Consider the following 288,358-nt stretch of genomic DNA (forward strand, 5'->3'; position numbering starts at 1 on the left):
CATTCACGTTAGCCCATTGAGCTTCCATGTACAGCTGACCTTGCATTATTGCATTTGGCAATAATGAACCTGAAGGCTTGTGTATGTGGGGAATGATCGTCTTGGCACAACAACAACAACAACTTGTATTTATATAGCGTCTTCAACGTAGTAAAACGTCCCAAGGCGCTTCACAGGAGTGTTATAAAACAAAAATTTGACACCGAGCCACATAAGGAGAAATTAGGGCAGATAAGCAAAAGCTTGGTCAAAGAGGTAGGATTTAAGGAGCGTCTTAAAGGAGGAAAGAGAGGTAGCGAGGCGGAGAGGTTTGGGCAGGGAATTCCAGAGCTTGGAGCCTTGGCAGCTGAAGGCACGGCCATCAATGATGGAGCGATTAAAATCAGGGATGTTCAGGAGGGCAGGATTAGAGGAGCGCAGATATCTCGGAGGGTTGTGGGGCTGGAAGAGATTACAGAGATAGGGAGGGGCGAGGCCATGGAGGGAATTGAAGGTGAGGATACGAATTTTAGCTGAAACAAGCATGAGCATCGTACATAAACTCAGGTACACGCATAGCTTGGAGGTCATTATTACCTGCAATGTTAATGTTAAAAAAAGTTAATAACCAGGCTAAGTTATATTAAAAAAACTGACATTTTTGGAAAAGCAGAACAGGTAAATCAGCATCTGAAAGCAAATCCAAATGGTCAGGCAAATCAGGACCTACCCACGAAAAGAGGGGGAGGGAGAGCAATAGTTAGAGTTCAGGATTTCTAATCGATTAGCTTCCTCAGTGGGATGTAATGGGCTTAGTAGCCTCTTAACAGATAGTAAAGTGACAGAAAGAGGTGTAAACTATGCCAAACTATACACTATACCAAAGTCATCTTGAAAGAAGATGTAACATGCAGCCACATCAGACAAAGGGATGAATCAGACATAATTTCAAAATATATGAGGAACCATCAAAATATGAATGACACCTATTGAGAGAATCCAACAGGAAGAAAGAGATAGTTACAATCTGTAGTTAATGAAGACATTGTTGAGACCAAGGCCTGAAGAGGGCCCAGGTGGAAGACAAGCTACCAGGTTTGAATCCATGACCAGGTGCTCCCGTTGCAGAGCGCTGCTCGCAGAGAGCACTGATTGGGAAATTGCAGGCTTGCAGTGCCTGACTTTCCATCCATTTAAATTAATAGATGGAAAATCAGGCACTGTGGGCGTGAAATTTCCCAACCTGCTCAGTGTTCGGTGTGCTCAAATGGGGAACGAGCCTTTCTCTTTGATGGCCTCAGAAGAACTGGTAAACTGTAAGCACACTTCCTGACAGATACCCCTGCTACTGTTTGATGTTCAATCAGAAACAAAGAAAGTCAAAATCAAATAAAGCCGTCAATTATACTTAGACTTAAAGACACATGTATGCAATTCCATGGAGGAACACGCTGTAATACTCATAACCATTGAAACAGTGCCTTAAAAGAAGTGCACAGGTCACTAGCCCTTAGATTTATTGCTGCTATACACACGTATGGGCGTGAAATTCGGCTGCTTTGCACCTGCCGATAACGCCTCCATAGGGTGCTAACGTGGCACAAATGGGTTTTTGCACCGGCACGGCGATATTAGCGCCCCGCGCTAAATTGGGTCGGGTATTTGCAGACGCGCTAAGAGTTAGCGCCCCACTCCTGGAGGTACCGCCCCGCTCGGCCGCGCCCCATTAGCGCCCCGGGTGCCAAATTCGGCCGCGCCCCCTCGCTTACCGCTTGGCGCTAACAAAGTCAGCATCAGCTGTCGAGTTGCAGTCGGGTGTCGGCTTCGCGTGCGTGTTATTTAAAGGCGCCATCTTGGGGAAACTTTTTTGTCGGCCATAACTCTGCTGAGACATTGTCAGACAAGCTGCTGAACGTATCCAATTCCACATCGCTGAATCAAGTAGCCCTCTCCCTCTCCCTTGCAGCAGCCATGGCACAAAGCTGTCTCAGTCGCTGAGAGGTCACACTCCAGTGCAGCAATGCTGATCATGAGCAGCTGCAGCTTGAAATGACCTCCCCTTTAAGAGCTGGAATAAGCTCGAGTCAAGGCGTGAAGGCTGATTGCTGGACGCAAGTCTGCTGAAATTGGGTAGCGCTCCGGCAATAGCGCCCCCTGCAGCGCTCCACTCAGACCTCATTTACCGCCCCGCTTCACTCCTGGGGCCATAATGCCCAATTTTGTAACATTTTTCAATGGATTTCGCCTGGCGCTAACTTTTCAAAAACTTAAAAGGTAGCGCCCCGAACTGAATTTCGCGCCCATAGAATTTACAACACAGAAACAGGCCATTCAGCCCAACCAGTCCATGTTGGCATTTACACTCTATACAAGCAATAATTCTGCTGTAATAGCCCAGTTGTTAACAGATTTAAACCGATAACTCTACATTCAATTGATATCAACATTTTAATTTCTTATTTGGCAGAAACCAAAATTCAATCACAGATTAATTGTTGGACCAAAATATGTATTTCTGTACCTTGAAATAGCCACAGACATTATAATTAACCCTGTACGTACTGTGGCCAAGAGTACAAAACACAATCAATAAATAAGCTAACAAACAAAAATGCTAATTTGTTGTCACACCTTGCGTAGGAGGGCTTGTGCTGGTTGTTGGGGCCACAATCAGGTTGGACGAGTTAGCTTCAAAAATAGTAAAGTTTGGCCTCAGCAACCATTCTCTAAACTGACGTTTTCAAGATTTCAAATAAATTGGCAAGTTCTTCATACAGATGATTATAGAATTCCAAAATAAGTTACCAGGGAACACCATTGAAGCAGGCGGGATCAATGGGTTCCGAAGACAATTAGATACATTTTTTTGAATGAGGAATGAGGAAGGATGTTCTTGCCATGGAGGGAGTGCAGCGAAGATTCACCAGACTGATACCTGGGATGGCAGGAATGACGTATGAGGAGAGATTGGGTCGATTGGGCTTGTACTCGCTGGAGTTTAGAAGAATGAGAGGGGATCACATTGAAACTTATAAAATTCTAACAGGACTAGGCAGACTGGATGCAGGAAGGATGTTCCCGATGGCCGGGGAGTCCAGAGCCAGGGGTCACAGTCTAAGGATAAGGGGTAAGCCATTTAGGACAGAGATGAGGAGGAATTTCTTCACCCAGAGAGTGGTGAACCTGTGGAATTCTCTACCACAGAAGGCAGTAGAGGCCAATTCATTAAATATATTCAAGAAGGAGTTGGATATATTTCTTAAGGCTAAAGGGATCAAGGGATATGGGGAGAAAGCAGGGACAGGGTACTGAATTTGGATGATCAGCCATGATCGCATTGAATGGCGGAGCAGGCTCAAGGGGCCGAATGGCCTACTCCTGCTCCTATCTTCTATGTTTCTATGTTTCTATGGAATATGCGAGAAAGTAGCCATGTTGATCTATGAAAAAGGGATGAGCTTGTATTCCAGTTGGAGCTTTCCAGCTTCTAAAAATCAGTATTTTTTTTTATCTCAACGTGAAGTCAAATTCCATTGTTTACAGTAAAACTGAAAAATAATTCATCAAAGACTGCAAGTGAGTCCAGCACAGCAGGATAGAAGGAAACTGAGAGGGAAAAAAATGACAGGTTTTCACTCCTCGGCGCTGCTTTCTCTCCCTTCATTCAGGTACCGTGAGCAATAAGTATGGGTCATCAGCACTGAACACCCTGTCTGTCACTCAGCCTGTTCACAGTGAATGTTTTTAAAATTCAATATTCAAAGTCAGGTTTTTCACAGCAGCTTTATGGTAAATCACTCCACTCTCAGTCTAGGGACGTGTGAGGGGGAGGCGGGGAAGAGAATAAGAAGGGGGGGTTATATTCTGATCGCACGCTCATCCAAAATTTAAAAAATACCTGCTCTTGTTTCATGAGTGACACTAAGGGGGAAAAATTGGGTTGCTTTGCGCCTCCTGTTAGCGTCCCCGGGGGGGCGCCGCTAATGCCTCCCGCGAAATTCAGCGGGAGGTTAGCAGCGGCGGTAGCCGGTGGCGCCCCGCGGCACTGCGCCGCCAGCGATGACGTCATCGCCGTGCGCAGCGCCCCGGCCGCAAACTTGGGTTGCGCCCCCTGACCTATCGCCGGACGATATGTCCGACAGGGTCAGGTGCCTTTTTTGCAGCCATGGCGACGCTACTTAAAGGGCAGGTGTCGGGCGGCCATTTTTTTTGGGCTGACTGCCAGCACCAGCCCCCTTCCCCTTTTTTATTCGGTGTGCCATCCGTGATCGCTCAGCCCGGCGCTCCTCTTGAGTGCCAGGCTGCTTTCCCGGCACCCGGTTCCCCGGTGTTCCAGCAGGTCCCCGGTGCATGCAGCGCTAGGCCCCTCCCCTTTAATCGGGGGAGGGAGGCCTGAAACAACGCGGTGCTACGTGCCGACGCGTGTGGCGCTGTTGCACGTAGCACCGTGAAATTCACTGGTAATACCCCAAGAAGGAGGGGGGAGTGTTTCCAGTAGCCCCGCCTCCTGCTTGGGGCACTACTAGTGAATTTACGGTGCAGGGGTGCTAACTTTTTCAGGGCACTTAAATTAGCACCCCGGCGACATTAGCGCCCCAAAGGGGGGCACCACCAAATTTTTCCCCCTAAATCCTCATCAGGACCAGTAAAGGGAGGACTATGGATGAGACGTTAAACTAGGCCCCGTCTGCCCTCACAGTTGGATGTAAAAGATCCCACAGCACTATTTCGAAGAAGAGCAGGGGAGTCCTGGGGCCAATATTTATCCCTCAATCAACATCACTAAAAACAGATTATCTTGTCATGATCACCTTGCTGTTTGTGGGAGCTTGCTGTGCGCAAATTGGCTGCCGCGTTTCCTAATTACAACAGTGACTACGCTTCAAAAAGTACTTCATTGGCTGTAAAGCGCTTTGGGACGTCCGGTGGTCGTGAAAGGCGCTATATAAATGCAAGTCTTTCTTTCTTTACATGGTAGCAGAGTCCACCATTTTAATTGCATGTATGTGGGGGAGGGGATGAGGGTTCGTAGCAGCAAGAATGCCTTAAATACATCTTCTTTTAATTAATGGCAACCATGGAGACACCAGAGATCCAGAGTATCTTGCACGCAAGGGAGCAGGACAGCTGGTAGAGGTACCAGTGGTGGGCCTCAGAAAAGCACAGAGTTTGGCAAGTATAAATGTCTTTGCAGGTCGCAGGTGTGCCCAACACAACAATAGCGACATAGAATCCACAGAAATGTTTGCAATAACGAATTTTTTGAAAAAAAGAGAAGACGGCGTCCTCAAAGCTAGTCAGACTGTCATGAAAATTGTGTAAAACTGCAGACTAACCCTCCTGAAGTATCCAAGTGCACTTTCTGTCTTTGCATCATTTTTTTATATGATATTTTAGTATCTTTAATGGGATAATCTGGCACCATTATCTAATAGTTGCTTCCTGATGTTACAGTAGTGTTATTGCTTGAAGGCAGCTCCATTTGTTTTCCAGTGAATGATAGAGGAAGCCTAATGTCCTGAATAATGTTTCCCTGTTCCTTCAGGGATATTGCAGCTGATGGCTCGTGGATGTGAAAATGGGCCTTGGCTTGTGCGTCACGTAATGCTGGTTCTTACCTTGCTGGCATTTAGTGCCCCCTCTCATGTACTAGAAACTCACCAGCCCTCATTAAGAACAGAAACTAGATAATAATTAGACATTTATTGCTTGCTTGGTGTATAGCGACAGATGGGCAGGTAATTCAATTACCACAGTCTCATTACTGACTATCAAAAAAGTCACTTGAATAATGACCTCCACAGACCTATCCACTACTCACTGCAGTGACTTTGGCACACATCATGTTTTGGAAATAATCATTTGTAGCACGGAGGTGCTGAATCTTGCATATAAAATCTCCAAAAATGTGACTACAATTACTCAGAAGCTCATCGGGATCTTCCAAGGTGGAGCTGGACTGTCAGAAAATATTAATAAAGCGGTACGGTATACAGAGTGCAGTGATCAGGGCTGATCTTTCACCTCTGCAGCCCAGGAGTGTTGAGCCCAATTGTAGTGTCCCCAGACCCTGCTCCTGTTGAGATCAGCCCTGACCAGGGATCAAACCTTGGACTTTCCTGGTCCAGTATTGGCTTTAACCAAGCCAGGCAGTATAGTAAACGACAAAACCACCCGACAAGCCATCGGGTTTTATTTTCAGGTAAATGCATGGGACTGCAAGCTGAAGCCAGGGCAATAATGGAGTCAGAGCTCCCCAGGCGACCACCACATATAAAGGGTAGAATCAGGAGCAATTGTGGGGTTTGGAGCCGGCGAGAGAGGGAGATACAGCCTATTGGGATGGTCACTCGTTCCCCTATGAGAATATGTAAAGTGGAGTGAAGGACCCTATTCCACTCTATTGGAATGCACTCTCACCTCTGTTTTATATTGCAGCCTGTTTAGGGATAACCTTATTTTACACATTGACATGAATCAGTCATTCATGAAAGAAAGACTTATGAAATAATACTGAACGGCCTGCGGGTGGCGCTGTCCAGGGAGAGTATAAATACTTGGACACGGGCCCAGCTTGAGCAGGACATTCTTAACAGGAACTAGTGAAGGACACAACTAGACCTTCATGTTGTAAAACAGTTGATTAAAGCTTTGTTTAACGCTTAGACCAAATGCCTAGTAGTTTTCTTACATCACACATTAAACACCTATGTTCATTTGGGAAATATACTCTAGGGAGGGGTCATAAAAATTGCTTTGTGAATCTTTCTCTGGTGTCAGGCAGATTCTTAAAAATTACATAGGATTTTTTTTATTTGTTCATGGGATGTGGGCGTCGCTGGCAAGGCCAGCATTTATTGCTCGTCCCCAGCTATCCTTGAGAAGGTGGTGGTGAGCCGTCTTCTTGAACCGCTGCAGTCCGTATGGTGAAAGTACTCCCACGGTGCTGTTAGGGAGGGAGTTCCAGGATTTTGACCCAGTGATGATGAAGGAACGGCGATATAATTCCAAGTCAGGATGGTGTGTGACTTGGAGGGGGGCTTGGAGGTGGTGGTGTTCCTATGCGCGTGCTCTCGCTGCAGAATACCCAGCCTCTGACCTGCTCTTGTTGCCACGGTATTTATGTGGCTGGTCCAGTGAAGTTTCTGGTCAATGGTGACCCCCAGGATGTTGATGTTGGGGGATTCGGCGATGGTAATGCCATTGAATGTCAAGGGATGGTGGTTAGACGCGTGCTTGTTGGAGATAGTCATTGCCTGGCACTTGTGTGGCGCGAATGTTACCTGCCACTTATCAGCCCAAGCCTGAATGTCATCCAGGTCTTGCTGCATGTGGGCATGGACTGCTTCATTATCTGAGGAGTTGCGAATGGCGCTGAACACTGCAGTCATTAGCAAACACCCCCACTTCTGACATTATGTTAGAGGGAAGGTCATTGATGAAGCAGCTGAAGATGGTTGGGCCTAGGACACTGCCCTGAGGAACTCCTGCAGCGATGTCCTGGGGTTGTGATGATTGACCTCCAAAAACCACAACCATTTTTAGTTTCTAAATGATCAGCCCACATACAGCCATTCCTCTGCTCCCTATTAAACTATACACATCGATTGGAGTGCACTGGCTCCAATATTGCCCTGTCCTATAGCATGTCGGAGGGTCTCATGGTTAACAGTATTGCCTGGCATGATTAAAGCCAACACTTCTCTCTCCTCCTTTAAGATGCTGTTTAAAATTGATTTCTTTGACCAAACGTTTTGTCACCTGTCCTAATGTCTCCTTCTTTGGCTCGGTATCAATTTTTGTCTGATTTACGCGCCTTGGGGCCAATGTTCAATGTTCCCCTAATTGTGTTTTTTTTGGGTGCACGGCCCCTTTAAGGGGCTGCGCAGCCCATTCACAGTTTCGCGCATGCGGAAAAATTTAACATTGGAAAAGCCAGTCCCGCCCAGGCTGTGCAGGACCAGCGGGCAGCCACGCAGCTTAGAGGGAACGTTGCTTGGGGCATTTTACTACATTAAAGGTGCTATACGAATGCAAGGTATTATCAGATCTCTCAGAAATGCCTCAAAGTGCTTCATATACAATTATTTTGATGTACAGTCAGGTTATGTAGGCAAAAAACACACAGCGAACAATGAATTTAATGGCCAGTTAACATTCATTTGTTGATATTGGGGTGAAGCAAGAATATTATCCAGGGCAACTCCTTGAATTGAGTCATGGGATCTTTAACATTCAACTGAACAAGCAGATAAGGCCTTGGTTTAACATCTTACCCAAAGGTCTGCATCTCTATCAATGCAGCACTTCCTCACATTGCACTGAAGTATCAGCCTAGAGTATGTGCTTAGCACTTCAAGTGTGGCTTAACCTACAACTTTCTGATTGAAAGGCAGGAGCGCTACCAACTAAATTCAAGTCAGCTTGGTTCAGCAGTCGCACTCTTGTTTCTGACTCAGGTTATTGGCTCAAATCTCACTCCAGGACTGGAGTAGATAATCTCGGCTGGCACTTCAGTGCAGTAATGAAGGAGTGCTACATCGCTTGAACTGCTGACCTTTGGATGAGATGTTAAATTGAGGCCCCATCTGCCTGTCCAAGTGGATATAAAAGATCACATGGCACTATTGGAAGAAGAGCAGAGAGTTGGTATCCTGGCCAAAATTAATCCTTCAACCAACACCACCAAAGACCGATTACAGGAAACTCTCGATTTACCGGCACCTAAATCTCTGTTAACCAGCAAAATTCAGGAGTAGGTTCAGATAAGTTTTACTTCATATTAGTGGCTGTTCCTGAATCTGTGGCTGTGTAACTGGGGTTCCTGCACCTGTTGCTAAGCAACAGGGACACCTGGGTCTTGTGGCTGGGGTTCCTGCACCTGTTGCTAAGCAACAGGGAAGCCTGGATATGTTGCTGTGTACGGGGCTCTCATACCTTTTACTATACCTCTCTGTAATCCGGACTTTTTGATAAACCGGCACCACGCCGGTCCCGTCGGTGCCGGATAAAAAAGAGTTTCCTGTAGCTGGTCATTCATCTCATTTGCTGCTTGTGGGATCTTGTATGCAAATTGGCTGAAACATTCGCCTACAAAACAATAGCGACTACACTTCATTGTAGTCATTCATTGGTTCTGAGGCACCGTGGGATGTCTTGAGGATGTGAAAGGTGCTATATAAATGCAAACATTTATTTCTTTACTTGCTTTGCTGCTAATGCACATTTACATTGTCATCAAAATTAACAAGGGCAAAAATATGGACTCAGTTGTCTCTTGAACCCATTTATATTAATTGTTCAATGGCTTCTTCTGGTAATCTATTTCAGGTATCCATTATGCTCTGTATGAAATAGCTCTGCCTGAATGCCCAATTTATCTGTCATTTTCTGATCATTAAATATGTCCTGTGTTTTTGAATCCCTGCTCAGTGTGAACAACTTATACTGATCAATTTTATCAATTCCCTTTAATTTTGAAAGCTTCTATTAGGTGATCTCAATTGCTCTTCCTTTCCAACCATCGCAAGTCTAATTTCTTCACAACCTAAGCTCTTGATCCTGATTGCAAACACTAGTATGGATACAGACAAAATTAAGATACAGGAAACTTTGTGTTATCCGGAGGCTAAATGTCCGGCAAGCTCGAGCCACCGGCAAAAATCAGGAGCCGTTTTGTTAGGTTTTTTTTCTTCTCGTGGCTTTTTTTTCCTTCTCGTGGCTTATTTGTCAACAGTCAGGCTCTGCAAAGTCTCTCTGAAGCTGTTGCTAAGCTACAGAGACACTACAGAGAGTACGGCCGACTGTTTAGAAGCTGTTGCTAAGCAACAGTGTTTGTTGCCAGATACGGAGCTGAAAAGCTCCGTATGCTTCAACATTAACGCTGGTTTGCCCGGCAGTTTTGGGGGAACGGCAACAGCTCGGTCCCGTCGGTGCCGGATAGCACAAAGTTTCCTGTATTTGGCTCTTGTGTGCAGGTCATTTTTTTCGCTAAAGAGATTGAACTGGCTGAAAAGGAAAAAATGAAAGAAAAGTTGGTTTTCCCCCCCATCTGCTAAAATATCCTTTCTACAATATTATAGAATGGGATTACAAATGGGATCTAATCTCCCACCCTCCCATATTTCTCAGTTTAATGAGAATAAAATTTACTAAAGCGAGAAAATGAAAGAAAAATGTAAGTGGTTTGAAGCCTGAAGTTCTCCATAACATTAAGAGATTCCTTCATAATTGAGTTCTCAAACATTAATACTAAGCGATCGAGTAATAACTCTCAAACATAGCTCAGCAAATGTCGCCGTCACAGTGGGAACAGCAACGTTTGGGTTGAGGTGCGAAGAAAAAAACATAACATTTCCACTTGACATTGCCACAGCCACCATTTTGAATACAGTAACATATGGCCGGGGGGGTGGGGCGGGGGGGAGGGGAGGAAGGATGCAGTTTGAAGGACAACAACAACTTGTATTTATATAGCACCTTTAACATAGTAAAACGTCCCAAGGTGCTGCGCAGGAGTGTTATAAGGCAAATAAATTTGCCACCGAGCCACATAAGGAGAAATTAGGGCAGGTGACCAAAAGCTTGGTCAAAGACGCAGATTTTAAGGAGTGTCTTAAAGGAGAAAAGAGAGGTAGCGAGGCGGAGAGGTTTAGGGAGGGAATTCCAGAGCTTAGGGCCTCGGCAACAGAAGGGCACCATGGAAAATGTAATACTGATAAGCGTAGTGTTCAACCACATCACTTCATCATTGAGAAAGACGTCCAAAATGGAGAAGTTACCAATTAATCTTGGGGTAAGTATGATAAATATAAGTTTAATCATTCAAAAAGGTAACTGCTGAGCTGCATCATTTCCCCCAGAGCTTTAAAAGAGGGAAATATTCTACAATGTATGAATTTTAATTAATTTCTGCACTTTCAGTGCAGCCTGAAAAAATTAAGGGGGAAAAATGTTGTTGCTTCGCGCCTCCTGTTAGCGCCCTAAGAGGGCGCTAATGGGTCGCAAAGCAACTAGCGCCCGGGCGCAGCGATGTTTGCACCACTCGCGAAATTGACCAGACATTTTGCGGCAGTGTTAAACACTACCGCCACGATCTCCTGCGCCCACAGATCGTGATGTCAGTCGAGTGCGCAACGCCCCGGGTGCGCCCCGGACCGGATATTGAGTGGCGCCTGTTAAATCCGTGAATCTTGATGTATGGTGTCCTTCAACAAATAGACAGAGACTGCAGAGGAACAATCAACAGCTGTTTACTGGATGAGGGTCACTCCAAAAACTAACAGTACAGATCCCTACTCAGGGTTTATATACAGGTGTGGTCACTGCCAGTACTACAGTATACAGGAGCTGTAAAAAGTAGTTCTCCCCTTAAAGGTACATACACTACAATTCCTCCCCTTTTAGATTAACAGTACCATAACATTCATTTAACAATTAACACTTTTAACATGCAACATTAACTGAAAATAGTCCATTTATAAATTCAGTCTTTGGGGCGGCTTCCTGATCCTTTCTGGATAGTGCCTTTCCTGAGTGTCTTGCTCTTGGTGCGGAGGCGATTCTGGCCCCCTGTCGTTGGTTGGTTCATCAGCTTCCGATGCTACTGTTTCTGGGGTAGTTGCTACCTGTATGTCGGGCTCATCACCAGGTACGCGAGACATGGGGTTGACTCGTTCCTGTGACTCTAGGATCTGGTCGACATGGCGTCTCACAATGTTCTCCCCAACATCCACTGTGTACATTAATGGCCCCTGCCGTGTGCATATCGTTCCTGGTTGCCATTTCTCTGTTCGGTAGTCACGGGCCAAGACTGGTTGCCCTACAGTGAAGCTCCTTGTCGGCTTCTCATTGATGTGCTGGAATTGCTTATTCTCAACATCTCTTTGTACATTTGGTCTGAGCAAATCCAGACGAGATCTCAACCTTCGGTTAAAGAACATCATGGCCGGGGCCTGGTTGGTGACTGCATGTGTCGCATTTCTGTAGGCTAACAGGAAATTGTCCACCTTATGCTGCAGTGGAATGTCGTCCTTGCACATGGCCCTTACTGCCTTTTTAAAGGTTTGTACGAACCTCTCAGCCAATCCATTTGTGGCTGGATGATACGGGGCGGATGTATAATGCCTTACCCCATTCCTTTTCTTAAATTTCCGAAACTCTTCGGACACAAACTGTGGTCCGTTATCAGAGCAAATCTGCTCTGGCAAGCCGTTCCTGGCAAATATGGTCCGTAGGACTGCAATCGTTTTCTCCATGGTGGTGGAGGACATTTTGATCACCTCAGGCCATTTTGAGTGCGCATCCACGGCTATTAAAAACATTGAGTCCATGAATGGACCAGCAAAATCAATATGCACCCGTTGCCATGGAGAGGAGGGCCACTCCCATGGGTGTAGAGGGGCATGTGGTGGTGCATTTTGGACCTTCTGGTATCCTGAGCAGCTCTTTGTCAGGTCCTCGATTTGCTGATCGATCCCCGGCCACCACACATAAGCCCTAGCAAGGCTTTTCATTTTCACCCCTCCCAGATGGCCTTCGTGAAGCTCATTGAGCACTCTCTCCCTTAACTTGGGTGGAATTACCACTCGGGATCCACACATCAACGTCCCCTAGCATACTGACAGCTGTTCTCTTCTGGATGAGAAAGCTGGTAACAGTTAGTCGCCATGTGTCGGCCATCCCTTCATCGTCAAGTCATATACCCGAGACAGTGTCGGGTCATTTCGGGTCTCCTTCTCTATATCCGCGTTAGTTACTGGCAAGCGTTCAATTATAGTCGAATAAAATATTTCGACAGGGTCCACTGCTGGTGCTTCCTCCGCAGTAGGCAGTGGCAGGCGTGATAGCCCATCAGTGTTTCCATGCTGTTTCGTGCCCTTATACTCTATTTCATATTGGTTCGCCCCTAGAAAAAGGGACCATCTTTGTAGCCGTTGCGCAGTCATCACCGGAACGCCCTTCTTTGGATTAAAGATGGAGACAAGTGGTTGGTGGTCAGTCAGCAAGGTGAACTTCTGTCCATGCAGATAGTGGTTGAACTTTATCACTCCCCACACTAGGCTGAGGGCCTCCCTGTCAATCTGGGCGTAGTTATGCTCGGCTGAGGTTAGTGACCGAGACACAAAGGCTACTGGCCTCTGCAAGCCGTCCGGGAATTTGTGCGACAGCACCGCTCCAATACCATAGGGTGATGCATCACACACCAACCGAATTGGTAGTGTTGGGTTGAAATGAGCCAACACCTCTTTTGATGTGATCAATTCTTTGCACTTTTGGAAAGCTCGTTTACATTCGTCATTCCACTTCCATGGTACCCCCGTTTGCAGTAGGGTGTTCAGTGGGTGTAGTACTGTAGACAAATTCGGCAAGAACTTATGGTAGTAGTTCACCAGCCCGAGGAACGACCTCAGTTGTGACACATTTTCCGGTGCTGGAGCCTTGACTACTGCCTCAATCTTTTCAGGGGACTTATGTAACCCCTCTACATCAATAACGTGGCCACAATACGAGATCTGCTTCTGGAAAAACTCGCATTTGTGGCGATTAGCTCGGAGCCCATATTCCTTCAATCTAGTGAGCACCTGCTCCAGGTTGGCGAGGTGATCACTGTCATTTTCGCCCGTGACTAGGATGTCGTCCAAATAACACTGGGTCCCTGGAATCCCTCGCAGGACTTGATCCATTGCCCTTTGCCAAATAGACGGAGCTGATGCTACCCCAAACACCAGCCGGTTGTATTGGTAGAGACCTTTATGAGTGTTGATCGTGAGGTACTGTTTCGAGGCTTCTTCTACCTCCATTTGCAGGTACGCCTGGGCCAGATCAATCTTAGTGAAGCGTTTCCCTCCAGATAGCGAGGCGAAAATATCTTCAATCCGCGGAAGCGGATATTGTACAGTGTGAAGGACTGGGTTCACTGTCACCTTAAAGTCCCCACAGATGCGAACCTTCTTTGGTTCCCCAGGCGTATTACTCAACGACCTCTTCATTACAGGAACGATGGGTGTAGCCCACTCGTTCCAGTCCACTTTGGACAGTACTCCAGAACATTCCAAACCTTCCAGCTCTGCTTCGACAGCTGGGCGGATCACTGGCCTTAAAAAACTTTGGGCTTGCATTTTCCTCTATTTTGATCGTCGCTGTTATGCCTTTTAGTGTTCCGAGTCGCTCCTGGAACACTTCTTGTGCGTCAGTTAGCATTTTTGACAGTCGTCCAGGTGTGACGTCGTCATCCTTTTTGGCATCTACAGTCAGTGCTTGTATGGAATGCCAATCTAGCTGTATCTTCCGGATCCATTCACGTCCTAGTAGTGGTGGTCCTCCATCTGGCAATACATATAGGGCCATTTTTGGTGTTTCCTTGCCGTTATATATAACGTTCACCCTTATTTTTCCTTTGGGGTAGACTTTTTGCCCCGTGTACGTCTTCAAGACAATCTTTGTATCTCTCAAGGGTATATGTGAGAATAGCCGCTTGTAGTCCCTTCGGTTTATGACTGTCAGGGCTGATCCTGTGTCCAATTCCATTTTCACTTGGACTCCGTCTATCTTGAGCGTGACCCAGATAGTTTGGTGATCCTCCATTTTGATTACATTATGTAGTTTCAGACAACCCAGCTCCTTGCTTCCAGAGTCTGTATCACTTTTCTGTTCATCTGAACTGCTCTCCGTCACCTTATGTACCTTTTTGTACTTCTCCTGTGGAGATTTCTTGCTGCTGGTTTTCTTTCCCGACCTGCAGACTCTTGCTGTGTGTCCTACTTTTCCACACTGTCTGCACACTTGGTCCTTGGACCAACAATCCTTATGGTCGTGTGTTTTTCTGCCGCAGCGATAACACTTCACTGCTCCATATGACATTTCATTTGTGCCATATTCTTGCGGTCTCCGTTCCATCTCTGCAGCACCCCGTGTGGCTGCTTCATGTGATACTGCCATGCTGAAAGCCTTGTCCAGCGTAAGATCCTTTTCTGATAGAAGTCATTTCTGTGTTCCTTCACTTTGAAGCCCACACACAAACTTGTTCCTTAAAGTATCTGCTAGTCCCGTTCCAAACTGGCAGTGTTTCGATAGCTTGCGAAGTTCCGTTAAATACTCAGCATTACTTTCGTCTTTATGCTGGTTCCTTTTGTGAAACTTAAATCTTTCTGCTATCAGCAGCGGTGTGGGGTTTAAGTGGTCCTGTAGGATTGCCACTATGCTTTCAAAATCCTTTTCCACTGGCTTCTCTGGGGTTACTAGGTTTCGCATTAAGACATACATTTTTGCACCCATGGAATTCAACAATACCAGTGCTTTCCTGGCATCTGGCACTTCATTCGCCTTGCAGTACACTTCTATGCGTTCTACATATGTCGCCCAATCTTCGACTTCATTGTCGAACGCTGTGACACTGCCACTCTTCGGCATCCCTGGGTGTGGTTAGACTGGCTAAAAATGGCGTCTCCCGCACTTTCCTTTCTTCCCGCGCTCTCCCTTCTTCTCCACTGTGGCTCAAAATGGCGTCTCCCGCGCTCTCCCTTCTTCTCCGCTGCGGCTCAAAAATGGCGTCTCCCGCGCTCTCCCTTCTTCTCCGCTGCGGCTCAAAAATGGCGTCTCCCGTGCTCTCCCTTCTTCTCCGCTGCGGCTCAAATGGCGTCTCCCGCACTTTCCTTTCTTCCCCCGCGGACGCTGCTCAGCCCTTGAACACCGGCCGCGCTCTGCGCGTTTTCCTGCGCGCCTCTCTCGTTGACGCCGCTCGGTCTTCAACCCCGGCTGCGCCCTGTGCACTTTACCCTCTCTCTTACCCCGTCGATGCTGCTCGGCCTTCCCCTGTGCTGTCGGTCGGCTCCAGCCGCCGCCGTCCGGGAAGGGTCTGCGCCGTACCTGCTGCCAGCCCGTCTCGCTGGAGTCTCCGCTGGATGGTCGACGCCCGTGCCCCTGGAATCAGCCTTCTTCTGCAGAATTGCAGGTAGGTTCGAATCAACTCGTCGCCAATGTTAAATCCGTGAATCTTGATGTATGGTGTCCTTCAACAAATAGACAGAGACTGCAGAGGAACAATCAACAGGTGTTTACTGGATGAGGGTCACTCCAAAAACTAACAGTACAGATCCCTGCTCAGGGTTTATATACAGGTGTGGTCACTGCCGGTACTACAGTATACAGGAGCTGTAAAAAGTAGTTCTCCCCTTAAAGGTACATACACTACAGCGCCCCCTGCCTTACCGCCTGCTGCTAGCAACGATAGGTTGAGGGGAGCATTTTGCAGTCGGGAAGGGACTGGGGGAGTGTTATTTAAAGGTGACCGCTTCCTGCCTTTTTTTTGTCAGCAACATTTTTGCACCACGCATTCTGACAGAGAGAGACTTCTGGAGAGATTCAACGCTGTGTGAAGGAGTTTTGGGTACTGAGCAGCACTTTGCAGGTTCATTTTGATTTGGCCTCCCTTGCATCGATTTAGAAGAGACTGTGGGGGCTGCACTCTGAGCTCTTTCCCTGGGCCTCTCCATTGTTCTTTTCAACAGATTTGATGTACAGGTCTCTCGAGGCCAAGATTCAAGGCTGCAATGAGCAGGGTGTGGATGGAGAGCAAGATCGACCCTACCCTTTAAGAACTGGCCGGTGCCAGTGTGTCTGTGTTCCATTGCTGACTGAAATCACATGAGCTTCGCCAGCGCTCTGAGGTAGCGTCTCGCTCCTCAGCGTTTGCGCCTTAAGAGAGGTGTGTAGCGCCTGAGTTAGTGCTCCAATCACCTCCAGGGGCGATAGAAGCCAAGTTTGCAGTCGGAGGCAATAATTAGTGCCAGGCGCTAAACTTTGCGCCCGGCCGATAATTGCGCCCCAAACGGGCCAATACCGAATTTCGCCCCCTAAATATTTTTTTAAAAATCAAATTAAAATGTATCTAATTGTGGCATTAAAAAAAAGACAGTCCAGCACATCAAGCTGGGCCCTTGTTTACCTTGCCCGCACAGATCACTGTCATCTGCTTCTTGCTCTGGTGTCAAGTTCCTATCCATCTACTCTGATGAATCAGAAATCTGTTTTCTGAATGTTTCAACTGAGTCTCTCCTCATTGCTTGGTAGTCAATCCCACCAGTTAGAAGGTGTGCAGTGGTTAATTCCAATGCCTTTAGCTCTCTGTTTCTTTGGTTTTACAACCCCCAACCCCTAATTTTATTTTCTTGGTTTAACACAAAGAAATTCTGCTCCATTGATTTCTTTCATGATTTTAAAAGCCTGGATCACATCCTGCCTTTAGTCTTCATTATTTCCAAGTGAAAAAACAGATTTAGCTCCCTCAGCCTTTCTTCATAGCTCATTGATTTAAGCCGTGCTTGATTAATATCATATTACTATTTCCAGTATGGCATTTTCACAGACTGCACACCAATATGCTCACCCAAGTAACAACGTGGCCTGTGGATACCGCCGATACAGAATCCTGGCACGTCTAACACATGCACATCTAGGGAGTAAATTTATGAGTCTGAGCTTCGGAGGGGGTGTCTTGCTTGCCAGGAGCACAAATTGGAATTTCAGGGGCACGTTCTCCATGATTTTCTGACTGTTGAAATGAATGGTGAGAAAATTAAGAGCACTGCACACCCGAATTTCTGATTTGAGCTGTTGGCAAGCAAAGTTCCTCACTGACAGCGACCCAGTGCAATGTGTTTTTGCTCATTTACCTCCTACTTTTGGATGAGACGCTAAACCGAGGCCCCGGCTGCTCTCTCAGGTTGGCGGAAAAGATCCCACGGCCACTATTTCGAAGACGAGCAGGGGAGTTCGCCCCGGTGACCTGGCCAATATTTATCCCTCAACCAACATTACTAAAACAGTTAATCCGGTCATTATCTCATTGATGTTCGTGGGAGCTTGCTGTGCGCAAATTGGCTGCCGTATTTGCTACATCACAACAGTGACTCCACTTCAAAAAGTACTTCATTGGCTGTAAAGTGCTTTGGAACATCCTGAGGTAATATGTAAATATGAAATACATAAATGCAAGTCTTTGGGGATTATTTTGGGGAAAGGGTGAAAACAGGTGCTAGGTGGGTGCTGTGCTAATAAGACACGCCTGTTTAAAAGTCTGGTTTTAGCCTGCAATTTTGGGGCTAATTGCTGATTATCATGATTTAAATGTGCCCAGAGGCACTAAACCAGAGACCAGCATGTTTAGCACTCAACCGCTGATTAGGAGCAAATTTCCGTGGAGCAGTATATGTAGCCTCCACACACACTGTTCCACTGAAGGCATGGAGTGCGCTGGCTGACAGACAAAGGCATGCATCAGGCTGGCTCAGGGACTGAGGGAGAGGGCGCATGGGTTCTCGGACATGGCACTGGTGGTCCTGGTGCAGGAGGTACAGAGGAGGAGGGACGTCCTGTACCCGCAAGGGGGAAGGAGGCCACAGAGGCAACTAATGTAGCGGATGTGGGAGGAGATCGCCGAGGAGGTCACAGCCAGGAGCATGACCCCAGGATATGGCTCCAGTTCCACAAAAAATGTAATGATTTGACATGAGAGGTCAAGGTAAGATCCCATCTCACAAACACACTTCTCAATAACTGCACCGCCACCACCTCAACACACTGCACCCGCCATCTAACTATACACTGACACCGTGTTTGCGTGGGTTTCCTCCGGGTGCTCCGGTTTCCTCCCACAGTCCAAAGATGTGCGGGTTAGGTTGATTGGCTATGATAAATTGACCCTTAGTGTTAGGGGGATTAAATACGTGGGGTTACGGGGATAGGGTGGGATATGTGTTGGTGCAGGGGTTACGGGGATCGGGTGGGATATGTGTCGGTGCAGGCTCGATGGGCCGAAATGGCCTCTATCTGCACTGTGGGGTTTCTGTGATTCTGTGATTCACACCACCCCACGACTGCATCCCTCACAGACACTACTCACACCTCAGACACATCTCACAGCTCAACAACCATGTGAGGCATCACACACACACAAACACACATACCACTACACTCATTCACAATTACCACTCACTCTCTTCCAGGACAAGATCACACACAACAGGCGCCAGCAGGATTTGACCGGGGGAGGGGAAGCACAACATCATGAGATCATTCTCCTTGAGGAGGCAGTGCTGGCCATGATTGTGAGGGGAGGGGCAGATGCCGTGGTGACAGGCAGAACAGGGGACATCTCTCTGTGGCCACTCCAGCTTCCTTACATATCCACAACTATTTCTGATCCCTAATCCCCCAAACCTATCTTCACTCACAAGTTGCATATGGTCTCAGTGCTGCACTGTCGGAGGTGCTGTCTTTCGGATGAGACGTTAAACTGAGGCCCCTTCTGCTCTCTCAGGTGGACGTAAAAGATCCCATGGCACTATTTCGAAGAAGCGCAGGGGAGTTATCCCCGGTGTCCTGGGCCAATATTTATCCCTCAATCAACATAACAAAACAGATTATCTGGTCATTATCACATTGCTGTTTGTGGGAGCTTGCTGTGCGCAAATTGGCTGCCACGTTTCCCACATTACAACAGTGACTCCACCTCAAAAAAAACTTAATTGGCTGTAAAGCGCTTTGAGACGTCCAGTGGTCGTGAAAGGCGCTAAATAAATGCAAGTCTTTCTTTCTTTTCTCTCTCATCACACACATCTACCAATAGTGGCCACACACGCTCCACCCTAACCCTTCTAGCGTTATCATTGCAGGCTCCCAGGAGCAAGATCCACTCACCCCACCGCAGAGGAACTGGAAAATGAGGAAGAGCCACCTCGCCACCCCCCCCATCTCCCCCGCTTACTGGAGGAGGAGGAGAAGGAGATTGAGGAAGAAGGCACTGCATCAATCGTTACCACTGTCGCAAGCACCAGCTCAGAGACTGGCACCACACATAACTTAGAGGCTAGGGTAGAACACGGATCCTTACAGAGGCATGCACACTAGTGGGCAGCTGCCATGCTGGATGGGACAACAGAGGTGCCAACTTGTGGGGGCAAGGTCACATTCTAGTTCTGCTGTAGAGGTGTCAGACGAGGGCCTCGCAGGGCCAAGCTTCCGAAGAAGGCTGATGGGTTTGACAAGCCAAATGCTTGGTGCAATGGACAGCCTGCCTGAAAGCTTACAGGTCGTGGCTGGGGGGGGGTGGAGGAGTCCGCCTCCAGCTTGGCCTGTGGCTTGGCGCAGAGCCTGGAGCCCATCCTCTCCAGCGTGGAGAGGCTGGCCAATTCCATCCAGCGACCTGTGGAGCCCAACATCATGCAGCGTTTGATGATGGAGGTCGCAACTTCCATGGAATGACAAAGAGCTGCAATCGAAGCCCAAACAGTTTCCATTTCACTACTGGTATTTTCCATGGAATGGCAAAGTGTTGCAATGGAAGCTCAGGCAGCTGCCACGATGGTTCTGGGCTCCTCGGTTGAAAGGGGCTTGCAGAGTGTCTCAGCTGCCCAGAGATCTGTCCTCCAGCAGATCACTGGACTGGCTGAACAGACGCCCCGAGGTAGTGGCGTGGGAATCATGGAGCAGGAACCTACTGGCCTCTCTCCGGATGGCAGCATTCCTGCTTCTTCCCCTGCCACTCTCCACCATTGTCCTTGCAGTTGCCTGTCAGTCAGACAGCCCAGACTGCTCAAGCCTGTGCTGAGATGGTGCAGGCTGAGGCGGGGCCATCACAGCCCACAGCCTCTCGAGGGCATCACAGGAGGACATCTGAACTGCCCTCTTCAGATTCTCAGCAGCCATCCACTTCACGTGCTGCTGCCACTCGGGTTTCACTTCGTAGAAGCACCCGAGTAAGCAAGAGCAGTTATAGAAGAGCCAGTAAGAATAAGCACCAGGGTGAATAGTTTAATATCTGTAAGTGCTGTTGGTTGTGTCATATTTTCATTGTTTTTGCTCTAGAAAGATAGAGTGATTATGGTAATTGGGTAGTGCTGGAATTGTTCATCTTTTTTATTTTGTTCTTCATGGGGAAGGGGTTGAAAGGATTGAGAGCTGGTGGATTCCTCGATGGATTCTCAGTCGTGGAAGGTAAAACATGTGGCAACAGTGCTCCGAAGTCTGATGGTGGAGGTCTACCTGGAATCCTCTGATGTCCCCCCTGGTCCACTTCCTCCTCCTCCTCCTCCTGTGGCTCCTGAGCTTGACCCTCTGGCACAATCATTGCGGAGCATGCAGCAAGTCACCATGAATCTAGAGCCCGCCTCGCCCTCCTGACCACCCTCCTCCAGCAGCTGGTGCTGCTCTGCCTGCCTCCTCTTCTTCTCCCATTCCTCTGCCAGACCAAGGGGGACCCCTAGCAAGATCCCCAGGACCAAGCACTCCCTTTCTCCTGGTGACTCCTTTAAGGTCTCCAATAAGGTACAATAGCACAGCACTCACGCTCTTTAAGTGACGTCCTCAGAGAATTTGCAAAATAAATGTTAATGAATAAGTGTTAATGAATTCTTGACAAAGTGCCCCAGAAAGTCTTCGACTGTGTATCAAAAGTGCTCTTCCAATTTTTTTTAAAATTCGTTTATGGGATCTGGGCGTTGCTGGCAAGGCCAGCATTTAGTGCCCATCCCTAGTTGCCCTTGAGAAATGCAGTGTACTCAGTCGATCTCAATCAGCAAGTGAACAATGAAAGCTGAACATGGTTTTAAGTAGCATTCGCAATCCTCACCAATGACTTCTTTACCCCTGTTCAGCTGGTCATTTTTAGGAGAGGTTGGTAATTGCAGCGCTAGCCAGGAAAATGGCATGCAGCCTCTTTAATGAGCTTTAGGAGCCTTGGGGTGGCCGTTTCTAACACGCACTTCAACTCCTTTACCAAGATGGTGTACGGCGCTAAAGACAGGCTGACCTGGCATTGCAGCTCAAGACCCCATCTTGGGCACCTTGGAGACTCTTTAGCACCTAAAGTATCTGGGTAAAATTGCCCCCTTTCTTTCTACTGAAGAAATAAGCTATGAAATGCCACCTACACAAGCATCTTAAGGAGGTCTGTTGTGCAAATAATAGGAGAGTGCTCAGTGATCTTGAGAGAGAGCGAGAGATCTATTTGTTTATTCCCTTATTTCCTAATCTTGCATGCCATCAAGAGGCAGCCAGATACTGTCCCAGAGTTAAAGAAAGGTGAATAGGTCTCCGATCTCCAGTGTGCCTCCCAGCTTAGTGTTGCTATTGGTTACTCAGCTATGCGGAGACTCTCAATGCACTTCCTCTTCACGGTCTAGGGTAGAATAACAGTGAGATTCCCTGTTCCAAACAAAATAGAAAACTCCTCAGTTGTCATGTCTTTAATATAGTCAGCTATGCCACAGCTTCTCCCTGTGAGAATGGGATGTAGTAGAAGGTGGCGAGGGGGGGGGAAGAATTATGAAGAGAAAAAAAAGTATAAATTGGATCAAAATTCATATTCAAGAAGGAGTTAGGCATATTTCTTAAGGCTAAAGGGATCAAGAGATATGGGGAGAAGGCAGGGACAGGGTACTGAATTTGGATGATCAGCCATGATCTCATTGAATGGCGGAGCAGGCTCGAGGGGCTGAATGGCTTACTCCTGCTCCTATCTTCTGTGTTTCTATGTTTCTAAAATAAAAATAAGCTCAAAATAAAATGACAAGAGGTCACTGCTTCCCCAGAAATCTGAGGCAGAGCTGGGCACAATCTTGAAGCGGAGTCACATTTGCACGTGAACTCATCACTGAGAGGACGATTACAGACATTCAAATTCAGCTTCCAGTTGACTAGAAGTAGGTGGAAGTGAAACAAACATCTGAACCAAGGATGTTTTGTGTGTGATGTGGTGAATAAATTAGTGCTAGCAATTACAGACTGGGAGCGTATTCTCTGTTCTTCCTGTTAAATCTCATTTATTTATGCCTGCAGCCTGATTGTAATCAGTGCACACAAGCTTTACGTTACTGGATCTTATTCAGTTTTAATGGGATGCACCGATTTAAGGCAGCTGCCCACAAATTGAAATTAAGACTCAGGAGATTTCATTCCATTTATGTTGTTGCAATATTTTGACACCTATTTGCTCTTCAACCTCCCCCCGCACCCCCCACCCGAAGAATACGGACTTTTCTGAAAACAAGTAGACTTCACTCCAGATAAACTCACACCTCACAAAGCGTAGATCTCCAATGTACCAGTGGGCACAGTAACATAGTGGTTACGTTACTGGACTAGTAATCCAGAGGCCTGATTAATGATCCGGTAGACGTGAATTCACAATCCCACCACGACAGCTGGGGAATTTAAATTCAGTTCATTAAATAAATCTGGAATAAAAAGCTAGTGTTAGTAATGGTGACTATCGGATTGTCGTAAAAACTAATGAAGGAAATCTGCTGTCCTTACCCGGTCTGGCCTATATGTGACTCCGGACCCACAATAGTGGCAGACTCTTAACTGCCCTCTGAAATGGCCTAGCAAGCCACTCAGGTACATCATAACTGCTACAAAGACTGTGGGAGCACCTTCACCACACGGACTGCAGCAGTTCAAGAAGGCGGTTCACACCTTCTCGAGGGCAATTAGGGATGGGCAATAAATGCTGGCCTCGCCAGCGACGCCCACATCCTGTGATAGATGTAGTGTATGTGCCTTTAAGTCAGAACTACTTTTTACAGCTCCTGTATACTGTAGTACCAGCAGTGACCACACCGGTATATAAGCTGTGCGCATGCCTCTGTACCCCAGTCTAGAGATTACCCTCCTCCAGTAAAGACCTGTTATTTGTTTATGTACAGCATCCGTGTGATTATTTATCCACTGAACCACGAATCTAACAGTGGCGACAAGTGTCGATTCGAATCTACCTGCAACATAAAAAAAAGTCGAGTCCAGGAACACGGGTGTCGACCGCGAACAACCGCCCAGCAGTCAGGCAGAGAACCAACTTCGCTGGGGAGGCTGTGGAGAGCCAGGCTTGGTTCCCCAGCCACAACGAGCAGTAAGAGACCGACGGCAGGTCCAGAGCAGACCCTTCCCGAGCAGCGGCGGCTGGAGCCGACCGATGGCAGAGAGAGAGCCGAGCAGCGTCGACGGGGTAAGAAAGAGGGTGAAGAGAGCAGGGCGCAGCCAGGGGTTGATCACCGAGCGGCGTCGAGGAAAAATACTGCAAACCGGAGAGAGAGAGAGGGTAAGAAACAGCCGGGTTCAAGACTGAGCGGCGTCGACAAATATCAAGAGAAGAAAGCGCAGAGCACAGCCAGGGATCACGGGCTGATCAGGGTCCGCGGGGCGAAGCAAGGGGAGACGCCATTGAGCCGCGGAGAAGCAGGGAGAGCGCAGGAGACGCCATTGAGCCGCGGAGAAGAAGGAAGAGCACGGGAGACGCCATTTTGCGAAGCCGCAGTGGAGAAGACGGGCGAGCGCGGGAAGGAAGGAAAGCGTGGGAGACGCCATTTTGTGCCAGCGGAGAAGAAGGGGAAGCGCGGGAGGCGCCATTGGTGATAGTTAACGCACAACCAAGGATGCCGAAGAGTGGCAGTATCTCTACATCCGACAATGAAGTCGAAGATTGGGCAACATATGTGGAACGTATTGAGGTGTACTGCAGGGCGAATGAAGTGCCAGATGCTAATAAAGCACTGGTTCTGTTAAATTCCATGGGTGCAAAAACTTATGGGTTACTGCGAAATCTAATAACCCCAGAGAAGCCGGTAAACAAGAATTTTGAAAGCATAGTAGAAATCCTACAGGACCACTTAAACCCCACACCGCTGCTGATAGCAGAAAGATTTAAGTTCCATAAAAGGGACCAACACAAAGACGAAAGCAATGCTGAGTACCTAACGGAACTGCGCAAGCTATCGAAATACTGCCAGTTTGGAGCGGGACTAGCAGACACGTTAAGGGACAAGTTTGTGTGTGGCTACAAAGTGAAGGAACCCAGAAACGGCTTCTATCAGAAAAGGACCTTACGCTGGACAAAGCTTTCAGTATGGCAGTATCACACGAAGCAGCCGCAAGGGGCACTGCAGAGATACAACGGAGACCGCAAGAATATGGCACCAACGAAATGACCTATGGAACAGGGAAGTGCTATCGCTGCGGCAGAACAACACATGACCAGAAAGATTGTTGGTTCAAGGACCAAGTGTGCAGACAGTGTGGGAAAGCAGGACACATAGCAAGAGTCTGCAGGTCTGGGAAGAAAACCAACAGTAAGAAATCTCCACAGGAGAAGTACAAAAAGGTACACCAGGTGATGGACAGTGGTTCAGACGAACAGAAAAGTGTTATCTGCTCTGATAATGGACCACAGTTTGTGTCCGACGAGTTCCACAAATTCATGAAAAGGAATGGGGTAAGGCATTACACATCCGCCCCGTATCATCCAGCCACCAATGGATTGGCTGAGAGGTTCGTACAAACCTTTAAGAAGGCGATAAAGGCCATGTGCAATGAGGAAATTCCACTACAGCATAAGATGGACAATTTCTTATTAGCCTACCGAAACGTGACACATGCAGTTACCAACCAGACCCCGGCCATGATGTTCTTTAACCGAAGGTTGAGATCTCGTCTGGACTTGCTCAGACCAAATGTGCGAAGAAATGTTGAGGACAAACAATTCCAGCACATCAACGAGAAGCCGACAAGGAGCTTCAATGTAGGGCAACCAGTCTTGGCCCGGGACTATCGAACAGAGAAGTGGCAACCCGGAACGATATGTACAAGGCAGGGGCCATTAATGTACACAGTGGATGTTGGGGAGAACATTGTGAGATGCCACGTCGATCAGATCTTAGCATCACAGGAATGCGTCAACCCCATGTCTCGAGTACCTGGGGATGAACCCGACATACCAGTAGCATCTACTTCAGACCCAGTAGCAGTGGAACCCAATGAAGTACCCGATGAAAAGGGGTCAGAATCGCCTCTGCACCAAGAACAAGAACCTCTGGAAAGGCGCTATCCCGAAAGGGTCAGGAAGCCGCCCCAAAGACTGAATCTATAAATGGACTTTTGTTATTGAATGTACATGTAAAAATGTAATTGTTATTTGAATATTAAGGGGGTATTATTAATCTAAAAAGGGAGGAATTGTAGTGTATGTGCCTTTAAGTCAGAACTACTTTTTACAGCTCCTGTATACTGTAGTACCGGCAGTGACCACACCGGTATATAAGCTGTGCGCATGCCTCTGTACCCCAGTCTAGAGATTACCCTCCTCCAGTAAAGACCTGTTATTTGTTAATGTACAGCATCCGTGTAATTATTTATCCACTGAACCACGGATCTAACAATAGATAAATAATCATTCATTTGTGTTGCACTGAGATTTATTTTTCCAAGTAAATAAAGAGCATTTCTCAGCTGTCATGCTTTTAATTTGGTCAACTCAGAACATTTTAAAAGCCAAGTCAATGTTGTGTGAAAATTTCAGCATTTTCTTTCATGTTTACTAAATAGCTATCGTAGCTGTCTGTAGGAGAAAGATTTGCAAATTGATTACTTTTACCTGCAGTTCATAGTATTCTTGATCTAAGTATAGCATTTCTTGGGCACTTACTTATGCATCTATCAATATTGAGCTGCAGTGATGAATGAAAGGCTGGTGATGCTTCTTGAGCTGCACACTGGAGGATTGACTTAATGGAGGAGCATCACACCAAAAGTCAATACATTCAGTCTTCATCATAATTACTCCTGGAGTGAAGACTTGTTCATCAGGTCTCTGTGAATCATAAAGCTTTGCTAAAAAAGTCAACACTACAGTGCTGTTAATATATTAGAAATTGTTCTTATTCTGAGAGTGTGATTGATTTGCTGCCATTTTGGAAACATTTTGACAAATCTTGGAGGCTGTTTCTATTTATGAAAGTGTCTTTCTGAGGTAAAATCATAACAAGCATACTATCATCGACACTCAGTGACATTATTGGATTAAGCCTGTTTTTCAATGTGATTTTCTATCCAGTAAGGGAAATAAATGCCAGTGTGTCTTTAATTAATATCAATATACAATTAGGTAGCTTTTGAAAGCTGTGACTTTTAGTACACAATTCGCGACTATAAATCCCAAGACAATTGGCTTTACTGCTAACTGAGGGAAAGAACACATAACAATTTAAACATTTCTTCCTTAGTTCCTCAATTATTACTTTAGTGAACACGATTGTTGTAGATTTTAATTTCTGGGCAGCTAGCCTCATTAACACATTTAACTCAGCACTTTGTCGTCCACACGCTGTTATTAAAGGAAAGCACCGACAGCAGCAACCCAATTTTGGTCTTGCTGAAAGTAGCTGAAATGAAAACCCAGGCCCTCATTTACCGACGCCGCTGCAAATATCTCCGGTTTGCAACATTTGGTTGTATTTTCAAAAGAAGGACAAATCAAAGAGACACCAAATGCTACCATATTATTGGTGTCAGCTGTGGCTCAGTGGGTAGCACACTTGCCTCGGAGTCAAGAAGGTTGTGGGTTCAGGTCCCACTCCAGGGACTTGAGCACATAAAGCTAGGCTGACACTCCCAGTGCAGTGCTGAGGGAGTGCTGCACTGTCGGAGGTGCCATCTTTCAGATGAGACGGTAAACCGAGGCCTCGTCTGCTCTCAGGTGAACGTAAAAGATCCCATGGCACTATTTATATATAAATAGAAGTTGTTATTTCGAAGAAGAGTAGGGGAGTTATCCCTGGTGTCCTGGCCAATATTTATTCCTCAACCAACATAACAAAAAAAACAGATTATCTGGTCATTATCACATTGCTGTTTGTGGGAGCTTGCTTTGAGCAAATTGGCTGCCGTGTTTCCCACATTACAACAGTGACTCCACTTCAAAAATACTTCATTGGCTGTAAAACGCTTTGAGACGTCCGGTGGTCGTGAAAGGCGCTATAGAAATACAAGTCTTTATTATTAAATGCTCCCAACTTCCTTGAACAGCTCTTTCTAATTTCATTTTTAAAAAGGCAGGAGTTACCATTATGAATCATGAATAAACTTCAGAAAGGTTGATTTTGAACTTTAGATGAGAGATACATAAGCATACATTTTTGACTATAATTATTCTATTTTAGGCTTTATTGGAAAGCAGAGGTTTTCAACACGAGCATGCCAAAAATAGGGGCCTTTCTGTTCAAGGTACATTGGTCCCAAATTTCCACAGGACTGGGTTGCATTGAGAGGGTAAAGGAAATGCAGAAGGCCAGGCAGTGGGAAGAAAATCAGCCAGGGCCCAGAAGCACCGGCCTCTGCCCAGGAGAGCATCAGAGGCGAGTTTCCAATGAGGCCTAGTTGTGCCTGCCCCGTACAAAGCCCTTGATATCACAAGGCGGCGGGGTCGGTGGGGTAGCTTTCCCTGCCAGAACTCCTATGGCTCCTGCCTCTTCCTAGCGAACTGGACACTGGGACAAAACCAACATCCAGGTCATTGTAGGGGCAAAAGTGGGCCCACCAGCGTCACGACGTAGAAGAGTCTGGAACTGGCTTTATAATGACCTGGCGAGCTACAATTTTTTTTGGGGGGGGTGGAACCCCCATGCTGTCATCCACTGCTGCCTCTTCTGTCTCTCCCTGCCCCCACTTCCCACAAATTGCATCCATATTGGCGCAGGTGCCCATTCAAAAATATTGAAATCAGGTGATCTCCTTGTGACCTGATATTGCGACAGGGTCAGGAACGAAGGTCAGCAGCAGAACAGGATTCCCATTCCACTGCACTTACACAGGTTCTACAGACTCGAGGAGTTTTTGGCCCTTTGCTTTATGTTATGGAGCCCAGAACGCTAATGTTAAATTAAATGGACTGTGTCTGTACTCCAAGTTTGTGACAGCTTCTAGTCCGCATTTGTATGACATGCAACAGGGACCTTGTTTCTAGGAATTTTAACTTAATTGGAATATTTCCATAGTCACGTATTCAATACTGCTCCTTTCTATAGTATTTGGCTAATAAAAACAAATGGATAAAACAGATATTCATATTCATGAAAAGGCATTAAAGTTTTATTCTCTGCACTGGTGAATACATTACCATGCCAGGGATTTGACTCAATTCAGTGTTAGACTGGGACATCTTGTCCATCTTATTACTTACTTCTTCACAAAACTTTGTTCCAGTTCATTTCTCTTTTTTTTTCTTGTGAATTTTGTGCCCATCAAGGTGAACAATGTCAATTCTGGTGAGCTGAATACTTTTCAATTTGTGTCACTGACTTTCAGCATCAAGCACCCCCAGGTCAGACTCTGGCCTAACAATGGTCTCGAAATGTGACCTTACTGTGCCCGTTTGTCAGGCACAAAACGGGTGCCCGAGCATCCAATAGGGTGGGCAGGACGCACAAGCTCATTATGCGCCATATTGGTGAAAGCACAAAAAGGTGTATCCTGGGCCTGTGCCTGAAACAGGGCACTGTGCGAAATCCATCACCACATTTATAGGACAGCTCCACTTCTTTGTTCTTCCGAATTATGGTGCGAGAGTCAAGTTAGAACAGATTTATCTTTCTTTTGTCTCACTCCCTGATGGACTTCCTGGTTGCCCTGATCCAATTCAAGTGCAATTGAATGATCAGTGGGACACAAAAGCTGATTTCCTTTCCCTGTAGAATGTGGCAGAAGATTTATCAACAGTTTGTCAACATGATGCAAAGGCTCTCCCTTTGGCACCCAGCCAACTTCAATGTCGAGACAATAGCAGCAATAATTTCACACCATTTACAGGACATGTTAGCTAACAGCTGACAGTTCTGTATGACATGTATATGACTCTTACAGATGCACACTAAACTAAAGAAGATATATGGGCACCAGTGCAGAGGAATAGATATTTGAGAACAAGACAAATTGTGCTTGTGGTGGAGAAGATCCGATAGGTATAGTAAGTATGCTCCTCATGTACAAACATTAGACCCGTAAGAACATACGGAACGAGTAAGATTTATGTACTAGTATTTCTACAATGGAGTGATTGCTGCCAATGAACCGGAAGCTTCATAGAAGCGCTTTGCGCATGCCAACTTCCGGCTCGTTACAGGAGCGGGCTCGTTAAAAAAAAAATTGTAAAAACGCCGGGGAGGGAGCGGGCTCTGGGGAAAAACGCCGGGGAGGGAGCGGGCTCTGGGGAAAAACGCCGGGGAGGGAGCAGGCTCCTTGAAAAAAATGTGCTTCCGGTCGTTGGCAGCAGTCACTGCGTTCTACAAATTCCTGATAAATTCACCACGCATGCTCACTTGCAACTTTTGATATATTGCAATTCACTTATTAAAATTGATTAATTTGAACAAGTGCAATTCACTTATTAAAAATGGAATAATTTGCACAAGGGCAAGGAGTGGCAGTTAATGAAAGTTCCTTCAGTGCATGTAATAATAATAACCCCATGACTTCATATAGCAAAACTGGAGCTTGGTAGCTTTGGCCAACAACATTTTGTCAACTTAATTGTTCTTGAAGCCTCTCAGAATTAACAAATCTTCACATGAAGGTCAGCTGGGTTGAAGTCACCATTAACCTTAGGCTAATGAGGAAATGGCAAAAGACTAGAAGAATATTTTAAGTGATTAGATCAGATCATTTTCAATCAGTCTAAATTAATTTCAGCAGAACCCAGCGAATTTGACTCCTGCGCACATGCTTGACACACGTGCATTTAACTGCTGTGCAACCTTGCTCTATACATAGGCCTGAATTTTGCGGTTGTAGTGACGGCAAAACTGTTAGTGTTCGCCATCGTTACCCTGCGAAACTGACAACAATTTCTAGTGGCCGCACATGTGCAGTTAAATGCGGAAATCCAGAAGTTGCTGTCAATGATTCCCTGCTCCTCCACAAGGCGCACAGATGGCAATCTGTGAGAAATCACTGAACTGACAAGAACTTCTCCTTTTACGGTGTAATATCGCTGTTAAAAACTCATCTTTTGAAGTGATTTTAACAGCGTACTAAGTCATAATTACTGCCGAACAACCTCTCTGGCCCTGAAAAACTAATTTTTTATTTGTGGAATGTCAAATTTTTCCATTATGATAAAAATTCCATATTTTAATATTAAAAAATTTGGTTTGATATTTCAGCTTCTACCTTAATTCCATGTGAATGTCCCAATCTTTATTTATAAAATTTATAAAAAGTGAAGGCTAGTCAGTGCATTTTACTTCCTGGTTTGCTGTTTGTGAGAATTCTTCAATGTAATTGACTCCTTAGCCTGCTTAATTACATCACTGTTACTGGACACTGGAGGTCCCCTAGGCTCGGTGCCAGAATCAAATTATCAGGAAAGGTGAAATCAATATCACAGAGTTTGCTAGATCTTTGTGGGCAGCTTTCTTTGAGGTCAGCGGCGAGCACCGTCATTTCACCGCTGACCGCAAAATCTGGGCCATTAAGTCGACCTAGACAAGCAAGTCACTTAGTACTGGATCTACATGCAAAGTTGCACTTTAACAAGACAAAAAACATTCAGCTCCATAGAGCCTGATTTTTCAGTGCTACGGGTGCTGTTTTCTGTCAAAAATGGCATTCATGCCGCACGCGCACACTTCTGGTGCGGGCTGTGCTGGACGTCATTTCGGTGAGGGTGAGGTAGGAGCGTGTGCCAGATGTATATAGAATAGGCAGCTCATGATATCAAGCAGCGTGCACCGCTGATTTGACGCCAGTGCTGCCATTTTCATCCGCAATGCTGGGCCTAACGCCCGGTCTTAGCCTCGCACCGCGGAACAGGCGTTCAGCAGCAGCAAGGACCCCACACCAGTGCTATTTAAAGGGATCGTCAACTACTCTCAGGTTAGTTGCTAATTAAATTCTACTGGCTCTGTGTAAGTTTGTAGAAGTGTTTGGAGCTTTCCAGAGCTGTTTAAAAATGGTGAGGTGATAGGGAGTGGTGCTGCAAGTGGAGAAGACCTTGGTTCTGACTTGAAGGGTTCTAATCAGACCACTTGCTCCCAGTGCTGTAGTTGCCATCCCCCTTAGGCTGCAGCATGGGCGGTGGCAGTGAATGGAAACAACCATCACATCCCGTCTCCAGCAGGGCTGTCCATCCCCCACCTTACCTTCCCTCTGTTACTGACCATCACAGCATCCTCTCGGCCACAATGCTGAAATATCCATCCAATATTACATAATAAAGTCAACTAATCACCAAGTGCATTCACTTAGTACTGGTCTTCCTTGTGCCTTGGCCTGTCCTAGTGCTCCTACGCAGTGCTACCCCAGTGGCTGCAGCATGGCAGGTGGAAGGCTGCTGACTTTAAGTGGGGGAGACTGCAGATGGCCTTGCAGGATGACCTCGAGCAGCTCTGGGGCTAGAAGGCCCGGCTTTAGACTGCACCACCTCGGCATGGGCGGCAGCAGTCTCGGTTGGCTGGCTGACAAGCAACAGCAAGGGCACTGGTGGAGTGGCAGTGGTGGGAGGACAAATGCTGTCATCCCGAGAGAGGAAAGTGGGTGTGTCCTCCACGGAGCCACTGCCACTCCCCCGGGGCGGTGCCTCAACAATCCGAGTAATCAGCTGGACACCCTGCAGGCCCCTTTCAACACAGGTAAACCCAGCCATGATGGCAGCAGTCTGAGCTTGCGTGGCAGCACTCAAGACGTTGGGTGGCTGCTGCTCGTGATGCAATGGAAGCCGAGACATCGGCCATCAGACACTGCATCATGGTTGGAACCACAAATGCGCTAATGGAGTTGCCCATCACTTCCATGCTGGAGATCATGGGCTCCAAGCTCTGCGCAAAGCCCTTTGCAAGATTGGTGCCAGATTCCTCCATATTCCTTGACGTTGCACTCAGGCTGTCTACCAATGCACCAAGCATTTCATGTGCATACCCATCGAAGTCCTCTGCAGCAGAACTCATGTGCAACCTCACCCTCTGGGGAGCTGGCACCTGCACTACCCTTTCCCCTGTGCCCTGGCTGCAGGCCACTCATGTCCGGTGTCTCACCACGTGCCGATCCCCCATCTAAGCTATCCTCTAAAGTACATAGAGTGCCAGTATCTGAGCTGGTGGCTGGGAGTGTGAAATTGAATGATCGTGCTGTGTCTTCTGCATCACTGCCTTCTTCCTCTTCCATTTCCTGCTCCTCCACCAGTACCTGGCCAGGTGGCAGTTCTAGACCATCTGAAAGGAGAAAGGCACAAGGGTAACGTTGTAGTGAGGTGCAGGGGGTTGGGAGCAAGAGGTGCATGCTTACACCATGTGCAGCTTGTAAATTAAGAGAGATTGTGGGATGAGGGGGAAGTGGGATGCGAGAAGGAGAATTACATTTGAAGATAGTCATCTTGCATTGTTTCAGCCTCACCGCTGGCTCAGTGATGGCCCTCCCAATAATGGCCAGCACCGTGTTCTCCAGCGGTGTAAGGTTATGCAAACGTGCCTGTCCCCGGGCATTTAGGTCCTGCTGGTGTTGGTTGTGAGCCACCTTGTCCTATATTGGACTGGGTACTGTGCAATGAGAAGGGACTAATCAGTAATCTTGTTGTACGGGGACCCTTGGGTCAGAGCGATCATAACATGATCGATTTCTCACTCGAAATGGAGAGCGAAGAAATTGACTCAGAGACTAAGGTCCTGAATTTAAACAAGGGGAATTATGATGCCATGAGACGGGAACTGAGTAGGTCTGATTGGACAACGTTCCTGAGAGGACTGGAGGTAGATAAACAATGGCAAACATTTAAAGATAGAATGACAAAATTGCAAAAATTGTGTATACCAATCTGGCATAAAAGGAAATCTAAAAAGGTGACTCAACCGTGGATAACAGGGGAAATTAGAGACAGCATAAAATCCAAAGATAGGGCGTATAAAATAGCCAAAAAAAGCGCCAGAGCGGAAGATTGGGAACAGTTTAAGATAGAGCAAAGGAGGGCAAAGGGCATGATCAAGAGGGGCAAAATAGCTTACGAAAACAAGCTGGCGGAAAATATAAAAACTAACTCCAAAAGCTTTTATAAATATATCAAAAGGAAAAGACTGGTGAAAACCAAAGTTGGTCCATTGCAGTCAGATACGGGGGAATATATAATGGGAAATAAGGAAATGGCAGATCAACTAAATGCATACTTTGGGTCAGTCTTTACGAAGGAAGACACAAAAAACCTCCCTGGGATATCGGGAAAAATAGGGACATTGGCAAAGGAGGAACTGACGCAAATCAATATCTCTAAGGATATGGTGTTAAGGAAGCTAAAGGGATTGAAGGTGGACAAATCCCCAGGGCCTGATAACATGCATCCTAGGGTACTGAAGGAGGTGGCCCTAGAGATAGCGGATGCACTAAGGATGATTTTTCAGAATTCATTAGACTCGGGAACAGTGCCGATGGATTGGAGGGTAGCTAACGTTACCCCACTATTCAAAAAGGGGGGTAGGGAAAAAGCAGGTAATTACAGACCTGTAAGCCTTACATCAGTTGTGGGCAAAATGCTGGAGTCCATCATTAAGGATGAAATAGCGGAGCACTTAGCAAATGGGGACAGGATAGGACAGAGTCAACATGGATTTACAAAGGGTAAATCGTGCTTGACTAATCTATTGGAATTTTTTGAGGGAGTAACTGGTAGAATAGATGGGGGAGAGCCAGTAGATGTGGTGTACCTGGACTTCCAAAAGGCCTTCGATAAGGTCCCACATAAAAGATTAGCATGGAAAATTGAGGCTCATGGGATAAAGGGGAAAGTTTTGGCGTGGATAGGGAACTGGCTGTCAGATAGAAAACAGAGAGTTGGAATAAACGGCTCATTTTCTGAATGGCAGGCAGTAACAAGTGGGGTACCACAGGGATCTGTCCTGGGCCCCCAGCTGTTCACAATTTACATTAATGACCTGGATCAGGGAGTCGGATGCAGCATTTCCAAATTTGCAGACGACACTAAACTAGGAGGTGGGGTGGGCTCAGAGGAAGAGACCAGGAAGCTCCAGAGCGATTTGGACAGACTGGGCGATTGGGCGGATAAATGGCAGATGCACTATAATGTGGACAAGTGCGAAGTTATCCACCTTGGGTGCAGGAACGGGAGGGCAAATTATTATTTAAATGGCAATAGATTGGGAGAGGGGGAAGTACAGAGAGACCTGGGTGTTCTTGTACACCAGTCACTGAAAGCGAGCATGCAGGTGCAACAGGCGGTCAAGAAGGCAAACGGTATGCTGGCCTTCATAGCAAAAGGGTTAGAATACAGGAACAGGGATACCTTGCTGCAGCTGTACAGGGCACTGGTGAGACCACACCTCGAGTACTGTGTACAGTTTTGGTCGCCTCATCTGAGGAAGGATGTTCTTGCCATGGAGGGGGTGCAGCGGCGATTCACCAGGCTGATACCAGGAATGGCGGGAATGACCTATGAGGAGAGACTATGTAGTTTAGGGATGTACACACTGGAGTTTAGAAGATTGAGAGGGGACCTCATAGAAGTGTATAAAATTCTGACAGGTCTAGACAGACTGGATGCAGAAGGAATGTTTCCCTTGGCGGGTGAGAACAGAACTAGAGGACATAATTTAAGGATAAGGGCTAAACCATTTAGGACAGAGATGAGGGGGAATTTCTTCACTCAGAGAGTGGTGAACCTGTGGAACTCATTGCCACAGAGGGCAGTGTACGCCAGCTCATTAAATATATTTAAGAGGGAATTAGATATATTTCTACGGGCAAAAGGGGTTAAGGGTTACGGAGAGAAGGCGGGGACGGGATACTGAATTAAAGGATCAGCCATGATCTCATTAAATGGCGGAGCAGGCACGAAGGGCCGAATGGCCTACTCCTGCTCCTATCTTCTATGTATCTATGTATCTATGTAAGAGAAGAGTGTCAGTGAGTGTGGTGCAATGTGTTTGGCTGATATGCCTGCCATGGTGGAATAGCTGACAGTGTGCAAGCTGTGAGATGTGGGTGTGAGGCTTGCAGCAGTGGTAAGTGTGTGACTGTGAGGTGAAGCTCTGAATGTGAGTTATGATTCGTGTTTGGTAGCGATTGTTGGTCAGTGAGTGATGGGGGTGTGGTGCATTGAGCAGGGTGCGAGGCTAGTGGTGCAGCTGGTGGGATATGGCATTTGAAGATGAATTCACCGACGTTGACCATTAGTGTGAGATCATTAAACTTCTTCCTGCTCTGCATCCAGGTCCTCGGGGCTACACTGCTGGCGTTGACCTCAAGGGCTATCTGCACCCATTGCTTTTTCTGAATTTGCCTGGAGGGCCTCCTGCGCCTGCCCCCCCACCCACTGTGGAAACAGGACCCCTCTCCTCCTGTCCACCTCCAGCACTGCATCTAAAAACTTTAGAGCACTCTCTCTCCCCTGCTGTGCCATCAGTACTACTACTTCCTGCTCACACGCTGTTCCCCAGCCAGTTGAATCACCTGTTGCAGCCAGAATGCACCTCCCCTTTAAAAGGTGCAGACTGCCTTTAAGTAGTGCAGGCTAGCTTTCATTGGTGCTAGCCTTGCACAAACTTGGGCCCCCCTATTGAGTGCGCAGCCACACACCACACAGCAGCACGTTCATTGCTGGGCTGCACGCCACAATCATGTTAATCAGCAGGCCAGCTCAAAGTTGGCGTGCTGTTTGCATTACCTCGTACGGGTGCTTGTTAATCCCGCATCTCGAGCCCCTTGCCCATTTCAGGGGCAATCGAATTTCTAGCCCATTGTTCTGCCATTTTGCTTTATTTTGGTGAAAGACTGTTTTTCCAGCTTTGTGAAAAGTGACCCAAGTTAGGAATGAATTGGGGTTTTTTGTCAAGTTTGTTGCTGTTGCACAGTGAACACTGACATTTTTCTTATATATTGGAACACCTGAGCCAATAATATGTATCAGTTCAATGTATTGGATGTCTTGCTGGTGGAGCACTGAATTTTAAAATGACTACAAATTCACAATCTGAATTTAAAAGAAAAAATAATAAACTTACAACAAATTACTAATAAGCTCATATAAGTGGAACTGTACAAACTAAACCAGGAGACATTGGTTCTTCATTCTATTTCTCGACAATTTTTCTTTCCTTCCTGCCACTCCTAAAATCACTGCATTCTTGCTGGGGTATGGTTTCCGTGGGCACCAGTCAGCTTCTGGTACTTTGCCTAAGTAGCCATTGTTCACGAGAGTTTTGGCAAATGATTTTAATCACAGCAGGCTACAAACCAAGCCCGAAATGGTCCTCATTCAGCACCTACACGCGGTAGTCCGTAGTCCAGCTGCTTTTCCCTTCCGTAATCTCGGGAATGGCGGCCAATTCTAGTATCTGACCACCACGCTGGCACAGATCAGCTAACTCAGCAAAGACTGAGGAATGGAGCTGGGAAATTGCCAGTCTGACTAGAACAGCTCACTGGATAAACTTGCTGAGCCATTGAGGGAGCTTGTCCTCTGTGAAATAGAAATGGATGAAGAGATTTGAGGTATACGGAATTGAAACAGATGAAACAATGGATACATGCGAGGCTTTGCTGCATGAATTAGGTAATTGTGCACTGTCTTTTCACCTCTGACACCTGGATTTGAACTCAACAAAAAGACTTGCATTTATATGGCGCCTTTCACGACCACCAGACATCCCAAAGCACTTTACAGCCAATGAAGTACTTTTTTTTGAAGTGTAGTCACTGCTGTAATGTAGAAAACGTGGCAGCCAATTTGCGCACAGCAAGCTCCCACAAACAGCAATGAGATAATGACCAGATAATCTGTTTTTAGTGATGTTGATTGAGGGATAAATATTTACCAAGACACCAGGGATAACTTCCCTGCTCTTCTTCAAAATAGTGCCACGGGATCTTTTACATCCACCTCAGAGGGCAGGCGAGGTCTCGGTTTAACATCTCATCCGAAAGACGGCACCTCCAACAGTGCAGCACTCCCTCAGCACTGCACTGGAGTGTCAGCCTAGATTTTTGTGGTCAAGTCTCTGGAGTGGGACTTGATCCCACAACCTTGTGACTGAATGATGTAATAAATGTCTCCTGTTTCTGATATCTGCAGGATATCAAACTAAACAAAATGGGTTGGGTAGTCTTATTGCAGTTCTTAATACATGCGAGTCTTCTGCATTATACTGTTTATAATGGTTATTAGCTGGTAGTCTATTTTAGAGAAGGCACAGCGATGGGTGATGTGGAAAATGGAAATGCTACACTGCTGCAGTATGGAGTTTTCTTCTGATCCTACGATTATGATGCGCTGTTGGGGTAGTGTAGGAGGGGCTTTATTCTGCAACTAACCCATGTTCTGAATCAGGAGTACTATTTTTCATTCAGTGACACTGGCATCAACAACTTGATAAACATTCAACTCACCATGAACTAAAAATAAGCTGTGTTCAAATTCACAGCCTAAAATGTAGAAAGGAAGAATGTGCATTATATAGGATCCTCAGAACATCCCAAAACAGAGACAATAAAATATTTTAAAAGTGTAGTGCAATGGGAGATCGCCTTGCTCTTCTTCAAATAGTGCCATGGGAATCTTTTACTTCTACTTGAACAGGTTTAATGTCTGACATTTGGGTGACAGAAGCTGACACAAGAATATTACTAACTGAGCCAAACCAAAGAACCTCCATATGTCAGGACTGGGACCATTAGTGGCTGCAATTGTACTTCTGTTTTTAACCACAATTAGATGAAAGAACAGGTTTTCTATAAAGGCTGCACTGAATAAGTTGCAATAACCTTTTAATCCTGATCAATTTACACAAAAGAAATTGTCAAAACTGTTTGAAGAGTTTTCTAAAAAGAGAGGTTTTTAACTATCTCATCACCCTGAACACATTACATCACAATGATATCTGTAAAAGGAGCCTCTTTTTGTTTCAGTAATTTACTCAGGAAATCCTTCTGCTGGGTGTTGCGGTGTTGGGAAGACATTCAATTTGAAACATCACTATTTTTCTCCACAACCCATCAGCACATGGTGCAGAACACCTGGGGAAAGGGCTGTCTTAGAAACAACACCAACAGCTTACATTTATATACAATCTATTAAACTTTAAAATAGAGTTGGTCTTTAATCTATCCACTATCTACTTTGGATGGTTTCTGACAGCGTGGAACAGCTCAATGGGGGAAAAAATTGGTTGCTTTGCGCCTCCCATTAGCGAGGGCGCTAATGGGGCACAAAGCAATTAGCGCCCAGGCAATGGCGATGTCTGCGCCGCTCGCGAAATTGACCAGAGTTTTTGCGATGGCGCAAAAGTCTACCGCCCTGATCTCCTGCACCCGCAGATCGTGATGTCAGTTGAGCGTGCAACGCCCCGGTGGTGCCCCGGACCGGATATCGAGTGGCGCCCCTCTCCTTTCCGCCTGCTGCAAGCAACAACAGGAAGACCGGAATGTTTTCCAGTCGGTGAGGGGCTGGGGGGGGGGGGCTATTTAAAGGCGCCCTCTTCCTGCCTTTTTTTGTGGTAGACATTTTTGCACCACTCATTCTGACAGAGATTTTGAGAGACAGAGACTTCTGCATAGAGTTAACGCTGTGTGAAGTAGTTTTGGCTACTGAGCACCACTTTGCAAGTTCTTTTGGATTTGACCTTCATTACTTCGATTGCCAAGACACAATGGGGGCTGCACTGATTCGGGGCGTCGTCCTGCGCCTGCAGAATCGGAGGCAACTGAGAAACAAAGAGAGAGTGGCAACCATGGCCAGACGGAGGAGGGCCAACAGGCCTCTGCACAGGAGACCTTACCCTCCCAGGGTATTCCGGGAACAAGTCTCCTACATCCCAGGGTATTCCAGGAACAAGTCTCCTACATTCATTTGTCTGAGGAGCAGTGTTTGCGAAGGCTGCACTTCAGCAAGGAGGTGGTCACTGAGCTCTGCCACCTGCTGCAGCCTCAACTGAGGACCAGGACGTCTCTGTCGGTGGCAGTGAAGGTCAAAGTGGCTCTGAATTTTTATCGCACCGGCTCCTTTCAAGCAGCTACTGGGGACATCAATATCTCCCAGTTCACGGTCCATTGCTGAGTCAGTCAGGTCACAAATGCCCTCTATAAAAGGAGACGCCAGTACATCTCTTTCCTGATGACCCGGGCCAAACAGCATGAATGCGCATTCGGCTTTGCGAGGATAGCGGGCTTCCCCATGGCGCAGGGCGCCATTGACTGCATGCATGTGGTATTGCGGGTACCGCATGAGAATGCAGAGGTTTCCCAAAACCGCAAGGGGTTCCACTCCTTAAATGTCCAGTTGGTCTGTGACCACAGACAGCTGATACTCGCTGTCAATGCCCGTTATCCTAGCAGCAGCCACGATGCTTTCATTCTGCGCCAGACTGCTGTGCCAGACCTTTTCCAGGCAACGCATCAGCCAAGTGGTTGGCTCCTCGGGGACAAGGATTATCCACTCTGCACCTGGCTGATGACACTGCTCCATAACCCCAACACCCCTGCTGAGCTGTGGTACGACGAGAGCCATCTCGCCACCAGGGACATCATTGAGCAGACGATCGGCATGCTCAAGCAACAGTTCCGCTGTCTGGACCACTCAGGAGGAGCCCTGCAGTACTCGCCTGAGCGAGTCTCCCTCTTCATAGTTGTGTGCTGCATTCTTCATAACCTTGCAATCCTCAGGACCCAGCCAATGCCACCAGGCCGTGGAGGACCACCGGAGGAGGAGCAGCAGCAGCACCAAGGCGGGAGGGAGGCCCACAATGTTGAAACTGCAAGGGCTGTCCGTCAATGACTGATGACAAGCCGCTTCTAGGCCCCTACTGAGGAAATGGCTTCTGGCATGGAGAACATGATGGAAAGCAACCCGCAGCCCCAAAGCCGGCCAAGGCAGCAATGATTCCAAAGGCCAAACGTACATTTTGAATACAAAAACTTTATTTTACAAACTCTGTGCGTCATTTCTTCATGACAAACTAATAGAAACAAACACAAAACATCATTAATTAACATAACTGATTCTCACAACCTGGAGATAATGGCTAAAACACTAAACAAAAAAGTTTGAACACAAACCTTGGCCTGTAATAAAAACATTCCTAACATTTCGTCAGACCTCCTACTTTTTGCCCTTCGAGGGTCATCTCCTTCCCTTGCGCACTTCACCCCTTCCCACCCTACTGCTCCTCCGTAAAGGGGCCCCAGTGGCTGCAGCAAGGCTGGTGGAAGGCTACTGAATGTCAGAACCTGAGACTACAGATGCCCTTGAAGAATGGCCTCTACCAGCTCTGGGCCTGGAGGGCCCGGCTACAGACTGCACCAACTCTGCATGGGCGGTGGCAAGTGCAATGGGGAAGTGACAGTGGTGGCAGCAGGAATGCTGTCCTCTTGAGAGAGGACAGCAACTCTCTGCTCGACCGACACACTGGCACTCCCACGGGGCAGCACCTCGGCATCCGGAGCAATCTGCTGGACCACAGATTGCTGGCCTGCTGCGGCGCGGTAAGAGCCCCGGGGCAATATGGCTGAACCAGCGATGATGATAGCTATCAGTGCTTGCGTGGCCTTAATCCGAGACTGCATGAGAGCAGTCCGAGATTGGATCACGGCAGCTAGTGACTGAATTGCAGCACTTAACATTTGCGTGGCATCCGCCTGTGCTACAGCGTAGTGCTCCACACTCCTTGCCAGTGCATCAATGCTTTCGGGCACCCTTCCCACTGCACCCATGAGCTGAGTGTGCATGTCCACCACCTGGGTGTTCATTTCAGCGATGAGCCGCTCCTCCTCTGCGTCAAGTGCAGCAGGACTCGCTGCCCTAATCTCCCTCCGGGGAGAAGGCCCCCGAGCTTCCCTAGCCACATCGCATTGCTGCAGCCTGCTGGGTCCCGGAGCTTCACCCTCATCAGACCCTTGCCCCCTGCTCCCCTCCAGGGAAGACGTGATCCCAGTGTGGGCATGGGCTTCCTCAGGAGAGGGTGGCGCTGAGGCTCCGGCTTCTGCTTCCTCTTCACCTGCGGCTTCACTCCCACTGGCAGCTTGAGGGCCCGTCTCCTCAACTGGTGAATCACCATCTGAAAGCAGGGAGGTACAAGAATGGCTTTAGTGTGACGGCAGGTGGGCAGTAAGGGAGGAAGGAGTGGAGTGATTTAGTAAGTTGGATTGAAAGGTCAAAGGCTGGTGTTGTGAGGGACAAGTGGAATGAAAGAGAGAAAGCTGTTGACCTTACCATTGCTGTCCCAAACAGGGTCGGCCGCTCCAGGGGCGACGGGACCGATCACCTGGCTTGCCACAATCCTGTGGACGCACGCCTCAAGATCGCCGAGGGGTTGCAGCTGAGGCCACCCTCCACCTGTCCGTTGCTGCTGTCTCCTATTATGAGATCACTTGGCCTGCAAGAAAAAGGATGGCGTCTGAGTAAATATACAGCCATGGTCTTGCCTGGTGTGCCTCCCATAGCTGAATAGCCCTTACTGTATGCAAGGTGTAGAATGTGCGTGTGTGTTTTATGAGAGGGCCATAGGTGTTGGATGAGTGTTGGGCATTGGGGTTTTAAGACCCTCTGGCCATAGAGTGAGGTTGAGATGGAGGGATGGAGAGGTATTGAAAAAAAGCCACTCACCCTGACAACCCGAGTGAGGTCGTTGAACTTTTTGCGTAATTGAGTATGGGTCCTGGGCACCATGCTCCTGGAGGAGACGCTCCGAGCCACCTCCCTCCACACTCTTCTGTACTCGTGCAGCAAAGGCCTCCTGCTGCTTTCAGGGTAGAGTATAGATCTTCTGCACTCCACCGCACCAACCAGAGCCTCCAAGGCCCACTCGCTGAAGGGCTGAGCTCATTCTCTCACCCTCTCCATAGTCCTTGGCTGGAAAATTTAGGCACAGGTCTCTCCAGGTGAGATTCAAGGCTCCAATGAGCAGGGTGTGGCTAGAGAGCAAGATCGACCCTCCCCTTTAAGAACTGACCGGTGCCAGTGTGTCTGTGTTCCATCGCTAACTGACATCGCTCCTCGGCCTTTGCGCCTTAAGACAGGTGTGAAGCACCTGATTTTGCGCTCCAATCACCTCCAGGGGTGATAAAAGCCAAGTTTGCAGTCAGAGGCGATAATTAGCAGCAGGCGCTAAGCTTTGTGCCCGGCCGATAATTACACCCCAAATGGGGCGATACTGAATTTCTCCCCCAATATCCCAAGCTACTCTCAGTAGCAATGTCATCAAAATGATGCTCCTCGAGTAATAGTACGTGATAGGGCAGGAAGACAAGCTAATATTATCAAATTGATCCATAGTGACAACCTCACAATGTTAGTGCCTTACCAATTTTCTTGCAAGTTGCATCATGGAGGATGGCTTTATATTGTGCCTTTGCGGTGTGCCAATTGGCTGCTGCGTTTCCTACATTTCCTACAACAGTGACTACACTTCAAAATTACTTCGGGACATCTTTGAGGTTGTGAAAGACGATATATAAATGCCTGTTCTTTCTGGTTTCCCACATTGCCACAGTGACTACACTTCAAATAGTGCTTCATTGGCTGTAAAGCGCTTTGAGACGTCGTGAAAGGCGCTATAGAAATGCAAGTCTTTCTTTCGTTCGTTTACCTCAGATAAGTAACATAAAAGACAAAAGATACATATCGTGCTGAACTGATCCCAACTGGGCTGGGAACACATAACAATAGCATGGAAATACGTCCAGAATCTAACATTATGCCATCAAAAATGTTCCTATATCACTTACTCCTTCTGTCACATATAATGGCCTGGAACTTCCTGGAAGATTTTGGCGTAACTACGGCACAAGAGTGTTGCACCGGTTTCTTCCCGAGGAAATTCATGCGCAAGTGATTTACGCCGGTTCTACACTGAAATATTGCTACATGAGAATATCCTCGATTATTTATGCCGCTTCCGAGATAAAGCTGCCTGAACCGTCTGCCGTTCATTTACATAGCTCCACCCCCCACACAAGACCAGCTCATGAGAAAAAGATTTGTCTTTGCATAAATTACGTGGAAACTGCTGGAAAATCTCATACTTTGTTAGCTAGTGCCTGTCACATGATCACATCTAATCCAGAGCTTTTATACTTCTGTACTGCTGGCTAAGACTGCATCATAGTCACCTTGCAGTAGTCATTGAGTCAATTATACACAGTTTCAAACAGGGAAATATTCCTAGCCAAGCAACTTGGCAGAGCATCTAATCAAGGCGAGTTATTTCAGATTGGGATATGGGAAGAAAGCTGTAGATATCAGCATGATGTGCAAAAAAATCACTTATTGCAATTTTTAGAGTTGGAAATATATTTATTTTAATGAGATTTAACTCCATCATCATTCATTTGAGTACACTTGACTCTGGATATGTATCATTCTATTTTGAAATGCTCTACCCCCTTCTCTCTTTTTCAGTTGAACACCAAATAGTTACATAGAGAATAACAGATGGCTGGTGAATTAGAAGGTTGTAAATGACTCACGGGGTTCGGATGACATCATAAAACTACTGGAGTGAAGCGTCAATACTTTATGAACATCACTGGAACCCTCAAGAGTATATTACAGCTGTAAAATCAATTCCAGGCATTTTCTAATTTGTACAGATTTTATAAGTACAGTTTCCCCATTTAATGCTTAGTCATTGGAGTTCACATTAACAGCTCCTGCTGCAGCCAGCTGCCATCATAAGCCATCACATAGTTCCAAGCAACTTTCAATCATGTTTCGTGAGTGAGGCTTATAAAATTATTGTGTTAGTGTGGGGCAGTTATACTGGCATTTGACAGGAAGAGAGCGCTTTGCTGAAATATAATACATTCTAGAAATTCCCCTCGAGCCCAGTTTGGGGCGCTAAATGAGAAAAGCTGGAAAAGTTAGCGCCAGGCGCTAACCTCTTCCGGCCTCTCTCAAATTCCCATTTTTTGCTCCAAGAGGGAGGCGGAGTGCTAAATCAAGCACACTGGGGCCACTTGGCGCTGCCGTGTTGCAGGGCCTCTTCCCTGAATTAAAGGGAAGGGCCCCACGCTGCAAACTCTGCAATTAAAAATAAAAAAATATTACCTGGCTAACCGATCGCGACACGGACCCCTGCTTCCGGAAGCACAAATTAAAAAAAAAAATTTTTTAATTTTTTTAAATCAAACATTTTTTTCCAAGGCGGCCCACTAGCAGCCAGCCGGCCGCCCTGCTCGCGTCCCCCTGCAGCAGTCGCCGCTATCGCCCAGCACTGCTGCAGGGGGCGAAGGGGAATTTTTTGCACGCCGGGGCGCTACGCCCGGAGATGATCATGATCATGATCTCCGGGCGCGCGCAAGATCAGGGCGCAACTCAGCAGCGCCGTCGCTAACCTCCCGCGGAATTTGGCAGGAGGCAAGCCTTTGTGCCCCATTAGTGCCCCCCACGGGAAGCGCAAAGGAGTGGAATTTCTCCCTCCCCCATGATCTTTTACTGACTTATAATATTGCTACATTTCGATTGGAGCATCAGTGATTCTGAGTGACCTGGGGGAAAGATGGTTTTGGAAGCTTTGTGTAGAGAAATCATTTATGGCTTCACTACATATAGTGTCCAGTTCAATTCTTCCCCCATATTAACTATTTGTTTCCTATCCACTCTAACAACAGAATGATTTAAGCAGTAATGAATCTTGCACTTAAGAGGATACTGGAGGAGTCTCTCTGTGGCAAGACTTTAAACAATCTCGGATTTGCTGATGACATTGAGCTTATAGCAACATCGAAAACAGATCTGCAGAGACTAACTGAAAATTTGGATTACAGCCTTTGTTAGAAGGAAATGAAATCTCGTTTTGCTCGTTGCTGCTTGTACAGATGTTGTCCAATTTACACTTGGCGCTAGATGGTGACAAAGTGGCGATAGTAGTCACAATGAAAGAAAGACGACGAAAAATCAGCAATGGGAAAGTCACTTGCCTCATAGAAGCGCATCCCTCTCCTCTAGTATCCGAACTCTCAGCACCCAACCAACCGTCCCTTGAATAACCCCAATATTTTTAACTCCACTACCCTCCCTGGCAAACCATGTGCAACCTTCAGCACTGATTAAAGCCGTGCTTCCTAACATCAGTTTAAAATTCATTTTTCACTAATTTCCAATGATGTCCTCTGGAGCTTCTTCCTCCTGGCTTCTATAAAGTAGAAATCTGTTGTTTACATTCTCTATACGAGTTAAATATACACTTAAGCTCTCCACTAAAAAGGAGGTTAAGCTTTTCCAATTTTTCCTCATAACTCATCTCTTTACATCGTCTTTATAATGGAATACTTACACTTATGACACCTTTCAGTCTAAAGTGTCTCAAAGTGTTGTGCAGACAGAGCTGTCCTTCCCATTGCACGTAGGGGAAATCTGCTACCCAATCCATCCCAGTCTTCTGGCTTGAGGGGGATATCCAGAAAAGGCAAAATGGAGAGCCAAAAATAACCCGAAAATTAAAATGAGAAAAGGTTGATGAATTGTGCCGTGTGTATACAACGATCTAATATTTCAAGAAAATTTAGAGGCTATGTAGACCTTCCTGAGTTTCCTTGGCCAGCAATCATTTTATAGCTCACAGTGTCAGCTGTGGTTCAGTGGGTAGCACTCTTGCCGCCGAGTCAGAAGGTTGTGGGTTCCAGTCCCACTCGAGGGACTTGAGCACAAAAATCTGGTTCACACTCCAGTGCAGTGCTGAGGGAGTGCTGCACTGTCGGAGGTGCCGTCTTTCGGATGAGACGTTAAACCGAGGCCTCGTCTGCTCGCTCAGGTGGATGTAAAAGATCCCATGGCACTATTTTGAAGAAGAGCAGGGGAGTTATCCCCGGTGTCCTGGGCCAATATTTATCCCTCAATCAACGAAACAAAAAAAATTATCTGGTCATTATCACATTGCTGTTTGTGGGAGCTTGCTGTGCACAAATTGTCTGTTGCATTTCCTACATTACAACAGTGACTACACTTCAAAAAGTACTTCATTGGCTATAAAGCGCTGAGACACATCCGGTGGTTGTGAATGGCACTATATGAATGCAAGTCTTTCTTTTTCTTTATAGGAGAAGGTATTCAGACATGAGTCAGTGGCTGGTTTCAGAGGTTGACAGTGTTTAAAATAAATACAATAAAATGCAAATTAGAGAATATTTCCAAATATCAAGTGTTAATTGTAATTAAACATTCAGCATGTGCATTCGTAGATGCCAGGAGCAATTCAAATTTAATTATAATAAAAATGTGCAAATACAGGCACAGGGTCGAGAGCTGCAGGGTGCAGAAAGCACAGCAGAGGAAAACCATTTTGAGATGCATTCCAGACATTAGTGGTGTTATTTAAAGTGAAGTAAATTAAAAAGGGTCAGGACATCTGCTCAGTGTGGGCTCTGTACATTTACAGCATTAAACTGCAAGGGTTGTCGAGCTTTCACCAGTTGAACATTGGGAAAACCAAAGTCATCTCTTTGGCTCCTGCCAAAGACTCTGTACCCAATTTCTCACTCTACCCACTCTCTGGTTGCTCACTTAGGTTCAGTCAACCTAAGTTCCCTGTTCGACTGATTGTTGAACTTCAAACACTATGGGGTTAAATTGGATAAGACCTGAAAACGGGCGCGGGGAACACGGTGCACAATTAACCCGTGCCCGTTCACTGCGCTGCAGGCAGGATGTTAAATTCATGCTGCCTGCTGTTTACCGTGATTGCAGCCGGCACTACACACGCGGTTCATTGGCAGCACGGGTCAGCAGTGGGCCCAATGTCACAAGTGGCTAGCGCTACTTAAAGGTAGCCTGCACCTCTTAAAGGGGAGGTATCGATGATTAAGGTCTCTGCATATCTAATCCTCCTCCTCTCTCATCCCACAATCCCTTGACTTACAAGCTGCAGATGATGTAAGCACACACTTCTTGCTCTCTCCTCTTAACTCACCACAACCCAACCCTTGTCCCTTTTTCATTTCAGGTACCCAAGAACTGGAACCTTCCCAGTCAGAAGAGAAAAGAGGAAAATGACAGTGAAGAGGAGGAGATATCATCACTCGATCTTACACTCACAGCCACATATGCGGAGACTGGCACCGCACGTACTTTTTAGGCTAGGCAAGGCAAGAAAAGTGATCTGCATGTGGTGAGACACCGAGCACAAGTGCGCAGGAGCCAGGGTGGGGAGACAGGTTAGTGCAGGCGCCAGCTCGCCGGAGGGAGAGGTCACACATTAGTTCTACTGCAGAAGAGTCAGATGAGGACTTTGATGGTCCAGGCTACTGAAGATGACTGATGGGCATACATAACCAAATGCATGGTGTACTGGAAAGCCTGCCAGGAAGCCTGTGTTCAATGTCAAAGAGCATGGAGGAGTCCACATCCAACCTGGCACAGGTCTTTGTGCAGAGCTTGGAGCCCATCCTTTCAAAGATGAAATGGGTGGTCACCTCCATCAGTGCACCTGTGGAACCCACCATGATGCAGCGTCCAATGGCACAGCTTCCATCAAAGGTCTGATTGCTGGCTTGCAAACTCAGACTGCTGCCATTATGGCTCTGGATACCAGTGTTCAAAGGGGCTTCCAAGGTGTCACAGCAGTCCAGCAATCTGTTCTCCAACAGATCGCCAGGATTGCGGAGGTGCCGCCCCAGGAGAATGGCAGTGGCTCCATGGAACAGGAACCTGCTGTCCTCTCAGGGTGACAGCATCCCTACTCCTGCCACTCCACCAGCACCCTTGCTGTTGCTCGTCAGACAGCCAGCCCAGTCTGTTGCAGCCCAGGCTGAGATGGTGCAGTCTGAAGCCGAGCCCTCTAGACCCAGAGGTGCTTGAGGTCATCCTCCAAGGCCATCTGCAGTCTCCTCAATTGAAGGTCAGCAGCCTTCCAACTCCCATGCTGCAGCCACTCGGAAAGCACTTCGTAGGAAGACTAGGAAAGGTAAAGGCACACAGAGACTAAGGGAATGCACAGGGTGATTAGTTAAATTTTGTATGCATTATTTAATGAGTAAAATTGGATTTGAATTTTCATATCCTGGTGGATTGTATTTTTGTGCTGTCAAAAAGAGGACGAAGTGATGGTCAGTGATTGAGAAAAGGTAAAGAGTGTGGGACTGTTGGTAAATGGGGAGGTGTAGTTGAGGTTACAGGTATTGCTCATAAATAATCTGTCGCATAGAGCCCAGGTAGAAAGGGGCGGTCCACATTGTAGCCTCCCTTTCTCTTCCTCTTCCCTCTTACAGCAGCTTGTCTTGCTCTGCATGGCCTCTCTCCATTCTCCCAGTCATGTTCAATTTCCAGAGGGAGCCCTACCAGGATACCCATGTCTGGAAGCAACTTCTTTTAGCACAGTATTTTATATGACAAAAAAACATACTGCAAGACCAGCCAGACTACTCCCTGTAGAGTAATGACACTTTAGCCAAGTATAGGAAACCCACAACAATGCATACAATTGCACCAATAGCCAGAAGAAATAATCCAGCAACTAACCTGTAAGGACTGCACGATCCCTTTAAGTAGCGCTGGGGGTGGGGTCATTCATTCTGTTTAACGTTGCATTCGGCTGTGCGAGATTAAGACAGGTCGTCGGCTGGAGTATGGAGTGGGAAAATGGCAATGGTGGTTTCAAATTAGTGTCGCAAACCCCTTTTCCAAGATGGCGCCCTGCGCACTTCTCGCCGGAAGCGTGCGCGCGCATCTTGGACCCCATTGTCGAGCATTATTTTGCTGCACAGCACCTAAAAAACAGGTGCCACACAGCCCAGTTAAGCCCCCTATGGGTCCTATCCAACACGAGGACCACACACTTCCACCTCCACAACATCAGCTCCACTACTGCTGAAATCTTTAGCCATGGTTTTGTTGCCTAAATGTTTGACATTTCAAATGCCTTCTTTTGCAAGCTGTTTCCTATACAAACTCCAACTTGTCCAAAATCCAGCAACCTACTTCAATTTCAATTTTTTTTCAATTTTTCAATTTTCAATTTTATTTGTCACATAACCAAATACAACAAGTGAAATCCAGTCAGTGAAATGCTTTTTTCTTAACAAGCCGAGCGCACCAAGCAGCAAAGGACACTTAGCTGCTGGTACGCACGGAGCCCGCAAGGACGGCCCTATCTGGCAGCATGCCTTGTTTGCCCATCATTCTTGTCCTCACCAACATCCATCAACTCCCAATTCAAAATCCTCATCTTCGCTTAAAAATTCCACCATTGCCTTGTCCAAGTCGATCACTGCAATTTCGTCTGGCCCTACAGTTGTCACACTCGGGGCCTCAAGTGCATCCTGCCCTTCTGGTGGGTTTCACTTGCAAACATACAAAATTGATGGGCAGGAAAAGATCAGCTGGTCCATCAAGCCTGCTCTGCTCCATGACAGTCGGAGCATCATGACTAAACACTTCCTTCACCAGCAACCCCCCCCACTTTAATTTCCTGGGGGAGGCAAAAAAATAGGGCCAAAGGGCAAAATGCTCTGTAAAATACCTCTCCAACCTCAAGTGATCAAAATCAGTGCTGGAGATCACTGTGGCAAAGCTTTCAGCATCTAGGTCCCACTTGTTAGATCCGGTGATTCTGAGAGTATGATGTTTTTCAATAACCACACGGATGCTGTAACTTAACAATCAACAGGTATTTACTGGAGTAGGGTAGTCTCAAGACTGGGGTACAGAGGCATGCTCAAGGCTTATATACAGGTGTGGTCACTGCCGGTACTACAGTATATAGGAGCTGTAAAAGTAGTTCTGACTTAAAGGTACATACACTACAATTCCTCCCCTTTTAGATTAGTACCCATAATATTCAAATAACAATTAACACTTTAACATGTATATTAAACAACAATAGTCCATTTATAGAATCAGTCTGTGGGGCGGCTTCCTGATCCTTTCGGGATAGCGCCATTCCTGAGGTTCTTGTTCTTGGTGCGGAGGCGATTCTGGCCCCTTTTCATCGGTTAGTTCATCGGGTTCCACTGCTACTGGTTCGGAGGTAGATGCTACCGGTATGTCGGGTTCATCCCCAGGTACGCAAGACATGGGGTTGACTCGTTCCTGTGACGCTAAGATCTGATCAACGTGGCGTCTCACAATGTTCTCCCCGACATCCACTGTGTACATTAATGGCCCCTGCCGTGTGCATATCGTTCCGGGTTGCCATTTCTCTGTTCGGTAGTCATGGGCCAAGGCTGGTTGTCCTACATTGAAGCTCCTTGTCGGCTTCTCATTGATGTGCTGGAATTGTTTATCCTCAACATTTCTTCGCACATTTGGTCTAAGCAAGTCCAGACAAGATCGCAACCTTCGGTTAAAGAACATCATGGCCGGGGTCTGGTTGGTAACTGCATGTGTCGCGTTTCGGTAGGCCAATAAGAAATTGTCCAGCTTATGCTGTAGTGGAATTTCATCGTTGCACATGGCCTTTATCGCCTTCTTAAAGGTTTGTACGAACCTCTCAGCCAATCCATTTGTGGCTGGATGATACGGGGCAGATGTGTAATGCCTTACCCCATTCCTTCTCATAAATTTTTGAAACTCTTCGGACACAAACTGTGCTCCATCATCAGAGCAAATCTGCTCTGCCAAGCCATTTCTGGCAAATATGGTCCGTAGGACTGCAATCGTTTTCTCTGTAGTGGTTGAGGACATTTTTATCACCTCAGGCCACTTCGAATGAGCATCCACTGCTATTTAGAACATTGAGTCCATGAATGGACCAGCAAAATCAATATGCACCCGTTGCCATGGAGAGGAGGGCCACTCCCACGGGTGTAGAGGGGCATGTGGTGGTGCATTTTGGAACTTCTGGCATCCTGAGCAGCTCTTGGTTAGGTCTTCGATTTGTTGATCGATTCCCGGCCACCACACATAAGCCCTAGCAAGGCTTTTCATTTTCACTCCCCCCAGATGACCTTCATGTAGCTCATTTAGCACTCTCTCCCTTAACTTGGGTGGAATCACCACTCTGGATCCACACATCACTGTCCCCTGGCATACTGACAGCTGTTCTCTTCTGGATGAGAATGCTGGCAACAGTGAGTCGCCATGTGTTGGCCATCCCCTCACCGTCAAATCATATACCCGAGACAGCGTCGGATCATTGCGGGTCTCCTTCTCTATATCCGCGTTCGTTACTGGCAATCGTTCAATTATTGACGAATAAAATATCTCGATAGGGTCCACTGCTGGTGCTTCCTCCACAGTAGGCAGTGGCAGGCGCGATAGCCCATCAGCGTTTCCATGCTGTTTCGTGCCTTTATATTCTATTTCATATTGATTTGCCCCTAGAAACAGGGACCATCTTTGTAACCGTTGTGCCGTCATTACTGGAACGCCCTTCTTAGGATTAAAGATGGAGACAAGTGGTTGGTGGTCAGTCAGCAAGGTGAACTTCTGCCCATGCAGATAGTGGTTGAATATTTTTACTCCCCATACTAGGCTGAGGGCCTCCCTGTCAATCTGGGCGTAGTTGCACTCGGCTGAGGTTAGTGACCGAGACGCAAAGGCTACTGGCCTCTCCAACCCATCTGGGAATTTGTGCGACAGCACCGCTCCAATACCATAGGGTGATGCATCACATGCCAAACGAATTGGTAGTGCTGGGTTGAAATGGGCCAACACCTCTTTTGATGTGATCAATTCTTTACACTTCTGGAAAGCTCATCTACGTTCGTCACTCCACTTCCATGGTACCCCCGTTTGCAGTAGGGTGTTCAGTGGGTGTAATACCGTGGACAAATTTGGTAAGAACTTATGGTAGTACTTTACCAGCCCGAGGAACGACCTCAGTTGTGACACATTTTCCAGTGCTGGAGCCTTGACTACTGCCTCAATCTTTTCAGGGGACTTATGTAACCCCTCTTCATCGATGACGTGGCCACAATACGAGATCTGCTTCTGGAAAAACTCGCACTTGTGGTGATTAGCTCGTAGCCCATATTCCTTCAATCTAGTGAGCACCTGCTCCAGGTTGGCGAGGTGATCACTGTCATTTTCGCCCGTGACCAGGATGTCGTCCAAATAACACTGGGTCCCTGGAATCCCTTGCAGGACTTGATCCATTGCCCTTTGCCAAATAGCCGGAGCCAATGCTACCCCGAACACCAGCCAGTTGTATTGATAGAGACCTTTATGAGTGTTAATCGTAAGGTATTGTTTCGAGGCTTCTTCTACCTCCATTTGCAAGTACGCCTGGGCTAGATCAATTTTGGTGAAGCGTTTACCTCCAGATAGTGAGGCGAAAATATCCTCAATTCGTGGAAGCGGATATTGTACCGTGTGAAGGACTGGGTTCACTGTCACCTTAAAATCCCCACAGATGCGGACCTTCTTTGGTTCCCCAGGCATATTACTCAACGACCTCTTCATTACAGGAATGATGGGTGTAGCCCACTCGCTCCAGTCTACTTTGGGCAGTACTCCTGAACGTTCCAACCCTTCCAGCTCTGCTTCAACAGCTGGTCTGATCGCATAAGGCACTGGTCTAGCCTTCAGAAACTTTGGGCTTGCATTTTCCTCTATTTTAATCGTTGCCGTTATGCCTTTTAGTGTTCAGAGTCCCTCCTGGAACACTTCTTTTGCATCAGTTAGCAGTTTTGACAGTCGTCCAGGTGTGATGTCGTCCTCTTTTTTGGCCTCAACCTTCAGTGCCTGTATGGAATGCCAATCTAATTGTATCTTCCGGATCCATTCACGTCCTAGCAGTGGTGGTCCTCCATCTGGCAATACATATATATCCATTTTAGGTATTTCCTGGCCTTTATATATCACTTTCACCCTTATTTTTCCTTTGGGGTAGACTTTTTGCCCCGTGTACGTCTTCAAGACAATCTCTGTAGCTTTCAAGGGTATATGTGAAAATAGCCGCTTGTAGTCCCTTTGGTTTATGACTGTTAGGGCTGATCCTGTGTCCAATTCAATTTTCACTTGGACTCCGTCTATCTTGAGTGTAACCCAGATAGTCTGGTGATCCTCCATTTTGGTTACCTTATGTAGTTTCAGACAACCCAGCTCCTTGCTTCCGGAGTCTGTGTCACTTTTCTGTTAGTCTGAACTACTGTCCATCACCTTGTGTACCTTTTTGTACTTCTCCTGTGGAGATTTCTTACAGTTGGTTTTCTTCCCAGACCTGCAGATTCTTGCTATGTGTCCTGCTTTTCCACACTGTCTGCACACTTGGTCCTTGAACCAACAATCCTTCCGGAACCATTCACGTCCTAGCAGTGGTGGGCCTCCATCTGGCAATGCATATATATCCATTTTAGGTATTTCCTGGCCTTTATATATCACTTTTGTGTGTTGTTCTGCCGCAGCGATAGCACTTCCCTGTTCCAAAGGACATTTCATTGGTGCCATATTCTTGCGGTCCAAGTTGTATCTCTGCAGCGCCCCTTGCGGCTGCTTCGTGATACTGCCTTACTGAAAGCCTTGTCCAGCGTAAGATCCTTTTCTGATAGAAACCGTTTCTGGGTTCCTTCACTTTGCAGCCCACACACAAACTTGTCCCTTAACGTATCTGCTAGTCCCGCTCCAAACTGGCAGTGTTTCGATAGCTTGCGCAGTTCCGTTAGGTACTCAGCATTGCTTTCGTCTTTGTGTTGGTTCCTTTTATGGAACTTAAATCGTTCCGCTATCAGCAGCGGTGTGGGGTTTAAGTGGTCCTGTAGGATTTCTACTATGCTTTCGAAATTCTTGTTCACAGGCTTCTCTGGGGTTAATGGCCCAGTAATTCCGGGCACAACGCGCGAGTACGGACGGGGTACTCACGCGTGTGCCCGGAGGAATTGCCGGTTTTCAGCATGCACAGCGGATGCGCTGAAAACCGGCATTTCCTGTCCTCTGACCCAAGGGGTTAAGAGGCAGAACGCGCGCGACTGCACAGTAAAATTCCTTTTTTTTTTCCCCCCCAGAGTTGCGCGTGTGTAAAGGCCTCCAGTCTTTACGCGTGGAAAAACAAGACGCAAGTATTTAGTTTTTCAGGTAAGTGGGCTTTTAGTACAATGTAGAAATTTTTTTCCCCCACAGGTTTGTTATTTTTAAAGAATTTACAGGATGGTAAGTTTCATTTTAGACCCTATTTTTTTTAAATTTATTTTTTTCAAGAAATTGATTAATTGTTTAAAACATTTTTTTAAAACTTATTTATAGTTAATACAATCAGTGGGATGTTTTTTGAAATTTTATTTAAAGCTAAAGTAGTGTTTTGGCAGCCCATACTTTTTATGAGTTTGACAGCTCTTACTGTCAAACTCATGAATAAGTTTCCCCTCCCTTGATTGGCTGCACAGTGCTCACCTGATCCCAGCCGGCACATCGCACTAACTACGCTGCTGGATCAGGTCAGCACATCGCGCAGACATCGGAACCGGGCCTGTGACAGGAAATGCAAGCAGGCCCGGGCTTCAGATGTCAGCGCGCAGGGTGAGTGCAGATCGGGGGCTTGCACGCGCGGCAAGCCCCCGATCCTAATTTCAGGGCCATTATGGGTTACTGCAAAACCTAAGTTTTTGCACCCATGGAATTTAACAAAACCAGTGCTTTCCTAGCATCTGGCACTTAATTCGCCCTGCAGTACACCTCAATACGTTCCACATATGTCGCCCAATCTTCGACTTCATTGTCGAACGTAGAGATACTGCCACTCTTCTGCATCCCTGAATGTGATTTAACTGTCAAAAATGGCGTCTCCCGCGCTTCCCCTTCTTCTCCGCTGGCACAAAATGGCATCTCCCGCGCTTTCTTTCCTTCCCGCGCTCACCCTCCTTCTCCGCTGCGGCTTCTAAAAGTGGCGTCTCCCACGCTCTTCCTTCTTCTCCGCGGCTCAATGGCATCTCCCGCGCTCTCCCTTCTTCTCCCTTGTTCACTGGAACACTGTTCAGCCCTTGAGCCCTGGCTGTGCTCTGCGCGTTTTTTTTTTTCTTTTTTGTGCGCCTTTCCCGTTTCCGCCGCTTGGTCCTGAACCCGGCTGTTGCTTTACCCTCTCTCTCTCCATTTTGTTTTTCCTCGACGCCGCTTGGTTTTCAACCCCTGGCTGCGCCCTGTGCGCTTCACCCTCTGTCTTACCCCGTTGACGCTGCTCGGCTTTCTCTCCGCCGTCAGTCGGCTCCAGCCGCCGCTGTCCGGGAAGGGTCTGCGCTGTACCGGTCGTCAGTCTATTGCTGATCGTCGTGGCTGAGGAACCAAGCCCGGCTCTCCACAGCCTCCCCTGCGATGTTCACTCTCTGCCGGACGACTGGCTGGTTGCTCGTGGTCGACGCCCGTGCTTCTAGCCTCAACTTTCTTCCACCGCCCTCCCGGAGCGAACCCTCGAAGGAAAATGCAGAGTTGCAGGTAGATTCTATTATGTCCGTGTATAATGGAGACACGGACTGCAGGAGTTGGTTATAACAGGTCTTTACTGAATGGAGACAATCTGGAACTACTATGTAAATGTTACTACACAGGCTTATATACAGGGGTGGTCACTACTGGTACTGCAGTATACAGGGGCTGCAGAATATAGTTCCTTCTGCAAAGTACATACACTACAATTCCTCCCCTTTTAGCTAAACAGTACATAGCATTCGATTAACAATGAAATAACATATTTACAATTACAGTTGCTAGATACATTAGTTGAAGTTAAGCAATTATAAGTTCAGTCTTTGAGGAGGCTTCCTGATTCTGTCTGGATAACACCTCTTTGGGGTATCAGGTTCTTCTGGCAATGTTGAGTCGGGATCAATGTCGTTGTTTGGTTCGTCTGCTTCCATATCACCGATTCTGAGGTAGATGCAATTGGTACTTCGGTTTCATCGCCAGGTGTATCAGATCGTGGTGTGGAGTTGACGTTTCCCAGTGACTCTAGAATCTGGTCAGCATGGCGTCTTACAATGCTCTCTCCAACGTCCACGGTATACATTTGAGGTCCTTGCCGTGTACAGATCGTTCCTGGCTGCCATTTCTCTGTGCGGTATTCCCGGGCCAAAACTGGTTGACCTATCTTAAAACTCCTGGTCGGCCTTTCATTCATATTCTGAAACTGCCTGTTCTCCACATCTCTTCGGATGTTTGGCTTAACCAAATCCAAGCGGCATCGTAGTCTTCGATTGAAGAACATCATGGCTGGAGTTTGGTTGGTAACCGCATGTGTCGCATTCCGGTAGGCAAACAAGAAGTTATCCACCTTGTGTTGTAGGGGTATGTCTTCATTACACATTGCCTTGATAGCCTTCTTGAATGTTTGAACGAACCTCTCGGCCAATCCATTAGTGGCTGGATGATATGGGGCGGATGTGTAATGCTTAACACCATTGTTCTTTAAGAACCTCCGGAACTCTTCAGACACAAACTGTGGTCCATTGTCAGAGCAAATCTGTTCAGGCAGCCCATTCCTGGCGAATATGGTTCGTAAGACTGTGATAGTTTTTTCTGTGGTGGTTGAGGACATTTTTATTACTTCTGGCCACTTTGAATGTGCATCCACCGCAATTAAAAACATCGAGTCCATAAATGGACCAGCAAAATCAATGTGCACCCTTTGCCATGGAGATGAGGGCCACTCCCATGGATGTAGAGGGGCTTGTGGTGGGGCGTTTTGGACCTTCTGGCATCCTGTACAGCTCTTGGTCATCTCTTCGATTTCTCTATCGATTCCCGGCCACCACACAAACGCTCTGGCTAAGTTCTTCATTTTTACCCCTCCCAGATGACCCTCATGAAGCTCATTGAGCACTCTATCCTTCAATTTGGGTGGAATTACTACTCTGGATCCACACATCAAGGTTCCTCTGCACACTGACAGCTGTTCTCTTCTCGGCGAGAATGCTGGCAGCAGTGGTTCGCCATGTGCTGGCCATCCCTTCACCGTTAAATCATAGACCCAGGAGTGTGTCGGGTCATTTCGTGTTTCCTTTTCTATGTTTGCATTCATCACAGGGAGACATTCGACTATGGTCGAGTGGAATATCTCCACTGGATCCACTGCAAGTTCTTCTTCCACCGTCGGCAACGGTAGGCACGACAATCCATCAGCATTCCCATGCTGTTTAGTTCCTTTGTACTCGATGTCATATTGGTGTGCCCCTAGGAAAAGGGACCACCTCTGTAGCCGTTGTGCTGTCATTATCGGTACGCCCTTCTGAGGGTTGAAAATGGAGACCAGAGGTTGATGATCAGTTAGTAGAGTAAATTTCTGACCGTGCAGGTAGTGATTGAACTTCTTCGCCCCCCCACACCAGGCTGAGGGCCCCTCTGTCAATCTGGGCGTAGTTACGCTCAGCTGAAGTTAACGAGCGTGACGCAAAAGCTATCGGCCTCTCTGAACCATCAAGGAATTTATGTGACAGTACCGCCCCAATGCCGTAGGGAGACGCATCACACGCCTGTCTTATCGGTAGTGATGGGTTGTAGTGAGCCAATACTTCTCTTGAAGTGATTAGGTCCTTACTCTTCTGAAAGGCCCGCTTACATTCATCGCTCCATTTCCATGCTACTCCAGTTTGTAGTAGGACGTTCAGTGGGTGCAGAATTGTGGACAAATTCGGCAAAAACTTATGGTAGTAATTCACCAATCTGAGGAATGACCTCAGTTGCGACACATTTTCAGGCGCTGGAGCCTTAACTACCGCTTCAATTTTGTCAGGGGACTTATGTAACCCCTCTTCGTCAATCACGTGGCCACAATACGATATCTGTTTCTTAAAAAACTCGCACTTGGGGCGATTGGCTCGTAGCCCATGTTCACGTAGTCTAGTGAGCACCTGCTCTAGGTTGGCAAGGTGTTCACTATCATCTTCACCCGTCACTAGGATGTTGTCCAAGTAACACCGAGTCCCCGGAATCCCTTGCAGGACTTGTTCCATCGCTCTTTGCCATATCGCCGGAGCTGATGCTACTCCGAATACCAGTCGATTATACTGGTAAAGACCTTTGTGAGTGTTTATCGTGAGATACTTCCGAGAGGATTCTTCAACCTCCATCTGCAAATATGCTTGTGCTAGGTCAATTTTTGTAAAACGCTTCCCTCCAGATAGTGAGAAAAAGATATCTTCTATCCTTGGAAGAGGATATTGTACTGTGTGAAGGACTGGGTTCACCATCACCTTGAAGTCCCCACAGATGCAAACCTTCCTTGGCTCCTCAGACTTATTGTTTAACGTTTTCTTCATGACAGGAACGATGGGTGTCGCCCACTCGCTCCAGTCTACCTTAGATAACACGCCTGCATTCTCCAGATTCTCCAGCTCTGCCTCGACGGCTGGGCGAATTGCATATGGTACCGGTCTTGCTTTGAAAAACTTGGGAATTGCATTCTCCTCTATTTTTGTTGAGGCGGTTATGCCTTTAAGAGTTCCCAGTTCTTGTTGAAATACCTCTGGCGTTAGCTAAGATTGTTGACAATCGTCCAGGAGTGACGTCGTCATCCTTTTTACCAGCCACCGTCAGTGCCTGAATGGAGTGCCAGTCTAAACTTATCTTTCTGATCCATTCACGTCCCAATAACGGTGGTCCACCATCTTGCAGTATGTACAGATACAATTTCTGTATTTCCTTGCCGTTGTATTCGACAGGCACCCTTATTTTTCCTCTGGGGTATACTTTTTGCCCCGTATACGTCTTCAAGACAATGGATGTCTCTTTCAAGGGTATGTGTGAGAATAGCCGCTCGTAGTCTCGTCGATTCATGACGGTTAGAGCTGATCCTGTATCCAATTCCATTTTGACTTGGGACCCTGCTATCATGAGGGTGACCCAAATGGTTCGGTGATCCTCTTTTGCGATTATGTTGTGAAGTTTGAGACGGCTTAGTCTCTTGTTCCCGGATTCACTATCGCTCATCTGGTCTTTGGAACTACTGTCCGTTATCTTTTGTACTTTCCTGTACGGTTCCTTAGTAGCCTTTTTGTTGTCGTTGGTCTTCTTCCCAGACCTGCAAACTCGTGCAATGTGTCCCATCTTTCCGCATTGCCTGCATATTTTGTCCTTGGACCAACAGTCCTTCTGGTCATGGGTTGTTCTGCCGCAGCGATAACATTTTGCAAATCCCCGTGTCATTTCGTGGGTGCCGTATTCCTGTGGCTTTTGCTGTATTTACGCAGCTCCCCTTGCTGCTGCTTCGTATGATACTGCCACGCTGAAAGCCTTATCTAAGCTCTTTCTCTGAGAGTAACCTCTTCTGGGTTCCTTCACTCAGGAGTCCAGAGACAAATTTGTCCCATAGGGTATCTGCCAGTCCTGCTCCGAACTGGCAGTGCTTTGATAGCTTGCGTAGTTCCGTAAGGTAATCAGCATTGCTCTCATCTTTATGCTGATTTCTCCTGTGGCATTTAAATCTTTCTGCTATCAGCAGCGGTGTAGGATTTACGTGTTCCTGTAGGATAGCAACAATTTCGTTAAAACTCTTCGCCTTCGGTTTGGCTGGAGTAATCAGGTCCCGCAATAGGCCGTACGTTCTTGCGCCCATTAAGTTTAGCAGTACCGATGCCTTTTTCTCATCGGCTACTTCGTTTGCCTCACAATATACCTTGACTCTTTCCACATACGTGGTCCAGTCTTCTATTGCATTATCGAAGGCAGTGATATAGCCAATCTTCGGCATCTTGGAAATCTAAGATGGCGCCTCCCGCGCTTTGCCTTCTTCCCCGACTTAACAAAACGGCGCCTCCCGCGCTGTCTTCTCCGCTGTTGCTGGCGTTTTATGCCTTGATGGCGACGCCCTATGGTCTTCGTGCACTTCCCCCCGTGCTGCTGCTAACGCCGCTCTCCGCGGTTCCCGTGGCAAACTGCAGCTCCTCGCGGCTTTCTGCGCATTTAATTTTTATTATTTCCCCATCGTCGGAACAACCCTGCGGGACACTTGCCTCCCTCTTCTCGGGTCTGTACGCTGCCCAGCTTCGTAGCACCGGCTGCACCGTGTGCTCCACCCTCTCTCTCTCTCTCCTCTTCCCGACAACGCTGCTCGGCCCCGTTGCAAGCCACCCGCTCAAGCTCTAGACCGCCGCAGCCCAGGAAGGATCAGTGTACTACCTGCCACCAGCCCGATTAGCTGAAGCACCATCGACAGAATAACCAAGCCCCGCTCTCGACAGCCTCTCCTGCAAATTTTCAACTCTGCTGACTCAGAGGCGGATGCCCACGGTCGACGCCCGTTTCTTCTGTTTCTTTTTTCCTTCTGGCCTCGACCTCTGATAACTTCGCTTCAGGGATGGATCCCCATGAGGTGGTGCAGACTGTAGGTAAGTTCGTATCTGCTCGTCGCCAGTATTATGTCCGTGTATAATGGAGACACGGACTGCAGGAGTTGGTTATAACAGGTCTTTACTGAATGGAGACAACCTGGAACTACTATGCAAATGTTACTACACAGGCTTATATACGGGGTGGTCACTACTGGTACTGCAGTATACAGGGGCTGCAGAATATAGTTCCTTCTGCAAAGTACATACACTACAGATTCGAATCGACACTCGTCGCCACTGTTAGATCCGTGATTCTGAGAGTATGATGTTTTTCAATAACCACACGGATGCTGTAACTTAACCATCAACAGGTATTTACTGGAGTAGGGTAGTCTCAAGACTGGGGTACAGAGGCATGCTCAAGGCTTATATACAGGTGTGGTCACTGCCGGTACTACAGTATACAGGAGCTGTAAAAGTAGTTCTCTCTTAAAGGTACATACACTACACCACTCTCTGAAACGACCTCCTTAAACCTCCACCTTTTTACTTCCCTCCCATTTTTAAAAGCCTCTTCAAAACCTATCCTTTGAACCATGCCTGCAGTCAACTCTCCTACTACTACATGTTTAACATAATAAAATGTCTCAAGACACTTCAGGTATGAGCTCGTACTCTCCAATATGAAGTAATTTGGGGCAGTTTATTATGTTAAAGGTGCTAATGTAAAAACAAATTGTTTTTGTACTGGAGACCCAGCATCCCATGACTGAATTTGTGCTCACACAGACTTCAGGAATGACAAGACATGCTCACAGGGACAGTTAAAATGAATTAGTTGAAAAAGAAAGTATTTAAGATGCAAAACTTAATCAGCCATTGACTGACTGCGTCAGAATTGTCCCTCAAAAAATGGTAAGAAACTCCCAAATTTGTACATTAACAAAGAAATGCTACATGATGCTTACATAAAACTCCAGGCTTTCAGCAGCGTGTTTGGAAAAGGAAGATCACCACCAGTTATTGCAGCCTTTAGATTGTCAAAGCAAGTGGAAAATTTATGGAGACGCTCTGGCTTTGATACACAGAGCACAGAACTGGTTCGCTCTGTTGCTATGCGAGAAATTCACATGCACACAAAGCCCAGGCATTTACTTTCAGCCATAGTCATATTAATGGAAATCTTAAAGTGAAATGAAAATGGAATGTAGATAAACAAATGCAATTAAGTTCAAGTTAATTAAAAACACAGTTTGGTAGGCATTATGTTTTAAATTACCTGTTGCCAACTTGACAAATGTGGTGTTAAGAGACATAACAACATTGGATCTGCCAGACATGTTGATTTCTATCAAATGTCACGAGAGGCTTCGAGTCAAACAGCAAAGGCTGGTGACTTCCACATTTGTGCGCTGGGTATAAAGCAGCAGCTGCCTTCAACTCTTTCATTTGTATTGTTTACACCAGGGTTCTTCCCAGTGATCCATCCCAATTCCCCACGTTTAAGCTTTGCAATCTATAGGGACTGTGCTATATGTTTAAATTACCAACAAAATTCAAATCAAATACATTAAGTGGAAGTAATCCACTAATACAGCTGCACCCCAGAAGAACTGGCATGTTTTCAGCTCCTGGGATTATGCGTCTGATCAGTTGCAGTACTTGGCAGGCATTGTACAACAGTTGATTACATTCTCCGTCCCAGCAGCTGAAAATAGACTGGCGAATGGAGATTGGGTAGTTCAGTGTTAGAAGACGGTCCTTTCACCTGCAGGAATATAATCCATCCCAGACGGATGGAGAGGAGGCTTTTAGCCCATCAGCTCTAAAAGGTCTTAACCTAAAATGAGTTTGGGCAGTACCAGCCCATTTCCTTACAGCTCAAAACTACCGATATTTTGGTGTAGCCTCACTCAATTTTTGGAAAATAGAAATGTCACATTGCTACCTGGAGCAGGTACTGTACTGAGGTTGTAGTCGAAACACATTGGGCAGAGTGCAGGGAGTTTACATCTAACCTGTGCACACCTGACCTGGGAGCACCTGACGCTGACAGTGAATAGAAAAATATTTAATTCCCCAATACAGACATCTTTCATCTTTATGAAGTCAAGACAATATACTTTCATAATGTAACAAAATATATTACTTCCTTTTGAAATAGGACCATAAATTGGGTAGTTTCACAAATGAGGGTAGGATAGCTATAATTATTCAGACCTTGATACTGTCTGCACGTCTGAACATAAATGGAATATAAAATATCCCAACATTCCCATTGCAAATAAGTAAATTACTTCAATTAAAAGCTCATGCATTTGCAATACTCCATGTGCTTGTATTTCATTTATACATATCAACCACATGAACACAATCATGGGCAAATGAATTATTACATGGAACGGGCGAGCACTATGCCTCACAGAGGCAGAGCGCCCCACCTCAGGGAACAGTTGGCATTTTCATTCATCATCCATCTTGCTTCACAGCAAGTGTGCTGCAAGGGGAACAAAGACATCAAGCATCCTTTTATAGCTCTAGTTTCATTTTTTTTTATAAACAAGAGTAGCAAGAACTACTGCATATCAGATTCTGGCTATAGATAAAGCACCATATTTAATTTAGGTGCTGTAAACTTTATTTTTTTTTCTTTAAATAAGAGCAGAACCTTTTCTAAATACTATTTCCCCCCACCGGTTTCTCCCACCCGCTCAAGGTGCTGACCTATGCTGGGGTGCAGTTCTACGGCTTCCAGTGACCCTTTGGTACCTTGTTCCATTATGTGAATGTAGACAGTAAGCATAAGCAGACTATTCAAAACATGGGAGGCATCGTAACCGAGCCTGATCCTGTCCATAAACGTGCATTTCCCAGCAGAGAGGAGGGGGATCGCCACTGCATAACGGTCAGGCGTGACAATCCAACCTGACCGCGTTCCCCCTTAGCATTACGGTCAGCTTGACTTAGGTGCCAGTACTCTCCCCTTGGAGTCAGAGGTTGTAAGTCCAAGTCCCACTCTTCAGCTGGAGTACATAATGGAGGATTACTCCAGTAGAGGGGGGTGCTGCATCAGGTGAGATGGCCTCCTCAGACGAGACGTTAAACCAAGATACCCGCTGCCTCTTCAAAAGGCTCAGCTGGATGGCAAAGATATCATGGCAATATTCAAAGAAATGTAGAGCGTTCTCTAGGTACCCTGACTAAGAATCCCCCCTCAACTAAAAGCAGATTAACAGGTCATTCATCTCTCATTGCTTTAAGAACTTGCTTTGTACAAAATAGCTGCTGCATTTGCCTGCATAACATCTTGCACTTCAAGTAATTATCTGAATGTGAAGTGCATTGAGACTTCGCTGAAACACAAGGTAAAGTGCTGTGTAAATGCAAGCCTTTTTCCCTGGACCAGGACACAGAAGCTGATTGTAATCAGCCTCTTCCAATTACCTCGGCTAGGATGAGATGACTCAGTCCAGATACCTCAGCACAGAGCAGGAATCAAAGCAAGTGTGCTGCAAGGGGAACAAAGACAGCAGCATCATCTTAAGGCTCTAGTTTCATCTACATTTTTTAATAGAAGGAATAACAAGCACTGCTGGTCAGATCCTGGCTATAAATAAAGCACCATATTTAGCGTAGGTGCTGTAAAAAAAAAAAAAAAATTAAGAACAGCACCTTTCGCGCCCCTCCGCCATCGGGCAGGTTTCTCCTGTCCTCTCAAAGTGCTGACCTATGTTTCTGGGCCTGCATGGCTCACCAGTCAGTGCTGGGGCATTAACATGGGAACAATACATTTTTGTTCTTTAAACTTTGTTTCGATGAAAGAGATGCAGTGAGCAAAAACATGCCATTACGGGGCACGAGTACACACCCTCAGGGCTGCGCATTTCCTGATCTCAGTTGCAACATTGTAGGGAGGCACGGAGCAGAGAATCTTTTCCTCAGGGAGGAAGAAGAACTGGTCGGACAATCACCAGGCAGCTCTCACCCTCCTAGTAATGATTGGCTCAGAGCAGCATTGGAGGGCATCAGGAACAATTCACTCACCCATCCTCTTAATCATAATTGGCAGCCGTAGAGGTCCCAGAGGAAAACTCGGAGAAAATGAATTGAAAAAAGTTTGCAATTTAATATATTTGAACTTCAAGCACTGTCTAAAAGAATACAACGTTAGTATTGCAGCGAAATTTGAACCCGGAGCCACAGCCCTGTGTGTTATTACGGAACCACCTTGTAGTGTATGTACCTTTAAGGGGAGAACTACTTTTTACAGCTCCTGTATACTGTAGTACCGGCAGTGACCACACCTGTATAGAAACCCTGAGTAGGGATCTGTACAATTAGTTTTAGAGTACCCCTCATCCAGTAAACACCTGTTGATTGTTCCCTGCAGTCTCTTGTCTAGTTATTGAAGGACACACAACATCAAGATACACAGATCTAACATTTGCGACGTGAAAGGATCCGGAAGATACAGCTAGATTGACATTCCATACAAGCACTGACTGTAGATGCCAAAAAGGATGACGACGTCACACCTGGACGACTGTCAAAAATGCTAACTGATGCACAAGAAGTGTTCCAGGAGGGACTCGGAACACTAAAAGGCATAACAGCGATGATCAAAATAGAGGAAAATGCAAGCCCAAAGTTTTTTACGGCCAGACCGGTACCTTATGCGATCCGCCCAGCCGTCGAAGCAGAGCTGGAAGGTTTGGAATGTTCAGGAGTACTGTCCAAAGTGGACTGGAGCGAGTGGGCTACACCCATCGTTCCTGTAATGAAGAGGTCGTTGAGTAATACGCCTGGGGAACCAAAGAAGGTTCGCATCTGTGGGGATTTTAAGGTGACAGTGAACCCAGTCCTTCACACGGTACAATATCCGCTTCCGCGGATTGAAGATATTTTCGCCTCGCTATCTGGAGGGAAACGCTTCACTAAGATTGATCTGGCCCAGGCATACCTGCAAATGGAGGTAGAAGAAGCCTCGAAACAGTACCTCACGATCAACACTCAAAGGTCTCTACTAATGCAACCGGCTGGTGTTCGGGGTAGTATCAGCTCCAGCTATTTGGCAAAGGGCAATGGATCAAGTCCTGCAAGGGATTCCAGGGACCCAGTGTTATTTGGATGACATCCTGGTCACGGGCGAAAATGACAGTGATCACCTCGCCAACCTGGAGCAGGTGCTCACTAGATTGAAGGAATATGGGCTCCGAGCTAATCGCCACAAATGCGAGTTTTTCCAGAAGCAGATCTCGTATTGTGGCCACGTTATTGATGAAGTGGGGTTACATAAGTCCCCTGAAAAGATTGAGGCAGCAGTCAAGGCTCCAGCACCGGAAAATGTGTCACAACTGAGGTCGTTCCTCGGGCTGGTGAACCACTACCATAAGTTCTTGCCGATTTTGTCTACAGTACTACACCCACTGAACACCCTACTGCAAACAGGGGTACCATGGAAGTGGAATGACGAATGTAAACGAGCTTTCCAGAAGTGCAAAGAATTGATCACATCAAAAGAGGTGTTGGCTCATTTCAACCCAGCACTACCAATTCGGTTGGCGTGTGATGCATCACCCTATGGCATTGGAGTGGTGCTGTCGCACAAATTCCCAGACGGCTCGGAGAGGCCAGTAGCCTTGGCGTCTCGGTCACTAACCTCAGCCAAGCGTAACTACGCCCAGATTGACAGGGAGGCCCTCAGCCTAATGTGGGGAGTGAAAAAGTTCAGCCACTATCTGTACGGGCAGAAGTTCACCTTGCTGACTGACCACCAACCAGTTGTCTCCATCTTTAATCCAAAGAAGGGCGTTCCGGTGGTGACTGCGCAATGGCTACAAAGATGGTCCCTTTTTCTAGGGGGCGAACCAATATGAAATCGAGTATAAGGGCACGAAACAGCATGGAAACGCTAATAGGCTATCACGCCTGCCACTGCCTACTGCGGAGGAAGCACCAGCAGTGGACCCTGTCGAAATATTTTATTCGACTATAATTGAACGCTTGCCAGTAACTAACGCTGATATAGAGAAGGACACGAAATGACCCGACACTGTCTCGGGTATATGATTTGACGGTGAAGGGATGGCCAACACATGGTGACTCACTGTTGCCAGCATTCTCATCCAGAAGAGAACAGTTGTCAGTATGCCAGGGGACCTTGATGTGTGGCTCCCGAGTGGTAATTCCACCCAAGTTAAGGGAGAGCGTGCTAAATGAGCTTCACGAAGGCCATCTGGGAGGAGTGAAAATGAAAAGCCTTGCTAGGGCTTATGTGTGGTGGCCAGGGATCGATCAGCAAATCGAGGACCTAACAAAGAGCTGCTCAGGATGCCAGAAGGTCCAAAATGCACCATATGCCCCTCTACACCCATGGGAGTGGCTCTCATCTCCATGGCAACGGGTGCATATTGATTTTGCTGGTCCATTCATGGACTCAATGTTTTTAATAGCCGTGGATGCGCACTCGAAACAGCCTGAGGTGATCAAAATGTCCTCCACCACCACGGAGAAAACTATTGCAGTCCTACGGACCATATTTGCCAGGAACGGCTTGCCAGAGCAGATTTGCTCCGATAACGGACCACAGTTTGTGTCCGAAGAGTTTTGAAGATTTATGAAAAGGAATGGGGTAAGGCATTACACATCCGCCCCGTATCATCCAGCCACAAATGGATTGGCTGAGAGGTTCATACAAACCTTTAAAAAAGCAGTAAGGGCCATGTGCGATGACGACATTCCACTGCAGCAGAAGGTGGACAATTTCCTGTTGGCCTACAGAAATGCGACACATGCAATCACCAACCAGACCCCGGCCATGATGTTCTTTAATCGAAGGTTGAGATCTCGTCTGGATTTGCTCAGGCCAAATGTACAAAGAGATGTTGAGAGTAAGCAATTCCAGCACATCAATGAGAAGCCGACAAGGAGCTTCAATGTAGGGCAACCAGTCTTGGCCCGCGACTAACGAACAGAGAAATGGCAACCAGGAACGATATGGACACGGCAGGGGCCATTAATGTACACAGTGGATGTTGGGGAGAACATTGAGACGCCATGTCGACCAGATCCTAGAGTCACAGGAACGAGTCAACCCCATGTCTCGCGTACCTGGTGATGAACCTGACATACAGGTAGCATCTACCCCAGAAACAGCAGCATCGGAAGCTGATGAACCAACCGACGACAGGGGGCCAGAATCGCCTCCGCACCAAGAGCAAGACACTCAGGAAAGGCGCTATCCAGAAAGGGTCAGGAAGCCGCCCCAAAGACTGAATTTATAAATGGACTATTTTCAGTTAATGTTGCATGTTAAAAGTGTTAATTGTAATTAGTTGATATTTAATTGTTAAATGAATGTTATGGTACTGTTAATCTAAAAGGGGAGGAATTGTAGTGCATGTACCTTTAAGGGGAAAACTACTTTTTACAGCTCCTGTATAGTGTAGTACTGGCAGTGACCACACCTGTATATAAACCCTGAGTAGGGATCTGTACTGTTAGTTTTAGAGTAACCCTCATCCAGTAAACACCCATTGATTGTTCCCTGCAGTCTCTTGTCTAGTTATTGAAGGACACACATCAAGATACACGGATCTAACACACCTCAACTCTGGCCACAGGGAAGATGTTGGCGGTGCACCATCCTGTAGGTTTCCCCTCACCTATGTAAGGCACCTTGGGATGTTTTTCTACATTAAAGACACTATGTAAGAGCCAGTTGTTGCCGTCGTTGTATCAGTCGCTCCAGTGAAGTGATTTGATTAGAAAATGCCAAGCTAAACACCTAAAATGTTACCAAGATCAGATTACACTGCCCAGGCGGTTTGGTCACTGTTGCCATTGCCTGGATTGCTAGCCAAGTCCAAAATTGGACAGGGTATAAAACCATGGCGTGAGTTCTAATGTTTCCATTTTTGGCAAAAGAAAATTGAAAAGCCTTAATAGCTGTTGCTTTCACATGGAGCTGCCAACTATCAGTTTTTTCACACTGACAATCAGAGTTGGCAGCAGCAGGCCTCAGAAATCAGCACTTTACAGCCTTGACTTGGAATTTTGTTAGCATGCAAAAAGCAAATGCCAGACTGTGCGAAGCTCAGTGTGTGCATGTAAATCATTGCCATTGGGAGATACACAGTCTCCTTGGATTTATAAATCAGCAAAATTCCAAGATTCAGGAGGATAGAGAACACATGGGTTGGTCCCTGTGCTTGGAATAAAAATTGTAGGAAACTTTGGTTTATCCGGCGGTTGTATGTCCGGAAACCTCGATCTAACGGCAGAAATCAGCAGCCGTTTTGTTAGTTTTTTTTTCTCTTTTTCTTCTAGCATTTTTTTTATTATATAAACAAACAGTCAGTCTCTGGAAAGCCTTTCTGAAGCTGTTGCTAAGCTACAGAGACGCTTCCAAGGTACGGGCCAACTGTTTACAAGCTGTTGCTAAGCAACAGTGTTTGTTGTCAGATATGGAGATGAAAACCTCCGCATCCTTCAACATTAGCGCTGGTCTATCCGGAAGTTTTCATAAATCGGCATCATGCCGGTCCCGTCGGTGCTGGATATCGCAAAGTTTCCTGTGCTTTGTATTTTGCCCTAAGGCTATTAGAGACAAATAAGTGTTTGGAAATAAGTAGAATATGACAACACTCCCGTTCCAATCTTATCCATTGATGATCCATTTTATATGTGCTTTACCAGCACATGCCCGAGACATGTTTCTATGGGGTATTTTCTATGTTTCTATGGGGTATGGGGAGAGAGCGGGAATATGGTATTGAGATAGAGGATCAGCCATGATCATATTGAATGGCCCACTCCTGCTCCTATTTTTCTATATTTCTAAGCGACAAACTTTAGTCCACAGCCACTTATATAGAAGCCATCAGTGCTTTTCCTTGATTAGCTTGGTCGCAGGCGCACTTCAGTAATACAAGTAGTAATTCTCGTCAATCTGCCAATATCAGCAGCCTTTCCCGCACTGCCTAAATAAATACAGTAATAGCAAAATCACCCTTCAGTGAAAGATGAAACACAGATGCCAGGCAAGAGAGTCAGACTCTTTACTTTCTAATGGCTCACAAAACCCACCTGACAAATTGTTACTCAGTAAGTGGGGAGTCACCAGTAATGTGCTTTTGCCAGAGGTTGGAGTATGCTCCAAATGAGGTTTATTTTATGTAAATGTTTTACATAGTTTATTGAAGAGGAAAGGGTTAAAATGGCACTGGTGGGAGCACGCACGTAGGAAGTACAGATCACAAAAATGGTTCCCCCCCCTCCCCACAATTTTCTGTCTGTTGAAACCAATGAGAAAAATGCCAGCTTGCACTCGGGGAGGGGAGGAATACCAGCTTAACTGGCAGGGTTGGAGAAGGAGAATGTTTCTATGAAAGGAGAGCGAGTTGGATAGAGCACAGGGTCCCTCCGGAGTATTGTGCCTTTGTGAGCTGGGATGGTGTGGGGGGGGGGTGGATATAGCAAAGTGACTGGAGAAACACATTTTGGGCAAGTGATGGTTTGCTTAGTCAGCTGAAAAAAAGCAAATGTCACTTTCTTTTTCCTTTTTTATATTAAAAATCTATTAATGGTGAAGTACAAAAGTGCTTAAAAATAGTCAGAGTGCACCATTTGTAATGGAGACATGTTCTGGGGGGGCTGTGTCGCTGGACTCCGAGAAATGCACCACTGATTGTGTCTTCAGCATTTTGATTTCCCCCTTCACTCGGAAATTAGGAGGGGCCATGAAATAACACTGGCGAGCAAAATAAAGGAAAATCCTAAGATGTTTTATAAGTATATTAAGGGCAAGAGGATAACCAGGGAAAGGGTAGGGCCCATTAGGGACCAAAGTGGCAATCTGTGTGTAGAGCCAGATGATGTAGGCGGGGTTTTAAATGAATTTTTTGCATCTGTGTTCACTATGGAGAGACGATGCAGACATAGAAATCGGGCAAGGGGACTGTGACATACTTGAACATATTAGCATCGAGAGGGAGGAGGTGCTAGCGGTTTTAGCAGGCCAAAAAGTGGATAAATCCCCAGGCCCGGACGAGATGTATCCCAGGCTGCTGTGGGAGGCAAAGGAGGAGATTGCAGGGGCTCTGACACAAATTTTCAGAACCTCTCTGGCCACAGGGGATGTACCAGAGGACTGGAGAACAGCTAATGTAGTACCACTATACAAGAAGGGTAGCAGGGATAAACCAGGGAATTACAGGCCAGTGAGCCTAACATCTGTGGTAGGGAAATTATTGGAAAAAATTCTGAGGGACAAAATTAGTCTCCACTTGGAGAGGCAAGAATTAATCGGGGATAGTCAGCATGGCTTTGTCAAGGGTAAATCATGTCTGACAAATCTGATTGAATTTTTCGAGGGGGTGACTAGGGGGGTGGATGAGGGAAATGCTGTGGATGTGGTTTACATGGACTTCAGTAAAGCTTTTGACAAAGTCCCGCATAGGAGACTGGTCAAGAAGGTAAGAGCCCATGGGATCCAGGGTGCCTTGGCGCGTTGGATCCTAAACTGGCTGAGTGGCAGGAGGCAGAGGGTGATGGTCGAAGGTTGCTTTTGTGACTGGAAGCCTGTGTCCAGTGGGGTACCTCAGGGATCGGTGCTGGGTCCCTTGTTGTTTGTGATCTACATAAATGATTTGGATGAGAATGTAAAAGGTATGATCAGTAAGTTCGCAGATGACACGAAAATTGGTGGGGTGGTAAATTGCGAGGAGGAAAGCCTCCGGCTACAGGACGATATAAACGGGTTGGTCAGATGGGCGGAAAAGTGGCAAATGGAATTTAACCCTGAAAAGTGCGAGGTGATGCATTTTGGACGGACAAATAAGGCAAGGGAATACACAATGAGTGGTAGGACCCTAGGAAGTACAGAGGGTCAGAGGGACCTTGGTGTACATGTACATAGATCTCTGAAGGCAGCGGAACAGGTAGATAAGGTGGTTAAAAAGGCATATGGGATACTTGCCTTCATTAGCCGAGGCATAGAATATAAGAGCAGGGAGGTTATGATGGAGCTGTACAAAACGCTGGTGAGGCCACAGCTGGAGTACTGTGTGCAGTTCTGGTCGCCTCACTATAGGAAGGATGTGATTGCTTTGGAGAGGGTGCAGAGAAGATTCACCAGGATGTTACCTGGGATGGAGCGCCTCAGCTATGAAGAAAGACTGGACAGGCTGGGGTTGTTTTCCTTGGAGCAAAGAAGGCTGAGGGGGGACCTGATTGAGGTGTACAAAATGATGAGGGGCATAGATAGGGTAGATAAAGAGGAACTTTTCCCCTTAGTAGGGGGGTCAATAACAAGGGGGCATAGATTCAGGGTAAGGGGCAGGAGATTTAGAGGGGATTTGAGGAGGAACTTTTTCACCCAGAGGGTGGTTGGAATCTGGAACTCACTGCCTGAAAGGGTGGTAGAGGCAGGAACCCTCACAACATTCAAGAAGCATTTGGATGAGCACTTGAAATGCCATTGCATACAAGGCTATGGACCAAATGCTGGAAAATGGGATTAGACAGGACAGGGGTGGATGGGCGGCGCGGACACGATGGGCCAAAGGGCCTCTTTCTGTGCTGTAAAACTCTATGACTCTATGACTTCAAGCTTTTATGTACAGTACTTGTTCTTTTCCTTCAACACAAGTGTAGGAGTATTGTGTATATTTACAACTTAAGTTACAAAGCCCATGTAATTATTCATTTTCACATGTTAGAGCTGTTCTTGAGTGGTCAGATTTTTGGGGACAGTCATTTTTTTTTAAAGCTTTTGTTAGTTTTCAGGGTTGGCACCCATGTTTCACATCATGTGTGACACACACATGGCAGGAAAGGATTTCTACATCTAAAACAAAACTGTGTGTCTGATTTTCATTTTAGATCTTTCTGTACAGCATGTTCAGTCCTACCCCAGATAGTTGGTGCGCCTATTTACTGCGCTGAAGCACAGAAGTACCAGAAAACCAATGCAAAATAAAACTTGGAGAAACAAAGATTCCAATTTGCGTGGAACAAATTGGATTGATTTTGACTTTCATCTTCCTTTTTGAACGAGATGATCTGCCTCACTGTTCATGGGATGTGCAGAAGTGGCATCGGAAATCCAAAATTGATCATCTCAGCTTAATTCAGATTGGGAAACAAATTTGGAGTGCATCTCTGAATATTTTCAGTTTAAAAAAAAAGGAAATGAAAACCCACATCAAAGATAACATATCCTAAAGGAATGGTTTGCTAATCTTTAGTGGATGCCAATATTTAAATGCCGAGAATTGGTAACTAATATCAAAGCTCTGGCGCCTAGTTTTCTGCTTCTTGAAGCTGCAAATCACTATAGCAGACAAGTTTAATAATCCTCAGGATAGGCTATGTTGAGCAATTAATTAAAAAAAATTTTTTTTTTTGTAACAGGTCAAGTCTTATTTTAATAGCCTGTACCATTATCCATACACTGATTTCAGTACCAGTGAAGGTACTAAGGTCCATTCACTTAATTTTAAAACAGGATTGACAAGAAAGATGAAGCAAGTTGTGTTAATATACTTCAAGTGCCTAGTGGTTAATGGTACTGAACTAGCAGCCCAGAATTGAGTTCAAATCCCACCACGGCAAGTTGTGAAACAGAGTTCAATAAATCTGCCAATTTCAGAGTTAGCACCAGAAAATTACCATGAAAGCTTCAGGATGGTCTTCAGAAATTTAACCTACTTGTGACTCCAGCCCTACACTGTATTGTGGGCTTTTAATGCCCTCTGAGATGAGGAGAAATGTCTTCACTCAGAGGATGGTGAACCTTTGGAATTCTCTACCCCAGAGGGCTGTGGAGGCTCAGTCGTTGAGTATATTCAAGACAGAGATAGATAGATTTTTGGATACTAAGCGAATCAAGGGGTGTGAGGATGGTGTGTGATCTCATTAAATAACGGAGCAGGCTTGAAGGACTGAACGGCCCACTCCTATTTATTATGTTCTTAAATGGCCTCGCAAGCCACCCAGCTGTAAACAACCACTACAAAGTTCCATAAGAAGAAAGCCAGACAAATCTATTGGCAACGACTGAAGCATTATAATCAGAATAGGACTAATTTCAGCCCAGTCAACCCTGCAAAGTCCTCCTTACCAACATCTGGGGGCTGGTGCCCGAGATCGGAGAGCTGTCCCACTGGACAGTTCAGCAGCAATCTGACATAGTCGTACTCTCAAATCATATTCGTCATCCAACATCCCTGCACAAACCTTCTTGACTCGATCATATATCGCCATTATTTTATTGTTGCTGGGTTAATATGTTGGATTTGCCTACCCAACACCATTGTGGGAGCCACAAGGACCACAGCAGTTCAAGGAGAAGGCCCTCCGCTACCTTTTCAGGGGTTAGTAGGGATGGACGATAAATGCAAGCTCGCTAGTGTCCCCCAAACAGCGAAAACAGATAATAAAAACGTGGCTTATATGAGCAAGCTTAAGAAATAAAATCTCTCATTAACATGGTTTATGCCTGTTCCTTTAAGGCTTGGCAGCATCTTGCTTCCACAACTGCCATTTTAAATGCATTTCCAGAGCAGATGTTTCCCTTAATGAATTCTTGGGGGTAATGAATTTTCTTGGCAGCTTAGACAACTCAACATATCGTAACCTACATAACAAGCTTCAAATGTTAAAAATTATTAAATTTTTTATTGACAGGCATTGACTAGATTAAACGTATAAAAATAACCAGTGGCTATGCACAGATGTAATATATCAGAGGGTACAAGAGTTATAACAGTACTCATAAAAACAAGCAATAGTTGTATACAAGATAGTCACCGGCAATAACAGGAGGATCAGGAGAGACACATGAATCATTGTCAAAGAAGTTAAGCTACTTTAGTGAGCCCTTAATCTAGACAGCAAAATAACATGGGCCAAATTTTGTAAAAATGCATCTTGATAGTCAAGGACCTCGTGATAACACAAGAGACATTGTTAAAACCTTCCAGGTGAGTGAGCCACCTTGTGGTAAAGTGGAATGCACCTCTAGGTGTTGTTAGCTGTACTAATCAAGGAGTGGGTAGATCGATGACAGATGCAGTCCAATGCAGAGAAATGTGAAGGACAAAGTACAATGAAATTAAGCGCACCTTAAATGGCGAGATTCTTAACAGAGTGGAGAAACAGATCAATGGGTGCAGATACATCGATCTTTAAAGATGAGAGTGCATGTAAAAAATGTCAGACTTGGGAAGATGAATTTTTAAGAAGAAAATATTACAAGCAAATTCTCAAGTAGTTTCTCAACTGCATTCATCTTTCTGTTATTAGTATACAGCTAATGATTGCATAATTAGTGAATGCTGCCAGTGATTAAGCAATGGAATAAATCACATGCCATTTTTAGTCATCTCCAATGCTCGGTGGGTAAGATGCATCACACAGTGTGGAATTGAGCCTCACAAATCAGGATGGTTCCAGGTCCAACTGATATAGTTGATCTTGGCTGCAAATGGGCAGGGTGATAAAACAATGAACCAAGGTAATTGTTTTTTGATCGCTGTTCAGCCCCTGCTTGGAAGGTGCATGCTTGAACTAGAATGAGGACAGGATCAGGCTCCATGGCTAAAATAGCTGCGGACATTCATTAATAGCTCATACATGAAGAATAGCCACTTGGTTGCAACATTAGTGAACTGCTGGCACCTGTAAAGCTGTCCCCCATCAGGAGTCTGGATATACACAAGAGAGGGAACGCACAGAAGAGAAAATGTTACTCAGTGGAACCCACTGGATTTAACTGGCTAAGATTTCGTGGAAAGTTCACCCTGGTCCAGGAGAACCTATAATAGTGCGGCTGTCAGATTTCTGTATGGTCCTGGACAGGACAGATCGGCAGCTGTCCTTCGGTTTATTTCAGACCCTCTAAAGTAGCAGCTCTACAATATTGAATTTAAAATAGTGTTAGGTGGAGGGGGAATTAAATGAATTGAGAGTGAGACATTCTGGATAGGGACTCTTATTGGGATTATTGCCACATGAGGTTTATGGGCACTGGAGATTTTTAAATTAATTTGAGTTGATTAATGTATTCTAAACGATTCATACAAGTCTTATCTATTTTCCAGCACAGACTAATCCCCTGCACGTGAAATTTAAATAGTGCTAATTATATTCAAATTAATGCCACAGTCCTACTGAATTTTGCTATAAAAAATGAACAGCGATCTTATTGAAATTCCTGAAGACTTCAACACCACTGATAATGTTTTCATTTGGCAGGCTTTTTTTTTTACTTTACACTTTACAAAAATGTGTCTCTAAATGAGAGGTGCTGTAAATGTATCGATTGCACAGTTTGCTTTTAAGCTTGTTTACCACCTTAAATACTCCCAGGGATCGAAGCTTGCAAACTAAATGAAATTAAGGCTCTTTTTAAAAGATAATGAGCTGTAGAAATAAGCGAAGTGTAAATCGGATAGCAACTTCCGGTGGCTGCACAGGCGCAGATATACACGGAAATCCAGAGGTTACTGTCCGATTTGCCCTGCTCCTCCAGAACTTGCACTATACCGGCACCTCGCTGAAATTGTCACCATTGAAACACATGGAACGGCGTGAAGTTGCTGTACTTGTGTGATTTTTACCCACTAAACTCGCCAGAGAGAGTTAGGGCTTGTCCTTTCCAGTGTAAATACATTTTTAATGGCGTGATAAGTCTTAATGCCAAACAGCCTCACTGGCACTGAAAATTAACAAATGTGGAGTCTCATTCCTTCAGATTTTAATTATTGTTGGGAGATTTTTTAATTATTGGAGATTTTTTTTTTAATGTAAAAATGCCTATTTTTAAAAAACTTTTTCTGTGTCTCTCATCTCTCTTAATCCATACTGTGAATAGAAGCATAGAATCCACAGCTGCCTAATGCTACCTTTATGGTGGTGGTGGCTCGAATACAGTGAACTTCTGTCATTAATCTCCTGTCACCACATCCATTGACCTGAATTGGACTGCAATCCCCGAGTCAGACAGCACCTCACTGCTCTCTGGAGGTTCAACTGTAGTCCTAGACTTGCATCATAGACCATCATTGGGAAAATGGATGCAATACTATAACTTTCTGTCTGCAAGGGTCCTACATGAAATGAGTTATCATTTTCACCCAGTTCCTAGTGGGCACAAGCTTACACCATAAAACTGTCCCTAATTTGGCACTAATTGGCAATTTCACTTAAAAACAAATAGGACAGAGCTTTACTCTACATCTAGAACAAGTGACCGGATGCTGGTGTGATGCAGACACTAGAGGGCAATTACAGCCCTGCCCACCCCCTCTAGCTCACTGCCTAACCCAATTGGAGTGCCAGTGCTGGCGCCTGGGAGGGTGGAACTCTTGCTGCCGAGAATAACCTAGAGGAAAGAGAAATGGGACAAGAGTTAGGATGGCATTGTGAGGTTGGGCATTAGAAGGTGACACTTCATAATGCAGCTTGAAGTTGTGAAGCTTGCTGAATATTTACTGAGGTGAATGAAGGGCTACAAGTAATATGCAGGCACCCCGCTCAGATAAGCCACCAGCCTTGCCTTCTCCAATGATCATGGTTTTTCCTGGGCCAGTAATATTCAGGGGTTCCTCCTGCTCTGTTTGGGTGAGGGCTATTATGTTTAGCTACTCCTAACCGCCCCCCCCCTCCCCCAGTCTTGCTCCTCTTCCTGGCATTATTTACAATCTTGTCCTACAAAGAGAGGGTGAGAGTTAGTGAGTGGCTGTTGAAAAGTTAAGTGGAGATGTGAGGGGCTTCTGCATGAGGGGCTTCTGCTGAGAACTGGATGAAGTAAGAGAGAATCAGAATGGGAACGTGATGAATGTGAAGTGAAGGAGTCCTGGGAGGAGCTGCTGACAGTGTAAGTGTTAGGATGTGAGAAGAGAATGCTGTTGATGTGTAGTGTGAAGGGAGCAAAGCAAGAGAGTTGTTTGGATTGAAAAAAGTGTTGCATGTGGAATTATTGAGTGGTGGGGGAATGGGTGAAAGGAGTGTTGACAATGAGATGGAGACATTAAGAGCTGTACCCACCCATAACTACTCGAGATCATGGAGCCACTTCCTACACTGAACTCAGGTCCTGGGGTGATACTGCTGACACTGACCCGCTCAGCCACCTCTGTCCAGTCACCCTGGGTAGGCGCAGGTGGGTGCTGGGAAATAGTGCCCCCCTCTTTGCCCTAACCACCTCCATAAGGAGCTCCAGGCTGGCATCAAAAAACTCTGGGGGCAGCTCTGCGACTCATTCTCCCAAGGGCCCTTCTTCCAGCAGCATAATAGCGAAATCTGGCATCAGGGAGTGCAACCTCACTTTAAATGGGCCAAGGACGGCCCACCGGAAATTGAGCCACAAAAATAGGTAGGCAACCTGTTTAACGGGATTGGGTGGGCAGCCCGTCAATCATATTAAAATGAGGCGATTTTAACACTAATGATGTTATGGGAGGTTGCCGCTCGCCTCCCCTAACCAGAGTTAAAAATCAGAGTTTTGGTATCTGAAATGGAAAATAATGAGCATAATGGAAGGGCCCATATTAAAAGGCAGCTGTTTCGAGGTAGTGTTTTTTTTTGGTGTTCATGGCGAGGGATGCTGGGGAATGAACCTCTTCCCATTTCAGGCACCCAGTGTCAGAACTCACAAGCCAGGTATAGCCCAGCTGAATGCAGAGTAAAGCAGTCTACTCTGCCCCAACTTCAGAACAGTAACCCCACGACGCCCATGCCATATCTTTTCTATTTCTGACACCAACCATCCTGCGGCCTGTGAAAGTGCGATTTAACAGCGGCCTCCTTGTCGCGCTTGTGTTTGGATATGGTGTTTGTTCTTAAGCGAGAGAGAGAGAGAGAGAGAGAGAGCGAGCTGATGACAAACTGTTCTGGGACCTTTGCTTTCCCTCTGCCATAGCTTCAAGAATATCCAGCTTCTTCATAGGTAAAATCCTACGTGCACCATTTCGCAGCAGATCTACATGCCAGTTTCTAGCTCATGGTCACAGGAGATACTGTGCTATGCTTGGATAAGATTTATTTTCAGATATCAAAGTGCTACTAACTGTTATATATTCAATAAGCAATTCTTACCCAAGTATAGCACAGTATCTCCAGTGCTATGTTTAGGTAATACAAACACAGAAAATTCTTGTGGAAATAAATTATGCCATATTGACTGTATAAAATGTAGGTCAACAAAGGTATTCCGTGTGTTAACTAGATTCTGAAACTTCAACTTAATCTCAATTTGAAGTTATCCATGGACAGAAATAATTAATGGTAATTTGACACTGCATCAGAGAAAGGCGCAGGCACATTCTTGTATTTCTAAATGGAACGCTGTAATTGTCATCTTAAGGGGAAAATGGGAGGCAACACCTTATGGTCAAGAGTTACAAATTAAGACTTTTGCCTTGAACTCAAAAACACAGGCAAAGTAATACTGCATGGTATTTTCATTAAATGGGAGAAACCTGCGGCAGTTAAGGAATCGTCCCATCAGGGGCAAGATTTCTTTTGAACATTGAAGTTGTGTTGGGGGGCGGCGGCAAAATATTGTTTCTTGATGACTTCAGGATCCCATTGAAGGCCCAAAAAAATAAAATTGTAAAATTGCTTTGTGGGCTTGTGTGTGCGGGAGTTCTAGAAGTTGCCAAGCCAGTGCAGAATTTCATTGGCCCTTCCCTTTCTACAGTACTATTCACAAAATGTTTGCATATGCATTACAACTACTTATAAAAAGATGTTCAATACCAAAGTGAACATTAAACCAAGTGCTAATGAGTGTCCTCTACTGATGACTCTTATCGAGTGCCACTTTCAGTGAGTAGTGTATCTGCTGCAGGTTTAAACAGTTACTAGTAATAAAACCGTGAAATTCAGGTAATTTTGGCAGGGAATACTTGTGGTAAAGGACGGCATTGTGAAAGAGCATTTCATTTAAAAATAACAGTTACATAACCATTGAAATAAGATGCTCAGTGGATTCCTTTGCAATGACTTTTGAAGCAGTTATCTCTGTTTAGAATATTTTCATGAGCCTCCCTCCCTCAGAGTCAGGGCGCACAAGGACTCTTGCTCAGGCACTCTGCAGTGGTGGATACCACCCAGGGCAGTTTAAAAAAGACACACCCACATCCTGTTACAGAGACGCCCTGAAAACAACCGCTGAGTGTGCACCTTCCAGACACCTTTCTGTTCAACTCACGGCTGGAAAAGCTCTTCAGATTTGTCAGAAGGATCATGGTTACTTATAAAAGTTATAATTCGTAACATTGTTATTGATGAGTGCATTATTTAAATTACTTTTGGCAACAAAATATGCAGCCATCACTCACGACTGTTATACAACGATTGTTTAAACTGCCCGTGAAATATGCAAGACCTTAATTATTAGGCAGTGTTTTTCATTTGACCTGAAAATGGATCAGAATAGTAAGAAATCAGAATCCTGATGGTCATTGCACATCCTGTAAACTCATTCTCGTCTGGTCAGTCAAAAGTTTTTGTTCTCGTCAATCTGATTATTAAAAATAGCTCTGGTTAGAATATTGGCTGAAGGTGCATTAGATTGAACGATAGGGACACAGAAGGCTGGCAGAAGTTCTGATTGGCTGAGAACCAGTGTAAAACTCACAGTTCGCACTTGGCCTGATCATCAGAGCTGTTGTTGTGAAACAAGAGATTCACAGATACGAACAGAAAATCAAAAAGTATTAAAAATTCATAGCTATACTGGAATAGCAGAAATGAATAGGGTGTATGTGCATTTATCCCGTACCACAGCAATCCCGTGTGCTGAATCTCCTCCCTCATTGAAACAGACAACTCCATTAGCATCATATTGAAATCCCACCCTGACTGGCAAGTAATGACCTTGGCCCAACTGGTTAACTGCCAAGATTGGTTGCTTCATTGATGACAGCACTGAATGAAGTTAGGTAGGTTAGTGGGTGAGTGTGAAGAAAACTCAAGTGTGTGCTCGACTTCCAATCAGAGTTGTCTGATTGTTGCACAGTTGCAGTGGTTTTGGAGAGCTCTGCTATCATTCTCCTACTATCAGTAAGAGTCCAGACTATGGAGTTTAGGAGGCTACAATTGAAAGGTAATTTTAGGATACCTGTGGTAGATAAGGTCTTCCTCATTCTTTGATATCCTTTAGTCCACCGACTTATTTATGCCTCAATCTTTTTTCCCCAAGTCCAGCTCCAAGAATCTCTCATCATAACTTAGAGCTTACCGTTCAGAATTATCAGTCATCTCCAACACATTAATGCCCTTATGAAGCCAGAGGGCCCAAAATACCAGGGAAGATTTTCTGCCTCCATGCACCCTAGTCTATGACTTCCTATACATTTATTTTAATGGATGTAAAATCAAAGGCTGGGGGTGTGCAATTTCCAGTGTACTGGGGGTACCAAAGCAGAAAATGTCCCTTAATATTCCAAGGGTCACCAGTAAACTGTGCAAGGTTTGGACAGCATACTTCGACATATAGCCAAATGTCCTTGACAAGCATCAAATATTTTAAAAAATGGCTTCACATCGATTTGAAATTTTCAGTGAATGATCAACAATCACATCTAAAGCTTCCCCCCCCCCCCCCCCCCCCCCACAGTTTTGCTAATAGACCCCCCTTCAAGTAAATTCCTTGTCTGGAGAACCCCAAGTTCTATCCTTGGCTCCTCCTTTTCCTTATTTACATGTTGCTTCTCAGTGATGCACACCAATTGAATGGTCTGTTTCTATATCTATGCTGATGACACTCCGCTGTATCTTTCCACCACCATCACCGACTCTACGACCACCGCTAATATTTTCAGACTGTTCATCTGACCAAGTTTTAAATGAGTCAGAATGTCCTCCAATTGAACACTGAAATGACAAACTATCTTAATCAGCACCTGTCAAAAACTGTGTTCTTATCCCTGGCTCCATTCCCCTCCCTGGCTGCTTAATCAGGCTGAAACCATGAAATGTGCAACCGCAGTGTCCCAATTTAAGCTTCAAAGACCATAGTCTGCCCATTAGAAATTGCTTACTTCCACCTTACCTGTCTCCAGCCTTACCACATTACTAGTATCCATGCTTTGTTACTTCCAGACTTGCCTTCTCCAACCTCATCATTCCTCATCACCAACCCACGCTGTACCCTACACAAACTGCAACTCCGCACTCACATCTGTCCTATACTAAGTCCCACTGGTCAATCACCCTTGCACTCACTGACCTCCATCGTCTTCCTACTCCCCAAATCAACAAATCCAAAATCCATCAACCTCCTCCAGTTCTCTGACTTTTGTGTTTACTCTCCTCCCCCTTAAAACGGCAGAGCTTTCAGCCACCTTGGCCCTACTTTCTGGAACTCCCCTTTAGGCCACTCTGCCTTGCTTCTTTCTCTGATCAACTTTAAAAGCTTGCTCAAAACTTATCTTTTGGACCATACTTTGTTGCCTCATCCATGACATCCATTTCTCCTGCAAAGCACTGTGGAAAATTTTCTATGTTAAAGCCACTATTTGAACATAAATTGTTCTTTCCTGTTCAAATATGTATTCATTTTATTTATCTACATTAAAATCCATCACCTTTTCCTTCGCCTATCTGCTTAATTGGTCCAGATCTATGAACCGTGCAGTTGTCACCGGACTATGAAACGAACGCTGGAAATTTTTTCGGAACTTCTCCCACTGCACCACAAAACGTTTGGCAGAATTTGGGGAGCAGGCCTAGGGAAATTCCGGATATTAGTGTCATTCATAAAGTTTTTGTTACACGAGCTTCATATCACTTCACTCTACATCAATGCATGTTCCTCGACAATTTAGATGTGTTTTAATCATGATTTAAACTCTTAAGCCTCCGACAGACAATAATTAACCAAAGTTAAAATCTGGATGGCAAGTCAACACTTTTTTTTCAGTATTGCCCATAATTTTAGTCTCACCTGGTTAATTCACCAGTATGGAAATTAAGAATTATTTATATACAGTGTAGAAAGAATAAATAATTGTTACCTGTATTTGATGTCCATGTGCACTTGCATCCAGGAGCCATTGGATAGTGATCAGAAGCAGGAGTCCAGATTCATTTTCCCCCTTTTTCCAGGGACTTGGTCTAGTTGAACTGCTCTTACCCGAGATCAGAAAACTCAGCACAGACCAGAGGTTGAACTTCAAATTTAGTTGGTCTGTATGGCTCACAGCATATCATTTTCTTTCCAAGCCACAGGGCATGCAGGTTGTTTTCCTTGAGGTTAATTGCAGACATCCAATTTCCATTCCAACATAATCAATAACTGGCATGTCTTGTGCCTCTGTTCATTCACAGAAGAGCGTTTATACTTCACTAGCACTTCTGATCCACAAGTCTTTCAAACATCTGTACAGCTTCTTCTTGAAGCTTCCCTCAGTACTTTCTAATCTTAAATGAGTAAACAATATTTCCTAATATATAACTAACGTAACATTATGCATTACATATTGTACAAATATGACAAACACTAATTCAAAAAATCTACTTCATAGTATCAGTACATACATATTACAGCCTCCTTCAAATGAAAATTCCCTAATTATATGGGCTGAAATTCAGTTTCTACGAATAGATTCAAAAGCATACAAGTCAGTCCATTCAAAAATACATTTCCTACCTGTGCCAATTTGTTCTCATTCACTTGAGAGACAATTCTGAGCAAGTTTCACTTAAGAGTGGGGCCTCTTCCCATTACCGCCCCCTCACACCCCCCCCGCCCTACCCCAACATATTTGACTTGTATTCACAGTAGAAATAACATTTCCCATTAGCAGACAAATGCCTGCAATTTCTACAGGGATTCTCTCAATTTTTCACCCTGACTTCGGCGGAAGATCAGTGGAAACCCCAAGAAAAATGACAAACAGCCGCTTACACCAGTCTTCCGACATAGTTACAGCGATCATGAGAATGTTGGCAAGGACACCCAGAAAATTCCCCTGCTCTTCTTTGAATGGTACCATGGGATCTTTTAGGTCTATCTGAGAGAACACACTGAGCGTCGGTTTAATGTCTCATCTGAAAGATGATAATTTAGCACCCCCCCATTACTGTACTCTAATATCAGCCTGGATTCTGAACATAAATCATGAGAGAGCTTGGCTCAGAAACAGGAATGCCACAGAGCTGGGGCTGACACTTTGAGTGCACTTAATGAATACAAGTGTCAGAGGAAGTCATGATCGGAGAGGTAATCTTAGAGGTATACAAGATAATAAATGATACAGAAATATAAAGCAATAAAATGAAACAATTGGCATAAATTGCAACCAATCACGAATAAACAAAGCATCAGCAGGAGGAAAAGCACACAGCAACAAAGCCCAATTCAATATTTGAAAATGCAAGCTGGTACTCTAAATTGAGTGCCCCAGGCTTCCAACACCAAAGAAAACATTTTCCAGGGATTTTACTCTGAATAGTTAATTGTTTAAGGGCTCAGAAACATACTTCCATTGGTATGTTTCCAGATAACTGAAGTGTCAAATTAGCAGCTTGTTTGAGCAATTTGGTAGCCCTGCTTCTACTAATTGCGAGTTCGAGATTTAAAAAGTGATTTCATTGGCCAGTATTCAGATTCTTCTTTGTGGTACCCACCAATTGAATCAACTGCTTTTGGTTCAGTCAGGTTTCGTCAATTGGATAAGTGATTGGTAACTGAGCAAATAAGTGCTTATTTAAGCCATCACTAACTTTTGGCCCAAGATGTGTGTCGCCTACAAGGCCATGTTTTGAAAGGCATGGTTCGATGGATGCAGGCTAGATACACAACTATTAATTATACATATAGTGATGGTTAACAATATAAAAAATTGTAGAGGAATCAGGAGAGCTAAATCATTGGTAGATAATAGTTATTAACCAATGGTGCATCAGCTTTAACTGTCCACATCCATTCACCTTCAACATTGCATGGCTCTATAATGCCTGCAAGTTGAGTTTCTGTGATAAGGTCAGTCATCAGTACTCTGTTTTTAAACAAGTATCTTTCACATCAAATATAAAACCCATAGAATAGCATAAAAAGAATGTTATCTTTGTAACTACTCCTTTAAAAAGAAGTCTCGATGGTGACACTTGCTCTGTAAAACGTTTCTTGACTGAAAATCGAATGCCCTACTCTGTCAAGAAAGTAGAGTACTGAATTTGACATTTTACATTTGCAGTAGACGCAAATGCGATAATCACGTATGGTTTTAACATCACTGCGCATCATGAAGAAATAAACCCGAAACGTTTTTACAGCATGGATTTAAGCTTGACATTTAGCTGTGGGATGAAGTTTGAATCCATTTTTAAAAAAAAGCAAACCATTTGCTGTACCTGGATTTACACATTCATTCCTTTGAAAGTAGTTTGATATGATTTACCTTTCTGTATGCTCAGGGCTCAATGCCATTCTAAAGTTATAAGCAGGATCGCTCATACAAAGTGTTGAGATTACATTTCATAGTGCTATCTCTTGTAATTGCAAAAATAAATTGCTCTCTTAGGCCTAGTGAAAATGCAAATGTCCACACCAAGCCTTTTGATACCCATAATTTAACAATAAAGCAAAAAATTATAATTAATGTTTTTCACATCAGTAAAATATGCAGTATGTAAATGTGGTAACATCTGGTATAAAAGCTGCAACGCTGTGCACTTTGTTATAGTTTAATTGCGGTTTACAATGCTCTTGCAGGATAACTTTTTAAAAAAAAATGGCAATTGTAAAAAAAAAGCTGCAGAATTATATGATCAATGTGAGAGCATCAAGAAAATATGGGAGTCAAGAAATCACTTTAGCATAAATGAACAAGGAGTGCTGCTCCAGCCCAAAGGAAAGTTACTAAATGGTGGTATCCAATTTTCTTTATTCTGCGCATTTTTCTCATTACTATTTGTGTACAAATGAGATTCTTGAAAATCGATGTTCAACTGAACTATAAAAAAAAAGGACAACGCGGATGTTACAACCCTGAAGAGATAAAAAAATTAAAGGTTAGTGCTTTCATCAATGCCTAGCAACTGAACACAAACTGCAAAATACATGTACCTTCCACTTAAAAAAAAAAAAAAAAAAAATTTGCACCAACTGCCTTTGTTGTGCTCAACTTTAACATTTTGGTAGTAAAGCCTAGTAAAATAAAGAGTTTTGTCCAGACTTTGGCCCCAAGTTCGCGGTCGGTACGCCGTCATACTGCCTTTGAAATTGACCGCAAATTCAGGATTAACCGTTAAATCCCAAACTTGCGACTGCGCATTGGCTTCGCTGCACGTTTCACCTACCCATTCAAATCAACGAGCTGGCGAAAAGTTGGGCTAATTGCCCACCTGCTGCGCATTAATTACCCTGACATTTTTTATGTCTGGTGCAAACATTCGCAGGAGCCTGTTGCACAGAGTAGGGGGGGAGGAAGGATGAGAAAATTGTATTAGTTTATGCTAGAGAGGCACTGGTTCATGTCTGACCGGATACAAACTTTGAAAGAAACTTTAATTTGCTCGAGTTTGAAAACAGGGCCTTTTTGTGTCACCGTCTTTGCTGCCCAAAAGCCTTTTGTAGTTTCAGTTTAAACATTTCCCAATTTCTATTGATAGGATTTAATTCACTTTCATGATTTCCTCATGTTATCAGACATTTAAACTCTCAATTACTGTATAGATTATTTAAATTGATCAAAAGTTAGTCTAATAGAGGAGAAACAAATTCGATAGGACTATAATTAATTATAGTTTTGTGCATTATAATCTTGGTTTGTGCATTAAATAATATTGCAATGATCGTAATTAATTAATAAAACAACATTTCTGGCTGCTAAATTATTTTAAATGAGTTGTGGGCAAATCAGCAAGCTCCTGTTTCCTGATTGGCTAAGAGTCAGGAAAGGAGATGAGCACTGCCCCACGTGATCCCAGGCTCACATACACACAACGATGCGGCACAACTCTGCAACGTTTGTAAGCTGTTTTCCCCCCAAAGGGAGGTTCGCACGAGGTAAGTGCGGATTTCGTTCAAATGTTGGCGGCGTACACCTTGGCTACACCGCCGACCGCGAATTCAAGGCCTCATCTTTTCATGTTCTTGTATCCTGTTACTGGAAGGATTTTCAGTTAATCATGACCCCAAAAAAAGTTCATGCTGGACGTGACCAATTTTATCCAGCACTTCCCTGGATAAAGTTTTGTTTACAGAATTAGTGTGTGGAATGCAGCATAAGTCTAAACAACTCTAGTTAGCATTGCAGTACACACATGAAACAATGTTCAAAAACAAATTTGTGAAGCTCGATCAAGTATCTGAGAACATCAGAGATGGAAGGGTTTGAAACAGCAGTAATGGACATGCACCAGTGTAATATAATGGAATGAAGAATAAGCTGGTAGATAAAAGGACAAAATACATAGGTGACATTCTTTAATACATCAGCCTATCCTCATATCATTTTGCTATGTTCACATGAGCAATGAAAGCGGACCATACAGTTTATAGTTTCAGGAATGTAAAGCTATGCTGCCATCAGCTGTGGTGTACAGAGTATAGCTGAACTTTAAAACAAAATCATAAAGCATCACGATGCAAACTCAACCATAAGTTTCCAGTCTGATCTATGTTTTTTTTTACTCTGCACCATCCAGACAAACCATTTTCTTACTTTGGAGGGAATAAAAAGGGACAAGGAGCAGGACTGGGAGAAGACTGTCTGCTCAAACTCTTTGAAAGTGACAATTTATTCGGGCAGAGTAAGGGGAAAGACAGGTAGAAAAATGTATTTTAAGCTGTTGATAGCACAGCCAAACTTCACTGAAACTATGCCCGAGTTTCAGAACTAAATTTACAGGATGCAAAGATTGTTTGCGGCATCCATTTTCATCCAAAACATTTGTAAAATTGAGATCTCAACTGTGGTAACGGGACAATACAAGAGCCATTTTAAATCACCATCTCAAAAGGAGATCAGCCTTTTCAAATAAGTTTGAGGTGTCCTCAAAGCATAACATTACAAACACTACTGAATCAAATCAAAATAGCAGACTTTGCTCTAATAAATAAAAGTTTGGGAAAAAGATTTCAATACAAATTCTGTTTAAGTGACTAACTTTAAAAATAATAATTTCTGCACAAAATTTATTCACTAAACAAAAGTTGAACTTACTGTCAAAAATCATACAATTAATCAATGTTTCACAATATTATTTCGGGGGGGGTGGGGGGGGGGAAGATTTCCTCTGAAGAGGAAATACACAAAAGGCATTTCAATACAAAATAGTATTTTATTTATATTTTCCAAAGATTGGGGAGTTCACCATTTTAAATTTTGTTTCCCCACTTCTGAACAGCAATGAATCAAAGGAGGCAATGTAACCTGGGGACACGTCGTTATAAATTAACCGTTTCCTTCTTGGGTAGAAACAGTTGAGAGAGTGTTTGACAATAGCTTGAATTCAAGAGCTGAAGTAGGACTGGTTTTTCTTCATTGAACAAGAAAACATGTTCATCAACTCTTATTCCGTTTGCTAATCCATCCGAGAAAAATGCTAACACATTTTTCACACATTCTACACATGTAACCTCAGTATTCATTAGAAAACACATTTACACAGCCATAGCTCTTATGTATCTAAACACAGTTTAGCTTAGAATGCTAGGAGCACAAGAGGGTAAAGTCTAAACTGAACGGTTTCTTCCCATGTTTTTAAAATTTGACCCAAATGTGGTTTCATTTTTCCTTGTAAAAATGTTTTTATTATAATGATAATACAAGTGCTACTTAGACAGTTCTCTTGACTGTTGTCGCAAACGTGCACACTTTGGGTCAGATGTGGCTAAGGACACCAACATATTTGTGTTTTCACTGGAATAACAAAAGAAGCCCATTGACATCAACGGCATCCACAGCCTGGCTGCTTTTCTCCCCCTCCATTTAGAGGTTGTCCATTTGACTCTAGACGCCCCATCCATTTTCTTGTGCTGACAGAAGCTGGCTTCAAGTTCAAGAAATGAAGTAGTGCAAGTTAAACGGCCATCCTTTTCTTCGCCTTCGCCACCCCCCCCCCCCGCCCCATAATGAAAGCTTCTGGGCCAACATCTAAAAATATCCGTTAAAAAAAACAGCGGGAATCCGTTCAGCCAAGTCTAGGGGACACAAGACAATGCAGCAAAAGTTGTGTGTTTTGTTTTTCTCCCCAAAGTGCTTAGTGCAGAAAGGTCATTAGCACACCAAGCACGGTCTTTCCCACGGCGGGAAGCGCGTCAGAAAGCTTCATACATTGCATTGTGCAACATTGTGATCAGGTCAGTGCTGTTAAAATGATACGCTCCGTTTTCTAAATGTCACTTTAGGATTGCTTGAGCCGTTTGCGGGGAGGACCAAGGAAAGGACATTGAGCTGACGCTAGTGACCGGTAAGCTTCAGCCACCAGATGAGGGTGGGACAAGACCATAGACTTCCAGCCAGATGTTTCCATTACGTCAGATGCATGGCTATAAAAAGGTGAAAGAAAACAAAGTTAATTATATACACACACAAACGTACATAATAAGTCAATATATTAGTCTCCATTTCCAAGATAAGACGTCATTTTTCCAGTGTCCTGGCCAATATTTATCCCTCAATCAAAATAAAAAAAGAGACACACTATCTGGTCATTATCACATTGCTGTGCGCAAATTGGTGGCCATGTTTCCGACATTACAACAGAGATTACATTTCAAAAGTACCTCATTGGCTGTAGAGTGCTTTGGGATGTCCGGGGGTCATGACAGGCGCTTTATAAATGCAAGTGTTTCTTACTTTGCCGAAACTTAACTTTGCCAGTTTAATTCCCCTGTATACCCATGAGAATTGAAAATTGACCATGCAACCAAATTTGTATAAAGAAATGTAATAGTTATAACCGAGTGCTGCTTGTAGGTTACAGAATTAGGCTAAAACACTTTCAAAGTGGAACCATCCACTGCAAATCACTAATTAGCAATACCCAATTATGACACACACACACACACACACAGGTTTAAAAGATCACGATCAGTTAATGGGCTACAAACAGGAGTCCAAGTACATCCCTCAAACCCATGCAGATTACCAGCATTCAGGAGGAGAATCTGGAAAATACAGCAATTTGCACATATGTAGCAACAAATAATCACTCGTTCACAGCATAAGAGCAGATGATATGGCCCCTTCCATTTTGCTATAGCTACATTTTATACTAATACAAACTCTAACTTAATTTACAGTAGAATACAAAAATTCCAGAGCTGCTTAATTATTAATTATTGTGCCTCTTAATAATGTCTGTGAAAAGACAACTTTATTCTCTCTCTAAAGGTATGATTAGGTCCTGGATCAACACATGGAAACACAATGACTTGTACATAAAAACTCAGCTATAAAAGCCTCTTCTACCTTAACATTAATAAAATGTTTAGATTTGAGTCCACACAACTTTTTTTTTTTTTTTAATTACATAATGAATTAAAAACTTGTATTAAAAAGGTGTAAAGTCCTAGTGGACTACAAATCTGCTCTAGTTGACTTTGACAAATTTATGAAAGCCTGCAAGTGAAGGATTTCCTCTTTCATTTTCTTTCACTGGAGCGCAGTGTATTCTCCACGAGGCCAGAATCAATCAGTGTTTTTAGTATGACCATTAGACCAGAGGCTGCAAAAGTGACCAAATTATTCTGCAAAAAATCTATTTCGAATCGAATAGCAAGCCACATTAAATGGGAAAGTCAGAGGGCAATAAACAAGATGATCATTAGTGAAGTCATTAAATTCACTTAGAGGTATCAACTTGATTCAGTCGTTTCCATTCTGGCCTCCAAGTCAGAAGGTGGCTTAAGCCCCACTCCAGTACTTGAGCACAAAAATCTAGGCTGGCATTTCATGCTGCACTGTCACAAGTGCCATTTGACGCTAAACAAGGCCTCAACCTGCCTGTGTTGGTGGTTCAAGTAGATAGTGAAGGTTCCACGGCACTATTGGAATAACAGGCAGTACTCCCAGCCATCATTCTTCCATCAACCAAACCAATAAATGAACAGCTTGACTGATCGTTCATCTCACTGCTGTCTATGGGATCTTGCAGTGTGCCAAATGGCTGCCACACTTTGCTCCACACAACAGTTAATTTATTCTATGTGAGGTGCTTTGGGATATTTCTGAGAGATGTGATTAGATGTTACACATGTGCAAGTGTTCTTTCTTTACACAGGAAATGGATTTGTGGCTCAAACTGGTTTCACAGATTTAGGAGCTGACTTTATATTTCTACATTTGTAAGTCTGTGACCTCATGAAAGCAAACACGAGACTGGCAGTTAACTGTGTAGTCTTTTAATAGTAATGAAATATTTAGAAAAAGTTGCCCGCCAGTTATTAAATATTGTCACTAAATATTTGAAAACTTATTTTAAATAAGAGTTGTGTACAGCTTCTTCCCAGACAGAAATGCCCTTCATTCAAGGCCCAATTTGCAAATGCACAGAGGCCAATTTGCGATAATACATCTCACATACTGCACTCCAGACAAATTCCACAAATGTTATTTCTAAATACCAGAGAACTGCTGGTGGGGGTGTGGAAGAGACACTTTGGCCAGAAGGGCACCTCCTATACATATTCCGGTCATGTTCAACCCTTCTGGATAGCAGTCCATCAACCCGCAAGGAGCATGACCAGTCTTGCAATCCCAGAAGACCCAGCTCGGTGCTTCTTGTGCCTGCTTATCGGAAAAGGAAGGGCCTTCTTACAATGTACCTCCACCTGAAACTGGATGAATACCAAGGCTGTTCTTAAAGGCTCACTCAGCAGAAAACTGTCCCACCAGCACAGCACAGCAACCCACCTACCTACTGGTCACATGAAGGGCAATGATCTCAGCCAGCATGATAATGAGCATTTAGGGCCTTTTTCAGCTGTCCCCAAGTGTAACTAATTCCCAGAAACAGTATCATAACCATTCCAGCTGATCTTTGTCAATGCTTCACAAATGTGGTATGTCCTGCCATGCATTTCATTTATTGTGGTTAGTTAACAAAAAAAAAATTCATGCCAACAATGAGATCCTGACTACCATTCCATTTAAAACTCGAGGGAAATTTTGCATTGTGCATACAGTACGGTCAGTCGCAGGCAGACTGCCATGTGGGACTCAGTGGTGAATAAGGCAGAGAGCCGTAGCATCTTTTGTCACCTTCCAATTGGAAGGAAGAATGTGTATAGACTGGCTGGTTTGGGGAGGAGCTAACAGAAAGCTAAACAATGTTACTTTTGCTAGTATCCTCCCCACCCCCTTCCCAAGGGTGCTGACTCTCGCTAGGATACAGCCCAGAGAGGTACTGGCAGCTTGTGCGAGTCTTAGCAAGGAGTGTCAGTAGGTGATTCAATCATGAAGGCGTCACACCAAAGCCAATTACTCTTCTCACTCACACATCGAGTCACTGGACAGTGATTTGGGAGAGGGAACCCTGCCTCATTTTTCCTTCCTCGTGCATAGTTGGCAGAGGGAAAGAGTAGCCCCAATTGGTGTCCTGGTTGAGATCAGCATAGACCAGGATGTAAACTTAGCCTGTATGGCTTAATATTAAACCAGACTACATCATCACAGGCCACAAGACTACTGGGCAGCTAAGCTAACAAATGTTAATTTAAAAAATATTTTCAACAAATTGCAATATAAAAATATACTGAAAACAATAACCTTGAAAATGCACTCTAGAAACTATTCAACATAAAATGTTCAGATGCCTATCAAAACAAATGGGAAAAATACATTCCTAAGCATTTGACAGGAAGAACATTTAACTTTTATTTTGTCATGAAAGTAACAAGAGCAGCAGGCTTTGGCTTATCAGAATCCTCCAGTCCGGAGGGGCTGGTGGGGGGGAACTTGCTAGATCAGTGAGGAAAGATAGCAATAATGCCAGAAACTTAACACAATCATGCAAAATAAAACGTCTACTCCAGGCAGTGTTAGTGTTATGGATTTAAAAATAAACTGGTTCAAAAATCTGAAATCTTAATTTTTCATTCCTACTCAATCTTATATTTCCCTAGGGGAAGTCTACCATATCACAGAATTTGAGTTTTTAATTTGACACATCTTGTTTGTACTTAGATTAACAAACTAGGATATCTTTCCAATGGGGAAGCCTTACAGAAATACCAAACCTAACAAGCAGATGTAGATTTAAAAAAAAAAATCTTTTTAACTGCAAGTACATGATTGTACTTTGCAGTTTTCTTTGAGCCGAAAGTTCCCTTTCGAAAACCAAAATGGTTCTTGGTTGCACGCTGCTGCTGGGGACTGCAGACAGACCACGGGTTTCAGACTTGAGTGGTATTCCAGGTCTGTATTAAAGCAGCACACTGCAAACAGTCTGGGCATTCAGCGCTCCTCTCACCTTTTGGCAAAAATGCCTGGTTTGTTCTCCCAAACAGTTTAGTGGGGGAACTTGACAGTCAAGTTTCAAATCAGCAAGATGTTCTTACGGACAAAATGCAAGATCAACCTTGAGTGATGTTCATCTTCAAACTTTACAGCCTCGGCTCGGTAGCTTGTAGGTCAGGTAAAGCTGTCAATGGTTTCTTAGTCTCTCCCTATACTCAAGATAGCTTCCCTAAGGTGTGACCGTGACGGTTTAGGCAGAGGTGAGTGTGGGGTAGATTTGATTGTTTTCTTCACTGAGGACAAGGATAGAAGTTTCTTCGGCGGGGAGGAAGGGAGAGAAAGGGGGAACAATATAAATGGCAAGAACTTTTCACTGAAATTATACTGCTAGAGTTTTGGTTGACTATCCATCCAGCAAACTACAATTTAAAATGACCGTAGTTAATCCCCAGTAGCGAACATTCACATGTAATAGCTTCTCTTCCAAACAAATTCTACTTCCTTTTCGAAAAAGGTTAGTTTTGTCATTCCCCAAACTAACATCGTTTCAAAGCTGGAAATAATGTGATCTTGCAGCTCTGCCACCTTATTTTATAATGGCATTATAAAAATACAAGAACGTCTTGTTCTAATTATCCCTCTCCATTAACTTAAATGTCAAGTTTCCCTTAGAACAAATTTACAAGAAAATCCTTTTATGCTCTCTAAACACAGTTGTCACTGCACATTAAATATTACTGTGATCAAATCTCCAACAAAGTATTCACAAGTTTACTTCTATGCAGAGCCCCTTACCACACCACAATTTCACTACCATCACCTTTTCACTTCCCCCATTCAGCTTGTGCTCCAAGGATAAACTTTCACGATTCCATTTTACCTCAAAATGGGATGCATACATTTTGAATTATTTCTCCAAGAATCCTTCGTCAATACCAATGTGCCAACTTTCATCAACTTTTAGCAATGCAGTGCTAGAACACATAACTCAAAATAGAGGTTGACTTTAAAAGGCCCTAATTAGACCTGATGCCGAGCGAGAGAGAAAATGGGCTAAGAACAGTTGATTCCTAACGTGATAGACCAATCCTTTACTTGGAGGACAAAACAACCAGAAGGCAGGAAAAGATCAGTTTAAAACTGAAATGGAGAACAAGCAGAGCGGAGCAAGATCAAGTTTTAGGCTGTATTTGATGCCAACTTAACAGAACCAGAGAGAAGCAAAATGCTGTAACCAGATTAAATTAGTGATCATAGCCCAGAAGCTTAACATTGAACTTACAAAGAAAGACTGCAGACCCAGTCTTTCCCACTATATATACCATTTCTGGCGCAAAGACTTTAATTATATACAGGAAAAATACAGTGCAAAAATAGGTTTGTACTCAACCTTAATTGTGATTTTAGAATTTATATTGCTTGCTGGTTTACATTTGATACATTAACATAAGAAATAGGAGCAGGAGTAGGCCAATCGGCCCCTCGAGCCTGCTCCGCCATTCAATAAGATCATGGCTGATCTGATCCTAACCGCCAATCTACTATCACAGAACCATCTCCTGAATCTAACAGAATTAGACACACGAAATAGCAGCAGGATCAGGCTACACGGCCCCATGGCCCGCTCCGCTACCCACAGGGCCATGTCCAATCCGAACCTAGACTCATGTCCAAATTCCTGCCCGCTCCCCGGAACCCTTAATTCCCTTTACTTCTAGGAAACTGTCTATTTCGGTTTTAAATTTATGTAATGATGTAGCTTCTACAGCTTTTTGGGGCAGCATATTCCATGGACCTACCACCCTCTGAGTGAAGTAGTTCCTCCTCATCTCAGTTTTGAAAGAGCAGCCCCTTATTCTAAGACTATGCCCCCTAGTTCTAGTTTCACCCATCATCGGGAACATCCTCCCCGCATCCACCCGATCCGACCCCTTCACAATCTTATATGTTTCAATAAGATCGCCTCTCATTCTTCTGAACTCCAATGAGTAGAGTCCCAATCTACTCAACCTCTCCTCATATGTCCATCCCCTCATCCCCGGGATTAACCGAGTGAACCTTCTTTGTACTGACTCGAGAGCAAGTATGTCTTTTCTTAAGTATGGACACCAAAACTGTATGCAGTATTCCAGGTGCGGTCTCACCAATACCTTGTACAACTGAAGCAATACCTCCCTATTTTTATATTCTATCCCCCTAGCAATGAAAGCCAACATTCCATTGGCCTTCTTAATCACTTGCTGCACCTGCATACTAACCTTTTGAGTTTCGTGCACCAGGACCCCCAGATCCCTTTGTACTTCAGTACTTTCCAGTTTCTTGCCATTAAGATAATAACTTGCTCTACGATTTTTCCTGCCAAAGTGCATAACCTCACACTTTCCAGTATTGTATTCCATCTGCCAAATCTCTGCCCACTTACTTAGCCTGTCTATGTCCCCTTGCAGGTTTTTTATGTCCTCCTCACTCACTACTTTCCCTCCCATCTTAGTATCATCTGCAAACTTTGATATGTTACACTCGGTCCCCTCCTCCAAATCGTTAATATAGATTGTAAAGAGTTGGGGACCCAGCACTGACCCCTGCGGAACACCACTAGTTACTGATTGCCAGTCTGAGAATGAACCATTTATCCCAACACTCTGCCTTCTGTTAGATAGCCAATCCTCTATCCATGCCAGAATATTACCCCCAATCCCGTGATTTTTTATCTTAAGCAATAATCTTGTGTGGCACCTTGTCAAATGCCTTTTGGAAGTCTAAACACACTATGTCCACTGGTTCCCCTTTATCCACCCTATATGTTACTTCCTCAAAGAACTCCAGCAAATTTTTCAAACATGACTTCCCCTTCCTAAAACCATGCTGACTTTGTCCTATTAACTTATGATTATCCAAATGTCCTGTTACGGTCTCCTTAATAATGGACTCCAAAATTTTACCTACCACAGATGTTCGGCTAACCGGTCTATAGTTTCCAGCCTTCTGTCTACTGCCCTTTTTAAATAAGGGTGTTACATTAGCAGTTTTCCAGTCTGCCGGGACCTTTGCCGAGTCCAGGGAGTTTTGGAAAATTATTACCAATGCATCCACAATCCCTACCGCCACTTCCCTCAAGACCCTAGGATGTAAGCCATCAGGTCCAGGTGATTTATCCGCCTTGAGTCCCATTATTTTACCGAGTACCACTTCCTTAGTGATTTTGATCGTGTTTAGCTCCTCCCCCCCTTTAGCCCCCTGTTTGTCCAGTGTTGGGATATTCTTAGTGTCTTCTACTGTAAAGACTGATGTAAAATATTCAGTGTTTTTGCCATCTCCATATTTCCCACCATTAATTTCCCGGTCTCATCCTCTAAGGGACCAACATTTACTTTAGCCACCCTTTTTCTTTTTATACAACTATAAAAACTCTTACTATCTGTTTTTATATTTTTTGCTCATTTACTTTCAGAATCTATCTTCCCTTTCTTAATCAATCTTTTTGTTATTTTTTGCTGTCTTTTAAAGTTTTCCCAATCCTCTATCCTCCCACTAGATTTGGCTACCTTATATGCCCTTGTTTTTAGTCGAATACTATCCTTAATTTCTTTACTTAGCCACGGATGGCTGTCTTTTCTTTTACACCCTTTTTCTTCTCAGTGGAATATATATTTTTTGGAAGTTGTAAAATAACTCCTTAAATGTACACCACTGATCATGTATCGTCTTACCCTTTAATCTATTTTCCCAATCCACTCTACTCAATTCCGCTCTCATACCTTCATAGTCTCCTTTATTCAAGCTTAGCACGCTTGTTTGAGATCCAACCTTCTCACCCTCTAATTGAATATGGAATTCAACCATGTTATGGTCACTCATTCCAAGGGGATCCTTTACTAGGACATTTTTAATTAATCCTGTCTCGTTACACAGGACCAGATCTAAGGTTGCTTGCCCCCTGGTCGGTTCAGTTACATACTGCTCAAGAAACCCATCCCTAATACACTCAATGAACTCATCCTCAAGGCAGCCCTGCCCAATTTGATTTGTCCAATTAATATGATAGTTAAAATCCCCCATAATTATAGATGTTCCCTTATTACAAGCCTCAACTATTTCCTGATTGATACTCCGTCCAACAGAGTTGCAACTGTTCAGAGGCCTATAGACTACGCCCACTAGTGTTTTTTTCCCCCTTATTATTCCTTATCTCCACCCAAACTATTTCATTATCCTGATCTTTTGACCCAATATCATTTCTCTGTATTACAGTGATTCCTTCCTTTATTAACATAGCCACCCCACCTCCCCTTCCTTCCTGCCTGTCCTTCCTGATCGTTAAATAACCTGGTATGTTTAATTCCCAGGCATTGTCACCCTGCAGCCATGTTTCTGTAATGGCCACAAGATCATACCCATATGTAGTTATTTGTGCCATTAACTCGTCTATTTTGTTACGAATGCTACGTGCATTCAGATAGAGAACTTCTCACCCTCGTCTACCTTTGACACTTAGTAAATTGTATTAAACGTCATTCTTTGATCATGCTAGACTTGTACATGCCTTACCATCCCCAATATGCTGGGTGACCAATGAATAAATATACTAAAATTTAGATCTACAAACCTATAAGAAGTGTGCTGCAGATCACACATTATGCTGCCTAAATTATTCTTAAAAACTTAATTGTAAATCCCTAAACCTTCATATGGCATAACTTAGTAGGTACAATGTGAAAGCATGGCTTCTTTTACAGTACTTGTTTATCGTCACAATATAGGATTTTCACATGAAATGTAATATGAACATTGCTGATGTAGTTTTACGATCAGAAATCATTTTAAAACATTCAGCAATACTCGGGGTCAGTACCCTACATAAATGTATGCAAAATAATAAATCTAATTATAAATAAAAATGGGGTAAGCAACAAAAAAAAGTGCATATTTTTCAAAGATGATCACCATTCGTAGCTCCTAACATCCTGCTAGCTTTTAGGCAGATTTCCATTGAAACAAGTAAATATTTGGGAACACAGCAAAATACACACAGCAGATTCCCAACACGGTCTACTCCAAATAAACTCATACCTAATGTCATCAGTTTGATCCAAGCACAGAATTCTAATGTGCTAGGGTAGTCACCAAGCAAGCCAACAAAAAAAAATTATTGGAAATACAAATCTTTCATTCAAGTACCAAATCTCCCACCGAATGACCTTCGTGTACCCAGTATAACTGTACCTAGATACAGGCTACCTTCATCACTCATTGAAGAATATACCATTAAGTTTATATATTCTGCTTTGTTCATGTTAAAATTTGAATAATTACATAAATATAACTATTTTTAAGATGGAGTTTACAGAAATCCTGATCTAAGCGTAAAGTTTTATTCTCAAACTGGGATTCAACTGTATAAAAACATTAACACGGAATTCCAATCTGTCCCAAGTACTGACATCATTATTTAGGTTACGGAAAAGTCTGCTTTATGTGAGGTTTTGATCTATTCTGACTTTCATCTATTATGGCATGCCACAGGATTGTATTATTCTTCATTGCCATCAACCTAGTGAAAGTGAAACTCCAAAAATAGTCATCTAACTTCCATCTCCAATAGGTACTGAAGGAAAAGCCCTCCCTCTATTCTTCAGATTCATTCTGCACCCACTCCTGAAAATAAATCTTGATCCCTGAAGCCATTATCATAAGGTCACCAATGAGCTGCAAAGAGCATCTTCCTTCCCTGCATGTTTTATAAACAGTTTTATCCCATGTCACCCCAAGCACATAGAGGTGGTAAGCTTATCTATTTCCAAAAATACTGCTTTAAACTGCCTCCAGAGTTTACTAGTTTTATTTGTTTCTCATTTAATGGGAGGTTCAAATTTGGTTTTAGTGGAATTATATCAATGTTCAAATTACAACCAGTTAATAAAGGTAAACAATGTGAAACATTAAAACGTGGCATCACATTTGACACCTGATCCAAATTGCATCTCTTCAAGTAGAACAGTACATTTGTTATTTGATGTTTCTATTTTCAGAACAACCATTTAACAGTTACATGTTGTGCAGGATGGGAAGTAAATTATCAGCAACATGTGAAAAAGGTTTTCTAAGCAGTGTTTACTGCAAACTAGTACAGGAAACTCTCGATTTACCGGCACCTAAATAACCAGAAACCTAGGTTAACCGGCAAAATTCAGGAGTAGGTTCAGGTAAGTTTTACTTCATATTAGTGGCCGTTCCTCGATCTGTGGCTGTGCAATCGGGGTTGCTGCACATGTTGCTAAGCAACAGGGATGCTTGGTCTGTGGCCGGGGTTCCTGCACATGTTGCTAAGCAACAGGGAAGCCTGGATTTGTTGCTGTGTATGGAGCTCTCGTACCTTTTAATTATACCACTCTGTAATCCGGGCTTTGATAAACCGGCACCACGCCGGTCCCGGATAAAAAAAAGTTTCCTGTAATTCAGTTTGCATAGTGTCAAATTGCAGTTCTATAGTTACAGTTTTATAACTAGTTACCATGGTAGAAAAGCTCTTAATGTTAAAGTAAAAGTATATAGTAAACACAAACTGAAGCCGTAGCTCCTATTGCTTTAATTTGCATTTTGTAATATTGATATGCATAACTCCAGTTGGCTCTCAAATGTTCCTTTACCAGAATTTTTCCCACCTTCTGATATCTGGAAAACCCCTGAAATTTGTCGATATATTTTAGACACTGCAGCTTTCCACACTGTACTGTTACACATCCATAAACCACCCCAACTGAAAAACATCTAGGAATTGGGGTGCAGAGGTGTAACCATCTATTTTAAATGCATGATTTTGAAGAAAAAATCAAATCAATCAAAATCAAATCAACTTTTATTGTCATTGTTAGTGCACAAGTGCAGTACAACGAAATGTAGGCTTGCGGCTCCCGAGAGTGTACATTTAGATTAAGACATTTAAACATTCAACATTCATTTGGCTTGTAATACATTAACATAAACATAACCATAATCAAGTGCATTGGCAGATGTGCAGGCTTTAGAGTTTATTTGTGGAGTTCAGTAGGATGACAGCCCTGGGAAAGAAGCTGTTCCTAAATCTGGTCGTACGGGTGCGAATGCATCTGTAGCGTCTCCCAGATGGCAGGAGGGCGAACAGACTGTGGTTGGGGTGGGTAGGGTCTTTGATGATGGACCGTGATCTCCGTAAACAGCGTTTCTGGTATATGTGCTCTATGGTCGGTAGCCGGGTGCCGGTAATGCTTTGGGCAGTTTTGACTACCCGCTGCAGGGCTTTCCGGTCATAGTAGCTACAGCTGCCATACCATACTGTGATACAGTTTGTCAGGATGCTCTCTATTGTGCAGTGGTAAAAGTTAGAGAGGATCAGGGGTGACAGGTTACATCCCTTCAGCCTCCTTAGGAAATATAGGCGCTGCTGGGCCTTCTTCACCAGAGAGGAGGTATTGAGGGACCAGGAGAGGTCTTCCGTGATGTGGACTCCGAGGAACTTAAAGCTGTCCACCCTTTCCACCACAGCCCCATGGATGTGGATGGGGGTGTGACTTCCGCCTTTAGACTTCCTGAAGTCCACAATGATTTCTTTGGTTTTCTTGATGTTAAGGGCCAGGTTGTTATCGGCGCACCACTTCACGAGATGCTGGACCTCCTCCCTGTAGGCTGACTCATCGTTGTTGGTGATCTGGCCTACCACCGTGGTATCACCCGCAAACTTGATGATGGTGTTGGAACCATGAACAGCCACACAGTCGTGGGTGAAGAGGGAGTAGAGGAGGGGGCTCAGCACACATCCTTGTGGGGCCCCCGTGTTCTGGGTCAGGGGGGGGGGGGGGGGGGGGGAAGGTGTGGTTACCTAATTTGACAGACTGGGGTCTGTTTGTTAGGAAGTCCAGGGTCCAGTTGCAGAGGGAAGTGTTCAGGCCAAGAGTTTGGAGGCCAGCTTGTTGGGGACGATAGTGTTGAATGTTGAGCTGTAGTTTATGAACAGCATTCTGATGTAGGTCTCCTTACCATCTAAGTGATTCAGTGCCGAGTGTAGAGCAGTTGTGATTGCATCCTCCGTTGATCTGTTTGCATGATAGGCAAACTGGTGTTGGTCAAGAGAGGCGGGAACACTGGCTTTGATGTGAGCCAGGACCAGTCTCTCGAAACACTTCATTATGATGGGTGTGAGTGCGACAGGTCGATAGTCGTTCAGGCACGTCACAGCCGTTTGCTTTGGCACAGGAATAATGGTAGCGGTCTTGGAAGCATGTAGGGACTACGGCCTGGGCCAATGACAGATTGAAGATGGCGGTGAAGACATCAGCCAGCTGATCAGCACATTCCTTGAGTACCCGTCCAGGGATGCTATCCGGTCCAGCAGCCTTTCGTGTGTTCACTCCGCGTAGAACACCCCTTACGTCGGAGGTCGACAGTGAGCACCTGGTCTTCCGGGGGTGGCAAGGCTTTGGTAGCCGGCTCCCTGTTGTCCCTGTCGAAGCGAGCGTAGAAGTCGTTAAGCTCCTCCGGAAGGGAGGCATCGCTAACCGGGGGGCTGGTGTTTTTGCCCTTGTAGTCAGTGATGGACTGGATGCCTTGCCACATGCGCCGGGGGTCAGAGTTGTTGCGGAAATGATCCTCTATCCGCAGTGTCTGTTTCCTTTTGGCAGTCCTGATCCCCTTTTTTTAAGGTTGGTCCTAGCTGCACTGTAAGCCGCTGCGTCGCCAGATTTAAATGCTGCGTCGCATGCTTTCAAAAGTGAGCGGACCTCTCCGTTCATCCAGGGTTTCTGGTTGGGGTATGTCCTGATATTTTTATGGGTCGTGACGACCTCGACGCAGCTGTTAATGTAGAATAGCACGGTGGATGCGTATTCCTCGATGTCATTATGGGCAAACATGCCCCAATCAGTGCGTTCGAAGCAATCCTGAAGCTCCGATACTGCCCCCTCTGGCCATACTTTCACTGCTCTCACTGATGTTCTCCCTCTTTTGATGAGCGGTTTGTATGCCGGGGCTAGAAACAGGGAGAGGTGGTCAGACTTCCCAAGGTGGGGGCAGGGAATGGCCTTATAAGCATCTACAATGCTCGTGTAGACTTGATCCAGAGTGTTCTCCCCTCTTGTGGGGCAGGAAACATTCTGGTGGAATTTCGGTAGTACAGTTTTTAGGTTTATGTGATTGAAGTCCCCCGCGACGATAAAAGCTCCGTCTGGGTGCGCAGTTTGTTGTTCGCTGATGGCCCTGTAGAGGTCCTTCAGTGCTAGTTTGGCATTAGCGTGTGGTGGGATGTAGACCGCAGTGATAACAGCCGTGAATTCCCGAGGCAGGTAGAAGGGTCTGCACCTTACCATGAGGAATTCCAAATCAGCCGAGCAGGATCTATCGATTATGTCCGTGTTAGTGCACCAGACATTTAGTGTAAATGCACAAACCGCCTCCCTTGCTCTTACCGGAGTCTGCAGTTCTGTCGGCACGGAAGACCGTGCGTCCTTCTAGTTGGATGGTGGTGTCAGGGATGCCGTTGTTCAGCCAGGTCTCTGTGAAGATCATGGCGCAGCATTCCTTTGTCCTTTTCTGTGTGGAGAGATCCAGTTTGATCTCATCCATTTTGTTTTCCAGTGACCTGACGTTGGCCAGGAAAATACTTGGGAGGGAGGGTTTGTGTGGGGCCCTCTTCAGCCTGTTTTGGATACCGGCCCTCTTACCCCGCTTCTGCTTGCGTTCCCTGCGCGGTCTGCGCCGACTTCCGGCTGGGGAAGGACGCCACGCTGGTCCCGGGGGTCGGGCGATGTCGGGAGGCAGATCAATGTCGCCGAGTGTGAGCCGCACGCAGTCGGCCCCGATGTCTAGGAGCGTCTGCCGGCTGTACGGTAGGTCTGCCCTCAATTCCCGTATCAGCAGAGTCCAGAAGAGACTCAGAAGGAGGGTGAAAACGCTCAGTCTCGGGAGAGACAAAGCCGCTGCGTCCGTGCGCACCGCCATCTTAGGATGGTTCTGATTCAGAGGATACCAGTTTGAAGCTTTAAATGATTTACTTATATTTGAAGCTAAAAATCAGGGTTTGAAGTTTAAGACTTACTTTTAGTCCAAACTTTGAAATATCAAGAAAACTAAAAAAGATGAAGCTACAAACTAGAAAAAAGTTAATGCCAATTGTATCAAGCACAGGCAACTATACAAAGCCATTTGTAATGGGACATGCCAGTCGTCAGTGTGTTTGATACATATTATTGGGCTCATGAAGGTAGGGGGGTGACAATGGAGAATGAGACTTTTCCATTTTGGGCATTCAATGTCAACATCAAGCATTCCTAAATGCAGGGTAAAGCTCCCTCAATAACTTACTTAGCTTTAACCTCAGAAGAGTAACCCTAGCTGCAACATTGTGAGGTTTTCATTCCCACACTAGCTATCCTTGTGGCTAAAGTGAGACTGCCAAATTGGGCTAAACTATGGGCAGTTTGGTGCTGTGTGCCTCCAGGATTGATTTCATCCAAGACTCAGAGGAGCAGCCTTAAGTCAAACCGAGTTAGAGACGAAAGGGCATAGTGCTGACCCCGTGACAGCCAGCCTGTATGCACAATTAAAAAAGTTATAATTTGTTACGGCACTGAATTTTGGTACTCACTAGTTTATGAAGTCTACTGCTTGAGTTTTGAGTTGATCTGCACTGTGTAGATCTGCCAGGATTAAAATTTCTGCTGCATTTTCCACAGACAGATTGCTGCAGAGAGCATCCTCACACATCACCTTCAAGCGCTCCAGAGCGTACTGAAACAAGAGGAGATTGGATCATTTAGAAACATAAGATCAGGTAAATATTAAGTTACTGTAGTTCAGTTATTGCCACTGAAACTGGTTAAAAACACAATTGCCTTTTTGTAAAATATAGTGACCACTGAAAAAAATCTTACCGTATATCCAACCATATCCATTTCTTACTCCGATCAAAGCTACATACTCAACCTTAACTGAGTTTCTGAATTTAGTTTCTGCAACGTTAAAATGCATGCATTGTACCAGACTGAATTTTGGGACTTAGTGACCAGCTACCTGACCTGGTTAAACTCTAAATGCAATGTCCAAAATCATTCTCATTTAGCCACTTGTATGGTTGCAGTATTCAACTTCAAAATGGATAGCACAGGCCTCCAGAACCATGGTCAACAAAGTACCAAGTACCAAAAACAAATAATGGAACGAGAACACATTTATGAATTCACATAATATTTTTACAAACTAATCTGATCATGCAGCACTAATTATGTTGCAAAAATATAACTACAATCTCAAATGGGATAACAATTCAGAAATCTACAAAAAACATCTGACATTCAGATCGTTGTATAATATAAATAATCACTTTGCACTACTTATACAGCTATGATTGTCATCAGTGAAGCATCAAACGATTCATAACTACTAAACAATCTCAAGCTCTACTGCTGCACAAGGTTCAGTGCGTACAATGGGCTCAAATCATTAATGTTTGTTGAGAACAGGCACTGTTCTATAAAGATATCATATGATGATCATACTATATACAGGAAACTCTCTTAACCGGCACCTAAATATCCGGAAATCTCTCAACCGGCAAAATTCAGGAGTAGGTTCAGCTAAGTTTTACTATATATTAGTGGCCGTGTAGCCGGGGTTCCTGGATCTGTGGCTGTGTAACCGGGGTTCCTGCACCTGTGGCCGTGCAACAGGGATTCCTGGATCTGTGGCCGTGTAACCGGGACTCCTGCACAAGTGCCGTGTAACCGGGGCTCCTGGACCTGTGGCCGTGCAACAGGGACTCCTGGATCTGTGGCTGTGTAACCGGGACTCCTGCACAAGTGCCGGGTAACCGGGACTCCTGGATCTGTGGCCGTGTACGGGGCTCTCGTACCTTGGTTAAGTATACCTCTCTGTAATCCGGACTTTTTGATCAACCGGCATCACGCCGGTGCCGGATAAAAAAAAAAAGTGTTTCCTGTAACATAAAATATTTTTAGTTCAATATGCTTACAGGCCTGCTTCTCACAACGTGACCCTGGGAAAACATGCTACCAACGGAGCTTGTAATTTTCTTTGAACAGTTGATTTGGCACCAGCAGCCAACCGGCAGAATGGGCAAAATTGTTATCCAAGACAAAAGGAAGTTAAATTGGGCACAGAAGCCTCCATCCCTAAATGGCGGAAGAGGCATCTGCAATGTGGCTGGTGCATCTTTATGACAGAGGTTTTGCAAACATTCCTTGCCCATCAGTCACACTCTAGCCAGTGAGTGAGAAGAGTTTATGTTCAGTTAAATACCAGATCTTGCTGGAGCATCAATATTCTTGTAGCAAGTCAGATCATGCTGAATTCCTAAGTGCTGATATTCAAGTCGGCCGTACAATTTTCTTTAAATAGCCATGCAACAATGGGCAATAGGTGTCCTACTTGAAAAAACGTGTGGTATTTTCAACACAAATTTTAAAACTGGTGTCAGCTATTCGCCATGGCAGGCCAATAATCAACGTGGGCTGCAGTGGGCCATTACGTAAAATTACATTACAAGTTTCCCAAATTTTGTTCATTCAAATCTGCAATCAAACTTCAAAGGAAACGGTTATCTATAAGCCTCAGGACGATAACCATCAGCAACACTGAAGCATCGCAACTTCTACCCCTCAAGCACCATATCTATTCTTTCTTAGCAAAAATCCAGTTTGAGTTAAAATGCAAATGATCGATACCAGCGAATCAATATAATTGTAAAGGAATCAGAACTTCAAAATGCATCAAGTAGGGAAAATTTCTGTATTATAACATTTTAATGTGACCAGGTAGAACGTACAATGTGCATTAAATAGTTCTATTGTCTTGGCACCACGAGGTAACAAATACATAAAATGTGTAGAGATATTTAGTTTCGATAAGAGATGCCACTACCAGCAATCAGAATCTTTGAAGTAACACTGACGGAGTTTGAAGATTGAGGGAAGTAAGCAAATTTAACATCTCTAATGGCTGAACCCTCAAGTTATCCATTGTTTAAAAGTACTGAAACATAGAAACAGAGGATAGGAGCAGGAGTAGGCCATTCGGCCCTTCGAGCCTGCTCCACCATTCAATGAGATCATGGCTGATCATCCAAATTCAGTACCCGGTCCCTGCCTTCTCCCCATATCCCTTGATCCCTTTAGCCTTAAGAAATATATCCAACTCTTTCTTGAATATACTTAATGAACTGGCCTCCACCGCCCTCTGTGGCAGAGAATTCCACAGGTTCACCACTCTCTGGGTGAAGAAATTCCTCCTCATTTCAGTCCTAAATGGCTTACCCCTTATCCTTAGACTATGACCCCTGGTTCTGGACTCCCCCGCCATCAGAAACATCCTTCCTGCATCTAGTCTGTCCAGACCTGACAGAATTTTATAGGTTTCGATGAGATACATAGGAGAACCAAACAAGATGATGGTCCATAATTTGCGGCTCATAAGGGCTGCGCAGATTCTGGGTTTTCCAACGCATCCCCGGGAAAAGGGCGGAGAGTTGGGCTATTTGCCCAATTACTGCTCAGCGAATGTCCAGGAAATTCTTACGCCTGCTTTTACTCGCGTAAGTTTAAAAAACCAAAAATATTTCCCCCCCCAATTTATACATTAAAAAACCTGTGCAACAAATTTATTTTAGCCCTTTCAAAACATTTAAATTTATTTTTCAAAAAATTAAATTTGTTTTAAATATTTCATTAAATGGCATTTAAATTAATTTTAAATACGCAATTTAAAATGTTTTATTTTTGGGGTATTCCCATTCATGCTTATGGGGTTCCTGTACATACGAAATCCCCATAAGCATGAATGAGGATCCCCTTCTTTCATTCGTTGGGCCGGCCCACGTGATCCCAGGGGCGCTTGAGAACCGCATGCACCCCTGGGATATGTGGGCCTCTACCCGCGGGTATCTGGAGGGGCCCAGGACTGTGAGTCTCCGAATATCCCGGACCACCAGGTACGCGGGCATTTTATTTGCGATTGGAGGCATTTCCCCGCAGGAGGCCTCCGACTGCAAATTCAGGGCCATAATGTCTAACAACAGATGGGTGCGATGAGCACAGGAACCACCAGATGGCCCAAAGTATGTCTGTTCACCCAATTATCTAAAGTGTTAGAAATGGTTAGTAATTGTTTGTATTTGAAGTTGTAGCAGGTTCATTTAAAAGATCTAATATATAACTAGGAAGCAGCACTTGGGTCTCAAGTTCCTGCTTCACATTGCCTATTCTGCATGAGGTGGCCAAGAAGGACTTTTTGAAGTCATCACCCATATAACATTTAATCAGAGAATTAGTCAGAAGAACTGCTAAGATTTCAGACTTTTGCTGATTTGGAACAGTTTAGCTATGAAGTATTGTAATACTAGTCTCTTGCTATATTTTACTTGTGTGTAATTATCTTACTTGGAAATAAATTTGACTATCAGTTTTAGCCTGAATATTGCACACTACCCCATTCACTCCAAGCATAAGGGTGCAAGTCTAGGTTTTGGGGATGGGATGGAGTGAGGCAGGGTGGTCAGGTTGCTTACGGAAGCTGTCTTTTTTCTGCGAAAGCAAATTAGGAGTATTGGTAGCAATTTCATATTTTAATAGATGTCTGCCAACTATGATGCAACAAAGATGCGCATAGAATAGGATTCCATTAAAAACGCCTGTGTTAAGGGAACAAGGATTAGTTTCAAAATGCAATAAACCGTCAGTCTCGTTTCCTTTCAATCAGATTTCTGCACCAATAGATGGCTATTCAAGTAATCAGCATCAAACTAATGAAGCAAATTACAAATATATGGTAATAGCCATACATTTTTGAAAGAAAGTTGGCATACAAGAATGTTTTGAGCATGTTGTCGTTATCTTAATCACAAAACTGAATGAGTCACCATTCCAATTGGAAAAAAAACTATTGTTAAAGCAAAATCTGCGTATGATCCAAAGACCTCACTGTGACAGATTGGGAACCATTTCCTACATATCAAAATATATTTCTGCATTATATTTTGCTCAAATGAAACTGGGGCTCTTTTCTAGAGAAGAGGTCAAGGGTGGAGAAAATGTTGTCATTTGTGGGGAGCCCAAAACTAGAGGCCATAAATATAAGAATGTCACTAATAAATCCAATAAGGAGTTCAGAAGAAACTTCTTTACCCCAAGAGTGGGACACACTACCACAAGGAGTAGTTGAGGCAAATAGCATAGATGCATTTAAGGGGAAGCTGGATAAACACATGTGGGAGAAGGGTATGCTGATAGGGTTAGAAGAGGAGGCTCGGGTGGCACATAAACACCAGCAGACCAGTTGGGCTGAATGGCCTGTTTCTGTGCTGCAGACTCAAGGTAACTCGATGTAAACTGAAGCTACATACTCTGACTTTAAGATGGAGCTTGGTTAGCGGCTTTTGAAAGAAAATGGTTTGTCTTTCTCAAGGGCTTGCATGTAAACACCACAATTTTATCTGGAGTTAACCAAGTTTCAATGGACAGCGGTTCACCTCAGTTTATAAACAGACCCGCACCAGGTCAAGATTATTCGCAAATACACCAGATAATGTATACAAGTTTTCTATTGTGATAAAATAACAGTTGTTACTTGTAACTGCTGACCCATCAGGGAATATGAGAGGAAGGCAGTTGATATCTCAAAATTAACACCCATTACATGAAAGATTTGCTTTGATCTTAGGTGTCATAAGCAGGCATGGCGTGATATATTTGCAGCCCGCTCTCTCTACTCTGCAGTACACAGTTTATCTTCAAGCCACAGTAGTGAGAGCGAACTCCATGGGGACAGTGTACATAAAGCATCAAAAGACTCAATTAAAAAGTATGCATAAAAGGACATGGCCATTGGAACACATTTTCAAGTCAGGCTAAATAGCACGCAAGCATAGCATTGTGTTCTTCTCTGCAGTTTCCATTTTGCTTCTGTGCAAATTTCTTACTTGTAATACATTCAATTTCTAGATTTAGTCTAAACTATATGGTCTGACAGTTATATTTCTTGACGTATTGTGTGTTAGAAATGTGTTAGGCATGAGACTTCTAATGTAAAATCTCAGTAAAGAATTGTTAATTGACTTTTTTTTAAATTCATTTCTGGGATGTGGGTGTTGCTAACAAGGCCAGCATTTATTGCCCACCTCGAGAAGGTGGTGGTGAGCCGCCTTCTTGAACCGCTGCAGTCTGTGTGGTGTTCTTTGTAGCGGTTTGGTACAACTGAGTGGCTTGTGGGCCATTTCAGAGGGCAGTTAAGAGTCAACCACATTGCTGTGGGTCTGGAGTCACAGACCAGGGTAAGGACGGCAGATTTCCTTCCCTAAAGGACATTAGTGAACCAGATCGGTTTTTAAGACAATCCGGTAGTTTCATGGTCACCATCACTAATACTGGCTTTTTATTCCAGATTTATTTAATTGACTGAATTTAAATTCCCCAGCTGCCGTGGTGGGATTTGAACTCATGTCTCCGGATCATTGCTCCAGGCCTCCGGATTACTAGCCCACTATGCTACACAGTTACTGTTAATCATGACACTTCTAAGATGATAATTTTCAGATCACAGGGATGTGGGTCTGCTCACAGAAATTGCAATTTGATGTGGATATGAAGAGAGCCTGAATTGTAACACACGTCGTCTCGTATTCAGTTCCTCTGAATTTCACATTAATATTTGCACTGCTGTCACTTTCAGAAACCAGGCTTCCTGGGTCAGCGAGACTATGGTACTGAACAAAAAAGAAACACCATTACTGTGCTAAAGCTACTGAAACATCAGGATTAGCTTTATTACTGCAAGATGAACCATACACTACAGGTAGACTACCCTTTATCCGGACTTCCGAAAACCGAAACCCTCTAAAAAACCTTTGGTTTTTTCGTTCAGCGTAAGTCGTGCGTACGACTTACGCTGAACGAAAAAACCTTTGGTTTTTAAGAGGGTTCCGGTTGCGGAAGTTCGGATAAAGGGTAAGTCGTGCGCACGACCCCCAGCCAGCCCCGACAACCGCCAGCCGCCGACCCCGACAACCGCCGACCCCGACAACCGCCGACCCCCCCGCGGACCCCGCCGGCCCCGACAACCGCCGACCCCCCCGTGGACCCCGCCAACCGCCGACCCCCCCCGCCGGCCCCGACAACCGCCGACCCCCCCGCGGACCCCGCCAGCCCAGACAACCGCCGGCCCCGACAACCGCGGACCCCGCCAGCCCCGACCCCCCTCCCGCGTACCCCGCCGGCCCCGCCGACCCCGACTGACTTACGCTGAGCGTCAGCGTAAGTCGTGCGCACGACCCCCCCCCCCCCACCGCCGACCCACCTTCCGAAATCCGAAATTCTCCTTTATCCGAAACTCGGCTGGTCCCGAGGTTTTCGGATAAAGGATAGTCTACCTGTACTAAACATCTAAAACACAATTTTACATAAAAATACATTTTATTTTAAATCTGTGCTCACCTTTCCATTCCTCTTATTTTCTCTTCCCTAATCATTCTAGCTTTGTTGCAATTTTTCCAATTTAATTTTTTAATAATTATTGGCCCGTAATTTGCGGCCCCCTACGGGCGCATACATGGTGTGTACGCGCCCGTAAGGGCCGCGCAAGTTCCGGGTTTCTGCGTGCGAAGCTTCTTGACAGATCCATTGCATCCCTGGGAAAAGGGCATCCGTGGGCAGAGAGTTGGGCCACTTGCCCAACTTCTGCCCAGCAAATACCTGTAAAATTCTTACGCCTGGTAAAAGCAGGCATAAGGCCTGCTTTTACCAGTGTAAGAGTTTAAATAACCATAAAATTATACAATAAGGCAAGGATATTTTTAGCCCCTTAAAAATATTTAAATTTATTTTTCAAAACATTTAATTTGTTTTAAGTATTTAATTAAATGGCATTTTAAATATTTAATTTTTAAAAAATATAGTTGATGTGTACATGTATTTTTTGGGGTATGCCTATTCATGCTTATGGGGTTGCTGTACATACAGAATCTCCATAAGCATGAATGGGGATTCCCTTCTGGCATCTGTTGGGCCGGCCCACGTGATCCCAGGGGCGCTTGTGAAACGCCTCCGCCCCTGGGTTATGTGGGCCTCTACCCGCGGGTACCCGGAGAGGCCCAGGACTGCGAGTCTCCGCGCCTCATGGACCACCAGGTACGCGGGCATTTTATTTGCGGATCGGAGGCATTTTTTCCTCATTTTAAAATATTCCACTTAATTTTATTTTCACTTTAACCTCTTATATCCTCACCATTTATTTTGGAGATAGGAACAATTTAAAGAAAATTGCCATTTCATTGGCTAACACTAGCTACAAAGACTTGATTTAAAAAAAAGTCAATAGAAAATATTTTAAGATTGACAGTGTCTTATTGTGGAATGTAAGCGGAGAATCTTTGATTTTTTTTTACTGTCAAAACCAGAAAGGGAGGGGGGCAATGTGCAGATTAATTAGCGGCTTCCACAATCCAACAACTAAGCGAGTAAATTCATCCTCCAACCGCGGTTATGCTAGGTCAGGAACCAGTGGTGATTACTGTACTAAACAAAACAAAATTATCAGCATCACAAATTGTGAATCCATCATCTGAGTTCTTCAGACCCAGACAGTTTCGCATAACCCTATCTTCTTCAGAATTGTATCAAGGAAGTAATTTACCGTACTTAATGGCTGGAGGTAATCATTAAAAAGAACAGAAATTTTAATTGGTAATGCACCAGTCTGAATTGGCATTACTTGGTAGTAATACAAGGAGATAAGATTGAAACATCCAAGTTCAAGGAAATGGCTGAAGACATTTTTAAACAGAAAGTAAATGTGATGCTAATTTAACCCTAAACCTCCCCTTCAGACAAGTAGTTATACTGCAAGCTATAAATTGTAATAATCATAGAGCTGCTCAATAATTTTACCTGCAAGAGAAAAATGTGCATGGTTGACACAAACAGAATGACAAGTTGGCGGCTGTGCTCGAGACAGAAAGCATTTTTAAGATGCAAACATGGGGTTCACAAAGAAATGGAGCATGAAGTGTTTTGTGTAAGAAATAAATCAAAGTTAAATCACAAACATGCCATTTGTCCCAACCAGTCCATATCGGCATTTATTCTCCATGCAAGCAAAGCCCTAATCACATTTCCCTTTATTCACCTATCCAATCTAATCCTTAATGCTGATATTGTTTCTTCCTCAACTAACCCTGGAAGTGAATTCCACAGTCTAACTCTCTGTATAAAGATGTTTCACCAGCTCGGTTCTAAATCCCTTAAATTTAATCTTGTATCTATGGCCCTTCTCTAGAAAAAGAATCGGCTTCTATTACCCTGTCCCATCACTTCATAATTTTAAACACTTCTATCATATTGTCCTGTAATCTGTGTTGTTCTAATGAGAAAAGATCCAATTTTTCAAGTCTTTCCTCATATGTATTTCCTCATATCAGGTACCATCCTACCGAGTGAATCCAAACTACGCTCTCTCTAAAGCCTCAATATCTGTACTGCAGCATGCTGCCCAATACTGCAGAAAGTACTCTAACGGAGGTTCTAGTAAGGGTTTATATAGGCTCATCATTACCTCTTGGCATTCATGTTCTATACCTTGTGATAAAATCTAGAATTTCATTAGCTGTTTTAAAAAAAAACTCATCAATCCGAAGTACTGCCTTGAATGTTCTGTGAGCATATACCCCCAAGTCCCTCTACTCTTCCACAGCATTTCCATTCAGAACATAACTGCTGTTTTAAAAATAAAAAAAAATCCAAAATGCATCACCTTACACTTACCAACATTGAATTCTATTATTTCCTACTTTTTAACCCATTCCACCAATCTTATCAATTTCACTTTATAGTTCCCTTTGGTCTTCTAAAGAATCAACTATGCCTCCTATTTTTAAATACATCTCCCACCTGTCCCTCTTATCTAATATCTTAAATCACTGAAACAGTGAACGGAAGTGTTTCCAGGCTGAATCCCGAGGGACCCCATGACCCACTACGCTCTAAAAAATGCCTTTAACGGTTTTGTCCCTTTAATCCAGTTTGTTATCCTCCCCCTAATTTCATACCAATTAATCTTCTGTAAGAATCTCCCATGCGGTACCTTGTCAAAGTCCATGAACACTACATCCAATGCATTTCCCCCATCTACCATGCCTGCTACCGGCTCAAAGAGATCCACGAGGTTGGTTAAGCACGACCGTTCTTTTTGAAATCCATGCTGTCTATTTCTAACTTTTCTCTCTTTAGATATGTGCTAATTTCATTCTTAAGTGAAAAACTCAAAAATTTTCTCTACCACCGATGTGAAGCCAACTGACCTGGATTAACTCTGCCACCCTTTTTAAAAATGGATGCGACATTGGCTACTCTTCAATCTTCCACACACACACCAACACTCAGTCTAAATTCTAATTTCTAAAGCCTCAGCAATTTTCTCCCTCAGGATTCTTGGATGTATTCCATCAGGCCCTGGTGCTTTTGTCTTCCTTTAGCATAACATCTAAAAAATGTTCTTTTACCCTCATAATATTGTTCATTTAGCTTTCAACCACTTCGGGATTCAGCTCCTCTCCGATATCCTTTCCTTTACGAAAGACTGATGCAAAGTATTTACTAAATATCTCTGCCATTTATTGATCATTTAAAAATACTAAAAGGCTACGTATTGATGATTGAACCATGGACAACAGCCGAGAGCAAAAATACCCCTGATGACAAGTTCAAAGTGAACCAAGGATAAGTGTATCCTTTTATGAAGTGTACCTTTGCAGTACAATGGCATACAGCAATCAGTCATTGCGCACTTGTCTACTAAGGCAAAGCTGGGAGAGTAGCAGTGCTGAATAAACTATCCCTATAAACTAAAGGGTACAATCCTAAAGGGGGTGCATGAACAGAGAAACCTGGGGGTATATGTGCACAAATCATTGAAGGTGGCAGGGCAGGTTGAGAAGGCGGTTAAAAAAGCATACGGGAGCCTGGGCTTCATAAATAGAGGCATAGAGCACAAAAACAAGGCAGATGAATCTTTATAAAACACTGGTTCGGCCTCAAATGGAGTAGTGTCCCCAGTTCTGGGCACCACACTTTAGGAAGGATGTGAAGGCCTTAGAGAGGGTGCAGAAAAGATTTACGAGAATGATTCCAGGGATGAGGGACTTCAGTTACGTGGACAGACTAGAGAAGCTGGGGTCATTCTCCATAGAGCAGAGAAGGTTGAGAGGAGATTTGAGAGAGGTGTTCAAAATCATGAGGGATCTAGACAGAGTAGGTAGAGAGAAACTGTTCCCATTGGTGGAAGGGTCGAGAACCAGAGGACACAGATTTAAGGTGATTGGCAAAAGAACTAAAGGGGACGCGAGAGAAACTTTTTTATGCAGTGAGTGGTTATGATCTGGAATGCACTGCCTGAGCGGGTGCTGGAGGCAGACTCAATCGTCAATTTCAAAAGGGAATTGGATAAGTACCTGAAGGGAAAAAAATTGCAGGGCTACGGGGAAAGGGCGGGGGAGTGGGACTAGCTGAAGTGCTCTTGCAGAGAGCCGGCATGGGCCAGACTGGCCAAACGGCCTCCTTCTGTGCTGGAACCATTCTATGAATCACAAGTGGTTAAGCACTTTGATCATCTGTTAGGCATAACGGGCAAACTCTTGTTATGCCTAACAATACCATGATGAATAAAAGGGAAATCTCTATTTTTGATAAGATACTGACAAAAATGGATGGACAGCAGAAAGTTATCCTCTTTCATAATACTGACAAAACACTACCCTAAGAATGAAAATCTACCTGGCAAATGTGTTATGATCTCAGGAAAAGGGTTGGGCGATATAGGTTTTAATGCAGGGATGGATAAAAACAATTGACATTACTATAATGCTCATCAAGTACAAAAATGTCTAAGTATTTGAGGGGGTAGAGGATAGCAAGGGGATACCTAACAGAGGGACAGGTCAGGGGGAGACAGAAGGACAGTTAAAGCAGAGGGCTTTAAAGAGATTTTTTTGAAGGCAGCGAGGGAGAAGATGAAGCAGAGATTTTTGAAGGAGGCAGGAACTAGTTGGCTTAGGGAGCAGACAGAGATAATGGAACAAAGAATGAAAAGTGTACCTGCGTTGGAGGACCAGAGAATGTGTGCAGAGAGATAGGTTTGAGGAGATTATAAAAAAGGTACAGGAAGGGGATGTAAAAGACCCTGAAAGGAATTGAAGAGGAGCGCAGAAATAAAAGTCAACTCTCTGGGATAAAGGAAGGCAGAAGAGCTGGGCAAAGATTGGGGTGAAAGGGATGAGAGTCCAGATGAGAACACGATCCATGGCTTTCTGGATGATTTGCAGTTTATGGATGGTGGAAGTGGGAAGGCTGGTAAGGGAAGTATTTGAGCTCAAGTGGTCTGAACAGTATGAAACTGAAGGTCAGGAGCTATGCTATATAAATATACTAGCTGGGGGGGCCCGGCGTTGCCAAGGCTTTTTTGTAAAACAGCAGTTTACAGGGCCGCGCGGTTTACGGCCGGCCGCTGCCCCGCTCTGTGTCTTGGGCCGAGCGGTTGTGAGGCCCGGCCCGAGTGACCCCAACTCTGAGGGGGAGAGAGAGAGAGAGAGAGAGAGAGAGAGAGACTGGGGGGGGGGGGGGGGGGGGGGGAGAGGAAGGAAGGAAGGAAGGAAGGAAGGAAGGAAAGGAAGGAAAGAGAGAAAGAAAGAAAGAAAGGAAAGAAAAAGAAAGAAAGAAAGAAAAAGAAAGAAAGAAAGGAGAGAGGAGAGAGACTGGGGAGAGAGAGAGGAGAGAGACTGGGGAGAGAGAGAGACTGGGAGAGAGAGAGAGACTGGGAGAGAGAGAGAGACTGGGAGAGAGAGAGAGACTGGGAGAGAGAGAGAGACTGGGAGAGAGAGAGAGAGACTGGGAGAGAGAGAGAGAGACTGGGAGAGAGAGAGAGACTGGGAGAGAGAGAGAGAGACTGGGAGAGAGAGAGACTGGGAGAGAGAGAGACTGGGAGAGAGAGAGACTGGGAGAGAGAGAGAGAGAGATGGGGAGAGAGAGAGAAATTGGGGGAGAGAGAGGGCTAGAAATTCGGTATCACCCCATTTGGAGAGGGAAGGAGAGAGAGAGAGAGAGAGAGAGAGAGGGAAGGAGAGAGAGAGGGAAGGAGAGAGAGAGGGAAGGAGAGAGAGAGGGAAGGAGAGAGAGAGGGAAGGAGAGAGAGAGGGAAGGAGAGAGAGACAGACAGAGACAGAGAGGGAAGGAGAGAGAGAGAGAGAGAGACGGGAGAGAGAGAGAGAGAAAGAGTAGAGAGTAGAGAGACTGGGTGGGATACAAGTTATGGACATGACTATGAACAAACCATTCAACTAGCACCACTACACAATAGCAAAATACTGCAGATGCTGGAAATCTGAAATAACAGAAAATGCTGGAAATACTCCGCAGGCCAGGCAGCATCTGTGGAGAGAGAAACAGAGTTAACGTTGATGAAGGGTCCCAGACCTGAAACGTTAACTCTGTTTCTCTCTCCACGGATGCTGCCTGGCCAGCTGAGTATAACTAGCACCACAACTGGACTACAGGGACAATCATGAAATTACACTAACAAGTAATCTGATGAAACCAGGATTGCTTCAGATACTGGGTGCATGGCAAGATGTTAAACCAAGACTCTGTTTTCCTAGGATTTAAAAAAAATGCTGGAGCTCCAGCAGCATGAAAGAAGGGAGGATTGCCCATCTGATGATGATTTGCACAGCAACTCTGAATCAATCTCCAATGATAAATAAAGCCAGAACTACAAACTTTGCTTTTGTTTAAGGGTAGGTACAGATGCCCGAAGTGAATAACTGCCAGTACTCTCATTTCAATGTCATTTGAACCCATACTGTTCCCTTGTTAAATACTGGCCAACTCTGATATTTTTCCATCCTCCCTTCTCACCTTATCAGCAGCTGCAAGCAAGTCATCTGCCATTTTGTCAAGATTTGGCGCCTTTCCCGTATAAATAAAGCACATCATCTCCTTAAAGACTTCAGGCTCCACGTCATTAATTTCCACTCGGTTCTGTAGAAAATTAGGGGGGAAATATTTTTAAATTAAATCCTGCAATGAGCTGCTCATTGCCTATATTTCTTTTATGACAAATCTAAAGAATGAATACTGAAAATCAACTTAATCTTCATAATTACACAATTACAGCTTTTACAGGAGGAATACTGTACATCAATGTCTTGCTGGTCCATCATTTTTCCTAAATGTACTTTATCACATTTAACACTAGAAACACAGAATTCTGCTGGATAAAATATACAAATTCATTTGTGCATTTTGATTATTAGGAGCTGCAAAGTACATGTTGCACTTCGTGTTAATAATTCCTCTCAACGTCCAACCCTCCACAAATGTTTAAAGAAGGGATGGGAGAAGAAATACTTTGAATGCATCCTCATGTAATCTTGGGTGCGTGAGGCTATTCAGCATACCAGTCCATAGCACATTTTCCCAGGGCCATCCAGCTCTAGGTCCTCAAAGGCTACTCTGAGGTCAAAGACCCAGTTAAAGCAAAAGTGGCCTCTCCAGGGCACAAGGTCTCCCCAGTTACTGATGTCACCAGAGCAGCCTGGAGCGAAGACCACTCAATATGGTAAGTCACCAATGGGTGGGAAATCTCGCATTTTCACTCGCATCTTATTTAAGTGGCGACTCAGGAAGTGCGTTACACAAAAGTACTCCACCTAGATTTTTCTTTCCCATTGAGAAGGGACATTTTGTGAGCACCACAGACAAAGTACAGTATATATTATTTCTGATTACAAATCACATATGCATTACCTTTTTGCTTTCTTCCATTTCATGCTCAAACATAGCACTGAAGACTGGGGAACGAGCTAAAGATAAAGAGATTTTTCTTAATTTAACGATTATAATTCAAGTGTTCAGGCTCCAATTAACCACCAATGATTGATTGCACTTAATGTTAGATTAGTAGTTTAAACATTTACAATGAAGGTAGGGAACATAAAATGCAGCTCTTATCTAATCTAGCTTATGCATGTTCATTTTGTGCAATTTTTAAGTCTAAAACCTGAAAGGAGACAAACTGCCACTGGCATTTAATAGTTCATACCATATTTGAACACCTGAATTTTGTTATAATTAATTTGTAAGCATCTTCATATCACTGATCAAACCACAATCACAAAAGCATATATATGGGTCAAAATGTTAAATAGTTTTAAGCATAAATTCAAACTGAAGGAACAGTGACAACCAAGAACCATAGCAGAGACATTAGAGAATCAAGCCTATGGCCTTCACAGATTTCTGCCTTTCAGTCTCAGTGCCTGAATTTGGGTGCCATAATAGGTTTAAGTTTTTAGCCTTCAATCTAAATAAATCTGGTGGGACTCAGCCAGAACAGATTTACTGTAATATTGCATAGCAGTAACCCACCACATACACAACAATGTACCATTTATTCAATGGTCATTTTTTGGGTAAAAGGGAAAACTCCAGGCAATTCACGTAACACTCCTCCAGTAACTGCTCCCCAACACTAATTCATCGTTTAGCATTTTATCTATACTCAGAAAATTATGTTTGGAAATGAATGTTTCCTGCTTACTGCAGCCACCAATTCCTATGGCGAGATCAGTAGACTTGCGTCACCAGGTGCAACATCACACTGCTTGCTGCTGGCTCAAATGAATTGAAATCTAGAAGCCCTGCAACATTTTACAGTAAATTAATTTTTCTTCTTCCACAGTGCAGAATGGCCATCAACGACTCTTCTGTTTAAATCACTAGTAAATAAACTATTACAAAAGCCCTCCTTTGCTCACATTTATAGTTTCCCTATACCGACTACCCAGCAATAGAACAGAGTGACACTTGGTTAACAAAATGCTGACCATCTCTCCAAAGCAGTAAATGAGTGCTACACAAGGAGATTGCTCACGTTCAGCTGTATAAATGAACTCATTAAAAGAGCCCATAAATCTACACATTAGAGGAAGATTCTATACAAATTAAATATAAAAGTTAATGCAAAGCACCAGGATCCAAAATAAATCACTCAGATAGGAGACAATATAGTGGCCAATCCCACACTAATTTCCCACTTCACTCTGTATTAGTAGCAATAAAAAAACCACAATATATCACTGGTATGTGAGGATAAGGCTGGTAAGTGCATTTTTATTTCATGTTATCATCTGCACTGTTTCTCAAGGACTGGGATCACTTTCTGATATAACTCAGCCTCCAAAACCACTTCAGCCAATGCTCGAAAAGAAATATCTATAGGCTTTAGCTGCATTTCCATCTTGGACTCCTTGTAAATATATTTGTTAGTCTAGTTGAGAAGGAACTGTACCAATAGCACTACAAGCCAGCACAGATGAAAAATTTATATTCAGGACTCCAAAAAAGAGAGCTGGAAATATAAATGAGCTCCATCAAATTAAGATGCATAGTGGTTGAACTTGTCGCTCATCAAAACCATCTAGAAAGGTGTGAACGTACCTTCACTTAAAAGCATAGTGGGTTTAATGTGCTTTGACGAACACCATTTGTTATTCTAAATATTACTGCATACCACTCTTGCGACAAACAGAATTCTCAGTGGCAACATACTGAATATGACATTTATCTAGCTCACGAGTTGGACCCACACAACTTATTTGTAACTTTGGTGCTCCCTTTATTGAGATAAATATTCTGGATTCCATCTCATCATCGAAATAAAGGGGTTCTGTAACCCAAAGCCAATTCTGACGAACTGACACACCCAAAATATTAATTCACCGTTCTCTTTCAGATGCTGATCAATCTTCTAGGAATTATGACATTTTGTTTTTACTTCAGATTTCTAGCATCCCTGGTTTCCTTTGGAATATATATTTTTTTAAATGGTGGAAAATCAGAAATAAACGATAATGCACTAGGTTAAGACACTATTCTACTTTGGTACACTCTGTATTAAAAGAAATGTATCAATTCTGAAATATGGTTTGATACATTCCTTGGAGATACGCCTAGTAAAAATCTATATGGGTTCAAGAATGTTCCAAACCTGCTAGAATTGCTTTATGTGCTTGAAACTCTTGGCCTGCTACACAAAGGCAACAGTCTGTAAACCTAGAATTCTCCCATAAGCCTCCAAGCTCATCTGCTAACCGACATTCAGGAACTTTCACCATATTCATGGTGTTCTGGCCCGAGATATTCACTGAATCCTGGACCACGCTAACCTAGAGCGTAAAGAAAACACAAACACAGTAGGGTTACACCAAAAGACATTATTGATACTAAATCCTTAATTTTCCAATCAGCATTATTTAAAATAAATGCACCACCACCAGTATTAAAATAATGCCGATTGGAAAATCCAGGCTTAAAGTCTTTTTGTGCATAAACTTTGTACAAAGCCATTGTAGTCAGACTGCGGAAACATAATACAGGTTAAAAGGGCACGGGGAAATCATTACAATGCATTTCCTACTTTGATAATCTATTGATTCGTTGAAATGCCACTTTCCTTATAAATTCAAATGTCAATACACGGATATACCCCAAAGCTTGACCGACATGGGCTGCAAAATTTATTCATTTTGGAAGCAACTAAAACAGCAATTCGTGAATTAAGAGATTTTTCAAAGTTCTTTCCAATCAAAATCGCTAATAGCTTTTGCTGCCTTTCCAAAACATTTCTGCTTTCCTAATTGTCTGCAGCATAATTTCTGGCAGGTTTGCTAACACACATACTAGTTTAAACAGCTTGCGAATGAACAACATTCAAAATGGCGGCGATAAGAAAACAGTGAACAGAGAAGATATATAAAATTATAACTTAATACAGAGCAACATAATTTTATTCCAGCAATCCTTAACCACCAATGGGAGACACACGTCATATACTGATGCACATATTTAATAGCCGATCTATATAAAGAACAGGACACAGAGTTTAAAGTAATTACTTCCAAATTTGTAGATATGTTAAGCAATCCATCTTTATCTATGAAAATAAATCACAGGCTCATTAGCACCTATGAACACTCGGGCACACTCATTCATTATCACAGAAGGTTCATTACACTATGTGCAGTGATTATATAAAGGTTCAATGTAGACATTACAGGAGTACTGATTTTACCTCGTTAGCTAGTGGACATTGATTATACTGTAGTTGGTTAGGGAAATAACTAACAATGAACTCCCTGTAGACAGGTGAACTGATGGAATAGGTGCAGAAACTAAGCCAAGCGGTGGAATTTTAGAAAAATATGACCATGTCAGTGCCACAGCAAAGCTTTAATATAGCCGCAATATTTAGCTTCAACTCTTTATACCCTGAATTGTGTAAAATATGGCCTTGGACATCTTCCCACAAACTGCATAGAATCGGATCGCAGATTGAGAAATAGTTGTGGAAGGCATGTCCTTCCCATAGAACTGAATGGAGAGACTAATTTTTGATTTATATCAACAGACCTTCGAAACATGGAAAAAAATATAAATGCATGAGGCATCGCTACAAGGCTGTCACGAGGAGCCATATAACAGTGCATTAGTGGGTGACAGAGGCTATTTTAAAGAATTTATTAAGTAATTAAAGTTACTTGGGAATTTAAGATTAGTGATCATTTATATTGTAATCACATACTTCAGTAATCACTATTTCAAAAGCAGGTAATTATAATCTTTATTATAAATGGAAGTGAGCAACAAAAATATGAGCTAAAAAATACTGAAATACAAATTCCATTACACATTTTTCTAATACAACCAGGAAAATCCAGGTTTAACCTATAGTTGGTGCTACAGTTCGCCTTAGTGGTGGGGGAGGTGGAAATAATCAGCCATTATTGCTATCTAGTGACACCTGCTATAAAAGTGTTCATGTGTAGACATCAGCTGAGAAGAGAATTGGACTTATCTACAATACCTCTCCCTCCACCAGTCAAATAGTCTGCCAACCCGCCAGACTCGCATGCTCCCAGCTAAGCATCCCGAGGCAACAAACCCTACAAAATATTTAAAAATCCTTCTAAATTCAAAGCTGGAATTCATCTGTCTAAATCAACACGCCCCATACACAAGCGAGTGTTGAAGCAAAGGATTAAAAACAAAGTTTAAAAAAAAAGTAGCTCTTCATCATTTCCTCCAAACAACGATGAAAGACTCCTGACCATTCATCGTGTAAAAGTTAGCCACAAAACATACTTAATCCTCCGTAGGAACAGCCTTAATCATGTCTGCATCACTTCATTATTTCCCAAATGTTGCTTGTTTTGCATTATTACAGTAAGAGACTTCCACCTCATCAGATTAAGCTGTTCTCTGGAGTTCCCACGAGACTTCAAGCTCCCAGATATTCGACACGATCAAGCAACTTTCAAAGGCCTCATTTATAGAAGAACTACATCAAATAGAATTTGATGCAGGATCCCGCAGGCATTTTTAAAAAAAATGCATTTTTATCTAACTTACAATACAATGAGGCCATTATCTCTTGGAGGACAAGACTTGGGACACTGTCCTATTGAGACATTTCACACCATTGGCAGCGAGGTAATCTTCTCCATTCTGCATAATCGTAGAACTGATGAGGCAGACCTTAATTTCTCTGCCTGGAGGAGGCAACAGTGAAACGGAAGGAACCATTAAGAGCACTGAAGCAGTATAATAAAATTGGTACCAACAAAATACTTAGAGTATATATAATAAGAGGGGCCTGAAGAAATGATGAGGGACAGGCCATGAAGCAGCTTCATACAGAGAGGTCAAGTTATTTTCGAATGATCAAGACAGACTAGGTCAGTAATCTACCTACCTCATTTAAGATTCACACAAGATTAGAAAGTACGTCAAAGCAATGCAAAAATGGGCTAGGGCCGAGGACCTACACCTGCAATTCATCTCGGAAAACACCAGTGCACATGATGTCCTGAGTTAAGTGAAGATAATAATGCTTAATGAAAATATGTGAGAGTGCGCGCCAAGGAATTTGTCTTGCCTAGCTCCTCAAAAGCATCTCTGTGCAAGTTAGTTTAAGAAATAAGTAACAAATCAGAAGCTCTTTCTCTGGTGGGTCCTATCCTACTAATGAGTAACAAAGGAGGCACTACACTACCCAATTTGTCAACTGCTGCCAAGAGTTTTCAAAAGTCCCATGTTCCAAAATAAATAAATTAGGTCCTTTGTCCGATGTGTGCATAACAACCAAGTGAAGGGTCACTTTCTTTGAATGGAAGAGATGCTAGGGGAGTGGATAAAACTACTGAGACAGAATAAATTGAAACTTTAGGCAGAAAGGATAGGCTTGACAAATTGTCCGATCTGCATGCTAAAAGATGGTAGGCAATTAGCAAAATAACAGCCATAAAAAGAAACAGTGTCAATTATGTAGACCAATGGTTTCAAACTGGATACCATCCCCCATCACAGTGCCTGCCAGAAGCAGGTGGGGGAAAAAAAAAAAAAAAAAACTAGGGCTGGAATTTTGCGGGGGGGGGGATCAGCGGGCGCGATTGGTGGCGGGTCAGGTGGGAAAGTTTCTCCCCCCTAGGCGGGTCGGGATCCCACCGCCACGTGTCTTTCCCAATATCGGGTCTGTCAGCGCTGAGCAGACCCGACACGCAGCGGTGGGGGACCCAATTCAGGTAATTAGGGGCTTATTTAGAGCCACTTGAGAATGGTTTTCAGCTCACCTTTTGCATTTGACAGCTCGCCCACAGGGTCCACACTGGTCGTTGACCATGTCCGTCAAGCTGAGGCAGGAGTTCAGTGGCCACTGAATCAGCTGTCAAGTTGGCAGCTTCAAATGTAAATTAAAAGCTTCCACCTTAGAGATATCTTCCCTCAGGCACAAGCTCTTCCTCACAAGCTCTTCCACATCAAATTCACCATGCTGCGAGTCTTTACTCAAGTCCCCATCCAGTCTGACTTCATTACCTCACTCACCATTGACAGATCACTTCTGTCACCTCTATTTCACCTGCCATCTATTCCACTAGCATGGGTGCCCTTTATACTCTCACCTTGGTCCTCAATCCCACCACGATCAGCCCCAACACTACCAACCTTCTCCACCATCAACTGATGCTGCACAGAACAGAGGGCATCAGCACCCGTCCACACTGCTGCCCGGGAGGCCTCACCATGGCCAGATTTACTTCACTTGATGTTGTACACCCTAGCTGCCACATGATGCGCCAGGTTGGCACCACCCCACAATGCATCCCTACAATGCCCAAGCAATTCCTTTCATACTCATCACCATTGCAGGACATTCGTGAACCAGATGGGTTTTTATGACAATCCTGTAGTTTCATAGTCACCATTACTGATACTAGCTTTTTTTAAATTCCAGATTTATTTAATTAGCTGAATTTAAATTCCCCAGCTGCCGTGGTGGGATTTGAATTCTCGTCACCAGATTATTAGTCCAGGCCTCTGGATTACTAGCCCAGTGACATTACCACTATACTACCGTTCCCAATATACCACATCCCCGTAGGTCGAAGTGAGAGTCATGACATTCATAGTTACTTGTTACAAGTCTTCAGAATATAGGCCTTCCTGGGGGCCAGTATGGTCATTACTGCCAACTGCTGGAATCCCAGTTGTTTTAAGCTAGCCCTTTCAAAAGGCATAAAAGTAAATTGGGATCGACAGATCATCCATTCCTACTGCCCTAACACTGGAGCAGAACAATGGCAGCCTCTTGTTCAAGAGCATAGTAATGTCATCAAGTAGCGACATCTACAGAACATAGCATCCACTGCCTCCAAGTGAGAATTGGCTGGAACATGTCTGCCATAAATGTTTACTGCTCTTTCGATGCCATAAGAGTGTGGATTGACTGTTCCAATGAGTTCAGTTTGCACCAGCGTTAGATCGGTTGTGTGCTGAGGCATAGGGATGAATAAGTTCCAGTTTATACACACCACCGTAATGTTGTCAGTCATGACCTCCCCTGTGCCACTATGCATTTTGTTCCTGAAACAGTTCTGGGCCTGCCAAAATTACTCTCAGCCAAGCCTGTTTACATCCTATGCATCAGAAAGGATCTCTCTTCTGGACAGGTTTTTCCTAGGTGGGCTCTGTATCCTCAGTACCATCTGGTAAGGGCGAGCAAAGGATTCCTCTTCCTGATCTCCATCTGATGTCTCACATGGTCATTAAAACAACAAGAGACCAGACTGGGCTGCAATTACCCATCGTCAAATAACCTGCAATGTTGTCCAGGCTCTCATACCTGGGTGAGGAAACAGTGGGCTATTGTTATCCATGGAACCATAACCTAACAATGAGTCATCTTTAGAAGAGGAGGAAGAAAACTTGGAAAAATAAAATCTGGACCCAAAACTTTCCAGATACACATTATGGGAAGGGAATTGTGAACTGCTATCAAAAGAAAAATCAGTGAGAGCTTCCTCGGGTTGTGTACAACAGGTCTGCTATATACAACTAAAAAGGAAATAAAGGTTTGCCTCAGATCATTACTGCCACCATCTTCGAGCAGAATGCAGAGATTGCTTCTTCACCAGGGACAGTTTCTAGAGGACTGAATCCCTGGTGATTTTTTAAACTCCCCTCACACGCATCTCTCCCACCCCCATACCATAGTCGACAAATACCCAACTGTATATGGAAGCTGAATGAAGAAAGAGTTTTATTTTTGAAAACTGAACACACAAATGGAGTCTCGAAATACACGTTCTGGATCCCTAAACTGCCAATTACAGGAATTCTCAAGTATTTCCGCTGGTGTTTCATGGGTTAAGAAAGACGTACTAGCAAACACAGACAAATGCTATAAAATCAAAATACCAAATTTAAATAAACAAGGCCTTATTTCCCCTCAACTCCAAGAACGGCAGTTGCATTTTTAGATCAGTTATGTAGCTGACTGGCAGCATACTAGGAGTTAAAGGGAAATGTAATCAAACATACAGGATTCCACACAACACTTGCCCTCTTCAGCAGTTTTAAAGCATAAAACATAGAAACTAAAATCGAGATCCCAAAGCTGTATAGCTACCCCCTTTATAACAATTATTAGGATTATGAGACAATTTAGGGTGCTACAAAGTTACTATCAGTGGGTAGAGTTTCTGGCTTTGCACCAATGCTAAACCTGTGTAGTGTAAATCAGGTGTGAAGGCTCTGAAGCAAAGTGGAGTGAGGCCCACTTCTCCAGGGTGCTCGCACTCTGCTTCCTTGGATGTCAAGACTCCAGATTCAGGCTGCATGCACATTCTAATTGCAGCATCAGTATATAAAGTGAAAATGCTTTGCACCGGTGATAAAATTGAAGTATAAATGCATGCTGAGGTAAACACAGTTCCAGTAATGCCAAACCCACAGTCTCATAAATCACAAGACAAACTCTTTAAAAAATCATGAGATTTGTTAAGAAATCACGAGTTGCTATTTTTTTCCTGACCCCTCGCTGACCTTTGCCCCTGGACAGGAAGCACATTCCGCGACCTTTACTCCCAGACAGGAAGCGTATTCGGCCACCACTAAAGACACTTTGGTTTAAAAAAGACTTTGGCTGTCACGACAAAAGTTGACATTTCCCCCTGCAAAATCTTCCTCCACAACCACTCCACAGCCAATGCTTTAGGTACACAAGAAACCAGCTCAGTCATACATTCATACTACACTAGCTAACTGTCAAATGGTACGCTAGATTGAACCAATTCTCCCTTTCAACTTCATTTACCACCTTACATAGTTCATTTAGCGAACAATTGTTCCAATGTGTTTTACAGGAGATCTGGGAGTGTTGGACAGGAACCAAGAGAGAAGTCATAGTAAGTGATCAAAGGCAAAGTCAGTGCTGGGTTGAGGCTTTTGAAAGTACAAAATAGGCAATGAGGTAGAAGAGTTTAGGGTGGTGGGGGGGGGGGTCCCAGAGAGCAGTGGCATGGTGACTGAACGCTCTGCCACCAATGGTAGTGTAGAGTGGGACGACAAACAGGAACTTAAAGTGAAGAGCAGAAGATGGATTCTGGAAGGGAGAGCGGTTGGAGATTGCAGAAGCAGCATGGAACAAAGCCATGGCAAGAGCTGTAAAGGAGAGAAATTTTTAAATTGTGCTGGAGGTTAGGGAGCCAATGCAAGTCGACAAGAACAAGAGTGAATGCATCCTTAACTGGGGGTAAAACAACCCTGACTAAATAAAATTTGAAACACTGAAAATAAAATTTGAAGTCATTCTCAACAGCAATGGAAAACTGAAATAAAGCAATTCATTTTTTTTTTTTTTTTAAATGTAGTAAGACAATGTGTAGTGCTCCTTTTAAAACTCCTGAGGCTGATACTTATAAATAAAAAAAGGGCGAAAGTCTCAGCATTGATGAAACGAAACAAGTACTACGTCTGACACTTCTGGCAACTAGAGGCCCAGCCCCTCTGTGGCTTGGCAAGAATGCACTTCTGCCCATTGCTGTCAACTTTAAACCGCTCATGTTTGGCTTTTGGGACATCTGTGTTCGCCTCTTTGTCAGTGATGAGCTTCTCGAGCTTGGTCATTGTATTTTTGGGAAGTTTGGCAAGTTCAGCACAATCCAGCAGCTGCTGCAACACAGCTGCCGCCATGTTACCATCTGCATCTACAACACCCGCCCGGCCGCAAACATAAGGCGCTTGTTAAACACGCAAGTGTGACAAGCCGCGCAGTGCCCTCTGGAACTTATAGTCCTTTGTAGGTTTAGTTTCCTTTCTTTAAAAAGAGAACAAACAACATCTCCCAGCATGCCCGCATAGTATATGGTGGAGCGCGCACTTCCGGTTTGCTCAGCGGTCTACAATATTTCAGAAGTTTAAAATTGAGAGTTTTGAGGTGAATCGCAAGATCGCGAGTTGGGCTGAATTTTCATTACAAATTACGTGTCTTGCTATTAAATCGCAAGAGCTGGCATTACTGCAGTTCCACTTTGGGTTAACATTTCATGGTTGAGTATATTTTCAAACTTCTTCCTCCCTAGAGTATTTAAAAAAAGCTGCACATTTTGAAAATTATTCTTCAGTACTTAGTGTTATTTTTATACCACCAAATTTACATGAATCATAGAGGGTGGTATTTCAACCCATATATTATTAATGTTGTTTCCATCAAGCAGATCAGGATTTTGATCTCGAAAAATAGTAAAATCTGCACCACTTGTTTTGGCAAATATTTCTGCAGAAGTTGTTTCATGGAAGGCACAAACTACATACTTCTGCCACTGATCTTGGTTCATCAATCCAGGGATCTTACCAATTGCACTTGTCATTCAGTGAACTCTACAGATCACTGGCATCCATGCACAATGCACAAGTTTCTAAAATCGACTTCTGTTGCAAAATATTTCCAGAAAATGCATATGAAAAAAGTATATTGCAATTTTAAAAAAAAATCTACTACATTCCCTGAAAATATTCCCATCGGGGCTGTTCAGCCAAATCAAATAGTATCACAGGCTCAATTGGAAATTTTCAGACAGCTCCAAACAACTGTTTTAAAGTCCTTTACTTATGCTTCTACCCAAGTTTTTTTTAATGGGTGTGGGGCTAGAGGGGGAAAAGGGAAGACGAGGATAGCACGATCATACCAACTGTGAGGCACTGCAGCTTTAACAGCAAATCTGTGCTGGTATCCATATCTATACAGTGTTCTGTGGTCTAAAAAGTATGCAATATATGCAACAATGCTTTTAGGGATTTACAAGGCACTAATTTAGTAGGTCTGATGAAAGCCCTAAATCACAAGGATGTAGCCTACCAGGAGGAAGAATTGCTACCTCAACCTGACATTTGTTACTCCTGCATTACATAGTCTGCAATTAATTTAGAATTATAGAATGGTTACAGCACAGTAGGAGGCCATTCGGCCCGTCGAGCCCATGACGGCTCTCTGCAAGAGCACTTCAACTAATCCCAATCCCCCGCCCCTTCTCCGTAGCCCTGCAATTTTTTTCTCTCAGGTACTTAACTAATTCTCTTTTGAAAGCAGCTATTGAATCTGCCTCCACCACTCTTTCAGGCAGCAGTGCATTCCAGATCCTAACCACTCGCTGAGTAAGAAAGTTTTTCCTCATGTCGCCTTTGGACCTTCTGCCAATCACCTTAAATCCTCTGGTTCTCGACCCTTCCGCCAATGGAAACAGTTTCTCTCTGTCTAGACCCATCATGATTTTGAACATGAAAATTTGAAAGAAAATATTTTCCCACTACAGGAAACTGTGCTATCCGGAGGTGAGCTATCCGGCAATCTGGAGCCACCGGCAAAAATCAGCAGCCGTTTTTTATTATTTTTGTTTGTTTTTTTTTGTTGCTTTGTTTGAACAGTCAAGCTGTGCAAGGTCTGTAGCTATAGCAACAGCTTCAGCTACAGAGCTTTAGGGCCACACCCAAGTGTTTAGAAGCTGTTGCTAAGCAACAGTGTTTGTTGTCAAATACGGAGATAAGAATCTCCATATCTCTCAACATTAACTCTGGAGAGTACGGCAGTTTTGAGGCAACAGCAGCAGCTCGGTCCCGTGGGTGCCGGATAGCACAAAGTTTCCTGTATTATGATACAAACTAACCATGCAACTGGCTGCATAAAATAGGTAAAAGAGTGAGAATAGGATCTGAAGGCATTAGTTTAGTGAATGCAGACTCAAGCACATCATTCCAGCCATCATTGTCAGCACAAACATGCAGTGTGCAGGCCACCAGATCATTGATTCAATGATGTAGGATGTGGTTTCTACTTGTCCGCAAGGACATTTGTTGTCAGCATAAAGGCTCCATAGGAGAAGATATTTCTCCTTGTTCAGTTTGAAAGTGGTTGAGATGCACCCAACTATGAGGTAGCCAGTTGAATGCGGTTTGGCGGTCTGTAGAATCGCAGAAGATATGGTGCTTTATATGAGCATCTGCTACCCACTCCACATCAGCGAGTTGGTAGGCATGTAGCATCCATATGAAATATCTTATTTCCACGCACCAGGTATATTGGCATTACCTTCTCTCTTGAAGGCATTGATTCCTTGCTATGGTAGAGTTCCACAGGCATCAGTTCCTCTCCGGCACCTAACACAATGGGGCTTGGCAGCCAATATTCATGAACCTTGACAGCTATTGGAAAGCTGCTTGATCACAAGGAGCGTCAAAACCAAGTATGATGTTGCCCTTACCCGACATCCACACAGGTATAATTCCAGCAAATCTTTGTTGGATAGCAATAAGGAGAATGAACCGTGGCCAACTTTCTTGTTCCAAATCTAGGGTGCAAAGCCCAACTGTAAAGGGAGCCTCAAACTAGTTTTCAATCAGCTACATACCGTAATTAAAACACTGATAAAATTGAATTCTACACTAAAATGGTGTTTAGATTTAGCATTCTAGTACGAGTTTATTTTAACATGGAATGCTATGCACGTGATACCTTTTGAATATAAATAGTGAAGAATTTAAACAGGTGGCAACTGGAAGCTCCAATCATTACTTGAGGGGACCACTAGATTCCCCTTTGATCTCTCTGGTTATTCAATTTATAGAATAAAATACACCTTGAGATCTCTCTTTACAGGCCACGTTCACTCGAATTATGCCAAAAGATTGCTGTGGCACCTGTGTCTACTGTGGAGGCAGGCAAACAGCATATGGTTGGAATAGTGTAAATGACGAGCACTGCCAACAGTAAGTCACTTAAAATTCCACACAGAAGTGGATTTTAGAGCAAAAATGATTCTTAGATCTTCCTTTACAGATAATTGAAATTACAACTGCTATGATCAAGTTAAAGTTGATAAAGCAGTACAATTTTGACCAAACCTTTTAATGCTACAATAGACAGATTGATCCCTGAATGTTTTGATCAGTTATTTATGCATTGATGCCCCACTACTATATTCAGGGTTCAAACAAAGCTATTTTCTTTCTTTTGTTTGTCTGTGCTCAGACGGAGTGATGAGAACCCTGAGAAACTAAAATATTTTTCCACTTTGTGATATTCTGAAGTCCCACATCAGATACATACCAGCCCTGCATTTCCCCGATAATGCCTCAATTCCAACTTCATACCAACTCACCGCCCCCTGCCAATTAGAACAAAACTACATTTTTCACAACTGCCAACTTACTCGAAAATTCCAGGCCAATTTGAGCATTGGGGTTTCGACCTTGCCAAGGAGAAGTTTTCAGACCTTCTCTGCATTATATGCAGACTAAATTCCGAAAAGGCCCAAGGACAATGTACCAAGCTCAAGTCATAGTTCACCACAGCTGGCATTACAGCTGGGTCAACTGACTAAAAGTACACAAATGGATTGGTCAATCCATAATACCTGCTCTGAAATATAAAACTTATTGAACTGGGCTGCTCTACACATTCACTAAGGATTTAGACAATTGTTTAAACCCATTTTCAGAACTTTCCACTTCTGCAATTTTGTGCTTTAAAAGCCAAAATGGGTAGCTTCACATTCCACCGTACAAAACAAAAAAGCCACAATGATAGTACATTGAGTTACAAGCATCAGTAAAGATAGGATTAAAAATGGCCCTCACTAATATTACTGAACGAAACTGGACATCAATCATATCCATTAAACTTATCCATCATTATTTACACACAATGTTGCCACAAACGGAATAGCCCCATTATCCAACTCATTGTTGGTCAAGAATAAAACCTGAATGCGGATGCTCATACTAAATAACAACAGAAAATGCTGGAAACACTCAGCAGGTCAGGCAACATCCGTGGAGAGAAATTTGAGTTGACATTTCGGGTCGAACCCTTCTTCAAAACTGGAAAGAAAAGAAACTAGATCGAAGGCAGGGCTGCGATCGGACAAAAGAATAAAAGAAACAAAAGAAGTAAAAGAGATTAGAAGCTAGACGAGATGGTAATAGGCTGAGATTAGGTGTAAAGTGTACTGGCTGGGCAAGAGATAGCTGCCAGGTGTGAGAGGGAAACAAAAAGGAAGGGGGGGGGGGGGGGGGGAAGGAGTGGAAAAATTACAAGAAAAAATGAAATAGGGGCCGAGGTTATGATCTGAAATTGTTGAACTCGATAGAGAGTCCAGAAGGCTGCAGAGTGCCTAATCGGAAGATGAGGTGCTGTTCCTCGAGTTTACGTTGAGCTTCCGTGGAACAATACAAGACCCAGCTCCCACTGAGACTGAAGAGCGTACCAGCCTGCAAGTGATATTAACATTTATACCAATATGCCCTTTCTACTAGAAATCCCAGTGAATAAACCAATGTTGCTGTGAGTGTCTGAGAATCTGCTGACTTTCCACTTCCGAGCAACATCGAGGCAGCACTGGGGTAGAATAAACAGGTTTCGCCTATTCAATACTTTCTGTATTGGAAGCACAAATATTACAGAAACTGGCCACGAGCAATATCCATGTCCAAGCAAGTGTGGACTTCTTATAAAGATCTAGAGTTGCTGGACAAACTTGCATGGATGTGATTAAATCTGAAGTACCCCACCAGATTGTAATGGGAGCAGGGACATCTGCAGGCTTTGAGGACACCTGAATTTTACAATGTGGCCAAGAGTTGGAGTTAAGGGCGGACTAAAGATCAGACTCCGTGCAGTTCCTGTGTTATCCTTGAGCTCTATCAGTAGTAAAATGTAATGCCAGTTCGAAGTCAAGGGTTAATTGCAACAGCTACATATATACCTGTTAGCCAACAAAAAAAAGCACTACTCGTGCATAAAGCACAAAAAAAAATCTCAATTTAATTGTACAAATCAATAAAAGAACAGTTGGCTTATCTAGCATGTAATTGGGCTTGGCAGTTTTGATTTATAATGTACACCAGGCTCTTAATTTCCTTCTAAATTTGTGCCATAACTGCAAATTAGTTTCCTTAATATACTATTGTGAAAATCATGACATCATTATTCTGCTGCAATAAAGTCACAATAGTTTCTCAAATACTGAGCCTATACAGCCCAGATTTAGCTTGTTCTGCTATTTAAATTAAAGTGAGTTTAGTATACTTTATAAAATAATTTAAATGGCAGCGAGCACAATACTGTAATTTAATTTTAGCCATTGAGATGACATCCATAAGCTGCCTGATATATAACCTTATGATTTACAACATCTAAACTCCTTGGTTAATTGATGCCAATGTTATTCAATTATTCAATATTCTATCTTGTATATTTTCAGTTAGGTTTATCCAAGACATCTGCTTGCATAATTCAGTACAGGAAACTTTGGTTTATCCGGAGGTTGTATGTCCGGAAACCTCGATCTAACGGCAGAAATCAGCAGCCGTTTTGGTTAGTTTTTTTTTCTTCTCCTAGATTTTTTTTTTTTTTATAAAACAGTCAGGCTCTGGAAAGCATCTCTGTAGCTTAGCAACAGCTTCAGAGACGCTTCCAAGGTACGGGCCGAGTGTTTACAAGCTGTTGCTAAGCAACAGTGTTTGTTGTCAGATACAGAGATGAAAACCTCCGTATCCTTCAACATTAGCGCTGGTCTATCCGGAAGTTTTGATAGATCGGCAGCAGCTCGGTCCCGTCGGTGCCGGATATCGCGAAGTTTCCTGTATAACATTGACTATTTGGGAACATAGCTGATTTTTGATGCAATTTTCCAAGACTGATCACCTTGTAATTTAAGATCCTGAATACAGCAAATCGACCATAACACAATCCTTCTACAGTTCCAAAGAGATAGATGTACACTCTGCATTGAATCTATCGGAGGACCTTCCAGTCACCTCTTTCAGCAACTCATCAAACCATCTGAAAAAGGCAAGGGCTCCAATATAGCAGAGTGGCTCACAGTAGAGGTCGAACAATCACAAATTGATCACAGCCAGAAGTAAAAAGCACAATTGTTAAATAATTATTTGCAGGGAGTAATCAGACAGTAATTGAAAATGCACTATTTCTTCATAATGACCAAGATGTTTACCATCGTTATTGTGCACAGTAGTTTGCAGAATACTTCTCAAAGTACATTAACTTGAGATCAGGACTTCTTTCTCATTCATCTCTCAACAACAGCACTTTGTTACCAGTCTGTTACCCCATGGGACTAATTCTGCTAGCTGTCTCTTATAATGCAGTAAACATCTTAGAACAGTCCAAGTCAATCATGCTTGTTAAGAACTTACTTCACAGAACAATGTGAGTTTGTCATCAGGAAGGAGTCCATTGGCCTCATCTAATAGGAAATCTCGTCGAATAAATTTCTTGAAACCCCAGTCTTTTCCTTGCACAAACCGATATGCTCGCTGGCTCTCTGCAAAACAAAATCAGATCCGTTCTACTTAGCTCAAGTTGTCACACTGCAAAATAGATCAATCCTAGAAAGAGATTGCCAGCCTTCTACTATTTACATCCATCAACTTCGATTTCAGCAGAACAGTTTTAGCCACTTAGACAATATCCTGTACCTGGGTTTGGTCACATGATACAAGACATTATATACATGGATTCTAGGTGAAGGAAAAATGGCAGACACTAAAGACATCAGCTTATTAGATTATGAAGCTGATAATGTTAAAGGCCATACTTGAATTTTAAGCATTTTAAAATTATAATTACAACTTTTGGTGCATCAGTAAACCCACCTCTACAAATAACGTGGGTCTACTTTGTACCTGATTTACGGAAAGAAAAATTCAGCTAAAAAGCGAACACCATAAACATACTGTAATAGCTCAACAGGACAGTGATGCAAATATAGTGATATAAATACCAAATTGAACCTTTTTTTAAAAATGTCTACAGGATTTTTAAAATTCTGCTATATGAATTACAATCTACTCTTAGAAGCTTGTTATGCTATAACCTTATTTTCCAATTAAGAGTTTAACAAAGTCTGTATCTGAGCTGATCTACCAAAATATGCAAATTAAATATGGAAGTAATCCTGTAAGTTGAATAATTAAATCTTTGTGGTAATCAAAATGCCCATTTCACAGATCATGTTTCAGACCATTGTCATGCCTGCAGCTGATGGTTAATCATGATGAACTATAGGTTTTGCTTAATTATAGCAAATTATTGATGAATATTAACGTTGTAAAGAATCAGTTAACACAAATGTCTTTCACTTCTGGAACCTAGTTTCATGTCCAGCCCAAAGCGATAGGATGAAAGTCAATTTTGCTACAGGCTATAAAGGTCCTTTGTGAAATGAATTGAGGCAGTCTCAATCCAGTCCCTAGTGAGCATGGACTCCGTGCAAAATTGCCACTACTTTGGCATTAAGTGGTACTAAGAGACAACAACATGGCTGGTGTAGAAAATGAGAAGTATCAAGACTGATGGAGGAGGAGGCCCTCTTGTAAAGTAAAACTGAAGCACATTACTGAAGCAGGGTAAAGTGGTTTACTCTACTGCTAAAAAGTGTTATGCCAGAGCTGGAGTGCTTGATACCAATACTGGGTGCCCCAAATCAAAGTGTTCCATTTCTCAGTCCCAACAACTCCCACCTTAATAATGCCAAAAAAAAACACTAATTTTCCCTAGGTAGTGGAAAACTTGAGAATACCGGGGAAGTGAGGACAAGAAAGTGAAAGTTTGTCTTGTTAAAGAAATACTAACCAAGGTGCACTGCGTAAGACAGCATGTGTTTATTTTTAAACAATGAGACCCCAAGCCATAAGGCCTCAATGGAATATTAACAACTGTGATGTAGTATTATAGGAATGAAGTTAATGCAAATCTTGTGCATGGTGTAAAAACAGGGGAAACTTTATTCAGGGGCGAATGTCTAGAGTAATTAAGCTGCAGTAACAGCCTGCTAAATGCATCAATAATGCACACTACTAAATCATGATACTGTATGGAGATGTGAAATCTTGGGGATGAGCAAGTGGGTTGACTCTCCATACAAGAATGAGCTTTCATTAAACATTGAATTTCTCTTAAAATGTCATGATTTTAAAATGGGATTGCCTGATAGCTCAAATGTCAACTGGTTCTCACTCCCAAATAGAAATGATGGAAATCAAATAAAAAGTGAAATGTTGAAAATTTACAATAGGTTCTTCAGCATCTGAGAAAAGACAAATTAATCTTTTGGGTGAAGAATTTTTATTAGTTCTCCACGTAAAATTCTAACTTGTCTTTTCCTTTTCCAGATAGTGACAGATCATCCACTGCTTATTTTTCAGCATTTTCTATTAAAAGGTTAGAGCTGTTTGACTCTCAGGAATGCCAATCACTTAAACTGTTCAATTGTGCAATTTTTGTCAGGCACTGATGGTGTACGAGACAAATCATCCTGTGAAAATGAGGTGTTCCAGAGTGCAACTTGTCCACGCCAACCTCATTGCCTGCAAGCCAACCATGAAGCTTACACTGAAGTCCATGGTTCAGCCCTTCCACTCTCCCAGTAGGGAGCCTGGCAAAAGAATCAAATTGAGAGATTTCTCCCGCTCTCAAAGGGAGCTGATTTTGTTTTGTTATGTTTTTAAGTTACTGGGATGCAAGCTTTCCTCCTCAAAGTAAACTTTAAAAAGTGAGCAATACTCAAAGATCTCCACCTCTTTGGTGTTGATGGGTAATTCTGAAAATAATTTTTAATATAATTCAAATGGGATGAGAAGTACATGTAGACATGCTATAAAGAACAAAAGCGCTACATTTCTTTTATGCTTAGCTCTTACAACAGATGAGGATGTCTTTCGCTAACCTTCCTTCTAATCTTTATATTTAAAACCAAAATGGTTGGGGGTAGCCCGCCTTCAGTTTGGCTGGTCCTGTAGCATTTAGTGGGTGCCTTTGTCAGTGCAGTAGCAGACTTGGTATTGACCAGAGTCTTTGCTACGTCTCACACAATACAAAACCAGGATGAGGCTACAGGGAGCACCAAACGTGCAGCTTCCTCCCCAACATAGCAGCTGAAGTTGGAAGCCCAGTCAAACAGTGGTGGTTCTTCTCTACAATTTTTATTTGAAGAGGCTGTAAAACAGTGCTGCCAGCAGCAGAATCATTATGCAGCCAATGATTTCTTCCAACGACTGAATCTAGGCAGGATTCCTCATTAATATAAACTTCAGCTAGAGCCACATTTTCCTGGCTCAGCAATTTCTATGCTATTATAGAGCGAAGGCTAATGGAGTGTTGTGGCTTTCTTGTCTTTTTATTGCAGTTGTGGGCACTGTGTATTTGCTGAAACTTCCAGGTCTCAAGTGACAAAAGTGTTTTAACTTGGACACAAATGCATGATTTCAGTAAATCTATTTTCAAAAAGGAAGAAAATCAGATGACAGAAAGCCTTATTTTTAATATGGGGGGGGGGGGGGGAGCATATTTTTCTGTTGACAGTAGATGCACACGGATATGAAAACAATCCTTGGATAAGAAATTTATTCAAAGGAATCAAGTCTGATGAGAGTAAGTGAATTGCAAATTTCATATATCATGCCATTTTAAAAAGTTATACATTACTCTGCAACAAATTGTAGATCGGATAGGGGGGCATTAAAACTGTTTTTGGCAAACCATCTTTTGCAAGGACTCCAGCCTCAAACAAAAAGGTAATCTGGACAAACCCAAATTTCCAGCTTGCAGCCGATAGGTTTCTTTTTTAAAAATAGGGGCTGGCTGGTGAGGGGAGAAAATGACAGGGAAGGGGAAACATTGGTCATAAATAGTTCTTCCTTTAGACCAGTTTGCACAACTGAATAGAACTGCATTTAAATGCTGAGCCTGTATCTGAAGCATACTGTCACTTCACTTACCCATTGCCTTAGTTTCTTCACCTTTTGCGTTCAGAATGGAGAATTTAAATTTTGCTCTGACTTCACTTTTTGGACAGCTGACTAGCAGCAGGTAGAGTGATAGGTAATCTTTACTTTCCTCATCTAAACCCTTAGGGTTCACTCGGAGGCACCTTAAATATACATAAAAAATGAAATGTGTTAAAAAGAAAATGAATGAATCACATACAGGCTAAAAAAAATTAAAAGAGCATTTAGATGCAGGATTGGCCTGTCCCATTTTTTCTCTCCATGCCTTTACCATAACTACATCTAGTTATTGTATATGAAAGAACAGCTCATTTTTAAAAAGGATGGTCTCTCTCTTTCTCTCTCACACATTACTACTACTGTTCAACAATTGCTGTGCTGTACTTCAGGCCAGGACTTCTCGACCACCTTTTAACTACACTTTCCAAACCATTTGAATGCAGCAACTATCCCCAGTACTGCTACTAAAATAAGAGAAGCCAAGAAATGTTCCTATGTCTAAAGTCATAGTTAAATATATTCAGCATGTCTCCAGTGCCCTCCTTTCCTCAACTTATAATTTATAGCATTTTACCATGAATGTGTCATACTTACCATTCCCCCTGTAATTATCGCACAGCACTGGAGACATTTAATCACTTTGGATGAGGCAAGTTGCTTTTCAGCTCAGGTGGACAGAAAAGCAGAGCAACTCTCCTCCTTTGTGACCATTTTTATCCAATTTATCCCTGCAGTTCCAAGCCTTAATGCCAATTAGCTTTCTGTCTATTGCCACTCATTTCACCTCCTCCCCAACCCTGCTCTAGTTCACCATCTATTACAAAATAAGTGCTTTTAAGTACTCATATGCTATTGTTAAAGTTACTAGCAAGTGAAAAGCTTAATGGGTGAATTCAAAGAAAAAAAAAATCTTGTTTGCCAAGTGCAAACTTAAAATAAAAAAATCTGGTAAGCACTTTAATGCCATGAAAACAGAACTGCTCACAATACTGTTCTATGTGCCTCCACTTGCCCTTGAGTATAGTCACTCGAGTTGGCAGGACGCATGGACAATACTAAAATGTATATTAAACAAAGTAGAGGATACTCACATCACCATGTAAATTTGTAAGCATCTTAAAAAGTGAAATATCTATAAAGCAGGTTCGGAACACAGGTAAAATTCACCTGTCTACAGTGCAGTAGAGCAACTTGTAAAGCTTTAGGATTTCAGTGTAGTGAGCTTTTGTAGTTTTATTGAACAGTGTTAAAATGTTGGCATGTTGAATAGAACAGTTGGAAATTCTTATAAAATGAGTGTTGAGTCTTAGTATATTTGCATCAAATTACATTTCCACTTAATAGGCTTAAGACGACAATTGATGATGGATGACCTATTGCAATATAATTACTCCAGTTTCTTCTAATTAGTTACAGGTCCGGTTGGAAATTGCTGCAGCTTTGTCAGAACCTTTGACTGCTTGGAATTAAATGTTGCATTAATAATGGTTTTAATATACATCACTGTAGGTGACAGATCATGTCTACAAGCAATGCAATGATTGAAGATAATCTCTAGGTCAAGATATCATGACACTGGTCAAGCCAAACAAATGCAAATACTTTTCCCACCAAGATTATGGAGACAGTGTGGTCTTTAACTGTACAGAATCACTAATAATGCAGTTGCACCTCCAACCTGTCAATTTCTCCCTTTTTTCCTGCCATTATTTAAGCAGCAACTGCCAGTAACCTACCAAGCCCACCATTTTGAAGCTCTCCAGAAGAAAGGAGCTACACCTGTGCATTTTCATTTGGCTGTGCTTTGCAAGTAGCATATGGTAGAGTGGAAAGTGATCGTCTTGAACACAATAGTAAGCCTGGCCCAGAGAAAGGGTCAGGACAACAATAAATGGTTTAGGGATGTGCTAGACCAAGTCCTGTAAATTAAAAAGTTTGACGGGCTAAGGGTTCATTCTTGTTGTTCAAAAAATGGTACACTGCTCCATCATATTTTAAATTTATAAAGAGAGGGAGGAAAAGTTAAACTTCAATTGCTGGAAATCTGAAATAAACAGAAATTATTGGAAATGCACAGCAAGTCCATTAGCATTTGGAAAGAGAAAAGATGCATTGTTTCAGGTTCCAGTTCTGACGAAGGATCTAGTCAAAATATTAATCCACCTTTTCTCTTTCTAAATACTAATAGACGTCCTGTGTATTTCCAGTGTTTTGATTTTATTTTATATTCTATTTATTCCATTTTCCATAGAGGGAGGGGGGCGAGGGGAAGAGGAAAGAAAGGGAAAATGTGGAATAATTTTCACTCTCAGGAGATTGCAGTGAAGGCGGCAATCTGTTCCATAATTTCAAAATAAGGGGGCACCCTTTTAAATCGGAAATGAGGAGGAATTTCTTCTCTCTGAGGGTTGCGAATCTTTGGAATTCTCTTCCCCAGAGAGCTGTGGAGGCTGGGTCATTGAGTGTGTTTAAGGTGGAGAGAGACAGATTTTTGAACGATAAGGGAGTCAAGGGTTATGGGGAGCGGGCAGGGAAGTGGAGTTGAGGCCAAGATCAGATCAGCCATGATCTTATTGAATGGCGGAGCAGGCTCGAGGGGCCAAATGACCTACTCCTGCTCCTACATCTTATGTTCTTATGTTCATTTCAAATATACCATTCCAAATCAGCACCATCATTGGTCAGCAATCTCATGACTAGATTGCATTGTGGCTACTTTCCTGCCGTGCTTTACAACTGGTATGGGTACTGCTTGGAGTCCCAAAACTGATTATCTTATGGGTAGGGTGCATCAAGAAAACCTCAACCTAATCACAAATTCATTGATGGGGAGTATTTTCAACTTCAAGAATTTTGTAGTCATTTCCAATTTGCTGAATTCAACTGTCAGTGGTCTCCGCCAAGATTCAGGATCACCTCAGACTCCACTAGTGCCAGAAATAAAGAGTTCTCTTTACTGTGACTTTAAGCTCACAAGTTTTAAAATATTGTTGCAAAATGAAATAAGACCATCACCTGGAAAGACTAAAGCTACAAGATCCAATAGAATGCATTTCATCACTTTGTTGGGGGGAGGGGGAGGGGGGGTGCTGAGGGAAGTAATTTCATTATGCTTTTTTAAAAAAAAAATACACATTTTTCTTTCATCAGCAAGTACTGACGATGTTGGGAAAGGAGCAATCAAGCCTCGAGAAAGCTGAATTAACAATCAACATGCGGCATGTTTGTGTATATTATTTAGGTTCATTACACCATGATCTTCAATGACTCCCTTGAGCTCCTTACCCCAAAGACTTCAGCACATAACATTCTCTGAAGTTAACATTTTTAAAACATTGACAGAAACAAAAAGGGAACAAAAAAGGAAATAATGTCTGGTTTGTAAAGTGACCAATAGTGATGCTCACTCTTCAAAGATCGTGTTTCCACATCAGCATCTTGTTTTTTTAAAAATCCAAAGTGAATAAGTTACAGATGTTCTTCGCAAATCTTTACAACTTTAAAAGCAGAGCTCTGATGATACGATTGATGGTATAAGGTTAAAGGAATGATGTAACCAACATAGGTGATTCTCATTCGGTTCTCTCATCTTGCTAGGCTCAGTAACTTTTCCAAACTAGTATCTCCAATTATGTCATCAACATAGTTTAACTTTTCTTAAATAGAACCAAATTGGACAGAAAAAAATACTAATTCTCTGTAACCATTTCTTTTCATGCCTGACTTCAAAACAATATAAATTGGGTTTCCAACACAAATTATACAAAAAACATTATTCTGGTAATAGCATATAAAATGGCTGCAACATCACTTAATTTTTCAATTTTGTATATGCAAAGCAGCACATATTCCCTTTAGATAAGACATAGTGAAAACAAATTTTTCATAATTGTGCATTTGGAAATTAAGTCTAGTGAGTATAAAATATTTTATACCGTGATACAGAATTTAACCTCCAATTTCACCAAATTTTGACTTTGCAGTTTGAGATAAAAGAACATTGCTACATTTGAAGCACCATCAATACAGCGATTGCTCTCGCTTCACACCTAAAAAAAAAATTAGGGAGGAAAGGAATCTTCTTTATGGTGTTCCCGATATGTAATAAAAACTTCCGAGCTTCCGCCATGGCTCAGAGTTTATTCAGTCAGGACCTGGAAGGTCAGGTCTAGATCTATCAGACCCGATAATAACTTGAAACCAGGAAAAGAGCGGAAGGAAGAATTTCAGATGGGAAAGGAGGATTTTCGGATGGGAAACCCAGAACTACGAGTTTCCCCGCAGATCCTGTTGAAATTAACAGCAGGACCTGTTGTAGATTTTAGCAACAGGTTTCCCGCCCGACAGCCAGCCAGATTAACAGGCTGTCTGCCGAGCTGGAAAGCAGCCGGGGAGCAGACGTCAGCTAAGTCTGACATCACCGGAGAGCGGGGGGCTCAACCGATCGCGGAATGTTTAAATGGCAAGCTCGATGGGCTGGGGGGTGGGGGAGCACTTCCTGCTCTACAGTGTAATAAAGGCACTTACCTCATGGATCTGGCCCTTCACGCCTCCTTTCCTCTGCTGGGATTCCCGAGGCCCAGGAATCACAGCCTGCAGGTGTTAATAAAAGGAGTTAAAATGGAGGCATGCGGCCTCCTTAAAAGATTTTATTGGCTGACCCGCCTCCCGAGAGCAGGTTGGTCGCCTGCCTCCCAACCCGTCTCCGTTAAAACTGGAAGTGGGAGAGTTGGAGTCTGGTTTCCCTCGTTTTTTAAAAATTATCATCCCACCCGCCCTGGGTGGTTAAAATTACCCCCAAAGTGTTTGTTGAATTAACAGGTCTAAGCTACACTGGTGGTGACAAGCTACAATTGATCCAAGTACCCCTTATTTAGGAAATGGAAAATCAGCAGAGTTTCCCCCTCTTGATCACTATCCAGCAATCCCTGCTGGAACGGAGTGTGTGGGGACATCAGGTCAGGACTGGATTTGGATCATTTGTGATGCCTGCACAGTGAAATTGTTTACCAGAACCACTCAGACCTGCATCCAGTTGGGATACTATTCAGTTGGGAGGATGTACTGGGCGACACCCAGCATCCATAGAACCGTACGTACCCTGTCAAAGTGCCGACACCTTCAGGCGGATGGGAGAAAAATTGGTTAAAAATATGAATTTTAAAAATAAAACGTTGTTCTTCTACCTCCCCAAATACAGCCCCATCAGGTCACCGAGACTGCGCCAGGATTGTTCATGTATTTTAGGTCAGTACTAAGACTGGCCAGCTTGAGCCTGTTTTGCCGAGAAGAGATTTGACCTATGGTCTCATCACTGATGCCCTCGAAGTGGTTGCCAGCTGTGCACGATGTACCAAACTTCACATCTCTATGCTTGGTGAGTGGGAAGAGGCAGAATATGTACCACTAGGTAATTTATTTTAAAGAGATATATAATGAAAGCACTATGACTTCCTGCCAGTTTACAGAAATGCTCCCCTTTGATTTTAGTTATTTTGAGGCTTACAGAGTAATAAACATGCTGATTATAGTATCTTCCCTGTAAATGGACAGTTACTAAAATTACATTTTTACAACATATTCCTAAAGTAAGAGGGGTCTCATTTTTGTGTTATATATGCGTTAAATTGAGATGGATTCCCACCGAAAACTCTTAGAAACTGCCAACTTAGCTAGCGTGTGGAGAACATTATATGGAAATGAATCTGAAAGGGAGGAACAGGGAAGAAGAGGAAAGAACTGTGAATGCAGACTCACATTAGACAAACTTTTCTTCTATGAATGCAATCTGGTAGATCAAAGTTAGGACAGCACCCTTTCTGATGTGTTATTACATCAGTTACCCAAATACATAACAGCCAAACTAATCTTCCAGGAACTTGCATAACAGAAATGAAAGTCAGAGTCAAGTAACTGTTGCACCCTGCCTTTATCTCCAAGTTTCACTGAAAAAAAATACAAAGATAGGATAACTCTCTTGCCTCACATGGAGAGATTTAACAAAGTCCAGTCTCAATCTATTCAGAGTTGGCATATTGTAGCAGTATGCTCTTCTGAAGCACACTGTTGAGGCAGTATGCTTTACTGTACATTTAAAAAAGTGCTATCATCTGACCTGGGAACATTTGGTGCCATCATTGGGAACCCAATAATCGAAAATGTTCCATCTCTTTCAAAATTGTAACAAACAACTCTGGAATAGGCAACCATAAATAATACTATCCTGTACCAAGAGCTTCTGCATTACTGACTATGCAAAGTGCTGAAGTACCACCATCCCCACTTCTGTTACCTCGCAATTAAATTAAATCCAATATATTGAATCCTTCTGGAGCACAAAAATACCACTGGCAAGTGCAACAGCCACAGCAAGTGTTAACATATGATTCTTTTAAGAAAACTCTCAGAAATATTTAATGCTTCCAAGGTGTCAAAGTCCTTCACCAATTTATTAATCATTTGGTGGTCTGTAGAACTCAAGTGAAAGACCTATTAATACTATTGTCTATCTTGAAAAAAAATATTCTCTTGCCTTCTCCCACTGGAGAGCAGCAGGGGGGCCGGGGGGGGGGGAAAAAAAGAGAGAAAGCGATCAATAACTGCGCTAACAAATCTCACACCAAAGAACTCTGGGCAGAAGGTAAAGAGAAGGGCAAGAAAATTAAACAACAAGTACCAACAGTATCTTCGTATGTAGACTAATATTTGGAAGGAAAAACAAAAGGAATATTTACAGAAAATTAAACAAGGCAGGTACCAGCTATCCCAGATTTTAGCTCTTTGGTCCGGATTAAGAGGTTATATCCAACATTCCATGGGTTCTTTCTGTAGAGCTGCTTAATTCATTCCAATTAATACTCATTCCACAAACTTACACTTATAGCCCTAAAGAGATTTCCAGCACATCTGGGCTACATTGAAGCACAAATTCCAAGGAGAAAAGAAGAGTGTTTTAACTCGGTGCCAACACTGCATCATAGGTACGTGATTACTCAGCGTCTATTAGACAAAGATGGCCAGTGAACATAAAACAACCAAGTGCTGCACAAATGCTGTTCAACTAATGCAAATAATTAAACGGCCAGCTTGGAGCGGAAAGATAGCTGAATACTTGCTCACCAGTATGTAGCAAAACAGGCTAATACTGAGCCTTGAGCCAGTTTGTTGGGTTTTAAATTTGTAACAACTGTGTGTCTGATCTCATAATCCTACCTACAGTATAAATATGTTCTTTTGATTTAAATGGTTGCAGGTTACCACAGGGTTGTCATGGAGGATTACACGCAAGGGTTCAAAGAAGATTCTGAAATATGGATTATGCACTGTACCCGATCCATTGCATGGAAATTTTAAATTAGGTGCCAGGGCTTCCACGGCCTTGCAAAGGAACGGCTGGTTCTCGGGCAATATAGTGATTAGGTCAAATGCATTAAACCACAATATAAATCCATTTCTCTACATGCTTCACTGAGCCTTTCCGGCAATCATTCTGCTTTTCCCAAAACTACTCATAAGCAAAAACTTGTTTGACCCCCTGCTTATAAATGCAGAAGTTAATCGGACGGAGCTCCACACTCACCACTTTAATTTATCATTCGCTCCAGACGAGAAAGTGGAGCTCTTGATAACTTCTCCCATTTCCTCCCGGCAGAAACTGAAGTTGTTGATAGTCCACATATAGGAGAACTTAACCACTTTTATCTAGCAAGAGAGGGAGAAAAAAAATTGGAAAAGCAAATAAATACTTGAATATTAAAATAAACTGTAATTATATAACTATAACAAAAACACAGTAGATCCTTGCTTTACTTAGTTATGAAATTAATGGGCAGGAAAAGGCCAGCTTGTCCATCAAGCCAAATTTCCCAATGGCAGTTCACCTCTGAGTAAATGAGAATTCATGTTTAGATTCCAACTCCATGGCAGATAATACAATGAACTCATAACACCATTAAATAACAAATAAACTGACAACAAATACAGTTCATAAAGAATTCCTGGATACTACTGAGCTGCTTTATTGACCACAACTTTGTGTCCTTGCATCCTGAATTGTGCTAGGTTATTAATTCTCCTATGCAATTTATTTCAGATGACTATAGAAGATACAGCTCGGCTCAGCTGGCAGCTCGAACGACTGGGTCGGAGGTTACGGGTCTGAGCTCATAATTGAGGCTGGGAATTCCAGTGCAATGATTAGCGATTTCTACATACTGTGCTTCGGAACATTAAACGGAGGTCCAGATGGACGTTAAATACCCCATAGCACGATTTAATGAAGAAGAGGGACTCTCTTTTGCAAGCCTTGCTAATATTCCTTCCTCAACCAATACCACCAAAAGTAATTAATTGGTCATTTATCATCTTGCTGTTTGGGTAATGTTGGTGCAGAATGCTTTTGTCTACATAATAGTTATTGCACTTCAAAAGTAATTCACTTCAAAAGTAATTCAATGTGTGAAGCATCTTGAAATGTTGTGATGTGATATGGCGCTATGGAAAAGCAAGAGGTGATCGCCTCATACTGCTCTTAAGGATTTAGCTGTTCAGTAATGGGAGTTAATGAAAGATATCAACAATTTATATGCAAGGCCTTGCATTTCTCTCAGCTAGCACACTAAAAATACTCATTGGTCGTCTCATAGAACTTGCTACACTTGACATTTCACCATCAACCCTACAATACCCTCTTCCAGTCATATGACTTAAGCTCTTCCGAGATTCTACTGACTAAAAAAGCCTCAAGGAAATTTAATTTGTTGCAATTAAAATTTCACAAACAGAGAAGGGTCTGTGAATTTTAGACTCTACTGCATATAATTTCATAGCTGTTTGAGGAAGAATACAATTTGTATTTAGATTTGTTTTGACACTGGCAATGACTGTACACACAATCCATTCCCTGGATGCTACAGGACATTCACACAAAAGGATGAATACTGTTGTCTAGTCACCAATTGGCAGCTCTAACTACTGGGTCAGAGGTTACAGGTCTGGGCTCCTAATTTAGACTGGAATTCCAGATGAGAGATTTCTGGCTTTATCAGAGATACTGAGCTTCGGAACAGGATCCAGCCAAGGCAGTTTTAATTTAGAAATAACCTAATGATTACGGAGAAATTCTATATTTGGTAAATAAGGTTATATTATCTGCAATTTTCTTTTAATGTGTCCTCTACATGATAATAGATTGGCTCAATCGTTTACAGGGGAAAAACTAGGAGGATCAAATCTAAGGGAACTTTAAACATTGGCTTAACAAAATGGCCACAGCTCTAGTAGAATGCATTTTAACTTCACTAGGCAGTTTTCTACCTGCCAATAGGTAAAAGAAAACCTCAATAAATCACCTAGCTACAAAAAGGGCACGGGTGTCCAAACTAGGGCATTGGCTCCGGAGCCCTGGCAATCCAGCCAAGGAAGCTGAGGCAATTCAGTCCTATTAGCACTTCTTTCTGATTTTTCTGTTTTGTGAATCTTGTAGCCATGAAGGTTTGGGAAGGGCTGTACTAGCTAGACCTGCTTGGCTCACTGGCAGATAAGTCCTAAATCAAAACATCAACATTTGTTATTAGCAACTGGAGACATTCAAATTAACGAGAGCTTGGATTTAAACTTCCTGTGTCCTTCATGGCTCCGCGGGTATGCACTTATGCGGTCCACAAAGTCAAAATGCTTGGACACCCTGCAGTATGGGGTTGTAATTTGGATCCATTATAGTTCTGTCAGCTAGTGTATAGTCAAAAATGCTCAACTTCCAACCTTCAATGTGCTCTGCACAAACATGGTCAGGCACATGACAGAACCAGAATTTGAAAAGTTGTATCCAAGATACAGGAAACTTTCGTTTATCCGGAGGTTAAATGTCCGGAAAGCTCTATCCACCGGCAAAATTCAGGAGTCGTTTCAGACAAGTTTTTTTTCTTTCTGTTGCTTTTTTTCTGCAGTCGTGGCTCTGCAAGGTCTAGCTGAAGCTGTTGCTTAGCTACAGAGACGCTTGCAAGCTACGCCGACTGTTTTGAAGCTGTTGCTAAGCAACAGGGTTTGTTGCTTCACACGGAGCTCAGAAGCTCCGTATGTTTTAACATTAGCGCTGGTTTCTACGGCAGTTTTGATGGGACAGCACCAGCTCAGTCCCGTCAGTGCCGGATACCAGAAAGTTTCCTGTACTATATTCCAATTTAGAAAGAGTCAGGCTTCCCAGAGGATTAATTTGCAAATAGGCTGCGTGATCTGGTAGCTAATGAGTCACTCAGACCAGGAAGGTCCCAGATACAATACCCAATCAGCATTAAGTTATCCAGTCTTTATCTCCCGATCGCTATCCAAGTCACCTAGGATCAAGCTTGGCGGCAATACCTTCTCAGTCAAATACCTTACAAACATTTATTAATTGGGCTCACACATGAACGACAAGCTACTGGAAGGTTGCTAGTGCCCATGAAACAGTACCCCAGACATGAGTCACCACCTCCAGGAAATGAGGGGAGATATTGGGGGAAAAAAATGATATAGCTGAACTTTAAAAAAGTAACCCACTATCCAGCAAGATGACGTTCAATTTACAGACCAGACCAGATAAAGCTTTCTAAAAATGGGCATAAGCAGCTAGGTAGTGCCAACATACATTTCTTCATCCATCTCCCACACTCAAGGAATGTGGGAAAGGACTATTTAAAAGGACTAGCCTACCTGTGTATAGCACCAGCTCTCTGCCACAGGCCCACTTGACATTTCAGCCGGAGGTGGTGGACTCGGTACCCTTGACATCGCCAGCTTGACTATTCTGCAGGTTTTCACAAGGCAGATGAAAGAAATCTCTGTAGAAACCTTATCCTGTTACTGTAAAAAGGTGAACACATTAGTTATTTAAAGGGGGCAGTTTCTGTGTTTTTTGGCCATTTTGTGTAAGGTAATCAAAATATCTATCTGGCTCCCTTTAAATTCAATTTAGAGGATGGTGAAGGAATTTTATTACCTTCTAATAGAAAACTATAGTTTACGATATTAAGTGCTTAAATGTATAATACCAGTTATTGTATTTTGCAGGAAATAAGATACCAAATATATTTACTAGATGCCTTTCATCAGCTTAGAAATCCTACAACATTCAATAATCTGATAACAGATCGATAGCATCAAGCATTAGGCCAAGCCTGCTGGAATTTAATTCAACTCAATTCACCTGGAACAGACAAACTAGCCCATTCTTAATTTCCAGAGCTGGATTGGAACCAGAGTTTCCAATTGTTGGATGCCTGAGCCTGTGCTACCCAACTACAGTCAGTCATCCAGGTAGAAGTTCAGCCCTACACTAAATCTATTTGTTCAACATCAGAATTTGGGTCAGAAAGAGGAGAAACATATTACCAATACTGGGTGTACAGTGAAACCTGATAGTTACAGATCCACATCCTACTTACCATAACCAAAATGATTTATAAATCGTGTTGTCATTATAATGTGTCAAGATTCTTTTGAAATCAGCTTTAAATGTTTACCATCTGATTCAGCAAAAATGTTTTCAACTGGAAAGTTTCACTTAATACAATAAAACACCTTTCCACTTTGTCATAGAAGAAAATAGCTATACACATTTAATCTCGGTTGCTCTTAGTCAACATTCTTTATGCTTCAAAGCTGGCTAAAGGTAGCTTGGAGAGATTGTGGAGAACTTTGTCTGATGTGATACCATGATAAAGTGCCCCCCAACAATCCTATTCATGTCATCACCAAGTGCGGTTTCATGTTAACAAAAAGTCCAACTAAAACATAGGTTTCCATGCTACACACACACTTGCCCCTCCAAAAACAATCACCACAGACAATGTGTCGATACCTGTGCTGTTTAAGCAGTCCAGATGGCGGTGTACCAATACAACTTTTCCAATAACAGCTCATTTGAATATCTATTGCTCACGATGCAACAGGCCTGCAGTTTTGGGTGACAGTAACCAGCGAGTTGACTATTGTGCACTGGGAGGTTTTGGTTGGGAGAGAGTGAGTGAGAGCGAAAAGGCCGTCATTTCTATGTCTCTATTGAGCCTTGTTGTCTCTTAGAGCCGTCATTCTAGCTGGCCATATTGGGCTTTGCAGAGGCCAAAGAGCACATTGAAAACTTCGAGCTTATTTGCCTAATGATACAGGAAACAGATACCCAATGTGTTCCAGTGCAGACAGCTGTCATTACGTGCCTGCAAAGGTAGTGAGCGAACCACAACACTCTGCAGGATGAGTGTACCCCAGCTGCTACAAAATAGGCAAAATTATTTAATGCGTTGAAGTATAATTAAAATAAATATTTCAGCACCAATAATTGTGTTTAGTGTGGGTCATCAGGATTGCTATTCCAATGAGAATAAGACAGTAACACCTCTCTGAAATGTTTGTTTTCTTCCCCCCTCCCTTGTGCCAATGATAGTATTGACTCCTGGGTTTGGACACCTTCCAGTCTCACTTGATTATTCATGCAGAAGCCTCAACAGTACTGGCAGGCTAAAGAGCATCATAACCAAGCCCACTTTCATCACCTGATGTTTAGACGTCACTTTGTTGCAATAAAGAGAAAGTCCTCAGCCAAATTTCCCCCCCTGAACCCATGTGCACAAAAGTCAATTGTCATATCCCCACTGCTCATCCAGTCAAGGTCAGCATAAATCAGGGACTGAACCTTGGACGTCCCGGTTTATGGGGTTCGGGCACTCAAAGGTATTGCAGGAGCCCTAGAGATGCTTCCAAGCAAGTTCAGGCAGGTAAAGCCTGTTCTGAAGACTCCCATTATAACCACCCCATGTTGGTTACTCAGGTGTTCTGATAGCTGCAATCACTGATGCAATGTGAAAATTTGCTATGTGGCTTCTGCATCATTGAACTGCAAACATAATGACATCCGTTAACATACTCCCAATTGTTAACTCAGCAAATTGTTTTGAAAGGAAGTTTACCAGACACCAATGCCCTTAAAAATAGATTTTCCTGTGGCTAGAGAAAGTTCTAATTCTTTTTGGATATGTGCACTAAAAATACAACTAATCTCTGAAGGGACTCTAAGCAGCAGAATGTTAAGTTATGATCATCAGAAAGTGCATGCACACTTCAAACTTAGCAGTCAAGGTTTCATTCTCTATCAAATTCTGCTGAACTACAGGTTGGTATTCTGACAAATTCTGTTTGTGACTAATTTGTTGCAAGTCTGGAGAAGTGGCAAAAAAAAACCACCAACATGCTGCAGACTGCGATGCAGTACAGCTGTCAAAAAGGCATCAAAGTAGGCTGCAGAATTCTCCCTTATCTCACTCATGGAGACTGAGGCACCACAACACCAGATAATCCAAAATGAGGTGGTAACACCAAGCTAGAGAATTCATTCTTTAAACAGTGCATTAAGTTAACTTGTAACATTTGAAGAGGCTGCTAAGCCAAGATAGGACATGGTTGCAACGTGTTCCTCATGCCAGCATGCGTCAAAAGCTACCTGCAAACTACTAGTGCCCAACATAAAGCACATTCATGAAGAAAGCTTTCCATCTCAAATACACAAATGTTAAAAAGGAACAAGTTATGCACATTATTAAAGCACATAAATGCACAATATATTTTAAATGTAGCCACAGGGTGCTGTGGCCAACACAAACAACTGTTGCGACTGCTGCAACCCTGTCCCCTTTTAAAAGTTGCAACCTACATATAGATTGGAGGTGACCCGATTCTTTTCAAAGGGAAAACGTTTTGCTTTTCTAAATTGACAGAGCGCTACGCAAGAATGGCGCCAACTAGAAGACCGAGGAACCTTTGTTAAATGTTATCCTCGCCAAATAATTCATTGAGAAGTAAAATTCAAAGAAATAAAATAGGACTTAGAAAACGAACAAGACGGTCAAGGCTTATATGTTGAAAAATGGCCACTCAGGTAAGTTAGCAGAGTGATATTGACCCCTGTGGAACTATACTCAAGAGCAAGTTACTGCCTTCAGGATAGGTTAGAAGAAAATGGAGGGGGAATATAACATTTGAGCAATATTGTTACTGACCAAAAGGCAAACAATTAACCAGTTTAAAAAAAAATATATATTATAGCTTCGCACCATGAATTTTCACAAAGTGACTAGCACCTTTTAAAAATGAAATACACTTGATGTTAGGCTGGAACAATGTTGACAAAGACAGCTTGCGAAGTATTAAAATTCAAGAAAGCAGATGGCTAACTAGAAAATGCAACACTTTGTAAAATTCACTAAACAAACTCCTTGCAGAGGGACGGGGAGTCTGTTCGCAAGCCTTCACCAATGCCTCTGTGATTACAGCTACAGGGAGGTGTACAGCAGCACATGCTGAGAACTAGACCATTTTCCCCCCCGTCCTTTGTACAGAAGCGCTTGACCTAAAACCAGGACTTCCCTGCAAAGATTACAAATAGTGCTGAAGGTCGTGGGCATTCTGTCCATACGGCTTCAACATATGACACCACTCTCGCACAACTATTTATTCACTCCAGTGGAAAGAAGGCCTTCATCCATCAGCAATACCAAGCCAAACACAGCAGCACCATCAGGGCAAAGTCAGAAACAGCTAGTACTGTACAAAATCTAGATCAGTTCAGCAAGTGTTCAAATCCATAGCTAGATAATATGGAATTGTGGCAGAGCCACCAAGGGTCTCAGAACAATTGGTAATAATCCCTTTAACTACAGTGTAGTGCAACCGCGGACTGCACCTTTAAACGGCCCGTTAACTGTACTGTATTGTGTTTTCCTGCACTCCACGTGATGACATCATGACACTGCTCACGTGACCACCAGTGGTGCGAAGAACGCGATGACGTCAGCTTCCAGAATCTTCCAGTAGTCGTCGAGTGCCCAGCAAGCTGAATAGACCTGTATACCGTTTCTCCTGTAGTTTCCCTGTTAACTTTGTTGTTCATTAAAACCTGTTGATTTGATTCATTGAGTCGAATACTTTATTCAGATAGGAACCTCCGTTCCTACATTGGTGACCCCGATCTCGTCGGACAACTTTCGTCGAGGATGAACACCAACGCCGTCGCCCTTAAACTGCCGCAGTTCTGGGAACAGCAGCCAGCAGCATGGTTTTTCCAGGCAGAAGCACAGTTCGCTCTCCGGGAGGTCACAGCGGATGCGACCCGTTATTATTATGTGGTTGCCGCTCTCGACAGCGCCACGGCCTCGCGGGTCGTCAGCATCCTTGGAAGCCCACCGGAGGGGGGCAAGTACGAAGCGCTTAAGGCCCGTTTGCTACAGATTTTTGATCTTAATAAGTCGGAGCGGGCACGCAAGCTTATCTCCATGCCCGGCCTCGGAGACTCAAAACCGTCAGAGCTGATGAGTCAAATGCTCACGCTGTTGGGCGCGGAACCCCAATGCTTCTTATTCCGTGAGCTTTTCCTCTGTCAGCTACCCGAACTGGTTCAGGCGGCATTGGCCAACACAGCCATCACAAACGGTGCTGAACTCGCTGCAGAGGCAGACAAGATATTTACTGTTGCTCAGCAATGTCGCTTTTCCCCCACGCGAGAGAAACCCAGCCCTCCCCCAGCAGGATGGTGCGCGTACCACGCCTGTTTTGGCGCCAAAGCGCAATGCTGCCGGCCTCCTTGCAGTTTCCCTCAAGAAAACAACAACAAAAAACTCCAACAAGCCCGCATCCTCCCGGACGGACGACAAGGTCTAAAAAGCACAGCAAGTTAGCTATGGCGGCGGGCTCAGCGGGCAAACTCATTTATGTTACGGATTCCGTTACGGGCCGACGATTCCTGTGCGACACGGGTTCGCAGTGCAGCATCCTCCCGGCTTCAAAGCTGGGCCTACTATCCGGCGGCCAGGGGCCTTCCCTCGTGGCAGTAAATGGCGCTGCTATGCGTACGTTCGGGAAACGGATGGTAAACTTAACCTTCGCCGGTCAACGTTTTGTCTGCGACTTTATTACAGCTAAGGTCTCACAGGTCATCCTGGGGGCTGATTTTTTCTGCGCCAACGGTCTGCTGGTCGACGTCCAACACTGCCGACTCATTAATGCGTCCACTTTCCACGCAGTGCCCTGCCACCGCAGCACCGCCGCGTCCTGGTCGGTGGCCTGCGCGGTTCCGTCGCAAGACGGGTTTACGCGCCTGCTCAGCGAATCCCCAGAGCTCACCAGGCCCACTTTTTCGGCTACAAGCACACGGCACGGGGTGGAGCACCATATCTCTACGACCGGAGCACCCGTTTACGCTCGGGCGCAGCGATTGGAAGCCGGCAAGCTGGCAGCCGCAAAGGCCGAGTTCCAGACCATGGAGCGCCTCGGGATCATCCGGCGTTCGGACAGCCCTTGGTCCTCCCCACTGCATATAGTACCCAAACCAGGCGGCGGATGGCGACCTTGCGGGGATTACAGACGCTTAAACGACGCCACGACACCGGACAGGTACCCTACTCCCCACATCCAAGATTTTTCGGCACATCTGGCTGGAAACGCTATTTTTCCTAAAGTGGATCGCGTTCGTGGATATCACCAAGTTCCGGTGCACCCTCCAGACGTCCCCAAAACGGCAGTCATCACTCCGTTCGGCCTTTGAGTTCCTCCGCATGCCATTTGGTCTGAAAAATGCAGCTCAAGCATTCCAGCGTTTGATGGACTCTGTCTTACGGGACCTGCCCTTCATTTTTGTTTATTTGAACGACATCCTAATAGCCAGCAAGGATTCGACAGCTCACATGGCCCATTTACGTACACTTTTCGCCCGGCTCAGCCAACATGGCCTTATTGTCAATCCGGCCAAATGCACGTTCGGAGTATCCTGCATTGATTTCCTGGGACACAGGATTACCCCAGAAGGCGCCGTCCCACTAGCCACCAAGGTAGAGGCAGTTACCGTATTCCCGCAGCCTCGCACGGTCAAACCCCTGCAAGAGTTCTTGGGGATGGTAAATTTTTATCATCGTTTTGTCCCCAAAGCGGCCTGGTTGATGCAACCTCTGTACGAAGTACTAAAAGGAAAGTCGGGCAAGGATGTTCTCACTTGGACACTGCAAATGGACCAGGCGTTCCGCGATACCAAGGCGGCGTTGGCGGATGCAACTATGCTGGCACACCCACTTCCGGGCGCGACGGTTGCCCTCACTACGGATGCCTCCAACTACGCCATCGGAGCAGTTCAAGAGCAATGGGTCGACGGGGGTTGGCAGCCGTTAGCCTTTTTCAGCCGCCAACTGCGCAAGAACGAGCGAAAGTATAGCACTTTTGACAGAGCTACTAGCCCTGTTTTTGGCCATCAGGCATTTCCGTTTCCTCCTAGAAGGCCGCCCGTTCACTGCCTTCGTGGACCACAAGCCGCTCACCTTCGCCATGGCCAAAGCGGCGGAACCTTGGTCAGCTCGGCAGCAGCGCCACCTCACGTTTATATCCGAATTCACAACGGATTTGCGGCACGTGTCAGGCAAAGATAATCTCGTGGCAGATTGCCTTTCCCGGGTTCCAGTCCAGGCAGTCCACCTGGGTATTGATTTTGTTGGACTGGCAGGGGATCAACTGGCAGACCCAGAGGTACAAGCGTTTAGGACCACGCCTTCCAGTTGGCAGGTTGCAGACGTGCCGTTTCAAGAGGCAGGAACCACGCTCTTGTGCGACACATCCATGGGAGTGCCCCGGCCCATTGTGCCGGTCGAATGGCGCAAGAAGGTATTCCAGGCAATCCACGGGTTATCTCACCCAGGGATGCGGGCTTCTCAACGGCTACTGTTCCGCAAATTCATTTGGAAAGGCATGCATTTAGACATCCGGGACTGGACAAACAATTGCGCCGATTGCCAAAAATCCAAGGTCCATCGTCATGTCAAGGCCCCGCTGGCAAGCTTCCCGGTGCCCGAGCGCCGTTTCGACCACGTTCACGTGGATTTAGTAGGCCCCCTTCCCGGGTCACGTGGATTCACACACCTCCTGACGGTCGTAGACCGGACCACCAGGTGGCCAGAGGCGATTCCCTTGGCCGCTACCATCGCAGCAGACGTAGCCAGGGCGTTTCTTTCGTCGTGGGTGGCTCGTTTCGGGGTACCATCGGACATCTCCTCGGACCGCGGTCTGTAATTCACATCAGAGCTGTGGAACGCAGTGGCACAAGGCCTGGGTACCAAGCTGCACCTTACCACCGCGTACCATCCGCAGGCAAATGGCCTGTGCGAAAGGTTCCATCGGTCTCTCAAAGCGTCCCTCCGTGCCAGCTTGAGGGGACCCAACTGGGTGGACAGGCTCCCATGGGTGATGCTAGGCCTCCGGACAGCACCAAAGGAGGATCTCCAGTCTTCATCGGCTGAGCTGGTTTATGGCCAGACACTCAGAGTGCCAGGTGACTTTCTCCCTCCACACACCGAACCATGGTCTGCAGCTCAACAGCTCCTACTTCATCAGGAGGCGGCTAGGAATTTCCAGCCCATCCCAACCTCGCAGCATGACCTGCAGAGGCCTCACATCCCGACAGAGCTCATGAGTTCGGACTATGTCTTTATTCGACAAGACGGTCAGAGACCCACTCAAGCCGCCGTATACCGGACCTTTTCGTGTCATCTCATCAGGGGAAAAGTTCTTCACAGTCGAAGTCGGTGGAAAGTCTGATACCGTTTCTGTCAACCGGCTCAAACCAGCCCACCTGGATCGGAGTGAGCCTGTCGTGGCTGCCCAACCGCCTCGCCGCGGCCGACCGCCATTAGCCACCAGACCAGCCGTGCATCAGCCCACCGTCGAATAGCCCGATTCGGCCTCTGACGCGCCTGCACCTCTGACTACTGTTTCTGCCTCGCCCAAGACGCCACTTCTGCTGCAATCCGGCACTGGTTCTTCTAATAACGCCCCGTTTCCGCTGCCCGAGTTTCGTCGCCATTCGGCCAGGATCATTAAGCCTCCTACTCGGTTGACAATGTCCGTTAAAGTGGATTCTGGGGGGGGGGGGGGGGGGGCGCCTGTGGCGGAGCCACCAAGGGTCGCAGAACAATTGGTAATAATCCCTTTAACTACAGTGCAGTGCAACCGCGGACTGCACCTTTAAACTGCCTGTTAACTGTACTGTATTGTGTTTTCCTGCACTCCACGTGATGACGTCATGACGCTGCTCACGTGACCACCAGTGGCGCGAAGACGTCAGCTTCCAGAATCTTCCAGTAGTCGTCGAGTGCCCAGCAAGCTGAATAGACCTGTATACCGTTTCTCCTGTAGTTTCCCTGTTAACTTAGTTGTTCATTAAAACCTGTTGATTTGATTCATCGAATCGAATACTTTATTCAGATAGGAACCTCCGTTCCTACAGAATAATCTATTAAAAAACTTAGCTCACCAAAAAAAAGGCCAATACAGAGAGACAAGCTGCACTGAAATTAGAGATCTCAATTACATAAATTGCATCATCACCAACTTTTTCCTCAGCAAATTGGCTGCACCAACTGTTTGCCAATGCACTGACTAATCCTGAACAAGTATGCAATCCAGGTCATGAAATTCATCTTTGAACAACCTGGATACGTTTCATTCTTAAATTGCAGACCATTCCACTGAAGTGAATGCTTGCGTTAAGAGCATCATGGCTGCATAATGTTGGTGGTGATAGAATGATAAGATTGTTGCTTGTGGTTGTGCACGCTCATATACAGTCTGGCCCCATCTAGTAGATACCCTGTTGTATAGAAGTACATAGAGCCTTGAGCTGATCACATGGCACGATACCACAGCCAGAAACCTAGAGGAAGACATGAACATCTAGATGGAGTGCAAAATATCTTTTAAAGGATTAAACCGCAACAAAAAAAGATGCATTCAAACCACAGCTTCCTCTGGAACAAAGCATATACATAGACCAAGCTCAATCTTTCATTATTTAGCACTTAAATGCCTTTTCCAAAGTTTCAGTAAATCAGCTCAAACTGAATACAGTTGTATCGTATTACTTTCTCTATTCACCAATAGCTCTGCTCAATGACTTCAGATTATATTTAAATAAACTCCAGCGTGTAAGAACCAATTTCATTATGTTGTGCAGAGCAGAACTGCTGTAAAATCCGAACCAATGCTTTGATGAAATTTGCATACTGTACACACAATGAAGATACAGGGGAGGACTAGTCTCAAAGCTCATCTGTACAACCCACCCAGTCAAACATTTTGCATTGAAATTATTGTTATTTGACTCCAGGGCCAAATTTTAACTGTGCAACACGAAGTAGCCCAGACATCTATCAAGCCAAGATTTCCAATTACAAAAGAAGATTGAGGGGCCAATAGAAGCCCTCACTACCTAGTGTTTTTTTGTTTTTTTTAATTAATTGATGGGGTGTGGGAGTCGCTGGCTGGCTAGGCCTGCATTTAGTGCCCATCCCTAATTGCCCTTGAGAAGATGGTGGTGAGCCGCCTTCTTGAACTGCTGCAGTCCATATGGCGTAGGTACACCCGCAATGCTGTTAGGAAGGGAGTTCCAGGATTTTGGCCCAGCGACAGTGAAGGAACAGCGATACAGGTCCAAGTCAGGATGGTGTGTGGCTTGGAGGGGAACTTGTAGGTGGTGACGTTCCCATGCCTCTGCTGCCCTTGTCCTTCTAAGTGGTAGAGGTTGCGGGTTTGGAAGGTGCTGTTGAAGGAGCTTTGGCGAGTTGCTGCAGTGCATCTTGTAGATGGTACACACTGCAGCCACAGTGCGCCGGTGGTGGAGGGAGTGAATGTTGAAGGTGGTGGATGGAGTGCCAATCAAGCGGGCTGCTTTATCCTGAATGGTGTCGAGCTTCTTGAGTGTTGTTGGAGCTGCACTCATCCAGGCGAGTGGAGAGTATTCCATCACACTCCTGACTTGTGCCTTGTAGATGGTGGAAAGGCTTTGGGGAGTCAGGAGGTGAGACACTTGCCGCAGAATTCCCAGCCTCTGGCCTGCCCTTGTAGCCACAGTATTTATATGGCTGGTCCAGTTCAGTTTCTGATCAATGGTAACCCCCAGGATGTTGATAATGGCATTACCATCACTGAATCCCCCACTGAATGTCAAGGGGAGATGGTTAGAGTCTCGCTTGTTGGAGATGGTCATTGCCTGGCACTTGTGTGGTGCGAATGTTACTTGCCACTTGTCAGCCCAAGTCTGAATGTTGTCCAGGTCTTGCTGCATATGGACACGGACTGCGTCAGTATCTGACGAGTCTCGAATGGTGCTGAACAGTGTGCAATCATCAGCGAACATCCCCACTTCTGACCTTATGATGGAGGGAAGGTCATTGATGAAACAGCTGAAGATGGTTGGGCCTAGGACACTGCCCTGCGGAACTCCTGCAGTGATGTCATGTGATTGAGATGAATGACCTCCAACAACCACAGCCAACTTCCTTTGTGCTAGGTATGATTCCAACCAATGGAGAGTTTTCCCCTTGATTCCCATTGACTTCAGTTTTGCTAGGGCTCCTTGATGCCACACTTGATCAAATGCTGCCTTTCTAGTGTTCCAGCAACACACCCAAACAAAATACATTTAAATTATGTTAGTTTAGCATAATCTAGTGTATTGATAATTTATCACAAGTATTCCAAATATTTGTTCTGAGTGTTTGAAAATTGGCAGACTATTTAAAAATAATCCAATGTACAAATACTAAAGGGATATGGGAAGTGGGTTTTTGAAGTAATTTAATGTCAGTTACGACAGAAAACCCAATGTGTCCTTAACCTTTAAGTTCTCAACTCAATACAAATCCATACAAAGCAGTGGACTAGAAGAGGAAAGCCTACTTCACACCGTATGAAATTTGAGAGACGTTGCCAGACTGTTAGTTTTCGATTAGCTCACAGCTAAGGCAGCATAGTTACAACACTTAAGCCACACCTCACCATGTTTTGTGCCAAGAGCGGAGCTGTTGCAGCTGCCCCTCAACATTTTATATCAATCTTAAAAAGTCTGTGTGAAGTACTAATGGAATTCCTGCAGTGAAGCTTCACCCCGCTCCTTCTGCAGATGGAACTTCGTCCCATTGTTATCACATGGAATTCTGTCCCTTTATGCTCAAGTCCAAACACACCATCGCCAGTCAAACCAAGGTTATTGCAGCATGCACTGGGAAAGCCACAAGGACAGAACACAAGTCATGGGGTACAAATGAGTTGATCTCGAGCACTGGCTTAACCCCACCTAGAGTACCGTGTATAATTGTGGTACAACAGTGGGAACTACCAACTTTGGAAGGGTACAGGGGAGGGCAACTAAACTGATACGAGATTATGCATGACAAGGAATCAATGAATATTTTCATTGGAAAAAAGATGGTTTAGGCAGACCTTGAAGATTCTACGTGGTACAGATAACCAAACCCTAATACATTGCTTGGTATAACCACACACTAACCAGTGGTTGCAGATTCAAGCTCAGAGAAAATAAAGGGTGAACAAACGACTTCACATGAAGGGTTATGAATTTCTGTAATTTAGTGTCAGCAAATTTAACAGGGAGCGAGACATTGTTATTTCACCAGAAGACGTAGCCGAGTACAACAAATGCAAAGTGTGGTATTTTTGAACAAGCTAGATGGACTGATTCCGACAGAAACCTGAAATTCACCTCTATTTTGCACACAGCAATTACCAATGGAGTAGGCCATTCAGCCCCGAGTCTGCTCCACCATTCAATCAGATCATGGCTAATCTGTACCTCAACTTAATTTACCTGCTTCAGCTCCATATCTCTCTCTCTCAATACCCTTACTTAACAAAAACCTATCACTCTCCAGTCTTGAAAGCTCCAATTTTCCCAGCATCCAGCCTTTTGGGAGAGATAATTCCAAATGTGTCCTTAACATTTCTCAAAGTGCTTCCCGATTTCATTCCTAAATGGCCCAGCTCTAAATGGAAGATTATATCCTCGTTCTTGATTCCCCATCAGAGGTTATAGTTTCTCTCTATCTACCCTATCGAATCCTTTTAACATTTTCAACACTTCGATCAGATCACCCTTCACTCTTCTATACTCAAGGGAATAAGCGCCAGATTTATGCAGTCTGTCCTCCAATGTTCCCCCTCATTTTTTGGGGGGCGCGCGGCCCATTCACAGTTGGCCGCATGCCCAAAATTTAACATTGGAAAAGCCGGTCCCAGGCTGCGCAGGACTGGCAGAGTTGCACAGCCACGCAGCTTAGAGGGAATGTTGCTGTCCTCATAAATTAACTCTATAAGCCCTGGTCTCATTCTGCACTGCACCCCCTCCAAGGTCAATATATCCTTCCTGAGGTGTGGTGCCCGAACTGAACGCAGTGCTCCAGATGGGGTCTGACTAACTCTCTATATAACTGAAACCTAACTTCCTCTCTTATGTATTCCAGTCCCCCTGAGAAAGGCCAACATTCCATTTGCCTTTGATTGATATCAGTACCTGTCTACTAGCTTTAAATGATGTGTACTGGGACTCCCAAATCTTTTTACTCTCCACAGTTCCTATTTTCTCACCATTTTGAAAATACTGATTTATCGTTCATAGGTCCAAAGTGGATGACCTCTCACTTGCCCACGTTAAACTTCATCAGTCATAGTTTTGCTCACACACTATCTATCTATGTCCCTTTGCAACTGCCTGCTTCCATCCGCACTACTTACTATCTCTCCTAATTTAGTGTAATCTGCAAATTTGGATATAAAACTCTCTAATCCTTCATCCAAATCATTAATATGGTGAAAAGTTGAGGCCCCAGAACAGATCCCTGGGGAACACCACTTGTCTTATCCTGCCAAGCTGAACACATACCCTTTATTCCCACTCTGTCTCCTGCCTCCCAACCAATTTCTGACCCAAGTCAAATGACTATATCCAATTCCATATGCTCCCATTTTTGCCAATAATCTTGTGTGTGGAACCCTATTAAATACCTTTTGGAAGTCCATATAGATAACATCCATAGCCACTTTTTTAAAATATTCGTTCATGGGATGTGAGCATCGTTGGCAAGGCCAGCATTTATTGCCCATCCCTAATTGCCCTCGAGGTGGTGATGGGGAACCGCCGCCTTGAGCCGCTGCAGTCCGTGTGGTGAAGGTACTCCCACAGTGCTGTTAGGGAGGGTGTTCCAGGATTATGACCCAGCAACGATGAAGGATTGGTGATATACTTCCAAGTCAGGATGGTATGTGACTTGAAGGTGATGGTGTTCCCATGCGCCTGCTGCCCTTGTCCTTCTAGGTGGTGGGGGGTCGCGGGTTTGGGAGGTGCTGCCGAAAGAGCCTTGGCGAGTTGCTGCACTGCATCTTGTAGATGGTGCACACTGCAGCCATGGTACGCCGGTGGTGGAGGGAGTAAATGTTTAAGGTAGTGGATGGGGTGCCAATCAAGCGGGTTGCTTTGTCCTGAATGGTGTCGAGCTTCTTATTCGTTGTTGGAGCTGCACTCATCCAGGCAAGTGGAGAGTATTCCATCACACTCCTTACTTGTGCCTTGTAGATAGTGGAAAGGCTTTGGGGAGTCAGGAGGTGAGACACTCGCCACGGAATACCTAGCCTCTGACCTGCTCTTGCTGCCACAGTATTTATGTGGCTGGTCCAGTTAAGTTTCTGGTCAATGGTGACACCCAGGATGTTGATGGTGGGGGATTCGACGATGGTAATGCCGTTGAATGTCAAGAGGTGGTGGTTAGACACTCGCTTGTTGGAGATAGTCATTGCCTGGCACTTATGTGGCGCGAATGTTACCTGCCACTTATCAGCCTTTGTCTACCTTATTAGTGACCTGCTCAAAAAATTCAACTAGATTAGTCAGACATGACTTACCGTTAACAAAGCCATACTGGCTCTATGATCAGCTCATATTTGCTCAAGTGCTCAGTCATTCTATCCGTAATTACAGATTCTAGTAGCTTCCCCACAACTGACAAACTAACAGACCTGCAGTTACCTGGTTTCGCTCTCAATAAGATCACCTCTCATTCTTCTAAACTCTAGGGAATATAGGCCTAATCTACTCAATCTCTCCTCATAGGACAATCCCCTCATCCCATGGATCAGTCTAGTGAACCTTCATTGCACTCCCTCGAAGGCAAGTATATCCTTCCTTAAGTAAGAGACCAAAACTGTACACAGTACTCCAGGTATGGACACATCCCTATGAGGGGGAAAGGAAGGGCATCCAAAGCTAGAGCTCCCTGCGTGACTAAAGATATAGAGGTTAAAATGAAACAGTAAGAGGCTTAGGAGGACCAAGCTGAATATAGAAAGTACAAAGGAGATCTAAAAAAAAGGCAATAAGAGAGTCAAAGAGAGAGTACGAGAATAAATTAGCAGCCAACATAAAAGGGAAGTCAAAAAGGAAGGAAGGAAGGAAGGAAGGAAGGGGCCAATGAAACCAAAAAGGAGATCTTGTGGAGGCAGAGGGCTTAGATGAGGTACTAAATGAGTACTTTGCATCTGTCCTCACTAGAGAAGAGGATGCTGCCAACGTAGCAGTAAAGGAAGAGGCAGTAGTGATATTGGATAGGATAAAAACAGATAAAGAGGAAGCACTTAAAAGGTTGGCAGTCCTCAAAAAAGGTAGAAAAGTCACCCAGTCCAGGTGAGATGCAAGGGTGGAAATTGCAGAGGCTCTGGCCACAATCATCCAATCCTCCTTGGATATGGGAGTGGTGCCAGAGGACTGGAGGATTGTAAATGTTACAAAAAGTAGAGAGGGATAAACCCGGCAACTACAGGCCAGTCAGCCCAATGTCATTGGTGGGGAAACTTTTAGCGACAATAATCCGGGACAAAATGAATTGGCATTTAGAAAAGTATGGGCTAATAAATGAAAGTCAGCACAGGTTTGTTTAAGTCAAATCATGTTTGACTAACTTGATAAGAGTTCTTTGCTGTAGTAATGGAGAGAGTTAATGAAGGTAGTGCAGTTGATGTTTCTATGGACTAGCAAAAGGCATTTGATACAAGTACCACACAATAGACTTATTAGCAAAATTAAAGCCCATGGAATTAAAGGGACAGTGGCAGCATGGATAGAAAATTGGCCAATGGACAGAAAGCAGAGTAGTGGTGAATGGCTGTTCATCAGACTGGAAGGAAGTGTTCAGTGGTGTTCCCCAGGGGTCAGTATTAGGTCCAATGTTCGCTTTAAGCTGCGCTTGAGGTCCCACGCAGCCAGTGAGCCAGCTTTTAATTGGAAAAAATGCTCATGCGCGGAATTTTGAAAGGCCTGCGCAGCCAGTGAAAGGGGCCGCACAGGCCCAAAAAGATTAGAGGGAACATTGATTAAGATCACTGCTCTTTTTGATATATTAATGACCTGTACTTGGGTATACAGGGCATAATTTCAATGTTTGCAGATACAAAGCTCAGAAATGTAGTAAATAATGAGGAGGATAGTAACAGACTTCAGGAGAACAGAGAGACTGGTAAAATGAGCAGACACGTGGCAGATGAAATTTAATGCAGTGTGAAGTGATACATTTTTATAGGAAGAATGAAGAGAGGCAATAGAAACTAAATGGTACAATTTTGAAGGGGGTGCAGAAATAGAGAGACCAGGAGATGTATATACACAAATCTTTGAAGGTGGCAGGGTAAGTTGAGAAGGCTGTTACAAAAGCCTCTGGGATCCTTGACTTTATTAAGAGGCATAAAGTACAAAAGCAAGGAAGTTATGCTGAATCTTTGCTGAGGTTTGACCTCAGCTGGAGTACAGTGTTCAATTCTGGGCACCACACTTTAGGAAGGATGTCGAGGCCTTGGAGAGGGTGCAGAAGAGATTTACTAGAATGGTACTATGGATGACGGACTTCAGTTATGTGGAGAGACAGGAGGAGCTGGGGCTGGTCTCCTTTGAACGGAGAAGTTTAAAGAAATTTGATAGGTGTTCAAAAATGATAAATGGTTTGGATAGTAAATAAATACGGTTTCCAGTGGCAGAAGGGTTGGTAACCAGAGGCCATCGAGTTAATGCACTGTCTGAAAGGGTGGTGGCGGAAGCAGATTCAATAGTAACATTCAAAAGAGAATTGGATAAATACTTGAAGGGCAAAGATTTATAGGGAATGAAGAGCAACGGAGTGGGATTAATTGGATAGTTCTACCAAAGAGCAGACACAGGCACGATGGACTGAATGGCCTCCTTCCATGCTGTATTGTTCTATGATTCTAACCCATAAATGTTCTAAAAACCAATGTACTTTTTATTGCACAGATTTTCCATTACTATTCCCTCCAACTCTCTCCTTACAGCCTCTTTTAAGCATGTTGCAGATTGGAAAGTACAGAAACATTCCCACTTTAATCACAATGAGGGTACTGTAATACAGGGATATCCAACCCTTTAAAGCCCATCCACGGAAATAAATACCCCTGCACAGTGTATGACACTCAGAAGTGAGCTCTCCATGTAAACAACGGCAACACCCCTTTACACGCATAAAGCACCTCCTCCCATGCACACAAAGTGAGACCCTCCCCATACACAAAAAGATAGCCCTCCCATCCTCCCTTTCAGAAGCATTTTTCCAACCTTCCAGACCCAGTAATTTCAAAGAGCTGAAGCCGAAAGCGGATTGTCAGCTTTGCGCACAATTGCAAAAAAGATAGGAATCAGCAAGAGCTTCGTAAGTGTGTTCAAAGGAGTTCACGGGCTGTTTCATGGACTTCCCCGCTGTAATGGGTCAGAAATTTTCTCTCATGTCGGGAACAGAAGGGAAGGGTGGACAAATGGACCCAAAAATAAACTATTTGGGGTACTCATGTTCTCCTAGATAGGCTAAAAAGTGATGTGTCACCAGTTTTACTGTTTAGTGCATACATGAGATATTTAATTCTATTTGAAAACAGACCTTGATATTTCTCCCATATGCTGGAGAGATATGGAGAGGTCACGTGCATCAGTGCAGTCAGCATCCTACTGTGCTGACTAGTGATAATGGTTGTTGAATGATAATCGGATTCGGATAAAATTATTAGACTGTTAAAAGCAAAGTCCAAAGACACAGTCTGGAATTCAGCACAATTCATGTGCTACTAACCTGACAAATGTATAATCTGAAGCGGCAAGCTTCTGGAAAACCCTGTACAAAGCTGTGATGCAATCAAGACACAATCTGCATGTCACACGTTGGATCTAATCCTGCTAATGTTCAGTTGCCGGACAGTCAGATGACATTTACTACAGTCTGTAAATGTCTGTCTGCATAAACCTATTTCCCAGTAAATGCTCTGGAATTTTGTTGGATTGGGTGATAGAATTGCATTGCAATTCTGATTACAAAGTCTAGAGCAATTACTTCTACCAGCAACCTTACTCAAAAATAGTTAGATCCATAGGTTTTCAAATCACACAGACTTGACACATTAGCTGTGAAACTCAGTTTATAACAATGGGTACATTTTGCCGCCTGCAGTGCAATATCAAAATATATTACAGGAAACATTGATATCCGGCACTGACGGGACCGAGCTGGTGCCGTACCATCAAAAGCGCCGGACATACCAGCATAATGTTGAAACATACGGAACTGAAAAGCTCTGTGTGAATCAACAAACCCTGTTGCTTAGCAACAGCTTCAAAACAGTCGGCTGCAGCTGCAAGCGTCTCTAGCTGAAGCTGTTGCTATAGCTACAGACCTTGCAGTGCCTGGCTGGGGAAAAAAAAAAGAACGAGAACTAAAAAAAACTTATAGAAAACAGCTCCTGATTTTTGCCATTAGATCGAGTATTCCGGACATACAACCTCCGGATAAACCAAAGTTTCCTGTATGGAGGTCTTGGTCTAGCTGGGACAACTGGACAAGCAAGCTCAAAATGACAGAGGATTTCATAATAAAACTTTTAGTTCTAGATTTCACAAGATTGTGGCTCAACTCTAGCAATAAAGTAATGGATATTTAAGCAGATTTTATTAATCGTTGACAAATGAATTCCTCTAAAACAGACAGGAACAATTCTTCTAAACAAGTGCAATTTTATCACAAAGAGCCAAAATTCCTTCCACTGAGAACCCCTCATTGTCTTGGGTTTCTGTAGTGTAGTGGTCATCATGTCTGCCTCACACACAAAAAGTCCATCCTTCAAAACTAGAACCCCTTAGTCTATATGAAAAGTTTCTTCAATACTTATAACAAAAATATCATTTTAACCTGAAGACAATGTTTTGTACAAAGAATTAGGGCATCTAATTATGTTATTCACTGTCCACGTTCCAAAATGTGCTGGTTGCACAAAATTCAGGTAAATTAAAACCAATTTTTTTTAATCACTACCTTTGGAGAGAGTTTTTATTCACCAAAAAATAAAATGGTCCTTTTTTTTTTTTGCCGAGGTCTGCAATGGGCTTCGATATGATCCGCAATAACCAACCCGGCTCAGAGGCCAAGTAAGGTGCTAGCCAAGCCAAATGAGTTTTCTAAGCTGGTGATAATGGCCCAGTAATTCGGGTCCCAACGCGCGAGTACGGAAGGGGTACTCACGCGTGGGCCCGATGGAAGTGCCGGTTTTCGGGATGCACAGCGCATGCGCTGAAAACCGGCATTTCCTGTCCTCTGAACCAAGGGGTTAAGAGGCGGAATGCGTGCGACGTATCAGGCAGCGCGTGCGCGCTGAATTTCCTTTTTTTTGTAAAGAGTTGCCCGTGCGTAAAGGCCTCTGGTTTTTACGCTTGAAAAAACCAGACGGAAGTACTTAGTTTTACAGGGAAGTGGTCTATTAATACAATTTAGAAATTTTTTTCCACAGGTTTATTATTTTTAAAGAATTTACAGTAAGGTAAGTATTTTTAGACACGATTTGTTAAAAAAAATTTTTTTTTTTTTTTTTTTTTAAATGATTAATTCACAGAATCACAGAAACCCCACAGTGCAGATAGAGGCCATTTCGGCCCATCGAGCCTGCACCGACACATATCCCACCCGATCCCCGTAACCCCTACACCATGTTTAAAATAATTTTTTAGTTATTCATACTTTTTTAAAACTTTTTTGTAGTTTAAGTGCTGTTTTGGGCGCCCTGAGTTTTCATGAGTTTGACAGTTCTTACTATCAAACTCATGAATGAACTTTTGCAACCTCCCATTGGTTGCCCAGTGCCCACGTGATCCCAGCCGGCTCATCAAAATAACTACGCTTTAATTTTGTTTAAAACTACTTTACATTCTTCCAAATAATATAAAAGTATTTAAAACTTTATAAAAAGTTACCTAAAGATTAATAAAAATACAAACAATTTAATTAAAATGCTGCTCTGCATGTAAAATTGCTTTGCAGCTTGTGTTAAAAATTGGGGGCGTGGCCTATGTTAAGGAGACCTCAAGGGGCGTGTCTAACTTAGACTCCGCGCTCGAGGCTTCGCGCTGGCTGCACTCCTGGGCGGCGTGACGTCAGACGCTGCCCGGGAGTAATCAACTGAAAACAGGAATTGCAAGCGTCCCGGGAGCAGAACGGCAGGCGCGCCGGGTAAGTGCACATCGGGGGCTTGCACGCGCGGCAAGCCCCCGAACCTAATTTCTGGGCCATTGTAGTCTAATGACAGACTCTAAATTCTTGACTACATAGAATCTGGTTCATGTTACAACTTCTGTGATAGTAGAGGTGTCCCTCACAACTCTGCCATCAGTATGATGACATTTCAGAGTACCTCAGTGAACCGTTCCCTCTTGCAGCACTTCCAGTCAGTGACCTCATGTCGCCCATGAACTCAAATCTGCAGTCTTCCGCCTCTGCAGTGACCTTGTATAGGTTTCTCAATTCTAGACTACTCGTGCCCAGTGCATTTGATTTCTCTCTAACCTCCTCTAGAAGATGGTATCATCAACACACCATATTTAACTGGCTCAGATTTTGAATTAACTAACTAGGCTACAGAAATTAAACAAGCAGGAGCATAAAGAACACAAGCTTATGTACAATAACAGCAGAAACTACGAGGCTTTTTAAAATCTACAATCTGCTCTACCAGCAGTCAACGTAGAATCTGTTTACCAAACGTTTAATATGCATGTTCCAGCACTATTTTAACTTCATTTTCTCTCAGGGCCATCCTATAATTGAATCCTTTCTCTAAGGCCATAGGCTTCAATGCCCTTTTTCTATCGTCCAAAATGCATGGCAAATTCTGTGTAGACATAAAATCATGCATATAGACTTAATCATATCATTGTTCCCCCAATAGTTCAATTTCCAGTTTAATCCACAGTTGGGGGTTGTTCATACCATGCAAACCAGGTCTTCTTGGCATAATTCACTTAATATGGTTTGGAAGTCAAAGACAAAAGCCACCTTCTAGAAACCCAGACACACTGGAGCTGGGAGGCCATCATAGACCTAATCCAGTTTTAACTCTTGCATTTATACAGAACAGAATGTATTAACTTGTATTTATACACAAAGCTAGTCCTGCCTCTATCTATGTCTGCAGTGTTAAAACCTCTCTCTCTCTCTCTCTCTCTCTCTCTCTCTTAGGCAGTCCCTCAGAGCCGAGGATGACCTGCTTCAACATTAAAAAATGAGTTCTCAGGTGACCGATGAGTCCAATGCGGGACCTACAGTCTCTGTCACAGGTGGGGCAGGCGGTGGTTGAAGGGGCGGGTGGGTGGGGTGCTTGGGTTGACGTGCGCTCCTTCCGCCGTTTGCACTTGGCTTCCGCTTGCTCCCGGTGAAGAGACTCGAGGTGTTCGGCGCCTTCCCGGATGCGTCTCCTCCACTTTGTGCGGTCTTGGGCCAGGGATTCCCAGGTGTCGGTGGGGATGTTGCACTTTTTCCCGAGGAGGCTTTGAGGGTGTCCTTGAAGCGTTTCCTCTGCCCACCTGGGGCTCTCTTGCCATGTCGGAGCTCCGAGTAGAGCGCTTGTTTTGGGAGTCTCGTATCGAGCATGCAACGATGTCACCCGTCCATCAGAGCTGATCAAGTGTGGTCAAAGCTTCGATGCTGGCCTGAGCGAGAACACGGACGTTGGTGTGCCTATCCTGCCAATGGATTTGCAGGATCTTGCGGAGGCAAGAATTTGTTAACACCTTTCATGAGCTGAACAACTCATGGCCTCAAGTTTGCACTGGATGGGATCAAACTTCTTCCACCAAGCATAAAGTTGTGTGTGCGCTTTCTACAACATGGCCACCAATACACCAGATTTACATATAAAACTTAACATTTAACCAAGACTACAATGTTTCTTATTGTCACTCGAACTACTGCAGGGACATCATAATTAAAATGGTCAAATCCCTACATGCCAAACCACTCATGGCAAATAAGTTGATAAGTACCAGTTTAAAAGTGTACTCCACAAACATTTAATTGCAGCTTCTATGCATTCATCTACCCTCTTCTTGCACATCATTTACTTATTTTCCTCTCATCAGCACAGACCAGCGTAGATTGGCAACACTTTGGAGAACTGGAGTTGTGGCACTAACATAGGAACAGGATTATGCCTTTCAGCCCCTTGAGACATGTTCCGCCATTCAATTAGATCATGCTTGATTTGTACCTCATCTCCATTTACCCACCGTTGCTCCATATCCCCAATATCCTTACCTAACCAAAAAGGTATGATCAATCTCAGGCTTGAAACATTCAATTGACCCAGCAGTCACGGCCTTTTGGCAGAGTGTTTTCCAGATTTACACTATCCTTTGAGAAAAAAAATGCCTCCTGATTTCACTCCTAAATGGCCAAGCTCTAATTTGAAGATTGTGCCCCACCAGAGCAAATCATTTATTTGTATCTACCCGATCAAATCATTTTAAATGCCTCAATTAGATCGCTCCTCAACCTTCTAAATACAAGAGAATACAAATCAAGTTTATGCAACCTGTCCTCAGAATTTAACTCAGCCTTGGTATCATTCTGGTGAATTGGCACTGAATCACATCCAAGGCCAATATATCTTTCCTGAAGTTCGGTGCCCAAAACTGAACGCAGTACTCCAGATGAGGTCTGCCCAAGGCTCCATACAACTGAGGCATAACTTCCTCACTTCTGTATTCCAAACCCTTGCGATAAACAGCAACATTCCATTAGCATTTCTGATTACATTTAATCAAAATATTTAGTACAATCAAAAAGCTGATGTTCTACACTGAACTTGCATAAAATATAGTTAAAGTACAACTCAATTGGCTTCCTTAATACAATCCTCATTAGCTATCTTGGTTACAAAGTAGTAGAATATTTGCCAAATTACATGATTTTTGTATTTGATTACTGAGCTAATGATCATGTCACCAGCAGCTAGGAGCTAATGACCCAGAAATTACTGGAGCGGCACATTTTGCATCGAGCGCTGGGAATTGGATTCTTTACCTCACTCTTCAGGTTGTATTATTTTTGCACCGCAAATATTTGGAAATGCAAAATGATAATGGTGCAACGTCGTCAACAGGGCATCATGAACGTCAGGTCCAATGGTCTATCTCCTTAACCAATTAAATTTAAGGGCAAAGAAAGATTTGCATTTATATAGCGCCTTTCACGACCACCAGACATCCCAAAGCACCTTACAGCCAATGACATACATTTTGAAGTGTAGTCACTGTTGTAATGTAGGAAAACGCAGCAACCAATTTGCGCACAGCAAGCTCCCACAAACAGCATTGTGATAATGACCAGATAATCTGTTTTTAGTGATGTTGGTTGAGGGATAAATATTGCCTAAGACATCGGGGGAAACTCCCCTGCACTTCTTCAAAAAAGTGCCATGGGATCTTTTACATCCACCTGAGAGAGCAGATGGGGCCTCGGTTTAATGTCTCATCTGAAAGACGGCACCTCCAATAGTGCAGCACTCCTTCAGGGCTGCACTGGAGTGTCAGCCTAGATTTTTGTGTTCCAAGTCTCTGCAGTGGGACTTGAACCCAGAATCTTCTGACTCAGATGAGAGGATGCTACCAACTGAACCTCAGCTGACACAGCTAAAGAAACATAGGGAACAACGAAGGGGGGAATAAGAGGCTAATTAGATAAAGAGAAATAAAGAGAGAGGGAAAGAAAGATTCGATTGGTGGGGAGGGAAGGGAAAGAGACAAAGGAATAGCAAGAATTTTTCTTTAAAAGATTAATTTAAAAATCCTCTAGGAACAATTTGATAGCTGCAAGAGCGAGACTCCAGAGTTTCAATTGTTCCCTTTCTGGGCCATCAAGGTTGAGTTTCATGTCAGGATCATAAATCACGTCATTAACAGGGTCCTTACAACATGAAATACCAGCCCTAAATGTCTGCCGCGAGATTCATTTGTATTTACGGCGCAAATGTAGCAATTTCTTGACACTCATGGGGAGGTTGACGGCAAGCTCCAGTTTTTGTGAGGCTAACACCGGAGCAGTGCAAATTGTCCAGCAATTTGTGGCGATTTGCAACTCAAGGCATATCTTCCTCGCCACAAATTGCTGGGGTTTTTATGCACTAATATTGGTGGGCGCCGTGAACTTGCGATTATTTTTCCAGCAATGTCTGGACCAATGTTTTTGGAATATGTACAATAAAACATAAACACTCTGCCTGTGCTTTCACAGTAGAAGAATTAAGTGGGCAGGTTAAGATGTTTGTGTGTCTACTAGATGCCTTTTTTTTTTTATAAAGAGAGAGAAATCTAGTCTAGTCTAAATTTTCAACATTAGTTTGTGGTAACTCCGCTACTAACCCTATATGTACAGATTGGGGTGAACTTACGAAAAAAATAACTCCACAGGTATCATGGTTGACAGCTCCATTAATCAAATCACAATTTAAACTAAAGTGCTACTACAACATTTGATCTAACTGCGGGGATAGAGGTATATCAATCAGACTGTTAACTGCATGTTAGAAGGACAAATGTATGCTATATACGTACCCTCACGTTCTCAGATAACTCACTTAATACTCTATTAGTAATGAGGTTTCTGTCCTCCTCAAGTCAGGAAATAAATGATTTAATGTTTAAAAATACTGCACCCTCCATTTATTCAATGCAATGAAACATCAGTGAAATAAAACTCACCTTCCCGGACTTATCACCGTCTTTGCGTGTTCCAACGCAATAGTTTGACGTGGGAAACCTGAACCACAATATTCAGATAGGACGATGCCTGTAAAATAAAAAATTTAAAAAAAGTTACCTAAGTTTGATTTGCTTTATTTTTATTAAAAGCAATTTATTCGTGGGTATTATAGTCATATTAGATATCAAATTAACACAACCCAAAGGTAAAAGCTACTGAATTTATTCCAGAATGTGTGAATTTAGGCAATGTTTAAATGAAGCACAAAAGTTCCTGAGGAGGGAAGACTCCCCTGTTTCCTCTCCTTCTTGGTCACCCCAAGCCACCTGCAACCAAGAGTCAGCAAGCATCCTGCTCCAAGGTCACCACTGCTGCGCTGAAACCAGCCACCAAGGAGCCTCCAAGAAGCAGTCTGGGGATGACTTATCCCCTCAGACTTTCCTCCCCTTCCAGCGATGGGATGCTGCCTACATTTAGCACCTCCACTGGATAGTTAATTTTAGGGAAAAAAACTCCTGGGAAATTCCTTCCCAGGTCCTAAGGCAATCAAGTAAGCTCCAGGAGAAAACTGGTTACCCATGACTTATCACTAAACATATTTAAATCTAAACCCTGCCGCCATATGTTGTAAAGATACATGCAACTATCTAGGACTGAAAATGTCATCTCCATCCATTGGGTCAGTCCCAAAGATCACATTTCTCCCCACTTTACCTCATACCCATCAAGAACTCTGCATAAAATGTATTAATTGGCTTTTAAAAATGTTATTCCATTGATATTCTAGGCGTTTTAAAATTTATGACATTGATATTCTAAAAGGTGTTTTGTATAACTTAATTTAGTTGTGCATCAATTAAAAGTTAGTGCAGACTCCTGAAAGATTTCACTGGATCCCCAAACTGAGTTAGCAGTTTCAAACTTGCGCATTTTAGCATATCAGAAACTGTGTACCAGTTGTGAGAATACACGAGACACCTGATGTGTATGACAGTCATGCAGTTCTGGTACAAGTCCCTAAGCTTAATTGTTTAAACTGTACCTCCCAACTAAAATGGTTAGAAACTCGGTATTTTATGTACCAAGCCACAGGAGCTAAACTTTGCTTTGATGGCCAAAAACTATACAAAACCCTTTTATTTTTTAGAAATTTATATTAGCTCCCTCTATTGGTGATGTAGCGTCATGCGTGCACAGATCATGCTTCCATCACATGGAGCATCAGGAAAAATGTACTCACCCTGTTGCAATCGTGCTGATCGACCGCAGTTCGACACAGGCGAATGCCCTTTATTTCTCTGCATAGAACAATGCCACGTTTACCGTCGGATGTGTGGAAACATTTTACCCCAGGCATTAAAGATGGAAAGACTGTGTACGTGTGCAAACACTGTACAAAGCCATATGTAAAGAATGCCACAAAGATGCAGCAGCATTTATCCAAATGCAACAACTTCACTCAAAGCTCACAGCAGTCAGCCCAGAGTTCCTCTGCTTCCATTCAAGAAGATGATGGTTCACATTCAGCATCAGGCTCCTTATCAGCAACTCCTGGCCCACTTGGAAGGTTCTTTGATACAATGGATAGCCAGAAGAATGCAGATGAGTGCCTTGCTCGAGCTGTATATGTGACAGGCTTACCCCTTATGCTCACAGCCAATGTGTACTGGAAGAGATTTTCAATGTTATTCGCCCTGCATACTGTCCTCCCACCAGACATGCTTTGTCTACTTATTTGCTCAAAGAAACAATAGAGATGGCAGACTGTTGCAGTTATCTCAGATGGGTGGTCAAATGTACGAGGGGAGGGCATCATAAACTACATCGTCTCCACTCCTCTCCCAGTGTTCAAGAGCACAGACACGAAGGACAACAGACACACGGGCACATACATTGCTGATGAGCTGAAAGCGGTCATCAACGATCTTGGATCACAAAAGGTCTTTGCAGTAGTTACTGACAACGCTGCGAATATGAAGACTGCTTCGGCTCAAGTGGAGGAGGCCTACCCTCATATTACGTCTATTGCGCAGCTCATGGGCTCAACCTGCTCCTCAAGGACATCATGGGTTTGAGAACCATGGAAACACTGTACATGAGAGCCAAGCAAGTTGTTAAGTATGTCAGGGGAAAACAGGTAGTTGCAGCAACCTACAACTCCAAGCAAACAACAAAGAACAAGAACACCACACTGAAGCTGCCCAGCAACACTAGGTGGGATGGCGTTGTCATAATGTACAACAGCCTTCTGGAGGGTAAGGAGTCGCTGCAAGAAATGGCTCACTAGTAGCATCTGCAATTGCTCAGATTGAAGGAGATGTCGCTGTCTTGTCAGATGTTCTCAGGCTTTTTGCTGCTCAAAGCAGAGGAGAAGGCAATTGTTCAATTCATACAGACGCGTCAAGAATTTTGTGTCAAGCCGATTCATGCTGCAGCATACATGCTGGACCCAAAGCATGTTGGGAGACCAATACTTTCTGGAGAACAGATCAACACGCCACCTCAATCTGGACGTGGGCAAAGTTCTGGGAAGTCTGGCAAAGTTCTCTACCAAGCAAGGTCTTTGGAATGGGGACGGGATATGGGAATCATGCAAGCATATCAGTGCACATATCTGGTGGAAGGGACTTTGTGCATCTGAGGCCCTGTCACCCATTGCATCGGTGATACTCTAAATCCCACCTTCCTCAGTGGCCTCTGAACGAAACTGGTCACTTTTTGGGAATACGCATGCAAAGGTGCGCAACAGGCTGACTAACAAGAAAGTGGAGAAACTGGTGGCTATCCGGGTGAACCTACAACTTATTGAGCCAGATACAGAAGTGTCCACCACACAGCTAGACAGTGACACAGAGGAGGAAATGGACACGTCAGAGAATCAGAAGGAGCAATGAGGAGTAGAAGACTCAGAAGACTCATGAGTAGAAGACTCAAAGGGACAAAATAAGAACAAATTACAGGCTAAATAAGCTGATGCTTTGTATTTTATTTTAGATGGGTCTTTTTTGTGGGGGTTCAATAAAGTTCAAAATTATAACCTAAATAAAGTTTTGAAAGCCTGTTTTTATTTGTATGGAACAGTATGTCTATTTTGATGACAAAGATAATATAAGGGTCAGAGACAAAAACCATCATTTTGAGACTTTTTGCACAATTCCCATAAATTCCCGAAAATTCCCATGGAAAGTTTCCTCTTTAAAATTCCCGGAATTTTGCAACCCTAATTGCTCCGGTGATATTATCACCCTACTGGTTGAGAGTGATGTAGTCCCTTTCTTTAGTTTTCTCATTCTCCTTGGAGATACTCTACAAGGTTAACATACAAAACCGGAGCAGGAATAGGCCATTCGGCCCTTCGAGCCTGCTCCGCCATTCAACAAGATCATGGCTGATATTCTACCTTCCCGCACTATCCCCATATCCCTTAATTCCCATTGTTCCCAAAAATTTATCGACCTCTGTCTTGAATATGCTCAACGACTGAGCATCCACAGCTCTCTGGGGTGAAGAATTCTAAAGATTCGTAACCCTTTGAGTAAAGAAATTTCTCATCTCAGTCCTAAATTGCTGACCCCTTGTTCGGAGATGGTAACCGTGTTCTAGATTCCCCAGCCAGGGGAAACATTTTCCCAGCATTAACCCGGTCAAGCCCCTTAAGAATCTTATATGTTTCAATGAGATCACCCCTCATTCTTCTAAACTCTAGGGAATATAGGCCTAGTCTACTCAATCTCTCCTCATAGGGCAAACCCTCATCCCAGGAACCAGTCTAGTGAATCTTCGTTGCACTCCCTCGAAGGCAAGCATGTCTTTCCTTAGGTAAGGAGACCAGAACTGTACACAGTACTCCAGGTGTGGCCTCGCCAATGCCCTGTATAACTGTAGTAAGACTTCTTTACTCTTTATACTTTAATCCCTTTGTAACAAAAGCTAACATACTATTTGCTTTCCTAATTGCTTGCTGTACCTTCGTGTTAACTTTGTGATTCATGTTCAAGGACACCCAGATCCCTCCAAGTGCAAACATTTCCCAGTCTCACCATTCAAAAAATATTCTGCTTTGTTGTTTTTCCTACCAACGTGGATAACTTCACACTTCTCCACATTGTATTCCATTTGCCATGTTCTTGCCCACTCAGTCAACCTGTCTATATCTCTCTGCAGCCTTTTTGCACCCCCTCACAGCTTACTTTCCTACCTAACTTTGTATCATCAGCAAACTTGGATACGTTACACTCAGTCCCTTCATCCAAGTCATTAATATAGATTGTAAATAGCTGAAGCCCAAGCACTGATCCTTGCGGTACCCCGCTACTTACAGCCTGCCAACCTGAAAATATCCCATTTATTCCTACTCTGTTTTCTGTTCATTAACCAATCCTCAATCCATGCTATATTACCCCCAATCCCATGAGTCCTAATTTTGTTAATAACCTCTTGTGTGGCACCTTATCAAATGCTTTTTGAAAATCTAAATACACTACATCCCCTTTATCCATCCTACTAGTACATCCTCAAAAAACTCGTAACAGATTTGTCAAACACGGTTTCCCTTTCATAAAACCATGTTGACTCTGCCTAATCATATTACATTTTTCTCAGTGCCCTGTTACCATGTCCCTAATAACAGATTCTAGCATTTTGCCTACTACTGACGTCAGGTTAACTGGCCTATAGTCCCCCGTTTTTTCTCTTCTTCCTTTCTTAAATAGCGGGGTTATGTTTGCTACCTTCCAATCCTTGGGGACTGTTCTAGGGAATCCAAGATTAATACCAGTGCATCCGCTATCTCTGCAGCTACCTCTTTTAAAACCCTAGGATGCAGGTAGTCAGGTCCAGGGGATTTGTCGCCACTTAGTCCCATTAATTTCTCCAGTACTATGTCTTTATTTATACTAATTTCTTTCAAGTTCCTCATTCTCTCTAGACCCTTGGTTCCCCATTATTTCCGGAATGTTTTGTATGCCTTCTACCATGAAGACAGATACAAAGTGTTTGTTTAATGTCTCTGCCATTTCCTTATTGCCCATTATAATTTCTCCTGTCTCTACCTCTAATGGGCAGCACGGTGGCATAGTGGTTAGCACTGTTGCCTCACAGCGCCAGGGACCCAGGTTCGAATCCAGCCTCGGGCGACTGTCTGTGTGGAGTTTGCACATTCTCCCCGTGTTTGCGTGGGTTTCCTCCGGGTGCTCCGGTTTCCTCCCACAGTCCAAAGATGTGCGGGTTAGGTTGATTGGCTATGATAAATTGACCCTTAGTGTTAGGGGGATTAAATACGTGGGGTTACGGGGATCGGGTGGGATATGTGTCGGTGCAGGCTCGATGGGCCGAAATGGCCTCTATCTGCACGGTGTGGTTTCTGTGATTTCTGTGACCCACGTTTACTTTCACTAATCTCTTCCTATTTACATAGCTATAGAAATGTTGACAATCTGTTTTTATGTCTCTTGCTAATTTACTCTCTTTTTCCTCTTTCCTCATCAATTTCTTGGCCTCCTTTGGATCTTGTAAATGTTCTACTTTGAGATTTCATTACAAATAGAGGACATCATATAGTTTGTATTAAGTATAACTGACCCACAGCTTGCCGCTTGTGTGTAATATCCAGTCAGGTCCACCATTCTATTCAGTCCTCTATTTATACAATAACTCACGTTCAGTTGATAAAAAATACAGGAACAAATGGAGGGTCTTAGATTTATGCTTGGTGTCAAAGTAACATAGCAGCACGTGGCAATTCAACAACTAGAGCAGTTAGGGTTGGTCTTGTGATCTGTACATGTTTCAGAGCCTGTCATTTGTGTTACTTCTCAGGGGCTTTCACCTCAATTTCCACCACTCATCCCTTTGTTGAAAGGGACAGACAGCTCATGCTGGCATAGTTACAGGGACAGCGGAGGCCCTTTGGTACCTTGTCAAAATATTCTTCACAGATGTGCCTGGGCTCAGATATTGGTGAGCTATTCAACAAAAAGGATGGAGCAGCCGAGCCTTATCCCATCCCCAGACACCCATATACAAGTCAGTCAAGCTGGGGTCACTGGATAGCCATCACTACCTCAGATGTTGAAGCCCCGTGCTGCCTTAACACTTCTGTTGCAACCCTCAGTTCAGATCAGCAAACTCAGCAAAGACCTCAGTACATCCCTAGTTTGCATAGCTCAATAAGATACCAGGCAACACAGTGAAAGGGGCTATATTTTGCAGTTAGAATCACACAGCACATAAGGAGGCCATTCAGCCCATCGTGTCTGTGCCGTCTCTTTGAAAGAGCTCTCCAATTAGTCCCACTCCCCTGCTTTTTCCTCTTCGCCCTGTAAATTTCTCCTTTTTCGGTATCTATCCCATTCTCTTTTGAAAGTTATTACTGAATCTGCTTCGCATTCCAGATCATAACTCGCTGTATAAAGAATTTCACCTCACATTACCCCTGGATCTTTTGCCAATTATCTTAAATCTGTGTCCTCTGGTTAATGCCCCTCCTGCCAGTGGAAAGTTACTCCCCATCTACTCTATCAAAACCCCTCGTAATTTTGAACACCTCTATTAAATCTCCCCTTAACCTTCTGTGCTCCAAGGGGAACAATCCCAGCTTCTCTAGTCTCTCCACATAACTGAAGTCCCTCATTCCTGGTACCGTTTTGATAAATCTCCTCTGCACCCTCTGCAAGGCCTTGACATCTAATTGGACACAATACTCCAGCGGAGGCCTAACCAGCGCTTTATAAAGCTTTACCATAACTTCCCTGCTTTTGTACTCTCATTCCTCTATTTATAAAACCACTGATCCCATCTACAACTTATTTTCTTCCTTAAAAATTAAATGCAACTTCAAAAAGGAAAGCAATAGCCACAATGTGAAATCTAATCTGCTGCAAATCTTCATGGTTGAAAGTGGTCAGGTGAAAAATTACACAAGCATCATCATAGTGCTTTGAAGAACATGCATCATTTAACCAATTATTAGCAATGCAGTTATTAATATGGACTACAGAATCAAGCTTTAATTGCTTGAAGATTACAGGTCATACAGGGATCAATATGTTGGATGAGACTATATAAACATTGCCATTATATAGCACCCTATTATATCTCGCAAACATCCCAAAGAACTTCACATGCAACAAATTACTTTTGAACTTCAAGTGACTTTTGCTGGGTAGACAAACACATTACATGAATCAGGTGCTGGTCAAGGAAGGAATGTCTCGGACACTGGGAAAGTTGCATGCTCTTTGTTGAATGCTGTCCACCTGAAGCACTAGAATAGGCAGACCGGTAGCTACAAGAGCAGGTCACAGGCTGGGTATTCTGCAGCGAGTGGCTCACCTCCTGACTCCCCAAAGCCTTTCCACCATCTACAAGGCACAAGCCAAGAGTGTGATACTCTCCACTTGCCTGGATGAGTGCAGCTCCAACAATACAAGAAGCTCGACACTATCCAGGGCAAAGCAGCCCGCTTGATTGGCACCCCATCCACCACCTTAAACAAACAGTCACTCCCTCCACCACTGGCGTACCGTGGCTGCAGTGTGTACCATCTACGAGATGCACTGCAGCAACTCAAAGGCCTCAACTGCACCTCCCAAACCCGCGACCTCTACCACCTAAAAGGACAAGGGCAGCAGGCGCATGGCAACGCCATCACCTGCAAGTTCCTCTCCAAGTCACACACCATCATGACTTGGAAATATATCGCACTTCCTTCATCGTTGCTGGGTCAAAATCATTGAACTTCTCCCCCCCCATCCTCCCCCAACAGCACTATGGGAGTACCTTCACCACACTGACTGCAGCGGTTCAAGGTGGCGGCTCACCACCACCTTTTCAAGAGCAATTAGAGATGGGCAACGGCCACATCCAGTGAATGAATATTTTAAAAAAACATTTCAACTGAGGGATAGCATCTCCAATAATGCAGTACTCTGTGTTGCACTGAACCGTCAGCCTAGATTATATGCTTAAAAACCTAGAGTAGGACTTGAACCCTAAGGAAGACCTGGTGGGAGGTGTGATGGCAGATCACTGCACTTATACCCCACTCAGGTTTCTGGACTGGCTTTTAATTTAATATACTGAAAGCTCACAGAAATTTCACTGAAAATATCAAGATTTGCAAGATATTTCAACAATTTTAAAAGACCCCAAGACATCTGAATTTCAAATATTTATCTAAGGACAACCCTAACATATAATAAAAAGTAGGCGTTTAAGTTATATCTTACATACCAATATTCCTAGCTGCTTCTGTCACAGTGTGTACCTTCCTGATATGATCACTGGGACCTGGTGATTTACAATATTTCTTCCAGCAGGTTTTTTTTTTAAACCTAATCACTTTTTTTTTTCCTTTCAGCAGCAAACAAATCATTTCTACCTTGCCCTCACTGGCAAATACTCACTGTAGAAAACTTTTGATGCCTTTATTGGATTCACTTTGCAGAAAGCATAAAAAGGACAAAGTAGCCCTGGCAATTCATACAGGAAGCAAAAGCTTTAGCAAAAATATCCCAGACAAATGCTGCAATTTTCCTCAGTCTGCCAAAACTTCTATTAAACGGCTTGCACATCATTCTCAAGATTAGATTGTTTACCTACAAAAAGCTTTATCTTTCCGTCACTAACCCCAAGAAGCTGATCAGCTAAGAATGGAACCGAGCAAGAGGTGGGACTTGTTTCAAGTTTTCAGCCACCGTCTATGCAAATTAACCCTTCTAGAGCCAATTAAAGAAATGGTCATATCAAAATACTGCGGATGCTGGAAATCTGAAACAACAGAAAATGCTGGAAACACGCCATGGAGAGAGAAACCGAGTTAACGTTTCAGGTCTGGGACCCTTCATCAGAACCTGAAACGTTAGCTCGGTTTCTCTCGCCACGGATGCTGCCTGGCCTGCCGAGTGTTTCCAGCATTTTCTGTTGTTAAACAAATGGTCACTTGCTTAAAAAAAAAAGTTACCAGCTGATACAATAAGGTCCCATATTTTCACTGAGAAATTCGACAGGTGCTCATAAATATGTAATTCTCTCGATCAACCAAAGGCACAACAAAATATATACCTAGAGGTTACTAGTGTAACTACTGCACAACCAGGCCCTCGGAGGCAACTATGCCCATACCGATCTTGAAAGTGATTACATCCACCCCTGCAATGCATTAAACACCAACAACAATGCACCTAAACAATTTACAATGCTCCCTTCTCAAAAAAAGTACATGGTGGCTTTAGAAAGTCATTTAGAAAATAGTTTCACATGTCAAAAACTCTAGATGTCGCTCTAAACAGAAAATCTGTAACTTTTTAATTCAAGCAAATCATTAACAACTTTTTAATACCGTGTGCAAAATATAACCAAAGTGTGACATAGGCATGTTATATTTAAATCAGAATTTTCAATAGTAGTCTGGTGAAAATTCTATAAAGTACTTTCGACTTTACTCAGCAGCCAAGTTGGTGTTTGCAGAAGGAAATACGAAGTTTCACTTCTGCTCTCAAATATGTCCATTGGTAATAAGTCGTCGGATTCATTACACTGTTTTACAGCGAGACAAGAGGGCATTCAAATGGTTGGTTCCCATCGTGTTCTGTTTTTAAAACTCTCAGACTCTGGATATAAATCACATAATATAAAAATTGAATACCACTATTTTAGCGATTTAAATAAAGTCAGAACTTATGATAAACTTACTTCACTGCTGCCATTTTGAAAATGTCTCAATTTCTAAAATAGTGGTCATTAATTGAGTTCTTATACATGAACGCATTTAAGACAGTTGTCCCGACATCTAATGTACATCTTTTTTCTTTGATTTGACAATGATCACAACAGCTACCACACCCTATCACTCATTCACAAATTAAGAGCCTTAAAGGAAACGTAGCATTTTAGACACATTGGTATTACCTTTCTTTTTTTCCTCAAGAAGAAATCCAGGGTCCAATAAATAGCACTTAAAAATATAACACCTGTGGGGATTGCAAACACCATTTGGGATGCTGCTGCTGCAGATAGAAGAGGACAGGGAGATTCAGATCACAGTGCTCTTCAGCAATAGTATTCCATGAAGTTAACAGATGTGCCTGCAACTAAGTGAAACCATGTCACTTACACCATTTTCAGAAATCACAGCCCATCAGCTTTTTGGGGATATGAATGTTTTGTTCACTGTTATGTTCATATAATGTAACTACAACTCTCGGATTGGGATTGAAGCTTCGTTGCTAGTTCCAATTCCCATTTTATTGTACTCATCAAGGTGAGGGTTGTTAACACTGGGAAATGGAACAATTTCCCTTTCCAGTTGTCCACTGTCAGCAGCCTGTGCTCCAAGGTCAGGCATAGCACAGATAGAAGCAAAGTAAAACTTCCTCTACTCTTCCCTAATCTCAGTAGCATTTACAGCTGCACCAGAGAGATTTTCATTTCCCACACCAGCCATGACCCAGGTGAAATGGTGAATTTAGTACCAATTTACTGCCATTTTGTGCTATGGCTACTCAAACTCATTTGAAATAGAACCCTTATAACCCGATAAGCTAGATTCAAAGCCAGGTACCAGAGGTGAAAGGTTAGGGTCCAACTCATCGCACTGTTACTGTACATTATGAACCTAGAATTTACTACTACAGGAAACTCTCGTTTAAACGGCACCTAAATATCTGGAATTCTCTATTAACGGGCAAAATTCTCACTCCGAAAACAACACCTCAATAACCGGCAATGTGTCCGAGTCCCCCGCGGTGGCCGAGTTAGTCAGTGGGGGTAGTTCTCCAAACTGCCACTACTCGGCTTCTTGGCGCTGTCAGAAGTCGGAACACCTCAATACCCCTGTAACAGGAGTCTGACTCTCCCATGCTGCCGGTAGTCTCTTCTGATCCGCCATTTTACAGGGGCACTGTGTGTCTTCCACGCTGCTGGTAGTCATTGCATTGCATTGCATTGCATTATGGAAATCCCAAACGTTGGTCCAAGCAAAAGGAAGAGAGAGTGGTGTTAACTTTAAAACAGAAAATCGACATATGCCAACGACTAGAAAGGGAAGAGAATCGTATCAACATTATGAATGAATTCAAAATCGGTTCGTCAATAATCTACGACATCAAATCGCATAAGGATAAGCTGCTCAAGTCTTATTCAAGCTCGGAGACATCCAAGGGTGTAGAGAAACGGCGTATGCTTCGTAAGCCTAAGCTTGAAGAGCTGGATACCGTGCTTTATGAGTGGTTTTCTCTTAAGTGTTCAGAGGGTGTTCCACTTTCCGGACCCATGCTAATCGAGAAAGCAAAGGATTTCTACGTAAAGATGGAGCTCGCTGACAAGTGTGCTTTCTCCAAGGGATGGCCAACGTGCTTCAAGTTACGGCACGGGATATGACAACTCGATATTTCCAGGGAGAAGTAATCAGCTGATCACGATGCCGCTGAAGAATACTGCGATTATTTCAATTGGATTGTGCCGCAACATGATTTGTCGCCAGCAGATATACAATGCCGATGAAACTGGCTTATTTTTGGAGGTTTCTGCCAGAATCAACGCTTGCTGGGGCTAGTGAGGCTAATGCTTCAGGTTACAAGAAAAATAAAGATCGTGTAACCGTGCTAACATGTGCGAACGCTGCTGGATCACACCGGGTTAAACTTCTTGACACTGGTAAGTATAAAAATCCCCATGCATTTAAAAATGTGAGGCACTTACCTGTTGAGTACAAAGCTCAAAGAAATGCTTGGATGGCTAAGGAAATCTTTTCGAATTGGTTCCATCATATTTTTGTTCCACTTGTGAGGGAACATTTCCGTAGAATAGGGAAACCTGAAGATAGCAAATGCATTTTATTGCTTGATAATTGTAGAGCCCATCCGCATGAATCAGAGTTGGTTTCGGGAAATATTTTCACCATTTATTTGCCACCAAATGTAACTTCTCTCATACAACCCATGGACCAGGGCGTTATCCAAAATCTCAAGTGTCATTACAAGAAAGACTTCCTACGTAAACCGATAAGCCAAGATGACAATATTCACACAATTCAGAAGGAATACAATCTTAAAGATGCCATCTTTAATGCTGCATGTTCCTGGAACTTGGTGAAAGGTCACACTTTGAGACGAGCCTGGCGCAAATTGTGGCCTTCTGTAATGTTTGCTGAAGGTTCTTCTTCAGAGGAGGAATTTCATGGGTTCAATGTTCGTCCCAAGAGGAGTACAATAATGGAAATGGCTGGCATGGTGAAAAATGTAGGCCCAGCAAACCCTCTACGTCACCTCAGTGAAAGTGATATTGAGCAGTGGGTTGATGCAGATAGAGAAGTTGCTGTTGTGAATATGCTAAGTGATGATGAAATAATTGAGAATGTTTTGAATCCAAAGAAAGAAAAGGAAGTGAGATGGAAAGTGAAGAGGATGAGATTTCTGAAGAGAAGAAGATTTCTTGGGCTAAAGCTGCAGAAAGATTTGCTTCATTCCTCAAATTTGCTGAAAGGCATCCTTGCTACTCTGCCCACGAAGTTATGCAGCTCCATATTCTGCATTCCACCTTTCTACAAAAAAGGCAAGAGTCCACTAAGCAAGCAGACATCGGGACATGTTTAGGAAAGCTTCCAAAAGAGTTGGAGCGGTGGAAGTGCCTGAAGAATCTGTTGAAGTGCATGATCCTGATGAACCAGCTGACTTGGAATAAGTGTACAGTCAACCACCGTACAGTACTTTATACTGTACTGTATAGTCATTACTGTTAAGTAATTAAAGAGTTATGGATTACCCTCAACTGGCAGTACTGTACTTAATCAAGCATCTTCCGCCATCCATTTAACAACATTCTGCAGGTGAGTACCCAATTACTGTATACTGCACATTTCTTGATTTTTTAAATTTTTGTTAAAAATAGCCTCGGTAGATAACCCTCTCCGTCATCCAGAAATTTTGATAAACCGGCAACACGCCGGTCCCGTCGGTGCCGGATAAAAAGAGAGTTTCCTGTACATTAGTTCCGTTCAAAATTCAATACCAAAGCATCAGCTTATTATTGAAAATTTCAGAAAGGAAGATATATATATAAAATATATTTTTTGAGATATATCTCAAATTTACTTTCCTCCAGCAATTAAAATAAGAGATTGGATATTTTATTGTGGAAGGATGCAGGAATACCAGTTTTATTCATACAGCAAGAGCTCAGAGCCCCTTTACCCTTAAAAGAAACAAGCACTGAATTTATAAACTCAGCAATTTGATATTCTTAAGCATGTGGCTAAAATCCCACAGGAAATTAGACAAAGACGCATTACTCATCTGTATTTTATAAGCCTCAAAATCCTTTTGACCCATCAGTTCCATTTTGATTTGTTTTTGAAGAGTGTTTAAGATGACATTAATGTTTAATTAGTATAGAATGTACAATGTTCATAGCATCTTAAAACACCACTGGAGTGAGAATTATTTTAGATGGAATTCTCATCTAAAAAGCCATCATTTATTGAAAACCGTTATCACTATTACAATAATGAACACAGTAATTATACAGGAAACTCTCGATTTACCGGCACCTAAATAACCGGAAATCTCGGTTAACTGAACCTACTCCTGAATTTTGCCGGTTAAGTTTTACTTCATATTAGTGGCCGTTCCTGGATCTGTGGCTGTGTAACTGGGGCTCCTACACTTGTTGCTAAGCAACAGGGACGCTTGGTCTGTGGCCGGAGTTCCGGCACATGATGCTAAGCAACAGGGAAGCCTGGATTTGTTGCTGTGTACGGAGCTCTCGTACCTTTTAAACTATACCTCTCTGTAATCCGGACTTTTTGATAAACCGGCACCACGCCGGTCCTGTCGGTGCCGGATACCAAAGAGTTTCCTGTATACTGTTCATCCATTTATACAATATAAAGATTTGCATCTGGCACATATGAGGGGCTCAAATTTCACACTCACTAAATAGCAACAAAAATTGAGAATATAGCTTTCTCTCATTTTACATTCCCAGTCACAAAGGAACCAATCACAGCCCCAAGTCATTTTCAGTGACCACGTTGGCTCTTTGTACACTCTACTAAAAAGATCCCCAAAAAGTAAAATTTATATTATACATATAAAAATGGGTTAATTGTTAAAAAAGCCCAAAGCATCTTACAATACCCTGAGCCATTCTTAAGCGTCTCGGGCTTTCCTTCTGCTCCACAAGCCGGAATCGTTCCGTTAGCCTTTTGCAACAATACATTTTGGGCCTTCACATATGCACAACTTTTGAGGCCTCTGCACACATGCAACCTTATTGCCCCAAGTGTGGTTGTTCTGGACTGCATGCATACGCAATCTTTACTGGTCAATGACACGGACAACTTTGCCCTCACTGATGCACAAAACAAAGCAGCAAGATTTCCATGCCCAAGTAATCCAGCACAAAACTAAAACACTCCTAACGCTGACCTTGACAGCCGAATCAAGCTGCAACACTAGAACGCAATTCAACTCACATCTTACCACTCTAAGTTGTTCACTAAATAAGTTGCTACATTTTATTAATCATAAAGGCACTCTACATTTAATAACTACGCACTTAATTTATTTGGTGAATTTCATAATTTACTACTGTATTAGATTAGAAAGAAAAGAGACTTGCATTTATATTGCGCCTTTCACGACCATCGGACGTCCCAAAGCGCTTTACAGCCAATGAAATACTTTTTGCAGTGTAGTCACTGTTGTAATGTAGGAAACACAGCAGCCAATTTGTGCACAGCAAGCTCCCACAGACAGTAATGTGATAATGACAAGATAATCTGTTTTAGTGATGTTGATTGAGGGATAATATTGGCCAGGACACTGGGGATAACTCCCCTGCTCTTCTTTGAAATAGTGCCATGGGATCTTTAATGCCCACCTGAGGGGGCAGATAGGATGAGAAGAGAAACCGGCACCTCTGACAGTGCAGCACTCCCTCAGCACTGCACTGGAGTGTCAGTCTAAATTTTGTGCTCAAGTCTCTGGAGTCGGACTGAAACCCACAACTTTCTGACTCAGGATGAGGGCGCTACCAACTGAGCTGCGGTTTGACACCTTAACCACGGCTTTATACTTACATAGAAAAGCAAAATTTGATATGTAGTTTCTTTTTTAATCTTGATAGAAGTTGAAAATGAAACTCAAAATCCTACAATTTTTTTAAATTTATTATATTACAAAACAGGATATCAATTTAGAACAATTTTCTGCACTGGAAACGGAGGTATAGTTAAAGATACAAGATACAGCCCAAGATCCTGTGTGACCTTCTTGCAGCATTACTAGGCAGAGAGAACCAACAGTGTAAACTAACTTGGTTTCATAGTTGTAATGCTTTCCACTTTTAACACTATGAATGTTGCACAAGTACAAAACCACACCTGACTAATAGGATACTTAGCCTACTAAAGTTCATGTTCAAATGGAGCCTCTTTTTTAAACCAAACCCATAATGTTTGTATTTTAATAAATGATACAGTACAGATGGAGGCCATTCAGCCTGCTCTTTGAAAGAGCTATTCAATTAGCCCCATTTCCTTGCTCTTTCCCCACAGTCCTGCATGTTTTTCCCCCTCAAGCATTTATCCCATTCCCCTTTGAAAGTTATCATTGAATCTGCTACCACCACCCTTTCAGGCAGTGCATTCCAGATTTTGGTGGCACAACAGTAAGAGGCAGCATAAGGAAAATAGATAAGACCTAGATAAATGAGAGAGAAGTATTGGTGGGAAAGGACAAGTGGTGTCCCACAGAGATCAGTACTGGAGACCATAACAGTGTAGACATTTTCTCTTCCCGTTCAATTCCATCCCCCACACTGCTTCACATGAATCTGTTGAATATCGTGACATTCAGCCTTGAAACCTGCTCAGCGGTGGCTCAGTGGGTAGCACACTCACCTGAGTCAGGAGGTTGTGGGTTCAAGTCTCACTCCAGGGACTTGAGCACATAAAGCTAGGCCGACACTCCAGTGCAGTGCTGAGGGAGGTGGCGTCTTTTGGATGAGTCGATAAAGCAAGGCCCCATCTGCTCTCAGATGTACGTAAAAGATCCCATGGCGCTATTTCAAAGAGCAAGGGAGTTATCCCCGGTGTCCTGGGCCAATATTTATCCCTCAACCAACACAACAAAAACAGATTATCTGGTCATTATCATATTGCTGTTTGTGGGACCTTGCTGTGCGCAAATTGGTTACAGCGTTTCCCACATTACAACAATAACTTCACTTCAAATAGTACTTCATTGGCTGTAAAACGCTTTGAGACGTCTGGTGGTCATGAAAGGCACTATACAAATGCAAGTCTTTCTTTCTTTTGCTACTGTAATTACAGAGCAGTTTCACAATGCTAACAAGGCACATGAACAGAATGGAATTTTAAAAAGTCCAGCCAGGTGGCAAAATTCTAGGTGCATAGCATATTATATCTGCCAATGTAAAACTTGTCTTACACAAGGCCAGGGAGTAAAGAGCATTAGTGTGCAGTAATTTTACTGCTACACATTCCAAATTGAAATTCACCAAGAATTTGAGCATTACTTTACTTTCTAAAAAAACAGGGAACATCTTCTACAAAGGAAAATGTTCTATTTTCTCACTTCAGACAAAGTTTTACACTTCTAGCTTTTTTTTTATATAAAGTGACCTGTTCAAACATCTGTCTATTCAACTTAAATCATAAGAAAATATGAGTGACCTGGTGAAAAAGTACTTTGTCTTCCCCAAGAGAAACCACCAACTCTCCACCATTTCCCTCTCTTCATAACATAACTGAGACATCATGATGTGGAGGAATCAGACACAAAATGCATTCGCCATTCTATGGCGTAATGCTAAACCAATATGCCATTCGACGACATTTAAAAAATAGCCAGATGACACAAAAGTCAAAATTTTACCAGTTTCAAAGCCATGCTAATGGAAACTTTGCAATGCAAATACAGCTTTAAATATTAAACCAACACCCAACAGGCCAATATCACAAATAGGCACAAGGCTATTTATGCACCTTCTGGATATGTGGCTAAATAACAGTGGAGTCAATTTCAAGGCACGTTTAGGAAACTGACAGGAAGGTTGGACACAGACAGTTGACATAAAAGGGACACTCTCGCATTGTTCGGAAAGTGGTGACCCACAGAGATCAGTACTGGAGATCCAGCTTTTTACTTTATATACATGGTGTGGATTTGGGAATACAGCAGTATATCCAAATTGCTAAACTCGGTTGTATGGTCAATTGTAAAGAGAAGCGAAAAGGGCAAGAGGGCATAGATTAAGCCAGTATGTGAAATAATGGCAGATACAGTTTAATGTAACCAGTGAAGGTAGTTCACTTTCCATTTAACGATGGCAAATGAGAATACAATCCAAATGGGGAAACACAGGGATGGGTGGGAGGGAGTCCTAGATTAACAAAAGGATTGAGGTCCATGTACAGAAGTCATTCAAAACTAGTTTGCCAATCAAAAAGCGATCAAAAATGCAGACAGTGCAATAGAGCTCATCACAAAAGATACAGAACCTAACGGACGCGATACTGCATTCTACAAACTGCCTTAGGAACATTCTATTGTTCTGGGCTCACCCTACCTCAGGAAGTATGGATGGGCCTCAGTAACAGTCTAGTGGCAATTCACTACAATAGTTGGGATGGAGGAACTCAGCTACATCAAAGGTATGGGTAAATGGGTATATTCCTCAGAGACGAGGCGATTATAACAATATGATTGAGGAATTCCAAATAACAGAAAATTGACAGATTAGAAATGGAATGACTGTTCCCTTTAGTAATGCAATAAAGAACAAGAGGATATAAAATTCCAGTTAAGCTAGTTAAAAGCAAATCCAGAAAGAAATTTGTTCCTGCAAATGGCCGTGATAACATGGAAGAAACTGCTCCAAAAGGCCATAGATGCAATGCTAATTGAGATGGTTAAAAAGGAGATAAAGACTTAATTGGAAAGCAAGTGCATTAAGGGATTATGGAGAAAAGGCAGGGAATTGCAATTAAAGCACTTCATGACAAACGAAACAGTGGAGCAGGTTCAATGGACTAAATGACCAACCCCTGTCCCTATCCTTCTCACTTATTCATTCACTTTTTTAAAAAAAACAAGCTTTAAAAGCGGTTTTCACTGAAGTAGAAACTTTGGTCGAGTTCCACTGACAACTGGAGTCTGCCAATCTGTGCCACTAATAAATAAGAATAGTCATGGTCTTCAAATCAGCAACAAGGTGGTCAAAACCACTATTTTCCAAGGTGGTGCAGAGCATGTGCAGTCAAAAATAGTGCAGACTGACTAAGGTGTGTTCTTGTAAGTAAATAATAAAACCTCAGTCTTTTTAAGTGCTGCTTAATCAACTATGAAAATACCGCAACAGAGGACAACCAAAGGCACAAGTTTACTATTTGTTTAGACCGTCACAAAACCCTACTTCAAAGCTCGAGTAAGCTTGACATTAGTTAAAAACCCAGATCTAAGCCGTAACAAAGACTAAACAATACTATCCAAACGTAAATTTCACTGACTACCAGATCTATGTGAAACTGAAGTTCAGCCTGTAGCTGTATAAACACGGCCGCTTCAGTTATTTTGAAGTTCCTTCTTTCATCCTGTTGTGGAGTTAACTGTAAATTGAATGAAATAACCCTCACCCCCAGTCTCATCTGGTTAACCATCCAAAGATTCTACATTTTTGTTCTGACAATTTCCATCCAACAAGTTAACTGAGCAATTCTAATGAGAATATTGAGACTATGCTAATCTCAACATTGATAATTACTTTAAAACTTAATATCTGTGCATGTATAAATTGAAAAGTTGTTTGGTTTCAAAAAAAATTTTAAAAATGGGGAAACAATATAGATAAAGGACCAAAAATTGCCGTCGGTGGCGTACCTCCAGAGCACGCCTTCGACCTGCGAAAAGGAATACGCACCTACCCGATGGCGGCGAGGTGGAGAGCAGCGTAATGGCCCACGGATCCCAGGCGGTGCGGAAGTGTACCTGGGATCACGTGGGCCTGGTCCTCCGATCACAAAACAGAATTCGATTTTAATCATTTCCAAAGGGAATTCCATAATGAGATTTAATGGAATCCCAAAATCAGATTTAATTACAATTTACAGGATTGGAATTTAATTTGTAATTAGCTTCATTCCACCAAACTCACTAAAAATTAAATTGAGAGAGAATAATTTTCAACATCATTAAAAAAAAAACTCTAATCCGGGCCAAAATTTGCAGAAACTCATTTGATACAGTGTATGTGTATAATTTCCAATATGAACATTTTAAAATCATGCTTGAGGTATTCCCTTACGAGTAACATTTCTGTATGCAGTTGCTGGCCAGTTGGCGGGCAAACAGCCCAACTCTGAGCCAGCAATTGCTTTTTCGTGGGCCGTGCGGATGGCCTGTCAATTTCTAGGTTGACGGACCGCAAATTCCAGATTTCACGCATGCGGAAATCCCGAACTCCGAGTACACCGCCAGACCGACCGCAAATCTCGGGCAAGATTTATCAGCTTAGGTTCTTGTTGCATTTTATGAACGAAAATTGTGGGTCTTTAAAAAAAATAAAAAAAATAAAAAATGGTTTATGATCTACATCACTTTTTCCCTCCCAGTACTCTAGCCGTGGCAATACAGGAAGTGCAAAGTAGGAGATAAACCTACTTGGAACTGTACAGCACAGTAAAATGAAAGCTTTATACTATACATTATTACAGGTATATAGTATATTATCTTAGCTGTGATGGTTAGTTATGGTTGTATTGTCCCAAGTGCAATATTTAATGCATCCTGATGTATAATTTGAAGTTTCACAGTCCAGCCGGTTTTAAAATTTTGTTTTAAACCGACTAGCTGCATTGTCCACGTAGAGGCTTTGTAATACTAGGTCAAGTGATGGTGCACCATCTCATAACATATTCTGTGCATTGATATACTTCATACAATGCAATCTGCTGCCCGAGAAGCACGATTTCGTACTTAAAAAGTCCCAGAGATAGAAAAATGTCAGTTTTTATGTGCGTCTAGATCATACACTATATTTAACATCTGTGCTAATCCATTGGCAGATTAACTATTCAAAAGCTGTACGGTGTTTTGTTACTGCTTTTGTATGAACACTAGGATAAAAAGGGTATAACAGTGTGCCTTGCTTTATTTAACTGTGGGTCAGCAGAACCACAAAGAATCAACACACTGATGTGTTGCAACACCAACGTCTGAATACAAAACCCAAATTTCCTTCCTTACATCAACTTAGTAGTAAGTGAAAGCACTTACATTTTTAACAACTTTCTGATGTGGGCTACCAACCCAAAGAACTTGCAAATCTGAATTACTGACAGTCTTGCAACACAAGCACGAACACCAGTGCTCCCATTTGAGCAAAGCTAAAAGGCTTCATTTTTTCCCATCGTCAACGTGTTGATGATTCGATAATAGGTTTACAAGCATGACCATGACTGGTTATGTGATGGAGTGCGAGTGTGAGTGTTAATATTATATATATCAAAAGGCATTTGATAAAGTATCACAACAGACTTGTTGGGGGGGGGGGGGGGGGGGGGTAAAAAGTACATGGTATTAAAGGGGCAGTGGTAACTTGGGTACGTAATTGGCTCTGGGATAGGAAGGAGGCAGAGAGTAGTGGTGAACGGATGTTTTTACTGACTGGAAAGAAGTATGCAGTGTGGTCCCCCAGTGGTCAAGCTAAAAACCCCATTTACTTCCACCTCAAAATCTGCTAATCCAGCTTCGAAAAAGTTAGTATCTCTTTTTAAAATAACATAAGATTTACCAAAAACGTTTTATAAGTACTTTCACTTTCACCTTTCAAGGTATTAAAAAGGTAGAAATGTTGCCCGGCAGCAGATTGAGAGGGGGACACAGAGACAGGGCCCAAAAGCCTGGGACTCGATTTAAAATGTTGCCCGGCAGCAGATTCACAGAGGGACACAGAGAGGCCCCAAAGCCTGGGACTCGACTTAAACCGCCCGGCTCAAAACAGCCCTGGCAACGCGGGGCCCCCCCCAGCTATTGTATATAAAATAACCTGGAGTTGGGTACAGGGAGTACAATTTCGAAATTTGCGGATGATGGAAAACTTGGCAACGTAGTAAATAGTAGGCAGGATAGTAACAGACTTGAAGCTAAACAGGCTGATATGAGCAGACACATGGCAATTTAATGCAGATGAGTGAAATACCACCCTTTGGAAAAACATGGAGAGGTAGCATAATCTAAATGAGATTATTTTGAAGGGGGTGCGAGAGCAGAGAGAGCTGGGGTGAAGGTAGCAGGCAAGTTGATAAAGTGTATGGAATACTTGGCTATGTAAATTGGGACATTGAATACAAAGGGGCACAGAGTACAAAAACCAGGAAGTTATGCTAAACCTCTACAAATCACTGGTTAGGCCTCAGCTGGAGTATTGTGCACAGTTCTGGGCACCGCACTTTAGGAAGGATGTCAAGGCCCTGCAGAGAGTACAGAGGAGGTTTACCAGGATGATAGCAGGGATGAGGGAGTTCAGTTATGTGGAGAGATTGGAGAAACTGAGATTGTTCTCCTTAGAGCAGAGACCTAATGGAGGTATTCAAAATTATGATGGGCAAGTAGGGAGAAATTATTTCCTCTGGCAAGTGGGTCAATAACCAGAGGTCATAGATTTAAAATAATTGGCAAAAGAACAGAACTTGGTGGATTTTTGGATACTAAGGGAATCAAGGGATATGGGGATAGTGCAGGAAGGTGGTGTTGAGGTAGAAGATCAGCCATGAACTTATTGAATGGTGGAGCAGGCTCGAAGGGCCAAATGGCCGACTCCTGCTCCTATTTCTTATGTTCTATGTTCTTATTGGGGAAATGAGAAGAAATGTCTTCATATAGGGTTGCTGAGATCTGGAACACTACCTGAAAGTGTGGTGGAATCAAATTCCATAGTAACGTTCAAAACTCAATTGGACATGTACTTGTGAGAATACAAAGGTCAATGGAAAAGAAACGAGAAACTGTAAAGGCAGCAAAGAAGTAAAATAAAAAGGCTAACCTGATCTTTAGCTGCTAATGTGGCCGACGCCCACGATGGTACACCTTGCTGATAAGGAACAATGTAGGGCGGCGTGCAGAAATTATACAGACAATAGGTGATCGTAAACGCATTACCGTGATGTTTACTTAGCTGTAACCCATTCAGTAAAATGTGGCTTGCCCAGCTCGAACTGCCAGGCCAGGAAATCAAATTAAAAGTATACGTGCACAGCTCAGGATTGGTGCAGAATGTACAATGTGTTAATGCTTTCTCAATGCAGGTATAATAATGTAGCACGCTGTATGAAAAATTGCTTACTCTGTTGGATTCATCAGACTCTTGCAGGAGTCGGTGCCGATATACCAGAGTAAGACTCCGCGGATAATAAATCGTTTGAACTCTCCAGTTGTATTCGACTCAGTGATTGCTGAACCAGACTGAGGGTAAAAGAATCCGTTCTATCACTTGAAGAGGATTGATTTGCAGGGTTATGGGGGAAAGGCTGGGGTGTGGGACTAAATTGGGCAGCTCGTTTAAAGAGCCGGCACAACGAGCTGAACGGCCTCCTTCTGTGCGGTTAGATGCTGTTGTATAGTAGTGAATAATATTTTCAGTGCCCAGTTCATTAATGAATGAGTTAACTCACCAGATATACAGGAAACTCCCTTTTTACCGGCACTTAAATATCTGGAAATTTCTCTTAACCAGCAAAATTCAGGAGTAGGTTCAGGTAAGTTTTACTATATATTAGCGGCCGTGCAACCGGGGTTCCTGCACCCGTGGCCGTACAACAGGGGTTCCTGCACCCGTGGCCGTGCAACCGGGGCTCCTGCACCCGTGGCCGTGCAACCGGGGCTCCTGCACAAGTGCCGTGCAACCGGGGCTCCTGCACAAGTGCCGTGCAACCGGGGCTCTCTGACCTTGGTAAGTATACTTCTCTGTAATCCGGACTTTTTGATCATCTGGCACCACGCCGGTCCCGGATAAAAAAAAAAGTTTCCTGTAGTCCCATCCACCCACAATAGTAATTTTGGGATTAACAAACTTTTTGAATTTCAGAAGGACTGCAAGTAGTCCCCTCACTGTTTGTACATAATATAATTCTCTTAATATTACACTACAATGTAGCCAGCAGGTTTTTTTTTAAATCTAAAAACCTGCTGGACTGTGAAACTTCAAATGATCACATCAGGTTACATTAAATATTAATTAAGATAAGTTAGCTCAATCTGTCTTTTCATCAAGCCCAGGAAGGACTCCCTAACTGACACAATCTTGCGTTTCCTGGGTGAATGCTAACCGTGATGCAAACCTATAATAGTTTCAAAGAACTTGCACAGAGCAAAGAATTGACTTAAAAACTGCAGGTGAAGCAAGAGTTTTGGTGACTCAGAGGTAATTTCTAACAGTAATACAGGTAAAACAGTACTGTATATACAGTGGGAGTAGCAGTAACATTTAAATCACTATACACACACGTCAGCAGACGTATCTTTAGTATGAAAGAGTATTTGAAAATCAAGAAAAATTAGTTGCAAACTAGCTTCAAAGGTTTCTGAAAGGAATACACCAGATAAGGCTGTACAATTCCCTCGTAAAGTATTTATAGGAAATACCCCATCAAAATCTAACTTTTGGCTATATTCCCTTTAATAACATATGTCTTCATTTCTGTAAAGTCTCCTATGTGGCATCTTATCAAAAGCCTTTTGAGAATGAATATATGCAATATCTATGCACTCTCTGACTTTCAAAAAATTCAATTAAATTAGTTAAACATGAGCTGCCCTTCTGAAGCATGGCATCGCGACAATTGGGGGAAGGGGCATGCAGCTCCTCAAAGTTCTTGCAGGAACATAACATTATGCAGTGCTGAGCTGCACAGATCAGAGAAATCGGTGATTCTATTCCTGCTCTGTGAAGAGGTACTTAGCTGCTTTTCTATTAGCATTATTTTAATTCAGATTCTGGCAACATATTCAAGAGCCAAGTTCTAGCATTCAGGCTACAAAATCCAGCTCCCTTATACCAACAGTAGACTCATGACCCAAGACTGGGTCTAGAAGCCCACTTTATCATGGAAGCGTGAATTACAATTTTTATTGAAATCTTGCTGAACGAAGGGTCATCGGCCTGAAACGTTAACTCCGTTTCTCCCTCCACAGATGCTGCCTGACCTGCTGAGCATTTCCAGCATTTCCTGTTTTTATTAGACAAAGGCTCATTAGCTAGCACTGCAACAACATTCAACAGATTATAAAAAGATAAATTTGCACTGAAGCAGAGTTTAAAAAAAAATCTTGGTGAGCCAGATAAACTGATGTTTCTGCAACATATCAACGGGATTAGACAAAGTCAACATGGATTTATGAAAGGGAAATCGTGTTTGACAAACCTACTGGAGTTTTTTGAGGATGTAACTGGTAGAATAGATAAGGGAGAACCAGTGGATGTGGTGTATTTGGATTTTCAGAAGGCCTTTGATAAAAGTCTACATAAGAGGCTAGCGTGCAAAATTAAAGCACATGGGATTGGGGGTAATATACTGGCATGGATTGAAAATTGGTTATCAGACAGGAAACAAGAGTAGGAATAAATGGGTCTTTTTCAGGGTGGCAGGCGGTGACTAGTGGGGTACCACAGGGATCAGTGCTTGGGCCCCAGCTATTCACAATATATATCAATGATTTGATGAGGGAACCAAATGTAATATTTCCAAGTTTGCTGACGACACGAAACTAGGTGGGATTGTGAGTTGTGAGGAGGATGCAAAGAGGCTTCAAGGCAATTTAGACAAGTTGAGTGAGTGGGCAAATACATGGCAGATGCAGTATAACGTGGATAAACGTGATGTTATCCACTTCAGTAGGAAAAACAGAAAGGTAGAGTATTATTTAAATGGTGCTAGATTGGGACATGCTGATGTACAAAGGGACCTGGGTGTCCTTGTATACCAGTCACTGAAAGCAAACATGCAGGTGCAGCAAGCAGTTAGGAAGGCAAATGGTATGTTGGCTTTCATTAAAAAGAGGATTTGAGCACGGGAGCAAGGATTGTACTACAGTTGTACAGGGCCTTGGCGAGACCACACCTGGAGTACTGTGTGCAATTTTGATCTCCTTACCCAAGAAAGGATATACTTGCCATAGAGTGAGTGCAGCGAAGGTTCACCAGACTGATTCCTGGGATGGCAGGACTGTCGTATGAGAGAGATTGAATCGACTAGGCCTGTATTCACTAGAGTTTGGAAGAATGAGAGGGGATCTCATTGAAACGTATAAAATTCTGACAGGGCTAGACAGACTGGATGCAGGGAGGATGTTTCCCCTGGCTGGGGGGTTTAGAATGAGGGTTCACAGTCTCAGGATACCGGGTAGGACATTTAGGACTGAGATGAGGAGACATTTCTTCACTCAGAGGTTGGTGAACCTGTGGAATTCTCTACCACAGAAGGCTGTGGAGGCCAAGTCACTGAATATATTTAAAGGAGATAGATAGATTTCTAGACACAAAAGGCATCAAGGGGTATGGGGAGAGAGCGGGAATATGGTATTGAGATAGAGGATCAGCCATGATCATACTGAATGGCGGAGCATGCTCAAAGGGCCGAATGGCCTACTCCTGCTCCTATTTTCTATGTAAGATATTTTGCAACCAGGTTATGAACACAAATCCACTGTCAAAGCAGTGCATTCCCTAATTAACACGCATTACTTATTACCGTCAGCTTGAACTGCTGCTTGTTCAAATCAACAGAAAGTTGCCTCAGACTTCCTTTGAACTGGGGCACATATAATAAAACAACAGCAGTGAATGCCAGATAACTGTCAGGATACAATTTGCACACAGGATGAGCACAGTGAGGAAAGAGATTTGCATGTTGTCATAAAATGCAAAGTATTTTTCCATATCAAAATAATTTGTAAAAGTAACACAGGCAGGGGAAAAAATATGGAGAATCCAGAATTTTTTGCCCTCTTTTCTGCTGAAGAATTAATCAAAGTATTCTAGGTATTCCACCCACCACCGCCCCCCCCCCCCCAAAATACATCGTAGTCAGGAATGTTTCGTTCCCATTCCTGCTATGAACTTGAGTAGTGGGTAGACAGGGCATAATTTCAAAGTTTGCAGACGATACGAAACTCAGAAATGTAAACAATGAGGCGAACAGTAACAGACTTCAGGAGGACATAGACAGACTGATGGAATGGGCAGGCACATGGCAGATGAACTTTAATTCAGAGAAGCATGAAGTGATGCATTTTGGTAGGAAGAATGAGGAGAGGCAATATAAACTAAATGGAACGATTTTAAAGTGGGTGCAGGAACAGAGATCCCAGGCGGTGTATGTACACAAATCTTTGAAGGTGGCAGAACAAGTTAAGAAGGCTGTTCAAAAAGCCTCTGGGATCCTTAACTTTATTAATAGAGGAATAGAGTACAAAAAAAAAGCAAGGAAGTTATGCTAAATCTTTATAAAATCACTGGTTAGGCCCCAGCTGGAGTATGGTGCTCAATTCTGGGCACCACACTTTAGGAAGGATGTCAAGGCCTTGGAGAGGGTGCAGAGGAGATTTCTAAGAATGGTACCAAGGATGAGGGACTTCAGTTACGTGGAGTGTGGAGAAGCTGGGGTTGTTCTCCTTAGACAGAGAAGGTTAAGAGGAGATCTGATGGGGGTGTTCAAAATCATGAATGGTTTTGACCAGAGTAAATAAAGAGAAACTGTTGCCAGTTGCAGAAGGGTCGGTTAGCGGAGGACACAGATTTATGATTGCCAAAAGAGCCAGAGGCAACACGAGGAAACTTTTTCTTTTACACAGCAAATTGTTAATGCACTGCCTGAAACAGGGTGGCGGAAGCAGATTCAATAGTAACTTTCAAAAGAGAATTGAATAAATACTAAAAAAGGGGGAAAAAAACCACAACAGGACTATGGGATTAATTGGATAGCTCTACCAAAGAGGGGCCAACCGGCCTCCTTCTGCACTGTATCATTCTATGAAGTTTACAGGACAAATGTGACCATTCGGTCATTCATATCTTTGCTAGAACAATCTAGAACTAACACTACTGCCCTACTTTCTCAGACCTATATCTTCCTCTGCTTCTACTTTTCCCTTAAAAGATGCAGCAGTCTCTGCCTCAACTGTTCCCCGTGGCAAAACATTTCATGCCGCAGCAACTAAATAGCATGGTAAAGTATGGTTCCGCAGGTGCTGGCGGCTCTCCAGTGAGAACCTCATAACAGATGAGCCTGATCATGTCCTCGTTTGACTTTCACACTTGCGCACTTTACAGCACAGAACAATGGACAACAATCAGATAATCTTTACCTTCCTTGGCCCAAGGGCACGACTACCACCTAGGCCAAGATGAGACAGCTCAACACAGACCACAGGTCAAACCGTGGAACTTCATGGTATATGTACACCTAGGGCGCATTTTGCCAATAAATCAACTAGAAGTTTTTAAATTTTTAAATATAATAAAATCATGCAAGACAGACAGATTACCAGAAGCAGCTCAGAAACAAGTGGAAAAAATCAGAATTCAATAGGACCATTTCTGATCGTGTTTCGTAGCTAGTTCTGTACTGTACTCAGCACAGCAAGTGTGAATGGTCCACAAAACACAATCACCCAAACTGAAAATACAATGCAGCTTTTATAACCAATGTGGAGAAATATTCATTTCACAAAATTGAGCTGGCATTCAATATTAAAAGTAATGGAGGTGCACTTTCCCACGTGGATTGGAAAATAATGATGGATAGTTTGGGCGGAGAGGGAAAATTATTACAAGCTATATGCAGTCAATCATTATGGTTGGACCAAACACCACATACTAGTGCATAATGCACTCATCTATTATATTCCAATGTTCAGACAGGCAAATGGCGCAGTTACGAGTGAACACCTGACATTATAACAATGTCATTTGTTTTGTTCCATGCACGTTCTGGAGAAACTAAAATGCACATCAGAATTTTGGACACATTTTTGAAAAACTTAGCAAGTGTTTCACAAGTGGAAAAACATTTTTAGATTAGCCAAAACATATGCCATGGAGAAAATACTGCAGTCTGTTCGGACATCAATTGATTGTTCTTCACTAACTCTGAATACATTTCTCTAGTCACAAACTTCTGAATTGCTCGCTGAGATTCAAGGTCGTGGCAAAAATGGATCGTCAAGGACTCACTTTCAACAGTTTTCCTTTTGTTAAGATTTAACATTTTAAATTTAAACGGTGCTAAACTTAAGTGAGCTTTCCCAGTTTTCGACAGATGCTGTTTAAGATAACATGGGTCTCGGACTTTAGTTAGGATGACCTAACTCACTAGAGCTGCCTTAGGCTAGAGCAGCCAGGCAGCACCCACTGCATTACTGTTACTTGCTGTTTGCCCATATATAGCCTACAATAGGACTCTAACTAAGCCTTAAACAATGTGCCAATTTTTCAGAACATTTCTTACCGTAGTATTGAATCTCTAGATGGTCTCTCTCTCTCTCTCGGGTTGCTATCCAATTTTTTTTTTTAAATTCTAGCAAGGGCCGATGGTTCTCTGTCCTCACTCACATGCACTTTTGCGGTCATCAATAATCACAATACAACCACATTCTCAATATAGAATTAAATCTACAGGAACGGAAACTTCAGATGTAACCTAGAACCTCTAGAAGTACATGCACAACCCATTTTTGCTTGTAAAATTGATGCAGTGTCCACCGATGAGGGAGCAACACCGAGACTGCGTTTTTCCTACGCCGTTGGGCCGGCCTAATTTACAAGAATTAATCTAATGGCAAAGATAGGTGTAACGCTAACTGCTTGACCCTGATCTCGTGCTTACCACGAGTCAGAGTGACAAGAATGGCTGCTGGACACTAAAATGAAAGGGCAGCTCCCACATCACAATACATCAGGCCAGGTCGGGCTATGTTTAACGAACAAACAACAGATAAAGGCTGCAGCCTGAGAGAAGCAGAGACCAGCTATAGACAGAACGGCACGAGGCTGTGCTAAAGAGATCCTGCCTGTGGCACTCTCTGCACTGTTCCTGTAGAGGAATAAAATGGGCTTCAGTGTTGGCTTCAGTTAATGAGTCAGCCAGATCACAGAAGAGAAACAAACAAGCGAGAGATAGATAAGATTTAATGCACTACAGATATTCACAACACAGTCCTTTCACTTCTGGTATCTACTGAAGGCTCAAACCCACACACACCAAGTTGTCCCACTCTACAATTAAGACTACAACTGTAGCATTAGTATAAAGTTTCACTTGGTGATAGGTTAAAAGAAATCAGTGTAAATCTGGAGTCATGGCTCAACCAGACCTTGGAGCAAAACAGATTAGTACTCCTTCTTCCAGAGTCTCATTCCATTTTCTTCCGCAATTAAGCTGGGCCTCAACTCCAAAGTTACAATGGGACGAAGCAAAACAGCTTCCGACCAATGATACAGGCACAGGCTAAATGCAGCCTAAATCCTCTTAATTAAAATTGTTACGGCAGTCGCAATTCCTTCTCAAAGGCAACTAGCGGTGGGCAATAAATGCTATCCAGTGGAAGCAGATCTATACCAAGACACTGGTCATATTTTGGCAATGATACTCAAATGCCATAAACTTCCTAATAACTCGGTTGCCGTTTGCTGGATCTGGAGCACCTCAAAATGTGGATTCCAATATGAAATATACCTACAAGCTCTATCCAAATTGAGGCAAAGAGAGGAAGAACATCAGTGCTTCTTGCTGGTTCTATCCAGTTTGCCCTCCCACTCAATAGCCTTTGCGAATTGCAAACTAGCAATCTGTATGTGTACAGTTTAAAAAGGACACAATGTAATGGGTCATACATTAAAGATCCTCCGTTTTTCTGAATGACAAACTTTAAGCACACTAGCCCTGAATTTAGCAACTAGGCAAACTCTGGTCATCAAGAGAACAAATTAATCCACTCTGGTCACTGTTTACTTTGGCCACATACAAAAATGGTCAAAAACTGTTCTGAGCTTGCTCCTTTTGCACTGAGAGATTATAAACCCAATTCTGTGCAAAGCCCATAAATTAATCAAATTTTGCCCCACCCCCACCAAAAAAATACTCTGCTACCAACTGTTAATCTACAAAAGCAAGCCTGGCATACAAAGCATAATCAAACTATTACATATTAATAAAACTTTCTGATTTCATTACATATCAATACCATGGCTACAGTGGAATCACCAGAATGTAGTGATTAAAGAGAGGTTTCTATTTTTTGCCAAAAAAACACATCAGCAACAGCTCAGCGGCAATGCAAGAAGTAGAATATCAGCCGTAAAGCTGTATACAATACTTGGTCTACTTAGAGAACTCACACCAAGACATTGTTGTTGCTGTAAACCTTGCATGCAGACATTCAGACACAAATTTCCCCATAACTTGCTGAACCAGGGTTGGTGAGAAAAGCGCTCCGGCGTTACCCAGATCTTTCTGTGCATTCAATAACCACCAGAGTCAATTTCACAGATCTCTCTCCTGGTTACAGATGGCTCCAGCTGCACTATTACTCCAAGTTGCTCAAAGTCACTGCTACAACCAAGTAACAAAAAAACATTTAAAAGTGCGTTTGTACTGCAACTACCGGTAGGTCCCAGCCAGACGGAACCTAGTTTATATTGGTTGGCTCCTGCCTGGCAGGAATTGCAAATGCCCTGTTTAGGAAAGAGCTCGGTGCATGCCTGGATATAATCATACGCAGAGCTCTCTTTCAACAGTAAGACATTTTAATGTTTAGAGAGTGGGGGAATGAGAGAATCCCTGCTCTCTAAACATTTAAATTGAGGCAAGGTATGTCTAAACAAAGCCCAGGAGGTTCAACAAACCCTCAGCGCTTGATAAACCTGGTTTAACACCGAATTGGACTCATACTCCATGTAGTGTCAAACAAAGTGATGGGGAAAGGCTACTCCCTTCAGGGAGTCGCACCCCCTTTTGCTACCATGTCAGGTCAGGGCCCCATCTCTGGACTTAGACTGAAAATTCATCATCAGTGCTAAACTGGAAATCATTGTACCAATGCTTAACTTGCAAAGTAAATACTCCCTTAGTCTTGATGTATCAGTGAATAAAAGGTATCAAGAAAAATCACAAAATTGGAAGCACAAATGTTTTTTTTAAAAAGGTGTATATACATATTAATTTCAAAGAGCATTGAACATAAAACCAGATACTGCAGATAAACTAATCCAGAAAGACCAGCTTTAAAAACACAAGCTGACAATTGAATTCTAGTCTTCAAATGAATTCTAGTCTTCTATCAACACTATTAAAATCAGATTCAACTATAATTTACTATAGGATAACAAGTCCCTCAGTGGCCACAGTACTCCCAACTCCACTTCAAACTGATCTTTCAATGCTCCTTTCATAATGATGAGGTTAATTTTCTCCATTATGAAACAGCAGGAGATAACAGTATTGTTTAAACTTGCAGCAAACCTGTTAAATCAAAGGCTTCTGCATACTGTAGTGGCATCATTAAGTGCAAACTACATAAAAATATATCATTTATGGATTAATAGAAATTAAATTTCATATCTTATGTATTGATTGTATGTAATTTCTAATACTGGACCAATTATTACCAAAACACACTGACACCACAAATGGTGTGCACACCATACTCCATTTGCCTGAAGAAAATGGATGGTGAGCATTTACAGCATTACAATAAAACCCAACAAACCGGTCATTACAGACACAACTAAGTCAGTTACATTATACTGTAAAACCACATGAAGAGCTTAAATGCTGTAACTATTTCAGGTTGCCTAAATGACATTGACCATTTTATCAAACTCTTCAGATCCCAATCTGGTGGCATTCTTTCCTATCAGCACTGCTTTCTTCCACTGACCAAGCAATATTCAGGAGTAAACTTGAAGATTACCTGCACAATAACTTTGTAAACCACAGTAAGCAGGGATGCAGAAGAGAAAGATCCTGCCTGACCAAACTTTGCGATGTTTGAGGAAGTGACAATTCAAGTGGAATGTGTGAAGCGTTATGACATAGTGCACCAACTCGTCCAAAAGGTAGTCAAAGTTCCATACAGTAGGCTGCTAGTAAAATTCAAAGTGTTAGGGATGCAGGGAATCCCCTGGGAAAGGATAAGAAATTGGCTGAAAGGTAGAGACAATGGAGTACTCGTTAGAGGAGCTATGTCAGGGTGGGGCTGGGAGGTAATACTAGTATCGTGCCCCAGTGACTGGTGTTGGGACCACTACTGTTTCTAATTTACATAAATGGCCTTGAGTCAGAAACCCAGTGTTCCATTACAGTTTTTTCTGCCTATCTTTGATTCCAATTTACCTGGGTCAGACCCATTCTCAACCCACTGAAATTGTCCTTCATCCAATTAAGAATTTTTACTCTAGGTTGCTCCATGTCCTTTTCCATAGCTAATCTAAACCTTACAATTACTGTTCCCTAATTGTTCCCAACTGACACTTGCTCTACTTGACCCACCTCATTCCCCAGAACCAGATCCAGCAATGCCTCCTTCCTCATTGGGCCAGAAACGTACTGATCAAGAAAGTTCTCCTTCAGAAATTCTTCCCCCTTTCTGCCCTGTACACCATTACTAGCCCAGTCTATATTAGGATAGTTGAAGTCCCCCATTATCACTACTCTATAGTTCTTGCACCTCTCCAATTTCCCTGCAAATTTGCTCCTCTATATCCTTCCCACTAGTAGGGGGCCTATAGAATACACCTAGTAGTGTAATGGCACCTCTATTGTTGCTCAACTCTAACCAAATAGATTCTGTCCTTGACCCCTCCAGGACATTCTCTCTCCAGCACTAATATTTTCCTTAATCAATACTGCCACCCCACCTTTCTTTCCTGAACACCTTCTATCCAGGAATATTTAGTACCCAATCCTGCCCTTTTTTGGTATGCAACAGATTATACAAAAAAGGAATTGCTTTCAACTCCCCAAAACAATCCCCTTGTAACAAAAGGCCAATCTCTCCAATGTAGTCGATGACTGCCAAGTCAATATATATTTTGAACTTTGTTTTATAAAAACAGTATACTGTAGCAATATTATAAAAGTGTTATTAGCATTACAAAAGAAAATTACATACTAAAGGAATGTGTTTAAATACAAATTAGATTTCATAAAATTGGTATTTACTCATTTTAAAACAGTACAGAAAGCATGGCTCTCTACATAGGAGAGGTAGAAAGTGATGGGGAGTGAGCCTTACTTGGGAACTTAGAGACTGCCCAGAGAAGCTGTGCTGCAGTTTAATATTTAGGTATATTTTTGTGCTGGTCATTGCAAAACATAACTTGTTTTTAAAAGTTACAGTTTTGTTTTTTGTTGATGAAACAAAACGATAAATTCTATAAGCATTAATTCTTCGCAAGAAAATTTGGTGAGATATTTTTTCCATTAAGTGTTTTTGAGCAAAATAAAATCTGGTGAAAATTTGAGGAGCCTTCAGCATTAAAAGGGCCTGAAGTGAGTGATTAGGACAGGACAGGGTCAGTTCCATTATCCGAGCTAGCACAGATGGAAAAACTGATGGAACTTGATCATTTGAAAATAAGTACGGTCAAGGAGTGAAGGGAGACCATTTAGCCCATCAATTCCTTTAGTACATCAACTGCTGTCATGGCATTCAATTGTATTTTGAGTAACGTCAGTGTTTTTGCCTCTTACTTTATTTGATAGATTGTCACTCTTGAGTAAAGAAAGTGAAGAACTAAAACTGAACATAGTATTCTAAGGATCTAATTGACATTTGCAAGATTATGAAAGGCTTACAAAGGGTAAATAGTGCAAGACTGTTTCCACTGGATGGCAAATCGGTAACAAGGGAGCAAAGACTCAGAATTACCACTCGCAAGAGCGGAGGGGGAAGTTAGAAGAGATATTAAAACCTGGAACGCTTTATCACAAGTGGCTACTGAAGCAGAGACTATAACAGCATTTAAGAAAGAATTGGCTGAGTATTGGCCGAGTATTTGAACAGGAAAATTATAAAAGTACACAGGAGAGAGATTGGAACGCCAGCCAATTAACATGCCAGCACCAGCACTCGTGCAATGGAGTACATTTTCTATACACTAAATTTCCATTTATGCCCTCGGATCCCAATTTATTTGCACCCTTAAAGTACAAAACTGGATTTACCTTATCCATACCACTTAATATTTGATATACTTAAGTCACGTTTCTCCCACCATGCCCACCTTAATGACCTTTCTGGGCTGTAAAGTTTAAGGTTCTCCAACGGTTCCTCATACAATTGGAATCAGTCCCATTGTTCTTTCTGTACCTTTTCTAATGTAAGTATATATTTTTGTGGAATGGTAACCAAAACTTAATATAGCATTTCAACTACGGTTTATTCAGCTAATTGTAGTATTGGCATAACTTCTGTTGACTTATATTCAATTGTTCTGGCTGTATATCATAGCACTTTTTGTTTTTTTATCAAGTGATGCATCACATTGTCTAGACATTGAAAATGATGAATCTACTCGCAGATCTTGTTAAACTCTCCATGCATTAATTCAATCTCATTCACTGAATACATATGTCCCCAATCTTTTTTTGAGCTATCTATAATACTTTATTTAAATTTCAGGTTCTGAATAATTTTTTAAAATTAGCCTGAGAGTTAGAGGTGCAACAGCACTGGTATTTTCAAATGCAAAGCTTCATTGTCACAGACCAGCAGACCCTCTCATTTCCATTTTCAGACTGCAGCTTACATTTTATGCTTATGGTAGAAAGACATGGGAAGGAAAAGCCAGGATTGGGGCTGGAGGGAAAGACATTTTAACCTTGGAATTCCAAAGTACAGAACTTCATTCTACTCTATTGTAAATTCTTAACAGGTCAATCCAGGACATGAGTAACTTCTAAAATCAAAAGCCATTTACGAAAACCACAAAATGATCAATTATTTCTGTATTACAGCTCTATCCTAAAAACTCAGTGGCCCAGTAATTCCTGTCACAACGTGCGAGTACGGACGGGGTACTCACGCGTGTGCCCGGAGGAATTGCCGGTTTTCAGCATGCACAGCGCATGCGCTGAAAACCGGCATTTCCTGTCCTCTGACCCAAGGGGTTAAGAGGCAGAACGTGTGCGACTGCACAGGCAGCGCATGCCCAGTGAAATTCCTTTTTTTTTTCCCCCCCCCCCCCCCCAAGAGTTGCCAGAGTGTAAAGGCCTCCGGTTTTTACGCATGGAAAAACCAGACGTAAGTACTTAGTTTTACAGGCAAGTGGTCTTTTAGTACAATTTAGACATTTTTTTTCCACAGGTTTATTATTTTTAAAGAATTTACAGTAAGGTAAGTTTAGTTTTAGACCCTATTTTTAAAAAAATTATTTTTTTCAAAAATTTGATTAATTGTTTAAAATATTTTTTTAAACTTATTTATAGTTAATATAAATCAGTGGGATGTTTTTAAAAATTTTATTTAAAGTTTTAGTGGTGTTTTGGCAGCCCATACTTTTCATGAGTTTGACAGTTCTTACTCTCAAACTCATGAATGAAGTTTCCCCTCCCCTGATTGGCTGCACAGTGCTCACCTGATCCCAGCCGGCACATCGCACTAACTACGCTGCTGGATCAGGTTAGCACATCGCGCCGACATCTGAACCGGGCCAGTGACAGGAAATGCAAGCAAGCCCGGGCTTCAGATGTCGGCGCGCAGGGCGAGTGCACATCGGGGGCTTGCACGCGCGGCAAGCTCCCGATCCTAATTTCAGGGCCATTGTTTAGCTGTAAATTGGCTAGTTAATCTTAAAATCTAATGAGTAAATTTGTTCATTTGGCATTCATTGTCTAACCTTTTCATTCATTCTCAACATTCACCTCATTCTTCCCACTTCTAGCATGCAATGCATAATTTCTCCAATTTACATATTCTTACATTTTCTCTTCATAAGCTTGGATTGTATAACTTAAACCGAGTTAACGGCAACCTATTTGTCTGTAAACTGGAAGATAGTACAGGTAAATATTCTCCAGTAATATAGAAAGACTAATCATTTTTTAGGCCCTGCCCACATCACTGCACCAGTATATTTTCTGATTTAGTTCAACTGCCCCAGTACAATGACCAAATTCATTTCAAGAGCCTTGCACTTGACAATAAGGCTGATAGTGCATTTAGAAAAAATGCTGTCACATTTGATTCTGCTACATCTTGTGGATTTGCCCTGCAGCAGCAGTTGCAACTGTTGTACCAATACACGAGACATGCACTTGAAACAGCTGGCTGGGAGTGTGTTACAGGCTCTTATACAATTATGGGGTTCAGATGCATCATAAACCACAGGGGTGAAACTGGAGAAGTTTATTAATATCATTCGAACCCAGATAATTACATCACATTTTCTAAAATACCCCAAACCATCTATTACATATACACATTTTCTTCAAAAAAAAAATTGAGGATTTTCTTCCCTTGTGTACACAGCCACAATTTATAAAGCTCATCATCACATAGTGGAAAAGAGGTTATCCCTGCATCATAACAGTACCCACAATGCGATTACTGCAAAACAGTAGAAGGAACATTATTTCTGGAATTAGAATTCCTTCAAGTCACACACCAACCCAACTTGGACATTTATCACTGTTCCTTCATTGCCACGGTGTGAAAATCCTGGAACTCCCTCCCTAACAGCACTGTGGGAGTACCTTCACCACACGGACTGCAGCAGTTCAAGGCAGCTCATCACCACCTTCTCGAGGGCAATTAGGGATGAGCAACAAATGCCGGCCTCGTCAAGTGACACCACATCACGAGAATGAATTTATAAAATGTAGTAACTTGTGACCACAATTGGGTAGTAAACTTCGAATATAATCTTCCTTTCAATATTCCAACATCATTTTCTCCATTTGAGTTTTTTTTTCTGCTGTTGCATAAAGTGGCACTTTAAGTAGCAAAGCGGCATAATTTTCCCACAAGGAAAGTTCTTGGTCTTAGCCACGCCTCCATTCTGACTATCACACTATCTCCTTTGTCCTCCAAGTCCTGGAGCATATTGTTGGCTCATAACTCTGCTCCCAGCATTGCCCGTTTGAAACTCTTCAATAAAACATTCACCCTGCCCATCGCACTGAGACTGCACTGGTCGAAGTGACAAACAACTCCCTGCATGACTGTAGCCATGGCTGTGTCTCTCCTCAACCGCACCACTGCCTTCCACAGCATCAAACACTATCCTCTTCCAACTTCTTCCCTCTGCACTCTAGCTCTACAGCACTGCTTTCTCCTGGTTCGACTCATACAACTTACAATGAAAACATCGCATGTCCTTCCCCATCTTCCTATGCCCATCTCCAGTGTACACCAAGGCTCCATCCTTGATTCCTACTCGTTTATTGGCCCAGATATTCTGATCCCTACAGGTGTACACACCCGTAGGGACATCGGAAATGCCGGTTTCAGGCATGCACAGCGCATGCGCTGAAAATCAGCATTTCCGATCTGTCGCCTGCCCTGGAGAAGGGCCTCTGCGGGTGGAGAGTTCCGCTTTCGGGATTTATCGGCTTTCAGTCCTATTAATTTCTCCAGTACAATTTTTTTTAGTAATATTAATTTCTTTCAGTTCCTCATTCGCGCTAGAGCCTTGGTACTCCACTATTTCCGGGACATTTTTTGCATCTTCTTGTGAAGACAGACACAAAGGGCAGGATTTTCACTGGGCCGTGGAGTCAGGATTGGCGGCGTGTGGGGGGCTAAAATCCCGAAATCAGGGGTCCTGACACCATCCCACACCCAACCCGCCTCCATGCCAGTTTCAAAGGAGGCAGGTAGCCGCCCCGCACTGGGACCCGCCTACCCGAGGCGGGAAGGGATTAGTGCCTGTTAACAGGTAGTTAATAGCCAAATTCCAATTTTTAAAGCTGAAGTGTGGGATTCCCGACGGCTCCAAACCACGCCAAGTTTGCAAGGTGGGCCGTCGTGTTGAAGGACTTGGAGGGGTCGAGATGTCAGTGTTCACGTGAGTGACGTGTGCATGAGTGCAAAGGTAAGTGTGTTTGGTGTGTCTAAAGTGTTTAAAGAAGCTTAAATGAACTTTTCAGCCTTCCTTCCTTTAGGTCTCGGGAGTCCCTCATCTCACCGGCACAGAAAGCAGAATGGCTGCGAACTGTCAAAAGTGACAGCCTGCAGCTTTCTGTGCAGGAGAGGTTTCTAACTGAGTCTGTGGAGAAGGACTCAGGTTAGAAGTAAGACTGTCAGTGTTTGACAGCTTCCATCAGATGTGAAACACTGATATTTCACTTGTCAAAACCTCTTGACAGATGAAATTTCAGTCTGTGACGTCACCTGTTGCCGGGTGGCCCTTAATTGGCCTGCTGAGCCTGTTGGGCAGGCTCAACAAGGTCAATCAAGGGAAAATCGCGTGGATTGGCCACATCTCGATGGAGGCGGGACTACAACCCCGAAAGTTGTAGTCCCGCCTCCTACCCGACTCCTGAATGAAAATCCAGCCCAAAGTTTCCCTGCCATTTCCTCATTCCCCATTATAACTTCTCCTGTCTCAGTCTGCAAGGGACTCATTTACTTTTGCTAATTCTTTCCTTTTTACATACCTATAGAAACTTTTAGTCTGTTTTTATGTCTCTCGCTAGTTTACTCTCATATCCTATTTTCCCTTTATCAATTTCTTGGTCCTCATTTGTTGAATTCTAAAATCCTCCCAATCTTCAGGTTTACTATTTTTGGCAACATTATAAGCCTCTTCCTTTGATGTAATACTATCTTTAGCTTCTCTTGTTAGCCACTGTTGGACCACTTTTCCTGTGGGTTTTTTGTGCCTTAAAAGGAATGTATATTTGTTGTAAATTATGTATTAATTCTTTAAATGCTAGCCAGTCTACCGTCATACCTTTTAATGTAGTTTCCCAATCTACCGTAGCCAACTCACCCCTCATACCTACATAGTTTGCTTTGTTTAGATTTAAGACACTAGTTTCCGATTGAACTAAATCACTTTCAAACTGAATATAAAATTCTCTCATATCATGGCCACTCTTCCCGAAAGGCCCCTTTACTACAAGGTTATTAATTAACCCTTTCTCATTGCACAATACCGGATCTAAAATAGCCTGTTCCCTAGTTGGTTCCTGAACATACTGATCTAGAAAACTATCTTGCATACATTCCATGAATTTGTCCTCCACATTATTACTGCAAATTTGGTTTGCCCAGTCTATATGTAGATTAATGTCCCCCGTGATTTTTGTATTACCCTCGTTACATTCACCTCTAATTTCCCGATTTATACTCTGTCCTACATTACAACTACTGTTTGGGGGCCTATAAACAACTCCCACCAATGTTTTCTGCCCCTTGCTGTTTCTTAGCTCCACCCAAACTGATTCTACTTGATTTTCGGAGCTAAGATCCTTTCTACTGTCTTTATCCCATCCTTTATCAGGGCTACCCCTCCTCCTTTTCCATTTTGCCTATCTCTTCTAAAAGTCAAGACCCTGGAATATTTAGTTCTCTACCTTGGCCACTTGGCAATCACGTTTCCGTTATGACTATTAGATCAAACCTGTTCATTTCTATCTGCGCTATTAATTCATCTATTTTGTTGCGAATGCTTCACGCATTCAGATACAGTGCCTTTAGCTTTGACTTATTTTTTCCCTGATGTCACCTTAGTCACTGATGCCTTATTACCTTTGTTACTCTCTCTGTCCCTTCCTGACCCACTCTGCTTACTTTTACCCAAAATTCTACACCAGAGCCTTGACCATTTCTCTCGCTGCATTTAAATTTACTTTTTCCTGAATCCTCCCCCACCCCCTTCATTAGTTTAAAGCCCTATCTACTGCCCTAGTTATTCGGTTCGCCAGGACACTGGTCCCAGCTCGGTTTAAGTGGAGCCCATCCCAAGGGAACAGCTCCCTCTTTCCCCAGTACTGGTGCCAGTGCCCCATGAACTGAAACCCCTTCCTCCCACACCACGCTTTGAGCCACGCATTTAAACCTCTAATCTGTTTGTCCCTATGCCAATTTGCACGTGGCTCAGGTAACAATCCAGGGATTATTACCTATGAGGTTCGGCTTTTTAATTTGGATCCTAGCTTCTCAAACTCCCTCAGCCGAACCTCAGTTCTACCTATGTCGTTGGTTCCTACGTGGACCATGACAACTGGATCCTCCCACTCCAAGTTCTTCTCTACCTGCAAGGAGATGTCTTTAATCCTGGCACCAGGCAGGCAACACAACCTTCGGAACTATTGGTCACGGCTGCAGAGAAGAGTATCCATCTCCCTGACTATACTGTCCCCTACCACAGCAACATTCCCTTTCACTCCTCCCACTTGAATGGCCTCCTGCACCATGGTGCCATGGTCAGCTTGCTCATCCATCCTATAGGCTTTTCCCTCATCCACACAGGCAGCAAGAACCTCATACCTGTTGGACAAGGGCAAAGGCGGAGGCTCCTCCAGCACTGCACCTGGGGTCCCCTTACCTGCCTGAGTTGCAGTCACACCCTCCTGTCCCTGACCACTAACCAGACCTGTACCACTACCTAACCTAAGTGGTGTGACTGCCTCCTGGATCAAAGTGTCCAGGTAACTCTCCCCACCCCCGATACCCCGCAATGTCTGCACCTCAGACTCCAGCTCAAAAACTCTTGAGCTGAAGTTCCTCAAGATGCAGGCACTTACTGCAAACGTGGTTGTCCGGGATCACAATGCTCTCCACAAACTCCCACATGCTGCAGTTGCGGCACACCACCTGCACTGCCATCACTATATGACCTTGTTTTATTTAATTAAATTTGTATTTAGGTAATAACTTAGTTTACAGTGTAGTTTCTTGACTACTTACTTGATCTAGATTAAGTTAAATGGTACTGAAATTAAATATCTACCTGTAACACAAAGCACTACAAGTAGTGCAGGCAAAAAGCAACAACTCCTTCCCCCTCTTCTCCGAATTCCCACTCTTTCCAAATTCCCAAATAAAGCACTCCGTTCGAGTCCATTCCGTTTAGTCCCACTCGGTGCAGACTGCAATGAACCGTGACCGAACAGCTCATTACGTAAAGTGCTTAAAACAAGGTTATTCCCTGCACAGCAAGTTCTCAGAAAGCTCTTCTAATGGTGCATTTATTACTGAACCACTTCTTGAAACTCTTGCTCCTGTAGAAATGGCTCCATTTATATTGTTTGTCCAGCAACCAATCAACTGTAAAAGTGCACACACACACACAAACACAAAGTTTGCACATGTGCAATGGTTTTAAAGTTAAAAACCAGTAACTAAGTCACTGAAGCCAGTAGCTTGCCAGGGGGCTGCAGAAGCTCCATGTAGGCCCTCGGTAACAAACTGCTTTTCAGATCTATACAGGACAGGTATGAGCGCTTCAGCTACCTCCGACAGCAAATGTGGCTTCCTTCTACAACACACCAATATGATGCATTCTGGGGTGAGGATGGAGACCACCTAGAACAAGAAGCATGCCACCTTATTCATATTCAGTTCATTGGCGAATTTGTAGGTGGTGCCAGCAGCAATCTGTCCATACAAATATGCAACGAGGGGGCCTTGCACTGCAGGAAACAGGTTCCAAGTTTCTCCCCCACCGAGCTTAAAATTAAAGGCTCCCAGTCTATTAGCTTTCCTCAATACAGCTCTAATTGCTGACATAAGTAACCATTATTGCTGAAGGTATGGCAAGCAGTGTTCAGCAGAGGCAAGCTTCTACCACAATAAGCAGCTATATTTACAACAAGCAGGGAAACATGGAACCCTAGTGAAGAAATGATGAAACATCTCAAATCTAGCTGGGTGACAAGTAGAACGATTTCTACCAATAGAAAGGTCTAATTTACTGGCCTTGGAGCTTGCATGCACGTCAAGGTTTGGTAATATAAATCAAAGGGACACTCCAGTACTTTGAATGGAAGCACTCCTATTTGCCACCTACAAAAACACTGCAGAGCTCCTGTGTCTGCGCACACAGAACAAGGTATGGGGAGGGGATCTGGCGTGATAATCACGATGAATATCACAGGCTATGGAGCACAGTATTGCTTGAGGTGTTGGTAATGTTGCAACACATTCTGAGACTCACTTTCATATTCACGATGATGGGCGGGCAGGGGGAAAGAGAGAGGGGGAGAATTTCTGCAGTTCACCTTTATGGAGCAAGAGATAAAACAAATGTTGAAAATTCTGATAATATAGGATACCACAAAAGTGACTTGAAATCACAAGCGCAAAGAAGAAAAAGAACCACTCGTTCATGAAGTAGGCACAAGTGAGCAAACTACATTTTAAATGAGGGAGCTGGCCAGTAATAGATTGTCACAGGTTAGATATCCCCGATATGATTTGTTTTTGTTTGTACTGTCCCTTCTGTATCTGCACCAACAATTCGGTTTGGAGTCCAAATGTAGAATGCTATTCCTGCTAAGCTGCCTGGCAAGATTGGTGCAGAACAGTTTACAATATACATGATAAACTTTCCTGTAATCCACCATTAACAAGAATAAGCTGGTAATACTACAAGTCCCATCATGTGATTAAATATACAGTGCCTTCAGGTCCTGTGTCATTAAATTGACTAACACCCTTCGACCTACCTCACACACACCATTACTTTTAACTTCAACAGTTGAAAAGCTCCACAAACACCACTGCGATGCAGTCTAAGAAAACAAACACAATTTAAAGATACAGTGGTGCCAAGTAAACGGAAGGCACTGAGCCAATCCTGAGATTCAGATGACACTTTTGTGGTTTCGGATGTAATTTGAACCCTCAATTAGATTATTTCACCATATAGAATATAAAGAGCAATGTCACTTCCCTATAATCCACTACAGATAACATTCTTGTAATATCCCAAATTTAACCTACTAGTAATTGGCATCAGGGTATTACTTTTGTCATCCGATCCCCACTCCCCCTATTATATATATTACGCAATTCACTCAGAGAATCTATCATCAGGCAACTGCCTGCAAGTACAGATTACTGCAGGCACTGGTTACTGAGCAATGCCATTCCCGTCATCATCCATGCAGCATATTGGAATACAGTAGCTCCCATGACAACTGCAAAAATATATATACAGCAGTACAGTGGGAATTCTTTGAGGGGGTGCAAATTTTAAAAATTGCTACCAGCAAACCCACCAACATGGTACTTTTTAAAAAAATGAATTTTCGATCACTAAGTCCAGGGGATCAATTACAAGTCTGCATTTGTTTTGGTTTTCTTCTTTTGAAGCCAAAATTCTACTTCCTATTTTCAGAGCATTCAAAAGCTTTCCAAATGTCTGGTTCCATTTCCATCACACTCATACAATGCTCTGGCTACTCAACTTCAAGACTTTTTTGTAATAATAGCGAGCATTTCAAGTGTACAACGGCATTACCAGTGTACAGCAGAAGACTACATCTTCTATTTATATTGAAGGTACATTATCAATACATAGCAAGAAGTTTTGAAACTGAATTGCTAAAGGACAGCTAAGATGAGGTGCTTATTCTAAGAGTTATTTATGAAAGCGAGTAGATAGCATCTCTGACAATACAGAATTAGAGCTTAGGAAGGTGTCCATCTTTCTCATCCTACTGTAGAATAACCAACAACAAGCTGGCCAAGAACTTCAACCCAATAATGACAACTAGCCGAATCATTTCAAGGTGGACAGGATGGCAAATACACAAGTTATGTATTAATCAGCCACATCATTCTTGTGCCTACCTTTAAAATATTGAACCGCTTAAAGAGCTTATACTGTCAATGCCTCTTTAAAATAAATGTCAAACTTTTAACAAGAATTTGTATCAGTTTCGTTGAAGCTCATTTTCGTTCTATATTTTTTTAAAACAATAAACACCAATGACCATGGATATGGGAACCATCTTGGAACAAATACTGAGCCCAATTATTAAAATGATACCATCGCATTGAACACCCAATGTTAAATGGCTATTTCTGCTGATATTAATCCAGCTCACGCACACCATCAGGCATGGTAACCCAACAAGCAATTTCCCCATCAACATTCACACAAAGCATAAGACAAATAATCACAAGGATTTTAAAATTATTTGTTTTATGGTTAGATTTTTATTAGAAAATGTTCTAATGCTGACTTCTTTGGGAGGGGGGCCCTCAATTTTCTCCACACAATTCGTTAATGCAATGATCACGGTCTTCTTCAGACTGATGGTTAGTCCAAATTCATCGCAAGCTATTGAAAAGCTATTAAAAAGTTGCTTAAGTTCCACTTCACTGTGTGCACCAAGTACTGCATCGTCGATGAAAAGAAGTTAATTTATCAACAGATGTTTGGATTTTACTTTTTGGTCTTCGGCATGCAATATTGAAGAGTTTGCCATCTGATCTTGTATGGAGTAATCCACCTTCGGCGCTAGATGAGAAAGCATAATGAAGCAGCAGAGAAGAACATGCCAAAGTGTTTTGGTGCCAAAACACATCCCGGTTTGACACCACCACAGATTTCAACTGTCATATGGCTCACCATCGGATCGGATTGTAGCTTTTGTGCCATCATGGAAGGACTGAATCAGACTGGCAGAGTATGTTGACTGCACCAGAAGTAACACCATGCTAGAGGTTGTACACAAGTTTTGCTACCTAGAATCAACTATATTGGATAACTTAACTCTTGATGACAAGCTAAACCCTTGCATCAGAAAGACAGCAACTACATTCAGGTAACTGACAAAGCGTGTGTGGAATATCAGGAAATTAACATTAAACAGCAAGACACGGCAAGCGTGTTCTAAGCTCACTGCTGTATGGCAGTGAGACCTGGACCACTTATAGCTAGTATGAATGGACTAAACTATTTCCACACCTGCTGTGTCTGCCGTATCAAGTGGGAAGACAAAGTACTTGAGGAAGCCAAGTCTAATAACATTTCTCAAACACAAGACACCTTCGATCCTCTATAGATGACCAAGTCAGCGAAGATAGTCATATTCCAAAGGACCCTTTGTATGGAGAAGTTGAAGATGCTTCAAGGTCGCTGGTCCGACCTGGACTCGGGTTCATAGACATTTGTAGAAGGGACTTGAAAACTTTAACATCGATACCACAAGCTGGGGAAATGTGGCTAACAGCAGACCGAACTAGAGGGCTGTGCTGCATTGGGAAGCCAAAGCGTTGAACAGTGGTGGCGAAGAGGGAAAAGATAAGAGAACAAAGAGGAAAGCGCATCAAGCTTCAAGAGTTAATACTGTGTGGGCTGCATCATCTGGCCCTCTGATTTACACTTGCACCATCTGTGACAAGTACTGCTGCTCGACAACTGGACTCTTCGGCATAGCAAGTAACTGAACTGCTTTGGCGCCGAGGCCATCGCCTTTCATGACAGATGGTTGCCATATCCTTAAACGCACTGACTCGTACGGTTACACAATGCCATGGGTACCAGCAGCACTGACAGCGCCAAAGTAGCTTTCTTCAAATGCGTCCTTGGATGGTGATTGTGATTAAAAGGCTATTCCACTATAGGGAGCATCATAGCCGAGTCCAATCTGATTCTTGATCACCAGCCACACACAAACTTTGCAGCAGGATACCCAGTCAGGAACAGAAACCTCAGGGATCAGCTAGTTTAGCACAAACTAGGGACTAAATCTGGGATCGTCTTTCTCTTTGGAGAAAGGCCATACTGGATGGTGCATTTACCCAGAGCCACAAGGGAGGCAAACCTCCTGTTTTAAATAATGGTTACATGTGGGCTTTATGGAAGTTTTATGGGAATTACTTCAAGTTATGGGCCACTGAAATGGGAATTAGTTCTGTTTTCGTACCATTATTTCCAGTAAATTTCTTTAAATGTTTTGGCAGTGACAATGCTCATAATCTCTGTATAAAATCCAACGTTTTAAATTAGTGCAGAGTGAAGGATATTAAAGTATTCAATAAAGTAAGAGGAATGAACTTTAAAGGAACAAATTACCTTTTCTCATCCACTGTTCATAAGTAGATACAAAAAAAAAAAATCACTCCTGTTGGGTGGAAAGAGAGAAAGAGAAGATAAAAGATGCAAATAATCTATGCTTTGAAAGTGGCAGATTATTAGCACTTAGCCTGGTTTCTTCATGTTTGTTAAAGCGGATGGTACTTTACATAATATAGTGCAGTCCCTTCCCTCAACACAGCACCTGGCTTCAAACAGCTTTCAATCCTCGCACCTTTATTGGTTGGTACTCCACAGATCTTTAAGTCACTTCCATGGAACGATGCTTTACAAATATTTTGAAGTAACCAATACAAAAAGGATAGGTTATGGAAAACTTGGATCTGGTTTCATTTTTGATCAGAAAAAGTTTGATGATTTTATGAACACTATTATGGTCATTTCCCAGAAATGGCTGGCCAGTAATCAACAAGTGAGCCTGAGCAGATTCACCATTCATCACAACACCCAGCTCACAATCACAAAGCATCAAGTGCTGAAGAAGCGACAGATGAAATCACTTTATCTTACATAATGTGCAGCGTTACTATTGTTCCAATTCAGAACAGCAGAATGAAGAATACAGCAGCATGAAGACCACCACAACTGAATGAAGTTTAAAAAAAAACTGAATCACAGCAGAATTCAAAATTGAACTAGATTTGCTGACAGCAGTTTTGTATACAAGGAGTAAGAACAGCAGGAGGAGTGGAAGAGGAAGAAAATAAATCTATAAATAGATTTTCAAAAATGAATTAACTTTTTACAGAAACACTGTACACCAAGTGTGTTATGTTATATTATATTTAATAGTAGCATAGAAGAGGGATGGTGTAGCTTGAATTACTGTCTCAAGCCTTCACTGCAACAATGATGCTCACAAATTGTAAAGATCCCAATTCTAAACCCTAACAAGAGGACATACTGTATATTCCTGCAAATCAAAATGACCCAACTCAAGTTAAAGTCAACCTCAAGTCAGAAGCATTTTGTTGTATGCAAAAAATGTATTTATATATAAAAATACTAGTCCATTTCCCTCAATATTGCTTCAGAACTGAAGCTGGGTTGTACCTCACGCCCTATTCTATACCATGCCCCTGTCTGCTTTTCAGAGCCTGTCGCTCATGTCTAACCTCACGCTCCTCTTCTCTGCTGCCACTTCAATTCTTTTTTACCCTCCCTGCTTAACAAAACAAACCTTTAGCAGTCACTAAAAAGAAAACGGTATCACTGGATCACAATAGGGACTCAGTGATGTTATACTGCTAATAATGACACATAGTAGTGGGTGCTGCGCCAAAAACTATGAATATTACATCAACATGACTGCATAAACTGAAACCCGCCAAATCCTCACCCTCACTTAATTCACCTTTACCATTGGTCGAGGGTCCTGTAAATCAAAGAGGGAGCAAAATGCAGTTACACGGTTGCTATTGACCAAGGAGATTGCCTGAAAGTGACATTATAACAGTGACTATGAGCTTGATTGAAATTAGCACCGCATTCAAGATTACCACGGCTAACGGATGGGCTCAAAAGCGACACTCACCAGTTTTTAGTTGCAAGATAGAAGATAGAGCTACCACTGCATTCCAACAGTTGAAATCAACTGGGATTGTGATGCTCTGATGGCAGTTGCACTACTTTGGCCTGATCTAAGCTGCTGTGACATCACAGGAGTTAGTGACCTCAGGATAGATTCACCATCCCCAATTCTAATAAAAAAAATCTGGCTCCAAGGCACTTCAAATAACAATGGTGAGGAAAATTCAGGTCATTTTAAATGTTCCACACAAAACTTTGCACCAGCACTTAATACACCAAAAAGTATTTACATACCCCAACCCTTCATACATTTAAGGCAATTCCAAACACTAAAAATGCTGGCTTCCATTTTAGTTTATTTTTTTATAAAAAGGGATGTAAATAAAGCTACCAGTCACTTTTAAAAGGGGAGATTCCACTCCTTCCCTTCCTCCCTCCTCACTCATCCGCATTGGCTCCAGATGTTCCCAGCAGGTTAATAAGCGCCGGTGCACAGGGACAATCCCCACACACACAGAGCCTCGGCCTCCAATCTCTCTGGGAGCAGAGGCTCCGGGGGGGGGGGGGGGGGAGCAGACTTTGGGCCGAGGGGGAAGTTTATTCACCACAAGGACTGGCAGCACGGCCTGCGGGATTGCAGCAGGCCTGAAGAGGGAAAAGGCGCACAAAAAAAAAGGCGCCCGCACCCCGCTGAAAACCCGGGCTTTCCCCCCCCACACACACACCCCCCGCCAATTTCTTTCTTTCAGCCGCCATCACGTCGCTTCGATTTTCGCCCACCCTCCCCGCAAACATCCTTCGCCGACATACTCACAGACTCGAGCGGCTTTGCTGCGGTCTCCACCACCATCGCCCCCCCTTCTCTCTCTCTCTCTCTTTCGCTGTCCGCCTCCGCCGGTACCTCACGGGTTAACGGGCGCCTCGCCACCCCATCCCATCCGGGCCTCCCACCGCCCAACTGGAAATGACGTCTCCCGCGGCTGCGCAGGCTCAAGGCGGCCGCCTTGTCATCACGCACATGCGTACTACTTCCATTGTGTCCATTTGAAGGTTGGGGAGGTGGCCATCATTGATAAAGGCAACACAACCACCAAATAATAGCTGTAACTCAATGCTGCTTACAACAACTTGTGTTTAGATTTTGTTTTCGTTCCTGGGATGGGAGCGTCGCTGGCAAGGCCAGCATTTATTGCCCATCCCTAATTGCCCTTTGAGAAGGTGGTGGTGAGCCGACATCTTGAACCGCTGCAGTCCGTGTGGTGAAGGTACTCCCACAGTGCTGTTAGGGAGGGAGTTCCAGGATTTTGACCCAGCGACGATGAAGGAACGGTGATATACTTCCAAGTCAGGATGGTTTGTGACTTGAAGGGGAACTTGCAGGTGACGGTGTTCCCATGCGCCTGCTGCCCTTGTCCTTCTAGGTGGTAGAGATTGCGGGTTTGGGAGGTGCTGTCGAAGAAGCCTTGGCGAGTTGCTGCAGTGCATCTTGTAGATGGTACACACTGCAGCCGCGGTACGCCGGTGGTGGAGAGAGTGAATGTTTAAGTTGGTGGATGGGGTGCCAATCAAGCAGGTTGTTTTGTCCTGGATGGTGTCGAGCTTCTTGAGGGTTGTTGGAGCTGCACTCATCCAGGCAAGTGAAGAGTATTCCATCACACTCCTTACTTGTGCCTTGTAGATGGTGGAAAGGCTTTGGGGAGTCAGGAGATGAGACACTCGCTGCAGAATACCTAGTCTCTGACCTGCTAGGTATTCCACAGTATTTACGTTTCTGGTCAATGGTGACCCCCAGGATGTTGATGGTGGGGGATTCGGCGATGGTAATGCCATTGAATGTCAAGCAGTAATGGTTAGACTTTCGCTTGTTGGAGATAGTCATTGACTGGCACTTGTGTGGTGCAAATGTTACTTGACACTTATCAGCCCAAACCTGAATGTCATCCAGGTCTTGCTGCATGCGGGCATGGACTGCTTCATTATCTGAGGAGTTGTGAATGGAACTGAACACTGTGCAATCATCAGCAAAAATCCCCACTTCTGACCATATGATGGAGGGAAGGTCATTGTTGAAGCAGTTGAAGATGGTTGGGCCTAGGACACTGCCCTGAGGAACACCTGCAGTGATATCCTGGGGCTGAGATGATTGACATCCAACAACCACAACCATCTTCCTTTGTACTAGATATGACTCCAGCCAGTGGAAAGTTTTCCCCCTGATTCCCATTGACTTCAATTTTACTAGGGCTCCTTGATACCACACTCGGGTCAAATGCCTTGAAGTCAAGGGCAGTGACTCTCACCTCACATCTGGAATTCAGCTCTTTTGTCCATGTTTGGACCAAGGCTTTAATGAGGTCTGAAGTCAAGTGGTCCTGGCAGAACCCAAACTGAGCGTCGGTGAGAAGGTTGTTGGTGAGTAAGTACCACTTGATAGCACTGTCGACGACACCTTCCATCACTTTGCTGATGATTGAGAGTAGACTGAATGGGCGGTAATTGGCCAGATTAGATTTGTCCTGCTTTTTGTGGACAGGACGTACTTGGGCAGTTTTCCACCTTGTCGGATAGATGCCAATGTTACAGCTGTACTGGAACAGCTTGACTAGAGGCGTGGCTAGTTCTGGAGCACAAGTCTTCAGCACAATAGCTGGGATGTTGTCGGGGCCCATAGCCTTTGCTGTACCAGTGCGCTCAGCCATTTCTTGGTATCACCTGGAGTGAATCGAATTGGCTGAAGACTGGCTTCTGTGATGGTGGGGACCTCAAGAGGAGGCCGAGATGAATCATCCACTCGGCACTTCTGGCTGAAGACGGTTGCAAACTCTGCAGCCTTGTCTTTTGCACTTGAGTGCTGGGCTCCGCCATCATTGAGGATGGGGATATCCATGGAGCCTCCTCCTCCCGTTAGTTGTTTAATTGTCCACCACCATTCACGACTGGATGTGGCAGGACTGCAGAGCTTTGATCTGATCCGTTGATTGTGGGATCGCTTAACTCTGTCTATAGCATGCTGCTCCCGCTGTTTAGCATGCATGTAGTCCTGTATTGCAGCTTTCCCAGATTGGCATCTCATTTTTAGGTACGCCTGGTGCTGCTCCTGGCACCCTCTTCTGCACTCCTCATTCAACCAGGGTTGGTCCCCTGGCTTGATGGTAATGGTCGAGTGAGGGATATGCCAGGCCATGAGGTTACAGATTGTGGTGGAATACGATTCTGCTGCTGCTGATGGCCCACAGTGCCTTTAACATAGTAAAACGTCCCAAGGAGCTTCACAGGAGTATTATAAGTCAAAAAATTTGACACCGAGCCACATAAGGGGAAATTAGGGCAGATGACCAAAAGCTTGGTCAAAGAGGTAGGTTTTAAGGAGAGTCTTAAAGGAGGAAAGAGGTAGAAAGGTGGAGAGGTTTAGGGAGGGAATTCCAGAGCTTAGGGCCTAGGCAACAGAAGGCATGGCCATCAATGGTTGAGCGATTATAATCAGGGATATCAACAGCAACTTGCATTTATATAGCGTCTTTAACGTAGTAAAACATCCCAAGGTGCTTCACAGGAGTGCTATAAGACAAAATAAATTGACACAGAGCCACGTAAAAAAAAGAAAGACTTGCATTTATATCGCGCCTTTCATGACCACCGGACGTCCCAAAGTGCTTTACAGCCAATTAAGTACTTTTGAAGTGGATTCACTGTTGTAATGTGGGAAACATGTTAGCCAATTTGCACACAGCAAGATCCCACAAACAGCAATGTGATAAAGACATAAAAGCCACATAAGGAGAAATTAGGGCAGGTGACCAAAAGCTTGGTCAAAGAGGGAGGTTTTAAGGAACATCTTAAAGGAGGAGAGAGAGGTGGAGAGGTTTAAGGAGGGAATTCCAGAGCTCAGGGCCAAGGCAGCTAAAGGCGAGGCCACCAATGGTGGAGCGATTATAATCAGGGATGCTCAAGAGATTGGAGGAGTGCAGATATCTCGGCTGGGGGGGCGGTTGTAGGGCTGGAGGAGATTACAGAGATTACTTACATTCAAATGTGACAAGCCTCACTGATTGCCATAATAATACAATATATATATATATATGTTTACACAAAAGCAGTTAGCAACAGAGGTGTTTTAGAAAAGGCATAAGAGTGCAGAAGACATGGTAATTATTGTTCTGATGAAAGGTCATTGACCTGAAACGTTAACTCTGATTCTCTCTCCACAGATGCTACCTGACCTGCTGAGTATTTCCAGCATTTTCTGTTTTTATCATTGTTTTCTTTCCGTGCATACCCCAAGAACAGTTTGATGCTTGACACCTGTTTTGATGCATTTATTTGGCACTTTGGAGCCTATTGTAATTCTGAGTGTGAATCTCAGTATATTATTTTTAATTAAAATGCGCCATCAGTCCAACTCTACTGCCTCTTTTATTTCCAAGCCTCGACAAATCTACAAGTACAGTGACAGAAAGTATCAAAAAAGACAGCTATTTATCACTTCTTTGGGGACAAGCAGTAAATAAACACACCTGGAAACGGGACTCTGAGTAACCAGTCGCTCATTTTACTTTTTTTTTGTTCAAGTATGTGTCTAACAAATAATGGGAGAAAGTAAGTTCTGAGTGGTTCTAGTCCCCTCCTCCAACCTATCTGGTTGACAGGCTCCAGACCGAATGATCTCATTGGTTGATACTGACAGTCTTCAATGCCTGTGGAAAATGTTGATTTTTCTTGTAAAATGGTGACAAGCTGACATGAGTTGGAAAACTGACTGTCAGTTTCTAAAGCTGACGGTCGACATGGATGCATGCAATTTTATTGACTATTAAAATTATTATTAAAACAATAGAAATTATTGTACAATGTATGTCATTCAAAAGTACAAAATCAGGGCAAAGTCACATTGGGCATTCACTTTGCCCAATAATATCACTGAAATTTACTGTTTAAAATTTAATCACTACTTTGAAAGGGAGATATAGCGTATAATATTAAATGCTATAAATATTAAAGCTGCAGGTGTCTTTGCAAATACTGTATGTGGGTAGAAAATCCTGGCTGAGCACTAATCTGGCAGGAACAGTGTGACGTGGGAGATCCCAGTCTGAAATTCCAATTTTACATAAACTATTAACTGTGAGCTCCTTCAGAACCAATGGCCATACTGACCAGTGAATTTAAAGCACTGCTGCAGCTTTTTAAAGAACTGCAGCAGCTATTTAAAGCAGTCTGATGTAAAATGAACAAAAGGGATGAGTTTTCACGCTATTTCTCTCCCATGGAAGGTTCCAGACATTGCAAGGGCGCATTTATGAATGGTACTCTCGAGGTCCAGCTACAAAGGAAGGTTCTCCTAGTTGGCATTGAAGGGCATTCTCCCCAGACAAGAGCTATCTTAAACATATGGCAGGAAATAGCTGTCAAGGTGATTGATCCCTGCGCAACCCATGAGATCTGGCTGCAAATATACCACAAAATCATACACCTGAGGAAAGATATCAAGGTAATGCGACCCGGCACTTTCCTATAGAAAGCATCGGCCTGAAAATATGTCCTCAGAAATGGTTACTCTTTTATTAATCACACCTGCAAAGTTTCCACACAATCGTAGAGCCCGTTGAATGTGTAGTGTGCACGGCCATACAGCAGCATGGCACACAGACAAGCTGGAATCTACATTTGAAATTCTTACCACATTGAAATCTTAAAGATTTTTGGCTATTTGAGGAATTTCAGGGAAATTTATTTTACGATGTTGCTATTAATTCAACACTTTTGGGGTCCAATCCAGCCAACACATGAGCTACCTGGGAAAGCCTATTCAACACAACAGCCAGAAACAGACAAAGTATCTGTCAGAAAGGTGTTTCTAACCTATTATAATTAGTTTGAGATAATGTGGGTTCACTAAGCTATTCTGACATCAGTTCACACATATTGGGCTGGACTTTGATACTGGAGGCGTGATGGAGGCGGGACTACAATTTTCAGGGTTGTAGTCCCGCCTCCATCGAGTTGTGGCCAACCCATGCGATTTTCACTTGATTGACCTTGTTGAGCATGCCCAGCGGGCTCAGCAGGCCAATTAAGGGCCACCCAGCAACAGGTGACGTCACAGATTGAAATTTCATCTGTCAAGAGCTTTTGACAGATGAAATATCAGCGTTTGACAGCTCTTTGAAGCTGTCAAACACTGACAATCTGTACTCCAAGTTAATTCCTTCCTCTCAGGCTGATTTAGAGATCTCTCCAGAACAGAAAGCTGAATGCTGCAACTTGTGACAGTTCGCGGCCATTCTGCTTTCTGTGCCGGTGAGATGAGGGACTCCCGAGACCCGAAGGAAGGAAGGCTGTAAAGGTAAGAAAAGGTAAGTAAAACTTCTTTAAACACTTTACACACACCATACACACTTACCTCTGCACTCATGCACCCATCACTCACCTGAACACCGGACACCTCGAACCCTCCAAGCCCTTCAGCCCGACGGTCCGCCTCGCTAACTTGGCGTGGTTTGGAGCTATCAGGAATCCCACACTTCAGGGATAAAAATAGGGATTAGGCTAAAAACTGCCTGTTAACTACCTGTTAACAGGCAGTTAATTGGCACTAATCCCCTTCCCGCCTCGGGGAGGCGGCTCCCAGCACAGGTCGGGTATCCGCCTCCTTTGAAACGGGCATGGAGGCGGGCTGGGGGCGGGATGGGTTCATGCCCCCCGATTTCGAGATTTTAATCCCCCACATGCCTCCAATCCCGCCTCCACGGCCCAATGAAAATCCTGCCCATTATGTTGAAATGGCTTTATTCACGAGACCCCCGGGGCCAGCTATCAGGACTCCACACCAGGGAGGGCAGTAGCAGATTTAATTGGTATCTCAAATGGCCAATCCCCAGACATGGAGAGCTGGGGACTGGTCAGAGGCCTCAATCCATTACAGCAGTCATCAATCCAGCTTGCCGAAGATAGGAGAAATGTACATGAGGGCACATGGGAGATTGCAGTATCCAGCATATACAATCTGGAGCTTCATTATTGTGGATCGTGCTATTGTATGACTAGATATTGTGTAGTAAAAGGACCGGTGACGTTGAACCCAAGAGAATATCTCGTGCAGACCTGAAATTTGTTACAAAGAGCTTCAGACAGCAAACCCTTCCAACACACTCCAGCTGAATGAAGCCACTACAACTACAGTTACTGTTACACAAGATGGCTGCAGGCTAGGCAAATATCTGTCACTGTACATACTCCTTAAACATACAACATCTGAAGGCGACTTCTCTGCTTCCAGAGCCTGATGGCATATAATAAAAAGGGAATACACTCAAACTGGAGGGCCCAGAAATGACCTGCCCTTGACTCCCTTTGAGGAGGGCACATTGGATATCCTTGTCGACACAAGCTTCAGTGGTGTAAGGGGTGTAAGCCAGAGGTCTTACCCAAGCTCAGGGTTATTGCCACCCTGCTCTTGTTATGCTTTATCCCCCTACTTGCTCACTGACATACAGGCATAAAAACATTACACACGTATATTGCAATGAAAGCTCTGTTTGAAATGTCTCTTGGAGTCAGCAATGTAACAGATTTGAGGGCAGACTCATTATGCCTTCAGCTGAATGAAATCTGGATGCCCAATGAAGCTCTTGCACATTCTGTGCTAGAGTAAACAAGACAGGTGGACAACCAGGTCCATATATTTGAGCAATGTATAAAGCAGGCAGGGATGCCAGGGATGTAAATTCACTACTTTAAGACACCCTTTTGCCCAGTTCCCACCAGTGACAGCACTTTCATCAGCAGGGATGTCTACACTGTAGTAGCAGGAAGTGTTTTTTTGTAACATTCCTGCTAATGACAACATCTTTTCTTTTAATTTTGTTCAGGAGCGTCTGATTCTTTTGTCACATTAGAATCGCCCATAATCAAGGCTATTGGTTTGCATGGAAAAATGACAGCATGCGATCCCAAAAATACCGGCAAATATCTTGGAATCCAACTAATAAAAATGAAATTTGATCAGCTGAGTCACGGTAAACCAATGTCCCTACTCATAATATGACAGTAACTCTGAAAATGACACTACATTTTAACAATCATTTAACTTTGTTGATTAATAATTATAATGATAAGAAGAACGGTGCTTTTTACTAAAACTAAATATAGCAGAAAAAATGAGTGGCTTGGCTGGAAAATAATATTTCTACTCCACTGAGGAAAAGGGGAAAAGAGCAATAGTGTTTCCAGCATTGGAATCTTAAGACACCAATGTCATAGAGTCATAACGGCACAGAAAGAGGCCATTCGGCCCATCGAGTCCGTGCCGGCTCTCTGTAGAGCAATCCAGTCAGTCCCATTCCCCCGCTCTATCCCCGTAGCCCTGCAAGTTTATTTCCCTCAAGTGCCTATCCAGTCTCCCCTTGAAAACATCGAGTGTCTCCACTTCCACCACTTCCGTCGGCAGCGAGTTCCACGTCCTCACCACTCGCTGCGTAAATAAGTTTTCGCTCACATCCCCCCTGTATCTCTTGCCCAAAACCTTAAATCTGTGTCCCCTAGTCCTTGTACCATCAACTAGTGTAAACAGCCTTTCCCCGTCCAGCCTATCCAAACCCATCATAATCTTGTACACCTCTATCAAATCACCCCTCAACCTCCTTTGCTCTAATGAAAACAAATCCAGCTTCTCCAACCTGTTCTTGTAGCTAAGATCCCCCATCCCCGGAACCATTCTGGTAAATCTCCTCTGCACCCTCTCAAGGGCCTTCACATCCTTCCTAAAGTGTGGTGACCAGAACTGGACGCAATACTCCAATTGTGGCCTAACCAGTGCTTTATAAAGGTTCAACATAACTTCTTTACTTTTGTACTCAATACCTCCATTTATGAAACCCAAGATCCCATGTGCTTTGCTAACCACACACTCAATATGTCCTACCACCTTGAGGGATCTCTGCACATTAATTCCCAGGTCCCTCTGTCCCTGCACACTCTTTAAAACTGTGCCATTAAGTGTATCTTGCCTCTGCCTGTTCCTTCTGCCAAAATGCATCAACTCACACTTCTCTGTATTAAATTCCATCTGCCACTTGTCTGCCCATTCTACTGAACTTTCTATGTCCTGTTGCAGGCAATTGGTGTCTTTTTTTTTTGATGAGAGTCATCACTACTGGGCATTGTTGTGTCGGAACCTTTTTTACCTAGACACAATTTGAACTCAGAACTCAGAGATTCAAACATGAAGTGCTTTATTCGAAGGGAAAGGGAAGTTCTGGAGAGTTCCGAACAAAGAGAGCTAAACTTAATCAAGAGAACACCCAACCATTTATCTGCTGTGACAGCGCCACCACAGGTGGGAGGAGAACACACAATACATGACATATTCCTCCCCTCTTAAATGGAAGGTCCACATTATTCCTCAACAGGTAAGTTACTTTCAATGCACTCAACTAACCTAGGGTAGAGGTAGACTGCCTCAACCCCTGACTTTACCCTGGGGTTTATTCTGCCCCAGTCTTGTGGGTAAGTCGCTAAGCCTACAGGTCCAAGCGTCTTGGAGGCCGCCGCTCTCTGACAGGATACCGGCGGTCATCGCTGGCTTCCACAGCAGTAGGCATTGACACAGGCCTAGATGGAGAAGGTGCCTGTGTCAGTCGAAAGTCAGGAGTTTGCACAGGTGGAACATGTAGTGTATGTAACCTGTACCACCTTAAGAGGATACCTTAAGGTGATGGACTACTTTTTGATGGCTCCTGTACATTGTAGTACCGGTGGTGACCACACCGGTATATAAACCCTGCGGAGCAAAGTGTATCCCAGTTCAGCCCTGACCTTCAATCACTAAAGACCTGTTTAATTATTTCTGTAGTCTGTGTCCTGTTATTCAGCATAACTACATTTGAAAACACAGACTCAACAGTGGCGACGAGTCTGATCTTACCTAGCGGCAGTTGCATCAAAGGAAGCTTCGTCCTCTGAAATGGTCGTCGAACAAGGACATCCACCCTCAACATCCTGCTGGGCACTGCATCGCACGGGAGGCCATCGGGAACCCAGGTTGGTTTCTGGCCACGAAGTCAAACATCAGTGAACATCCCTTCGACGACAGCGGCGGGTAAGCCCGATCGAGCAGCACGGGGAGGAAGTCGGCCGAGTTGTCAGTAAGAGAAGGGGAGGGAAATGACGAAAAGGGCGGAGAACATGACCGCAGCCGGTGTCAGGGGCCGGACTGCAATCGGGGCAGAGATGCGCAGCAGCCAGAAAAGCGTTTATGACCACAAGGACCGCGGGAGCGGCGGGGAACAAGAGCAGCAGCGTAGGGGAAAATAAAGGACCGCTGGGAGGCGTGAATGGCAACAGCGCGGGAATCGCCATTTTGAGTCGGCGGGGGAAGAAGACAAGCGCGGGAAAAGCCGCCAAGCGCGGGAAGCCGCCATTTTGAAAAATAAATACATTAAAATAAAATAATAATCATATCCGAAGGAAAGGAAACTCAACAAGGATGCCAAAAACGGGTAACATCACTGCTTTTGATAACGATGTGGAAGATTGGGCCACTTATGTGGAACGCATCGAAGTTTACTGTACAACGAATGAGGTACCGGAGGATAAGAAAGCACTAACCCTATTAAACTCGATGGGTGCGAAGACGTACGGGTTATTAAGGAACCTTGTAACACCAGATAAACCGGTAGGGAAGAGTTTTGTGGATATTGTTACTATCCTGCAAGAGCATTTAATCCCCACGCCGCTGCTGATAGCGGAACGATTTAAATTCTACAAAAGAATTCAACTTAAAGAAGAAAGCAACGCTGAATTCCTAACCGAACTGCACAAGTTATCAAAGTACTGTCAGTTCGGTACAGGACTAGCAGACACACTGAGAGATAAGTTTGTGTGTGGGCTCCTAAGGGAAGGAACCCAGAAGCGACTGCTAGAGGAAAAGGACCTTACGCTGGAAAAAGCTTTCAGCATTGCAGCATCGCACAAGGCAGCAGCACGAGGCGCTGCAAAGATACAGCAAAGGCCATTGGAATTCAGCACCAATGAAATGGCATTGGGCGCAGTAAAGTGCTATCGTTGTGGAAGGACAACGCATGACCAGAACCAGTGCTGGTTCAAAGATAAAGAATGCAGGCAATGTGGCAAACTTGGTCACATAGCAAGAGTATGCCGGTCAGGAAAGAAGACCAGCAGCAAAAAGTCGCCGCAGGAGAAGTACAAAAAAGTACACAAGGTGACAGAGAACAGTTCGGATGAACAGAAGATGGATTCAGACTCCAGCAGTAAGGAACTGGGTTGTCTAAAAATACATAATGTGGGTAACACAGCAGACCACCAGACTATCTGGGTTATGCTTCGGATAGCAGGAGTCCAAGTGAAGATGGAATTGGACACTGGATCGGCATTAACCGTCATGAATAGGCAAGATTACAAAAGGTTATTCTCGCACATTCCCCTGAGGGATACGGAGATTGTATTGAAAACGTACACGGGGTAAATAGTATACCCCAAAGGAAAGATAAAAGTAAATGTGGTCTACAATGGTAAAGAAAGTCAGAAAATGGACTTGTATGTGTTACCTGTTCCTGGGATTGAGCCCTGTTCCTGGGACTAGGGACAGGGTCACTGGCAAGGCTTGGAAGCTAAGCAGAGCCAGGCCTGGTTAGTACCTGGAGGGGTGACCAGCAGGGAAGACCAGGTGCAGAAAGTCACAGAAGGAGCCCCGCGGAGGGGCGGTTGGTGAGAAGGTCACGGAAGGAGGAGCGGCTGGTGAGCAGGCCCGGGCGTTGGGCTGAAGATTGTCAGACAGGAGGAATGGTGGAAATGGAATGGCGGCGCGCACCGACGCAGTGGCTTTGCTTCTCCCAGTCATGGGAGCTTGCAAGATCACATTTTGTTGTTCATGTACTTGTGCAATGACAATAAAGTTGAATTATTAATTATTATTATTACTGGGACGGGAATGGATCCAGAGAATAAATGTGGACTGGCATTCCATACAAGCACTGACTGTAGATGCCTGTAAGGAGGACGACGTCAAACCTAAACGACTGTCCAAAATATTAGACGATGCTAAGGAGGTGTTCCAACAGGTACTGAGAACACTGAAAGGAATTACGGCAAACATCAAAGTTGAAGAACATGCAAACCCAAAATTTTTCAAAGCCAGACCGGTACCTTATGCGATACGACCTGCTGTGGAAGCAGAGCTGGAAGGGCTAGAACGTTCAGGGATACTGTCCAAGGTGGACTGGAGCGAGTGGGCCACACCCATTGTTCCTGTCATGAAGCGTTCGTTGAGCAACAAGCCGGGGGAACCCGGGAAGGTTCGCATCTGTGGCGATTTCAAGATCACTGCTAATCCGGTTCTTCACACGGTGCAATATCCGCTTCCGCGGATTGAAGATACCTTCGCTTCGCTGTCTGGCGGGAAACACTTCACCAAGATAGACCTGGCGCAGGCGTACCTACAGATGGAAGTTGATGAAGCGTCACACCAGTATCTCACGATCAACACACATAAGGGCTTATATCGGTATAATAGACTGGTTTTTGGAGTGGCATCGGCTCCAGCGATTTGGCAAAGGGCCATGGAGCAGGTATTGCAGGGAATCCCAGGCACACAATGCTACCTGGACGACATCCTGATTACAGGAGATGACGATAAGGATCACCTCGCGAATTTGGAGCAGGTGCTCATCAGATTGAAAGAATATGGGCTCAGAGTTAATCGCCAGAAATGTGAGTTCTTTCAAAAGCGAATCTCGTACTGCGGCCACGTCATTGACCAGGAGGGGCTCCATAAGTCACCTGACAAGATCGAAGCTGTTGTGAAAGCTCCCGCTCCGGAAAATGTATCCCAGTTGAGGTCGTTCCTTGGGTTGGTTAACTATTACCACAAGTTTCTTCCAAATTTATCCACGGTGTTACACCCGCTAAACACTCTTTTGCAAATGGGAATACCATGGAAGTGGAGCGATGATTGTAAGCGGGCTTTTCAAAAGAGCAAGGCACTGATCACCTCTAAGGAAGTGTTGGCTCACTTTAACCCAACGCTGCCTATTCGCTTAGCTTGTGATGCTTCTCCATATGGTATCGGGGCAGTGCTCTCACATAAGTTTCCAAATGGCTCGGAAAGGCCAGTCGTGTTCGCATCCAGATCATTGACCTCCGCTGAGTGCAACTATGCTCAGATAGATAGGGAGGCTCTCAGCCTCGTGTGGGGAGTTAAGAAATTTACCCATTACCTGCAAGGCCAAAAGTTTACGCTGCTGACAGATCACCAGCCGTTGGTTTCCATCTTCAACCCTAAGAAGGGTGTTCCGGTAATGACGGCGCAGAGGCTTCAGAGATGGTCCCTTTTCCTAGGGGCACATCAATATGATATTGAATTCAAAGGTACAAAGCAACATGGTAATGCTGATGGGCTGTCGCGCCTGCCACTACCTACAGCAGAAGAGGCACCGGCAGTTGACCCTGTCGAGATATTTCACTCGACCATCATCGAATGCTTACCAGTCACCAATGCGGGTATTGAGAGAGAGACCCGAAATGACCCGACACTGTCTCGGGTCTACGACTTGACAGTGAAGGGATGGCCAGCACATGGCGAACCACTGTTACCAGCATTCTCAGCCAGACGAGAACAGCTGTCCGTATGTCAAGGAACATTGATGTATGGAACAAGGGTGATTATTCCTCCTAAATTAAGGGAGAGAGTTCTGAAAGAATTGCATGAAGGTCATCTGGGGGGAGTCAAGATGAAAAGCCTTGCTAGGGCTTATGTGTGGTGGCCAGGTATCGACAAACAAATAGAGGATCTGACTAAAAGCTGCTCAGGGTGCCAGAAAGTTCAAAATGCACCTCCAATTGCACCGCTGCATCCGTGGGAATGGCCTTCAACCCCATGGCAACGTGTGCATATCGACTTTGCAGGTCCATTCATGGATTCCATGTTTTTGATAGCAGTAGACGCACAATCTAAATGGCCAGAAGTGATTAAGATGTCGACCACTACCTCTGAGAAGACGATCGCAGTTCTAAGAACCATATTTGCAAGGAATGGGTTGCCGGAACAAATATGTTCAGACAACGGACCACAGTTCGTGTCAGAAGAATTCCAGAAATTCATGAAAAAGAATGGGGTGAAACACTATACATCTGCCCCATATCATCCGGCTACAAATGGGTTGGCCGAGAGACTTGTACAAACGTTCAAAAAGGCGATAAAGGCCACGAGTGAAGACCATATTCCACTACAACACAAGGTGGACAATTTCCTGATGGCGTATCGAAACGCCACGCATGCAGTGACAAATCAAAGCCCTGCCATAATGTTCTATAACAGGAGGTTGCGGTCCCGGTTGGATTTGTTAAAACCTAATGTGCGAAGGGAAGTCGAAAACAAGCAATTCCAGCATGTAAATAACAAGGCCACTCGTAGTTTCGAAATAGGACAACCAGTGTTGGCCAGGGACTATAGGGATGATAAATGGCAATCCGGAACAATTCGTGCCCGACAAGGACCCTTGATGTACACGGTAGACGTTGGAGAGAACTTAATACGACGTCATGCTGACCAACTTGTGGAATCGAGAACAAGGGTCGACCCCATGTCTACGGCAGAGACACCAGTTGAAGAATTTATTGAGCCTGTAGCATCTACCTCAGATTCGAACGTACATGATGATGTTCAATCCATAGAAGATCAAATGGGTGAGTCATCCCAGCAACGAGAACCAGAGACCCCTGAAAGGCGTTATCCAGCCCGGATCAGGAGGCCTCCTCAGAGACTGAATCTTTGAACAGTTTTGTGTGAAAATTGTATATATGTTATCCATGTAATGTTTAATTTGGGGTGTACACTATTAAGCTAAAAGGGGAGGAATTGTAGTGTACATAACCTGTACCACCTTAAGAGGATACCTTAAGGTGATGGACTACTTTTTGATGGCTCCTGTACATTGTAGTACTGGTGGTGACCACACCGGTATATAAACCCTGCGGAGCAAAGTGTATCCCAGTTCAGCCCTGACCCTCAATCACTAAAGACCTGTTTAATTATTTCTGTAGTCTGTGTCCTGTTATTCAGCATAACTACATTTGAAAACACAGACTCAACAGAACAGTCTCTTTGACTTCCTGTGTTGGAGAAGAGCACTGTGGCAAAGGATGCTGGTTTGCGGTATCATCCGGAAACAGTTCAGGCCAACCAGCCGTTGGAGCCTCTGTGGCTGTCTCTGCTCCTAGCAACAGTTGATCTGTGTGTCTTCTCCAGATGACGTCCTCAGCAGTCTCAACCGTGTAAGACACAGGGCCCGTCTGCGCGATCACCGTAGCAGGAACCCATTTCGGTCCAGTGTTGTAGTTTCGAGCTAGGACGTGCTCTCCCGGATGAAACCGTCTCTCCTTGGCTCTTTTCTCTCTCTTTTCAACTTGAGCTTGTTGTTGATGATGGACAACCTGCTCTGCCCTTGGAGGTTTGAGTAAGTCAAAACTTGTCCGCAACTGCCTCTTTATCATGAGCGAAGCGGGGGAAGTTTTGGTTGTGGCATGCGGCTCGTTCCTGTAGGACAACAGGAAGCTGTTCAGACATTGGTGGATTGAGCCCTGACCTTGCGATGCCTTCAAGGCGTGCTTCAAAGTTTGCACGAACCTTTCTGCCTGGCCGTTAGTAGAGGGATGATAGGGCGCAGACCTGGGCCCCGATTTTCGGCTTGTGTGGGGAATGGTCAGATTTCCCCGAATGTGGGGTTTCCGACACACATAAAAAAGTGTCAGCCAGCTCCACGCAATTTTCCCTCAAGTGGCCAATTAATTCCCAGCATGTGGGAAGCCTTGCTAATTGTCCAATTCGAGTCTGAAATCCCCACACTATGATGTCATCATTTGTGGTGCTTTCAAAGTGTCCAGCAAGCTTCTCCACCTCTGCAGGCTTCTCAACCACTCTTGCACAATGGCAGAGGAGCCTGCACCAGCTGCTGTCAGCGGCAGAGGCCGAGCTGCCTTCAAATTCGACGAGGCTTCACTGCAGGCATTATTGGATGGGCTTAGGGCCCACAGGGAGGTCTTCTTCCCTAGGTCAGGGAGGAAGAGGCCTCCCACTGAGACCAGTGCTGCATGGATGCAGGTGTCAGCAGATGCCAACTCGCTGGGAGTCACCAGAAGAACCTTGGCATTACATCTCTAACTCCTTCCTTTACTCCCCCACAGTACCATCCAGAGCCCCCGTCCTCACTGTGGAGGAGGAAGAGGCTGTGCAGCCAGACTCCTCAGAGGAAGCTCCAACCTCTGAGGGCGCAGCATCAGCAGAAGTAAGCGCACCCAGCACCAGCGCAGACACTCACACCTCGGGGGGACCTTCGGGACATAGAGTAGTGTCACCTGGTGTTTCACAGCTCACAAGTGAGCCTCAGCAGATTCTGGAGACAGGGACAGCAGTGGAGAGTCCTCGTCGGAGGGCGCAGGACTCTGCCAGCTCAGCTCAGCTGTGCTGCATGATGACCCTCTGCCTCTGGGTCCATCTGCAAGAGAAGAGGTGATGGATCTCCATGCACAGATGCAGGAGTCTCTGGCAGGTTTTGTCTCCAGGATCGCTGCGAGTGCTGAGCAAATGGAGGAGTCCATAGCGACCATGAGCAGAGCCTTTGTGGAGTCATTGGCGCATGAATGCATCACCATGGAAAGGTTGGCAACCTCCATGCAGGAGATAACTCGCCAGGGTACGGGAAACATGGTGAGTGCTCATAAGAGAATGACATCTCTTGAGGAGCGTTGGCCATCTGTTGAACAGAGAAACCAGATCTTCATGGAAGTCCTTCTGAGTAGGACTGCCAGTGCAGAAACGAGTCCCACTGGCCCCCTAAAGCGCAGCAAGGTGCTCTCAAGCCACTTCCAAGCGCTGGCCCCTTCTGGCCTGTGCAGCTTCAGGTGAGTGAGCAGCAGCCTGGTGCTCCTGGTGCTCATCCTGCTGTTCCTGGTTCTGCTGCTGCCGCCTCTGCTGTTGGAGATCCTCTAATGCCAGGAAGGGAACGTCCCAAAGGCCTCCCATGCTTTTGGCAGATGCCTCCGTTTAGGGGGCGCTGAGTTAGGGTGGTGAGAGGGGCTTCCCAGGAGCTCACACTGGAGAAGTGTGTGAGGCTCCAACTTTCTGCAGCTGCTCCTAAGGCTTCAAAAAGTTCCCCCAAGCCTTGATCAACAAGGTCCTGCAGCCTGCAAATGCTGCCTATTTAAATCTCTTCAGCCCTCAGCGACCTGCTGCTGCAAGCAAGCAAGCCAGCTGTTTTCACGCCAGCTCTCATCGGCGGGGTTCCCCGCAGGCGGGTTTCAGGTGGGGAAAGCCCCAAAGGCGCAACGGCACGGGAAAATACACTTCAACAAGCAGATAATTGCTTGTTAGTGCTCGGACGACCAGTCCCGCCAGCAGCGGCCGGGACTGAAGCGGGGCGCGGGCGCGAGTAAAAAGGCAGTCCGAAAGTCGGACGGGGCGGGGAATCAGGCGGGGGGGGGTCCTGACCCGCTTTTTCGCTGATTTTCGGCCCCCGGCCGCATGAAAAGCCGCCCAACGGCGGCCAGAAAATCGGGGCCCTGATGTGTTGGACACCATCCACATGCAGGAAGGTTGCAAACTCCTGTGATACAAATTGTGGACCGTTGTCACTTACGAGTTGTTCCGGTGAGCCATAACGGCTGAACATATCACCAAGTTTCTCAATTGTTTTCTCTGCCGTGGTAGACCTCATCACAGCGACCTCCGGCCACTTGCTACGAGCGTCCACAACCACATCTTCTCTTCGAAAGGACCGGCGAAGTCCACATGTACTCGCTGCCACACTTCTGCAGGCCAATCCCAGGGGTGTAGGGTTGCCAGCTGTGGAACATTCCGGATCCTTTGACATGGGGAACATGTTTTGGCTTTCTCCTCAATATTCCCATCGAGACCTGGCCACCAGAAGTAGCTTCTTGCCATTTCCTTCATCCGAACCATCCCACTGTGGCCTGTATGAAGTTGTTGCAGTATAGGTTCCCTCAGAGGTGGCGGAATGATGACACGGCGTCCCCAAAGAAGACAACCTGCTTGGACGGAGAGCTCATTTCTTTTTGAAACATAAGGTTTCAAACTAGGAGAATCTCCTATAGCTCTCCCTCGAATGACATCGTCCATTACCTCAGACAGGACTGGATCGTTGCGGGTGTACCTTCGCACCTGAACTGCAGTGACAGGTGCTCCCTCCACTTGTCTAAAGTAGAAGATGTCTATCTGATGAGGCTCTGGGGGAGTAACAGGCAAGGGTAGCCTTGAGAGACCGTCTGCGTTGCCGTGCAAGTCTGATTTGCGATATTTGATGTTGTATGTGTGTCCTGACAACAGTAAAGCCCACCTTTGCATCCTGCTTGCAGCGAGAGATGGAATTCCAGTGTGGGGCCCGAAGATTGAAGTCAATGGATGGTGGTCCGTCATGAGTGTGAACATTCTCCCAAACAGGTATTGATGAAATTTTTGAATTCCAAAAACGATTCCCAAGGCCTCGCGCTCGATCTGCGCATAGTTACTCTCGACCTTGTTCAAGGTGCGTGATGCGAAGTCGATAGGTTTCTCTTCACCCGAAGGCATGATGTGGGATATGACTGCTCCCACACCATATGGTGATGCATCACATGCTAGCTGCACGGGTAGCTTTGGGTCGAAGTGTGTCAGGACCTCCGATTTCAGCAATGCTTTCTTTGCTTGGGCGAAAGCTTCGTTGCACAGTTCAGTCCATTTCCATGTTTTGCCTTGACATAGCAACTGATGTAACGGCTTCAGCAATGTTGCTAAGTCTGGAATAAACTTCCCATAGTAGTTAAGTAGCCCCAGAAATGAACGTAACTGGCTCACATTCTGGGTTGCTGGGGCCTCCACGATCGCCTTGACCTTTGACGGTGCCTTATGCAGGCCAGTAGCGTCAATCACATGCCCCAGGTACTCAACTGAAGACTGAAAGAATTCACATTTGTCTTTACGAACTCTGAGTCCGTACTCTTTCAGTCGTTGTAGTGTTGCATCCAAGTTCAGAAGATGATCCTCCTCATTTGTCCCAGTGACAAGGATGTCATCCAGGTAGCACTGGACTCCTGGCAGTCCACTCAAAATCTGATCCATTGCCCTTTGGAATAGGGCAGGGGCCGATGTAATTCCAAACGGAAGGCAGCAGTACCTGTATAGCCCCTTGTGTGTCACAATTGTCAGCAGCTCCTTTGATTTGTCATCGACATGCATTTGTAGATAAGCCTGGCATAAGTCTATTTTGCTGAACTTTTGCCCTCCGGCCAGGCCCGTAAAAAGATCATCAATGAGGGGAAGAGGGTACTGTTCCGCAGACAGCACCGGGTTAATAGTCACTTTAAAATCCCCGCAGATTCGAACAGATCCATCCTTTTTCAGGACAGGAACAATGGGTGTGGCCCATTTGCTCATGCTCACAGGCTCCAGGACGTCATTCTCGACTAAGGCCTCCAAGTTAGCCTCAACTTTTGGCCTAATTGCATAGGGTACAGGTCGGGCTTTGTGAAACTTCGGCTTGCTGTCAGGTTTAATGTCCAGTCTCACGCTAATCTTTTTCATGCTCCCAAGTTCCCCATTGAAGAGTTCTGCATGTTTGTTTAACACTGCAGTCAGACCTGACTCCCCTTTTGACATCATGCGGACTGCAGGCCAGTCCAGTGTGATTTTCTCTAGCCACGCACGTCCCAGTAGCGATGGGTAATTTCCCTTTACCACATATAGTGGCAGTTTTGCAGTCTGTCCGTTCAATTTAGCTGTCACCTCAATGGCGCCTCTCATGGCCACAGGTTCGCCGGTATACATCTTTAGCACAATGTTTGTTGGCTGAAGGGTAAGATGCTTTAGCATTTTGTTGTAGACAGTGTCTGAAACAAGGGACACAGCCGCGCCTGTGTCCACCTCCATCCGCACTGATTGTCCCTCCACCAGTGGTGACACCCAGTAGCCATTTGAACCACCTGCAACCGTCAGTATGTGCACCTCTTCCTCCTCAGAGGTGTCGCTCCCCTCTGTTTTGCTTGTTCCATCATACTGCACTGAATGAACACTCTTTTTCCTCTCTTGTCCAAATACAGACATTTTGCTTCCATGCTTCCCAGCTCTGTCTGTTTTTTTTTACCTCTACAGGCGCGTTCAATGTGACCCTTTTTGCCACAATTTCGGCATTCCAGCTCTGTACACCAGCAGTCATTAGCGTGATGGCCCATTTTCCCACAACGGTAACATGTGCCGTTCTGCGCACCTTTAGGCTCAGACGACACCTTGTGAACTCTCCCTGTTGAACTCAACTGGTGAGCCTCCTTTTCTGCCATCTCCATGGAGACACTAACTTCAATGGCCTTTTCAAGAATAAGGTTGTCCTCAGTAAGAAGTCGCTTCTGTGTGGCTGCACTTTGCAGATACACACAAGTCTGTCTCTAATGGTGTCATTCAGCACCTCCTTGAACTGGCAGTGTTCTGACAACCTTTTTAAAGCAGCAATAAACATCATCACTGATTCCCCCTCCTCTTGATTCCGTTTGTGAAATCTAAATCTCTCAGCAATAACCAGAGGTTTTGGTGAAAAATGTGCTCCAAGAATTTCCACTAGTTGCTTATATGTTTTAGTTCCTGGCTTATCTGGCTGCACAAGGCTGCGAAGTAAATTGAATGTCTTCGGCCCCATTACACTCAAAAAGGTAGGCATGACCTTTTCGTTTGCCACCGCATTCGCCAAGACAAAATAGTCAAAACGTTCCGTATAAGCGCTCCATTGCTCCACATTTTCATCAAAGTCACCAATGTTTCCTAATATAGTAGCCATCTCACGTTTCAAATTTAAATTTCTGTTTACTCACTGCACCCGTAACGTACGCAGATTCATCCGTTCCTCGTCGCCACTTTGTTGTGTCGGTACCTTTTTTACCTAGACACAATTAGAACTCAGAACTCAGAGATTCAAACATGAAGTGCTTTATTCGAAGGGAAAGGAAGTTCTGGAGAGTTCCGAACAAAGAGAGCTAAACTTAACCAAGAGAACACCCAACCATTTATCTGCTGTGACAGCGCCACCACAGGTGGGAGGAGAACACACAATACATAACAGGCATCAGCTGTATACTGCAGCACTACCTCCAAACAGTTCATGGATTCATGGTTTCACCTGCATCTGAAGCTCTGCTACCTCTGTGTGGATTTACTGAACTGGGTAAGTTATATGAACCAAATGCATCACCACCCGTGGAACGGATAATGATAAAAGAATTACAAACTGCAAATGCTGGAAACCTGAAGTATAAACAGAAAATGTTGGAATAGAGCAGGTCTTCCAACATCAAGATCAAGAGTTAGTAAATGAATTCATCTTGTACAAAAATAATTCATTTATATTGTGTTCCATTTCATATTAAGCTCTATAGTCAGACTGAAAGACTGAAAATATAGCTGACAATGTAGTTAATGGTCAGCTACAGAGGTCAACAGAGGCCTGCTTTTGGATTAGGTCACACATTGTTTACATTTAGAGATTAAGTTATCTATAATTAACCATAATAATACATACTATGGCTTGCTAACCCTAAATGCCAGTCAGTTAGTCTTGGGACCATGGACGTCAGAAAGAAAGCCTTGAGTGATAGAGGGTTAGAGAGCTCGGAGCATCTTGATACATACCGATACGGACTGGTACTGAAAGTGGGTAAAGTGTCATGGAATGCAGATGCCTATGGATCAGTATAAATGGGGTGAGATCGTAGCCATAGGTTAGAAGAAGGAACAGAAAGCGGAGAGAGAGAGAGAAGAGAGGGCTGAGCTCAACCGATTGTGATGTGACTTCTTCTGTGGCAAAACAGCTTTTGTAAACGCAGTGTTGGCTATGAGTAAACGTTCATTTAACCTTTAATAAATGAACAAAATGTTTGACTCCAGCAGGTCTCAAACTCATCCTTGGCATATAGGCACAGCCTTTGACCATATTATTCAAAAAATACACATTCTAACATCTGTAAAAAGAAAAGACAGGTTAACCTTTCAGCTGCTATAACAAGCATAATGATTCATCTTCTGTCTTACTACTTACTAGTGGGCGTCATTTTATCCAAGTAACAGTTAGGGGTAAATTTTGATTTAAAATCACTTCTTTGTCACTTCAGATTAGTTGGGCATTGTTGTTATTGCTGTTTGTCACATCTTACTGTATGCAAAACAGTTGCTATGTTGGCCTATATAGGAACATAGGAGGAGGCCATTCAGCCCCTCGAGTTTGTTCCACCATTCAATTAGATCATTGCTGATGTGTATCTGAACTCCATCTACCCGCCTTGGTTCCGTAACCCTTAATACCCTTGCTTAATAAAATTTATCAATCTCAGTTTTGAAATTTTCAATTGACCTCGTCTCAATTGCTTTTTGGGGGAGTGTGTTCCAGATTTCCATTACCCTTTGTGTGAAGAAATGCTTTCTGACATTAACCCTGAACGGCCTAGCTCTAATTTTAAGGTTATGCCCCTTGTTCTGGACTCCCCACCAGAGGAAATCGTTTCTCTCGATCTACCTTATCAACTCCTTCAACCATCTTAAGCACCTCAATTAGATCGCCCCTTAATCTGCTATACTCAAGGGAATACAAGCCTAGTCTATACAACCTGTCCTCATAATTTAACCCTTTTAGCCCCGTTATTGTTCTGGTGAATCTGCGCTGCTCCCCCTCCAAGGCCAATACATCCTTCCTGAGGTGCGGTGCCCAGTGCTCTAAATGGGGTCAACCAGAGTTTTATATAACTGTAGCATAACTTACAACCCTTCGTATTCCAGCCCTTTTGAGATAAATCCAACATTCCATTAGCCTTTTAAATGATTTTTTGTTCCTGTCCGCTAGCGTTTAGTGATTTCTGTACTTGGGCCTCTAATTCTCTCTGCTCCTCCACAGTCCCTCGCTTCTCGCCATTTAGAAAATACTCTGATCTGTCTTTCTTAGGTCCAAAGTGGGTGGCCTCACACTTCCCCGCATTGAACTCCATCTGCCACAGTTTTGCCCATTCACTTAATCTATCAATGTCCCTTTGCAACTTTTTGCTCCCACCTACACGATTTACTGTACCTAACTTGGATATATGGCTCTCTATTCCTTGATCCAAGTCATTTATAAATGTAGTGAAAAGCTGAGGCCACAGTACAGATCCCAAGGGGACAGCACTAGTCACATCCTGAAATTGGAGTACATACCCATTATCCCTACTCTCTGACTCCTTCTAACCAATTCCCTACCCTTTTCAATAGGATAGCATAACAATAGTCAATGAACTACAAAGTAATTCATTGTATGTGAAATACTTTGAGATGTTTCTGAGACTAGATAATGTGCTATATATTGCAAGTTTCCTTTTTGTCCTTAGTCTACTCTTTCTTCCACCTCCACAACATTGCCCACTTCTGTCTCCATTTCCCCCCTCCCCATTGCCAAAACTCCATGATTTCATCACTTTGAGGCTTAACTTCTCGAATACTCTCCAAGCTGGCTCTCTGCATCATTCAAAATTTCACATCCTCACTCATACTCCCATCAACCTCAGTTTCTCCAAGCTCCAATTGCCCAGTGACCTCAAAATTTTCATCCTTTCTTTCAAATCCTCTATGCCGTCATTCTGCCCTCCCTTAACACTGGGGTTCTTCTTGTCCCTCTTGCCTTACATCCCCGCATGAACTCTCCACTCTTCTAACAATGGGCTTCTTCTTATCCCTCCTTTTGCTCCTCTATCAGTGGCCATTACACTCTTGTCCAGATCTCTCCACATTGCCACTTCCCTTGCTGTTTTTAAAAACTCTTTTCTTCAACCATACCATTGGTCCCTTTTCTAACCCACTCCATTTTCTCCTTTCCCACTCCTGCTTGGCATCCATTATTTGTCCTTCAAATATTTAGCATGAGGTGTCATTGCGCATGTAAAGAGCACTGTAGAAATGCCAGGCGCTGTTAATCAGGGTAACTTTGTAAAACCATTACAGTATGGGTATACAAAATGTTATTCTTAGTTTAATGATTTAACAGGTGCTACCAGAACAGCTTTTATCCAAGTATAGGGTGGAAAGTTGACATGTAATCCCTCACATGGCTTACAGAAAATCTATGTACACCTGTATTCTATGGTTGACTGCTAGAGTTTGGGGCTTGGATAGTAGTGGCAGTTCCTAGTCAGCTAGACGCCACTCTCCCAAGTTATTTTTGGAACCTCCCTATCCCTGTCCCCATCAAGACACATCTTCACATCCTTAGGACTAGACAGAGAGCAACATCTCTTTATTCTTTTGCTCATTATTTAATAATTAATTTGTTACTCAGGAAGTTTATCAGAAATCCTATCTGCCCTCTAGGTTATTTGCTTATAAATTCTGACTCATTAGTGTTTTGTCTCTACTAGACTTAGAAAAATTACTGCCATTTTGTTAACCCAGCAGTTGCCATACTGATTGTAGCTTCCCTTTTTCTTAAATTTTGCTGCAGAAGCTACATAATCTATATACAATCTAGAAATATTTATAGTAACCTAATATGTATTTGCTCTGTAGCATTGCATATGATGTCAGATAGATGCATTATTAAGAGCTAAGCTATATGAATTGTTGGAGTGTGTTCTGTAGTGTATGTACCCGTCTACCTTTAAGAGAACTATTGTATGTAACCGTTCACCTTTAAGAGAACTACTTTAGGTGTGGCACTACTTGTTTGGCTTCTGTATACTGTAATACCGACGGTGACCACACCGGTATATAAGTGTTGTGGCATGATTCCTTGGGCAGATTCGCCCTGACCTTCGAATAGTAAAGACCTGTTTGTTTGTTATTCCTGAAGTCTGTGTCGTTATTAACTGTACAACCCACAGACTTTACAGTGGCGACGAGTCCGATCGTACCCTGCGGCAAGACTACCAAAGCAACTAAAGAGCGTCGAAGAGAGGCAACCGCCCTCGTCGTTATGCTGGGAGAAAACACGAGGCTGCAGCAATAGAAAGGAGGAAGACTTAGCAACAAAAGCTTCCAGCAGCAACAGGCACTGACTACCCTTCTACCATGGTGCGGAGTGAGCCGATCAGCAGGAAACAAGGCGGCCGCGGAGACTGTGAGTAGGGGAAAGTGTAACGAAATCCGGAGGATAAGGGCTGTGCACTCGACCACGGTCGAGGGGGAGCAGAGCTGGTCAGGAAGGCGGGTCCAACGGCGTCGTGAGATAGCCGGACCGCGATCGGCGGGAAAAGCCGGGCAGCGACCGAAGCCACGAAGCGCTGAGACCGGGAGCAGGCGCGGGAAGAGAGAAACTCAGCCGCAGCCGGGGAGGGAAGCACCGGACTGCGTGAGGGCTGGGAGCCGGGCGTGTGGGAGAGGCAGAGCCGACCAAAGGAGGCTGCGCGAGAGCCAGTCCAGCGGCTGAACTGTTCTCCACCAACGGGGTACCCAGCGCCGGTAGAGCCGAACGTGGGGGAGAGAGAGACAGAGCCGAGCAAGGGGAGAGAGACTGCGCGAGAGCCAGTCCAGCGGCTGATCTGTTCTCCGTGAACGGAGTACCCAGCGCCGGTAGAGCCGTGCGAGCGGGAGAGAAAGACAGAGCCGAGTAAGGGGAGCTGTGCGGAAGCCAGCCCAGTGGCTGAACCTGTCCACTGTGGGGAAAGCGTACCCCTCCCACCAGGGAAGAAACGCGGGAAGCCGCCATTAGGTGGAGAAGATGACAGACGCGGGAAACCGCCATTGAAGGGGCGGGGAGAGAAGGAAAGAGCGGGAAACCACCATTTTCGCGGGAAAAACCGCCATCTTAGAAATAAATAAATACTAAATAAGGATTTAAAGAAATACTTGTGCTGCTCCCAAGGAAGGAAGATGCCTAAGCGAGGGAATATTAACGATTTTAATTCTGAGATAGAAGACTGGGCCACGTACGTGGAATGCATCGAGATCTATTGTGAAGCCAACAAAATAGAGGAAGACGACAAAGCGATAACATTGCTAAACTCGATGGGCGCAAAGACATACGGGCTCTTGAAGCATCTACTAGCACCAGCTAAACCGGCGGATCAGACTTTCGAAGAGATTGTGGCTGTTCTGAAGGACCACTTGAACCCCACACCGTTGATGTTGGCTGAACGATTCAAATTCTATGCAAGAACGCAACGGAAAGACGAAAGCAACGCGGAATATTTGGTCGAACTGCGTAGGCTAGCGAAATGCTGCCAGTTCGGAGGGAATCTGACAGAGGCACTGCGAGACAAGTTCGTATGCGGATTGTCCAAGGAAGGGACGCAAAAGCGACTACTCGAAGAGAACGACCTCATACTTGACAGGGCTGCCCTTATAGCCGCATCGCACGAAGCCGCAGCGAAAGGAACGGCGGAAATGCAGCTAAAGGCGGCGGCACTCGGGGTGGACCAAATTACCTCAAGTACAACAAAATGCTATTGTTGTGGGAAGACAACACACGACCAGAATCAATGCTGGTTTAAGAACCAAGAATGTAGGAAATGTGGCAAACTGGGTCACATCGCTAAGGTATGCCGGTCAGGGAAGAAGACCAACAACCAAAGGAAGCCACCACAAGAAAAGTACAACAAGGTACACAAGGTGGCTGAGAAGAGTTCAGACGAACAGAATTCAGACTCAGACCCAAACAGCCAGGAGCTGGGTAGTCTGAGAATTCACAATGTGAGTAAGGAAGCTGACCTACAAACTATCTGGGTCATACTAAAAATAGCTGGAGTCCAAGTAAGAATGGAGTTGGACACTGGATCAGCTCTATCAGTCATAAATCGAAGGGACTACCACCGGCTATTCTCTCACATACCCTTAAGAAATACCAAGTTCGTATTGCAGACATACACGGGGCATAAGGTATACCCCATGGGGAAGATAAGAGTCAAGGTGAGAGATAGGGGTAAAGAACACCCAAGAATGAACTTGTACGTATTATCTGAGGGAGGACCACCACTTCTAGGACGAGAGTGGATCAAGAAAATAGACATGGAATGGCACTATCTAAAAGCCATAATGAGTGAGGACTCGGTGCAAGCTATCAGCTCAGATTCTGAAACGGATGACGATAAGACCAACTCAAATATGGAAGACAAGGCTAAAATGAACTTGCCGACTATGGTGGAGAAAACGAAGACATGCATAAAGGCTTATGCTACCGAGAAGAATAAAGCTTCAGAGCAGAACTCCAGTTTGACAGAGAATTCTGAGCCTGTTCAAGTTAAGGACTTATCCACGACGGAAGAACACCGAACTCGGACTCAAACTTATTTCAAAGTACGACAACAATTAGAACAGTTGAGTTACCGTCTCGTACAAGAGATGAAAACAATGGAAAAGTTCTGGGACACCGAATGGGAGAACCTGGAAAGACAGCAGAGGCAGCTAGCTCAAGCAAAGAGCGACCATAGAGCCATCGTGACCAAGTACCGATCACATCTCCCGTATGATGTTCAGGAGTTAGAATATTTGCATGATCTAGAGATACAGCATAAAGGCAAACCACGCTACACTGAGGATTTTGTTCTGCAATTGGAGACGGAGCTAGTGCAGGCAAGGTTAAGAGAAGCTGAATCGCAGTGTGCACTTAAAGATATGCAGAAAAAAATCTTGGACATGGAAAAGAGAAACGCTTCTTTACCTGATGTGAATAATGTGGCCATGTTGCAAGAGGAGCTTATAGGGGCGAAACTGAAAGAAGCTAAGCAAAGGATGTTGGAACTTGAAACACAGAACCAAATCAGCAGTAACCAGCTATGTCGAGCAGAGAAGGAGTGCTATGGTCTACATGAGAAGGTGCAATATCTCTCAGCCCAGAATAAGGGACTACTCACTCAGTTAAATGAAAGTAAACGGAAAATGGCTGAGATAGACTGCAAGAATAAAGAAGATTTGATGGCAGTGAGACTTCGAGAGGCAGATAGCATAGCAGCCTTGGCTGAACTCCAACAGGAAATTGCGAAAGAAGCAAATGAAGAGGAATCTTCAGGAAGCCAGGATGTTATTCCAGTTCTTCTCTACGACTCCTTACAAGCAGAGTGTGAGAAGTTGAAAGAACAGTATGAACAGGCCCAGGCTACAATTCTGGAGGGGGTTAACTCGGCAACCTCCGAAAAGCTAGTTTCAGTAGAAGCATATGAACAACTAAAGGTTGAACATGAGCAAGAAGTCCAAAGGCTGCAGGAAATTCTTGATGAGCTCAAGGCCAAGACAGACTCATCGGTAGAAGTTCCATCCATAGATGAGAAATTAGAGGTGAAAGACATGGCAGAACATGAAAGACAAGATGTCCAAGAACTCATAAAAATATTGAAGGAAACCCAAGGCAAATATGAGGCGGCAATGACCGAGGTTCAACAACTTGAAGAACAGATTCAACTGGGAATCCTTTCAGTGGAAGAAAAGGAAACTGTAAGAAACACAGAGACTGTAAGAATGGTCCCAGAACATGAGCTAGAGAGCATCAGGGCGCAACTTTTCCGAGCGCTGAAAGCCAACGTACAAGAGGAACAGAAGGTGGAAGCATTGGAGGAAAAGGTGGATGAAATGGAGAAGACTCTGATCCACAGTGTTCCCGTGGAAGAGTTAACGGTCAGCCAACTCCTTCATATGCTGAGGGAAAAGACTCTGCAATGGGAACAATCTGAACACGAGCTTCAATCTTCAACGGGAAGGAGTTCGGAGCTCTCAAAAGTTTGGGAAATAGCTGACGTTGCAAAACAGACTTTACTGGGATGCCAAAAGTACGCTGAATCACGTCTATGTGAACAACAGAATGTTGAAACAGCTGCTCCAGTAGAAGGATTGAATAGCCCGATCAATCAATCCCCGAGGGAAGGGGAAGTATTGAAATCACAAATGAGGTCATTAGTGAAGGATTTGCAGGAAACCCAGGAAGAGCGGGATGAAGAGGAATGCATGAAGAAGTCTTTTCAAGAAAGATGTCTAGGGAAGGAACCACAGTCAGCTAACGTCCAGATGGGTAAGGAGGAAGTAGAAGGCCCTCTCGCTGGCCTAACTCAGGACGAACCCGAATATTACCATGACCTGTTGAGTGACACTGAATATTACGAGGATGTGGTCTGCCCAGTTTGTGATGAAAACTCCCAAAGTGCCGAAATCAGGATGAAGCACTTAAAGTCGAAGGAACATAGAGAGTTGGTGGCGCTACTGCTGGCAGCTGATAAGGGAGCCCCGAGAGTCTCCAAAAAGCAGAAAAGAAAAAGAAGAAGCAGAAGATGATAACTATCACAAATATTATCACTTCTACCAGATCATGCGTGGACCCTACGAAAGGAGTTAAATCAGTTGGGAAGTAGGAAAATATCAAGGCAACCCAGTTGTTGTAAAAGTCAGCACTGCTGGTTAGCAGGACGAAAGTTCAAGCTGTTACGTCAAGAAAAGGATATGGAGCAGTCACGCTAGCAATGTGAACCATCTACACCAAAGAGATGTTGTTCGGACCGAGTCAAGATCAGAGACTGAATCTGGGAACTGTTTCCTACCGAGACTATGTCTGTAAATTGTTTTATATGAAGTTGAAGATATGTTATGTTTAATGGGGACTCTGTATGTAATAAGCTAAAAAGGGAGGATTGTAGTGTATGTACCCGTCTACCTTTAAGAGAACTATTGTATGTAACCGTTCACCTTTAAGAGAACTACTTTAGGTGTGGCACTACTTGTTTGGCTTCTGTATACTGTAATACCGACGGTGACCACACCGGTATATAAGTGTTGTGGCATGATTCCTTGGGCAGATTCGCCCTGACCTTCGAATAGTAAAGACCTGTTTGTTTGTTATTCCTGAAGTCTGTGTCGTTATTAACTGTACAACCCACAGACTTTACATGTTCCAGTACAAGAAAGTCACACATGATGACCGACAGGGTGGCAAGGGGTCTCTAACAAATGTGAATCAAACTTCAGAAACAAAGTTTTTGCTTGTTGCATCTTGTAAATATTCATTAACGTATTGATTTTCTTTATGTCTCAGTATTCTGAGGTTAGTAAGGCATGCCTGATGCCACCGTTTGTTATGGCATGTCTTGTATTAAAATTTAGTTATAACATTTGGTTATTGAAATGCTATTTAGAAAATGCGGCATTGCTGTAGTTTTCTGCTAAGACCCTGTGTCAAAAGTTCTACACTGCATCCAGCTTGAAAAATTGTATTTTTTGAGCATCAAGGGACTCAGGTCCTTCTCCTTTCCGGAACGTATTTTAACATCATGATAGAGAGTTTGCTTGTTCCCTGGAACAATTGTACACATGCTTTCCTCACAAAGTTATTCCGCTTTGTGTAGTATTTTCACGGGTATCAGCTATCAAATCAAAGTTCTGCCATGCCACTTTGAGCCTGCCTCCAGGAAACATGCATCAGAAGTGCAGGAACAACTCTGCCTTTGATTTGACCTCCTCGGTGAACAGATAACCTGCCCTCTTATAACATTTTGATCCATACCTATATTGTTTGAACTGGTGTATTTAATCGAGGTTATTGCTATATTGTTAGATTCCGTTTATAAGGGTTTAATAACTCCCAAGACCATGTAGCATATTTTCTCAGCATGAGGCCAGCTGTTTGGTTCTCATCTCAACAGTAGTGATTTAGGAACAATGGAACAGGAGCAGGCCATTCAGCCCCTCAAGCCTATACCATCATTCAATCAGATCATGGCTGATCTGTACCTCAGCTCCATTTCCCCGCCATTGATCCATATTCCTTGATACCTCATGAAAATCTACGGTTACATCTTTCATCAGAAAACCTAGGGGTATGAGTGTAATTTAAAACACCCTGGACTTTGGGGATTCTGCGAAGCCCAGAGCCCTCTCACGCTGTTTCCGGATGTCCATGGGGAAAGCGATGAAGGCGTTTTCTTTTGGAAATAAGATGTTAGTCATCTGTTTGTATGGACTGTGGATCAGTGATACTATTGAAGTTTCCCCGTGGCAGTCTGGAAGTGGTCAAAGAAATTTTTTTTCCAAACTGCAGTAACCTTTACTGCAACAGGCAGTGAGTGCCTTGCTTGTCCTGAAGGTTGGCTGCAGGTCACCTGGCCACAGGCAACTCAAGTATATTACTAATACAAAAAGAAAATACTGCAGATGCTGGAAATCTGAAATAAAAACAGAAAATGCTGGAGATACTCAGCAGGCCAGGCAGCATCTGTGAAGAGAGAAACAGAGTTAATGGGGCAGTAATTCCTCCCCAAATGCGTGAGTACGGAAGGGGTACTCACGCGTCTGGCCGGAGGAAATGCCGGTTTTCAGCATGCACAGCGCATGTGCTGAAAACCGGCATTTCCTCTCCTCTAACCCAAGAGTTGAAGAGGCTAGCGCGTGCGCTGTAGGGGGCAGCGCGTGCGTCTTGGATTTCCTCTGTTTTGGGGGATTTGCGCATGTGTAAAGGCCTCCGGTCTTTACGCTTGTAAAAAGCACACGTAAGTATTTATTTTTACAGGTAAGTGGTGTTTTAGTGCAATTTAGAATTTTTTTTCCACAGGTTTATTATTTTAAAGAATCTACAATAAGGTAAGTTTAGTTTTAGACCCTTTTTATTAAAAAATTATTTTATTCAAAAAAAAAATGATTGTTTAAATTATTTTTTAAACTTATTTATACTTAATTTAATGATTGGGATGTTTTTTTAAATTTTATTTAAAGTTTAAGTAGTGTTTTGGGGTGCAGTACTTTTCATGAGTTTGACAGTTCTTACTCTCAAACTTATGAATGAAGTTTCCCCTCCCCTGATTGGCTGAACAGTGCTCACCTGATCCCAGCCGGCACATCGCACTAACTACGCCGCTGGGTCAGGTTAGCACAGCGCGCCGACATCAGAACCGGGCCACTGACAGGAAATCCACTGCGGGCCAGGTTTCAGATGTCGGCGCGCTGGGTAAGTGCACATCGGGGGCTTGCACGCGCGGCAAGCCCCCGACACCAAGTTCTGGGCCATTGTTTCAGGTATCATAAAGATAGCATGGCCTAGAAATTCGGGTCCCAATGTGTGAGTAAGCACGGAGTACTCACGCACGGACCTGATGGAAGTGCCGGTTTCTTGCATGCACTACGCATGCACGGGAAACCGGCATTTCCGATCCGCTGAACCAAGGGGTTCAGAGGTCGAACGCGTGCGCGCAGGAGTCTGCGCGTGCGCGTTGAACTTCCTCTTTTTTTACAGGTTTGCCCGTGCGTGAAGGCCTCTACATTTTACACATTAAAAAACCAGACGTAAGGACTTCATTTTAAAAGGTAAGTGGTCAATTAATTAAAATTAGAACATTTTTTCCACAGGTTTATTATTTTTAAATACTTTACAGTAAGGTAAGTGTATTTTTAGCCCCGATTTTTCATAAAATTATTTTTTTCAAAAATTTAAATTATTGTTTAAAATAGTTATTTAATGTTATTTATAGTTGATTTCAATAGTGTGATGTTTTCTTCAAATTTATTTTAAGGTTAAGTACTGTTTTGGGCGCCCGGAGTTTTCATGAGTTTGACAGTTCTTTCTGTCAAACTCATGAATGGGCTTTTCCCTCCTCCGATTGGTTGCCCGTGGCTCATGTGATCCCAGCAGATGCATCGCACTAAGTACGCCGCTGGATCACGCAAGCACAGCGCGCCGGGAGCTGGACCGGGCCACAGAGAGGAAATGCACGCAGGCCCAGGCCTCAACTGCCGGCGCGCTAGGTAAGTGTAGGTCGGGGGCTTGCATCCGCGGGAAGCCCCTGACATGAATTTCTGGGCCCATATATATATTTTTTATCCACAATTTTTGTCTGTGTCTTTTTTTCTCCTCCACATGGCAGCTGTCTTTCATTCTGCCAGCACAATTTACACTTCATCTAGAGCCATCCTTTGTTTCTTAACCTGTCCCATTACCGCTAATGTAGTACCATTATTCAAGAAGGGTAGTAGGGAAAAACCGGGGAACTACAGGCCAGTGAGCCTAACATCAGTGGTAGGAAAATTACTGGAAAAAATCCTGAGGGACAAAATTTGTCTCCACTTGGAGAGGCAAGGATTAATCAGGGATAGTCAACATGGCTTTGTCAAGGGAAGATCATGTCTGACTAATTTGATTGAATTTTTTGAGGGGGTGACTAGGTGTGTGGATGAGGGTAACGCAGTGGATGTGGTATACATGGATTTCAGTAAGGCCTTCGATAAAGTCCCGCACAGGAGACTGGTCAAGAAGGTAAGAGCCCATGGAATCCAGGGTGCCTTGGCACATTGGATACAAAACTGGCTTAGTGGCAGAAGGCAGAGGGTGATGGTCGAAGGTTGTTTTTGTGACTGGAAACCTGTGGCCAGTGGGGTACCACAGGGATCGGTGCTGGGTCCCTTGCTGTTTGTGGTCTACATTAATGACTTGGATATGAATGTAAAGGGTATGATCAGTAAATTCGCGGATGATACTAAAATTGGTAGGGTGGTAAATAGCGAGGAGGGTAGCCTCAGTCTGCAGAACGATATAGATGGGTTGGTCAGATGGGCGGAACAGTGGCAAATGGAATTTAACCCGGAAAAGTGCGAGGTGATGCACTTTGGGGGGTCTAACAAGGCAAGGGAATACACAATGAAGGGAAAGACCCTAGGCAAGACGGAGGGTCAGAGGGATCTGGGTGTGCAGGTACACAGATCCCTGAAGGCGGCGGAACAGGTGGATAAGGTGGTAAAAAAGGCATATGGGATACTTGCCTTCATTAGCCGAGGCATAGAATATAAGAGCAAGGAGGTTATGATGGAGCTGTATAAAACACTGGTTAGGCCACAGCTGGAATACTGTGTGCAGTTCTGGTCGCCACACTACAGGAAAGATGTGATCGCGTTAGAGAGGGTGCAGAGGAGGTTCACCAGGATGTTACCAGGGCTGGAGCGCTTCAGCTATGAAGAGAGACTGGGCAGATTGGGTTTGTTTTCCTTGGAGCAGAGGAGGCTGAGGGGGGACATGATTGAGGTGTACAAAATTGTGAGGGGCATAGATAGGATGGATGCTGAGGAGCTTTTCCCCTTAGTAGAGGGGTCAATAACTAGGGGGCATAGATTCAAGGTAAAGGGCGGGAGGTTTAGAGGGGATTTGAGAAAGAACTTTTTCACCCAGAGGGTGGTTGGAGTCTGGAACTCACTGCCTGAAAGGGTTGTGGAGGCAGAAACCCTCACAACATTTAAGAAGCATTTGGATGAGCATTTGAAATGCCATAGCATACAAGGCTACGGGCCAAATGCTGGAATATGGGATTAGATTAGACAGGGCTTGATGGCCGGCATGGACACGATGGGCCGAAGGGCCTCTATCCGTGCTGTATTACTCTATGACTCTATGACCATCTCCTTTTGCCTTGAATATCTCTTAATGTCTCTTAACCTCTCCTGCCTTCTATCCTATCACAGACCTTCCCTTTTGTCCTTTCATCCCCTCCCCCCTTTCCCAGCCCCTAAACTTGCTTAAAAATCTGTTCCATTTCCTGCTTTTTTCCAGTTCTGACGAACGGTCATCGACCTGAAACGTTAACTCTGTTTCTCGCTTCACAGATGTTGCCTGACCTGCTGAGTATTTCCAGCATTTTCTGTTTTTATTTCAAGTATATTACTGCCTCCCTGGAGAAGTGTAGCCTCCTCGGGCATTCCTCTTCAGTTAAGTAAATGGCCTGTACGTTCAGCTGCGAGGATGAGGGTGGGTGCGTGTGTACTCCTCCCATATCCTGTCCCTTGAACAGCATTCCTGTTTCCTTCCTCTTTCTTCAGGGATACAAATATAATGGGATTTCCAGAGGGACCCTCATAGAGCATGGAGCTAGGCTACTTGCAATAATGGGTTGCAATAAAACAGAGTTCTGACGAAAGGTCATCCACCTGAAACGTTAACTCTGTTTCTCTCTCCACAGATGCTGTCAGACCTGCTGAGTATTCCCAGCATTTTCTGTTTTTATTTCAGATTTCCAGCATCCGCAGTAATTTGCTTTTGTATTAGGTGGCATATCATTGTTTTCAGTCAATTACATGACGTTACATTTATAGCGCTACCTACTGCTGTAGTACTTTTAGAATCTTGGGGCAGAATTTTAACTTGGAGATGGGAGGGAGCAGGGTGGCTGGATTGCAGTCTGGAAACACAGGACAACGGGTTTCCCTCAGGCTGAGCCGAACGTAACGGCAGGATCGGATTAACATTCTTTTTCTCTGTTTGAGAGGCTGGCTGGCTGTCGGGCAAGTAGGCCTGCGGCACTAGGCTGGAGCTGGGGAGCAGAGAGGAGGGAGGGAGGGATTGGAGGCCAGGATCGGCGGGGGTTTGTGGGGGGGGGGGGTTCAGAGATTGGGGTGGGGGAGGTCGGAAGGCCGGGATCGGTTGGGGGTGGGAGGGGCTGGGGGAGGTCGGAAGGCTGGGAGCGGTGAGCCAGAGGGGGAGATTGGGGGTCTGGGGATTGGAGGGCTGGAGGGGGGAAATCGGAGATTGGAGACTTGGTGGGGGGAGGGAGGGGGGTAGGTCGGCGGGGTGGGGAGATCGGAAGGCTGGGAGTGGTGAGCCAGAGGGGGAGATTGGGGGTCCGGGGATTGGAGGGCTGGAGGGGGTAAATCAGAGATCGGAGACTTGGTGGGGGGAGTGGGGGGGGAGGACGGGGGTGGGGCAGGAGATCGGAAGGGTCGGTGGGGTGGGTGTCTGATTACGGAGGTTTGGTGAGGCAGGGACACTGGTTCCAGCAGGTAAGTGGAAACACACTAACATCCTGGATCCAGCAGTCCTCGCCTTCCTTTATCTGTTGGGTTCCCCGAGGTCCGGGAAACCCGGCCGCCCAGAGTTAAATTTAAAATGGAGATTCAAAATGAGACACGCAGCCTCACTATAATATTTAATGTGCCGCCCGCCCCCTCGTCCCGCCTCCATTAAAACCGGAAGTGGGCGGGCTGGGGTCGGGATTCAGATTCCCACCACTTTAACCTCCCACCCAACCCAAGCCTCCCCTTTTTGTGGGGTTAAAGTTTCCCCCTTGAGGCCACTCACCAATTTTAATGTACAATAGAAAAGCAGGATAGAAGGAAAGGAAGAAAGAAAGACAGTAGCACTTTGTACCTGCTGGCAAGTGATGGTTAACAGTATCTCAAGTGAAAAAAGAAAAAATAGGATCACCTTAATCTCAAGCTCCTGCGGCCAACACTCAATGCCTTCAGCTTTACTCCTTTGTGCACAAGTAGAAATGAACTGTAATTGGTTTTACCTTTAATCTTTTCTCACTGATGAAAAGCATGGAGTCGCTTTTGAACTCAGCAGAAAATTGTTTGTAGGATACATTTGAACACTGTCCTTGCATCTCTGAGAGGCGGTCTAGTGCAGACAGATGGGATGAAGTTATTCTCTCTCTACCAGCTGTTACAAGTCCTTACTGAGCTCAGATCGGACAGTTTTTATCCAGTTCCCAATAGACAAAATTATGCAGCAGAGGAAAAACAACCTGAAATTTGGCACAAATTAGGAATTTAACATATGCATTTTGGCAGACAGATGCACAAATTTGTATATGTGGTGCCAACAAATCTGGCCAACTGTAATTCTGTACCCCGGCCAGGGAATAGCAATACGATTAACAAGCTGAAGAGTAAGACATGCGGATACAGTAAGCACTCACATTGCAAATACAGATGCTTACCCTTTACGTGTCGCTAATTTTGACACTGTCACTCAGCTATAAGAATAGGCAGAGCAGCGAATAATGTGTTGCACAGCACTAATCAGAGAGAGGGATGGAGCGCTCACTTCAGAATGGAGCTGAAGCATATTGTCAGGCTGTCAGTGTGAGACAAGTTGCAGTGTGTGTGATAATAGCATATCCTATCTGGAAGATCCTGATACTGTCAGTCGACAGAAAGTGAAAAGCTCTTTGTCCCACAATATCACCTGTCCCTCTGTGAGAAGATGGGCAAAATATAAATGGCTGGGTTGAACCCTGCCAGTTAGTAAACACTGAGTTCTATACTAGTGGACTTAAACATAGAAACATAGAAGATAGGAGCAGGAGTAGGCCATTCGGCCCTTCGAGCCTGCTCCACCATTCAATGAGATCATGGCTGATCATCCAAACTCAGTACCCTGTCCCTGCCTTCTCCCCATATCCCTTGATCCCTTTAGCCTTAAGACTTGATGTGTATCAAGCCTGGGAGTATGCATCACAAAATTTGAGATGGGCACTTATAGCTTGTAAGGGGCAGAAAGAAAACGACTTTCCTCAATGAATAATATGAATATATTTAACTTTTTAATTAGGTAGAGTTATTTTGTTTCCTGATGGCATCCCCATTCTTTTTTGAGGTCTTTTTGTCCACTTTTGCTTGCTTCAGTCTCCCTCCACTCCATTCCACCCTCAGCTAAGAGTCCTGGTAACCTGTTCCCTGATCCCCTGCCATTGCTCTTTTACAACAAAGAGGTACTGTATGTGAAATCAGTGTGGAGTGACTCTCAATCTGATTGTACATCCTTCACTTCCCTAATCTTCCAATTGGATGCTTAAAAAGGAAAACAATACATTTTGTATTAGCACAAACTGTGCCAACACCACTGGTTATACATTCCCTTCTTTAGAGCACAGCCAGTTTGAAAGTAGGACATGATAGTTGTCACTTTATATTTTTAACTCTTGCCAATATACAGATACCCTGTCAAAGTCCATAACCAAATCATTAAATCCTGTATCACTTTTATGTTGTCAGGTAGGATTTGATGGACTCCTAAATGTCATACTGAAAATCCTATGGGAATTTTGGAAAGGGATTAGGATGGAAATCAGGCTTCCAACATCTTGAGGGTAGATAATGCTAATTAAAATGCACCTAAAATATGTATATAAAATGGACATTATCCAGCATTATTTTTACTATATTTCACAATTATCCCTAGTCTTTAAATCCCAAGAATTCAAGAAGGAGTTAGATATATTTCTTAAGGCTAAAGGGATCAAGGGATATGGGGAGAAGGCAGGGACAGGGCACTGAATTTGGATGATCAGCCATGATTTCATTGAATGGTGGTGCAGGCTCGAGGGGCCGAATGGCCTACTCCTGCTCCTACCTCCTATGTTTCGATGTTTCTATTTAATGTGTCAGCTGTGGCTCAGTGGGTAGCACACTCACCTCTGAGTCAGAAGGTTGTGGGTTCAAGTTCCCACTCCAGGGACTTGAACACATAAAGCTAGGCTGACACTCCCAGTGCAGTGCTGAGGGAGCGTTGTACTGTTGGAGGGGCCGTCTTTCAGATGAGATGTTAAACCGAGGCCCCGTCTGCTCTCTCAGGTGGACGTAAAAGATCCCAAGGCACTATTTTGAAGAAGAGCAGGGGAGTTCTCCCTGGTGTCCTGGCCAATATTTATCCCTTAATCAACATAACAAAAACAGATTATCTGGTCATTATCACATTGCTGTTTATGGGAGCTTGCTGTGTGCAAATTGGCTGCTGCGTTTCCCACATTACAACAGTGACTACACTTCAAAAAGTACTTAATTGGCTGTAAAGAGCTTTGGTTGTGAAAGGCGCTATATAAATGCAAGTCTTTCTTTCTTTAGTCTTGTCCTTCTCACGTCTGTGGCTTTTCTGAAGTCAAACTAAAATAAACCTTTGTATTGCTTTGCATTTGGCTCCTTTTCAGAGCAGCTTTCTAGTATTTTTCCACAAAGGTATAATCCTCCCAACAGAATATATCACAGTTGGGTGGTCTGCTGGTTAAAAAAATTGTAATAACAATATTATTAAAATTACAGAACAATTTTCTCATCTAATGGCACTGCTCCTTCCAGGGAAGATTGATTTCACATGTGGAATATTTTACTGACATCTCAAAATGCTGAATGTTTCACAACACTAAAGGGGTGGATTTTCAGAATGTTTCTGTAAATCAGGACGCAAGTGCAGCTCCCCCTCGTATTAAACGGTTTCTGGTGGAAATCTGTAACTGCGTTGATTTCAGTGCAATTATAGAACAACCTCAACTTCTGTGTCCTTGATGAATTACTCCATGGTAATATCCTCCTTTCTGCAACCCCACCTTGTTGAACTCAAAACTCTTTGCACCACCTCCTATTCTAACTTGATTTTTCCCAGGATCTCAACACAGTTGAACTCCTCACCTCCCTCAATCTTCTGTATGATTTTACAATCTATAAGCTTTTAAAACATAATCTTGGAATCATCTAACCACTACATCTTGATCTAACTTGCCTTGTCTCCTATTTATTTTCCTTCTTGGTGGCGACTTATGTTATGTGCTTTGTCCCTGAATTCTATGGTTGCTCAGTTAAATAAATGCAAATTGCATTACTTGCCAGTAATCAGCTCTGGATGATCCCTTCGGTGTGGAGATCTCACGGCATTAACTGTGTGGAGCCCAGATGCCATTGACTTCCACCAAAGGTCCAAGGACGAATGGCAATCTCCTCCACAAACGCCACAGCTAATTTTATAAAACAATAGTGGACACAGGGGAATAGTTTACAAGGCTGTAGTTTTGGGCATCGAATGGTGACAATCTACTGTGCAAACTGTGATCTCCCAGTTTGTGACACCATTTCTACCACTCAGTCCCGCATAACCATTATTCCCTGTATACTGCAACTCAGCAAATCAGCATTATTTTCAGCAAACCATTCTCGTTCTGTCAAGCACTGTTATTACAATCATGCTACAGTATGGTAACAATATAAAATTCATTTACTGTCACTATAATTGTCATCCTCCTTGGGAAGTTAATTAAACTGATTTAATTTTGAATATTTTTATTTGTTTATGAACTCTCAACATGATGATACCATTTGTGTCACAAAAGAACTTGCATTTCTATAGCGCCTATCACGACCTCAGGATGTCCCAAAGCATTTACAGTCAATGAAGTACTTTTGAAGTGTAGTCACTGTTGTAATTGCTGTTTCATCAATGACCTTCCCTCCATCATAAGGTCAGAAGTGGGGATGTTCGCTGATGATTGCACACTGTTCAGCACCATTCGAGACTCGTCAGATACTGAAGCAGTCCGTGTCCATATGCAGCAAGACCTGGACAACATTCAGACTTGGGCTGACAAGTGGCAAGTAACATTCGCACCACACAAGTGCCAGGCAATGACCATCTCCAACAAGTGAGACTCTAACCATCTCCCCTTGACATTCAATGGCATTACCATCGCTGAATCCCCCACTATCAACATCCTGGGGGTTACCATTGATCAGAAACTGAACTGGACCAGCCATATAAATACTGTGGCTACAAGAGCTGGCCAGAGGCTGGGAATTCTGCGGCGAGTGTCTCACCTCCTGACTCCCCAAAGCCTTTCCACCATCTACAAGGCACAAGTCAGAAGTGTGATGGAATACTCTCCACTTGCCTGGATGAGTGCAGCTCCAACAACACTCAAGAAGCTCGACACCATTCAGGATAAAGCAGCCCGCTTGATTGGCACTCCATCCACCACCTTCAACATTCACTCCCTCCACCACCGGCGCACTGTGGCTGCAGTGTGTACCATCTACAAGATGCACTGCAGCAACTCGCCAAAGCTCCTTCAACAGCACCTTCCAAACCCGCGACCTCTACCACTTAGAAGGACAAGGGCAGCAGACGCATGGGAACATCACCACCTACAAGTTCCCCTCCAAGCCACACACCATCCTGACTTGGACCTGTATCGCCGTTCCTTCACTGTCGCTGGGCCAAAATCCTGGAACTCCCTTCCTAACAGCATTGTGGGTGTACCTACGCCATATGGACTGCAGCAGTTCAAGAAGGCGGCTCACCACCATCTTCTGAAGGGCAATTAGGGATGGGCACTAAATGCAGGCCTAGCCAGCCAGCGACGCCCACATCCCATCAATGAATATAAAAAAAACACAGCAGCCAATCTGTGCACAGCAAGCTACCACAAGACAGCAATGTGATATTTTTTTTAGTGATGTTGGTTGAGGGATAAATAGCAGCCAGGACATCAGGGATAACTCCCCTGCTCTTCTTCGAAATAGTGCCATGGGATCTTTTTCGTCCACCTGAAAGAGCAGAGGGGGCCTCGGTTTAACATCGCATCCGAACGACTGCCCCTCCGACAGTACAGCGCTCCCTCAGCACTGCACTGGGAGTGTCAGCCTAGATTTTTGTGCTCAAGTCCCTGGAGCGGGACTTGAACCACATGACCTTTTGACTCAGAGGCGAGGGTACTACCCACTCAACCACTGCTGGCCTCTACATTACCTTACATTATTGCATCATTCATATCTGGCTTCATCTTGATAAACAGTTCTCAGGCCTCCCAGGCTCGTTCCCTCATGAAAATGATGACAATGCTCCTTTAAATGATTCCTTCTCAGTGTTTTGGAGTGTCAGAATAACGGAATGTCACCCCCATTTCAAGCAGCTCTGTTTAAAAGAAAATCTATGTTTCTGTTTGCACTGGGCCAATTTTTTTTTAATGTGTTTGCTGATGCTTTTAATTATATTTCATGGCTCGCCGGGTTTATTGAGTTTTGATTTGATTTGCAAAGGTGGTTTTCACACTGAACTATCAGCTGTCACTAGCTGGTTTGTTTATCATGTTACTCTTGATGTTCTCCATATGTGAGCAGTACTTTCTATTCAGTCTCCACTCATGCTGGGCAGATGTTTTTTGTTGCTCTGGTTTCAAGAATGGCATGTAATGTCCACTTGACCTCGCAACATGATCTTTTAGAAAAAAGTAATAAACAGTTCCAGTGGCAAGTCACTGTGTAAACGTCCATACTGTTAATATAGGTTAAGTATGTCTTGAAAGGGAGTGTTTGATCCCTGCAGTTGTCGCACTGCTTACTGGCAGGTTTTGTTAAGTGTATAGCCTTCATGACTTGTGCTCTATATAACTATTCTTTAAATTGGTATGTTTCCGTGGGGTTCAGGTGAAGTGCAAGACACAGTGACGGAACCGGTGGGGCTGATCTCCATCAGTTGCGATGTGTGGTGATATTTATTGTAAACAAATGGCTGGTGTTTCTGGTAAAATATTCCCCCATTTGTTCACAATGTTACTAGTCACAGGGATGGAAGAGATCATCCCACAGCTGTTGTATATTTTGCCCTCCATGTAAAGTTCTATGTCGGCTATTGCTCAGTGTATAACTGATGCTCTCACCTCTGTGTCAAAAGGTTGTGGCGTGGCCAGAATTTTCTGGGGTCCGTGCGGGTGTGATTGAAGGTGGGTCGGGTGGGAAATTTGCAATATCTTGGAGCGGGTCAGAAACCCACCAGCATCCTGCCCCCACGCGTCTTTCCCTCAGGCATGTTTGCCAGCGCAGCAGTGATCCGGATGGTAGAGGCGGGTGAGCTAATTTAAATCATTAACAGGAACTTGTCAGGCCCTTAAGAGTCTTTTTAACCCTACCTTTCAAATTTCCCTGGATGTCCATGGGAATCACATAGCTCAGGAACCACGTCTGTCAACCTGAGGCGGAAGTTGAGTGGCCATTGATCCAGCTGATTAGTGCACAGCATGGAAAGTACAATAAAAACTCCCACCTCACAGCTGATCACTTTCCTCAGGCAAAAGCTGTTGCTGACTGCATTGCCAGCACAGATTTAGCTTCCTACAGGCTGCAAGTGTTTGCAGCAAAGTCGCCATCCAGTCTCACCTCATTGTTAGAACCTATCATATCATTGACAGATTGCTTCTGTCATCTATACCTGACCTGCCATCTATTCCATCAGCATGGGTGCCGTTTATACTCTCTCACTTTCATCCTCAGAATCAGACCACAATAAGCCCCAACACCAGCAGCACCAACAACAACAGCACCAACCTTCTCCTCAACCACCAACCTTCTCCTCAACCACCTGATGCTGCGCAGGATGAGGGCATCAGCACAGGGCTGCACCGCACCGGAGGCAATACCCCTAACACATGGTATACAGGCAGAGGATGAGCTTCCTCAACATGATGGAGCAGCAGTGCCAAAGGAGGCTCAGGCTATCGCGCCAGTTCGTCGCAGACATTTACACATTTCTGGAGCAAGACCTGCAGCCCAGAGGAGCGAGTGGACACACCTTACCGGTGGCTGTCAAAGTCACCAGCACCCTCAACTTCTTCACCTCAGGCTCCTTCCAGGGATCTGCAGCAGACATTTGCGACATCTCGCAGTCGGCCGCCTACAGATGCATCTCACAGGTCACCGATGCCCTCTTTGACAAGTCAGCCAATTATATTAACTTTGCCACTGATGAAGCCAATGTGTCTGAGCGGGTGCTCGGCTCTGCCGCTCTGGCTGGCTTCCCACAGGTGCAGGATGTCATCGACTGCACACATGTGGCCATTAGGGCACTCCATCATCACCCAGGAGTCTTTGTCAACTGCAAGGGCTTCCACTCCCTCAGTGTGCAGCTCGTCTCCAACCATAGGAAGATCATCATGCATGTGTGTGCCAAATTCCCTGGCAGCTGCCATGATTCTTTCGACCTTCGCCAGTCCGCCCTCCCTCAGCTCTTCGATCCTCCAAACAGACTTTCCGGCTGGCTGCTTAGAGGCAAGGGCTATCCACTGAAGACATGGCTCATGAAACCCTTGAGGAGGCCAAGTACTGAGGCCCAGGAGAGATATAATGAAAGCTACGTTTCGACCAGATGTGTCTTAGAGCAGACAATAGGCATGCTCAAAATGTGCTTCAGATGCTTCGACAGGTCTGAAGAAGCCCTTCAGTACACACCAGCCAGACTCTCCAGAATCGTCGTAGTCTGCTGCGCCCTGCACAACATAGCGCAGCAGCGAGGATTAGCGCTGCATGAGAAGCAAGGCTGTGAGTGCACAGCCTCTTCAGAGGAGGAGGAGCAGGAACCTGCGATCCAGATCCCACCAGCACCCGAGCATATTGTTGCCTGGGAGGCCAGGGATGGGCTCATCATGGCCAGATTTACGTCACTTTATGCAGTACACCCATATGACTGCCGCATGCTGTGCCAGGCTGGCACCACCCCACAGCAACACCATAAAGGATCCCTACAATGACCAAGTCATTCCTTTCACACTGACCATCATTGCTGGAGGTAACGTTATGTCTCACCATTCACTCCAACTCACTAAGCCACTTCCAAAGTTGCACACAAATTTGTCCAAGTGGTGAAAATAAAGATTTTTATGTGTGACATCACAACAGAAACTTTACAGAAACATTGAATAAAACACCCAAGTGGCTACCCTTGTGAATCTACTTATGTGTTATCTTTCTATTCCACGTGCTTCTACGAGGTGCTATCCCTGTGGCTTCAGCAGAGGTAGAGGCAGCCTGCCCACTTCCCTGCTGCGACTACTTAGATACTCTTGGTGGTTGTCCTCTGGATTTTGGGGCCTGTGAGGGCCCCGCCAATGTTTGCTCCTCCTGCGACGGTGCAGGGGCAGACCCGGCCACCACTCTCCGGGGAGGCATCCATGGCTCTGACTGAGGGAGTGGCAATGGCGGAGAATTGTGAACGCTTTGAGAGGAGCCCCCACTTCCATGTGCCCTCTTACCGTCATCCCTCTCATGGGCCACCCGCACTTCCCTGCTAGCAAGGAGCTGGAGAGCACCTTGCTACACATCATGGGGCCATGAGGACCCAAGTCTACATTGACATCCCTCTTAGAGAGGACGCCTATGAGCCTCTGTCATCTATTCTCCATAGATAGCCATCTATTCTCCATAGAGACCATGTGCTCCTGTGAGTGACGCATTAGCTGCTCCATGCAGGTGGCCATCCTATCCATGGACGAGCCTACAGTCGCCATCGCCTGCGACACGATGGTGCTCATGTTGGAGATGGACTCCTCCATTCTCTGAACATTTGCAGACATTACGCTCGCAAAACCTGTCAAAGCCTCCTGCACTTCTTGCTGCACCTCCAGGAGCACCCTCTTTCTGGATGGCCCCCGAGGCTCAGCATCTGCGTATAGCTGAGCAGAGCCGAGGGTGTCCTGCGCCCTCCGGCGAGGAGTACCCACTGCTGTCCCTGTCTCCACCATCTGCTCTTGCTCACTTGTGAGTTGTGAGACACCAGGTGACAACAGTACTCTATCTCGCGTGTGGCCCACCGAGATGTGCGTATCTGCGCTGGTGCTGGGTTCGCTTATTTCTGATGATGGTGCGCCCTCAGAGGCTGGAGGCTCCTCTGAGGTGTCGTCTTCCTCTTCCTCCTGGACAGTGGGGGAGGGGGGGTGCTCCTGATGGACCTGTTGGACAGTAAAGAGATGAGTTAGATATGCCATATAAAAAATGGGTACAGATACCATTATGCACATGATGACCATTCACTGGCTGCTGACATCAGTCCCCATATCAGTGACTGCTGTATGCCATGTAGCTGTATGAGATGTAATTTTGTCACCAGGTTGCTGAGATGTCCCCCTCTCTCCATCTCCCACCTCCAGCTGCTCGGCAACTCCCGAAACTTCCAAGGCAGCCTCCTCTGCTGATGTTAGTGTCATCAATGATGGTATTCCACCTCCGGTTCTCTCCCTCTCCCTCTTATTGTGGGCTTTCTTTTCCTGCAAGTTGGGAAGGAAGGGCAGGTTGAGTGAGAGTGATGGAATGAGTGTAAGGAATGGATGGGTTACATCTTTAGAGGGAGACTATGATGGATTGTGGTGCCAAAGCCAAGTGGCCTCCTTGTGTGTTGTTAGTTGGTATGATTTCATTAGGATGAGGGTGAGTGTGAGGGGTGGCTCGTGAGATGGGGATGTGTGTATGCAGATAGAGAGAGAGGGATGGGTGGACATGCAAGGTACGTTGGTGTAAGGGTGGGCAGCAGCAGGGTTGGGAAGGCAGAGTGATGGGGGATGTGATGAGAGGCGCAGCAGGATGATGTTGAGTGTGGCTTTGTACTCACCTTTCTTGATCTAATGAGATCATTGAAAAATTTGCAGCACTGCACCCAGGTCCTCCTGAACACATCCCTGCTGTTGACCTCCTCTGCAATTTGGAGCCAGGCTCTTTTGGTCTCCTGGGGAGGTCTCTTCCGCCCATTAAAAGGGAAGAGGCATGCTGGGACTCCGTCCACAAGGATATGGAGAGAATCATCAGAGAACCTGGATGCAGCACTCTGTCTCTGTGCAGTTGAGAATACCAAGGTCAAGGAAATAGAAACAAGAAACTGCGAAGGCAGCAAGAAGTAAAATAAAAAGGCTAAACTGATCTTTGGCTGCTAATATGGCTGGCGCCCACAAATGTCACACCTTGCTGTTAGGAACAATATAAGTCAGTGTGCAGAAGTTATACAGACAATAGGCGATCAGAAAACGCATTACCATGATTGCAAACGCATTACCATAATGTTTAGGTGATCGTGAGCACATTACCAGGATATTTACTTAACTGTAACCCATTCAGTTAAATGTGACTTCTTTATTTCAAACTGCCAGGCCAGGAAATCAAATTAAATGTATACGTGCACAGCTCAGGATTGGCTCAGAATGTACGATGTGTTAATGTCTTCTCAAATGCAAGTATAATCATGTAGCACACGGTATGGCAAATTGCTTGCTCTGTTGGGTTCGTCAGACTCTTGCAGGAGTCAGTGCCGACATTTCAGAGTAAGACTCCGCGGATAATAAATCGTTTGAATTCATCCAGTTGTATTCGACTCAGTGTTTGCTGAACCAGACTGAGGGTAAAAGAATCCGTTCTAACATTTGGTGTCAGAAGTGGGATCTCAACGAACAGTCACCGAGAGTTCGCGAACTAGGGGCTGAATCGTCTCGGACGTGGAGGGAGGAAATGGGCCCCCGATGTGAGTAATTTTTGTACTGCCTCGGTTTTCCTCCGATTCCGCCAGTCTGACGACGAGTCGGCCAATCGCTAACTCCCGTGTGGTGTCCCGCCGAGATCCAGGTCAGCCTGGCGAATACTGGAAGGGATAGGTGATTAGGTCAGTGATCGGATATCACTGATTGTCAGTGATCGGATATCACTGAGGGTCAGTATACGTACTGAGGGAATAACTAGGAACTGTGTAAACTTAGAAATAAGCACTTGTGTCAGGTAACGCGTCGACCTCGTATCTCACTTGGCCCGCCTAGGCTCTGAACAAGTTTAAAACGCGACTGTGTAAAGTTCACAAGGGGAGTAAGATGGGCAACTGTTTAGATACCACGACTGAATCGGGTAGCGCCTTACAGACCCTTTGTGAACAACATCCTGACAAAGCGAAGCAACTCAGACAGTTGTCGGGAGGATTAAATAAGAAATTAGGAAGTGATCAATGGCCACTAGGAGGAACTAAGAATCTAGATGCCGCTAAAAAGACTCAAGAACTAATTTGGAAAAGTAACAGGGGTACCACAGCCAAAGAACTAATTGCCCTATGGAGACAGTACTGTCAGGAACTGAAAGAAACTTCCTTGCTAGCAAGTTGGCAGGATAATGCCTTAAAATTAGGAATAGCACTTACAGGGGGAGGGGTAGTCAAATCAGTAGAGGTATTGAAAAAGGAATGCGCTCATGAGAAACGCTCAAAACAGGAGCCTGAAAAGACCATGAGCGAGCCTGGAAAGGCTGATAAGAGTGGATTACATAATCCAATGGTTGGCCTTGCCTTGACAGAGGGAGATGGTGATGATGATTTGGACGAATGGAATCACAGGGCTCAGGTTGTTCCCCACGCTCCCCCTCCGTACGTTAACATTTATCCCCTGGTGGCACCCGCACCAGCTGTACAAACCCCCGCGCCGACACCTCAAGTATCTGCCAGTGCCGTTTCCCCGCCGCCGTCAGTCACGTAAATAATCCCCCGCCGGTCCAGATGGGAGACCAACAACCGGGTCCCCAGTATACCGACCCTGTTGCCTTTTACACCCGACTCAGGACTAAGAATAATCGGCCCCCGACGACACCCTCCCCATCCCAACCCAGTCCATCAAGGTCACAAAAACGGAGAAATCAAAGGCAGATGATTCAAAGTCAGAGACTAGAGAGTCAGAGCCAGAGTACCCTCAAGGCTTTAAGGTCCTTTTTAGAGTGCCGGGACCATAGTGACATTGACAGTGGAGATTCAGGAGACGACTTGTCATCCCTGGAATCAGAATCTGATACCGAGAGACCCGCCAGACATAAACCGACACCCCGGCAGTTGCCGGTGAGACAAATGCCTAACCCTGCCTTTAACGCGAATATTCCAGTGGCCGCCGATAACCCCCGAACCATAGGTATCTTCTACCCCTGGAAACCTAACGAGATAATGGCTATCTTAGCCGGGATGCCAGATAGGAAGAAATCCCCCACCTTGTTTGTAGAATTCCTCCGGACTACTATACTCGTCTATAATGCTGAATCAAGAGACTTATGGGCATTAGTACAGCAGATCTTGAATCCCGCCGAACACGCAAGGTTTTTGGTTAACCTAGGCTTTGAGGACCATGCCACATTAGAGGCTCAACACGCACAGAGTGCTGCTCGTGAACGCGCCATACTCACTGCTTTAACCACCACCCTGCAGAAACCCATTGATATATCCAAGGTGTTGGATACTAAACCACGAAAGGGCGAGGGAGCAGAGGAATTCCTAGAGAGATTCTCTGAGGTATATCGGAGTCAGTCAGGAGATGCTAATTACCGGAACGGAGCAAACTCGCCGCAATACTGTGCTATCCTGATAAATTGCCTACCAACCTCGGTGTCTGAAGCAATTAAGACTAACAATATGGACTGGTCAGAGAATAGTCCCAGCCAGATGGCCAGGGCAGTGAAATATTATTGGAAAGAGAGTAAGAGTCAGGAGAGTCAGCCCCAGGTCAAGGTCAAGACTGAGTACGTGATAAAAGAGGAAGAGCCAAAGCCCACCCAAGATGTGATAGGATATCAGACGGAGCCCCAGTACTGCGTCCCAGGGTGGGTTGATAGACAAGGGTACAGAGATACCAGCCATCCCAACGGACCAACCGTCCCTAATTATGGCCCACCCTACGCTCCCCCAAGACAAAATTTCGGCGATAGAGGAAGAGGAGGGACGCAAGCAGGGTCAGATACCTGTTTTAATTGTGGCCAGCAAGGCCATTGGAGCAGGGAATGTCCCTCCCGAAGACAAGGAAGAGGGGGCCACATGCAAGGACAACGGGGAGGTTGGCAGGGAAATCGGGGATGAGGAAGATATACAGACTTCTCCCAGAATAATCCGTTTCCCCAGTACTGACTAGCCAACCTCGTGGCGAACGGGTTCCAGTCAGACAAGGAGCCCGTTCTATCCCTGCTGATTGAAGGGAGCCGGCATATGTTTCTGGTAGACACCGGAGCTGCTATGTCATCTGTCCGATCAGAGCTCAATCTCCCTAAATCCGGGGAGACACAAAGCCTGTCCGGATTCCAAGGACAAGTGTGCCAGTACCTGATATCAGAACCAGTTGAAGTAGCATTTCAAAATGAGTCTGTGAAACACCAATTCGTGATCACAAATGGGCTGGATTGCAATCTCATGGCCAGAGACCTGTTATGTGCATTTCAACTAAGACTTGAGTGTGGGAACGAAGGAATAACTGTAAAACCATGGGCCCCTAAAAGACAATGTTACGTCTCTATCACCCCACAATGGTGGACTCTGGACTTAAAAGATGAACCCCCATCTCATGTAACCCTAGCTTATGATCAAAGTGGAAAGGATAAGGAATTGGAGAATTTTTACCAAGCTTATGAAGGGACTGAGTGGGATGTTGTTCTCCGAGCCATAGGTACGGGACCAGAGGGGAAAGCAGAATATGTTGAGGTTCCCTCGGAATTGTGGAAGCAACCCCTAACTGTAGCCCCACACCTCACCCGGGAAGTGAACTCCCCCTACCGTGCGAAAGATCTGGGACCCATGGTAAAACAGGCAGTTGAACAAGCTAACCCAGATGACCGGCAGGAGCAGGCCCTGTCAGGCGGTCGAGCTATCCTGTTATACCAAGAGCCAAAGGTAGTCTTGGCACAGTTGCACCACCACGTTGGGAATGAGGTACCGGAATACGTCAATCCGCAAGTGTGGGCAGAAGACCCCACACAGGTAGGATGCGTTAAAATAACTCCCATCCAAATCGCCCTACAGGAAAATGTTGTACTACCCTCCATACGACAGTATCCGCTGAAACAACAAGCGATACCCAGCATTGATAAACTGATCACGGGACTATTGGCACAAGGAATCCTGATTAAATGTCAGTCCCCGTGCAACATGCCCATACTTGCAGTTCCAAAATCAGGAAAGCCAAACCAGTACAGATTAGTACAGGACTTACGATCTATCAATGCTATTGTACAACCGCTTCATGCACTAGTACCTAATCCAGCTCACATTCTGGCCCAGGTCCCTGCACAAGTGAAAATCTTTGCAGTAGTCGATCTCCAGCACGCCTTCTTCGCCTTGCCACTGGAACCGGCAAGCCAGTACCTCTTTGCTTTTACTTATAATGGACAACAATATACGTGGACCCGACTGCCGCAAGGTTTTGTAAACTCTCCAACATTATTCTCTAGGTGCCTACAAGGACAGTTGCAGACTTTGACCTTGAAACATGGTTCTGCTCTGGTCCAGTACGTGGACGATTTGCTAATAGCTAGCCCTGACGAACAAAGTAACCGGGAAGACACCGCCCAGTTGCTTAATCACCTATTCTCACTCAGGTACGTAGTCTCTCAATCAAAGGTACTAGTGGCCCAACAGAAAGTTAAATTCCTCGGCTTCATGCTCTCAGCAACCGAGCGGAGTCTAGAGAGAAGCAGGATGGAGCCAATCTGTCAGTTCCCCGTACCCCGTAGTGCAAAACAAGTGAGGCAATGGATGGGGATGGTAAACTACTGTAGACAATGGATATCCAACATCACTCTAGAAACCAAACGACTAACACCATACACCAGTATGGAGGGCGAGTTTCAGCTAGACCCTGTCGCCATAAGAGCGTTTGAAAGCCGAAAAGAAGCATTGTCACAGCCCCAGCACTGGGGAGACCCCTGTATGACAGGCCCTTCCAGCTATACTGCACTATCCTCACTGATTGTTCGACTGCTGTCCTAATGCAAAAACATGGGGACAAGCATAGGCCAGTGGCTTACTACTCCTCGAAGTTAGATCCGGTAGCGCTAGGGCATCCCATATGCACCCAGATTCTGACCGCCATCTATAATAGCCTACAATCGGCTGCCAACCTAACTTTGCAACAAGATATTACTGTATACAGTTCGCATTCGGTAACTGCATTATTAGGCCAATTACAAACTCAGCACCTCACCATGGCCCGACAAAATAAGTACGAGATATACCTGTTGAATAATCCTAAACTGCAATTTAAGCATTGTACTACTATCAACCCAGCATGTTTTCTCACAGAACCACCCCTCGAACAAACAGACCCAGGACATGATTGTCTATTTTTAATCAAGGAAGATACCTCCGTCAGGGAGGATCTATCTGATGCCCCAATGCAGAGCCCTGACACAACCATGTATGTAGATGGAAGTGCATCCGTCAGTCCCCTTGGGAAAAGACTTTCTGGATATGCAATCGTAGATCAGGACAGTAATACTTTGGAGTCGGCCGCCTTTGAACTTCCGTATTCCGCCCAACAAGCAGAACTGTTCGCATTAATACGAGCTTGTATCTTAGGGAAGGACTTAAAGGTTAACGTTTATACAGACTCGAGATATGCCTTCGGAGTGGTTCATGATTTCGGACAATTATGGAAAAACAGAGGGTTCCTAACCTCTGCAGGAACACAGATATCTCATCAAAAATTAGTATCTGATTTGCTACAAGCCCTCATGCTACCAAAACAGATCTCCGTGATAAAGTGCTCCGCACACACAGCAGGACAGACCCCTGTAGATATAGGGAATAGATGCGCAGACCAGGAAGCTAGGGAAGCGTCCCAGGAACAACGAGTGGTTGTGCCTAGAATGATGAGCCAGACTAAAAGCTCAAATAAAAGCAAGTCTCCCTCGGAAAAGCCAATGCCAACCATCCAAGACGTCATTAAGTTACAGGAGGACGCTCCTGACTGTGATAAGGGACTGTGGAAACAGCTCGGTTGTACATATGATTGTGTGTCTAAATTATGGGTCACCCCTGCCGAGCAAACTTGTATGTCAGATGAGCTAGCATTATGGGTTACTGAATGTATACACTTTGCAACTCATTGTGGTGCCAGAGCAACTAGTGAGACGTTATTAGCTACATGGTGGCATCCTAGATTACAAGCTCTGGCTCAAGGTATTAGCAGTTGCTGCCTCATTTGTCAGCAGCATAACCCGGGAAAAGGCATACCTTGTGAAACGGGTAAGACGCCGTTACCCACGGGTCCCTTTGAGACCCTCCAGATGGACTACATTGAGTTAGAAAGGTGTCAGTGTTATAAATATGTACTGGTTATTGTTGATGTGTTTAGTAAGTGGATTGAGGCCTACCCGACTACGGATAACAAAGCCTCCACTGTTGTAAAAATTTTAATGAGAGAAATTATTCCAAGGTACGGAATTCCAAACCGATTAAGTTCAGACAACGGCCCTCACTTCGTGGGTCTGGTAAACAAGGAGTTCTGCACTCAAATGGGCATCCAACAGCAGCTACATTGTGCTTACAGGCCACAGGCCGCCGGACTGGTCGAGCGGGCTAATCAGGCCTTGAAAAATAAACTTGCCAAATTACAGGCCGAGACGGGAACTACATGGCTCAAATTACTCCCCGTGGCCTTGTTCCAAATACGTACTACCCCGGCTGGTGCAGCAAGGTTAAGCCCTGCTGAAATTATATATGGCAGACCTCTCAAAACCCCGTGGAACCAGGAAGTCCCAAAGACTGTCCACTTTCACCACATGACGGCAGAAATGACTAACTATATTTTGTCGTTAACCAGGGCATTGAAAAGTTTGCACTCCCGGGTACGCGCTGCTTACATCGACCTCCCTCCTATAGTCAGTCCGTCCCAGGTCGAGCCCGGAGCGTATGTATTAATCAAGAATTGGACGCGAAAAGGATTGGAACCTCGTTGGGAAGGACCCTATCAAGTCTTACTCACCACCCCAACTGCTGCCAAAGTAGAGGGAAAGAGTGCTTGGGTTCACCTCCACCACTGTAAAATTGTCAGTAATGCTATGCCTGAAACTTAAAGAATGCTAAACCTCTCTTGCTTCCAAGAAATCTCTCCTTAAACAGACGTGCCGCGCCGACCAACCATGCAGACGTCGCTGTGGATCCTCTCTATCAGTGTCCTGATCACCCTTGGAATAACTCAACAGCCCAGAAGGAGGACATGCCGGCGGAATCAGCCCAAGCGGGTACACCACCTATGCCACGGAGACGTGCTTCGGTGCAATGATGATAACCCAGGCGGGTTCGGGAAATGGAACGTGATCAACTGGGACACCTACATTGGGCTTATTAGACAGCCCCACCGCTCGCTAATGCTGAGATACATACACAGAGGAACATTGCCATGCCATTGGACCAAGTGTAAATTTGATTACGTCTGTCGACGCCAGGTGACCAAGTCTGTTACTGCAGGACCATGCAACAGAACTACCGGTACCAAAGGACAAAGCTGTTATCCGAAGTCCAACCAGGAAAGGAAAAGAAATGGACTGCCCCCATGAGCAGCTTCGACTATTCGAGGGTAGAAGGTATCCTCACAAGGAGACATGAACGAGATAAAATAGACGTAACCGAATAATGGTTGGTTATCATAGAATGATAAAAGGAGGGAATGAGAATACCAAGGTCAAGGAAATAGAAACAAGAAACTGCGAAGGCAGCAAGAAGTAAAATAAAAAGGCTAAACTGATCTTTGGCTGCAAATATGGCTGGCGCCCACAAATGTCACACCTTGCTGTTAGGAACAATATAAGTCAGTGTGCAGAAGTTATACAGACAATAGGCGATCAGAAAACGCATTACCATGATTGCAAACGCATTACCATAATGTTTAGGTGATCGTGAGCACATTACCAGGATATTTACTTAACTGTAACCCATTCAGTTAAATGTGACTTCTTTATTTCAAACTGCCAGGCCAGGAAATCAAATTAAATGTATACGTGCACAGCTCAGGATTGGCTCAGAATGTACGATGTGTTAATGTCTTCTCAAATGCAAGTATAATAATGTAGCACACGGTATGGCAAATTGCTTGCTCTGTTGGGTTCGTCAGACTCTTGCAGGAGTCGGTGCCGACATTTCAGAGTAAGACTCCGCGGATAATAAATCGTTTGAATTCATCCAGTTGTATTCGACTCAGTGTTTGCTGAACCAGACTGAGGGTAAAAGAATCCGTTCTAACACAGTCATGTCTGGAACTGTTTGCAGCAGTCCAATTGTGCAGTGTGCTGCCTGCACTCTCCTAGATGAACCTTCAAATGCAATGTGGCCACGGCTCCTTTAAATATCCCGGCTGAAAACGTGTCATCGATGACGTCATCAGACCCGCACCATTTAATAGGGCCGGGTAACGTGGAGGGTGGGTTTAATAGGCCCCATTATCACAAAGTCGATTTCAGGAGCGGGTTGGAATCAACAACGGGTCGTGACCTGCCACGTCGACCGCCCGCACCCACCCTGCCCACGTAAACAAAATGTCTGTGGGTTCAAGTCCCCCTCCAAAGACTTGAACACATCATCCTGACTTACACTCCACTGCAGTACCGAGGGAGTGCTGCACTGTCGGAGGTGCCGTCTTTCAGATGAGTTGTTAAACTGAGGCCCTGTCTGCCCTCTCAGGTGGATGTAAAGATCCCATGGCCACTATTGTAACGTGGCGCAGGGAAGTTCTCCCTGGTGCCCTGACCATTATTTATCCCTCAATCAACATCACTAAAAAACAGATTGCCTGGTCATTATCACATTGCTGTTTGTGAGACCTTTCTGTGCACAAATTGGCTGCTGCATTTCCTATATTACAACACTAATTTATTTTGGCCTGGGCTAGCACTGAGTGTTGCAGTGGGCTAGTACCCATGGTTGCAGTGGGCTAGTACTCATGGTTGCAGTGGGCTAGTACTCATGGTTAAAGTGGGTTAGTACTCATGGTTACAGTGGGCTAGTACCGATGGTTGCAGTGGGCTAGTACTCATGGTTGCAGTGGGCTAGTACTCATGGTTGCAGTGGGCTAGCACTGAGCATTGCAGTGGGCTAGTACCCATGGTTGCAGTGGGCTAGTACTCATGGTTGCAGTGGGCTAGTACTCATGGTTGCAGTGGGCTAGCACTGAGCATTGCAGTGGGCTAGTACTCATGGTTGCAGTGGGCTAGTACTCATGGTTAAAGTGGGTTAGTACTCATGGTTGCAGTGGGCTAGTACTCATGGTTACAGTGGGCTAGTACCGATGGTTGCAGTGGGCTAGTACTCATGGTTGCAGTGGGCTAGTACTCATGGTTGCAGTGGGCTAGCACTGAGCATTGCAGTGGGCTAGTACCCATGGTTGCAGTGGGCTAGTACTCATGGTTGCAGTGGGCTAGTACCCATGGTTACAGTGGGCTAGTACCAATGGTTGCAGTGGGCTAGTGCTCATGGTTGCAGTGGGCTAGTACTCATGGTTAAAGTGGGCTAGTACTCATGGTTGCAGTGGGCTAGTACTCATGGCTGCAGTGGGCTAGTACCCATGGTTGCAGTGGGCTAGTACTCATGGTTACAGTAGGTTAGTACCCATGGTTACAGTGGGCTAGTACTCATGGTTGCAGTGGGCTAGTACCCATGGTTGCAGTGGGCTAGTACTCATGGTTGCAGTGGGCTAGTACTCATGGTTGCAGTGGGCTAGTACTCATGGCTGCAGTGGGCTAGTACTAATGGTTTAGTGGGCTAGTACCCATGGTTGCACTGAGCCAGTACTCATGGCTGCAGTGGGCTAGTACTCATGGTTACAGTGGGCTAGTACTCATGGTTACAGTGGGCGAGTACTCATGGTTGCAGTGGGCTAGTACTCATGGTTACAGTGGGCTAGTACTCATGGTTGCCGTAGGCTAGTACTCATGGTTGCAGTGGGCTAGTACTCATGGTTGCAGTGGGCCAGTACTCATGGTTGTGGTGGGCTAGTACTCATGGTTACAGTGGGCTAGTACCCATGGTTGCAGTGGGCTAGTACACATGGTTGCAGTGGGCTAGTACTCATGGTTGCAGTGGGCTAGTACTCATGGTTGCAGTGGGCCAGTACTCATGGTTGCAGTGGGCTAGTACTCATGGCTGCAGTGGGCTAGTACTAATGGTTTAGCGGGCTAGTACCCATGGTTGCACTGAGCCAGTACTCATGGCTGCAGTGGGCTAGTACTCATGGTTACAGTGGGCTAGTACTCGTGGTTGCGGTGGGCTAGTACTCATGGTTGCAGTGGGCTAGTACCCATGGTTACAGTGGGCTAGTACTCATGGTTACAGTGGGCTAGTACTCCTGGTTGCCGTAGGCTAGTACTCATGGTTGCAGTGGGCTAGTACTCATGGTTGCAGTGGGCCAGTACTCATGGTTGTGGTGGGCTAGTACTCATGGTTACAGTGGGCTAGTACCCATGGTTGCAGTGGGCTAGTACACATGGTTGCAGTGGGCTAGTACCCATGGTTGCAGTGGGCCAGTACTCATGGTTACAGTGGGTTAGTACTCATGGTTACAGTGGGCTAGTACCCATGGTTGCAGTGGGCCAGTACTCATGGTTGCGGTGGGCTAGTATTCATGGTTGCAGTGGGCTAGTACTCGTGGTTACAGTGGGCTAGTACTCATGGCTGCAGTGGGCTAGTACTCGTGGTTACAGTGGGCTAGTACTCATGGTTGCAGTGGGCTAGTACTCATGGTTACAGTGGGCTAGTACTCATGGTTGCGGTGGGCTAGTACTCATGGTTGCAGTGGGCTAGTACTGATGGTTGCAGTGGGTTAGTACTCATGGTTGCAGTGGGCTAGTACCCATGGTTGCAGTGGGCCAGCACTCATGGTTACAGTGGGTTAGTACTCATGGTTACAGTGGGCTAGTACCCATGGTTGCAGTGGGCCAGTACTCATGGTTGCGGTGGGCTAGTATTCATGGTTGCAGTGGGCTAGTACTCGTGGTTACAGTGGGCTAGTACTCGTGGTTACAGTGGGCTAGTACTCATGGCAGCAGTGGGCTAGTACTCATGGTTACAGTGGGCTAGTACTCATGGATGTGGTGGGCTAGTACTCATGGTTGCAGTGGGCTAGTACTGATGGTTGCAGTGGGTTAGTACTCATGGTTGCTGTGGGCTAGTACTGATGGTTGCAGTGGGCTAGTACTCGTGGTTACAGTGGGCTAGTACCCATGGTTGTAGTGGGCTAGCACTACATTTTATTCACAGTTAAAGACTACAGACACAAAACAGCAATAGAAATAGAACATTGAAATACAAATGCAACGGAGAATGACATTGTAACCCGTGTCGTTAAAGTAAACCTTTTGTCAGAACTGACAAAGGTTAGAGATGTAACAGGTTTTAAGCAAGTTCAGAGGCAGGGTAAGGTGGGGGTGGGGGCCGAGTGGAGGAAAGAACAAAAAGGAAGGTGTATGATAGGGCCGAAGACAGGAATGATCAAATGACAAAAGACATTCCTTCCAGCAATTTACTTGTACTTCTTTCAATTTAGTCTACTGTATTCGCTGCTCACAATGCGGTCTCCTCTACATTGGGGAGACCAAACATAGATTAGGTGATCGCTTTGCTGAACACTCCCATTCAGTCCGCAAGTGTTACCCCGAGCTTTCGGTCGCTTGCCATTTTAATTCTCCGTCCCACCCCGACCTCTTGTCCCCGGCCCCCTACACTGTTCCAATGAAGCTCAACGGAAGCTCGAGGAACAGCACCTCACCTTTCGATAAGGTACTTCACAGCCTTCCGGACTCAACATTGAGTTCAACAATTTCAGATCATAACCACTGCTCTCATTTTTTCGGACAGCAGGTGTTGGTAATGGTTCTGCTGTTGCCATTTACAGCTCCCCTAGACCCATCTTTTGTTTCTTTACTTGTCCCATTACCACCCCCTTTTGCCTTGACCCATCATCTCTTTTGTCATTTAATCTCTCCTGCCTTCCACCCTATCACAGACCTTCCCTTTTGTTCTTTCCTCCCCTCCACCTCCCTGCCTTTGTACTTGCTTAAAATCTGTCACATCTCTAACTTTTGCCAGTTCTGATGAAAGGTCAACGACCTGAAACATTGGCCCAGATTTTGCAGTCGGCAGTGAAGAGATGGCACTCGCCGGTGACCTTGAAGAAAGCTGCCCACAAAGATTTAGCGGGCTCTAGAATGTCGATTTCCCCTATTTCAAGATGACTTTCAATCTGGCACCATCTATGGGGCATCTGTGGCATCCAGGAACAGAGAAGTCATCAAGCAGGCTGAGCAGCCAATCAGATTGAAGAATTCTCACTGACGGCAAACCAGGAAGTAAATAGCACAGATTATAATTCACTTTTTAATCATTTTACAGAAAGCAAAATAAAGATTAGGACATATACATGGGATTGAGATAGAAACTGAAATATCATAAACAAGCTTTAAAAAAAAAAAAAAAAAATTAATTATTTGAAAAATCATGATTTTTTTTAATCATGGAATGGAGGGAATGACACTCCACACTTATAAATTTAGTTTATCAGGGCCAGAGAGGTTGTTCAGCAGTAATTATGACTTAGTGCATCATTAAAAACTCAGTTACACCTCATTCAACAAAGCTTAACATTTCAATGGTTTTTACAGCGAGAATAGGGCGTAAAAAGTTGAAGTTCACATCAAATCCCTGATTCTGGGCTGATTACATCAGTGAGGACTACAACAGCGCACCCTGTGGAGGAGCAGGGTATCACTGACAGCAACTTCCGGATTTCCACATTTAACTACGCATGTGAAGTTGCTGCCAGCTTTTGCACAGTAATGACGGCGAGCGCTGACAGTTTCGCTGTCATTACAACCACAAATTCCATCAACTCTGTTTCTTTCTCCACAGCTGCTGCCTGCCCTGCTGAATATTTCCAGCATTTTCAGTGTTTATTTCAGATTTCCAGCATCCGCAGTGTTTTGCTTTTGCTGAATTGCTAGGACCCTGGGATTGCATGTGTACTGTATATTTCCTCAATGATCATCAGTGCTTATCCTTTGCTGTGCTGCTACTTTATTCTCCACAATCAGAAAGAAGATTTTCCTGTAAAAGTTCACAGGTAGTGCAATTGATTTGTGTCAGTGTTAATGACATTAGTGACTCTTCCTGCTGTACTCCACATTAGTGCTAATGCATTGTGTGACTTCTAACTCATGTGGTCTGACCATGAGATCAGAAATAGAATGAAAAGATTCTCGGTGAAGAGGCAAGCAGGATCAGGGGACCTGGAATAGACAGAGAAATCAACTCGGAGTGAATCATAAACTATACCTTCAGCTTACATAGGATTACGTATGATATACAGCACAGAAACAGGCCATTCAGCCCAACCAGTCCATGGTGGTGTGTATTCTCCACTTGAGACTCCTCCCATCTTTCCTCATCTAATTCTTATCAGCATAACTCTATTCCCTTCTCCCTCATATGCTTGTCTAGCCTCCCCTTAAATGCATCTATACTAATCGTTTCAACTACTCCCTGTGGTAGCGAGTTCCACACTCTCACCACTCTCTGGGTAAAGAAGTTTCTTCTGAATGCCCTATTGGATTTCTTGGTGACTATCTTATGTTGGCGGCCTCTAGTTATGCTCTTCCCCACAAGTGGAAACAGTCTCTCTGTATCCACTCTATCAAAACCTTTCATAATTTTAAAGACCTCTATTAGATCAACCCTCAGCCTTCTCTTTTCAAGAGAAAAGAGACCCAGCCTGTTCATCCTTTCCTGATAGTTATACCCTCGCATTTCTGGTATCATCCTTGTAAATCTTTTTTGCAGCCTCTCCAGTGCATCTATATATCCTTTTTATAATGTGGCAACCAGAATTGTACACAATACTCCAAGTGTGGTCTAACCAGGGTTCGATACAAGTTTAGCATAACTTCTCTACTTTTCAACTCTATCCCTCTAGAAATAAACCCTAGTGCTTGGTTTGCTTTTTTATGGCCTTATTAACCTGCGTCGCTACTTTTAATGATTTGTGTATTTGTTCTACGAGATCCCTTTGCTCTTCTACCCTATATAGATTCTTATTTTCCAAGTAATATGTCCCTCCTTATCTTTCTTACCAAAATGTAATAGCTCACATTTATCTGTGTTGAAATGTATTTGCCAATTATATGCCCATTCAGCAAGTTTATTAATGTCTTCTTGTAATTTGTTGCAGTCCTCCTCAGTATTGACTATCCCCCACAATTTGGTAACATCCGCAAATTTAGAAATTGTGCTTTTGATTCCAAAGTCTAAATTGTTAATATAAATTGGGAACAACATTGGTCCCAGCACTGATCCTGTGGGACCCCACTTTCCACCTTCTGCCACTCTGAATAGCTACCCTTTACCCCTACTGTAATGTATGTACCTTTAAGGGGGGAACTACTTTATACAGCTCATGTATACTGTAGTACCGGCAGTGACCACACCTGTATATAACGCTGAGTAGTAATCTGTTGTTTCAGCTGCAGTTTGAACCACATTGAGTAAACACCTGTTGTACCATTCTCTGCAGTCTTTTTCTTATTATTACACGGACGTAACAGTGGTGACGAGCAAGTTCGAACCTACCTGCAACTCTGCATCACCTCCCAGGGATTCGCTCCTGGAGAACAGTGGAAGAAGATCGAGTCCAGAAGCACGGGCGTTGACCACAGGCAACCGCCCAGTCATCCAGCGGAGATTTGAGCATCGCAGGGGAGGCTGTCGAGAGCCAGGCTTGGCTTTCCAGTCACGGTGGTCCAGCGAAACGGGCTGGCAACAGGTACTGCGCAGACCCTTCCCGGACAGCGACGGGCTGGAGCCCGACCGAGCGGCACAGAAAAAGGCCGAGCAGCGTCAACGGGGGAGAGAGAGAGGGCAGAGCGCACAGGGCGCAGCCGGTGTTCAGGACCGAGCGGCGTCAACGGGGGAGAGAGGCAAGAGAGGGCAGAGCGCAGCCGGTGTTCAAGGGCCGAGAAGCGTCAACGGGGGAGAGAGGCGCGCAGGAAAACGCGAGGCGCTGCCATTGCCACGAGGACCACAGAGAGCGGCGTTGGCAGCAGTGCAGGAGCAGCGCACGAAACCCACAGGGCATCGACATTTGCCACGAGGACCGCCGAGAGCGGCGTTGGCAGCAGCGCAGGAGACGCCATTTTAAGCCACAGCGGGGAAGAAAGGAAAGCGCGGGAGACGCCATTTTAAGCCAATCTAACCACACCCAAAAATGCCGAAGAGTGGCAGTATCACAGCGTTCGACAATGAAGTCGAAGATTGGACGACATATGTCGAACGCATAGAAGTATACTGCAAGGCGAATGAAGTGCCAGATGACAAGAAAGCGCTGGTATTGTTGAATTCAATGGGTGCAAAAACGTATGGCTTACTACGAAACCTAGTAACCCTAGAGAAGCCAGTAGAAAAGGATTTTGAAAACATAGTGTTAATCCTACAGGACCACTTAAACCCCACACCGCTGCTGATAGCAGAAAGATGCAAGTTTCACAAACGGAACCAGCATAAGGATGAAAGCAATGCTGATTATTTAACAGAACTGCGCAAACTATCGAAACACTGCCAGTTTGGAGCGGGACTGGCCGATACCTTAAGGGACAAGTTTGTGTGTGGGCTTCAAAGTGAAGGAACCCAGAAACGGCTTTTATCTGAAAAGGACCTCACGCTGGAAAAGGCTTTCAGCATTGCGGTATCATATGAAGCAGCAGCACGGGGCGCTGCAGAGATACAACAGAGACTGCAAGAATATGGCACAAACGAAATGTCATATGGAACAGAGAAGTGCTATCGCTGCGGCAGAACAACACACGACCAGAATGATTGCTGGTTCAAAGACAAAGTGTGCAGACAGTGTGGAAAAGTAGGACACATAGCACGAGTCTGCAGGTCGGGAAAGAAAATCAGCAATAAGAAACCGACCAAAGGGAAGTACAAGAAGGTACATAAGATAACGGAGAATAGTTCAGACGAACAAAAGAGTGATAACGACTCCGAAAGCAGGGAACTGAGTTGTCTGAAACTACATAATGTGATCACAATGGAGGATCACCGAACCATTTGGGTCACTCTCAAGATAGCAGGAGTCCAGGTAAAGATGGAATTGGACACAGGATCAGCTCTAACAGTCATAAACCGACGGGACTACGAGCGGCTATTCTCACACATACCCTTGAGAGACACAAAAATTATTTTGAAGACGTACACGGGGCAAAAAGTCTACCCCAAAGGAAAAATAAGGGTGACCGTTATATATAACGGTAAGGAAACACCAAAACCAGACCTGTATGTATTGCAAGATGGAGGACCACCATCACTGGGACGTGAATGGATCAGGAAAATACAACTGGATTGGCATTCCATACAGGCACTGACTGTGGCTGACAAAAAGGATGACGACGTCACACCTGGGCGACTGTCAAAGATCCTAACTGACGCGAAAGAAGTGTTCCAGCAAGGACTTGGAACACTAAAAGGCATGACAGCGACGATTAAAATTGAAGAAAACGCAAGCCCAAAATTTTTTAAGGCCAGACCTTATGCGATCCGCCCAGCCGTTGAAGCAGAGCTGGAGAGTCTGGAACGTTCAGGTGTACTGTCCAAGGTAGACTGGAGCGAGTGGACTACACCCATCGTCCCTGTGATGAAAAAGTCATTGAGCAGCACGCCTGGGGAACCAAGGAAGGTTCGCATCTGTGGGGACTTTAAGGTAACAGTGAACCCAGTCCTTCACACCGTACAATATCCACTTCCGCGGATTGAAGATATTTTCGCCTCGCTATCTGGAGGGAAACGCTTCATTAAGATTGATCTGGCCCAGGCGTATCTGCAAATGGAGGTAGAAGAAGCATCAAAAAAATACCTCACAATCAACACCCATAAAGGTCTCTACCAATACAACTGGCTGGTATTCAGGGTAGCATCAGCTCCGGCTATTTGGCAGAGGGCAATGGAACAAGTCCTGCAAGGGATCCCAGGGACCCAGTGTTATTTGGACGACATCCTGGTCATGGGCGAAAATGACAGTGATCACCTTGCCAACCTGGAGCAGGTGCTCACTAGATTGCAGGAATATGGGCTCCGAGCTAACCGCCCCAAATGCGAGTTTTTTGGAAAACAGATCTCGTATTGTGGCCACGTTATCGATAAAGAGGGGTTACATAAGTCCCCAGAGAAGATTGAGGCAGTAGTCAAGGCTCCAGCACCGGAAAATGTGTCACAACTGAGGTCGTTCCTCGGGCTGGTAAACTACTACCATAAGTTCTTGCCAAATTTGTCTACAATACTACACCCACTGAACACCCTACTGCAAACTGGGGTGCCATGGAAGTGGAATGATGAATGTAGATGAGCTTTCCAGAAGAGCAAAACACTAATCACATCGAAAGAGGTATTGGCCCATTACAACCCAGCATTACCAATTCGGTTGGCTTGTGATGCATCACCCTACGGCATTGGAGCGGTGCTGTCGCGCAAATTCTCGGACGGCTCGGAGAGGCCAATAGCCTTTGCGTCACGATCACTAACCACAGCCGAGCGTAACTACGCCCAGATTGACAGGGAGGCACTCAGCCTAGTGTGGGGAGTGAAAAAGTTCAATCACTATCTGCACAGGCAGAAATTCACCTTGCTGACTGATCACCAGCCTCTTGTCTCCATTTTTAATCCGAAGAAGGGCGTTCCGGTGATGACTGCGCAACGACTACAAAGATGGTCACTTTTTCTAGGGGCGCACCACTACAAGATTGAATATAAGGGCACGAAACAGCATGGAAATGCTGATGGGCTATCACGCCTGCCACTGCCTACTGCGGAGGAAGCACCAGCAGTGGATCCTGTCGAAATATTCCATTCGACTATTGTTGAATACCTACCGGTAACTAACGCTTGTATCGAAAAGGAAACCCGAAATGACCCGACACTGTCTCGGGTATATGATTTGGCGGTGAAGGGATGGCCAGCATATGGCGACTCACTGTTGCCAGCATTCTCGACAAGGAGAGAACAGCTGTCAGTGTGCCGGGGGACCTTGATGTGTGGATCCCGAGTGGTAATTCCACCCAAGTTAAGGGAGAGAGTGCTCAATGAGCTTCATGAGGGTCATCTGGGAGGGGTAAAAATGAAAAGCCTAGCCAGGGCTTATGTGTGGTGGCCGGGAATCGATAAACAAATCGAGGACCTGACCAAGAGCTGCTCAGGATGCCAGAAAGTCCAAACTGCACCACCACAGGCCCCTCTACACCCATGGGAGTGGCCCTCATCTCCATGGCAACAGGTGCATATTGATTGTGCTGGTCCATTCATGGACTCAATGTTTTTAATAGCCGTGGATGCGCACTCGAAATGGCCTGAGGTCATCAAAATGTCCTCCACCACCACAGAGAAAACTATTGCAGTCCTACGGACCATTTTTGCCAGGAATGGCTTGCCAGAACAGATTTGCTCCGACAACGGACCACAGTTTGTGTCCGAAGAGTTCCGGAGGTTCTTGAAAAAGAATGGGGTAATGCATTACACATCCGCCCCGTATCATCCAGCCACAAATGGATTGGCTGAGAGGTTCGTACAAACCTTTAAAAAAGCAGTAAAGGCCATGTGCGATGATGACATTCCACTGCAGCATAAGGTGGACAATTTCCTGTTAGCCTACAGAAATGCGACACATGCAGTCACCAACCAGGCCCCAGCCATGATGTTCTTTAACCGAAGGTTAAGGTCTCGCCTGGATTTGCTCAGACCAAACGTACGAAGAGATGTTGAGAGTAAGCAATTCCAGCACATCCATGAGAAGCCAACAAGGAGCTTCAATGTAGGGCAACCAATCTTGGCTCACAACTACCGAACAGAAAAATGGCAGCCAGGAACGATATGCACACGGCAGGGCCCACTAATGTACACAGTGGACGTTGGGGAGAGCCTCGTGAGACGCCATGCTGACCAGATCCTAGAGTCACAGGAACAAGTCAACCCCATGCCTCTCCCATACGTACCTGGTGATGAACCCGACGTACAGGTAGCATCTACCCCAGAAACAGTAGCATCGGAAGCTGATGAACCAACCGACGACAGGGGGCCAGAATTGCCTCCGCACCAAGAGCAAGACACTCGGGAAAGGCGCTATCCAGAAAGGATCAGGAAGCCTCCCCAAAGACTGAATTTATAAATAGACTATTTTCAGCTAATGTTGCATGTTAAAAGTGTTAATTGTAATTAGTTTGATATTTAATTGTTAAATGAGTGTTATGGTACTGTTAATCTAAAAGGGGAGGAATTGTAATGTATGTACCTTTAAGGGGGGAACTACTTTCTACAGCTCATGTATACTGTACTACCGGCAGTGACCACACCTGTATATAACGCTGAATAGTAATCTGTTGTTTCAGTTGCAGTTTGAACCACGTTGAGTAAACACCTGTTGTACCGTTCTCTGCAGTCCTTTTCTTATTATTACACGGACGTAACACCTACTCTCCGCTTTCTGTCTTGAAGCCAGTTCGCTAACCATTCTGCTACTTGTCTCTTGACTCTGTATTCTCCGACCTTTTTCATTAGTCTATTATGTGGTACTTTATCGAAGGCCTTTTGGTAATCTAGATAAATTACATCTACTACATTACCCTTGTCTACTCTCTCTGTTACCTCTTCAAAGAATTCAATGAGGTTGGTCAAGCAAGTCTTTCCTTTTTGAAATCCATGCTGACTATTCATTATTATATATATTTTTTCTAGATGTTCTTCTGCTTTCTCTTTTAGTAAGGATTCCATTACATTTCCTACCACCAATGTTAAGCTGACTGGTCTATAGTGACCTGGACATGTTCTATCTCCCTTCTTAAATATAGGTATTACATTAGTTATCCGACAGTCCTCTGGTCAGTACAGTGTAGGAAAGAGTATTTTTTGTGGGAGGAAGTGTTCAGCTTTGGGTGGTCAACAATTTGTTCTCAAATCCAAAGTTAAATAAACAAGCTTAGTGCAAAAGCATTGGTTGCCTACCTGAGAAACACGCATCGTTTCCTCTCTCACCCATCACAGCAAGTGTGTTAAAAAGAGGCCTTACGTTCATTTGTTCACAAGATTACCAGGTAATTACAGATGAGGAAGGCTCAGCTTATTTCATCCGCCCACAATGATCCTAATGCCCCTCCCCATTGCCCCCCACCCATTGCAGCATCTAATGGTCTCTTAAATGAATATGGGGTTTTTGCTTCCACTAATCTATCTGAAAGTCTGTTCCACACGCTTATATCACTCCTAAAATTTACTAGTTTGATCCTGTGTCCCCTTGATCTGCTGCCGCAATTCAATTTAAAGTCTATAGTCTGGGTTTACTTTTCCATCTCCAAATCAATCTTATATAATCTCTATAAGATCACCTTTCCAGGCTGAAAAGTCCAAGTTTCTCCAGTCTGTCTTCATAATTCAAATTGCTGCCACTAGGAATCAGCCTAGATCTTCTCTGCACATCCTCCAGTGCTTGAACGTCTCCTTGTTTCTTGTTGGTCAGAACTGGACACAATAGTCAAGGTACAGGCTGGCCAGAGCACTGTAAATTTTGATCACTACCTCGACTGGCCCCAGAAAGAAAATGGCAGTTTACATAGGCAGTCTTTCATTAAGAGATAGACAACAGTTTTAGTTTCCTGTTTGTTCTGTAGATTAGCTCCACTCCAGCGGGGAGCTTACTGAGGGCGAGATGGAGCATTGCAGCCAGGAAGATCGAGAAGAGCGTTGGTGCGATGACACAGCCTTGCTTGACCCTGGTCCATATGTGAATTGGGTCTGTGGTGGATCCGTTGGTCAGGATCACAGCTTGCATGTCATTGTGAAGCAGGCGGAGGATGGTGACAAACTTTTGAGGGCAGTCGAATTTGAGGACGACACTCCATAATCCCTCAAGGTTGACGGTGTCGAAGGCCTTTGTGAGGTCAAAGAAGGCCATGTACAGCGATTGGTGCTGTTCCCTGCATTTCTCTTGTAGTTCAACCTCCGTCGCCTCCAGTCCAGATCCAATGTTGTCCCATCCTCTGCCATCGAATTACAGTATGCAGACGACGCTTGCGTCTGCGCACACTTGGAGGTCGAACTCCAAACCATCATCAACACCTTCACCAAAGCGTACGAGAGCATGGGCCTTACATTAAACATCCGTAAGACGAAGGTCCTCTACCAACCTGCTCCCGCCACACAGTACTGCTCCCTGATCATCAAAATCCATGACGAGGCCTTGGACAACGTGGACCACTTTCCATACCTCAGGAGCCTACTGTCAACAAGGGCAGACATCGAAGATGAAGTCCAACACCACCTTCAGTGTGCCAGTGCAGCCTTCGGTCGCCTGAGGAAGAGAGTGTTTGAAGACCAGGACCTCAAACTCAGCACCAAGCTCATGGTCTACAGAGCAGTAGTGATACCTGCCCTCCTGTATGCTTCAGAGACATGGACCATGTACAGCAGGCACCTCAAAACACTGGAGAGGTACCACCAACACTGCCTCTGCAAGATCCTGCAAATCCATTGGCAGGTTAGGCGCACCAACGTCAGTGTTCTCGCTCAGGCCAACATCCCCAGCATCGAAGCTTTGATCACGCTCGATCAGCTCCGATGGACGGGTCACATTGTCTATATGCCCGATACGAGACTCCCAAAACAAGCACTCTACTCGGAGCTCCAACACGGCAAGAGAGCCCCAGGTGGGCAGAGGAAAC

At 44.2% G+C, this 288,358-nt stretch overlaps 1 protein-coding gene across 3 annotated transcripts; it reads right to left on the reverse strand.

Annotated features, from left to right (window-relative positions):
* Positions 1-87,342: 87,342 nt before the first annotated feature.
* On the reverse strand, positions 87,343-221,634 carry spop (speckle type BTB/POZ protein). 3 transcript variants are annotated; one of them, XM_085966279.1, is made up of 11 exons: positions 221,408-221,633; positions 172,986-173,073; positions 148,757-148,906; positions 145,644-145,765; positions 138,056-138,207; positions 134,474-134,601; positions 120,414-120,591; positions 118,172-118,227; positions 117,281-117,403; positions 103,960-104,102; positions 87,343-89,431 (listed from the first exon to the last, which is right to left on the reverse strand). In XM_085966279.1, the coding sequence occupies exons 3-11, from the start codon at positions 148,832-148,834 to the stop codon at positions 89,287-89,289; spliced, it is 1,125 nt and encodes a 374-aa protein (XP_085822405.1). In that variant the 5' UTR covers positions 148,835-148,906; positions 172,986-173,073; positions 221,408-221,633; the 3' UTR covers positions 87,343-89,286. The 3 variants fall into 3 exon arrangements, with proteins under 3 accessions (XP_085822405.1, XP_085822406.1, XP_085822407.1); XM_085966280.1 differs by lacking the exon at positions 221,408-221,633 and adding an exon at positions 182,896-182,914; XM_085966281.1 differs by lacking the exon at positions 148,757-148,906 and having other exon boundaries at positions 221,408-221,634.
* Positions 221,635-288,358: the final 66,724 nt, after the last annotated feature.

Source organism: Somniosus microcephalus, chromosome 24, assembly GCF_052327205.1.
Source record: "Somniosus microcephalus isolate GS21.2 chromosome 24, FLI_Smic_1.0, whole genome shotgun sequence".
Classification (NCBI taxonomy): domain Eukaryota; kingdom Metazoa; phylum Chordata; class Chondrichthyes; order Squaliformes; family Somniosidae; genus Somniosus; species Somniosus microcephalus.

Bases quoted from the DNA above. Each gene is read 5' to 3' on its own strand.
- spop (XM_085966279.1), bottom strand. From the start codon at position 148,834: ATGTCAAGGGTACCGAGTCCACCACCTCCGGCTGAAATGTCAAGTGGG. The intron at 134,602-138,055 runs GTAAGTGAAGTG...TTTGTTTTGCAG, and splicing joins TGAAGAAACTAAGGCAATGG to AGAGCCAGCGAGCATATCGG. The intron at 89,432-103,959 runs GTGAGTACCAAA...ACCTTTTTATAG, and splicing joins GCAGTAGACTTCATAAACTA to CCATGCATCTGACGTAATGG.